At 46.1% G+C, this 203,565-nt stretch overlaps 16 protein-coding genes and 1 long non-coding RNA gene across 33 annotated transcripts; 8 read left to right on the forward strand and 9 right to left on the reverse strand.

Annotated features, from left to right (window-relative positions):
* Positions 1-15,006: 15,006 nt before the first annotated feature.
* On the reverse strand, positions 15,007-15,696 carry LOC120906720. The gene is made up of 2 exons (XM_040318605.1): positions 15,469-15,696; positions 15,007-15,412 (listed from the first exon to the last, which is right to left on the reverse strand). Exons 1-2 carry the CDS (start codon positions 15,529-15,531, stop codon positions 15,113-15,115), a joined length of 363 nt encoding a protein of 120 aa, XP_040174539.1. The 5' UTR covers positions 15,532-15,696; the 3' UTR covers positions 15,007-15,112.
* A 1,356-nt stretch (positions 15,697-17,052) lies between these two features.
* Positions 17,053-17,875, forward strand: LOC120906726. The gene is made up of 2 exons (XM_040318626.1): positions 17,053-17,179; positions 17,263-17,875. Exons 1-2 carry the CDS (start codon positions 17,120-17,122, stop codon positions 17,644-17,646), a joined length of 444 nt encoding a protein of 147 aa, XP_040174560.1. The 5' UTR covers positions 17,053-17,119; the 3' UTR covers positions 17,647-17,875.
* A 1,410-nt stretch (positions 17,876-19,285) lies between these two features.
* LOC120906288 (phosphoinositide 3-kinase regulatory subunit 4) lies at positions 19,286-26,353 on the forward strand. Its single transcript, XM_040317840.1, has 4 exons — positions 19,286-19,740; positions 19,811-19,991; positions 21,338-25,110; positions 25,438-26,353. Exons 1-4 carry the CDS (start codon positions 19,643-19,645, stop codon positions 25,847-25,849), a joined length of 4,464 nt encoding a protein of 1,487 aa, XP_040173774.1. The 5' UTR covers positions 19,286-19,642; the 3' UTR covers positions 25,850-26,353.
* A 3,197-nt stretch (positions 26,354-29,550) lies between these two features.
* On the reverse strand, positions 29,551-30,515 carry LOC120906322. The gene is made up of 2 exons (XR_005740073.1): positions 30,276-30,515; positions 29,551-30,208 (listed from the first exon to the last, which is right to left on the reverse strand). It is a non-coding gene; the product is annotated as an uncharacterized LOC120906322 (long non-coding RNA).
* A 3,693-nt stretch (positions 30,516-34,208) lies between these two features.
* On the forward strand, positions 34,209-35,829 carry LOC120906593. Its single transcript, XM_040318379.1, has one exon. The coding sequence runs from the start codon at positions 35,121-35,123 to the stop codon at positions 35,499-35,501; it is 381 nt and encodes a 126-aa protein (XP_040174313.1). The 5' UTR covers positions 34,209-35,120; the 3' UTR covers positions 35,502-35,829.
* A 1,404-nt stretch (positions 35,830-37,233) lies between these two features.
* On the reverse strand, positions 37,234-44,347 carry LOC120906069 (protein halfway). Of its 5 annotated transcripts, none has more exons than XM_040317484.1 (6): positions 44,172-44,269; positions 41,944-42,294; positions 41,599-41,827; positions 38,559-39,638; positions 38,140-38,476; positions 37,234-38,063 (listed from the first exon to the last, which is right to left on the reverse strand). In XM_040317484.1, the coding sequence occupies exons 4-6, from the start codon at positions 39,626-39,628 to the stop codon at positions 37,521-37,523; spliced, it is 1,950 nt and encodes a 649-aa protein (XP_040173418.1). In that variant the 5' UTR covers positions 39,629-39,638; positions 41,599-41,827; positions 41,944-42,294; positions 44,172-44,269; the 3' UTR covers positions 37,234-37,520. The 5 variants fall into 5 exon arrangements, with proteins under 5 accessions (XP_040173418.1, XP_040173417.1, XP_040173416.1 ...); XM_040317483.1 differs by lacking the exon at positions 44,172-44,269 and adding an exon at positions 43,655-44,035; XM_040317482.1 differs by lacking the exon at positions 44,172-44,269 and adding an exon at positions 43,083-43,863.
* A 323-nt stretch (positions 44,348-44,670) lies between these two features.
* On the forward strand, positions 44,671-49,998 carry LOC120906072 (XK-related protein 6). 4 transcript variants are annotated; one of them, XM_040317487.1, is made up of 2 exons: positions 44,671-44,782; positions 48,363-49,998. In XM_040317487.1, exon 2 carries the CDS (start codon positions 48,386-48,388, stop codon positions 49,595-49,597), a length of 1,212 nt encoding a protein of 403 aa, XP_040173421.1. In that variant the 5' UTR covers positions 44,671-44,782; positions 48,363-48,385; the 3' UTR covers positions 49,598-49,998. The 4 variants fall into 4 exon arrangements, with proteins under 4 accessions (XP_040173421.1, XP_040173423.1, XP_040173422.1 ...); XM_040317489.1 differs by having other exon boundaries at positions 48,369-49,998; XM_040317488.1 differs by lacking the exon at positions 44,671-44,782 and adding an exon at positions 48,057-48,299 and having other exon boundaries at positions 48,369-49,998.
* Positions 49,999-50,646: 648 nt separating this feature from the next.
* On the forward strand, positions 50,647-51,761 carry LOC120906553 (NFU1 iron-sulfur cluster scaffold homolog, mitochondrial-like). Its single transcript, XM_040318311.1, has 2 exons — positions 50,647-50,807; positions 50,875-51,761. Exons 1-2 carry the CDS (start codon positions 50,737-50,739, stop codon positions 51,623-51,625), a joined length of 822 nt encoding a protein of 273 aa, XP_040174245.1. The 5' UTR covers positions 50,647-50,736; the 3' UTR covers positions 51,626-51,761.
* Positions 51,762-51,929: 168 nt separating this feature from the next.
* Positions 51,930-53,306, reverse strand: LOC120906552 (protein artemis-like). Its single transcript, XM_040318310.1, has one exon. It carries the CDS (start codon positions 53,260-53,262, stop codon positions 52,030-52,032), a length of 1,233 nt encoding a protein of 410 aa, XP_040174244.1. The 5' UTR covers positions 53,263-53,306; the 3' UTR covers positions 51,930-52,029.
* A 2,066-nt stretch (positions 53,307-55,372) lies between these two features.
* On the forward strand, positions 55,373-73,084 carry LOC120906851 (lysophosphatidylcholine acyltransferase-like). Of its 2 annotated transcripts, none has more exons than XM_040318953.1 (10): positions 55,373-55,673; positions 56,636-57,098; positions 60,806-60,951; positions 66,514-66,719; positions 68,120-68,387; positions 68,475-68,738; positions 68,830-68,983; positions 69,050-69,154; positions 70,567-70,702; positions 70,788-73,084. In XM_040318953.1, the coding sequence occupies exons 2-10, from the start codon at positions 56,895-56,897 to the stop codon at positions 70,871-70,873; spliced, it is 1,569 nt and encodes a 522-aa protein (XP_040174887.1). In that variant the 5' UTR covers positions 55,373-55,673; positions 56,636-56,894; the 3' UTR covers positions 70,874-73,084. The 2 variants fall into 2 exon arrangements, with proteins under 2 accessions (XP_040174887.1, XP_040174886.1); XM_040318952.1 differs by lacking the exon at positions 66,514-66,719 and adding an exon at positions 62,857-63,074 and having other exon boundaries at positions 55,376-55,673.
* Positions 73,085-73,743: 659 nt separating this feature from the next.
* On the forward strand, positions 73,744-81,519 carry LOC120906852 (lysophosphatidylcholine acyltransferase-like). Its single transcript, XM_040318954.1, has 9 exons — positions 73,744-74,169; positions 74,253-74,398; positions 76,853-77,070; positions 77,163-77,430; positions 77,506-77,769; positions 77,880-78,033; positions 79,820-79,927; positions 80,007-80,145; positions 80,217-81,519. The coding sequence occupies exons 1-9, from the start codon at positions 74,053-74,055 to the stop codon at positions 80,327-80,329; spliced, it is 1,527 nt and encodes a 508-aa protein (XP_040174888.1). The 5' UTR covers positions 73,744-74,052; the 3' UTR covers positions 80,330-81,519.
* On the reverse strand, positions 79,974-84,184 carry LOC120905518. The gene is made up of 3 exons (XM_040316367.1): positions 84,113-84,184; positions 81,550-82,118; positions 79,974-80,879 (listed from the first exon to the last, which is right to left on the reverse strand). The coding sequence occupies exons 1-3, from the start codon at positions 84,182-84,184 to the stop codon at positions 80,471-80,473; spliced, it is 1,050 nt and encodes a 349-aa protein (XP_040172301.1). The 3' UTR covers positions 79,974-80,470.
* A 451-nt stretch (positions 84,185-84,635) lies between these two features.
* LOC120906850 (putative mediator of RNA polymerase II transcription subunit 12) lies at positions 84,636-104,680 on the reverse strand. Its single transcript, XM_040318949.1, has 2 exons — positions 103,651-104,680; positions 84,636-87,247 (listed from the first exon to the last, which is right to left on the reverse strand). Exons 1-2 carry the CDS (start codon positions 103,651-103,653, stop codon positions 85,298-85,300), a joined length of 1,953 nt encoding a protein of 650 aa, XP_040174883.1. The 5' UTR covers positions 103,654-104,680; the 3' UTR covers positions 84,636-85,297.
* A 10,559-nt stretch (positions 104,681-115,239) lies between these two features.
* On the reverse strand, positions 115,240-123,927 carry LOC120906469. Of its 6 annotated transcripts, none has more exons than XM_040318186.1 (4): positions 123,444-123,927; positions 119,585-119,701; positions 118,593-119,491; positions 115,240-117,260 (listed from the first exon to the last, which is right to left on the reverse strand). In XM_040318186.1, exons 1-4 carry the CDS (start codon positions 123,591-123,593, stop codon positions 117,038-117,040), a joined length of 1,389 nt encoding a protein of 462 aa, XP_040174120.1. In that variant the 5' UTR covers positions 123,594-123,927; the 3' UTR covers positions 115,240-117,037. The 6 variants fall into 6 exon arrangements, with proteins under 6 accessions (XP_040174120.1, XP_040174119.1, XP_040174118.1 ...); XM_040318185.1 differs by having other exon boundaries at positions 115,240-117,257; positions 119,585-119,716; XM_040318184.1 differs by having other exon boundaries at positions 119,585-119,716.
* Positions 123,928-127,065: 3,138 nt separating this feature from the next.
* LOC120905828 (all trans-polyprenyl-diphosphate synthase PDSS1-like) lies at positions 127,066-179,180 on the reverse strand. 4 transcript variants are annotated; one of them, XM_040317038.1, is made up of 9 exons: positions 179,054-179,180; positions 171,160-172,731; positions 149,693-149,845; positions 147,432-147,571; positions 145,824-145,965; positions 143,174-143,263; positions 133,206-133,337; positions 131,544-131,738; positions 127,066-131,478 (listed from the first exon to the last, which is right to left on the reverse strand). In XM_040317038.1, exons 2-9 carry the CDS (start codon positions 171,529-171,531, stop codon positions 131,257-131,259), a joined length of 1,446 nt encoding a protein of 481 aa, XP_040172972.1. In that variant the 5' UTR covers positions 171,532-172,731; positions 179,054-179,180; the 3' UTR covers positions 127,066-131,256. The 4 variants fall into 4 exon arrangements, with proteins under 4 accessions (XP_040172972.1, XP_040172971.1, XP_040172968.1 ...); XM_040317037.1 differs by lacking the exon at positions 179,054-179,180 and adding an exon at positions 178,803-179,047; XM_040317034.1 differs by lacking the exon at positions 179,054-179,180 and adding an exon at positions 178,799-179,047.
* A 1,167-nt stretch (positions 179,181-180,347) lies between these two features.
* LOC120906623 (poly(ADP-ribose) glycohydrolase) lies at positions 180,348-182,548 on the forward strand. Its single transcript, XM_040318422.1, has 3 exons — positions 180,348-180,571; positions 180,668-180,788; positions 180,874-182,548. The coding sequence occupies exons 2-3, from the start codon at positions 180,767-180,769 to the stop codon at positions 182,514-182,516; spliced, it is 1,665 nt and encodes a 554-aa protein (XP_040174356.1). The 5' UTR covers positions 180,348-180,571; positions 180,668-180,766; the 3' UTR covers positions 182,517-182,548.
* A 2,713-nt stretch (positions 182,549-185,261) lies between these two features.
* Positions 185,262-191,100, reverse strand: LOC120906556 (extensin-like). Its single transcript, XM_040318315.1, has 4 exons — positions 190,668-191,100; positions 190,422-190,589; positions 189,195-190,315; positions 185,262-187,750 (listed from the first exon to the last, which is right to left on the reverse strand). Exons 1-4 carry the CDS (start codon positions 190,723-190,725, stop codon positions 186,917-186,919), a joined length of 2,181 nt encoding a protein of 726 aa, XP_040174249.1. The 5' UTR covers positions 190,726-191,100; the 3' UTR covers positions 185,262-186,916.
* Positions 191,101-203,565: the final 12,465 nt, after the last annotated feature.

The following is a 203,565-nucleotide window of genomic DNA, read 5'->3' on the forward strand; positions in this document are numbered from 1 at the left end:
AAAAAGAAGAAGCAGGAACCACATTCCACTCAGTTGCTCATCGTCTTTGCGATGGACTGCACCTTGCAAGCACAATTTATGCGACTGTGTATCGTTGCTGTTTTGTTTTCTCTTTCTTTCTTTTTTTTTCTTTTTTCTGCTTTGCTCGGTTAGGTCACCTTCCTTTATCCCGTCAATATTGCACTCACTGGGTACACACCTCGCCCTCGCATTTTGCAAAATGCAGTAAGTGGGAAGGAAATTTAAGTGTTTCTTATACGTTTTACCTGAACCCGAGCGGCGAATTCGGGATACGAAAAGTGAAGCAGCAAAATTTCTGGGCGAAGACGCCGTGGCAGAAAGCGAGTATTTCCGGAGAGTACGGGAGCAACGACGAGGAAATTTTCGTGCAAAACCGTGTTACGTTTTAAAGCTGCGTAATGAAATCATATGTCAGCTCAAGTTTAATGCGTTTGCGCACGTGATTAGAGTGATTGATGGGGTTGCATATTGAGTTTGCCGGCTCCGGATCCATCCCGCACAATTAGGGACGCAATTCGGTTTGGGGCATGGGGCGACATGCGAGCACTCATTTATTTTGCTCACCTTGCAAAAGGGTGTGGGAGGGGGTGGGAAATAAAAACTGCAAAATTAAAGCCGCTGCAAGATGCAACGATGGCATCGATTTATGGGCTGTATTGTGTTTCCACATTAATTAAATTGACTTTCTCGGTGAACGCGCGCCAGTTTGTACGCGATACCGATGCATTATCATTCATCGGGGTGCCAATGATGTGATGATAGCGGAGGGAAAGCAAATACAATTGATTAGTATAGATTATCATCGCTGATCAATGCTTTATACATCAGCAGAGTAAAAAGATATGCAATTATTGATTTTTCAAAGTTTAAAAAATTTAAAGTCTTTGCCAAAGTTATAAGAATTTGATGTACCAATAAAGAAAATATTTGTTTATTCTCTGCGCTGCAATGGGATAGGATTCAATGGCACTTTGAGGGATAATGTAGGCACCCCATATCTACTCCTATCCGGACGTCCCTGTTCGTGCACAGTGGAAACATGTGTCATCAAATATCCAAGTTTGGGTCTCCCGGGACACCACAAGAATCTGGTCACCCTGCCAGTGATCCTGCCCCATGCATCAACAGACTACGGAAGGTATCAGGAACATTCGAAATGAGCTCTATGATATCGACCACAATGGGCTCAGGGCACCGACGTAGGCTCTACAGAGCCGGAGCCTTCAAACAATTGGATAATGCCCTTACCTCACTAAGCATGAACCTCGTAACCTTATAAGAGATACGATGACTACGAAGTGGTACGCATAATAGGCGTGGTAATCAGTAATCTTCTACATCTACGATATCCATGACCTCTACCATGAAGTCTACCTTACTAGCCGACGAACTTACGAATATTTTTAACGAGATGCTCACATTGGAACCAGCAATCAAGCATTATGTTAACAAAAATGGATTCCAATGTGTTAAGAAGTCTTTCCTGATCACACCCTAAGATAATCTGCAATGTTATACGAGAAGTTCATACCGAATAAAAGGGTTTCTAATGGTCTTTTGGTTTTCTAAAGATTTGTGGATTTGTGTAGTTTTAGAAATTTAATTCTTGTTTCAATGTTTTCCGGTTATCCAGAGTAGACTTGCTGCAACTCTTAATACGCCTGATAGATAAGATCAGTGTCTATGACTTAAAAGGGCAGCCTTAAGACGAACTTACAATTGGTTGGTTAATATCGATTAGCAAAATTTTTAGTTTTAACGAATAATGGTAAAGTCTAAAAGGCACAGGAAAGGTTTCTTGGGTCTTAGAAGTTTTTGTGACATTACCTCATTTTATAGATGAGTACTAAAATATTGTTTCAACATCCTCAAGACTTTCGCTCTGTTTGTAGTTACTCTCGCAATGTTAAACGCTGTTTTTGCTCCATAAATTCTAAACTATCGCTCATACGCATTAGGACCGGCCGATAACATTTAGGAAGGGGTATAATGTACTACACATCATCAAGTATGCATAATTGGTTAAAAGCCGGAAGGCTGGAAACTCAATCCCCAACCGGTGACTGCCACAGCCATCCGTTTCGGCGCCCACAAAAACTTGTCCAAATTCCACCATATCATCTCACATTTTGACGCACGATCGAACGATGTTCTTGATATATTATCTCCTTTTCTCATGCAAATCATCAAGTAATGTTGAGTATACAATCGCTTCCTGCCATACAACATCAGTTTTAAACGCTCCTCGAGAAGACAAACTTAGTTTCGGGAGGGCGGCTGAGAGAACGGGTAGAATTTTCCACTCCATTGAAAGCCCTCGTTCCCGTATTCGTGCGAGTTCCAAATTGCTGTTACCTTTTTCACAGTTTGTAAATGATTTAAAATGATAGTAATAAAACGTGCTGAAATGTAAGGGATCCTCATTTGAGGAAAAAGCCATATACACACACTAACTTCATCTTCCATTTCAATTGTAAGATTCAGAAAAAGATCGCAGAACAATAAGAATATTCTTAATTTAGCTCGTGAAAGCCCACACAACCTTTCAAGGTTTACCTGCAATAAGGATATGGCGTCGCGAATAGAACGATAACTCTTACTTATAATTATTCTTATTCTACTTGTTTAACTGGGTTAGCACCCCGGAACTTTGTACGGTACTAGCTGGACTTTTACATTAACCATGCATGCTTTGGTATGATAGAGGTTCATACGAACTCGAACTCGAAACACCAACATGCAAACTTTTGTCAAAAAATAGTACCACACCTGCGCTGATGGGTGGTGGAGTGAAACATGGTAGCAACCGAGAAATGGAACAAAAACAACAAGTAACGATGTTCAAGTACGATAACATTGTGTATACACGTGTGAGTTTTTTGTTTATTTGGGTGCGCATAAACTTTCTCACATTGCTTCCTTTTTACCCAGGGCTCCTGCCCTTTTACGCAAATTGTTTTAAATCTTTGCAAAACATGTTGATCGGATGGAATTAGGGTTAAACGCGCCCAATCGTCAGCTCTGGAAACGCTGGACTAGGAAACATGACAAAAGAGTGCATAAACATTAGAAAACTCTATCTTACTAATAGAAGAAGAAGTGAGTAGAGATACATGATTCTCTTGAGATTTGAATCACTCATCGTTGAAGATTCATCCCACGGGTTTGAAGGTAGTCAGAAGGCATTTAAAGCCTTAGCAGTCGCATTAGCAGGCGAAAAAAGATTTGAAACGAAAGTTTACACAACATGTTCCCCGTTGAAATATTTCAAATTTTGAAATAAACGAGAGCAGATAGCTTTGTTTATACATCGATTTTGCAGCAGTACTGATGTATCTGACAAATATAACAGCGACAATGCGTTTCTAATCAAATTAATTATTTCTTGATCGAAGTAGTATAAATAATATGTATTAAAGAACAAAATTAAAAAGATAGCTCGTTAAAAAAAAAAACATAATTTCACATCAATGAATAATGATCGTACAAATCCTGGGTATCGTACCTCACACAAATCGCTGGGAATCACTACAACAATGCAGCAAATTTCATGCAATTGAATGAAAAGTTGTCACATGAAATTTTTCATTGAAATATATCAAAGGCATTTAAATACTGCTAAATGCACTTCTAATCGTCATGAATTCGCCGGCGACAAAAAATGTGAAGAGAAGGCGTTTAACAGAAATGAACTTTCTATCCAGCGTACACACTTGCGAATAGGGATGAAATGGTGCTGCTTCGGCGTTCAGACTCGAAGCGAATCGTTTATAATCAAAAGTATAATTCTATTCGTAAACTGTCTTCTAATTTTGCGCATACGAGAAAACAAACAGCCGCTTAATATGAAACGCTAGAAAATGTTACACCAAAACGTCAAAAGGCATCCAATTCGGGGGCTCGTTTTTTTTTTCTTGCCACTGTATTACTCCTCCTATACCATAGCCCTGACAACCAAACTCAGCTGCACAAAACCCACCTACCCGGTCGGGGCTAATAAAGTGCGAGAGGAGGAAAAACGCACGCACTTTCCCGGCAAACTGTGCTCGCGATAATTTATTGGAACATCTATCTCTCGGTGCCGACCAGGGCGGCCTTCACTCGTTTGATGGGCACGGCAGTTTTGAAGCCGATTAAGACAGGCGTGGTACAGGTGTGAAAGAAGGTTGAAAGGTTCCAAATCAAAGCGAGCGAGCAGCAAAGCCGTAAGAAACTTTTGTTATACTTTGTTTTTGGTTCCCGCTTTAGAAAAAGGGGCAGGGAAATAGTGTAATAAAATAATCCGAAGCGTTTTTTTTCCTCATCCTCTCCAGCTATATGGGTTGTTTTGCTCTTTTTCTACTCTTTTATTTTCTTTAGCGCGAGCATAAAAAGCGGATTAAAATCGGAGAGGGTTCTGGGTTTGTTCTACAAGGGCACTTAGCGAGGTTCTAAAAATCCTCAGCATAATCCGAAATTTAATTACTACGTGGAATGGAAGGGAGAGTGGAGCGAAACTTACTCCCTTGCTTTTTTTCATTGTGTTTTCTTCTATTTTTCTTTCTTTTTTTGTTCCATATCTTACACTGGGTCCCCTCAACAACCTCCCCCAATTGTTGTAAGCGAAGGGCAAGTGATGGTATAAATTTACGCCACTTAACGCGTGGTGCCAAAGTTTGCTCACCACTCGGCGAAAGCACCTCAATATCAATCCCCAAACTCCACCCCCCCCCCCCGCGCTTGAGGTGAGGTGGTATTAGACCTCCGACTACACACTACCTCCTACCTCTGCCCTCCTACCGAAGATCACCGTTTCGGTCTGTACCGTCATAAAGCGAGCGAAAGTAATGGAGCTTTCCCCGGGTTTTGCTGCTTTTTTACGCTGATGGATGATGGCTCATCATTATCATTAGCAGCTATGTCGTTCCGGGGGCCGTTCGGTTGTTTGCCTGTGTGGCGCTGCATTTTTTTTTTCTTTTTTACCAGCCCTGACCCATCCCTCCTTTACCTCCATGGGCAAGAGGCGTTGTGTGTCTGTGTGTGTTTTTTTTTATTACTATCACAAACTTCACGGGGTGACGATGGCAACAATTGCAATCGGCGTACCAAGAGGCTAGGGAAAAGAACAAACAAAAGGGTACGAATGAGGCGCAAGGAAAGGAACGGAGAGCCTAAAGATCAGGGAGAGGGTAGTTAGGAATGGAAGAACCCATCATCATAATCCACGGAATTACTCATCCCGACCGGGCTCGCAGCTCTTGCGTCGAAATTCCATCGATGATTTATTTCTTCTTTCCTCACTCCCCCCCATTTCACACGCCTTTGGTCGTTCTTTTCTACTCTATTTTATTATTTTTTGTTGAGATCATTCTTTGCCTGTTTTCTTTTCCTTTGACACAAGCTAGCCAGTGCTACCAAAAGCAAACCAAAGAACACTGTACTTGGTTCATGCTTTTCTCTTTCGTGCTTTTTTTTTTAATATTATCCCTCCATCCCGGATTACACCGAACATTGGCCCAGCTTTCGTCATTTTTTTGTGATTTCTGCGTTTTTGTTGATGTTGTTGTTGCTGTCCCGACTCACCCGTCTGCGGCCCTGGCCAGCGGATTGGCATTGACAAAGTGACAGCACAGAGTGTACTTGGCAACTGCCGGAAAAGTGCAGCACCGAGTGATAAGTTAAGTTGATTTTATGTTGGTCGGATGTTTTTTTTTCTGAATTCAGCTTCTTTCCCAATCGCCGAGCTTTTTACGCGATGTTACAGGAGAGCGATTTTATATAGCACCGATATAAACATCAATACAGTTGCGGTAAATATGTGCGGTCGCTTCGACGAGCCCACAATCATTATCCGCTGCATCAATCAAATATTCGCTCAATAAAACCCTCGGACTCCAGGGCATTGAATAGACATGTTGACTAGGAAGAGGTTGACAGTTGCTTTGAAGCGTTTTATTTTTATTTATTTATTTACTTGATTATTTGGATTGCTGAATGCGCTATACAGATTGCTACACAGGAAAACCACACGCAAGTAGTTTGTAGAGAGTAGATTTGAAGTGTAAATAAGTTGCTTATTTTACAACGAATCTCTTGATCTTGTTTCAATTTTTACAAACACTGCTCTAAAACACCAGTTTTACTCGTAGTTCCCCATGTTTTTAGTAATATACTTCAGTCTAGACTCTAACTGACAGATCACATCCGATTGGTCCGTATCGTACTTACGCACACTTGCCTTAGTCCTTTGTCGTTTCTTTTTTTACCTTAACGATGTGATGCATAAACTACACGACGACTCATTTTTCTTTTATACGCAAACAATGTAAGAGACTCTTTAAAACAGTACGTAACCATGAGGATTGTGCTACGCTGCAGACTACATATTTTTGCCAATAAGATCATCAATCATTCCACCGCTGGAAACGACTGTAGGTAAACCATTACCATAATAATAATAACACTGAACCTCGGCGTTGAACTTGAACAAAACACTCCTTCTTGCATGACACATTTGCGAACATAGTGCCGTTCTCTAATAGAATTTTGTTGCGTAATGTTCCCGAATGAATAGAACCTTGCAAACAAATAAAAGTTAGAGAACGAACATTTTGAAGACGCGGTTCGTTGCTTAACCTTGATGTCCATAGCTACAATCTCTGGAACATCGCCGAAAAACTGGACAAAGTATGTTTGTAGCCAAACTGTCGAGAAATGATCTCATGAACCGCACCTGAGTTACTCACACAAATTTCTATTCACTCACCAGCAAGAAAAACTATTCAAGAACGTACAATATTCTTCTGCTTCAACTTGGCGTAACGTCCTACGTGGACAAGCCGGTCTTCTATATAGGCTTTCGAGACTCATTCAAGACCACGTATCCGAGTAGTCAAACCTTGCTGCGGGGAGACGGTCCATTCCAGGCTTGAACCCACGACGGACAAATTGTTAAAGTCGTACGAGTATACGACTGTACCGCGAGACCGTCTCCATGCATATCTGTACAACAAGTATACAAGAACGGTAGCCTCGTATAACGACCCTGTTTTGAAAATGTGTAGACAATTCAATGCTCATTTCGAAACTGTCAAAGCTAGGATACTAGAATCGCACGCACTTGGCAATTGGCCAGGTTAGTTTTAACTCATGCCATTTAGTGGCAAGGGCCGTAGTTCATATCACTAGCCTCATAAAACTTTTTAGGCGTCATCCATCCACGTTCGTAGTGCTGTTGCGCCAAATAAGAGGAAGGAGAATTTTGGTCAGAAGGTGGTCATTAACTGCATGTCAGGGACTATCTATTGAACCGGAATCCTGAATATTAGTTTGATATTATTAGATCTAAACTCGGATCAAGCAATGATGTCATTATAGCTGCAAAAAGCGGAGTACTACCAGAAAATTTGAACATACCACTTTAAAGTGAAAGGTGAATGATCCGAAGGCGAAAAATCAGGATACGCAGGCCAGCTTCTCTACCAACAGGTGGAATAGATTTAAATCCATAAGATTACTTTGAAGTAAGGACTGGCCAGCCAGTTCTGCTTCTTCCATTTGACGTAACGACCTACTCGGTCAAATCGGCCTATAGAGTCGTACGTGTTGACGACTGTACAACAGGACCGCTCCCAGTTCTTTGAAACTTATAAGAACGGAATGGAATCCTGCAGAACAAGAAAAACTACAGCTCATCTTAAAGGAGATGGAAAGGAGGTGTAGGTCCGCAGAGTATTGTCCGGAGTCGTTTGAAGCCGTCCGGAATCGCCCGGAGTCGTTAGGAGTCACCCGGAGTCGTTAGGAGTCACCCGGATTCGAAGTCGTCCGGAGCCGTCCGAAATCGCCCGGAATTGGAGTCGTTCGGAGTTGGCCGGCGTGGACTTTTGTAACAAAGGCCTGAAGACGAAGTTCACGCACAAATTGAAAGACAAAAAATCACAAGCATATTGCACCGGGTACAGGTGACTCGGACCGACTCCGATTCTAGTCGATTCCGATTGACTCTGGACTCTGGATTCCGATTGACGGTCGACTCCGGACGACTCCAGACGACTCCGACTCCGAACGTCCCCGGACGACACTGGACAACTACGATGAACCTGATGATTCCGATTCCGGATGAAACTAGTAGTTCCTATTTTTCCACATCTATTGCGTAGGTCTCTGAGCATATGTTGCACAATCCATCAACCTCCCCTTCCTCTAACAGCGTTACGTAATTGATGGATGACGCCTTATTAAATAACTAATTAAATATTTTCAGTTTTGTCGTGACCCAGACCGACAAAAAAAACATCCACAATTGTTGCTATTAATATTCACTCCTAGTCTCAAAAACACACACACGAAGCATAACAACACGTCTTGCGCTCGAATCTATGGCCACCGCATTGGCAACATGTATGTATGTGCTAATTGCAAGATCCCGCACGCCAATGCTGCCCGCTGCACTGCACGCATGGTGCCGCTTTGCTTCACATTCACTTCTCACATTCCTTCCCTTCTCACCCTGCCCCTTCCTCCTCATGTCACCCTTTCGTACATGTTTATGATTATCCGTTAACCCTTACCATCGGGCACGCCACCGACAGGGACAATTGGCGCGACTGCCCCCATTACGCTACCGTTCACCCATCAACACCCATTTCTCTCCATTCTTTATTATGTTCCTCTGCGACCCACATCGACTCAGAGCTTTCCTAGCGCTTGCCACACACTCATCGCAGCAGGCGAACAAAACAACAACATCCTGCCCGCTTGTAAGTAGCAAAGCTCCGCTTGCACAAGTATGCGTGTGTGTGGTGAAAATGGTTGCGCAAAATGGTGAAAGGCAAAAAAAAGGACAACAACCGCAAACAACAAAAAAATACATGCGAAAAGGATTCACGCAACACATGAGAGAGAGAAAAAAATACAAACGAAAACGACAAAAAAAACACGATGGGCACCAAAACCAAATGGGTACAGGACATTCCTTTTCGCCACATCCCATTACCGATTTAGCAAGGGCAGGGGCGAAAAACAGCAGAAAGCAAAACAACCAGTACAAAACAAAAATAAGAAAATAAAACAATACGTGCATGTTCACGCTCCGGTGACATACATGTATTTTTAGCTCGGCCGGTAGCATATTTGGAATTTTAAACTGTCAGGATCCATTTCCAGCTCACTGTTGCTTGCAGTGTAAGTGTGTGTTGTTTTTGTCGTGCCTTTTTTGCTTCATTCTATTTCTATTTTTCTTTCGATTTTTGCTTTCCCATTTGCTTTATTCTAAGTTTTAGCAAGACTTTTGGATTCATTTTTGTTGCATCCCACCTCAGTGTTCTTGTTTTCTTTGTGTGTGTGTGTGTGTGCGTGAATTATTTTGGCTCTTAACTATATATGGTTAATCAATTGGAGCTCTCTTTACACGTTTTGTTGCTTAGTTTTAGGTAGCGCTGGTAGTCCAAAAACCGAAGCAAAAAAAAAACGAACGAAGTGAATCCAACAGCATGCTTCACTACATTTCCATTTTCTGCCCGATCACCAAGGCTAAGGATAAGTTATGCCGACGTTTTGCGGGCTCCCAAACGCCAACCCTTCCCTCAGCCCGTGCAGCTTCGCAGTGCGGTTGTTTGGACCGGCACCCAGAATTTTTTTGTGTTTTTTTTTTTGCCATTTCAATACCGGCAGAGTGTTAATTTCGTATTTTTCTCACATATCGTTCGGGCTCGCTGGTCTCCTAGCCCGGTGGGTCCTGCCTTTGTGCGCCGGTTTCTAGCCGCAACGCACACATTCCTTCTGCAGCTCCCGAACCCGCTGGTTACGTGCGCTGGCAAAAAGGATGTCGTCTTAGGCCGTCGTCGGCACGATTGGAAACCCTCCCAATGGACTGACTGACTGAAGGGAAATGAAAAAAAAACCCGGCCCCGTGCGATTCATTTAAATGCGTACCGGTTTGCCTAGAGCATTTTGTACATATATATTTTGGGTGAGTGAGTGCGTGTTGTTTCTTTTTTTTTTTTTTGCTCTTCTTAATGGCACCGCATTAGCAATGTCGTGATGTGGGAGAGAGAGCCTTTGAAATGGAATTTTTATTATCCATATCTCTTCACGCGCCTACCTTTCCCTCACACCTCCTCCCAATTCTACCACCACCTCATCGTCTCCCCTCCTTGCACCCTTTTCTTAACCCGGTCGCGTACACATTGAACATTGTTTTAATCAGGTGCGTAGTAACAGATATTATCATATTGGTACTAAACGAACGAATACTTTACGCACCTCTAATCGATCGATTTGCATATACACACCGACCCACGCGCCGGTTGTTGTGCTGTGCAAGCCCGACTAGATCGAGTTATCCCGTAATCTCCGTTAAACACACTCGTAACCGTTTTTCCACGATACACATATAATTGAGCCAATGGAGCACAAAGTGGTATATCCGGTTTTTGCATATGAAGGATATGCAAGCAATCGAGCAGAGGGATCACACTAACAGCCAGAAGGAAACCATTAAACCACCAATCGAATCCTGATATGCATGAACATGAACAGGTAAACAACATCTGAAAGCATATTCTTCAAAGCTGAATTTTGAAACTTGTGAAATTTGGTCCTTGCACTGTTGTAAAGAGTTATATCTTTTATTGATGTAGCAATGTAGTAAATATCGTCACTTCGTAAATATGATAACTTATCTCCCGTACATAAGAAAGGTGATACATTTGAAGCCATTAACTATAGAGGTGTCACTTCGCTCCTGGCCCAAAACTGTTATTTCATGATGCTATCATAGGCCCAGTAAAAACTATATTTATGATGCTCTACATGAGTTCATGCCTCTACAAATTCGACCCCAACAAATTTAGTCGAACTGTTCTGGAGTGTCTGAGCAGCTAATAGACAAAGGGAAGCAAATGGATTCGACAGTGTATTGATGGATAGACTTGTAGCAAAACTCGATAGGCTAGACCTCCCATTGTCGCTACTGTTATGGCTCCGTTCGTATTTGATAAACCGCAACCGGGCTTTGTGAAATTCGGCGAAAAGAGTGCTCTTAAATTCCATCAGTAAGCAGGTAGTTCCATCAGGAAGCAATCTTAGTCCTTCACTATTCCTACAGTGAACGATATGTGCTACCCCCCATGATAGCATTTCAATGTACACTGATGACCTAAAGATTCTTCTCCCTGTGAGTATTGAATAGAAACTGTGATATTTTACCAGAACTTGTGGATTTCTTTGCCTATCGTTGTGCTAGTAACTTCCCAGTTATTTGTATCCAAAAATGTGCTTAACCCTCTTTAGTGTCATTTATCCGTTTGAGGAAACTGATCAAACAAATTTATACAATAAACGGGCTTCCAATACAACGCGCCAATAGGATCCGTGATCTAGGTGTACTACTAGACGGCCAATTATCAATGCGTAACCAGTGCGATGCTTTAGTAAGTGGAGCCAATATGACTTTTGGATTGATGTGTAAAGTAACATGCTTTATATATTAGAGTTCTTTTCTGTAGTGTAAAATGGTGGATAAAATAATGCTAAAATGATAAAAAATGCTGTAAGACTTCTAAGATGGCCAAGATTCTGAGATTCCCTATAGATCGTGATACTTGCTGCTAGGTTTATATAGCTTAGCCAATCTTCGGTAGAAAGCAAAGGAAGCGGTGCAATAATATTTACGCACTGAATGAACCCATGTCTGGCATGGCACGTAGTTTATGTTGCGATTTTCAACCGGTGGGGAATTCCCCCCAAGGGAGGCAAATCCTTGATGTCGGAATCGTTTGAATCTCATGGAGGTCTGAGACAAGGTGACGGACTCTCCTGTCTGCACTTCAACATTACCCTGGAAGGTGTCATTCGAAGCGCGGGGCTAGACAACGATATCCGTGGCACGGTCCTCTACCAGTCTCTCCAATTTATTGGCTTCGCGGATTACATCGCCATCATCGGCAAGACGACAGCGAAAGTGTGTGTGTGAGCGTACACCGGAGTCAAACGCGAAGCAGCAAGAATTGGAATGTGAATCAATTCGACGAATACGAAGTACCTGCTTGCCGTAGACTCAGGCCATCTGGTAGGCAGTATAGTAGTTGATGGCGACAACTTCGAGGTAGTAGAGGAGTTATGCTATCTAGGGACGGTCGTTACTTCGGACAACGGCATCAGCAGCGAAATCCGGAGACGCATTATGTGGCGAATCGTGCATACTATTGGCTTCACCGACTGCTGAGATCCAGAAGACTTCGAGCCCGCACGAAATGTGAGATATATCGCACATTGATTCGCCCAGTGGTCATCTATGGACATGCGTCCGAGCGGAGGATGCAAATGCTGTGGGCGTATTTGAGCGCAATCTCCGGACCATCTTCGGCGAACTGTACGAGCATGGAGTGTGGAGAAGAAGGATAAAGCTGAGCTGTAAGGCGAACCGAGTATCATGACGGATGCTGGGGACTTTTATGAGGATGCCGGACTCATGCCCCACCAAGAACCTCGAGTTCGGCTCGAGGCTATTGCTATTAACACCTAAGGGTAGCAAAATTCCGGGATGAGTACAGAGAGTTTATACAAAACCATTAGATGTGTTCCATTAAATTGAAAAAGAAAAACCGAAAACCTTGGATCTCTTCCTTATCAAAGCAAACCAAGGCTGAAATTCCAAGAACTGAAGAGCACATCCAGGATCCATACCGAGTAAAAAGAATCAACTCACTAGAGCAAGAGCACAAAAAAACAACACTCCCACCATCATCGAAATAGAAAATTCCCGGTTCCCATTCGTGTGCGGTGTAGCGTACACATTTTAGATAATTCGCTAACATTCCTCACAATCACATACGTGCACACCCCCGGTAGGGCCGGGGAATGGAACAGTTTTGGGTGTGATGAATAGGGCAAAAACACATTACCACAATGTACAGCATGTGGTGCTTGAAATTCTCGTGCCTGGAAAAGCCTGGAATCCCGAAAAAAAAATGGAGAAAAGTACTTTTCAAATGAAGGACCATGATTCTTCCTTCCGACCCAAAAACACACAGCAAAACCAGGGGGGCTGTTGTTTGTCCAGCGAGTACGCACGCTTTTATGACATTTTTATCCTTCAGTGGAAATTCAAACACACACACACACACAAATGGCCACAAGAAATTAAAGGCGCCCCATTGTTGTGCAAGATGCTTTGTAATGTCAAATCGTAAAACGAGCATTCTTTACACGTTGCTGCCCACAAACACACACGCGCCTTTATTTTTTCTTACTCGAGATGATCGGAAGGGCGCCTCGATGGGGGGAGCATTTTCTTCCTGCATTGTAAACGGAAGCGGACGCGTTATTAAAACTGACACTCTTTTCTTCCAACAGCTTTTTTTCCCCCTGGATAGTGGTGTTCCGCTGAAGGAAACCTCATCCCCATTGAAACGTAGCCTTTAGACGTCCAATTTGTGCGGAACAAATGGTATTCGCTTTCTTTTCGTTTTCTGGAGGCTCTCGGCCGCTCGCTCAGCGTTCAGGTGAGGCAGCGACAGGGCAATCAAACGCACCAGTGTGCTGAATGAATGGTTTGCCGAAATAGCGCACGGCCGAACAAAGCACCTTTATCCGGTGGCTCAACATTTCGCCACCCTACACACCCCGTACGCTTTGTGCAGCAGTAGCGCCTCGGGGAGGTAATTTTTATAACAAATGTCTCACTCAACGGCACACTCGCTCGCGCCCTTGCTCGACAATTGCTCGACCATGCTCCGGGCATAGCCAGCGGGGTGGGTGTCCGCATGTCCGGCCGGTCCTCGCGAAGAAGCCACTCCCGGGAGCTCCCAGGTCCCAGTCAATCATTTTCGATCGCGGCCACTAGCGAGATTGATCGTGGAAAAATTCCACCTCCAAAAGGATCGGATCTGGGACGGCACCGGGTTGGGCGGCACAGTTTATGGTTTTATTGCTCTACCTTCGCAGAGGCGAGTTTTCACATTTCGGGAATGATGAGGTATTGCCGAAAGTTCATCGGCGCAGCTGGAGCAACCCTTCGCTGCGGGATTTTTGTGTTTTGTTTTGTTTGTTTTTTATGACAGAGCGCGTGGGGTTGGGGTTTTTTCTTGCTAGGACGGGCGGCGGAAAAAAACAACAACTCATACATTGGAAGCGCATGGGCCACAGTTTGCTGCCGTGTTCCCAACAACAACAAAAACACACATCAAATCAAGCTGTTGCAAAATTGAGCGCAAGCAGAAGTGAAACATAACTGTTTCTTTTTAGAAAGTTTAAGTAAAAAAAAAAGGTTGGAGATGAGATTGTGCACCAAAACATTTTTGTACGGCTCCTAACAAAGTAACGTGCAATTAAGCTCGAGTCATATATTCCAGGTTTTGTTGTACTGTTTTGCGACCCAAAATACTCTCCTAACACACATGCACACACAAACACACACACACAATAGGCTTGGACAAAGAACAGCCATCACGGAGAAGCCTCCCGGAGTACGTACGAAGTTGGCAAGGATGGTTTGTTCTTGCAGGATGGGGAAAAAAATCAAAACAGTTCTTGGCGAGGTTGCAGCATACACACACACACACACACACGCACACACACACACCGGATGACCAACTGGAGCGAAATGATTGGTTCTTGTTCGCCAAAATGGATGCTGCTGGACGCCCCATCCCATTCTGGGAAACGGAAGGGACCAGTCATACTTTTGCTGCTTTGTGCTATAATGGGAGGAATTATTAACGCGTATGGCCGAAATATGGCACTTCAGAAACATATTTCCTGCCCGCAGAGTCCCATAAGAACCCAAGACAAGTGTGCCTACTTATTTTTTATATTATTTTGATGATCAGCAAACCAAACAGAAGAGCTTTAGGTCTGTGGACGATCTTTCTTGGACAGTCTGTTGGGCTTTGGTCAAGACTTTTGGGGAACAAAATCAATGTTTTTCGTGATTTTTTGCTATTTAGATGCTTCGTAACATCCAACGATTTCTCACCAAAAATCCTCAATACAGACACTCAGAGAGATTAATCAATATCCCCCGCCAAGCGAGAAACCTTTATTGTCTGTCCCAATCGCATAAAAAACGTCATATTGTCATCCCCAACGCCCTGCAATGTCCTACCAGAGCCTAGACGCTGGCTGATGCTCCATTAGCCGCCTGAAGCGCCGACAGCGCATTCAGCCCCTGCTGCAATACGGCCGAACCGCACACCTTGTACTGCCAAAGCTGCTGGTGCACCTTGAGACCGGCGGCACACGCGTCCAGCTGCTGGGTAGCCTCCTCCACCACGACCGCCACCGCTGGTTCACTTTCGGCGGGCAGGCTGGTTGCCCGATTCGCCAGTACCAGCAGCACCGTCGCCTTGTACTGGACGGCCTGCTCTTCCAGGGTCAATGCACCACCGCCGCTCTGTTCCGTTTCCTGTGCCTGCGGGAGGGGTGTAAACATTAGCCTTATACTAGGCGCTGCTTTACCAGACGTACCTTCCCGGTGGCCCAAATTGCCACCAAAATAACAGCGCCGGACAGGAGTGCCTTGCGAACCATGGTGCGTGCTTTGTTGCGCTGGGGTGGTGTTGTTCTTTCGTTCTTTCTTTTTCTATCTCTGTCGAGAGGGTCTTGCCCCTTCTGTATATAATTTACACAAGTTTCTTCAAACTTTCACCCACCAAACACGCTCTGATCTGCAAAAGATGGGAAGAAAATGGAGGATATCCGTTAGTTTGCCGAAACGAAAGGATATCCGTCTTTCGTTTTTCTTATCGCTTTTTTTGTAACTTACAGTTGATTTACTGACTCACTGATGACGCGACACTTCAACGCCACACGTGACTGGTGTAGACACCCCGAGTAATACTCCCGGTAGGGTTAGAATCGCGGTCCATTCCATGTGAGCCGTGTTGGTATCTTCGTCATCGCTGTGATTGTTTTTTTTTGTTTGTCCCGTTGGCAGAGGGCACCTCCATGTGGATACACGTACTTTACAACAGCGCTTTGTCGTTCTTCGGGGCGAACATAAGAAGGTGTTATCAGTATCTATTGTATTAATGGTCGTCATAATTTAAACTTCGGTCGGTTGTGAGATTTGCGGCAAATGGGAGAAAGTTTGTTGGAAAGGCGTGTACGTCCGTTGGATTTTATTACCAAGTCATTGAATGTAACTGTCGAATAGAGGCATCAGAGTTGTAATCGGACAATAATTGAAATTGGGTAATTCAAGATGTCAAAAAGTAAATCTCTTTCAAAATATACTTTTTTTTTCAAAGGTTCAAACATGTGATGCAATATATTTCTATAGATAGATACCTAATATGCTAATAATTTAAATAGTCGTAATATTATGTTAATGTATGCAACAAGTCTTATAATTAGTCTGAACAATCATCAACGTGCTTTTTAATAATATCCAGTTTTACAAACCACCTTCAGGATATCTTATTGATGTAAGGCTCTCGAAGGATGCAATAGACTTATAACGATTCAAAACATACAATCACAGTAATCACAGTGATTTAAATTCCAATTTGTATATGAAACTCAGATTTCTATTCTAATTCCAAACTGAGGATCAATTTACAAAGGATTTTCTCTCGCAAATTGAATTGTGTTCAAAAGTTCAGCTTTGAGAAGGATTTGAGGTGTTTATAAATTTCTCAGAAATGGTAATGCCTTAACTCGAATTTCTACCAATACATTCTTGGAATTGGCTAACAGACTTGAAGTTGAATGTTTGTGAACTTTGGGCCACATTTTCTTGAAAAACTAATCTATTGAATTGCTCGGAGAGTTCTGAGAAAAAATATTTTTGACGCGTTAGTTCGAAAACGGCCTAGTTTCTGTCGCGGAAGCGTTAGTGGTTTGATCACTTTAATCATCTGCAATGTCCCCCGCCGTTAGAGATATTGTTACAACAGATCAAATAATCAACACTGCGCTCCTGTTACCAACACGGCCGTGCCCAGTGCGGAACTGCACCACTAATCTATCAGCAAACATTCTAATACACCCGCACACAACCCCTGCTATCCGGGGGTCTTTCCATTGGCATCAGATAAACAACCCGGCCCGACTATATCTATTGCCGACTGGCGTACAGTTTCCGCACAGACGAGATACGACCACTCCAACAAGCATAATGAACAGCTCACTGACGATTTTTGCCGTGCTAGCGATTGGCCTAGCGGTGGCCCAACAGGTAAGCAGTAGCATTGCGGATGAACCGTAAAACATTCTTGGAAGAACTGTTCAGAACATTTTTGTGTGTTTTTTTTTCCTCAGCCCGATGAATCTAATGTGCTCGGTGCGGGCAATTTGGCAACCGTGGGCGGTGTTTCACTTGAGCAGCGCACGGTCGACCAGCAGAACCAGCGGCTAGCGTTGTCGTTTGCTCGTGCCTTCCCGGAGGAAACGCCGGCCGAATTTCAGCCGCTAGTGGTGGCCCTGTACGTGCGCTGCCAGGCGGAGCTGGACAACTGTGCCGACTTTCTGTGGGAGACGCATCTACTGCGCGAGTATCGCAACTGTGCGATGACACAGCGACGCCTCTGCACGCAGGAGGTGCAGGAATTGCAGGCCCAGCTGAGCGTGATGGCCGATGAGGCCAATGAGCAACTGGAGCTATCGCCGGCGGAGGAAGAAGTGCTGGCGCAATTAGCCGAGTAATCGATCAGAAAATCGAATGGGATTAAAATGTCACCCAAACAAACATATTGTTTGGACAAACAAAGAAGGAATCAATTCTTGTGCACCCAAACAGTCGAATCCTAATCAAATCAAAGCATATACAATTCACTTCGTATGGAATGAACAACAAAACTAGATTTATTGTGCAATAAATTTGCAATGTGATTTCATATTGTGTCGAAGTAGAATAAAAATCATTAAACTGGAACTGTGTTTTTCCCTTTTCTCTAATAAGTTCGTTTAACACGATTACAGTTTTTTTCTTATTCTGATAATCCTAAACCGGTTCCAAACTTAAAAATATGCTGGGAATTAATTCTGTAGCATGGCCTGATCTTCAAAGTAGTCTTGGACGATCTTATACATTAAATCAAAGTTGATGTAATGGCAACTACGATGTCATAATTGTTTATTAATACAGCCTAGCAGGAATACCTTAGGCTTTGAAACTGTTGTTGGAGCTAGTCATGTTCTAGTACTGAATTATCCTTTTATTAGAATTTTGGGATTTATTCCCGACCTTAGAACATGTTCCAAGCCTAATCCCGGATCTGAAACAAATTCAAAATTTCTAAATTTCGAAACATCTGCAAATAATTTTGATAGGTTCCAGGACCGGTATGGGTTCATGATATGTTCCAGAATCAGTATGGGTTCATGATAGATTCCAAGACCGATCCGGGTTCATGATAGGTTCGAGGACCGATACGGGTTCACGATCGGTTCCAGAACCGGTATGGGTTCATTATAGATTCCAGGACCGGTATTGATTCGTGATAGGTTCCAGAACCGGTTCGGATTCATGATAGGTTCCAGGACCGATATGGGTTCATGATAAATTGCAGGGCTGGTATTGCTTCGTGATAGATTCCAGGACTGATACGGGTTCATGATAGGTTCGAAGACTAATACGAGTTCACGATCGGATCTAGAACCGGTATGGGTTTAGTATAGATTCCAGCACCGGTATGGATTCATGATGGTTCCAGAACCTGTATGGATTCAAGATTGGTTCCAGGACCAGTATGGGTTCACGATAGGTTCCAGGACCGGAATGGGTTCATGATAGGTTCCAGGACCGGCGTAGGCCTATGACCAATTCCAAAACTGGTATGGGTTAAGCATCCAGGACTTTTATGAGTTCAGTATCCGTTCTAGAATCGCAAGGGGTCAGTATCTGTTTTATAATCGGTATAGGTCCGTGATCGGTTCCAAGACCGGTATGAGTTCAGTATCAGTTTAAGGACCGGTATAGGTTCAGTATTGCTTCCAAGACCAATATGAATTATATATCGGTTCCAGAACGACCGTGGGTTTTATACCGGTTTCAGGACTAGTGTGGGTTTGGCATTAGTTCCAACACCGGTAGAAGTTTTTTTTTCAGTTTTAGGCCTTTGTATGAGACCATCAGTTTTTTTATTTAAATGTAGCTGTAACCGGGTTAACCGGGTTAAAATTAACCAGTACGGAAGAAAAATACTAGAACAAAAATAAGAACCGTTACAAATTTCAAATTTCAAACTTGTTGCTCAGCTATTTCCCTAGGCACAGCACACCACTGGGCACCTGTCGGAAACGTCACACCGAACGCGTCAAAAGCAAACGTCAAAAGCGCTGCGCAAGCAAAACAACAACAAGCTGATAACAATGGACACGCACTGAATTGTGCTGGTTCGTTTGGCTCGCGAAAATAACAGTGCATCTGAATCACCTCTTTCGCGTGTTTGTGTATGTGTGTGTTTGTGAATCCTCCAAAGAATCAGAAAAAAAGGTGTTTCTCCCCAGCCGACATCAATCAAAGCAGACCGAAAGCCTGCAGCATCATCCGCGGTGACAAAAAAAACACACTACTGCACCAGCGCACAGGCGGACACACAATCAAACAGCCCCTAGCGTGCAGGGGGGGGGCGAACAACCCATCAACCGTTTTGGACGTGGGGCTGGGCGGGGCAGAGGGTGAAGCAATTCCGTCACGATGGGCAACCAGCTGGTTGCGCTGGCACCGTCACAAATCTTCCCCGTCGAGCACTACCTCACGGGGACGTTCGAGTTTGACCTACAGTTTGAGAAGAGGTAACACATCCAGCCAAAAAAAATGATTGCAAAACTAAATTGTCCGTTTTCTTGCTCCGTTCGGTTGCAGCATGGGAAGCACCCGCTTCATGAAGGTGGCCAAGGTGAAGGTCGACGAGGGACCGGCCGTCGTGAAGGTGTTTGTAAGGCACGATCCCTCCCTGCCGCTCGAACAGCACCTCGAGCGCATCGAGCACATCAAGAAGCATCTTGCGAACGCGGTCAACTGCTTACCATTCCAAAAAGTGCTGGTAATTTTGTGCGGCTTGATTGTTAATCTATTTGTTTAATTTATTTAGGGATTTAGGGGATTGTTGTGCAGGAAGACCAAGGAAAAGTAACTTCATCAAGCGTAGTATCACAATGAAACGAATGCAACGAAGGCTGCATGAGCTATTTCCATAATCCAAAGCTGTTACAGCTAGCGCGGATTTTACGGAAATGAAAAATAGCCTATAAAATCGACATTATTTTCTTTCTGTCACCCCAGAATGGACCTCTGGTTAACATTAACACGTTGAGCGAAACATAATCACTATCTGGACGATGGGTTTAATTCATCTCCAGCTTTATTATCTAATACTCAACGTGATACAATGTGGCAGTCAAAGTATTTATGAGCAAAATAAGAATACTGGTTTTGTTTGAATGCAATACGATGCAAAAAAATGATTGAGTACAGAGCATTCAAATTCTGACGAAGCTCATGGTCCTCCATCTGTATTCCGCTTTTCTTGGCACAACAACAGCTGATTTTCCTCTGGGGGGAAATGTTTGAAGGGCCTGTATCTGTTATTGCATTGAAATAAGAAGTTTCAGAAGCGAAATCAGTGCGGGAATCTACATGAGTATGGATCAAGGAAATTTTGATTCTTTGCTTCTATAAATACTTAGCATCATTGGACCCAAACGCCTATTCTTATGAAAATGCTAAAACCGACTCCGTTTCGCAGCCGATTCCGATTCCGGGGCCGATTCCAACTCCGGAGCCGATTCCGGAACTGATTCCGGAGCCGATTCCAATTCCAGATCCAATCACGGAACCGATTCCGGAACTGATTCCGGAGCCAATTCCAATTCCAGATCCGATCACGGAACCAATTCTGGAGCCGATTCCGGAACCAATTCCGAAGCCGATTCCAGAACCAATTCCGATGCCGATTTCGGACCTACTATTCGGAATCGATTCCAGAAAAATCCTCTGAGCTAGCCGGAATCGATTTCGACGAAATCTTCATTTTTCCCATCACTACCATCAATAATCAAGAAATCAATAAGTTGCTTTCATATTGGTGCGGATCTCAAACGGGTTTGATGCGAATTTCGCGGTTTTTAAATCGAGACCTCTGTAACAGCTCTGATAATGAGAACAAATGACAGATTGAACATATAGAGAACCCATGTAAAAAGGTAGAAAGGAGCCAAACGTTGCTACTGAACAGGCCTGAAGTCACAGAGACAGAGTATATAGAATTGTTTCAAAGGCCAGTCAAAATCGGCTATCTTTATCATAAAAATAAGCTTCCCATATTATTGAAACCAAAAAAAAAAAAAACAAAGAATTAACCCCTTCTCCGCATTCGCTACTCGTTCGCAGACGATGGAAAAGGCGTGCCTGATCGTGCGGCAGTACGTGAAGCACAGCCTGTACGATCGCGTCTCGACCCGCCCGTTCCTCACGGTGATCGAGAAGAAGTGGATCACATTCCAGATACTGTGCGCGCTGCACCAGTGCCACAAGCAGCGGATCTGCCACGGCGACATCAAGCTGGAGAACATCCTGATCACCTCGTGGAACTGGGTGCTGCTGTCCGACTTTGCCTCGTTCAAGCCGACCTACCTGCCGGAGGACAATCCGGCCGACTACAGCTACTTCTTCGACACGAGCCGGCGGCGCACGTGCTACATCGCGCCGGAGCGGTTCGTGCGCTCGTCGAGCGGCGAATCGATCCAGCCGAAGGACGGACCGCTGGTCGGCGACGGCCAGTACTGTGCCGGGCAGCTGCTGCCCGAGATGGACATCTTTTCGGCCGGCTGCGCGCTGCTCGAGCTGTGGACCGAGGGTACCGCGCCGTTCGAGTTTTCCCAGCTGCTCGCGTACCGGCGGGGCGAGGTCGACCTGGTCCGCAAGCACCTGGACGGGATCGAGAACGAGCGGCTGCGGCAGCTGGTCGAGTCGATGCTCAGCCCCGATCCGCGCGATCGCAAATCGGCCGAGCTGTACCTGGACCAGGAGCGGGGCAAGCTGTTCCCCGAGTACTTCTACGCCTTCCTGCAGTCCTACCTGCAGATGTTCTCGACCGTGCCGGTGGTGCCGCCGGACGAGAAGGTCACCCGGCTGCACGGCGACATCAGCCAGATCGTGCAGATACTGACTGGTGGTGGCGGCGGTGGCGGAGGCGGAGGCGGAGGCGACGACCCGCCCGAACCTTCCGACGACGACGACGACGACGGCCTGATACTGATCACGGGCGTCATCACGTCCTGCATCCGCGGGCTCAGCTTCTGCCGGTCGAAGCTGCTCGCGCTCGAAATCCTGCAGGCGCTGGCGGAAAACACCACCTCCGAAACGATACTCGACCGCATCCTGCCCTACATCCTGCATCTGGCGCAGGACGCAGCGCCCCGCGTCCGCGTCTGCTCGCTCAACACGCTCACCCGCTGCCTACGGCTGGTGCGGCAGCTGCCCCGCAGCGACGCGAACGTCTTTCCCGAGTACATCCTGCCCGCGATCGCACCGCTAGCCACCGACCACTCCACCTTCGTGCGCATGACGTATGCGCGCAACATCGCAACGCTGGCCGACACTGCGGTCAGCTTTCTGGAGCAGTCGCAGCACACCTGCACCTCGGAGAACGTGCCGCCGCCGCACTACGAAACCGAGCTGAGCGCGCTGCACGAGATGCTGCACCAGACGGTGCTGTCCCTGCTGACGGACGCGCAGTCCGCGGTGAAGCAGACGCTCATGACGTCCGGCATCACGCAGCTGTGCGTGTTCTTCGGCCGGCAGAAGGCGAACGACGTCATCCTGTCGCACATGATCACCTTCCTGAACGACAAGGAGGACCGGCATCTGCGCGGCGCCTTCTTCGACTGCATCGTGGGCGTCGCGTCGTACGTCGGGTGGCACTGTGCGCCGATGCTGCTGCCGCTGCTGCAGCAGGGCCTGACCGATCCGGAGGAGTTCGTGATCGCGAAGGCAATCCACGCGACCACGCTGCTGGTGGAGCTCGGGCTGATACAGAAGCAGGGCACGATCGAGTTTATCGGCGAGTGCGCCTGCTACCTCGCCCATCCGAACCTGTGGATCCGGCACGAGGTGGTCGAGCTGGTGGCGACGGCCGCCCGCATCCTCACCGCGATCGATGTGCAGTGCAAGGTGCGGCCCTCGATTGCGCCCCACCTGCGCCTGCCGCTGATCGAGCTGACCTGTCCGGAGCTGCTGCTCGACTGTCTGGTGCCGCCGGTGCCGCGCAACATCTACGACGCGGTGCTACGCTTCGGCCCGGACATTGCGCCGCTGATCGCGGTGCTGCGGGAGCGCAAGCAGGCCCGCGCGCGGCAGCAAGCGGTCGCGGCCGAGCGGGAGGGCGACCGGCGCCAGTCGCCGCTGCCCGACAGCGGGCAGCAGGCACCGCCGCCCGGGATACAGCAGCTGCTGCGCCGCCTCACCACCGAGGGGCTGACGGAGCAGATCGAGGAGCAGCTGCTCGCGATGAGCGTCCATCTGATGAAGCTGCACCACTACAAGCTGGCGGAGACGCGCCACACGCAGCAGCCGTCCGGCCGGATCGTGCTCGACCACTACCCGGACGTGATGGGCGAGGTGCCACTGGCCGGCGCCGACACACATCTCCCGCTGGCGAAAGGGGGCGCTCTCCCGGGGCGGCCAGCCGCGTCTGGCAGTGCTGGCGATGGAACGGCACCAACGGGGGACGGGCTGGGAAAGCAGGCGGGCGGACGTACCGCGCGCAAAAGCGAATCGGACAGTGCGCAGGACTGGCAGCACATGCTGAGCGCGATCGAATCGCACACGCCCTCACCAAGCTCACCGACCGGTGGCGGGGGCGATTTAACCGTCACAGGCACGGCTGTTCTGCCTGCACCACCGCCGGTCGCCGCCACCGGGGCCACCGTGCCGATGGCCACGATCGCGGCCGCCCTGCCGCCGACCGTGCACCACCACCATCATCATGCGACGCCGACCACCTCGAGCCTGGTGGAGTACAGCCTGCCGGAGCGCACCACCGGCCACCAGGAGCGGCTGTCCGACTGTCGGCTCGAGATGGAGGCGCTCGTCGCGAAGCTGCGCACCCGCTTCGCCACCTACCAGCGGCAGCGGGAGCTGCGCGAGTCGACCAGCGCCGGGCCAGCCCTGCCGGCCGGCTGGCGCCTCTCCGGCACACTCGTGGCCCACCTGGCCGAGCACAAGGCGGCCGTCGCCCGGATGGCGGCGCTCAAGCCGCACACCGGCTCGCTGTTCGCGAGCGCCTCCATCGACGGCACGGTGCGGCTGTGGGACTGCAACAAGCTGGACGGGCAGCAGTCGGTCAACCGGTCGCGCCAGTCGTACCACGCCAACACGCCGCTGCACGCGGTCGCCGCCTGCGACGCCGGCCAATCGCTGGCGGTGGCGGGCAAGGACGGCACGCTGCTGCTGCTCAAGATCGACACCAACTCGAGCAAGATGGCGCTGCAGCAGGCGCGCCACTTCGAGGCGGACACGCGCTACACGTCCGCCTCCAGCTCGACGGGCGAGCTCGGCCCGGACGATGGGCCGGTGGTCGAGATGCACCCGCTCGACCAGGGCGCCCAGAGCGTGATCGTGTACGCGACGCTGTACGGTGCGCTCGTCGGCTGGGACATCCGCATGCCCGACTACGCCTGGCGGCTGCAGAGCGACCTGCGCAGCGGCGTCATCACCACGTTCTGCATCGATCCGTCCAGCTCGTGGCTGACGGTGGGGACGAGCAGCGGTCGCCACGTGTGCTGGGATCTGCGCTTCCAGCTGCCGATAGCGGAGATCAAGCACCCGCACGATGCGCGCATCCGGCGCGTCTCGCACCATCCGACCGAATCGTCCTGGCTCGTGTCGGCCTCGCAGGGCAACAGCGAGGTGTACGTGTGGAACATCGAGACTGGCCACCGGCAGCAGGCGTACTGGGCTAGCGCGAGCCCACCGCTCTCCAACAGCAACGCGTCCTCGCACTCGGTCTGCGCGCTGCTGCCGGGTGTGAACGATGGCAACCCGTTCCTGTTGACTGGAGGGACCGATCAGCGCCTGCGCTACTGGGATCCGGTCAACATCGAAAACTGTGCGCTGGTTGTGCCGTCCGCCCGGGACTACGCCCCACTCAACGTCACGTACGAGTGAGTATTGCTCTCGATGGTTACGGTTACTGGCAGTGCTGCAAAATGTCACTGTCAATGTCATAAAAAAATCTGACTAAAGTGAAATCCGTGTCAGCATCACGTACTCAATTGTGATAATCATAGGTGATACTCAAAACTCGATTGGTGTGACTTCATGACATTTTTGCTTCATGACATTTTTGCGACCATCGCTTGGTCAGTTACTGCGTCATGACTTTTTTACTGTAATCATTTTTGCAAAATGTCACTGACAAAGTCAAAAAAACATTATCTTCGCATTGTGTTCTTTATTCCATTTCATTTCTTTTATTTTTTTATTTGTAGATCACGCCTAATCGACGGTACGAAAGTAATCTCCGAGATACACTGCAACAACAACAGCAATAACAACAACAACAACAATAGCAACGTCCAAATCAACAACAACAACAGCCACAACAGCAGCAATACCAACGCAAATCAGACCAGCGGAGGGCAAAGTGGCGGAATGGCCGGCAACAATGCGAACACGCCGGGTGGCGGCAGTGCAGGGGCGACTCCCGGTGGCCCAGGGTCCGGTGCCGGCGGGTCCAGTGAGCGGAGCGGCCGGCAGCCGGACGACGACCACCGGGTGGGGCCGGAAATGCCCGCCCACGGGCATAACGACGTGATCAGCGATCTGCTGATGTGCCGCTCGGCGAAGCAAACGTTCATCGCGTCCAGCAGCCGGGACGGCGTGATCAAGCTGTGGAAGTGAGCGCCGGAAGTCGTCGGAAGTCTGCGGACGGTGTACGGTAAAAAAGGGGAAGTAGTATTAAGCCTTATTAACGTTTCTTTCCCTCACAGGTGATCATCTTCATCAGCGCGTGGGTAGTGGGTTTTGTTGTGCGGACAGGGTAAATGTGCAATTATTTTTCCTTTTTTTTGTTGTTATGTTTTGTGGCTGTAAACACACGAGTTGCAGGAAACACGCGGAAGAAGAATCGCACATTTATCCAGACGCCTGCCCGCAATACCCCTCCATTTCGTTTCTAATCGTTTTTCCTATTTTTCGTTTCATTTTTTTTGCTTTATGATCTGTTATTGCATTACTCATACTCTATTGTGCTGAGATTAATCTCTTTATGTTGTGATTTCGGGAGCGAACGTTCGCTAGTGGTATTTTGCTAGAGGATACTGCATAACAGTGTGTATCTTGCATGTTAACGTTATTCAACTCAGGATGCTATTATCCTAGAAATATAATATTAAGAATTACTTACATCAATGTGCTACATACTTTTTTAACTTACAACAAACGTCCGTAGATATCACATCGACATGAAGATAATTTCGTTGAGCATTGGTAAAGATCTTCATCCAATGTACAGCGAGTATACATAATAAATAAATACTATAGCAACATTTACAAAACAAAAAAAACTGTAGTACTGCAAGTCAAACATGGAATTGGACAACATGGAATCTTGCACAAAAGGGCGTCATCTCTTTTCATGAAGTGTTATTAGTTATGTTATGTATGATGAGAGTACATCCTGTCAATATCTTCACGCCCTAGACAAAAAATCCAAAATTGCCGATGAGAGTGTAAAGAAATTTCGTTTAGAACACTTTCTTTTTTTCTGAAAACCTATCGCTGTGCTTCATCGCATGCGATTTTATCGCACGTGCTGTCAAACGCTTTTTCGTATAATATTGCGATTATTTAGATGATTTTGATAGTTCAACGATTATGACAAATTAAGTTGAGATTGTTCCTACAAAACACTAAACGTTTATCTTTACAGATAACATCGGATTCGACGTCCGACGAAATAAAAAATTTGTGATTCCGTCGTACGACTCGCACGTCCGACGTTATCTTTCAAATCCCATATAAATTTTATCCGATAAAATCGCATTCGATCAGCGTTGCTACCACACTAAGAGATCGCAGCTAGATGCTTTGTAGCGGGAGAATTCAAATTAGATCACAATTTGATATCACTGCCTGGTCATTCTTTTCCAGAATTTATAACCAGATAGCTGGTGTGCTATTCTAAAATTACTTTTTTTTATAAAAGACTCTACATAGCTCGCTTGCGCCATTCGTTTTTGATGAGTTTTTTTTGTGTAATGATTTAAGACGACTAACTTCTGTAATATTATCATGAACAAATTCAAGTAAAAAATCAACAAATTTCATGGCTTTCGCAAAGCATGAATATGGAAGCATGGACGAATGATCTTCATTACTCGAAGTCGAAATGTCCATTAAACTATCATCGGTTCCTTCACCTGAAATAGTATCCTCACTATTAAATGTATCACCTAACACCTCACAAAGTTGATGATATCATCATCGGTGTAAACCATGCTTGTAATCCATGCTGGATTGTTAATTTCATCGTAAAGATCTTCTTCTATCCATGTTCCAGTCAGTCTCTTCGCATGTACTACAGCTGTTAAATCTGCTAGATCATTAAAAAACATCATTACATTTGTTACGACTCGTACTTCTACGAATTTTGAATCGTAGATGAAGCAAGCGGCTACCAACCATTCAATGCTTTGCTGCAAAGATATTTTCTTAAAGTTGGCTTAGCAAGGATTCTCCTTTGATCGCCTGTGATTCGCTTCTCGCTGCTGACGAGATCATACATAAAGTGCTTCATTTAACAACGGAAACGTCTGCATATTCCGAGTTTTTCGATTCCATGTTCTTTAAAAGCTTTGAGTTTTGTGCAAAATTCTTTTTTTATTGCTTAAGCAAAAACAGATTTAAGATGTTCTTTATTCCAAAGATGTTTGCGAACCAAAAATGTTTATAACTCAGAAAGTAAAGAAATCTCAGTTAGCGAACACTTACTGCACCTTAAATGTTGTACCGATAATCGATAGTGCATCCTTCTGCTCATGAGCATCTTAGACTTGCGGAATATACGCTGTATGCTCGCTTGAATCTCCAGTCTTAGGTATCTTACCTTAGCTTTAACAATACACCATCACGCGACGTAGGTTTCTGTGTGTAGGTGCAATTAATAATTCAAGACGTAGCATATTTATACACGACCGGGAGGGATTATTACCCAATCCATCAGTATGCGCGGCGTACGCGTGCTTTTCGCGAGTTCCCGCGCGTGTTGCGTCACATACACACCCCCCTGTCTAACGACAGACACCTTTAGAACGAACAACAATACTCGGTTCTTTTTGTTTTTATGCATATTCCCTTCTAATGCCGCCATCCAGCTGTCATCTAGAAGACGGTGCAAACGCCACTACGCACTTGCAATTAGAATCCGATCCGGTCCGATGTCTAATGAAGTCTCTCGTTTCTGGCGTGCCAGAATTTATGGCCCAATAGGGGCGTACATCGTGAATCATAATGGTTGACACCTCTTCTAGCAGATCGGGATTTTTTTTATTAGGTTGGGTTTTTAGGCCGGGCCGCCACAGGGCACATTCCCCGGGGGATTTTATTTCCTGGCGCAGACATTCCGGGAACTACCGAATGTTTTATGTGTTACTTGCTGCTTCTTTCACGTTCCCGATTTCGCATGCCAAGCAGGGGCGACCGTTTGAGCTTGGAATGACACAGCTCGGATGCGTCGGATGGCTAGCCGATCCCGTGCCGAATTGAGGGTATCGGGGAGCCTAAGCGGTAACAGTAGTAGAGGCCTCCTATAGGTGTTGAGCGTGAGGGGGGGTGAGGGTGTTTTGGACCTCTCAAATCAAAAATTCAACCTATCGACCTCAGAGGTCTTTGATGCACATACTGTTATTATTGTTATTACTATTGTTATTAGGTCTTTAATCAATGGACTAGTGATGTGCTCTCTGGAGCGAACCCACGACTCCGATTCGACTGCGGATATTTCTAGTTCGATTCCGAGTCTGGCGAAATGGGAATTACTGATTCCGACCGGAGTCGGAGTCACCTTGAGTCGTAGTGGTCTAAGTCGCAGTCATTCGGATGACTCCAGACGACTGCGACTCCGGACGACATCAGACGACTCCGGTCGACTCTGTACGATTCCGAGCGTTTTTTTACGACTCGGGGCGACTACGGACAAATCCGGATGATTCCGAACGACTCCGGACGACTCCAGATGATATCAGACGACGATTCCAGACGACTTCGAACGACTCTGGACGATTCCGAGCGACTCTGGACAACTCGGGGCGACTAGGGACGATTCCGAATGATTCCAAACGACTCCGAACGATTCTAGATGACTTCGGATGATATCAGACGACTTCGGACAATTCCAGACAACTCCGAACGACTCTGGCCGATTCCTAGCGACTCTGGACGACTCAGTTCGACTCTGGACGACTCCGGGCGACTCCGGGCGATTCAAAACGGTTCCGGATAATGCTGGGCGGTGCTACCTTCCGGAGTCAGATCGGAGACGACACCGGAATGTTTGTCAACTTCACTGTTTCAATGTTTCAATCCATCACTACAATGGACAGTTAGACAGATAGACTTGATCAATTTTATTAGGTTTAAACTTATCTTATGTTCTACATTCCTAGCAAGGAACACACTCTACTATATCCAGGCGTGAATTCGGTCTTTGAAGGACTTTAGTGTCGCATTTAAATCGAGAAGTTCGTACACTAAACAAATGATCTCTACATTGAAATTGATAGGACCACCTGAGCCATAATTCGTTATACAGCAGAGGGCGCGGGCGTAGAGAAGTCGTCGGAGCATTGCCGTCCAGTCGTCGGAGTAGGGCTGGGCTGGGTCGATGTTCCCCGTTAGGAGATCTCCAACAAACATTTGTTGCGCTATGCGACGCCTGTCGCTTAGTTTTTTATAACCCAAGAAGCTTTATGCGTGTTTTGTAGGATGAATATAGACTGCTTGGTTGCCATGGGAGAAGACGCAATGCGTAACGGGTGAGTCTGCGCTGTATTGACTCAATACGGTCAGATATAATGGCTTCCACACAATCTGATAATACCGCAATCTGACAGACCTTTACACACATTTGGGTCTCATAAATCTCTAAAATTACTCGTTGAAACCAATCCTTGGAGACTGGAGCATGGTTTATAGTTTCCTCCGCGTTAAAGGTCAGTTTCGTGTCATGGATGATTCCAAGATCCTTAATGTGAATGACGGCTTCAATGCGAATTCCGTCTATTAGTGTTAGCTGTACTAAGTTGGGCTCGCTAACTCCACTACATACCCGACATTTGTGTGGCAGATGATAACATGCTGATATATACCGGAACCTAACATTCACGGATGCCCTCGTGGCCGCATGCTCAGTCCGCTTATCGTTAAATCCGCCAACTGAGCCAGCAGGCCCCTTGGTTTCTTCCGCACCTGGCCTGACCTTGACCGACCTTAGCGTATCGATCGTTCCAACCGATCAGCGACAGACGTCGACCATTCGGTCCAACTACCAAAACTCTAATAAACACCCTTTCACCTGTCCCTTAAGCGGCCTGCCCACTACTGCCCAATAAATAATGCGGGCTTCGCATTAATGGCTGATCGTTAGTCCTGCCCCCGAAACGCTCCGGTCGCGTTGCGAATCACGTGTTGAATTAAATGAAAAACAAGCCCTTTCGACCGCGCTCTTGCGCGTGGCAAACGAGCGTCGTACGCCGGTCGGTGGTGGTGATGGTAATAAAAAATGTGTCCCCATACAGTGTGTCGTTAACCTAACGGCCCCAAAAAGGAGATCACAGATGTAATTACCGAACGTAACGTACCTTTCCCCTTCCTCCCTAACCGCTCGCGCTCACACCGCGAGTGGATTTTAATGAAGGATTTAGTGCCTGCTGCCACCGCATGCGTAGCATGCACGGGTGCCTGTGCCGCGCGGTGCATTATGCTGCACTTCTGTTCTGGTTTTTGCGCACCGTCCGCCCAGCCGTGCGCGGCGGTACGTTTGAAAAGATAATGGCCCTGCTTGTTCTATTACCATATGCCCTGCTTCGGGGTTGCCCCAGCTGTTAGGATTTGTGTTTTCCGCGGCGCGTTCTAGCGCTGGTGTGAGCTCGCACCATTAAGCGCTACCGAGCCCTTAAAATTGTTCCCAGTTTTTTTTTTGTTTTGCGCCTTGTCGCCGTTTCGGGCAGTGTTGCTGTACCGAGAGAATGTGCGATTATGTAGCGACAGTTTTAGTTTATTTTTTTATTATTTTGCGGCCCTCCCCCCCGCTTTACAATAGCGCTTGATCTGGTCCAGATCTGGCGACCGGTAGCACCGGTATCGTTATGCTAGCCGCCGGGCATCAGACATAAACCATAAAGGCACTCGGCTTGCTCGTTAGCCGTGCCCGCAGACATGGGACGCGCGAGCATTAGCTAACGAATTGGCACGAACCGGTTTCCGTTTTGATTTTTTCTTCTTCTTCTTCTTTTCGTTTGTCGTGCACGTGCATTCACGCACACACACACACCCGATCAGCCCTTTCGCTTGGGCTTGGGGCACCTCTGGCCAGACAAGTTTTCCCCCAACCGCTCGTTAGCTATTTTTAGCTCGCCCTCCGAAAAGGGCAAAAAGAGAAGAAGCAAAAAAACGCCAACATGAATGCCCGCAAAACCCACCGTGTGTTGTGTGATGTTGATGTTGGGACGGTTTTGGAGTACCGTTTTTGGATGCGCTGGGCTGCCAATTGCAACGGCACCGTTCGTCCCTATCGCGCGGCAGGTCAGAGGGTGACGCGCGCACTGCTCCAAACTGACCGTGAAACAGTTCCCACTATCGGCCACGTTCATTCAACCTCGCCCGCGGTTCGGGCGACTATCCGTGTCGATGCGTGATGTTGACGCGCAGCATCGAATCTGTTGTCCTTCTACGCTGGTGTGTCGCTGCTGCGATTAGCTGCCGGGGGACGAGTTGCATGTCAACAAACGCGGCGAAATGAAAACAAAAATTCCCACTTCCTAGACAGCGGCACGGTAGGCACTACTTCCATACTCTACACTGCGTCCATTTCAGGCCTTTTCGTGCCTTTAGTATTAGGAGAATAATTTGGAAAAGGAATTTTAACGCATTGGAATGTCACCCAACGCCCTGCTTGTATCAAAGGAACTTGAAATTCATAGTCCGGAGGCTCTTTGGATAACCGTTTTTAGATGTATTCAAAATTTTTTAAATACAGTGGAATCTCCCTACGATGTAGTCTCTTCAAGATTAATTGTTTCTTTAAGATGAACATTTTGAAGGTCCCGTCATATTCCATACATATAATGTCTCTCTTCAAGATGTCTCAGAATACAAGATCTCTTCAGAATATCTCCCTATGCCAAATATTCTGTAAGCTGCAGATTCGATTTGGCAGTCCAAGTTCTCTAGGATGAATTTTGGATAACAGTTCACAACAATATTGGTCCAAGAAGGCCACGGGAAAGTTTCTTAGATACCTCCTAGCAACACTTTCATTAGTTTTCCCCAAGATCAAGATCTCTGTATTCTTACGCTCCCTTGACCTGATACCTGATAGAGATACCTGATATAGATAGAGACCTGATAGACCTGATAGACATATAGAGAGACCTGATAGAGATTACACTGGAATTAAATTAACCTTATTATTATGAAAGAATCGCTTCTTTTTTCGTAAACAATTATTTGATTCTTTCAATTCAATAGATCATTGCTATTAAAATCAAAATGTTTTGTTTCATTTTGTTAGTATTAGCAACTGATAGAAACTAGGCATTTCTGCAGGCAGCTCTTATAGAGAAAAAAGCAGAGGAAAAACAACGCCTTGGTCGCACTGGCTCGGGAAGTCATCACCGCAGAGAGCGGCTCCGAACAAACACTGTTTGCGTGCAGGAAAAGAGTTTCGCTCTCCCCCTCCCCTCGTTGTATCCATCTAATGTGCGTGCCATGAGCGACTTCAATTTCGGACGCCACGAAGATCCGCCAGTTCCAGCAATGAGCAACGCGGTTTGAGAGGTACACCGTCGCTGGTGTTCCGGGGTTGGGGTGCGATTTCGCGATTCATAAACCAGAACGGTGGGGTGGAAGGGGAGGGGGAGTTGCGGTGCATTTTCCCTTTCTCTACCAGCGCTCGGTAACTTCCGGAGCATCAGCACAGTGGGACTGGTTTCAAGGTCTTTCTGAAGATTCCGGGCTTATCAGGTCCGCATCATCGCAACATGGCCACCAACTGTTTACACGATTGTGGTTTTGTGTGTTTACACTTTCGGGCGGTATCTGCGCATTGGGAGATGTTTACTTGCTATTGCCGACTAACAAACTGGCGCTGGAAGTCGGTGTTCGCAAGAATGCTCGACCTCCAGCAGAAACCTGGTGCATCACGCAGCATGACTCAGCGGTCGGGCTTTCCCGCTAAGATCGGTACGCATTATTATTGGAGAGCAATTCTTGATCGATTGTATGAATCACACCCTGCTCCCCAACCGTGCTTATGAAGATTCGTGCTGCTCGTCCAATCCTCCCCTGGAGCGACGCCGCCGCAAGACATTTCTCACCGTAATGCCCTTTCCTTTCACAGCACGCGCACGAACCTGGAGAAGGGTTTGCCGCGAAACCCTATAACAAAGTTCGCATTAGCGTTGAAGCAAAAATCGTTGATCGTATAAACCTGCAAAAGTAAGCGCTAGAAAAAAAAAGAGAAGAGAAAAACAAGTGAAGGAGGGAAAAGGCCAAAAGCACCGTACCGAGAGCAACGAACGGTTCCAGCGCGAAGCGTGCACGGTGTTATGGTAAACTGCGAACGAAATGGCATTCCGCGCCGCGTACGACACGGTCGCGCCACCGGCAACCGCGAGCAACGGAAAATGCGGGGTGGTGGGTGCATTTCCTCATGCCACTGTGTGTGCGCCCTGCAGTACACGATTCCGTGATCCGTGGCTCCATTTCCTTGCCGAACCAGCTTGCCGTGGCACTGCCAGTTTCGGTTCGCAGCTAGTTTCGCACGGTAGTGCTCCGAGCGAATCGATTTTGTGCCGTGTGTGTGGGTAGGACTGGAGCGCGGATTAAGGTGTGTTAAGCTTTGTTTGGTTTTTTTTGTTTGTATGATTAAGGGCTAAAACCAAGGTCCCAGAATCCCATAAATTTACTGCCGCACAAGCTAACAAACTGGGTGGAGTGTTGGGTGGTTGTACGTACTATAAAGCAGAAGAAGTAAGAACTGATGGTTTGGATAAAGACTTTGGAACTTCCGGGATTCAGGAAGGCGACAGGTGTGGTTCGATCAGGCTGCTAAGCGTACCGTTTCCAGTGGACGTCACACGCCCCGAAACAGCTGATTATAAAAACCAAAAAAAAAGCAGAAAGCTACTCAGCAAAACCTGACCGTTAACGGGTTCCTCTTCGCATAGCAGTGCACGGTCGCTGCATATCCTCGACCTCAGAGAGGGGCGCGTGTCAGTGCACTGAGATTCGCGTGAGTCAAGGTCAGCAGCAGACGGGGAACCCGCCTCTCGCGCAGAACAGAACACAACACCGTGAGTGGGGATTCGGGCTGGATGCTGTGTGACGCTCCTACCGCGCTACCACGTTCACCAAACATTGCCAAGGATCTTGCGATCTTTCTGCAGGTTCTTGTGCGAGAGCGCCCGACGTCGCTAGAGAGCGCACCGAGAGCGATCGTCCGCTCTGCTAGGAACGCGCGCGAGAGAGAGACGCATCCACCTGATCATCACATCCCTACTATAAAAGCACGCCGCCCGTACAGTACGCTCGTGCAGAGTAGCGTCTATCCTTGGTGCGATTAGAAGACCCGAGCGAACCGCAACCGGAGAGTCTCCCGGTAAACCAAAACAAAACAAAAAAACATTCTCCCCCTCGCGTGGCCTGCAATCAAAACATATCTCGTCCGACTGTTGCTCTTCTTCTGCGTCTAAAGTCAAACAACGCTATCAAACCTGCCGCTCAAACCTGCCATCGGATCCCTGAAGTGCCGACGACTTTGGCTCGCGTACAAGGTGTGAAGTTGTGTCGCCTAAACAACAACCACAATAACAACAGAAAAGCCGTTATACAACGGACACTCAAACCGCCAAGGTGTGTTAATTGAAGGTCGAACAGGCAGCCGAACAGTGCGATGTACACCGCCGTTACCTCGTTCGGGCGGCTAGTGGCGCTGGCCCTGCTGGCTGTCCTGCTCGCTCTGCTACAGTGTTCCGCGCCCTGCCAGGCGTCCCCGGTCATGCTGGACAAGCTGTTCGGCTTTGCGGCCTACCAGCCGACCTACTCCGGCGGTGGCTACGGTGGCAACCAGTACGGCTACTATGGCGGTGGCGGCGGCAGTGCCAGCGGGACCGGGTACGGTAGCCATCATCGCCCGACGGCCAGCTCGGTCACCAGCCACAAGCGGCAGGCGAAGGGGCGCGACTACAAGGACATCTGCCGGGTGGTCAATCCGGCCCCGTACGCGCTGCCCGGGCGGGCACCCTACCCGGCCGCACCCTTCTGCCCGTATTAGGCTCCGGCGCTGTTGGAGCAGTGCGAGGAACGTGATAGTTACGATTAGGTGTTAAGGTTCGATTTGTAAGACGTAATAAAGCGGTGTGACATTGCAGCGGCTCGGGGCAGAGATAAGGGTGACCGGACACAAGTGCTGCTGGTGCTCCTTGTGCTTACTACCCCCGCGGCAAGATGTCGTTCCATAATTTAAGATGAAGAGGCAGCATTTTAACCTCCAATCTTGTGCGAATAGCATACGAAATAAGGGCTGTTGCTGCTTCTCTAGCTAGAGAGTTTTCCAACACAATAAAGTAACGAAACAAAACAACAATCATTCATCCGCTTCATCCCCCGGGTTCTAAGTAAGTTTTTCAAGCGCTGAAAGAAACATTGTTTTTGGCAAGAGGCGTGACGCATCTTCAGGTCTTGATACTGGACGACTGGAAGCTTGGAATTGGAGATGTTTTTATTGCTTCATCTTCACCCGCACGTATGAAACGTTAATTGCACTTTCAATAATAGTATCTCATGAGACTTCTTTTGTTTTGCGAGAGGGGATGTATCCTTCTATGTTGTTCAAACGTTTCTTTGAAACAACATTTTCAGAGGCATTTAATGACTGTGACTGTCTAGACTCTAAAGTACTATGTCTTTTAATTAGGATGTTTCTCATGAGTCAGCAGGCAAAAGTTGACACCCTAATCGCTCAAAATCAAAACCGTGCTGACCAAAAGAGTGTAGCAACTATGCTCAGAAGCGTACGCTATCAAAGAATGGCAGCGTCTAAAACGGACTCCATTCGCCAGTTTGTGGGAGTCGTATAAGCCTGTTCCGGCATCTACAACATTACGGCACTATTAGACAACAATGAGAGCATCGAAAGAAAGCCTAGTTCCGCATGGCCTACGATTCTGAGACCCCGACGACAAGAAACTTCAAATGATACTGAAAACGTAAACGGAGCGAAACATCGCTACATCGCTACGTTCGCTTCGCCTCGAGGTTGACATAACCGGCCAATTTGTTGAAATAATAGCTCGGAACCATGAAAAAACATATAAGGAAGAAGACATCGCGTCCACTGGTTTCGGAGCTGCAGGCTAATTTCGGCGTTATTTCGATATGACATCCTAGTCAGCGAATCGAATCAACATCTCCCAGCTGTGTCTCCCATCGAAAATTTTCTGGACCAACATGATGCAAATGCTCTACTCCAACAATTTTGTCGCAAAATCGAAGGTAGATCTTAGAAAAACACATGCCTACATGTAAAACAAACGTTGCTACGAGAGAAATATCGTCGGACGAACATTTGCAAAACTCCTCGAGATCCATAAGATTCCGAATGCTAGATTAGACTTAGATCCTGATGTTCGGAACGAGATGTACAGTGCAGTTGATCAGGTAACTCTGGTAGCAGTGTTTTCTGCTAACCTTGAGATGCATTGTTGCGATTAATTCTTACTCTACGTGGTGTTGATTCCTCGTCTTATAGCTAGCTCAGAAACGGCAGTATGTTTTCTTCTTATAATTTCCTGCGTAAGATTAGGCCATATATAGTATGATGTAGATTCTGCTCACAATGCTCCTACCGATCCTCTTCAGATAGTCCGTCTCCAGGGAACTCAGCGCTTAAATTCTGGGAGTGAATGGAGCCTTTGCAATGCTCTTCTAAGGTAAGAAGAGCAGACTCCGGTTAACGGTTAGTAAACACGCTGATCTATCTTAAGTTACGCATCAAACACAAAACGGTCACTTACAATAACTTACTTTATTTACGATAAAGACGGATACGATACATTTCCAAGCCGATCGCGATACAAACACACATTTGTAGACTGGACTGGACATTGGACAGAAGGCCTTCTTTTATGGATTATCACAGCTGACGAGAGAAACGATTAAAAGAGAGTTTTTTGTTGTTGTTGCTGCTGTTGTTGTTTGTTTAAAAAGAGTAGACAAATGGGAAACATTCATCTCAATTACGGCACACACACACTCACACACACACACATTTGTATACGAGCGATCGCGCCGCTCATTCGCACAGACAGTCGCACGGCAGCTTGGGCATTTTGTTCGCCGGCCACGGCAGATAGCCGGCCGTCTTGAACACCCAGTAGTCGTACGACACCTTGCAGACGAGCGCGACCAGCAGCAGTATCTCGGTCGCGATCAGGTAGTAGATGTAGTCGGTCCAGTCGTGCTGGGACTGGCACAGCTTGCTCTCCTGGATCGTCACCAGCTGCTGCAGGTTGGTGTTGCCCTCGCAGAAGATGTTCTCATGGTCGGGCACCTGCGCCTTCCGGCTGAGCAGCCAGTTCTTGAACCCCTTCGCCGCGTTGCAGTCGCACGTCATCGGGTTGCCCTCGAGAAAGATGTACGAGCCGAGGTCGAGCGATTTGGTGAAGATGTACGACTGGACGGTTTTCAGCTTGTTGCGCCGGATCGAGAACAGCGTGAAGCGCGAGATGAAGTCCATCCCTTCCAGGTCGCTCAGCGAGCTGATCTGGTTGTCGTCGGCATGCAGCCGCAGCAGCGACTGGTAGGGTGGTGTGTTGAGCGCCTCCAGGCTGGTGATCTGCAACGGGGAAAGCCAAACAAGGAAACGGGGGTCATATCATCGCGCCACTCACCACGCTTCGCACAAACCTTACATTATTATTGGAGATGTTCAGCGTCACCGTGCCGGCCGGCAACCGATCGGGGAACTTGGTCAGCCCGAGCCCGGTGCAGGCCACGCGCGTCGTAATCGTTTTGCGCTCCGTGTTGTTCAGGTCGAAGTTGAGCCGGTCGAGCTCGCAGGTGCAGTTCTCCGGGCACTCGTCCTGCACGCGCTGGATCGTCTCCAGCTGGTGCAGCGGCAGGCTGTCGGTCGAGTTGAACCAGTTGAAGGTGCGATTCGTCAGGCAGAACGTCGACTCGGGATCCTTAAACTTGACGCCGCTCTTGAGCGATTCGAGCAGCGATTTGCACAGCATGCCGACGTTTCCGCTGCAAAGAGTAAAACGTTGTTCGATTTTAGGAAACAAATGCGGGTGTTTTTTTTTTTTTCTTCTTGCTATCCCCTTCCTACCGTATGTCGAGCCGAAACTTCCCGTTCGTGGACGGTATGGTGGAGAGATTGTTGTACGACAGGTCGAGCATCGTGAGGTTGCGCAACTCGCGGAAGGCGCGCGGCTCGATCTCGCTGATGTTGTTGTTCGACACGTTCAGGCAGACCGGGGAGGAGAACCGGGCGAACGACGTGCTGATGCGCTGGATCGTGCCGTCGGTGATCGCGAGCGACAGCAGCGTCTTGATGTACCGGTTCGACACGTTCAGCGCCATCTCGCGCACGGTCACGTTGCGGATGTGCAGATACTTCCAGCTGGCCGTTTCGGGCGCGTTCGTCACGCACCCGATCGCCTTGTTGATGTCGGTGACGTTGCAGCAGTACAGGGCGGCCGGCACGACCGGATCGACGCTGCACTCGCAGTCACCCTTGCGCTCGGCGCACAGCTCCGGCTGGGCGTGGTAGCATTCGATCTGGGGCGGGGCCGGTACCGCCGAGCGCCCGTTGCTAGTGGCCGTGGCGGTGGCGGGTGCTGGCCCAACGTTTGGTGCACCGGCAGCGATTGTCGCCGTCGTCGTCGTTGTCGTCGTGGTCGATGCCAGCGTGCTCGAAGAGCTAGCGACCGGTGCACCGGTGGTCGTCGTTACCGCGGACGGTATCGGTGATGGTGTAGCCGTCGTTGAGAGCGGGGGTGCCTGTGTGCTCGAGCCAGCGTGACCGTTCGGTGCCGATGCTGGCGAGCTGCTCGATACCATCGGTACGGTTGCGGCAAACGATTCCGTCGATCTGCCGGCGCTACCACCATCGACACTGCCCGGTTGATGATCGCTAGCTGGATTGAAACCACCGTCTCCTCCTTCTCCTCCCACAGCATCTACCGGTAGCGGTGGCTCACCGACGGCGACCATATGCATCGGCGTAGTATGATCGAGCGCCTGCGACAGCAGTTGCGGTGCGTCGGTGAACAGAACGTTGCTGCCGGCCACCGTGTCGTCCACGATGCGAGCCATCGCCGGTAGGGGCAGCTCCGGCACGGTTACTCCCATTATAAGCAGCATTGCGATGACAGCATCCCTTCGTGCGAATCCCATCGCAACGCGGCTGCAAACGAGCGGTGATAAGATGGGGCAACAATTAGAATAAAGCAACAGAGATTTGTAACAACATTGGGGAAGCTAAAATTGGCAGTTTTTTTTTTGTGTATACGTTGAGATAAGGCACATTTCAAGGACGTTTTTTAATGTGTTAAATTTAATCAGGAAACAAGTAAACCAAGCCTCATCGCACTCAGAACTAAACTCTGGGTAAGTTAAAACCCTCTCATTTGAGGTCAATGTCACTCTTATCATTGAATGTTGGAGACATTCCTACACAACACTGTCATACAGGGTTTTCCAAGTTACTTTCGAATACTTCATTGATTTTCATCGCTCGCAAGAAGTTATTCCACATCACTCTGATATTTCATTTTTATCATCATAATGTTTAACTTCTTCAGCATGATTTTCAACACTCCAACGATCAACGGATGATGACATCCGGCTTCAAACTTCGATGAAAAAACGATTGCAAACAAACCGTTGAAGTGTTGAAAATCATGCTAAAAAAAATTAAAAATTATCCCAGGGTTTTTTCGAGTCAATTTCCAATGTCAACAACTTTTTTCATTGCTTGCGAGATGTTTTTCAACAGTTGTCAAATGTTGTATTTGGATCACAATAATGTTTCAATTCTTCCACATGATTTTCAACACGTCTCTAAAGCTGGATTGAGTTTGACAGTTCCTTGCGATGTGTTGAAAATCATGTGTAGGAACTGAAATTTTATCATGATGCAAATGCACCACTTGGCAGCGGTTGCAAACACATATTAAAGGTGGTGAATCGGCTTTCATGAATCTTTCGTTGAGGTTCAGTCATATAACAATTCAGCGATTAGTAATTCGAGTCTCGATCCAATTTCCATGGATTCAATGATCTCTAAAGATTCATGAATCTCCAAGGATTTATGAAATTCTAAAGATTCAGAACTCTTCAGATTTAGATCTTATGAATCTCCAAGGATTTATGAAATTCTTAACAATCAGAACTCTTCAGATTTAGATCTCATGAATCTCCAAGGGTTCGTGAAATTCTAAAGATTCAGAATTCATGAACCTATAGGATACATGAAATCATTAAGATTCATAAGTCTCCAAGGATTCATGAATCTTTAGAGATGTGTGGGTTGTAGCTTCGTATGGACCGTCTCTCCGTAGCAAAGTAAACTATCCGGCTGCGTGGTACTTGCCAAGAAGCCTCGAAAACCTGTACAGGTTGGGATGACCACGTAGGTCGTTACGCCAAGAAGAAGTATAATGAAATGTTCAAGCTCTATGAATTCTTGAAGATTTATGAATCCCTATAGATTCGTGAATTTTTCGAGGTACATGAATCTTTTGAGATTCATGAATCTATTGAGATCCATGAATCTTTCTAAATCTTTGATATTCTTGAATCTTTCCAATCGAGATTCAGATTTACTGAATCATTTCAAAGATTCATTCAGATGCAGATGATCAGATTCCAACCAAAGATTACTATTTTGAACCGTTTAAAATGGATTTTGAAATTCACTCATAATGGAATTTGCATTTTGCATTTGACAATTGATGTGTCAAATCAGTACAATTTTCGCAAAGAGCTGTCAATTTTAGAACATCGCGTATATCGAGTATGGCGTATATCGTACATGACCTGTACTTGGTACTTTTCATACAAACCAAATGGAAAGGAGCCTTCCGCATAACGAATTTTTCGTATACAGAGGGAGTCATTGGAACGGATCAAACTCGTGGCACAAGCCTTTGTGGGGACAAGCGGTTCTGGATAAAGGTATCGAGATTAACGGTCGGCTAAAACGGAATTTGTTGGTGATCAAGTTACCCTTGGTTTACTCGTCAATTAGCGCACGCGAGGGGCTGTGGGGGACAGATGCATTGTCGCGTGCCGCCACGCTTGCCCCGGGGAACGCTAACTGGTGCTAATTCTACCATCCCCATCGCCCCCTCAGTGTCTCTTACCGGGCAATGCTGATTCGCTGATTAAGCTTTCTTCTCTAGATATTTCGCTGCTTAATTTAGACAACAGCAAAACCAAACAGAATTTTTAAAAAAGCGTTCGTTTGCGCCGGTACGTTAGCTGGACGTTGTACGTCGCTCAGTGGTGCATCTTCATTCCCGGAAGTAACAGCAGCAACAGCAAGATGGGCAGGCGACCAACGGTGCGGTGCATTTCACAGTAATCGTGATGCTAAAAATGGAAATCATATCACAGTAAGCAGAGTAATGCATTCGCCGCGATCGGGAGAGGAGCATTCTAGAGAATTCTCTTTGTTGCCATCTCCCTGTTTGCTGCTGCCAGCTTACCTCTGCTGCGGGATGTGGTGGTTTGATCGAAGCACACTATTTGATTGCTGCCTTTGATTGTCGTACTGCACCACTGGGGCTTGCAACGTTTTTGTGGCACAAATTGGCAGCCAAAACCCAACCGATTGGGGATTTTGGGAATTAAACGACGGTGCAGTTTGTGTATTTACTTAAAGCAGCCACAAAACGACAATAACAACAACCTGCCCGATCCGATTTGACAGATCGCTCTGCGCAGCCACTTGCTTCGATCGAATCGCAGGGGTGGCAAACACCTTTTCCCGGCCTTGTCCTTCACATCCCAAGAATGCCAAGAATCGGTTTGTAGGGGAACGCGGGGCAAATGAACACCTGCATTATTGGAAAATTAACACGTTTATTATGACTTCCAATAATTGACAAACATAAAATAGAATCTTTAAAGCCCACCATGAAAGTTTCATGTCTTAAGATTTCAAAATAATTTAATAAATTAGCCAAGAAGCTGTGAAGAAAAAAATTGAGAAAAATAGATTTGTATCCAGGCACATGACATTTATCAATGAGTTACATGAAAAAAAGTAACCATACTTGGCCATAATAGACTATGTAGGTGGAATTGGAATTCTTCTGTCAAGACCGATGCCAGCGAGCGATTTGACATGAAAATTCTAATCGCTAATGTAATAACGCCCAGCGAATCTGAATATTGGGTTTTGTGGTAATTATTCTACTTCAACGATAGAAACAGTTGATAACACAATGAAAGCTTCTCTGTGCTTGTTTTGCCTTTCATCTAAACGAAAATAGGATTTTGTTTGCTTTTGATTGAGTACTCTGACAGTTAAATTCCTTTCGGCACGGAAGCAACCACGTCCATACACAATTATCCTGCCGTGGTGGAAGCTGTCAAATGTGGTTTGATGCACGATTTCCATGCCACCTAGCTTTACATTAATAAAAAACTGTGCCGTATGTATACTTTATCGACAAGAAAAATTACTGACAACACATGAGTTATTGAAATGTTTCAGCCATTTACTGAAATATTTAAAATAACACTTTAATGCCAAACATACATTTCTACCGTTACAATTCTATCTACATGCAAAAACCAAACCAAATCAAAGCCTAAAGTCCTATGTTGTGGTTCGTCTTACCCTTTTGTTATGATGTGTTTTGACATTTCATGTATGACCATTTTGCCCCAATAGCGAGACCATTTTACCCCGCACAATACATTTTCACAGCTTATAATTTTGATTTTTAAATTTCATTCTATTCATTTATATTTGTTATTAATGAGTCTACTTCTGATTGTTTTTCATTAATAAGATGCTAGAACAGCGATTACCGTCAAAATAAGTGGTTTACCTAATGAGATACAGAGCATCCCTAATAGTGCCTTTTTTGCCCCGCTTTCCTCTATGTGTCTTGTTTGTTTTTTGTTGTTTCTACTTACATGAAACCACGGATTCAAAAGGAAATTAAGGGATCGATAATTTTATCAAAATATATTTATTGTAACAATTTTTGCACAATCACGTAAATGTGTCTTTGCTAGGGGCTAAATTTTTAAAACTATTTTAATTATTTTCGCATACTAACAGATGTGATTGCTCTCAGTTTGACTAGCCTGATTAGAATACGGAATAGGAAACAAATTTGATAGGGGCCTTCGAGATGATAGCCCTTATCGCACTTGTGCACTGAATAATGGAGAGGAAATTACCTCGAAGACTGTTGACGTTGCCGAGTTAAACTAGCACAAGCTTACGATTACAACAAATAACCTTTCCAAACAGTTATAACATTCAATTTACGTTTCAATCCGATGCAAAACAGATAGAGCTCCCGGTGATGGATCACACGCGCCAAAATTTCGCACTACGAGATGTATCAATTATCTTTACAAAACTCGTTACCGACGCTGTTTCTTACGGGTTGCACGAAAGAACTGACAGGCCCGGCACTCCAGTAAAGAGTAAGGCTACCAGGGAACCGGGAATAGCCGTTTCGCGTCGGCTTATCGATCCACCAAAACAACCCAACCCACCAGATATATCCCCGTTACCGACACGGCTAGAACGGCGTTTTGTTTGCCTGTTTTTTTTTTTTAACCATTTTTGTAGCTGGTTCTGTTTGCCTCCGTCTATCCACAACGGCCACACCACACCCGGCGCAAGGCAAGCTAATTATGTGCTTCGTGTGACCGCGCGGTCTCTATATTGACATTGAATCATGTTTACCCTGCTGTCCGAGCAGCTTCGAGCGGCACAATTGCTAACGGCTGTTGTTCCTGGTATCTTAAGCGCACAAGATTTGCTGCCCTATCGCAGCAACCACCCTCGCTACCGTTATAGAATACTCCACGCTTATAGCGCCGAGGTTCAAGCATCATGACCTCCAAAGGATGCTTGCAATTTCTAAGGTACAGTGTCTCGAGCCCGCTAAGGGAGTTACGATTGCAACCACATTTCCTAATGTCAGTTTGCTGTTGCCCTTCGCGTCCCAATTTGGTGATATTTTTTTGCTAGGTAACACTCTGTTCACTATGCTCTATGCAACATATTGGAACGAGTACAGTAGATCGCACAGGAAGACGGTTATAAAGCACTGTGCATTCTGCTAGACTGGAGTTAGTTCGGAACTGTAAAATGATTTAGTTGCATCAGGCGCGTGTGCAAAGTGAAATAGTATTTGCAGTGCATTTGCAGGTCGCAAATAACTAGATAAAAGCAAGAGAAACGGAGAGCTATGTAAATGTAAGATAGTGACTTTAATAGAATCGTTCATTGTAGATGTGTGTATTTGTAAGCGTTTGAAACCCATCTTTCAACCTTCATGCGTACCTAACATGGTAAGTTTTGTGAAGGAAGTAAATTGTGTGTGCATGTTAAATTAAACTTTCATATGAAGTGTATGATTTAGAATTGGGCATGGAAAAAGATACTGACCCATCCTACCCATTTACGCCCTTATGCTGTGTTGTAAAGCTTTGTATAGCCATCTTCTATGCTCGGACGCATGGTAGCGCATGTCATAACGACGTCATTGCCGAGTCGTTCGGAATGGCTGTGAAACAATGGCTGGGAACTCCTTTTATACTCGCCGGTTTTTTTTTTTTTTGCTTGTTTACTAGCTGCGATCGCAGCAAAACCATTTGCTTATGTATATTTGTTAGAAAAATAGCGGCTCTGCGATAGTGCGTCGTTGGTATCGTGCAATGATTTCGTGCATTTGAAAACGTGAATTTCATGATAATTTCCATTGAAATTTTTCATCAAAACTGATCAGCACACGCATTTCATTGCTGCTGCAGCTGTACCTTAAATTTACTTTAATCCTAGAGGGCATTTAATTACCGGTTATTGGACATTCATTCCGTCACATATTTTTGATTTAATTTGTTTGTATGGAGACTTTGTTCATCAATGAATGAACAAATCTATGAATGAACAATCTATCAATCAACTCCAACACACGGTCCACACTAGTTTGGAGCGCTCCCACGACTCCGATCCAACACCAGCTATTGTCGGTCCGATTCCAACACCGGGAAAATCCAAACCGCTAGTTTCACTCGAAGTCGGAGTCGTCTGGAGTCGCCCGGAGTCGTTCGGAGTCGTTCGGAGTCGTCTGGATTCGCCCGGAGTCTTCGGGATTCGCTCGGAGTTGTTTGGATTCATCTGGATTCGTTCGGAATCGGAGTCGTTCAGAGTCGTCCGAATTCGTTCATAGTCGGAGTCATCCGGAATCGCCCGGAGTCGTCCGGAGTCGTCCGGAGTTGTTCGGAGTCGTTAGGAATCGGAGTCGTCCGAATTCGCGTAGAGTTGTTCGTAGTTGGAGTCATCCGGAGTCGTTCGGAGTCGTTGGGAGTTGTTTGGAGTCGTCGTAGTCGTCCGGAGTCTACCAGAATCCGAGTCGGTCGGAGTCAACAGGAGCTATCCGGTGTAATGTGATTGTGATCAGCTGTTTCATTTCGTTGTATGTTTTCTCTTTCAATTTGCGCGTGCACTTCGTATGTTGTTCGACCCTTGTATCGAAGGCAGACTCTGGATGTCTTCGACTCTAACCGATTCTGGACGACTCCGACGACTCTCAATGACTCCGGCCGAATCCGGACGACTCCAGACAAATCCGGACGACTCCAGACGACTCCGAACAACCCCGGATGACTCCGGGCGACTCCGGACTATGCCGAACGACTCCAGATAATACGGGGCGGACCTACCTTCCAGAATCGATTCCGAAATTATCGGATTATCGGATCGATGGTCGATGGTGCTAACATATTTTTGATGTCATCGCGATAGTCCTACGCCTCTTTCGCACTTTTATCATCCCTGGTGCAGATTCCGTCTACCCTTGGATCAATACTAAGACGAATTGTAGCCAATGCTTGCTGACTATATATTCTTCACTCACTACCGGTTCACCTTCAGCTAGCTCCTTTACTACGCACCAGGTCCTCTCCTTAATTAGGACCATCTTGGTGGCCAAAGATCGCATCCTGGGCCGTAATAATCCGAGTGAGCTTGTCGCATCCTGGGCCGTAAATTATGGAATGTTACGTCTGATAGGGTTAGAAGTGTAATACAGAAAAGAACATCTATTTACTCATATAGCCAAACATACTAGAATTCTATACTTACGCTTCTAACAGATGGTAATATAGCGATTGGTGTATTACCAAAGGCGAACTACAGGGAAAATGCAAATTCAGAATTCTGATTTTTAAAGGATAGAATGGGTTTGAATCTAACGCTACGCTTGCAAATTCACGACGATTAGAATTTCCAGAAAATGGCTTAAAAACACAGTCATGTTAAAGATGGTAAAGATGTGACATGTTAAAGATGTGATATTGAATGTTCTTAGCTTTTCGTTTTTGATTCGTTCCGTGAATAAAACGTTCCACAATTATTTTTTGCTTTTACAAGTTCAACATTTTATTACAATTGACTTCCAGTTTGCTCTTAATTTCTATGTTTGAACTCTTTTTAAGAGTTAAAATACTGGTTTAGAATCCAACCCCCCTCTCTCCTCTCACATTAGTCTAAAATAGGAAGAATGATGTACCTGTAGTTTCGTGTTTACATAAGAATATTGTAGAAATTGTAGCAGTAGCCGAAGGCAGTCGTCAGCATTCCACCACAAGGCACTTGTGCAACATATAGGAGCTAAACAGGGCGCATTAATTAAGTCGGCATACAAGTTGGCCAGGCCGCTGCAGATCAGCATCCCACTCTGTCGAGCCGAGTGAGCTGCGGCAATTGTGGCAGCTGCTTCATATCGCTCTACCGCTCCACCTTTTGCAGCACAAGCGTGCGCAGGGTGGACAAGCGACACTCTGCCACGTTAAAGATGCGCAAGTCCTCCAGCCGGACACACGATTTCTCGGTGGCCTGCAGTACGCTTTCTGACGCGGTATAAACTTGCAGGCGCAGTTTCTTTAGCTGGCTCAACTACCGGAAAAAACAATACCTTGTGCTGTACATCCAACGGTGTTGGAGTGAACGTTGGTATCAATACTCAACCTCCGTTTCGTGGCTTATGATCAGCTGCTGGAGCTGCTTCAACTGCCAGTACGGTTCCTCGCCGCCGTGCTGTGCGTACTGCTGCCGGACGATGGTGTCCACCTCCAGCAACGACGCCACTTTCAGCCAACGCAGCTTGGCCAAACCTACAGTAGCTCCAGCAGGCGCAGGGAGCGGTTCACCACCTTCAGCTCGACCATTTTCGATGAATTGAAATTTTCGAGCACGAAATATCAGGAATTCGAGCAAATTCCCTTAAACTGGAGCCTTAAACTGCACCAGTTTAAGGGAATTTAGAAAAAGGCCTTTAAAATCCACTGTGATGCGGCTTTTTCGTTGTTTTCTTCTAGATTCGCTCAGAAATGATGTTTCCTATCGTTATAGTTGGTCAGGTAGCCATTTTATACTTAAATAATATTGATTTTTTATAAAATAACGTCACACAAAATTAGCTTTTGTTTTTCATCAAAAATCTAAGCTATGTGTGTAAAATGAGCTCGACGGCATCGTCAATCGATAGAAGCAAGTCTAATTTACGAACTCACCAAATTTTAGCGCTTTCAACACACTTGATCATACACAAATTCACAATTTCAGGCGTATCGAGTACTAATCGAGCAGATACGGGAAAACAAATTCTAGCAAATGTCACTTGGGATGTGAGCTCGCGCGTCTGCTCGAATTTGTTTTGCGGGTCGTTGCGACCTCGACAATAACAAAACGAACTGTCATTGCGCCAGAAAGCTTTCGCTTAGTTTGTTGTCATTTGGCCCGTTTGGCTTTAGCTGTAAAGGAATTTTCGTTAATTTAGCGCCCAAATTTTTCCGCTCAAGCGTGGTAAGAGTTGCTGAACTGCCTGTTGCTATCCGCGTGTGTGGTAATGTGGCTTTTTCTTGCTAGTTGTAGGTTCCTGTGCCCCCACGATGACACCTCCGTCGGTGCAAGCGGAGGGACTGAGGGGTTCCGAAACGGATGGCGCCAAGCTAACGACGGCGGTCGGGGGGCGGCTCAGCTACCTGACCCGCACGGACGAACCGAGCGTGGATGTCAGCCGGTGGGACATACTGCTGACGGCCATCTCGATCCTGTTCCGGCTGGTCAGCATCAGTCTGACCGTGCTGCTGTCCTGCGAGTACTACCGGAACGGGCGCACGGTCTACTTCGCCCTGACGCTGGTCGGGCTGTTCGTGCCCGGCATCATCACCTCGCTGCTCAATCTGCTGATGTACCTGGACGACGCGCGCCGAAACCGGCGGGACCGGCAGCCCTGCTGCAGCACGCTGCTCTGCGTCGTGGTGGTGCCGTTCTGCTGCCGCTACTGGCACTCCCTGCGCCTCTCGTACGCGTGCTACCGTGCCAAGCACCGGCAGGACTGGGCCGCCCAGAAGCGAACGTACGAGCTGCTGGTGCAGGAGGACAGCGACGTGGCGCTGCTCCGCATCTTCGAGTGCCTGCTGGAGGTAACGCTGCAGAAGATACTGCAGCTGACGATCGTCCTGTCGACCGGTCCGGTCACCGTCCTGCAGATGCTCTCGATCGTGAGCGCCATGGGCAGCATTGCCTGGTGCATGGCGTCCCACTACCGGTGCGTCCGGTTCGCCCGGCTCGACAAGCGGCACATCCCCTGGTCGGGCACGATCGTGCACATCGCGTGGCAGTTCTCCGTGACGGTGGCGCGCGTGCTCGCGATTGCCACCGTCGCGAGCGTGTTTCCGCTCTACACCGCCGCCGCCTGTGCGGTGCACGCGCTCCTGATGGCGACGTGGGTGTTTTGCTACGAGCGGCCCCGCTTTTGCGGCGACTCCATTCCCCAGCGTGCCCTGCTGTCCTGCGCCTTCGGTGCGGTGTTCATCTTCAACTATATCCCGCTGCAGGAAGGCACTACCCGGCTGCGGTACACGTTCTTCTACGCCGTCTGCTTCGTCGAAACCGTTGCGGCCAGCGCACTGTACGGGACGTTCGTGCGCAATCCGACGATCCGCCAGTCGGTACTGTGGACCGGTCTGCTGACCTGCTTCCCGATCGCCACGTTCCTGGTGGGGATTGGCCTGATGCTGGTGTTCTATCGCTACTGCCATCCAAACATTATCTCCCGGCAGCTGCAGTCGCGCACGGCGGCAGCAGCCGCGGAATGAGCGACACTGCACTGGACACACAGAAAGCAAACCGCAAACAACCAAAGATGCCACACTGCCAGTGGATCGAATGGATTCCAACCGCGAAGACTGACATACTGAAATTGAATAGTTTTTAAAATTAGAGATGTTTGTTTTTTTTTTTGTTCTTTCCAAGGCGCAACGTTGGAAAGTGCAAAAAAGGAAACGAACAGTTCTCCTTTGTACACATATCGAGGGGAAGGACACAGAATGGGAATGAATAGTATTATATTTAGTAATCGACTGTAGAACAATACTGTTAGACCTAGAGCTATGTTTTTAGAGAATAAGTATTTTTATTAATATATTTTGTTAATATTTCGATGATGAAGAAGCGTTTCAAATAAACAAGCCGTTTACATTAAATACTTGATCGAGAACGACTCTTGCTACCTCGCATTTCTGTCCTATTTTTTTGTCTTGCTGTTGGGTGTATATTGGCACTGTATAATACAGATAAATGAATTTAAATTACGAACTATTCCTCATAATAAGGTAATTTATATAAATGATTTACTAAGGACGATGAAATGTATCTAAGAATTTTAAAAGGTAAACATTATTTCGGATCAAAACATTATTTCAGCATAAAGAGGCGAAGGAGGCCAATTGACTCAAAGTCTTTTAAAAATAGTAATAAAATAATAAAAAAATATTTCAGCCAAACCAACACCTCCTCCCCCACCCCCCTAACTACCTCCGGAGCTGATCCGGATTCGAATCCGAAAGCATCTGGATTCTGATCAATCCAAATCCGGCTGCAGGCCCATTTAGCCCATCACTAAAACCTTCAGAAGTGCCATCCCGCCTGATTTCGACTTTAGCAGAAAGGTTTATGATTCTTGATCATTGATATAACATGCTGAAAAAAGTACAATTGTGTGAACCAAGACAACAGCAGTTATATTTGCATTCGGAAATTATTTTTAAAATTAACGTAAACTCGATATCGCCGCTTTGCACCGTGTTCCCATACGCTTCGCAGCCGCCGGCCGCCAAATGCGCACACAAGTGAACCTCATCTGTTTGGCCCGTGAAACGTCAACACAACGCAAAACCACAACCAAAACAAACGTAATCACTTGCGGCGTCCGTGGTCGTGGTGCGAGTTTCCAAATATGTTGCAAAGTACGCGAAAGTTCGCCTGGCACCTGCGTGCCCTTGCAGCCGTGAGCTGCCGGCGTGCGTTGTAAGTACCAAATTCCTCCCTCCTCCCCCACACACAATCACTAACGTTTCGCTCCTTCCTGCACCAGCACCAGCAATACCTTCCGCCCAGGCACGCTGGCAAGGCACCCGAGCGGCAGCAGACAGCTGCTGGCCAGCCCGGCCACACTGGCCGCCAGCCGGCGCAGCATGTTCATCCAGACGCAGGACACCCCCAACCCGGACAGTCTGAAGTTTCTGCCCGGCGTGCCCGTGCTCGAGAAGGGCCAAACAATGGACTTCCCCTCGGTGTCGGCCGCCCAGTGCAGCCCGCTGGCCAAGCTGCTGTTTCGCGTCGAGGGCGTGCGGGCCGTGTTTTTCGGCGGCGACTTCGTCACCATCTCGAAGCAGGAGGACGCCGAATGGCGCATCATCAAGCCGGAGGTGTTTGCGGTGATAATGGACTTCTTCGCGTCCGGCTTGCCGGTGGTGACCGACGCGAAACCGAACCCGGACACGCAGTTCAACGAGGACGACGACGAGACGGTGCAGATGATCAAGGAGCTGCTCGACACGCGCATCCGGCCGACGGTGCAGGAGGACGGCGGTGACATCATCTTCATGGGCTTCGATGACGGCGTGGTGAAGCTGAAGATGCAGGGCTCCTGCTCGTCCTGTCCGAGCTCGATCGTGACGCTCAAGAACGGCGTGCAGAACATGCTGCAGTTCTACATCCCCGAGGTGGTGTCGGTCGAGCAGGTGACGGACGAGGCGGACAAGGTGGCGGAGAAGGAGTTTTCCCGGCTGGAAAAGCAGATCCGCCAGAAGGACGAGGAGCCGCCGGCGGAGAACAAAACCTAGAGCTCTGGCGGCAGTGGTCAGGGATTGTGGGGTGGATTGATATTTTCGTTATTTTGTTGTTAGCGTAGTGTTTGGTTGGAATTAAACAAATCTAACTCGGTTTTTTGGAGCCGCTCAGTAAATCACCTGGGCTGTATTAGTGTAGCGTCTAATGTACAAGATGAAAAATTTAATATCACTGTTCGCTGTAGACTGCGATCTAGATTGCTGGAGCTGTGGACACTCTTCGAGATGGCATAGACACTTGGAACAGTCGCAAACTTCATAGCAAACACACCACGATATGATTGTAAACAAGCACAAGTTGAAAGGCGGAATGGAATTGGAGTTTATTCCAATTTTATAAAACAGTGTTTAATTATATAAAACAATTATTGTATATAACCTATCTACCATCTACCATCTCAATCCGAACCCGTTCGCCGTGCCATTTTCATCGGCCGTCGGTGTAACTCATCGTCCTCCACGTGGTCGCCCTCCGGCTCACTGTCACTTTCTTTGCTTGGCTTGAGCTTGGCTTTGACTTTAAAGGCACCCAGCGGTAGGCAGTGCAGTCGCTGCGGTTCTTCCCCGGGCGGCACTAGCTCGTTGCCAGCCGGTTCCAGCAGCTCGCACAGCAACGTTTCCTTCCCGGCCCGATCCAGCTCGTCCGCCACCACGCTGAAGCGAATGTCTCGCACGTCCGGCTGCAGGCTGCGCAGGAATTCGACCAGCTCCGTGCTGCTGGCATGGGAGGAGTAGCACACGTACCATAGATTGCCACTGCCAGATTGCTGCCAGAATGGTTCCCCCGGGCGCAGGTTGCACCAGCGGCGCGCGGTCGGACGGATCGTCATCACAAAGTCGAAATGCTTCTCCTCCGGCTTCGCCGCCCGACATGCCACCCCGTGCTGTAGTGTTTTCCCCCGACAAGCGTGTATCCGCGCACCGGCCGCATCGTCCGTAAAGACGTCATCCAGCACCGCGAAATGGTTGTACGGTTCGCGCTGGGCAGCGTACACGTGTATCCGCTGGTGCAGCCGGCTCGCCAGCTGACAGAACAGCTCCTCCGAGCCGTACGATGCCGGTGGCCATAGTGCGACAACGTTGCGCCGGTCGTGCGACAGCCAGCGCGAGCACAGCTCCACTATCCGGTCCATGCTGGCCTGCCGCGGTGGGAAGTACGCGTACCGCCGGTCGAGAAAGGTGCTGTCGAGGTAAACGATGGTCGGCCGCACCCGGTACCGGGCGATCGCGGTCAGGCTGGCGGACGACAGGCGAAAGTCGCCCGTGTACAGCAGCCGGACCGTTTTCGTTTCGAAGTAGAACATCACCGAGCCGGGACAGTGCTCGGCGGGCACGGTCCGGACGCAGAGCTCGTAGGCCGGTCCGGCCGGCGGTCGTACGGTGAGGTTCAGCTGCTCCCGGACCGGCACCGGGACGAGCGTGTGCTGCGGGTGCCGGAGGCCGACAATGACGGCCGTGTGCGGACTGACGTAGAGCGGACCGGGCAGTGGCGCCGCGTCCGGCAGGCCCTGCATGTGATCGACGTGGCAATGGGACAGGAAGAAGAGTGTGGCCCGATCCCGGACCGGCTGGTCGAACCGATCGATCCCGATACCGGGCAGCTCCGGCACCGTGCCCGGGAAGGTGCTCATCTTCGGCGTCGGGGTTGCGTTGTTTACCGGTGTGCGATTAGAACGTCTTTGTTTTTGTTTTCATGTGACGTTTATGTTAGGTGAAGAGAGGGAGAGAAAAGATAGAAGAGAAGGAATTGTTGAAAGTACAGATAGTCCTCAAGATACGCGGTAGCTTTTAGACGCGTATTCGGAAATAATACGCAATTGTATCAATTTGACAGTTCTTTGAACATATTAAACTCATCGCCGATTGTACAGATTTAACTCATCAATCGGCAAGCGGAAAATAAAATCCCATTGGATCGAGTTTTACAATTCCAATTACAATCCAAGAATGTTTCAATTTGTTATTTACAGTCAGCATCATATAACCATTCAAATAGACAACGCACGACATAAAGTAGCCCAAAATTTAACTCCGCGTAGATCAAAGTAGCTCATATCTCAAGCGCCACAAATTAAGCTTAAAGCCCGTGTCTGTGCTCAATCGCAATCGATTTTATCGCAAGTGCTGTCAAACGCTTTTTCGTATAATATTGCGATTACAGTGGCGCGCCGTTGAGATTGTTCCTACAAAACACCACACGTTTAGTTCGACAGATAAAATCGGATGCGTTGTCCGACGAAATCAAAAATTTTTGATTCCGTCGTACGACGAAATCGCACGTCCAACGTTATCTGTCAAATCCCATATAAATCTCGTCCGATGAGCGTTGCCACGGGCCTTAGGCCCGTGTCTGTGCTCCATCGCATGCGATTTTATCGCACGTGCTGTCAAACGCTTTTTCGTATAATATTGCGCTTATTTAAATGATTTTAATAATATAACGATTATGAAAAATAAAGTTGAGGTTGTTCCTACAAAACACCACACATTTAGTTTGACAGATAAAATCGGATGCGGCGTCCGACGAAATCAAAATTTTTTGATTCTGTCGTACGACGAAATCGCACGTCCGACGTTATCTGTCAAATCCCATATAAAATTTTGACAGGCCTTCCGATAAAATCGCATCCGATGGAGCACAGACACGGGCCTTAGGGCGGTGGCAACGCTCATCGGATGCGATTTTATCGGACGAGATTTATATGGGATTTGACAGATGACGTCGGACGTGCGATTTCGTCGTCCGACGTTATCTGTCAAATCCCATATAAATCTCATCCGACAAAATCGCATCCGATGAGCGTTGCCACCGCCCTTAATCTCTGGAGTTTGAATCGTGCGCGACATAAAGTAGCTCAATTTTGCAAACAGAGCTACTTCTCGCGCAACATTTCTGCTTCATGCAAAAAAATCGAATTATTCAGTTAGTTTGTGAGCCAGACCAATTCAAAACTCTAAAAACATGTCTGGGTCAAGTGAGCTACTTTGAACTACGCGGAGTGAAATTCTGAGCTACTGTTTGTCGCGCGAGACGGGCATTTAAGGGCATTTAAGCCAAAATTCCAGATACGCAGTCGAGGAGAATCTCGGTCCCCATCAATAACGTACCTCGGGGACCACCTGTAGTTTCAAAATTCAAAATCCGAGATTTTGAATACGGAAATTCAATACAATCGTTATTTTTACACGCTCATACCTTTTTTAACCCTTTTGAAGCATTGTTGTTATTGTTGAGAAGCAAACCTAAACCTTCCAACTCGCCTTTGGCTGTGTTTAAGCGAACCGAGCCGAGTCCACAGAGCTTGGACTCCACAACCATATAATGCGAAAATGTTCCAACGGTCGTTGTCGTTACCAAACGCACCCATACTCACCCGTCCGGAGACGTCCAGTCCAAGCAAACAGTTGGCAGGAACATTTCCGCGGAACCAAATAGTTCCGGTGCCGGAGCGGAATGAATCGTGCTCACACTGCGTACCATCACTACGGCTTAAATTCGCCGACTTTCGCAAAACCCGTTGCTGCAGGGCTGGCTGCTTCAATTTGTTCGCAAGTGGGACCGTATTTATTGTGTGTTTCTGAAATTAATATCTTTTTATCGGTGATGTTTCTTGAACAGCAAAATAGAGTGAATTATTCGTTTATTTTTATTTGATTGTCATTGTACTCATGCACGATTCTTTACCGCAAGTAGAACCGCATTAGCAGAACCGTCTCATTTCCCCCAACAGCAGGGTGGGCTTGTTGTTCATGTATCGTGCCGGATATAAACCGGCCACCCGTCAAGCCCTGCATTCAGATATGCCAATACGCCCGTGTTGCTCCTTCCGAAAGGGAAGACCGCCCGCAAATACCGTCTGGCAGCCGAAGCAGAAGCTGTCGACCGAAATCGAGTCACACACGCGCTGAAACGTTCGCGTTCGAAGGAAATCGCATCAACCTCGCGTCGCACAGCCCATTCCCGCCCTTCCGGCGTGCTTTGCCTCTGCGCCCGTGTGCCGTGTGTGTGTGTGTGCGTTCGCGAAAGCATCACCTAGAAGAGGTACAACATCGCAGTTACAATCCGGGTGGGGGTGGTTGGTTTCGAGTTTTTGCGAGTGCCGGTTTATGGCATTTTGGAGCTTTTAGGGGGAGGGGGGGAGGTGGGAGGTTAGATAGTGACCGTGCTGTGAATTTCGTTAGCTAGGGAGAGGCGTAAGTTATGCGAGGGGGATGGTGGTGGTGGGTGAAAGGGAGTTGTCATATCATCCCGGTATGTGCCGAGGTACCGTTTTGTTCGCTCACATGCACCATCCATCCTCCTACAAGTGTTTGTGTGTGTGTGTGTGGGTGTCCCTAAGGGATGACAAAAAGGTGCAGAGGGAAGGGGGGAGGGTAACACTGGGAAGGGAGCAGTGAAAGTGCGCGTCGAACAATGACAACAACACCACAACCATTTTCTGCAATCAACAGAAGCAGAAGAAGAGAAAGAAGAAGAGAAGAAGAAGAAGACAGTTCAAGAGAAAGAAAGAAAGTGAGCGAGGGAAGAAACAATTTCGCTCGGTGAAAAATCATTCACACACACAGACACACACATGCACAATTGCACATAGGATTTTTTTGTGTTTTTGTTTTTGGCAATGAGAGGGGTTGGAAAATGCGTGGAAATTTTCCGGAACCATTGTGCTTGGTAGTGTTAGTTTTTTTTTTTTTAATTTCCTTTATCAATTATGTGTGTATTTGTGTGTTCGTGCCAAAAAAGGATTGAAAACAAAAATAAGAAACAAAGGGGGAAAAAAAGAAAAACTCTTCATACGTGTGTGTGTGTGGGTGGGGTTGGGGGGTGCGTACATGCATGCGTTGCCTTAGCGACCCACCTACGAACAGGAAGAAGACAAAAAAAAACACACTAATATTCCCTTCCGTCTGCGTGTGTGTGTATGTGTGTGTGTGCGCGGAGTTTTCCCTCCCAAGGTGAACATGTGTATGTAGGATTTTCTTGTCTTTCTTTCCCTTTTTTTCCAGCGCGTAGAGGAAGAAAACAACAACAAAACCGCGTGTTTTTTTGTGTGTCTGTGTGTGTGGGTGCGCTAATTAATCCCCCCCACCCCACCCGTTTTCCTCCCACCAACAAACACCTACATTTTCCGGTCGTGCAGTGCCGTGTCCCAACTTTCCCAACACTTTGCTTTTCCTCTCTTCCCTTCCCTTCTCGGCGCGTCCCTCTCTCTCTCGCTACCTGTTGTGACCTAGCCGGGCGTGACAATTGTGTGCGCAGGGCAGTATGGCGGCCACGGCCGAATGGGAGCCACCGGTGGCACCGGAAGCGGCCCCGGTGGCGCAACCGGAACGCAAGGGGACAGCACCGGCGCCCGGCCCACCGGCCGCAATCAACCGGAAAGCGGAAAACAATCAACCGGACGAGATACACTACGTCAACCCGTTCGTGCACAAGCTCGTCTGGGACGATCCGATCGACAAGGCCAAGGTAAGAGGGGGCCAAGGAAGGGGGATGAGATACCACCAGCGAGCTGCGGGCTGCGTTGTGTCGAATTGTGATCAAAACAGTATACTGCGTTGTTGTTAAAATTCGGTTCTGCAAGGGGGGGGGGGGGGGGAGTTTGGATAAAATCAACGGTCGCGCGGGGTAGAGGAATTGCGTAGGGCCCGGGGAGATGGGAGAAGGAAGATATCACTTCTGCGTCTTGGTTTTGGGGTTGCGTGTCCATGTGCTTGTGCTCTCTGGGCGCGCGAGCGTGTGTGTGTTTGTGCTTGTTTTTGCGTCGTTTCCAGATACACCGTTTTGTGGTGTGATGTATCGAAATTTCGCTGATGAGCTGATCTGACAGCTTGACAGTACCCGGGGAGCTGAATGGAACACAGCGATTGTGACGTATGCCGGATGCTGCTACATTTTGTTTTTTTCGATTTTCTTAATTTTTTTGCGGAAACTCTCGAAGAGATAGAAAACAAGAGCTAATGCCTTTTCACATCTTTGTATATTTTTCTCACTATTTTGAAAACCACCATTACAGGGTTCTTCGAGTCAAGTTCCAATGTCAACAACGTTTTTCAATGCTTGCAAGATGATTTTCAACAGCTGTCCAATGTTGCACTTGCATCACTAACATTATTTCAGTTCTTTCGCAAGATGTTCAACACATCACAAGCTTGAGATTGAGTTTAACAGTTCTATGTGATGTGTTGAAAATCATGTGGAAGATTTGAAATTTTATTGTGTTTGAAAAACATCTTGGGCCGGTCTGGTGGTAAAGTCGTCAACTCTTAAGACCTAACAACAATGCCCGTCATGGGTTCAAGTCCCGAATGGACCGTGCCCCCCATACATAGGACTGACTATCCTGCTATGGGGCGAAATCAATAAGGCCTTGACCGGCAACGGTTGTTGTGCCAAAGAAGAAGAAGAAGAAGAAGAATAAAAAAAACATCTTTGAGCCGATGAATAATGATGTGCACATTGGAGATTGGCTTAGAAAACCCTGTAAGTCACGTAGACTTACTTACCTCAGTAAGTCACGTAGACTTACTTGGGTTTCCCATGTCAGTTTCGAATGTGTGCACATAATTATTCGCCGCCTCCAAGATGATTTTCAACAGCTGTCAAATGGTGTATTTGCTTCAAAATGAAATTTCAGTTTCTACACATGATTTTCAGCACATCACATAAAACTGTCAAACTCAATCTCAAACTTGAGTCGTGTTGAAAATCATGTTGAAGCAATTAAAAATTAGTGTGATGGAAAAGAAGTATCACATTGATGAGGATTAACATGTCGTACTCGGTTAATAAGAATGTTTACATTTGAAAGTGAGCTGGAAAACCCTGTATCATAATTTTTAATTTATTCAACATGATTTTCAACACATCTATAGCTGGACCGTGTTTGATAGTTTTTTGTGATGTGTTGAAAATCTTTTTAAAACTGAAATTTCATTATGAAGCAAATACACCATTTGACAGTTGTTGAAAAACATCTTGAAGGCGGTGAATAATTATGTGCACATTCGAAAGTGACTTGGAAAATCCTGTAATACTCCAAAACCCTTACGGACGCCGGTCTAAAAGAACATCGATGATGAAGTGTGGGTGGTAGGAGGAAAAAAAAATATCAGATTATGGTTACATTCCTTAACAATAGGAAACATTTGGGTGCTGTAAAAACATCGTTGTTGAGGTTTTTGTGTCGATAGTTACCGTAGGCCGTGTACAATAGCGAGTCTTATAGCAAAAACTTGTTGCTCTTTGGGAAGAAGCTGCTTTTTAAGTAAACACTTATTCTTGTTTGGATTTTGGAGTTTGTGCCTATCGGACCACTCGGCTCCAATAATAAGTGGTATTAAATTTAGTAAATGTCATTGGAATCAGTGTGTCGAAGCTCGTTTGAAGATACTATGTCCCTGAAGCAACAAAAAATCAATTCGGTTTGCCTTATATAGCTTTCAGAAGGAGATTACGGAAGGAATTCAACTGTCAGAATGCTGAACGAAATTTTAACAAAAACCCCATATTGATTGAAATGAATGGTGGAACCACAACAGATATGCTTTCATCGTGTAGGGAAGCGTTTTAGTCATGCAAACAGAAAAATGAGACAAATTCCAATTCTAATGCCCTTCGCGCTGCTTATTACACTAGAGCAGGGGCCTCCAAACTTTTCAGCCCGCGGGCCACATTGCTTCAAAAATCGCTAAGTTGAGGGCCATTTAATGTTACCTATAACTGATGAGTGAACGTTTAAATCTCATTTTTATAACAAAATACTAACGATACTTGAACAGATTCGTGTTACTAAAGCTTGATTTTTGTTTAAGAAATGTAAAAAAATACAATTTCTTTTGAAAAAGTCAAAATAACCTAATATTTATTCTAAATCTGGTAAAGTCATCGGGGCCGCATTTTAAGCTCTTGAGGGCCGCATGCGGCCCGCGGGCCGTAGTTTGGAGACCCCTGCACTAGAGAGAAGCATTCCAATGTCCTATAAAGCTCGCTGGAATCGATTTTGACAGCCAAATGCCAATTCCATCTATCCAATGTAATAGCACTATAAATAGAGCAGACCACGGCGCAGTAATTGCCCCCTGGGGAAGTGATGGGAAATTTTCATTAAAAAAAATGGAACGGAACGGATAGAGTGTGGTGGGTTTGGTTGAAGTTATATATCAAAGTACATGCGACCCTTGAGCTACGACCCACTCGAGATACAAGGATTCGCAGATACGAATTTGAATTTGATACCCACTTTTATGAATATTCCCTATGAACCCAACGTTCCCTTCTAGCCTCTCTCTCCGGGGAGTTGATGGTTTTCTTTTTTTTGCATTCTCATGATGTGTCTCTGCGTCAGTTTCAAACAACTAATTTTAATCTTCGACCACCCCCAAGTGAGAAAGCTAGAGACTAACGGGTGTGTGTGTGTGCCAGCAGTAACATCCAACATTCCGGTGGCTAATGGTGGCATTGCTTTATTATGGCGTGTTTTGTGTGTGAATTCTGCATCGAAATGATTACTTCAGAGGTTTAGCGAGCTCTACTCTCCCCTCCCTAAGGTTGGGTTTTTTGAGTTAATATTAACTGTTGGGCTGTTCTCTCTTTTGTTTGGAGTTCAGAATCAGATATCTCCGATTCCGACTCCGTGTTCAGAATCAATTTGGGAGCCGATTCCGATTCTGGAGACAATTGCTTAGGTGATTCTGGAATCAATTACTTAATCGGAATCGTAATAGAACCAGATTTGGCTCCGGAATTGAATTTTCCTCCGGAATTGGATTTTGCTCCGGAATCAGAAATAGTTCTGGAATTGAAATCAAAAGATTCAGACGAGAAATCAGTCCTGGAATCTCCTTGAGAATGGACCGTTTACAAGTAAATTTGGATGCTTTGTGGCTATCAATACAATCTTAGCAGCTCAGGACCCAAACGCCCATTATGAGCAGATTATGATTTCGATTCCAGAGCCGATTTTGAATTCAGATCCGATACCGATTCTGCAGCCAATTCAGATTCCGGAGCGATTCCAGAAACTGTTTCCGGGCGCTACCATCCGGAATAGATTCCAGCAAACTTTGGAACTAGCTGGAATCGATTCCGACGAAGATTTAATATTTCCCCTCACTAGCTCTATCATCTAATTCTTTCATGTCTCTACTCTATTTCCTGTCTCTCCGCGCTTCTAGACAGCACTGCTGACGGTGATACTGCTGCCGTTTCGCGTCATCCTAATTCTCGTCTGTCTGGTGGTGGCATGGGCCCTCGCCAATATCGGCCTCTATGGACTGTCCAAGGAGGATCTGCGTACGAAGCCACTGGTCGGCTGGCGGCGGTGAGTATTCTGAGTACCAAAGCGGATGCTTAGGATCTGCAAAAAAAAGATCGTATACATATAGCAATGAATTTGCTGAAATTGTTGTGCCTTCACCCACGAAATAATAGCTCAAGTTCTCCAGCAATACAGGACTCACCAATTCTGACCAGCTTCCCAAATAGATGTTCCCAGAATTTGCGACAACAACACATTGTGCTCATTATTGGAGCCTGTAATATGTATGAAGTTACTAATACGAGCCTGTAAATATCGGTTGAACCCGCACACTAACTCCAACATCTGGAGCCGGTGCAAGGAGGGGGTACACGTTTGCAGCCGCTCCCAGGTGTTGGCGAATGCACTGGAAACACTGTCGGTTGTGTACAATGTAAAACAACCGATCGTTGCATGCTGCCGTACACAGAGGCCGGAGGTCGTCGTCGTTCAAGACCTCCGCTATGTTTAGCACCGGGCCCGGAGGGGGGGCCGCACAGAGTTCATGTACAAGGGGGGGGGGGGTTTGGGGAGGGTTTCATTAATTCCAAATAGCGCCCCATTCGCTATGGTAGAATGGCATTATCGCCGGGTGGTTGACTGCCGCCGATTGGATGCGCTTTCTTCCAATCCCTTCTCTTCACCCCGGTACAATCGTCGCTATGTCGATACGCGTTGGCCCCAAACTTCTAACTCATCGCACTAACAATCCTCGGGTGGAGATGTAACACTAGTTGCTTATTGGGAAAGAGGAGGAGAAAGAAAGAAGCAAGCAGTTTGCTCGGGTGAAATTGGCTTTTCTCTCCGGGAAAAATGGTCATATGTCCGGTTTGTTGTGGTTGTTGTTGTATCCGTGCCTTTTATCTTGTAGTCATGGGGAGGAGGGTTGGCAGTACTGTATCTTTTGCCTTTTGTGTGTGACTAACTCAATCCTGAAGAATACAGTAGAAAACTGAAATGGAATCCCACACATATATACACAACAACAATAACGACAACAACAACACAACAGCAACACACACACACACACACACACACACACACACACACACACACACACACACACACACACACACACACACACACACACACACACACACACACACACACACACACACACACACACACACACACACACACACACACACACACACACACACACACACACACACACACACACATACACACACACACCGCAGTTGGTAGAAGGCACAAAGTTCGTCGACAACTTTCCTTCCAGGGGAAAGTTGTACCTTCAAACTATTGCTTCTCCTGCCGATATTATGCCCTTTCCCATCACCCAAGGGAAAAGTTGCAGGCCAGTTCCTGAAGCCTGCAAAAATGTTAATTAGCGGAACTCCTTTCCCTTACGTTTGATTTACCGCAAGCGTGTTCTTTTGTGTATCCCAGCGTGACAATGGTCAATGGGTAGAGAGACATTAGTTCCAACGTCTGCTACATATACTTTGGGCTGATGACGATCCATTGTTGCAAGATTGTGATGCTGGGATGTATTTCTCTTCATTGGACATGATCCATTCCGATTCACATTGGATGGTAGATCCAGGCTATCGTGATTTCCAAACATCTCCAAACGATGCCTTAAGACACAACGCATTGCTGGTTCGCTAATTCTGCACTCCATTATTGTTGCTGATTAAAGGGGTTGACGTCTATAACCTATTCCACACATTTCTAAGGAAAGATCTTGAAAGTACCTCGATATCTTGTGAACTCCAAACGAGGAACGCGAACGAGGAGGTCCTCATCATTTCCCTAATAACCAACCGTGTTTCAATCAATCTTTTGTCCTCTCTCTCTCTCTCCTTCTCTATCTCTCCCTCTTCTATGCTCCCAACTTCTCTGCTCCCAACTTCTCATTGTTCCTCCCATCTCTTCCTCTTACCGGCATCGTCTTCGGTCTGACAGCCAGTTGCGCCATCTGACCGCGCTCGTGATGCGCACGCTCTTCCTGTTCGGCTCGTTCAACTACATCCGGTACAAGGGCGTCCGGGCGTCGCCGAAGGAAGCGCCGGTCATCTGTGTGGCGCCGCACACCGCATTCTACGATTCGGTGTGTGTCGTCCTGTTCGGGCCGTCGGCCGTCGTCGCCAAGTATGAGACCGCATCGCTGCCATTCTTCGGAAGTAGGTGTTTTTGCTGCCGATCGCGCCTGGTCGCGATCTATTCTGCTGTCTCTCTCTCTCTCTGTGTGTGCTTTCCATTGCTTCTCATCCCTTGTGCTACACACGTACCCAGCGCAGCATATGACACACACTGCCGCTTGTTTTGTAATTCGCAAGAGCTCAAAACAACGAACCGAACAAGGGGGCTGGAATTATCGTCATGCATGCATATAACGGTGGGGGCACTGAGGGAACACTTTGCTGGAACAATAGGGGCATTAGGGACGATTTCCGTATTAGACTATCCATTTTGAAGACAAAAAAAAGGAAAGTGGTAGTACAAACTGTACAGCAAATGTGTTTTTTGATAGGCGATTTGTGAATGTGATAGGCGTGCTTGGTTGTATGTTGGCTTTACACATATATATGAGTGCGTGTGTGCGTGTGATTGTGTGCGTGTGTTTGGGAACATAAATTTGATTAACGTATAACCATGTATGGGAATGGCTGTGATAACCCAACACGACAGCCAAAACGCAATATGAGCCGCGGTAGCTCGGCTTACCCCAGACAGCAGGTACGCGCGACGTCAAGACAGTGGACGAACAACCATCGCATCATCGTACGATCACTTCCATCGTCATCTGTCAACGAATCATCTCATCGCTCAGTGCATGTATCTTCCTGTCTTTTTTTTTTTGTTCTGTCTTTGTATCTTCTCTCACCGTCATACCTTTTTTGTATTTATTTCCCTCCTGTGTGTTCGGTAACTTAAAAAAAAGCAGATGAATCACTGCAAGCCGGAACCCTTGCTCCTTACTCATCCACCTTTGTCTGCTAAATACAGCAACATGTAGATTATATGGCGCTTACACCCGTTCTAACATCATAACTTCATGGTGCAGTTGCAAAGGGTTTTGCTTTCGGAAAGAAATGCTGTATGTGTGGGTGTGCGTGTGTGTATGTGTGGGGAGATTTGATGTACATTAAAATTAAACCCGAACCCATTAACATCATCACTAACTCCTCTACTACTGTGTTTCCATCACGAAGCGGCTTCGATTGGCTGCACCATTCTAATGCGTCACTGGTTCAGTTTTACGCGTCCCGTGTGCCGTTCACCTTACAAAGGCCGAAGAATTCGACACATTTCGTTTTGCGCACACCTTTGCTGCTTTCGGGTGTCGTGTTTGTTTTGCCTTCGCTGCGCTCTTGCCACGTTCCACGTTGGAGCAGGCCAGTTGTGCAGTTGCAGCGATTTTGGTTTCGTTCAATCGTTTGTTGCTAGCTTTGCTCGACTTATATTTCTTGCAGCGGGGCAAGGATGAATGATGCCAATGTGCCATCCATATTTCACACCCTCGCTGCTCTCTCCTTCGTTCTGTGTCGGTTGTGGTTAAACTTCCAAAATTTGCTGTCTCGTTTTGTCGCCTTTAGTCACCGGTTGCTCCATTTCTGTAAAACGATAAACACCACCCAAGGCTATGGGGAGCAATGGGTCAACATGGGCATTGTAGGGATATGTTTTCTTCCTCTGCGTATGACGTCACCGTCACAATAAACATATTCACGCAAAGTGTGTTTCATTCAAATATATAACAGTTTAACAGTTTGTTAAAGAATCAATAAATTAAGTTGTTCACTTCAAAGCAAGTGCAGTGTTTTTGACGAAAGGTGACGTCTAAACTAGTGTTGTGATTCATTAATCTTTTGTTGAGATTCCTTCATATGAATATGAATCTTCAGCGATGAGTGTTTCGAATTTCCATAAATTCATAAATGTATCTCCAAATCATCATGAATTTCTAAAGATTCATGAATTTATAAAGAATCGTATAGCTCTAAAGAATCAAATAGCTCTAAAGAATCATGAATCTCTAAAGAATCATGAATCTCTTAACAATCATGAATCTCTAAAGAAACAAGAAGCTTTAAAGAATCATGAAGCTCCAAAGAGTCATGATTCTCTAAAGAGTCACGAATCTCTAAAGAATCATGAATCTTTGGAGATGTTTGATTTTGAAGATTTATTGATTAAATTTGCGCGATCACTCTTTGAATTTGAGATTTTTGTGATATTTGCCAAGAAGTATCGAAGCCCAGTATAGACTGGCATGACCACGTAGGTCGTTATCAATAAGAAGAACAAGAAGATCAAGTACATGAAATACAAGAAGAATAAGAAGAAGCTCAAGCGCTATGAATCTTTTGAGAATTATGAATCCCTTGAGATTCATGAATCCCTAGAGAATTCTTCGAGAATTCTTTTGTGAATCTTTAGAGAATTCTTCGTGAATCCTTGAAGAATTGGAGAATTAAAATCTTTTGAGATTCATAAACCACTCTCTAATCATGAATCTGTTCAACCGAGATCCATATTAATTGTATCACTTCCAAGATTCATTTAGATTCATGTATGTGAATCAGATTCACCCAACACTTGTCTAAACCATGAGGGAAAATATTGTCGACTAAAAGGGAACCCATGTTGCCCCGTGTTCCCCACCCGGGTGTATATGTGCTTCAACAGCGTGTTCACGCGGTTTGCTCTTTTTTTGCTAACAGTTCGGGGGGTGGTAAAGCGATGAGATCAATGTTTGCTAAATAGGCTAATTCGATAGATCGCCTCTCTGATGAAAGAAACGAAACCTACCGCTCATCTTCCCATTGCCCGCTCATTCTCATGGATTTTTTTTCTTTTTTTCTTTCTCTCTCTCTTTCTCTCTCTGTCTCTCTCTCTTCTTCTCTTTTTCCTTCTCTTTTTCATCTCGCTTCTCTATCAATCGGGTGATCGAACTTTGCAAACCAACACAAAAAAACAAACCGCCTGTGGTCTATTACTTCATCCGCAACTTCGCCTCATCCGGATGTGCGCTGGCAAATGCAAATGCAAACTATTTCATATTGGCTTCATTCGCACCGATACTCTCCGTCTGTTGCTCTCTATCTCTTTTCTTATTATTCTGCTACTTGGATGTCTATCGGATTCATTTTCGGCGTAATTTGCCATGATTGCAATGCTCTCTTGATCCAAACAACGGATCGGATCTTGCTGCACATGCGCGGCATGCACGAGGCTCGCAAATACTCATACACATCCACATCGCTTTATCTCTTCCTCCACGCCTCTCTCTTTCTTTCCGTCTTTCTCTCTTCCTTTCTATCTTCTCTGTACTTATTTTATATCCGACCATAAAACCCGACTCTTCCCGGACGGACCTGGACGCGATCTGGCTGGACTGGTGATATACTTCTGGACATCTTTTGGACGCAATTACATTGTTCCCAAATCACTGCCATCTCGGACTCGCTTCATCCCATTCCATCTTCACATTGGACGTCGTACTACACTGCCCGGTGGAATACGGAATGCCACTTGACACACAAAAACAAAACTCTCTGACCGTACAAACATTAAAAAAAACGCAAACCCCTGCACTATCTGCATTAATCGGAGCAGACGCTTGAAAGGGCCGCTCGGTGAGTTCGCCACGCTCGCGTACACCTGCGCTGGGCTGGGCATTACGATACGGGGGCGGCAGGCGAGCCGTGCCGAAGCGCCGGTACTGGTAGTGTCCCCGCACAGCTCCTTCCTCGATGCGGTCATCATCTACGTGACCGGGTTGTCCAGTCCGCTGGTGCGAAACGCTGACCGCAACCTCGGGAGTAAGTGTCCACACAGAAGCTGTGATTGATTTCTTGTGTTTTATTTTTTGTTGTTATTGTTGTTATTGTTTTTTTTCCTGGGCTATCTCTATCTCTTCTCTATTTTTCGAACTCGCCTTTGTAAAAACATATGTTGTTTTTTTTTTTATAATTGCTCCCTTTAATAACCCAATGTCCCTAAGGCACCAGTTCCCAACTTTCGAACCTTCCGCTGATCCAGCTCATTCATTGGATGTGTGAATTTGAACGCTATCGAATTCCAATCCCAATGTCTGCTATACTTCCCATGTATCTTCCTGACATGTAAGCAAACATGATACATATCAGAAAGATCTATATATCCATACCATCCTTAAAAATAAATCGCAAATACAATCTCTTAAGATATACAATACTATTACAATCTTTGGAAACTTTTCAAGCGCTCCACATTATTATAAGATATATTTGCTGCAACTATTGGCAGCTGGAATTGGACGTGTTTTACGTCAAATTTCATCATCTGAAATTTCATCTCCTCTTGAATTAACTTCCTTATTTGTTCCTATTCCATAACACCAATATCAACCTTCAAAAGAATCCTACAAATCTCCAATATGTTAAACCTCTATAGCCTAACAATTCCTATGGAACCTCTGGAATCGCTCGAGATCGCTTGATGAGATAGATTCCGTTGAAGAATTATTCTCCAAAAAAACAAGAAGAGTAACAAGTCCCACTTGTTGGATATTGAAACTGATTATTTACATCCAAAAACTCACAGAATTTCCCCAGATCCTTCTACATATCCTTCAAAAGGAATCCAAGAAATCCCCAATATCACTGCAGCCTGACAATTCCAATGGAACCTCTGGAATCGCTCGAGATTGCTTGATGAGATCCTGTTGAAGAATTGTTCTTCAAAAAACAAAAAGAGTAACGAGTTCCACATGTTGGATATTGAAACTGTTACTGTACATCCAAAAACTCACAGAATTTCCCCAGTTCCTACTACATATCCATAGCTTTTCTTCGTTGGACGAGTATTTAAATCTATTGCTTTAACAGAGCTCGACTGTTTCCTATTCCCTTATCATTTGTGTGCTTGTATGTGCGTTTTATGTGTGTGCGTGTGTGCGCGTGTGTGTGTGAGTGTGTGGTTGTGATTGGCAGGGCATCAATAGTATGCACTCAGCGTGCGGGAAAGCGTTCGGAGGTAGTATTACATTGTATGTGTAGCTCGTGTTCGGTTTGTGTTTTGTCCCTTTATGGCGAATTTGTGTGTGTGTGTGTGTGCGTGACACAAGGGTGAGATTTGTCCGATGGCGCACTGGCAACACCACTTCTACTAACCGTGTTGTTGTATCTCCCCCTCCCCTTCAAATAAATCACAACTCACCACCCCCCTCCTGTGTGTTAAGAACTGATTGACTACGCCCAACCGATCTACGTGTGCCGGGAGGATCCCCATTCGCGCCAGACGACGATCCGGGAGATTATACAGCGCGCCAACTCGAAGGAGGACTGGCCCCAGATACTCATCTTCCCCGAGGGGACCTGCACGAACCGGACGTCGCTGATCAAGTTTAAGCCGGGTGCGTTCTACCCCGGCGTACCGATCCAGCCGGTGCTGATGCGCTACCCGAACAAGGTCGACACCGTCACCTGGACCTGGGAGGGGCCGAACGCGTATGTTATTGTGACATTGACCGGACATTACATTGCACTACCAGACTGTACACTGAGCGCGTGAATATTTTCGACTCCATTTTCCAGCATCCAGCTGCTGTGGCGCACCCTAACGCAGTTCCACACGTTCTGCGAGATCGAGTTCCTGCCCGTGTACTACCCGAGCGAGGCGGAAAAGGCCAACCCGAAGCTGTACGCCGACAACGTGCGCATCATGATGGCGAAGGCGCTCGACATACCGATCTCCGATTACACCTTTGACGACTGCAAGCTGATGACGTTCGTGAAGAATGTCGGCATGCCTCATCCGGCCGCGATTGCGGACATTGGAAAGCTGCGCGAAACGCTGAAGTGAGACGTTTGAAGAACTGCCTATGTGTGTGTGTGTGAAACGGTGTTGACTGAGCTGTGTTTTTTTGCTTTTGTTGTTCTCGCCTTGCAGAATTGCCGCCACCGATCGGGAAAGCAAGATCGTGGCGAGTGAGCGCCAGTTCACCGATGCGAACAGTTTGCTCACTTACCCACAGTTTGCCGAGCGGATGCAGCTGGACGTGCAGCAGGAGGCAGCACACAATCTTTTCCACAAACTGATCCGGGTATGCTTCCATGTTAGCAGAATCTCTCCTAACTACGATGGTTTTCCGTATCTTTTTTCCTTTTAGCCTGAAACGCCGGACGTGATTGATTTCAGAGAGTACCTACTACTTGCACTGTTCTTGATCACACTGTATAAGCCGAAACTAATCTTCGTTGAATCTCTTTTTCATGTAAGTGTTTGTCAAGGTTTGAAATTGTAGAGTTGCGGTAGGCGCAAATACACCATGTTAAGCTGCTTTTGAACATTGTTCAATTATAAGTTAACATTCGACTTCCAACTAACATACTGATGCCTATCTGAACTAGTGTTGGGTAAATCTGATTCAGATTCAATTTGTCTAGATCTATATTGGAAAGATCCATGAATCACAAAGATTGAAGAATCTCAAAGATTCACAAATTTCAAAGATTCAAAAAATTAGAAAGCTTCATGAATCTCGAAAGATTTATATATCTCCAAATATTTGCGAATCTCTAGATATTCATATAACTCCAAATATTTGCGGATCTCTAGAGATTCATATATCTCCAAAGATTCATAGAGCTTGAACTTCTTATTATTCTCCTTCTTGGTGTAATAACCTACGTGGTTATGCCAGCCTACACAAACCTTCGAGACTTCTTGGTACGTACAACACAGCCGGATAGTTTGTTATGCTACGGGGAGACGGTCCATGCAAGGCTTGAACCCAAGACGGGCATGTTGTTAGGTCGTGCTAGTTAGCCACTGTACCACAGTGTGGGATCTAGCAAATTAAATATATTTAAAATCATCTCTAAAAATTCATGAATCCTTGGAGATTTATGAATCTTCATGGATACATGTATTTTGGAAGATTCATAATTCTTAATTGGATCATTTCATGATTCTTGGAAGATTCATGTATCTTACGAGGTTCATGAATGTTTGGATATTCAAGAATCTTCAGAGATCTTTAGAGATTCATGAAAATATTGAAAAGCATGAATCTTTAGATACTCACGAATCTTTAGAGATTCATGATTTTTTAGAGATTCTTGAATCTTTGGAGATTCGATTCGAGATTTGAATCATTAATCCCTGAAGATTCAATCGCAACGAAAGATTCATAAAACCCAACACTAATCTAAACTTCGTTCAATCGTAACTAAGCAAGTGAAACCTCTGAGTCAATCCGATTGCTGTAGGGAGTTTAGACTTTGGTTAGTACCTTCATTTACAAAAACAGTTTGAATTTATATGCCAATAATGTATCTCGGTACCTTCAAAATGAATATTTGGCTATTACATTGGTACAAAATCAATAATAATGTAGCACATAACAACTTGATTGCAATAAAATGAACATCAAAGAAACGAATCTGGGTAATATAAACGTACGTTAATATTTTGGAAAGCAAATGTTTAGTTGCTATTGGTAAAATGTGCAGGCAGGCATCAGAATTCCAGTTGGCGGTCAAATGACAATGTTCAAAAGTTGCTTAACGATGTTTGCTTGAGCTCGAAAACGGTGTAAATGTGATTTTATATCACAAAATATAGACAGGAATAGTTCTACCAACATCCAAGGTTTACTAATCTGTGGCATCTGTTCAATTGCAGCTGTACGGTGTGAATGGACGTGTGAACCGCACGCAACTGTACCAAACCCTCCAGAATCTGGTACGAATCTCGCAGAAGGAGCTGAACAGCATCTTTCTACAGGCGGATCCGGATAATCTTGGCACGATTGACTACAGTATGGTTCAATCTGAAGGAAGACAACCGCTAAAACCGAGAACTAACGAACCTCAACCCTTTTCTGCTTTGCCTTTCTTCCGCAGGTCAATTTGTCAAGGCAATAGAGCGCAATCCACTGCTAGCCAAGCTGCAGAAGAATAACGATCCCAACAACCTAAGACTGGGCTAAAGCAACGCACAATCTGAACTGTACTCTCTCGCTCGCTGCTACTGTACGGGTTTACACCACACGCTCTTTCCTCCCCCATTGCTGGCCACCGCTGCGGACCTGCAAGCAGGTGCAAGCAACTTTGTCGCAAGCATACGCTCCTGACCGTTGAAGCAGACTGTGGAAACTTAAAAAATTATATATAAATATGTAGGCTAGACATAAGCCAGCGGGTAAAAAAACAAAACGAAAATCGGCGTTCGACGTCAAACTCCGTTCCAATCTCAATGCCGCGAGCGCACGCGCTGCATTTGAGCCGCCGCGAAGGTGTTTGCATGCGCTTCCCGATGAGTGTTGGGAGTGTTTTTGGTTGTTGTGTTGTTGTGGCGATTCTGTATGTCTTAAACATGGAAAGGTGTGCGTGTGTGTGCGCGTGTGTATGTGCGTGTGTGTATGTGTAAAGCTTTCGTCCAGCGAATTGTAATTATTCCGTGTTCATCCTTTACGTATAGGACCAAAGCCGCGGTGAGGAAGCAGCACCAATGTAGTTGTAGCGCGGCAGCAGCGCATTACGTTGTAGCGCACATATGTTTGCACAATTTGTTGTTAAATCGTTACACATTCATATGATCAATGTGTGTACGCATGTGTACGTGTGTGTATTGCCGGGTCGTCTATAAGTAATCATTATCTATATATGTATCACTGTTCCGCACTGGGCGGCGCAGGTCGCGTGCAACAAGTACTCAAGCAACTGTTAGGTTACGTTTAAGTGTTAAGAAGATGCAGGATTCTAAATGCTCATGCCAAACTGAAGGTCTGAAGTCTGTGTTCCGAGCCGGGCGAGCGTTCCGCAGGATTCGTGAAACTCGTCATGTGGTATGTGTTTGCTCTTCGTTTTATGATTATTATTGACTGGACTTGATGGAACGGTCTGGTTTGAATTTGAGTTTTGTTGCGGCAGCACTACATCTTTGGTTCGCTGTTGTGGGGTCTTTCTCAATCAAAGATTCTGCAACAAAAAAAAAAACAAATAAATAGCACAAAAACGGAGCAACACCTTCGTCGATCAGCTGAGAGCTTCAACTATTACAAAAAACACAACAAAGTAGTAGATGTATTACACACACACGAAACTCGTTCGTCGCACGAGTGAATTCTAATCAAAGAAACATACTTAAAAGGAAACAAAAAGAGGAAACTTAAAGTAAAAAAAAAAACGAAATTAAAAGCATGCTAGGTATAGATACAAAAAAAATGTATGGATGTGTGGGAATATTTATGTGTGTGCATGCGTGTAAATGTATGTTTGTGTGGGGTATGTAGCTCCCCGCTCCTGCTAAGCCGAGAGAAAGGCGGCAAAAAAGCTTCCAACAAACATAAACATGTAGGAAACGTGATAAGACGCAAAACACGCAAACGTGTTTAGACAAAAAAAAAAGGAAATCATTTCGAACCACGCGCCCAAATGGAGGAGAACCAACCGGAAGTAAGCTTTTGCGAATAAAATTTGCAAAAGCAAAAAGCCTAAGAATATATAGAGAGCAGTCAAAGATGCACGAATAGACAGGCGTTAAAGCTGGTTAAGGAGAGCGGCAGAACTAGTTTTTTTTTTGTTTTTGGAAAAAAATGCACAAGTTGCGTAGAAAAACACACACTCACACGGATGGAGATATATTTTGAGTATTTATTTATTTACTAAGTGTCTAGCCGTAGATGCGCATTTTGCTTTGGCTGTACGATTGCCACAGCTATGAGAAGGGGCGGGTGACCCTTGGGTCATCCGGCACAAAACGGAGAAAAAAGCTGTAACCGAAATGTCGTAGTGTAAACAAAATCTACATACACATATCCACATACACACACGCTCTCACACACAACTACGAAACAAAACAGAAAAAAACGGTCAGAGAAAACATGCAGAACACAACTGAACTGGCACAAAGGTATATAAGAAATAGAGATAATATAATATACATATATTGCAAAAAAAAGGTAATGATGCCCTAAGGGAAAGAGAGAACAGCGCGATGGAGCAGTAGGAGAGGAGGACGCCGTTTGGGGCTGTTTTGGTACTCCAACCTCGTACTCCGCAACGCTCCGCCGTCTTTGCCCGAGCTGTTAAAATGTTCATGTGTTATTACTCAGTGTCCTCAAAGGAAAGCGCAACGGCGCCGAAAAAAGAAAAACAAATGTAAGAAAATGTAGCAAAATACAGTGACAAAAAAAAAATACACAAAAACCAAGAAAGAATGAACGAAAGAGAAAACAACTATTTAGAAGAAATAATAAACCAAGAAAACTCTCAAGCAAACACTTTTGGATGATGATGGGTGGTGAGAGATTGATTTCGAAAAGAAAATAGCTTTGTGTGACGCAGCTGGAAGAAACGTTAGATGCACGATTGAATGATTCGCTGCTTTTGTGTGATTTGAATGTAATCTAGACTTCATTTTGCTGTGAAAAAAATTACCCAAAATTGTTTAATTGCCTCTCAAAACATCGTTACATGTGGTTTTGGTCACACGGAACCATCGGAAAGCATTGCTTCGTAAACTCTCTTTCTCTCTCTTTCTCTCTCTCTCTCTCTCTCTCTCTCACTCTCTCTCTCTCTTCGCGCAAAGAGGCTCAATGTACTCTCCTCACGGTCAAGAACACTTGAACAGTACGACACGTACACGCGAGAATGGGTTCCCCGCGTAAACCCGGCGGGTTTGGCAAAAGCGCGCGGGCCCTTCTATTAATATCGTGCAGTTGTCGGCATTGTTGGCCCATCGCTTTGCACAGACCGTGGCGAGAATTTCCCGCGGGCGAGAGCCAAACGCCGTTGCGATTCTCGCGCAGAAAAAAAGGGGGCGCACAAGATGTTGAGAGCGATGTTGAGCTCGCGCGCCCCCGTCAGCATTGCCTTTCACTGTCTCGCGGACGACGAACGTGCGTTTTTTTGACGTGACGTCGGAAAGGGTAGCTAAGCGTGGTTGACGGCTGTGACCGCGAGATACGAAGATCGGTTTGGCGGCGGCCCCCATTTCGCATCTGGGCGGCCGTTAGCGCGCTCGTGTTAAAGCAATTAGTGTGTGCTGTGTGCTGTGTGTGTGTGTGTGTGTGTGTGTGTGATTGTGTGTAGGCAGTGTGTGGGTGACGTGCTGTGTGCGGCAGAATCGTGCATTGAACTCCAATCACCAACAAACTCTTTCAAGATGAACTTTCAGCGATCAACTACGATCACGAGCACGGTCACGCGCATCCCGGAAGCGGAATACGTGAACCCGTTCGTGCTCAAGCTAGATCTGGACGATCCTTGGGAAAGGAGAAAGGTGCGTGTGATGGAGTTGGCTGGCGACAGAGCCGTACATTGATTAATTTTTTTTCTTTTCTTTTTTTGTTGCTGTTGCTGCAGACATATCTGATGACGTTGCTGGTGCTACCGATACGGGTCGTGCTGATGGGCCTGTGCCTGCTGGTGGCGTGGGCCTTCGCCTCCATCGGGCTGTACGGGCTGACCGAGAAGGAGCGCCGCTCGGTACCGATTGCTGGCTGGCGACGGTAGGTTTCCGGTGGGTCAGGCGACCACCAGAACGCCCCCAAGAACACGTGTTTGCAAGCGCACTGCGTCCAGCAGCGTGGACTCTCAAACCGGTTGAATGGATTAAGTGTGCGCGAGACCGAAAGAATTGAGAGAGAGAGAGAAAGAGAGAGAGAAAGAGAGACAGAGCGAGAGAAAGACGTAACAGCTGAGTAATCGAACGATACCGCGCCGGATCAGCCGAGCGTCGTGGAACCTTTGGACTACGCCTCACACGCACCTCGCTGGTTGGCGGCGCGCGTTATCAGCCACTTCCACGCACTGGAGAACCACCCGTTGCCGGCACCCGACGCAAAGCACACGCCTCCCCTCAGCCTCCGCGCCACCGAGTAATGGGTGCGCGCGAGAGCGGGACAAAGTTATTTTTAAAACGCAGACCGTCTCGTCACCGGCGGAAAATGTGGCGTGATCTGCTCGTGTATCGCGTGTAGGCAACAGCAACAACAATAACAACCTCGAACCGGCTTGCGCTTGCGTCTCTTTTAACCCAATCGCGCGCGCTTCCCTTGCACGCGCGGCCTTCGCGTTCACCGTTTGGCAGCGTTTGTACTCGCCCGTCCTCGCAAGTAAAAGGCAATGGCAAAGCGACAAAGATCTCGTTGTAATGCCTTTGTGTGTGTGTGTGTGCTGTTTGGTGTCTCTTTGGCACACTTGTTTGGCCTGCCCGAGCGAAGTCCCTCGTGGGGATTTCTGTATTAGAATTTGCGTCTTCCTCAACTCGCAATGTTGTCCTGGTTGGCGATTCTTCCCGCGGCGGCATCGGGCCGGTGTGTAGACGACGGTGTGTCATCTCGATTGTTTTTGTTTTTCGCTGTGGCAGTGTGAGACCGTTGACTGTCACCGGGGACCGAGCGCGCATTTGCTAGCTGCGCAAAACGGTTGCAGTCGCGGCCGGGCAACAACAATCGAATATTTTTAGTACCCCATGCACAATCACAATGCAGATGAAAAATCTGTTGTCTACTGGCCAAGAATTGTTACCCCAACTAGCTACTACGGGGGTGGGGGGGGGGGGCGGGGGGAACTACCTGAGAGAGAGAGGGAAAGAGAGCACTAGCGTTGTTTATTCAGTTGTTTTATTCGCATGTTAGCACAGCAAGATATTGGAGGAAATGCTGGCAAAAACTGAAGAATAATGGCTCTAGATACTTGTACCCATCTATTATTAACTCTGTAGCCCTTGCTTTGAACCTAAGGTGTCTGTTTTTGTAGGTATTGAAAGCATACTTTACCTGCGAATTGTAATACTTCCAATCGTATGTAAATTTGTTCTCAAGATACCGATTTTGTTGCTGTAAAATAATGTTTTGTGTTCCACAATTTTTTAGGATTAGGTTTTATCGGAATCGTAGAAATATTTAATTAAAAAATGCATCTTAAGGTTGAAATGTTCCCAGCGATACGCCATAGCCAAAACTTGAGGATATGTACACCAAAACTCATTTTGTGCCACTGTTTTGACAACTCAAAGCACGTAATAGTAAGTTGCACTTCAGGTATCTCAAGTCTCAGGTATAATCGCACAAATGATGGGGCTAATCCTTCTATAATGCTACATTCACTAGTTGACTAGGATCCTCCTTACTCTAAAATGAGGTACTTATGACGACCTCTAACATACCTAAATCCAAAACCAAACTAATACTGGTCCTAACACCAATACCTATCCGGGTTCAAGAATTGCTCATGACCTAATGCTGGTACTGGACCTGATGTTGAAACCATACCGGGCTAAGAACTGATCCCAAACTGAACTCATACCGGTTTTGGAACCGTTCATGACCTCATGTCGGTCCTGGATCTGATACTGAACCTATACCGGTCCAAGAACTGATCATGGACCCAAACCTGCCGTGGAACCTGTCATGAACCCATACTGCTCTTGGAACCGATCCTGACCTCATGTTGGTCTTGGACCTGATACTGAACCTGGAACCGAACCGAACTCATATCGAAACTCTGTAGCGTAGAATTCAACGTAGGAATTAGTGTAGGACATAGCGTATGAATTTCAGTAGAATTTGTGAAGTGATATTCTACTGATAGCACAAGTAGTGTCTGTATTTGTTCACACTTCATATCAGCTGGTATTCCTTCATGTTATCTGGAAGTTATTAGGCCTGCTTCCGGCACGAGACGCAGAGGACCCGCACAAATCAGGATGATGGTCCGTTTGAGTCTCTTGAAATGAACAATTGTAGCCATTGTCCATGTATCTTGAAGAGCGGGTTATTTGCTCTTAGTAACGATCAGGGAAGAATCAGACCACACTTGGATATAGGACCATACGTTTTTTAGAGCAAAAACATATATTGTTCCTTATAGCGTTGCAGTAGTTTTTCAGATCTTGCCTTTAGAACTAACACCGGACGGCACCTGACGACCACCTGACCACGCATTGTTTCTCTTTCCAGTGAAATGCGCGAGCTGACCGCAGTGGCCATGCGGATGGTTTACTTCTTCGGCTCGTTCCACCGGATCCGGGTAAATGGCGTGTGTGCGTCGCCTCGCGAAGCGCCAATCGTGGTCGTCGGCCCGCACTACAGTCTGTTTGACGGGATCGTGGTTGCGTACTGCGGTCCCTCGACTGTCGTCGCGAAAAGTAAAGCTGCTGATCTACCCATCATTGGCAGTAAGTCGAGCAGTAGCAGCGTGGCATCGAATTGCAAACAAACAAACTAAATCTTCTCCCTTCTGTTTCCTTCTTCTTCACACTTGCCTCAGAAATTATCGACATCACGCAGCCGATCTACGTGTGCCGGGAGGATCCGAACTCGCGCCACATCACGCGCCATCTCATCATCGAGCGGGTCATCTCGAAGGAGGACTGGCCCCAGATACTGATCTTCCCCGAGGGTACCTGCAGCAATGGGCACGCGGTGGTACAGTTTAAACCGGGTGCGTTCGGACCGGGCCTGCCGGTGCAGCCGGTGGCGATACGCTACCCCAACCGGACGAACACGGTGTCGTGGACGTGGGAGGGTCCGGGCGTGTAAGTTCTCGCTGCCGGTGCCTTCTCTCAACCTGGAGTGCTCTGCAACAGTTTTGCGTTAATCCCTTTTTGCAGACCGGTACTGCTCTGGCGTACGCTGACCGCCCTGCACACCGGGCTGGAGATTAACTTCCTGCCGGTGTACTATCCGAACGAGCAGGAGCGCAACGATGCGAAGCTGTACGCGCTGAACGTTCGGAACTACATTGCGCAGTCGCTCGGCATTCCCGGGACCGAGCACGGGTACAACGATTGCAAGCTGATGAACTACATGATCGCCATCGGGATGCCCTACTTTGCCTGGAGCCATGACATTGCGAAGATGCGCCGTTGGTTAGGGTAATGTCTAGTAGGGAATGGGGCGAATTGCGTAAAATCACACGTATTTTGTTTTGTTTTGTTGCTATAATTGCCCTTTTCTCTCTCTTTATGTGTTTTTTTTTTTGCAGACTGGCTGACGGCAAGCGGGAACAGGAGCTGGTAGAGCAGTATGCTCCATTCACGGACCGGAACGCATTCGTCACGCTGGAAGAATTTGCCGAACGCTTGAACGTCTCGGTGGATAATGATTCGACGAGGATTTTGTTCAAAATTTTCAACAAGGTAAGTTTGGAGGCTGCTAACAGGGTGGCCACTCAATGGAGAGAAACCGGCAGTCGGATGGGAATTTTAGGTATCCGGAAATAACCGGGAAAACTGGTAATTTCTCCTAAAAAACAGGGAATTTAGTATAACTCTTATACGATCGCAGTGTATTCTGAATTCCTGATTCTATCTTTAGAATGCGTGCAAAGGATATTTGAAAAGATAACGCGAATTCCAGGTGACTTTTAACTCCAAGGGATTCATTAAAAGAAAAAATGATTCAGATCCCATACCCGGGACTGATCGCGTACGCATTTCGATCCTGGAATTTAAAGAACTCATGCTGGAGCTAAAACTGATTCCAATCCCAAACCGGTGTTAGAATAAGTCATGAAGCTACACTGGCTCTGAAACTGTTCCTAATCCCCCGGTCCTTTAACAGATCCTGAAACCATTGGAATTTGGAATTGGAGTGGAATTCCTGGAACTGCATCTAGAACTTACACTGAAACCATATCGGTCCAGGAACTGATCCTGTCATCATACATATCTTGTAACATATACCTACCGGTACTGGAACTGATCTCAAGTCCGTATTGGTCCTTGAACTAAAGAAGATCCCATATCGGTCCTGTGACAGATCCGGTCCCCATTCCTAAAACCTGCACCTAAAGTAAGACATCTTCTGACTTTGAGGCTTTCTGGACAGTTCCTTGGGCTACTTATTGGAAAACTTTCCTCATGCGCCGTCAGATGACATACTTTAGCTATGCTTCTGCCAAACATTAGACCGATATACGGAACAATGCTCGAAAAACAACGCAAACGTTTTCAACTATAGAATTACTGACTGTTACTTGTATCGTTCATTAGATTTTTTCTCAAAATTCAACACTTAAAAAGTTAAAAGAAATGTCATTTGAAGGGCTCTAACCAACGCGCTAACTTACGTAAATCTTGATAAGGGCATCTGATATCATATTCAGAGTTTTCTAAGCCGTTCAGGCTGGCTTTGGGCAAACAGCAATGCTCTATATATACATATCTCTATATCCGCTCGAGTGGCATTGGAACATGTGATACTTTTTAGGTTCAATTTTTCAAAACTGGGACTCAAATGGTTTTAGACATGCAAGAATCAAAATTCCCATCTACTACACGACGGCCGCATGATCTCAACATGTTGACAAACTCGATTCAATCTGTTAATAGAGCCTTGAATGAATTTCTGTCAATGAATTATTTAAATCTCCTTATTCTCCTTCTCCTTATTCTCCTCTCGTGTCGATGTGCTTTCAGTGACTTATTTATTACCATAGCAGGCTAGTCAAGTCCTACGTATGGGGGCACGTTCCATTCGGGGCTTGAACTCATGACGGGCATGTTCTTAAGTCGTACAAGCTGACGACTGTACCACCAGACCGGAATCGTGTCACTAGCAGATAATTTTAGATTTTCTTCGTGTCTACGTAGTGTTTGGGCAATGTAGATGAGTCAAAAGCCTGATAGTGGAATACTTTTTAAGCATCCGTCAAATGACTTTTCTTCCGTTTTTATAGGGTTTCAGTCGCTATTGGTGCCATTTTAGTGCTACACTATTTTTTTTTTCCTAAAGGTGTGATTTGATGATCCCTTGTCCATGCCCTTTGAGGCCGTTATTCGCCTTTTTGTGTTAAATAAATACATAGGTAATCGAGGAAAAACCAAAAAAAAAAAAAAAATGAGGAATTTAAAATCTTCCTCCGAATGGCCACCCTGAACTGTGAGAGATAGAGCGAAAACTAATAAAATCTTATCGCAACAGGATAAGGACAGCGCAGGAGTAATTGACTTCAGGCAGTACTTGCTGCTAGCACTCTTCCTGTCCACCTTGGGCAAACCAAAGCTCGACTTGATGAAGCTTCTGTTTAAGGTAATGTAAATTTAACACAAAAAGACAAACAAAAAAGCAAACCCAATGATATATGCTACGATTGCATTCTTTATTGCAGCTGTACAGTGAGGAGCGTGATCTGATCGGAAGCGACGGTCTTTACCAGGCAGTTAAGCATCTAGCGTCTGTTACGCCGGCGGAGTGCAATCAGCTGTTTGCGGAGGCAGACACCAGCCAGCGGGGAGTCATCTCCTTCGGTAAGCGGGCACCGCAAACTGCATTCTACTGGGTCATATATTGATGTGTATTTTTCTCCTGTACTGTATAGAGCAATTTGAGCGCACCATCAACTGCCACTCAGTGCTGAACGAACTGCAGGAGCTGAACGAACCGAAACCGTACGCAGCACCGCAGCAACAGTCGGCGCCACAGACCAGCTAGAGTTAGTTAGGCGATAGGAGCGGTAGAAGCAGGAGGGGAAGGAGTAGCAAGAGTATTTTTGTTTACCAACAGCTGTACACCGCTGTACCAGCCGTGTCTTGCCACCAACAAACCAACCATCCAACCAACCGACCCGCGGTCTTAGTCGTGCCGCTGCACATCACACTCCTCGATGCGGCACACGAGCGGTACGTCGCTCGGGTGGGGCAGATGGCGCGGCGCATGATCCAGCCGGAAATCGTCCACCAGCTGGCGGCGGTACCGGTGCCACAGCAGCTCGGTGAGAAACCAGCGAAACAGCCGATCGCGGGACGGTTGCCGCTGCTCGAGAAAGCACCGAACGCGGTTCCAGATGTTGCCCCGGTTCTGCGGCTTCTCCAGCAGCCAGTAGCGCGGTATCAGCAGACACTGGACGGGGGTGCGCGCGTACACCGCCCGGTCGACCATGTGCTCGCCGATGCCGAACACGGAGCCGCGGCTGTACGTCGCAATGTCGACGAAATGGTACTCGATCCGGTCCCGGCCAGTCGGCGGTGGCGGTCTGCTCGGTCTGCGAAAGTTTAACAAGGGGAGGGAACGTAATATTATTTAGAGTTAAAGAGAGTAGGGTTAAAGTGAATACACATTACAGTTGTAATGGAATAGCCGTTTGTACAACGATTGAATTCGCTTGGGTGGGTGCGAAAGGTTTTAATCAATAGTAGTAAGCGTAGCAGAGATTGGGAGTCATATTATTTTGTTAGTAAGAAACATTTACGATACTTTACATACACAGTACTGCCATTACAGAGATGGCAATTGATGTAACTGGGTTTTTGTTGTTTTGGTAATCAGGGTCACTTCACACTTATATAATATCGACAGCCAATTATTGTGTATATTGCTTGTAACTAGCTATTCTACCAGTTACTATTTCTCTTTTGCTCTTTTGCTATTGTTTACTCATCAACAAAATTTTGAATTTCTCTTTTTACTACAATTTGCCATCTCACTGTGAGCAGTCTTTTACCGTATGTACTTATCGATAGAGGGGGTAACTGTAAAGCTTAGTTCTTACACGCGGCTCTATGTATTTATCTCAGCGTAAGGGCTACAGCGCTACAGCTCGCTTAGCTTTTAGGTCGCGTCTTGTGCGTCTTGTTGCACACTCAAACCCAACTGTAACGATTAAACTGAATAGCCGATAGTGATGAGTGTGTTTGCAATGACCTCCACCTTACCCGACCGTCGGCAAAGGCTCCACCGTGTGCAGTGCGTCCACCCGTTGCGCCCGGCGCCGATGAAAGCGGGTAATCTCGTCCTCGGTCGGCTGCGCACGTGACAGTCGGTAGCGCTCCGTCGCCGTCCGGCTGTCCCGCCACCGGTGCAGCTTCAGGCACTGCAGCAGGCCGCACTCGCCGCTCAGCATGAAGTGCGCGTAGTTGACGGGGGCCTGCCCCTCCACGAACACCGTCTGGTCCGGCTCGAACTGGCGGATCTGGGCCCGGTGGCAGCAGTCCCGCCGCTGCTCGTCCGACCACCGGTCGAAGTAGGAGAACCGGGCCAGCGCATCCAACAGGTCCGTCCGCCCGTCCGGCGTCAGCTTGCGCGGCTGTCCGTGGACAGTTTGAGAATGGCGAGAAGTCCGGAACTGCTGCCAACCCGTGTAACGCGGACCCGGTGTCCCGCAGCCGACTGCGGCGGTGTCCGCACGGTCCCGCGACGGAATAGTTGGGTGCGCGCGTGCTCGCCCCTGGTATGGGTGTGCGATATTGGAAACGTTGTCGAAGTGAAATTTATTGAAGCCATGCTGTGGGTCAGAAAGGGAGTTGGAAGAGAGAGAGAGAAAGGATGAGGGAGAGCTGCGAGGCCCACACACCAAACAGACATACGTCCTTGAGCATGCAATGGTGACCACGTGCACTCTAGCCTACATTTAGGCGCTTTGTTTCGTACCGTTTTTCTTTGCTTCCCCCGCAAGCGCGGCACCGCTGATGTACGGCAAAAGTCACGCGATTTGACGCGCTATGCTAATGTGAGTGGGTCGTAAACGTTTCGGTTGTTTTGTTGTTGTTGCTGTTGTTGTTAGGTGCAATAAAAACACGAACGAAATGGGCAATCGTTTCGTGCGCCACCGCTCCCTAGGATTGGTTTTGGTGGAAGTTAAGTAACGGGTAAGCGTTTAGCAGCCTATCCAGTGCGGACGGTGTGGAAGTAGGTGCAGTGGAAGGTAATAACAGTAAATTTTATTCAAAACAGACAAGCTTAACCTTGAAATTTTGAATTGTGTTGCACAAAACTAGGGAACCTTTTTTGTGCCTGAAGTTGAGACAGTCTTGGAGACGTCTCATATGTACTCGAACGTGCTCAAATAGAACGCTTCATATAGCTCGTGTATTAACAGTAATCTGGTTCAAATGTCATATGATCCCATGTCCTATGATCCCTATGTCATATTTAGTGATATAATTTGATTCAGGGCCTTTCTCCAAGATCTCGTGGAATTGCATGACATTCTTGGAAATCTTAGCAATAACTTCCAGACTGGTCGCCTATACCTCCAATACTTCAAGAAGGCTGAGATGGCGTTCGCGAGGATGTTATAGACCTGATCATGCGTTTGGTAGCCTTCAGAAAAACGGGAGATTCCTAACATAATTGTCTAATGTTAAAGAATATCTTGTGTTCCTAATACGCATGTTCTATTTGTCATCTAAATTGCAGGCCAGCAACCTACATATAATGACCCTTTGTTGACCCGTTTGTAGTGTTCGATGCATTGATTTTTTTATCTTATGGATTTCAATAACCCCGTATCGTACTCCTGTTGCTTTCGTATTGTTTCTATATGTGATATCTTCAACGTATTATTGTAATGGATGTACTTGTACGACTCACGCTAAAGACTAACTCATGTTCGAGAATGTTGGGTTGCATTTCTTTGCCTTCAGAAACCACAGGACGCGATATTTTCGCTTCCTGACATGTATATTGATGTTCTAATGGCTCACTTGTTTTCTGTTAGGCCTGATGCATCAACCTCCCGGTCAAGCGGACGCTTCTTGTCGCTCAGGGTATGTCGTCGGCTATTCGGAACCGGGTGTTCTTTCGATGCTCTGGTTGTTGTCTGAATAAGATATCAGAGTACAGAACAAACGCATATGAGACCTTCGAGGTACTACCTGCTTGAGATGCGAGTTGCATTCCAAGTCATCTGGAGTCGTCCGGAGTCGTCTAGGGTCGGAGTTGTCAGAGACTCGGGACGACGCACCACTCCGGAACGAGTCACTGTGACCTGGAGTCACCTGAAGTTGAAATCAGAGTCGGCTGGAGTCGACCAGAGTTGACCAGAGTCACCTGGAGTCGGAGTCACCCAATGTCGGAGTAGTACGGATTCGTCTGGAGTCGTACGGAGTCGGCTGGAGTCATCCAGAATTGGAGTCAACCGTAGTCGGAATCGTCCAGAGTTGAAGTCAACCGGAGTCCAAGCCGTCTGGTGTCGTCCGGAATCGTCCGGAGTGGGAGTAAACGGACACTCGGGACGACCCACCAATCCGGAACGAATCACTCCCACCTGAAGTTGAAATCAGACTCGGCTTGAGTCGATAAGAGTTGGCCGGAGTCACCCAGAGTTGGAGCAGTACGGAGTCGTCCGGAGTCATCCAGAGTCGTAGTCAAACGGAGTTGGAATCGTCCAGAGTAGAAGTCAACCGGTGTCCAAGTCGTCTGGAGTTGTCACTTTTGACATGGAGTCACATGGAGTCGGAATCAGAGTCATCTGGAGTTGACCAGAGTTGGAATCACCTGGAGTCGAGGTAACCCAATATCGGAGTAGTACGGATTCGTCTGGAGTCGTACGGAGTCGGCTGGAGTCATCCAGAATTGGAGTCAACCGTAGTCAGAATCGTCCAGAGTTGAAGACAACCGGAGTCCAAGTCGTCTGGAGTCGTCCGGAGTCGGAATAATCGGAGACTCGGGACGACGCACCGCTCCGGAACGAATCACTCCCACCTGAGGTTGAAATCAGAGTAGGCTGGAGTCGACCAGAGTTGTCCGGAGTACGGATTCGTCTGGAGTCGACCAGGAAACAGCCTGTGCAATGTTCTGGTGATCAGGTATTTCAGCTCCGACTCCAGCTGATAAAGGAGAAAAGGCGGCCTAGTTCGCCCACCGTAAGATCCACCACTGCATACATTACAGCGGCAACAAACCTTCAAATGCTTCGAATATATTCTTTCGTATTACTTCATACTCATTCTCTCCACGACATTAAAGTCTACCTACCATCTGCATCTGCAAAGGTAAAACACAACCACTGCCCGCCGTATTTCGCCGTCTTATTTATAGTACCATTTATTTCAGTGAATCAACCGATCGTTGCGAACCGACCGGCGAGGAAATACAATACTAAAGCGCTACTTAATAATCTCCAATCGCAAGCTGCGACTGCGTTTGCCGGCCATGCAGCCTGCAATGTCTGAAAGAAAACTTAAAACAAAAATGGGAGGGATAAGCCTCCGGACAGGGATTTAGAATATCCTACACGCTAGCGTGGCTGAATGTGGCTCACCACGGGAGTGCAAAACGCCAAGACGGCCGACGTACGTACTATTCCTTACAATACTAGCATAAAAGAGCAAGAGAGAGAGAGAGTGGAGACACAGAGGAGAAGGACCTATCTGCGGCAAAAAGGCGTGAACTTCTAACCTGATGGTAGAAGCTAGGCTCTAATGTGGCAGGAGGTAGGAAAGAGTATGACGACAGTGATAAGAATGAAGGGAAAAGGAAAACACCGTCCCACTGGTGGGCTGCGCGCCACGGGCAGGCAGTGGATTGGGGTGGTGAAGTGGTGACAAATAATAAATATGGCAGAGATGAGGTTAGCTAACCAAAACCACACTAACGAGCGGACCACACGTTAACGTTCTGATGAAGGTGGATGGTGGTGGTGGGGGGGAGGGCGATGTGAGCGAGTAAGGATGGAGATGTTCACTTCCGGAACAACAGTTGCCGCTGCTGGTCCGGGCTGAGCTTGGCGAACATGCGCTGGGAGGATGCCTGCGGGATGCCGTGGTTCAGGGCAAGCACCTTCGTGATGATGTTGAAATCCTCCGCCGAGCGGGACGTGATGCCGGACTGGAAGAGCAGATTCTGCAGATTCTGGCTGTCGGTGAGTGACTGTTGCTGCTGCTGCTGCTGCCCGTTGAATGCGAGCGGTTGGGATGGACGGAACGGTGCCTGCTGCTGCTGCTGCTGCGGTGGTGGACCTCCGTTGAGCCCGAAGTTACCGGTGAACGGCGGTTCTTGGCGGAAGACGCGATTGCGCTGCTGGAGCGGTGGCAGCTGCTGCTGATCGAAGGGGCTCGGGCCGAGCAGTAGCGGCGGCAGCACCGGGAACAGATTGAACGGCTGGAACGGTTTGAGCGGCAGGGCCTGGTCGCGGGCTAGCTGCGGCGGCTGGCTGAGCGCCTTCACCTGCTCGACGGAGGTCGTCGTCTGGACTCCCGACTGCTGCTGTTGCTGCTGCTGCTGCTGATGCTGGGGCGGCTGTTGGGGCTGGAAGTCGACAGCTTCCTTGAAGGGAAGCTGCTGCTCAACCGAGATCGGGATCGGTTTGCCGCCCGGCAGGCTGACGCTCGGTATGAACTGTACCGCGGGCCCAGGTCGTGGCAGCTCCTGCACGAAGGTAGGCTGCGGTGCTAGCGGCAGTTGCGGCTGCTGCAGTGGTAGCGGTTGCGGCTTGAACGGAGGCAGCTGTTGCTGGGAGGGTGGCTGCTGCTGGAACTGTTGCTGCTGCTGCTGGAACTGCTGCTGCTGCTGGCGGAAGAGCCGCTGCTCCTGCTCGAACCGCTGTATGCGCAGCCGCGTCTCCTCCTCGAGCCGCTGCTTCTGCTGCTGGAGCTGCTGCTGCTGCTGGTGTATGATGGCCTGCTCCTGCTGGAGCTTCGCCCGCAGCAGCTGCTCCTGGGCGCGCTGCTGGTTCTGGAGCGCTATCAGCTGCTGCTCGAGCTGGTGCGTCTTTTCCTCCAGGGCGCGCGTGCTCAGCCCGATCCCAGCGGACGGCTTGAGCGGCGCGAGCAGCGCTTGGGTGGGCGGGACTGGCTGGAGCGGCGCCAACACCGATGGGGCGGCCGGCAGTATCACCGGCGAGGGTTTAAAGTCGGCCCCGGCGGCTGGCTGCTGCTGCTGCTGCTGCTTCGGTGGCGTTTGCAGCAGTGGAATCACGTTCCGCGGCACGCCCAGCTGGTCCTGCTGGACGGTGAAGGCGGCCACGAGTGGTGCCTGGAATATCTTCACGTCCTCCGACTTGACCTGCTCGATGTTCTCGCCGTCCTCGTTGTGGGTGGGCGCGGGCGTCGTCGGCACCGGGGAGAGGGTCGTTGACACTGGTTCGGGCTGCTGGGTGGTGGTGCTGGTCGGTGCCACCGTCGTGCCGGGCTGGCTGTCCGAACCGACCACCGGCACGATCTCGTTCTCCGACTCGAGCTTCGGCAGGACGAGCGACGCCTTCGGTTTCGCGATGATGATCGTCTTGATGATCTCGTTTGCATCGGCCGACCCGATTGCTACCGCGCCCGTATCCCGCTGCTCCACCTCGCCCTCGATCGTGTCGTCCTCCCGGGCGTTCGCGACGTACGTCTGGAAGTTGGGGACGGGCGGAGCCGGCGCCCCGTCCGCCACCGTGCTCTCCTCGAGCAGCTCGTCCAGGATGGTGGTGGCGAAGTTTTCCTCCGTCGTGTTCGCATCGCCCAGCTGCTGCTGCTGCTGGTCCTGCTTTTCCTCCTCCTGGCGCTCCTTCAAGTGGCGCAGTGCCCGCAGCAGCGCCTTGCGCAGGGCCGGATCAATGTTGAGCTTCCGGTCGGCCCCACCCTCCTCCTTTGCCGCCACAGCGATGGCCGCGGCCAGCAGCACCATCGCCAGGAAAAGTCGCCGGAACAGCTGAGGTGAGCCAAAAAAAAAAAAGAAAAGAAAGAAAAAACCAAACGGTGAGAAAAACGGTGCGAGACAGAGCGCGCCGCAGAGCGGGGCTGCGATAAAAATGCGATGACGCAAACTAAGTGTGGGTGCCGAAATCGCAAATGGCACGCTGCTCTCACGCCGGCACCAATTGAATATCTCGTTTTTCGCCGCCATCAAGCATGAAATCGGCGGCGCGAAGGGAAGCGAAGCTGAATAATGCCCAGCCGCTTGCCTGCCGTAGCGCATCCGGAACCCCAGCGCTGCGCATTATTTGTGTGTGTGTGTGAGTGTGTTTACAGAAATCTTACACACCACTTTTCCAAGTCCGAGTTGCGTGTAGTTCGTGACTTTTTTATGCCTTGTTGTTGTATTTTTTTCGGCCATGTTGCTCAACGAAAACGAAATCCCCATGTTTCCCATGTGACCCAAGCGCAAGGTGCGCATCCCACCGGGAGCAGTACGGCAGCGATGGAGGAATATACGGGCCGTGAATGAATATATGGGAAAAGCGGCATGTTTTTGGAGATGCGTGGCACACGAAAGACGTTCTCATAATTAGATATTGGGTGCTGCAACGCAATCAACGTACTGTGAGGTTACATCATTGATCCAGCAAGAAGATGAAGGCATTGCCTTTTCCCCAAGAATCTGTGGATAAGAACTACTCGGAACTGTCAAGCAACTATTGATAGAACTTAATGTATTGTTTACTTTTATTAGATCTCAATCACATCGCATTAAAATTTGCATTTTCAGTTTGTGTCTTTTCTTATCAAAATGAGATTTCAACGATCACCCATGAGGTGCCAAGATCCCACGACAAAATAGGCCCTCATCACCGGTACTTGAGAAGCGATGCGACCCACAAAACTCAAAAGTATTGGAGTGAGTGACTTAACTGAGATCCTCTTGCAGCTATCGTTCCATAAACGCACCGTTTCCATTATACGCAATGTCAGCTGATTAGGTTTGACTTAATCTGACAGCTATCGCTTGATACTGGCACCCCATGCTTATCTTCTTGTTGAACGCTTTCTTCAAAGCGAGTCGAAAAAAAAGGTAATAGAATACCCACTTCACACCGAAAAGCGACGGCCAGCTTGTAAGCGAACAGCCTAGGCAGCACACTGCACATCATCTTCAGGCTCACAACACCAGCAACAACAACAAAAAAGTGTAGGAAATGTTAATCCACCCCATTAAGCCGTCAGCTAATCAAGGTTTTGGGCTCGCTGTGTAATCTGCTTGCATAAAGCGGAGCCTACCGGCCACTGCCGCTTGGGAGCGTGACGTGATACTTTTTGGTCGCCAGTCATTGTGTCCGGGGCCGGCGCTGGTCGGAACTACATACAACACTTTTTTTCTGTTGACTGTAGCATCTGTAAAAACATGACATTAATGCTGACAATCAGTAAAATAATGGAGTACTGAACCATTTCAGTAAAACTATTTCCAAAGATTCATAAATCTTCAGGGATCCATAAATCCATCTTCAGGGATCCAATCCATAAGACCTCATTGATCTCCAGAGATTCATGAATCTTTGGAGATGTATAATTTTCAAAATATTGAATTTGCGCAGTCCCATGGTATAGTGGATCACTTGTACGACTTAACAACATGCCCGCCTAGCCCTTGCATGAAACGTCTCTCCATAGGACAGACTATCCGGCTGCGTGGACTATCCAAGAAGTTTCGAATGGCTGACATGACGACGTGAAGAATAAGCATAAGAAGAAGCTCAAGCTTTTTGAATCGGTTGAGTTGTGTGAATCTCTTGAGTTTCATGAATTCCTGGAATTACGTGAATCCTTCGAGATTTAAGACTCTTTACAACTGATACTCAGATTTATTGAGTCATTTCAAAGATTCAATCCAATTCACCCAACACTCAAAAGTACGCGTGCGGACGATATAACAGATTGCTCTTTTGCGTCCGACGGTCATCCACATACTTTAGTGAATTGAGTGTGCGGCATAGGTCTCGCAGAATACAACAATTATCTGCACCCTGCAATACTCGATGTACGAGAGTTCGCAGTACGTAAATCCTCTTAATTTGACATCTCCAGGTGTGTGTTTTTTTCAATAATAGCTAAAGAGCATGCTACATTGATGTTGGTGCGCTACATACACATGTTTTACCAGTGAAAAAATGGATTTCATAATTCTGTTTGACCCCATGAACCGGTAGTATACACTATTTTGCCATAGGAATTCGCTAAAGACGCGAAAACTCGAGATTGCTATTGTGCTCGGTCCCGTACGATAGCTTGTATCAGCTAAATACTGCAATCCCATGGCTAGTTCAGGAACCTTTCAGTATCTCACTATTTTCTCAACCACTTCCGAGAATGGGCAGCAAAACAAAACCAAAATAACATCGGCCCACCAAACCGGCTCTGACGGCAGACCTTTGCAGTTTGGGTGTTGTGGCAGGCAGTGCCGCATTAAAATTAAATTATTACCGCAAGAGAGTCCAAACAGTGCGATAGGAGAGCGGGAGAGAGCGTGCGTCCACCAGCTGGGATACATTTGCAGAAAAATATAGTTACAGCGATGTCAAACTCGTTTAACACCAAGTGGGCCAAAACGTTACTTAAAATGCTGGAATAAATGTTATGTTGATATAAGTGTCATTTTGATTTTGATTATGATCACTTATCAATATTTTTGAGCTAGTATTGACTGTCAACAGCATTTGAGAATGTTAGAAAACGTGAACTTATGTTGATGCTATCCTAGGTCCATACATTATTACAGGTCAGTTTGTCCAGTATAATACTACTTCGACAAATCTTCATTGGACAGTCAGGGGGAGTACCACCTGTAGTCTAAACTAGTTTCCTTGATGCAGCCTGATGGAAAGCTTGAAATCGTTTGTAACATCCTATCAAAGCTGATTTCTAAGCATTTTGCAGAAGTGCAATGTTCTAAACTGCAATCATGCTTAAAGAGGAGTTGGGCCTGATACATTGGCTTGCGTTTCCAATTCAGATTTGTTGAGTGATTTTGTTAACTTATCGAAAGATTTTTCTAACAGAAATAGCTCCTTTGTTCACCAAGTATCTTGAATGTTTCACAGGTTTTCTGACGATGGTTTCTCTCAGAATTAGTAGCGAAATTTGCTAACTTGAACATCTCTTCCTATTTCAGGTGTCCGGAATTTTCTCTCAAGTGGTCGTAGGCCACACCAAAAGACATCGCGGGCCGCCAGTTTGACATCTCTGGTATAGACGATGAAAATAGGGGTGAGATGGCTATTTTTTGTGTGAAACAGTGTCATTGAATCCACGCGGGTGAGATGTTTTTTTCTGTGTGTAACAGTGTCGTTGATTCCGGGTTCAAGTACGGCAGGCAAGAGCTCAGTGATTGTGAATTCGTACCACGGTTGGTGACTGGAGGCTGGGTTTGTCCTCTCATCTTTCGCCTGCCAAGCCAATGCAATCCAGTGCGTAAGTATACGTTTCAATACATCAGGGGGTATTTTTTGCGGGTTTAACGAGCGCCTTCATAGTAGACGGCGTAGATTAGGGTTTTCATGTTTTTTTGAAAGCGGTGTTGGTTGATTCAAATTCGAGAAATCAAAAATCGTAACCCAATACTTTCTTGTTGCGGGTTACCCCTCTCGAAACCGAAGAAATTCCCAGCAGCACTACTTGCTCCCCGCGGCTTTGCTTTGTTTAGGCACGCCATACCGAACACAATCGTTCGGCCCCTGCGTAAGCTCTGTGCAAGCGGATGTGGTTTGGCAGTTTGCGGCGAAGAGGGCGATAAATTATCACTAGCGCCATCTGGGCATCCTCCTCATCACCATCCATAAAGTTTCACCCGCCGGGACTGCAAAAAGATGACGCGATGTGCGAAAACAGCTCCATTACCGTCGAGTACCGTCACAACAAGGCACGGTAAGAGGAGATGGTGGCCTCAGGAGGGGCCACCGATGTTCACATACCATCAATAGTGAACTTTGACCACTTGTACAAAAGAAAAGAGAGAGAGAGAGAGCGAGAAGAGAGACCGGGTAGGTTAAAGAAAGTCAAACAGTCAGTCAGTGATAAACCCAACTGCCATCGGCAATGATACACCATGCGGCGAAGGTGTACCTGAACGAGGACCTATTGATTGTATTCAAATTTATATCCCCCCCCCCTTTCTCCCGTTTCCATACGCTCTCCACCTGCTCGGCGCATAATGTTTTACGTAAGCAGAGCTCATCTTTCGACCCGGTTCGACATCAGCGAACGGAAAAATCGACATCATTCACCGTCCCGCTACGATGTACAGATTTCTTTTCTTCGCTGCTTTCTAGCTACTGCCAGAGCTGTGGGTTGCGCTGCTCTGTGGCAAAGTAAGCTTCAGCTGGCTGCTCTGGCAGTGAAGAAGCTGCATCGCCCCGGGAAGAAGGTAACGTGTTGGTAAATTTGGAACCGCAGCAGCAGCAGCAGCAGCAGCATCATCACACACGAGCTCCTGCAATATACCGCTGCTGCTGTTGTTGTTACGATCAAATTTCTGGTAGTCGATGGTTTGAAGCCCCTTTCCTCCGGCCGGTGCAGGAGATTCAGTATCAACTTTCTCCCCGAATCCCGCCCGGCGGCAAGATAGCGTCGTACGATTGATGATTACGTTTATCTTCCTGGATTAAATGGTTGGCGCAATCGATGAACGCTTCCCCGGGTTTACGGCTACTTCCGGGTCGGCGGGGACATTGCGATCCAAGGCACGACATTGCATTGGTTAACCCGCTAAGGAATATGCAATGCTCCAGGTCGGCCCGAACACCGTACACCTCCGCCATGCTTAATCCTTCCGGCCGTTTCGATGGAGCGCGGCTCTGTCAACATTGTAAACAGTACAATTGAGTAGCGGTGGATGTGAATGCTGTCATAATTACGCTATTATTTACAGTCGATCGATGCCGAGTGCCCGTCCCTCGCCTTACAAACATCGATACTTACTACCATGCAACATACAACGATGCCTGGTGCGATGATTGTTGCTTACGGAACTGGTTTTGAAACCTGTGACGTATTTTTACTGGTCTAACATAAATATACACTCGTTCAAATAGATTTTTGACACCTCTTTTAACATAGAGGCAGGTTTTCACTACACTGCGCGCAATTAAAATAGCACCACCATGTTATTTTTTTTATCAATTTTCGCGGATTTACCATGCCGATTAAGAATGCTTTACTTGAGAATGTCAAAACAATCTGTTTCAATTGGAAAAAATATCAAAATTGATATTTTTTGTATATAAAAATGGTAGAGGCATTCTCTTCTATATTACAACCATGAAGGCGCTTGAAGAATCTTTAAGGTGAGTATAATAATGAGAAATGTCAACAATTCAGCAGCCTCACAGACACAATTTCGAGCAAAAACAAGGCTTTAATGGCAGATAACAGAAGATTAAATACAAAAGTCGTGTACCCATTAAAAATACCTTATCAAAATCATGCATGATTGCCGTTTCCAATGCTCAAAATAGTGTTGTTTCTAAATTCTGCCACAAATCAAACCTACAATAGAGTAAATACCAAAGTAAACGATGATTGATGGAGTGCGAAATCGTATTAATGTTTCGGAAAGTATTTTTCTGCCAAGAAAGACTGTACAAATGTTCTTCTTGTAGTTGAAGTAAAGCTCAAAATTGGTGATTATCATGTGCGGCGATATCACAGTTGCGATAAACGGGAACAAAATTAAAAAGTTGATCCAAAACTCCTACAGTACATCCATGGCGATGCACTTATTATTTGGAAAGCTTTATCTTTTAATAAATTGCAATTGCAGATTGATCTAAATGCATAAAACGTCAGAAAAAGGAGCCAAAGAACTTGAAATTATTATTATTATTATTATTATTATTATTAGAAGCTTGCATTGGATTACTTTACAGCTAGATTGTTGACAAACATATTGCAGTGATCAAGTGCTATTCAGTTCTGACATCCAATTAAAAATCATTTGGTTACCCTTGTTTGTTGTTTAACGTTTTTTTGTATGAAAAACATACCGATCAGGCATGCTAAAATCTCGTTTTTGGTTAACATCTAGCACAGATCGAGTATCACTCGCTGTTATTTATATTTTACCAGGTAATTTGAACATTCTGAACTAAAACAACCTGAACCGGCAAGATAATTCCACAAAAATGCAACAACTACAAAAAAACACATAGTGGTGCTATTTTTTTATTTCGCGTAGTGTATGTATTCTACATTATTTGACACATTTGTGTACACATCATCACAGAAAAGGGCTGTAGAATGAAGTATGTTATTTGAAGTATGAACATTTTGAAGTGTATTTGAGAATGAACACTTCAAAATTCACCGAACATAAGTTTTTTTACATTTTCGTTCTGCTTGGATTCGACAGGGTCGCGCTTCAAGCTGTGTCAAAATCAATTTGTTGCGCGACAAAATATGCATCACACATCGCAAAATGACAGAATGAATGACCCTCGATTATTGCTACTATTAGTGCAAATACCACCATTGCCACTTCTGAAAATGATGCTCGCCTTAACACCCAAGCTGGGGTCGTGCGTTTCCGCGTGTCTGTGCCGCCGCCGAAGAAGCAGGTGAGATAACGGCAAGAGGCAGCGCCGCAATTAGTTTACTATCGGTAGATGTTACACCGTATCTCTGCGCACCCGTACGGTAATCTACTTGCACTGGGCCTGAATGTGTTTCGTTGCGCATTCGGCTTCAGATCAGGCTTGTCTGCTGCTGCTGCTGCTGCTGCTTGGGGAGATGCACGCGTGCGTCTTTTGTTTTATTTTTGCTGTCCCGCGAAGCAGCGCGAAGTGCCTCCGAAACTATGTTTTCGATCAAGCTCTCCCTCTCTTCTTTGCGTTAGATAATTCACCCATTAGGTAATAAATCACACTTCACGTCACACTTGTACGTGTCGATGGGTGTATTGATGCTTCATTACTGCCATTTATTCGTTCGCCGGTTTGCGTTTTTTCTTACCGTTCGCACGGTTCCACACGTCCAGCGCATGTTTGCGATACCACCGTGGGTGTGTGTGTCGTCCGGCCAAATTGACGAGCCGGGGGAAGCAAATTTCTCCCGCGGATCGTGTCCGGCGTCAAATGTCAAAGCAACAGCATGCACATTTTCACATGTGCCGGCCACAAGCCTGTTGGACCTGGGTGTGGTGGGCTCAACCCTTCGTGACCGTTATTATCATAATTCACAGCCCGAGAGCGCGGGGGAGCAAAGTTTGGTGGGGCAAACAGTGGCAACGTTTCTAGCGGTCCTGGGTTTTGCTGTTCCGTTGATTGATTTTGATTTATTGTGCGCACCGCGCTTACGTCACCAAAGCAAACCAGGCGCCGCACGGCACAGCCACAAGAAGGAAAACAGCGCCATCTGGTCACGTACGGACGCGAGCATCCACCGAGCGCCGTCCACCGCCACGTTACCATCACTAATTTTTAACGAGCTGTTTATGATCCACGTGCGTTCCACCGAGCGCCCCGGGGGGAAGATGCGCCGCCTCGGGCGTGCGTCCGCAGCGGGCGGTGGGCATTAATGCTGCAGCATCGGGGGGCTGGTGGGAGGGCAACACAACACTCCAAGCAGGGGGGGGGGGGGTGAGTGAGAGAATGCGATTCGCACATAAATATTTAGACGCCACGAAGCACAGCATCTTCCGCCAACGGTGGTGGCGCATCGGGACGCATCTCATTGGAAGAGAAAAATAAAAGCAGTAACATGGATCAAATAAAAAAAACCAAAAACCACACTGCCTCACACTGGGACGTTATGAAATGTTTGCATTGTGGTAAAAGTCATACACGAAGGCAATCCACGTGTAGTTACGCACCGGCACACGGTCGGACGCAACGGTTTTGTTTTTGCCATTAAATGTGGAATTCGATTTGTCTCTGCGCGATGCGCACTGGGCGCTGTTGTCGGGGCCGCAAATGGGTGAAAGTGAACGAAAGTTCTCGACCGAATGGCGAAATGGCACGAGTTTATTAACTACTCGATGAGCAGATGTGTATTGCACAGGTTTTCATTTTCATTGTGTCTCTTTTTTCACAAATACATTCAGTCACTGCCGCTAACTGTTGGCTCAGAGGCATCCATTTTTGACTGCAAGTCAGAAATTTTTGACTCATGGTGTAGGAATCATGAGAAAATGTACAAAGCATTCAAGTAGCTTTATGACATTTGTACTTTACATCACAAAAACAGTTTTATATTTCCAATCGTCTTAAATTAAATCAATTACCATTATAATTTAAAGACACGGACAGCTTCAAACTCTGGCCATGCGTCATATATATTTTTTATTTCTTCATATCCAGTCCCTGGCCATGCCGCTTTTTAATTCTGCATGATTGCCATGATGTACTATAATCAATTAAAAATGTGTCCAACCCCTGGCTAGACCCTGATATCACGATAAATTAATGTTTTCTGTCGGTCAGTCCACCACCGGAGGCATTCTTATCAGATTTGTTTGAAACCAATTACGATTCAAATCAACTCGATTCATTAAGCAGTACTTCGGTTCATTGCATCTTCGAGCACTAAAGACAGCACCCAAACCTGGTTATCAGTAACTCCGTCGAACTGGCGGTCTAAGCAGACACCGACACTCAGAATTGGATGTAAGGACCTTAAAAGACGTTACGTTATTTGTATAAATTAAAAAAGTGTTTTGTGTGTGTATATATGAATGTGGACATCATAGACGAAACTTTTGAGGCTATCTGGAATTTCAATCAAAACGTCCGTAACTTGAAATATAGGCTCAAAACTGTCCGGATTATGAATCAAAACATCTCATGCAATTTCATGAGTTTTTGCAATGTTTCGAGTAAAATTATTGCAGATCTTATTACTTTGTAAAATTTTGAAGGTTTGCTTCAGTAAAGTGAGTTGTGCAGAGGTATGATTGATTAAATTTGAATCAGTGAGAACATATTACATGTCAAATTTTTGAAAGTGTGCATAATATTGGAGCATAACGCAGTTTCAAACTTTAGGATACATTTTATAAACAAAACAATTGACTTGTAGTCGAAACTTGATGCCTTAGAGGCTTGAAATTGATGCATTAGAGACAAAAATGGATGCGCACTAGCACAAATTGGTGCCTTAGCGACAAACATATGTGAGTTCCAGGCAAAACTTAGCGACAATAACAGTGATGGTACGCAAAAGATCGCTCTGGGATAGATGTAGTTGTTGTTTTTCAAACTTCCAGTCGCGTTGGAAAGTGTTTAAGAAGAGCGGCCAAACGAAACGATTTCGGGAATTGATTGGACCTGCCTGACGAGCGGGGTTGATTAAAGTCGCTTAGGTTGTTGTTGTTTTTGACGTCATCTCCATGCACAAAGGTCGTAATTTGAAACCGATCGAATGGTACTTTAACTACCTTCCTTAATTAATCGTATGTTTGGTGACGGGGGAGGCGAACGAAACCCTTTTGGTGGGAATAAGTTAGGATGGGTTGGGAAGGACAAGTAGAAAACAAAACACGAAAAAAAGAAAACGGTTGAAACAGCTCAAACCCCATTAACCGCGTACCGCGTGCGTCGTCTTCAGGCTCGGGGGGGTGTTGCTACGGGACCTTGGGCGAGAGTTCCCGGATCGACTCGGATAGCAAAGTAAAGAGTACAGATGCGCTTTACGAGCTTCATTGTCAGCTCTGCCCACTGCCGGGAGGTCGTCCGGGTCGTCGCGGAGCCTCCCCAGTAGCTCTCTACCGGTGGGACCTGCTCGCTGTGAAATGAGGCCTGCCTTGTGCCGCACACGATATTGCTTATTTAGTCGTCGCTGATGTTTGACATTTAGCGATGGTTTGTGCGCGTGACCCGACCACGTTTGCTCTAGCACCTTCCTTCCACCACCGTCCGCCTTCACCATCGTGAAGAGGAGTACAGCACTTGAGGGCAATCGGCTGTTTAAGCTGCTAGAAAGCGTACCAAACAAAGCAGCAAACGCTTTATCGTTAGCTTTCTTTCCCTTTCTATCTCTGTTTCTCACTGTTGTCTCTCCCTTTACGCTTTGTAACGCATTTTCAACAGCTTCAACTACCGGTCAAGCGGGAATCGAATGCTGCACTGTCAAAAACTGTCAACCCGGTCCCCACGAACATCTCAAACAGCCGGATCTTTCGTAATTTCGTCGCCTACTGCTTGTCCGTGCGGCCCCACGGGCCCGCCGCCAATAACTTGGTAATCGGTGTCGTCTTCAGTCGTGGGGAAACTTTCTCCCGAAGCCATCCGGGAGACGATAAAAAGATCTTCGCCCTGTCCAGCTGTTTAGCCCTTTCCTCTGGGGAAGTCTAAAATCCTGGCACTGGCGTGTTCGAAACGAAGCGCACTTTCCCTACCGCTCCTGGGAGGTTCTCGGTCCCGGGCCGGGCCACATTTTAATGCTAATTCGGTATGTCCATACACGGATGTGCCGGGTGGGAGGAGGTGAAGTCTCCTCTTGAATGGGATGTTGTTTTTTTTTTTTACTTACGTTTACAGTTCCAAGTACCGAGGCAAATGGTACGATGGTACAGGCGCGTGAGCAACTAACAAAGCTCGACGGTGAATGGTTACGAGTTATGGAGTAACATGCGAAGACATAGGGGAAGTTTGGTACAGACGGGCACATTAAGACACAACTAACAATACAGTGGTTAGTTTACACTCATATTTTGTCTGAAATCGTGTTGAAACTTTTAGGTTTCTATCAAATTTAGCGCAGCTTCGAACACATCGAGTTGGATGCAGAATCTAAGGTATTATTGAAATATCGGACAATAACACTGGACGTTATTCCAGTTTGCAGATGTAAAGAACCTCTCTTTAGGAGCTCTCTGAAGTCCACCACCTCAGCAAGTTTGGTGGTCTTGTGAATAGGTCCTTCAGGACATTAAAAATTGATCTTTTGATCTTTGTAACCCTATGGAATCGCCCATCGACTCCTGAATGATGTCATATCATTGTGTCTTCTTTTTTAATTAAAGTAGTCCAAGTCGTGGCAAGATATTGAGTTTCTTGAAGTGCCTCATCAACGTCGGGTGAGGAATAGCATAACGCATGGCTGCTATTTTGACCAGGATCTTCGCATTATTCAATGCTTTCTCTAGTTGCTGGATGGTTTATCTCCTCCGACTACTCTTGCTTAAGATATTTGATGACATCAGTTCATGACCAATTGATATAAGAGGTAAAATAAATAAAACAAATTGGTGTCCATTTTTCACACTTTGGTGTCAGGATGGTTATACTATAAAAAAACAAGATTTTGTATTGCTTTCATTTAAACCAGTTTTTACCTTAAACACCACTGAAACTCAGTTAATAAACCTGCCGAAAATATCAATATTGCAAGTTATGGAGCATAAGGTCCGTAATAACCAAAAATATTCTGACATAAGCAGTCAAACCTTCAGTTTGAACGATGAATCTTTGAGTAACTCAATAATTAACATCAACATCATGTATTTATGACAAGACTGTCCATCTTTCCCTACCTTCCCCTACATATGTACTGACCTTGCGTGAAACGAACTTCGGACCAGAACGGCCCGCAAGATGCAACTTTGATCTTCACTGTGTTCTAAGCGGAAGGTAAGATTCTAGCAAGCAAAAAAGGCGTGGAAAGTAAAAGCTTTGATGGAAACATTGCTTGAGCTTTCTCACGGTCACAGCCTCCACCGTTTCACCCTTCATGAGCTGAGCCACTTTGCTGGACATCTCTGACCGATCGGACGCTCTTTCTTTTCTTCGGCGGCGGTCGTTGACTTTAAGCCAAACGGCTTAGGAGACACCACACAAGCTACCCCCTTTATTTTTGGACACTCCTTTTCAGGGTGAAACTCAGCACTTTCGTTTGCGTAGGGTAGAGGCAGTTGTGTGGGGTGTAGGTGCACCACTACACAGAAAACGAAAAATGCCCGCCCGGACCGGTTCAAGGTCGGTTGAAATCAAATTCGTTCCGCTTCGATTTAGTGCGGTTGCCTGCTTTGCATGTGATACGTGCAACGGGCGAAGAAAAATGGGGACGCACCCTCACCACGGTGCCACTACTCCTTCTCCAAGGGTAGCTATCTATTTCCACTTTAAGCCTCAAACTGCGACCTCAAACACACAGCGGCTCCGCTTATAATAGCCATATTTTCATCATTATCGATCAAACAAATAGTTTCGTGCAAGGCTTTCCAGTGGAAAGGTGTGGGGGGGGGGGGGGTTCGAAATGGAGGAAATTTTCCAATTTCATGCCGCTGCAGAAGCAGTTGTAAAGCTAGACGTGTTTCGGTTGTTTGTCAGTTTAAAAATATCCCTTCTTGAGTTGCGTTTGTGCTGCCTGACCTAACATTCTACCTCTCACTGCTAGACATTCTTTCCCATGGGCACTGGAGAAAAGAAGCAGCACTCACTAACACTGCCCAACGAAGACCCATTCGAAAACTACCCAAACTTTCTCCCAAATGCAATGCGCACACCAGAATAGCCGAATGAAATCGAAACACGCTTTGGTACCTACTCCCGATTTAGAACGGTTGCTTTGCCCGGTGGAAATGGATTGTCATCGTGATGTTTCGTTTTCTTGCCTTTCGATGCCTGGTTTTTATTGTTAACAACCCCAACAACATGAATTAAAAAACCATTTTCATCCCTCGGCACCACCGTGCTGGGTTGTATCGTTTGTGCTCAGCCATCCAGTGCATTCTTAAGTTCATCTGCTCGCTCTCAAGTTTTATTCAACGATTCAACGCTCGAATCGTAATTGGACGCATGCGGTGCGCACGCATTTTCACACCCCATCCAGCAAAACAGACGCATTCTCATACCGTACCGTGCTGGCAGACGTGATGCTGAGTGGTTCGTGGTGGTATTATTGCTTCTTTGCCCTAACAATAACAACCACAACAAAAATGGCACCCCTAACAATCGCGGCACGCGAACACAACAGCATCGGTGTGTGCCGCGTGCTCATACGTCACAATTGCGGCGAGTCGCAACCGAAAACAACAACAACAAAAGCCGTTGTGCGTTACGCGTTACGACATTGGGCGCACAAAGCTTCCTGACCTTTCGCTTCGCGAGTCACGCTAATTATGCTATCATTTTTTTTTGTTCGGAGAGATGCCGCTCTCTTTCTCTCATTTATATGTAAGTCAGTAAGTGAAAACAATCCGTCCGTAACCATCAATCATTTGCTGGAGCCTATGCTGGATGGATCATAACGAAAAAGAGAGTAGGGCTTAAGAGTTTGATAGAAAAGTGTTTGGTGCTTGGAACCGATGCCGGAGAATGGATGAATTATTTTAAAAATAATGCAAACTATTTATCGGGCCATTAAATCATTAGTTGTGGCAGATAACATGAAGCGAAATGAAGCGAATTTAGCTATTATTGTGATGTTTTCAACTGTTACATTTGTAGTGTCATCTCACTATATCCTGTACTTTACTGTAAAAAATAAACGTTGGCTTTAAAGTCCAACATGATCCGGCAAAAGAGTACTCTCCGAAACTTCTTTAAAATTGGTTCTTGGTCCAAAAGGTCATATTACCAAAGAAAGATCCAATGTCTCCAACAAAAATAAATACTATTTTGCTGCGAAATTTGCCGGCATATTGAAGTAATGACAAATTATTGGGAGGTGAAAGCACAAAACATGGGCTATCATAACCAATACGATAATAAACGAAAACATTCATAAAGAACAATTACTGGATGAGTAGAAATATTGCCCTATCGGAACGTCTTGTTGAAAAATAAATAAATAAATAATATGCCCTCTTAAATGAATTTCGCCTATCATCAAGGGTCACAATGGCTCAGCAAAGAACTGACCAGCTGTCGTTGTAGTCGGGAAATGTTGAAATGGTACGAAATGACATCAAAGGATAAGTCGTTGCATTTATCAGCACATCAACAATTTCATGATTATTTTTATATTTTTCATTGAAATGTCAATATAAATTCCTTTCGTTTGAAATCAAAATCTTTTTTCTATATTAGAAATTGATTGTGTTACAGCTTTCACTAAGTACTGTCACCTTGATTTGGTAATTTTTGACATATCGCAATTGACAGATAACTACTGGTCTAGAAATCGGAATTCGACATGCTCACATCCAAATTGCTCCGGAGAGGATTGTCATGTCAAAGCCTTTTTTCTTGTGTTTTTTGACCTCTCAATAATTTGCCATTACTTCAATATGCTGGCAAATTTCACAGCAAAATAGTATTTATATTTGTTGGAGACTTTGGATCTTTCGTTGGTAATATGACCTTTTGGACCAAGAACCAATTTTAAAGAAGTTTCGGAGAGTACTCTTTTGCCGGATCATGTTGGACTTTAAAGTAACTTTATAGTGAGATGACACTACAAATGTAACAGTTGCAAACATCACAATAATAGCTAAAGTCGATATGATTAAGAATTTGAACATATTGTTGATGTATGATAAAAACAATTTAAATGATAAGCGCATGCTTGTGATAAACAGATTGCTTGTGATAAAGCTCAAGAAATAAAAAAAAAATGAAGAAAAATGTGAAAACTGACAGAAAATCTCTCATGTCTTATCACACGTAAGGCAGGTTTTGTTGTACCCAAGTCTGTGTTTACTAATCGAGGATGGCAGAATTTTCCCTATAATTGAGTCTAATAAGCCTACTATTGATTTTTACAATTGGATTTTGGCATTTTTTCTTTAGTTTAGGCATTTTTTTACTATTTTGCCACTACAGGAACAAAGAACAGACATGTCTCTATAGTGTTCATACAGTCAAAACATTTAAATATATCTGTACCACTACAAATTGCACCACTGTTGGTATATGTATCACATTGATAATATGCTTTCCGTTCCTCTAATTTCTGCACCAAAAAAGATGGTCGTTATTACTGAAAGCAGTTCCTTGGTTACAGAATGCACTGCTGCATTAGTCCCAACATTTCACGCATGTTTACCCTAATCCTTTTATTTTACCATAGAAGGTGAAGAGAGCGAAGGGTATTTCATGGGCTATGTATAGTTATTTCTCTTTCTCTCTTCCTCCTTCATATTTTTCATAACACTCTTAAGCTCCGACTGTACACCGACGGCAACGGAAATGCAAAAGCAATTTAAAGCAGCGCCGAGCGGCGTGCACCTAGTGCGCTCCAAGCAGCGCGGGAAGAATGTGTAGCCTCCTGGACGGCTCAGCCCCACTCAGGCCGGTGGGAAGCAAGGTGAACTAAAAACGAAAAACGAACAGCAACACAATTCGAACCAGCGCATCCACGGCATGGGAGGAAAAGGAACCCAGGGAAAAGCAAATCGGTGGAGCGAGAAATGAAAGTGAACTGTCTTTCGGCCATTGCTTGCAGCCTTCTAAGCACCGAGACGCGTCGATTCTCGTCTAGTTCTTTGACCGACGAAAAATGCGATACAAAATGGGAAGCGATAAATTAGTGAGAAGAAACCAAAACAGAAACCAAAAACACACACACACAAACGCTTGGGTTAGTCTTTCTTCAAAGGGTTACTGTACGCTGCAGTGAAAATCCGACCGAACCGTCTGCTAGTTGCTGTCGCCCCGGACACCGACGACGATTCTAAGTGATGCAGCAAAGTCTGGACTGGTTCGAGCTGTTTTCTTTGTTTTTACTTTTTATTTTGGTTCGTCTTTTTAATCCATCCATTAAAAGGGCTTCGCTTGCCTATGGCAAGGGTTAAGCGTTTCTGTTCCCTCCATCGCTCCAGCCTGCGGTGCACGGGTACTAACGGTGTGTATCGTCTCCCACATTCCGCAACGTCACGAAAGAGTCATTTTGGTATTTTCCCTTTTTTCACATTTACAAATACACCCTGCATGCCTAGCGTTTGGGGGTTGGCGCATTGGCGATCGGTTTGCCCGTTCGCAAATGTCAACCGCAAGCAAATTGCTGCGGTTCGAGCCCGTCCCAAATAATTTCACGCAGGGTGGGGAGTAAAAGCCGATCATTTCCATCACCTGCGCTACTGCACGTACGAAACGGAAGCCAGCGGAATGAACATACTTCCCTGTGTGAGCAAACGGTGTGGTGTGGTAAGCAGAACGGGAGGAAATGGAAATGGAAAAGGTTGTTGTAATGTAGCACGAAATTGATCAACACCACAGCCGACGTGAAATCGGCTTGGCCAATGGTGTTGTGTGCGGTCACCCACGATCGTGATTACCTTTGGCACTCATTTTCTTCGTAACGGGGCGAGCGCAAGCAAGTGGAGGAGAAACGGAGGGTCACACAACGAACAATCAAAGTATGCGCCTCCGGAGAGTGTCCACACAAGTGAGTTCAGCTCAGTTTAAGTCCAGGTTCGTCACTTGCATTCAAATCTTTCGTTTTGTTTTACAATTTTGAACTTACCATTTTTGTTATTTTTTTGTTTTTTTCTCTATTTTCTTTTCGTTTTGTTGTTTCCGGTTCGCCCCTAGCAACTGCTGCTAGCGGCACGCTTGCTGCGTTCAAGGTTGAGCACGTTGATGTGCTATTTGAGCCCGTGGAAACGACCGTTGAGGATGAGGGGATGCTGCTGCGACAGAGTTTTGGTTTTTAGTTCGTGCACAGCCACAATTTTGATACTCGTAGCACACTGTTTTTTCTCTCTCTCACACACACTCACACATGCACTGTCACTGTGGATATGTTTGTTTTGTTTATTCGTTCTTATTTGTGTGTTTTCTTTTCGCTTCTCCTGTCATTAGAACGATTCCACCAGGCGTAGCCTACTACTTTACCACTCAAATTGCCCAGCACAGCACAAGATACACACTCTCAGGAAGAGGAAAAAACTCACACACACGCACGCACACACTCACAAACAGTGCACTGAGATGAAAACGCTGGCCCGAGAAGGGCCCGGAAAAACGTGTTCGCTTTTCGGCGTCGTGAATCGGTTGCGATCGCTTAAGCGCGCAGTTTCCGTTGCTTGCACGGCGAACGTCTACGTTCGACTGAAACGGTTGCTCTGGTGGGCGCGAGATTTTGTTGCGCTTGCGGGGTGCTATTCCCAGCCTCCCCGGTTGTTGCATCCGCGGCACGGTTAACGCGGCGCGCGCTGCGGGAGCAACACGGCATGCCGCGAGCACGGGCAGTCGGTGCGCTTTGGCTGTGGCGCGCCGGCCAGACAGAGAAGGCATGTTCGAAACCGTCGGCAAGCTGCCGAACCGGTCAGTATTTCGGAAGGATTTTGGGGGAGGGGGCGAGTGCAGTGGGGTTTCACGGATAGAGCAGCATCTGCTTAGGCACCCGCCCGAATGGAAGGCTCCTAATGAAGCGCGGCGGAATCACGTGTGTCGCTTTGGGTGTGGTTCAGTTGTCGGATGTGGTTGGGATTGATTCACGATCTGCCGTTTGTTTGAGTGTTTTTTTTGTTTTTTCTTTTTTTTGGTTGTTGGGTGTTGGATTTTTTCTTTTGTCTGTTTGGCTCAGCCCACGCACTACACGGACCAACGCAACGCATTCTTCCGGACGTATGTTGTTGCGATGAACCTCATTTAAAGTGAATTATAAGCCCCTATCGAGCCTGTGCTAATTGATAGAAATACAGTACTGACGAGTTGATCGACAACGGTTTGTTTGCACTAACTATGGCTTTTGATTAGTTGCTGAAGATTTTAAATAATTTTTTGTTGTTTCAAACCACTAATATAAACATTATTTAGGCAATCTTATAAACCAACCGCAGGTTCGTCGCTTGTGTGCATATTTTGTATTCTTTCGTTTTATTAGGTTAATTATGAGGGGTTTGCGATACTGGCCAGCTTTATTACATGCAGTTTGACAGTTAGCGGTGGAAACCATGTCAACACTCCATACAAAACCACACGCCTCAGATTTTGAGCCAAAATTCTGCCGAAAACAAAAGTAAACGCCAATTCAAGCTCATGAGGGATTGCATGTTGGCTTGACATATGACAAAACGGGTGAAAATTGATATGTTGTATGTATCAAACGGTTCAAAAAGCTATCTTAAATCTTCTCAATGCTTTTCATAAACATTTTCTTGCTTTATTTAGCCAACATTTTTTTCATTGTTGTAAGTAATTGTGTAACTTTTTTGATGAATGGGAAAAGCTATCGATTTACGATCATGTTCGAATGATTGCAAAACCAAGTACATTGGAGCCTGGCATAACGAGTTTAATTCATTCCAGTGGCTCATTTGTTACATGGAAAACTCGTTATGCGAGAGGCTCTTTTCCATACAATAAGTACGAAACGTGAACTAATTGGTACCAGCACCACAGATGTGCCGGGTAAAAAGATCATATATGCAATATAAAATCATGACAAATATCACCATAAAACTAATATTAATTATCAAGACATTTGTTATGCACTATTTACCATTATTATTGAAGTATTTGCTTGTAAGCTTGAAATGTTCTAGTGGTTTCTTTAATATCTAAAAAGAAAAAAGAAAACTCTATTTCAGGAACTTTTTTAGTAAAAGTTCTTTGTAAAAATCGTCAAAAATCAAGCCCCACATGGTCAGCAGCGGGTTCGTCGCCTGTACTCTCGTTCTTAAGTTTTTTTGTTTTGTTCCAATTAAGCAGCCCGGAGAGGCGAGGAACAATTACAATTTTCACTTCAACGAAACGGTTCATAATCATCCACCTTGCGTGCGTGCTGAAAAGAAAAACGAATAAAAAAAAGTATTAACCATCTATCTACCCAGTCACACACCCAACCGTTCTGACGAAAGTGCAGCCTCGCATCAAACGCAGCATAATGGTCGATTGCGTGGCCTTTGCGTTTAGTAGTGGCCGAGATCATTTCTAATTATGCGCCAAAAAAAAAACGGCCCGCGCGCGCTAGATGTTACCCACGAGTGTGCTGTGCGGTATGTCGATGTGGCGTGGAATGTGTAAATGGTTCACTTTCGTTCCCAACAATGTTGTTGCGTCCAGCAAGGTCCAGTGTGTACTGTGACGGCTTGCTATATTAATCATTTTTGTGCGTTTTTTTTTTGTGTGTTGCTCTGTTGTCGATTTTCTGTCCACTGTGCCGCTTTAAATGGCGTCGCCTTCCTCCCTGTCCCCTCTTTGACTTTTTGTTTCATGCCGAACGATTTCCAATCGCAACCCTTTGCGCCACTTGGAGCCGTTCAGTGTCGTGAAATAGTTTTTGCATGACAACAACATCATCATCATCTTCTTGACGGGTGTTGGATGACAGGAAAGCAACAGCAAGAAAAAATGAACACACAATCATTCATACACAATTTACAATGGTGTTCAAATACTCGTTAGTGTATACACACATACTTACAGCACAGCGGAGTGTGTGAGTATGCGAAGAGATCGATATGCTACACCGCAGTGTGCTGCCAAACTGCTTATGATTGTGCTCCGGCTTATGATTGATGAAGGTGTAAGGCGAGGTAGAGGGCGCACATGTGAGCCCGCAGCGCGGATGGCCGCGTGTGAAGGAATGTGAACAATTTCGATTTCGGCAGCAGGCACTTTCGGTTTCACGGGCGCACGCAGGAAGGAAGTGGATAAAGCGGGATGCGCCAGTACGATAACTTCGGCCCGTCCCGATGTCTCCGGTTCGATGCCACCCTGCCGTGCAGTTGATGCTGGGTGACATAAGAGGTAAAGGATTTCACGATTTCACGATTTCACTTTCAATCCCAGCGTTAAGCTGGAGACAGGCTTAGGTAGGTTAACGCGATGAGGTTTCATCTGTACATTCCGGCATACAGGGTGACATCTCCTACGTCGAAATGACAGGTTACCAGCTGTTGTAGCCAGCGTTACCTGCTTTAACGCTGGTAAATCGGAGCCAGAACTCTCCATTAAAAAAAACCAAAGAACGAAAGGTCATCCCAGTTCATCCCGTAGTGAAGTTGAGATTAGAAAAGATTAGGGACTGACTGTAAAGCTACCAGTCTACATCATCATCGGCATAGCCATAATCCGAAGAAAGCAGATAGCTTCACTTCATTTCAATTTCATTGCTGTGGGACGCTTCTACCTTAAGGCAGAATTGAAGTTGGATGCGTCATTCGTATCCCCTCTTTAAAGATGAGTTTCGTTGTGGCATCGTCGCTAAAGCTTCCCCCTAAGAATGGTCCGTTAGAAAGATGGAGTTCAGAGCTAAGCCTGATCGATGGGTTCCAACGCTTCCAGCATGATGCGATAGTTTATAATCATTTTAATTGATCTGAGCTTATCGAGATGCCTGGGCGTAATGCCTCTCTTTCTATTGGTTCTTGCTGAACGGGATTTTTGTTTGTTTCTAATCCGAAACTGGCTCCAATAGTAATCAAAGATGACAATTCTAGCAGGCAGAACACGCAGTCACGCAAGAGTTTATTCAAGTTGGAAAAATGTTCGCCCCGTGAGTATGAGGCGTGTACCACCACACCGTGAGCTGTATAGGTCCTACTCGTGCTCGGGCAAGCGGTGTTAAAATTGAACCATCGAGAGTATCGAATCGAATTAAAGCCTCCCCAGCGTCATCCCCCCCCCATACCCCATTGCTCCCTTTGCAGTATAGGTGCAGAAAAGGGATGGGTAGCGTTAAACTTTCACTAGGCGGCTGCACGGGCCTGCTGCTTTGTGAAAATAATATTGCTTTTCGAAGATGACCGTGCTCGTTGGTTGGTGCGGCAATGAAATGATGCTGCACACCCCGACCGATCCGAGCGATGGAATGTAAAACGGTGCCCAGGGTGCGAACGTGTGCGAACGTGTACAGGCGGTTGCGCGGCAGGAACGCACCTCCGAGCCCAATTAATGTCTGGTGGAGGCTGGGGGGTTTTTCGGGGTTCCACATACTGCGCTCCCTCACCATCGTAAGCGGATTTTTTTTTTTTTTGGGGGGACGGTTGGGTAAGATCCCTCGTGAAGCCGCCCGGAACCCTTCTTCGGATGTGTTGGGATTAACGCGGATATCTTCCCACGTCCACTGCTCACACTCTTACACCTACAAGCGGCGAATTCGCATATGAACGCTGGCCGGAGCCACTCCTGTTTTTCTTCTTCTTCTGGAGGTTAAATTACAACCCGTGACCTGGACATCTATTTCTCATCCAGATCGCGTGTCACTCGGCTCGGCCGAGCCGAGGGACGCTTCGCCAGCAGATCTCAGTCGTCATCTCCAGCTCGCTCGACAGCAATCGCGTTGACGACACTCGCGTTGCCCTGCTTTCTCTCGCTCTTCCTCGATCAACAATTTGAAATATGAGGACCTCCCGCGTGGGCTTGTTTTCGTTCGCTTTTTTTTGTAGTTATTGCTGTTGTTGTTGTTGTTTTTTTTTTTGGAAGGCTTCAGAAGAACGCTGCACATTGGGCTGCGACCCATCTGCTGCGGGATGTGCGCTTTCACGCGAGTGTTATCGTCGGCCCCACTGCCGCACTCCCCCCTCCCCCCCCCACCTCCCTTCCGTCATGTAAACATCACAAGGTAAATATGCGTGCGGCTTTCGAAAAACCCGAAATTCCATTACCCAATAAACATTTCACCGAATTGCGAATTAGGCAGGGCCCCGATGGGAAGTTTCTGGCTACTCCTACCCATACGGTACCACCGGGGCCGTGCTTCACTTCGTACTCGAGCTGCCCCGTCCCCTATGCAAATCAATGGACAAACAAACGAGGAAAAGAAATCAGCTCGAACGGCTCCGGCTGGCAAATGATCGAGCTGAACCGGCGACCCGGAACAATCGGTAAGGCATCATCGCCCGGGACGTGTTCCCGTTCTCGCTCTCGGTCCTTCTCCGATCAATTGAATCGATCATACATGGTGGGACACGGGATGTGCACCGTAGTGAAAGGTTTGAACTCCGAACGCGCAAGGATTTGGGTACGGCGGTTATCGGTTTTTTTCGTGGATGATGATGAACTTTCAGGCGATTTTGCTGTTATGCAATCCCCCTAACAGGGTCACCATTCTACGCACTCCCAAAGTTTCGTCTTCGTGTACTTTGACCTCAAACTTTTGTGCTGGGATCATCTTCGAACCTATTGCATTTGTTGGGGAAATATATTCGATTGCTTTTCCTATTGGATTCCTTTTTCTGCCACAATATTCTCTTCTTCCGAGATCTATCGATTGGAACCTGGCGTAGAGCTGTGGCTTTGTGGCAACTATGGGCGATGGATTAAACAAGCGCGCGGACTTAAACGGACCTATTCGAAACGAGTCAAGCGGAGCTTCATCAATAGGTTTGACGGTAATTTTGTTGGGAGTGTGCAGGGAGATGATTGTTGATCGGCTATGCCACTGGGCTCAGTAACGTGGGATTTTGTCGAGCTAGTGTGATCGTTACGCTTGACGTTGCGAAAAGAGTGGATGGAATAGTTTACGGTGCTTTTTGGATTGCGGTTTGCAATATGTTGGACACACTTTGAGACACATTGGATTAATTGTATCGGGAAACTGAAGACACGCCTTTGCTTTTTTTTATAATTTATGCTTGCCATAAGATGTATTATGGTTCATGCGGCGGCATTTTTTTACCGATAGATTTAAGATATAATGTGAAAGAAGTACTACACGCTCAAAGTTCTTTGGAACACGCTTGGAACACAGCTCTTAGTACACAACTTCCAGCTCCAACAGGTGCGCCTATTGTGAGAGTTGCCTCAGCGCGTGGCTCGACTCACAGGCCCTCTGACGGCAATCGTACAACAATACCAGATTCGTTCTTAACGCTCGTATCCACATCGGGATCCGCCAGACTAGTGGGTCGCCGGTTATTTCCCGCCGAGCGGTACACGCACGCACGCACGCTCCAACGGAAAGATAATGTGCTGCTAAGCCGGTCACCCCCCGTCTGTGGTGAGTGCCAATTCTCAGTCAATTAAGGTGCACCACAGCCAGCTATCATTGTGCCACCGTTTTGTTCGGGGTTGGTTTGCCGCAAGCCCAGCAAGCAAGTGTTGGCAAAGGGACTGGGAAAAAAGGGATTGCGAATCTTATCGTGACGATGGCATTGTGATATGCAATCGCAATCGCACCACCGTTTGGTAAGGGTGGAACAAAGCGCGCCGCGTTACGATTACGATCGCGATGGTGCGTTATTGAGAATGAAGTAGCATTAGCAGTGGTAGAAAGCGGAAGTTGGGGAGGAATCGATTCAATGGAATTATTTGTAACGCTTCCATTTTTGAAATCATGTACAATGAAAGAGGGAGAGTAATTGTATAATAGTTTGAATCACTTTAAACAGTTCGTACTGCAATACAGGGTTTTCCAGGAGTTCTCATAGCAGTGGGACACTTTATTGACTCTTTCTCATTGTGAAATGAACTTAATGTAATGGAAATTGGACTCTATAGCACCCTTGTTTCCTGTACAGCACAAATCCAACAGGAATTTCAAAGGAGCCTGCCCAACAAGGGTGCCATATAGTCACAATTCCAACAAATAAAGTTCGGTTCCCATAAGAAAGGGTCAGGATACCAAATAATGCTAGCATATTCAAGAATAAATCTACCAGAACACAGTAAACGTTCCTTAAAGAGCTTTGAGCTCTAAAGTTCGAGGTCAAATGTAAAATAAACCGAAGGGTTCGATTATTTGTTAGTAAAAGCTCATCTAGTTACAATTTAAAGTTTAGACGACTATCAAGTATAACACCAATATTGTAGATAGTACATAATACGAGTGAGAGAGACGAATCAGAAAGAATGTAGTTAAGAGAAAGAAGAAATACTGTGAAAAAATGTGAGAGAAGGATATAACAGAATATTTTACCAGACACATGCGAAGTAAATTGGGGGAGCATCACTCATGAGAAGCAGATAAAAAGATTTTGATATCATCCGTATAAAGAAGATGTGAAGGTGAGACATCACAAACATCATTCATAAATAAAGCAAACAGAAGAGAACTTAACATAAAACCTGACGGGACATCTGACGTACAAATAAACTGTTTAGATCCGCTTTTATCCTTACAATAACGATTAATTATATGCAATAAGTGTTTCAGGTAATGGTCCCAGCTATTTAGGAGGCATTGGAGATACTGCTATCTTGAATACCTAGTTGAGATAATTTAACCAATGATAAAGAATGAGAAGAACTAACAAACGCAGCATGAAAGTCAGCATCAAGTATATTGCATCAAGTTGGACACCGGCCTCAAAAGATATAAAAATGATATAAAATCCAAAAAAACATGAGATTAGTTGAGGTTGACAAACCAGCCATAAATCCATGCAGTTTACGGCTTATGACGTAACTACAGTTATTTAATATTGCTATGGATAGATACATAGGACATAAGCTCGGAATCATAAATGAAATAATAAATAAAATAATAAATACAGAGCGCGATGCAGGGAGACGATCAAATCCAAAAATCGAAGCTATCATAACATTTAGCATCAATTCTTTTCGTTTCGTTTTCGTTGTTTGTTTTGTACGTTTATGTGTGTGTCCTTTTTAATTTGTAAATTTTGATTTCTTCATTTTGTATTTGAGCGTTCGTGCATCGTGCGCATCGTGTGTGACTCGCGTATAACAGCTGTAATTACACGATTAGCCGCATCGTGTATTTAAATGTATCCTCTTCTAATATCGGGAGGGAGTCTCCTAACATCTGAAAATGCCCAAGGATAGGCCCATTCTTCAAGACTGACCTTCGCTAGACCTTACGGGCCACAACTGCCGTGAACCGGTCAGGACTGCGCACTCGCAAGGTTTTGACAGCTTTCAGGGGCATTATTAATCAGCATACCAGTTGTTGTTGTGGTTGATGCTAGATCGTATTTGTCCACTTGCAAGTAGATCCGATGTCTCCCATTAGCATATGATTAACATTGATTATGTTTTTTTTTACGGACCGACCAACACCTAGAGCAAGAATATCAGGTTTAAACATCCAGGAAGTCGAACAGAGCTTGTAACAGACCGTCTGCTTCGTTCACTAGCGAACGATTAGTATGGCCAAACTAGTGATGGAAGAACTCATGAGGAAGAGACCCTCAAAACACTGGACAAAGGTTTGGGCATGTTTCGCATCCTTGAGCATCCCCGAGAAGGTCCACACTAAAATCCGTGGCATTAGCTCATTCGCTTCCGCTTGGAAGAGAATAAATTTGGATGGATATTGCGACTCAGAACGCTATCCTTCCATTTTGCTAGTAGTTTTGACGACTCCTTACGATAACTTCCGGATGCGCCGATGTTCGCGCACTCCAATCGCTTGCAATGCTTTGGCATCGATCGTAACAAAACTGTTATTGTCATCAGCTAGTGAGAGCTTGGCCATTGGTCTAATATTAAAACGCTTGGAACATACACACACCCAAAGAAATGGTGGATCTTTGACTTTTGCATGTAATCTTCCCATTCCGGATTCGGTACGCCTAGAGGTCTTGACTCCCCTGAACTCACAACATGCCAGCGGTTGGCTACACGGGTAGTCGAGGTCGTGTTCGTTGGCCTTCTTCGGCGTTGGCCTCGGTCAATCGGGAAAAGGACGTCCCTTCTTGGTTGGCTGGTGCGAACAGATGATCGACCCATCATAACACCGTTCCACCCAGCAGAGAGCCCGCAAGAGAAATTGCGGAATCACCTCCGTTGGGGCCAAAATGTTGGCGCGCCGTTGCGCAATGCATCGGCCCATCGTACACCTTCGATTACTTCATCCCGGCCCAGACTGACTCCATGGTCTCTCTCTCTCTCTTTCTCTCTGTCTCTTTCTCTATCTGTCTGTCTCGGGGTTCGCTATAAAGTTTTAGGGGAAGCGGTGCGCTTAATTTCGACGATGTTTTCACCGTTTTTCCCTTTTTTGCTCCTCACCACGCGTCCACTTTGTATATGTGTGTGTGTGTGTGTGGGGAGCGTTTTAATTTGTATATTGCTTCCCATACTACCATCCCTCTCTCTTCCGCCCCTACCGTAGCGATCCCACACATTTGGTAATCATCGGTTCATTAATCGCATCCCCTCGCGCGTTGGTGGTGGCGGCCTCACTGCCGATTGCCTCATCGTGCAAAGCGGGCTGGGCCCCCGGTTGTGCGAATTCTCAAACCTTTCCTCACTGGTGAAAAACTGGAAAACATAAGAGGGGGAAAAAACCGCTCAGCAAAACAGCATGCCTTCGTTAGTGGCACTAGCTGGCCAAATTTGACTTGCACCAGCAGTACGCAAGGACACAGCAACGCAATGAAAATAGTTAATTTGAGCATCTTCGGTTGGTCGATTGATCTTCTCCCGCCATCGACCGTCATGTTGGTGGGCTGCTGCAACACGAAATGGTAAGCTTTAGCTGTAATGCAACGGAGCAAACAGACCGATTTCGACGGACGGGCTTTAACACGCCGATGCACGGTGGTTCCTTCCGGGCGCGACCGTAAATGGTGCGTACGCAGCGCGCTAAACGCAAGCTGCCAGCGGGATCAAACCATAGTTGGGAATGGATTGTTAAACGTCTTGGCCGAAAGTGTAAGCGAGGGAAGATACAATCCGCTTCGTACGCTTTAGGGCTTGTCTATACCAATTCCCGCATGCACGAAATGCATTGTGCTCATCCTTTCAAACGCGGAGTTCATCTTAAAGTTAGTGTTGTGCTTCATGAAGTTATCGTTGAGATACATTTTTAAGAATTTTCAGCAATTAGTGATTATAATATCTGATGGTTTATGAGTCGTCAAAGATTAATGAATATAAAAAAGCATTAAGTTCCAAAAACTCAAGAATCCATTCAGAGTCATAAATCTCCAAAGATTCATAAGTCCCTGATGATCTAATGCTTCATGAATCAATGGAGTTTTATGATAGTTAAGATATTGAATTATCTTTTGAAACTTAAAGGTTTTGTAACGTCCTATAGCTGTAATCTTCAATATGAAGTCTGTACAAATTATTTCATGAGGATTTTCAGAATTTTCGCAAAACTTTGGAGAACCCTTATGCATTGATGAAACTTTAAAGGTTCTTGAATCTCAAATTTTGATATTCTGATTCAATCATTCATTTGAAAGATTCATTTAGATTCATGAATCTGAATCGGAGCTACCCATCCCTACTTAAATCACTTAAAAACGCGAATCACAAGTTTGCTTTCGACACCTGTTGGCCGAAGGCCTTTTCGAGCTCACGATTCCCACAGGCTACCATAGACGATGTGCAGTACCGTTCACACACATACACACAGCGCGAGCTTTACACAAGCACTTGACATATGACTTGACTTAAGTTGCGCTCGGTTTTGTGTTGGCATCAGCGTAAGGCGATGGGAAATGCGACACAGGACAACGCGGTTGGTCGATCCAATCACGTTTCCTCCACCTTGCGTGCACACGACGCACTTCAGCACATCCACCGGCTGATACGGTGACGTCCACTGGTCCCTGTCGTTTACCGCTTTCACACGCTCCATTACTTCGGGTGTTAGGTGCTACGCACTTTGCGCAGTATGTCGAAATACCGGATGCGCGGCATACCCTCTGGGCCAAGCCGGGGCTGCGTTATCTCATCGGCGAAATTATTGATCGAGAGTGCTCATTAAAGATGCATTCCGTTTTTAGTATTTTGTTTTATTGCGAAGAGCACTGCTTAAATGTAGACGATTTCGTCAGCCCAGGTGGGCGATGGATAAATAAAGAAAGGAAGAAAGTAAAGGTATTATTAATACTGAACAAATGCTTTTGGTCCGCATCATTGTCATCGAAAGGAGTTGCAGCGTTGAATGCTTGATGTAGCGTACACAATTTTACTTTGTTCCTTTCCTTGAAATCTAGGGATATTTCAAAATTCAGGGGCATCGCGGATGACATAGACAACCCTTGTGGTGATGTGGAAGCCAGATTCATGAACCAAATTGAAACTATTGAAACCGTGCTAATAAGATGATCGTAATATAAAAGTAGCACGCTTATGTAATGTGTCTTGATGCTATAAATGTGATATTTTCTCCAAAGTAGCCTATGAAGCTACTGCAATTTACCAATGACTGCGATCCGACATCAAGAAATAACTAGGCTCTCGGTGATTTTCAAGTTTTCCGCAGCGGGTAACATTTAATATTGGATGCTTCTTTATTTAACCTAAAGTGGAAGCTTTCGTGCTGTCCGCAACACTCTGCCCCTCCGCAGCTCTAGCTAAGAATGTCTGGAAAACGTGTTACTTGCAAATAGCTTTGCATTGGTCGATATAGCATTTCTCTTGCGCTCTTGCTCCAAGCTCCGCATTCACTAGCAATCATAAAGTAGACGTAGATACATTTACAGTAATGTACGGCGAGTTTTTGCTACTTTGGTAATATGATCGGTGACAACGATAGCTGACTGTGTACATCTATGTTTATATATAAACTATTTATAACCTCAAATTTGTTAACAAATCGTGCCGGTTGAGCTTTTGAAGCATTTAATAGCATGATGACTGATGAACAATGAAACAAGAAAACGCAACGTTCAGTTTCTAATCTACTTCTGCTTGCATTCCCTCATTAAACTATCTTCCTCGAAGGAAACTACAACAATAAACAACGCTGGTAACAGTAACAGCGCGCTCTGGCAGCCATCGAACAGGGCATCAGACTCGAAAGAACGTATGGAATTAGTTCGTTTTATTTGTTCGAGATGTCTAACGGTGCACCTCCATACAGCTATAGACGTTTGCTGGAGCCATATGTCTTTTTCGGTTGCTGGCCAGAGCGCCGTGTAAACCGAATCCTCATTTCAAGTGTTCTGCCCTCTTCGAACTCTACACTCGTAATCGAACACGACACCGGTACCTTTGTACGGCTACTACACTCTAAGAGTGACGTTCTGGGCCAAGAAGCGAATCGAGCTGCATACTACTGTTATTATTACTACTATTATCATTACTATTCACTGCTGTCAGACCGATTCTCGTAGTTTCGGTTTGTCTACGTTCCCATCCGCTAGGGAGTTCCCGTCTTACTGACACTCTGATCTGTTGTACCATATATACAATTAAATGGAGGTGAGGATCGAAAAGGAATTAAAGCATTATTATGCCTTCCTCTCTGACTATCTCTCTCTATCTCTCTTTTTCTCCCTTTCTTCATTTAGTTTGTGTGTTTGCTTTGGTCTCATTTCAGGTAAAAGCGAAGCAACTTTGCACTCACTTGCGTTCGGACGGCAAGTGAAGAAAATTGTCCATCTTAGAACTCTCGTGTGCGTGTGTAGTTGACTTTCTCTCGATTTTTGTTTGCCTTAGCTAAAGCACACGGGAAACGATCTAGCATTACGCCATGCTTGTTTGCACCTTCCTGAAGCCTACGCCAAACTTTTCACAGTAGTATTTCAGCTAATCTGATACGTTTGACATACTTTCTGGACTCACTGGGGACATGCATTACCACGTGACAAGAAGTCAGCCCAGTAGTTCAGAAAGTGTGACGGACAGCATCAGAGTCCCTGAAACCCCCCTGTAAAGATAAGCATGTCGAATACCTCCTGAGATGTGTTTGTCCGTGTGTTTTTGCCTATACTGACGTCATTTGCCTGCAACGAGTTGCGGATGAGAATCAAGAGTTTTGAGAAATTGAATCTGACTGCTTGATGTTACTTTAGATAGTACACCTTCATTTTGAATCAGGCTGGACGGCTAAGAAACGATGCGTAGTTGATTTCTTAGATGTTGCCACTCCCTTAAACGCAACTCACTGCAAACAGATAACTCAGTCTAGTATCCTATTTGAAAAGAGTGTAATCTGAGTGTCCGCTGTTATTGCTGCTGCTGCGAATGTATGTGGGTGTGTGTGTGTTTAAGAGCTCCTATTGTCGTGTGATAAGTCGTGTGGTACAGGTTCTGCTTTAGCGACGAGATTTGTAAAGCAGATTGTCCAGGTTGAGCTTGTTCTTGTTCGGTAGCGGTGCACCGTGGCCCGGCCGGCCCCAGAAGCTGCTCCACGTCTCGAAGTGCTGCCGGCTCGTCTCGAACTCCATTGCCCGCACCGTCTCCACCTTGCGCTGCTTCTGGCTCATCTGATTGCACAGGTCGGTCAGGTAGCCGTCGTCCGTGCGTCGGGCCAGACTGCTGCAAGGGACGGATTGCAGTAGTGGTTGTTGTTTTGGTTTTGTGTTGTGTGTTTTGCAGAGGACGACATTGGAAAACAGAGATGGTTGGGTTTGAGGAGTGCCATCGAAGTTTGGATGAGGAGTGAACACAAAATCAAAAAAAAAAATGGTGAGGAGAGGAAGATGTACTTGAAGTTTTTCAGAACTAAAGAAACACATACACACACAACTTGCACGTGGGTTCTAGTCTAGAACGGTCCGTCCCTCCGTAGCAAGTACTGACTATCTCGCTGCATGGTACTGAATACAGGATTTCCCAGGATTACAGGAGATCATGTACTTGTTGATTCCAACAATTTTTTGGGTTCATCCCACAATTATTTTACTGCTTCCCATTTATGTTTGGATCATTCACACGATTTATTGGAATCGTCCTAGTAGACAAATGATACAAATGATCCAAACATACCGAGAGACGCCCAAAAGATCGGGGGAACGAACTAAAATATATATGGGACGCATCCAAAAACAATTCGGGAAACAACCAAAAAATCGTGGTAAACCCAGTGTGCCAAATAAGCCTGCACAGGTAGTCCCTGAGATATGCGAGATCTGATACATCAATTGTAAGATGTAAAGTAAATTTCTTTTTAGTAGAATTTGAACAATCATTTAGATAGAAATTGTAATCTTCAGCCAGAACCTTCAATGGTTGATTAATACGAGAAGACGCCTTAAGCGGTCACGCGAATGTAGGCATTTCTGAAGTGTCGGGCGAAAAACTTTGTGAGGAATTCTTAAGCAGAGATGCATTGAGAAGTCGCACTAAATATTTCGAGGCCTCATGCGGCTGCTTAGTTTGCGTAATGCTTAATCCCTGAAAATCATATCAAATAATTAGGATTTTGGGCTGAAAACCACGAGATTTAACTAATGCGTAAATTCCAGCTACGTGGTTTCTTCTCGGTCCGTATTCTTAGTGTATCTGGGGGCAAACTGTATAGAGCGGCATATCCGCGTAGGACGTTACGACAAGTGTAATGTAAATATTTAAAAAAAACACACACACATACACATAGATCACCTAATAGGAAGTGCGGAGAGATTATTTTTGGAGATCTTGAGGAGATGCATTGAGGATATTAGGGAGATATTCTGGAGACATTTTGAAGATCTTTTCGCAATTCTTTGGAGATCTTTTGGAGATATTTTGAAGCTCTTTAAAAGTCTGTGGGCTTTTTCTTCAAGGAACTCTCAATGAGATGAGGGTTCAGGAACAGTAAAACAAAAATTGGATGTGGGAGGGAAAAAGAACTAATTGGTACAGAGGACGTCTACTGCCGACTATTACCCGTTTGCGGTGTACTTATCGATCTTGGTGACGTCGGTCGTCCCGAGGCTAATGGGACGTGGTTGGGAGCGCCGTTTGGCGAGTAGGGGCACGAGCTCGACACCGCCCGTTATCATACAGTTGCGCGTCGGCGGTACCCGCCCGCCATTGCGCCGCCCACCCCCGTTCCCTGCCTGTTGCGACTGCTGCTGCTGCGTCTGTTGCTGCTGCTGCTGCTGCTGCTGACTTTGATTGCAGAGCCTCGGTACACGCCGATCCGCAGCTGGCTGCTGTGGCTGCGGGGCCGTTGCCGGCGGTGACTGGTGGTACTTGATCGCATCCCGGGCCGCCCCGGCACTGCCACCGCCGACGCCACCGGTCGGCGGGCCCTGCTCCAGCGTGTTGCTGATGCACTGGCAGACGCACCGTGAGCAGCAGTTGGAGAAGCGCTTCAGGAAGCGGTTCTCCTCCTCCAGCTGGCGCTGCATCCGGCTCACCAGCTCCAGGTCGAGATCCTGCAGCGTCTCCTTGTTCGTCCAGCCCATCGACTTCATGAAGTTGTGGCCGACGTTCTTGGGCGGACGCCACGGTTTCCCGCCCGGGCCCGGTTTCCCCCACGGGCCACCACCGTTCGAGCGGCCGCCCGCCGGCACCGGGCCCTCCTCCGCCTTGCGCGCCCGGTTCTCCTTCTCCGCCACGATCCGGTCCAGCTCCGCCCGGTACGTTTGCTTCTGCGCCGGCGACGTCTTGTACCGCAGCTCGTTGTCCACGTGGTACCGGTTCGCGTCGTTAAAGCTGATGATCGGATCGTCGGTCAGGCCGGTCACGATCTGGCCCGAGGCGCTGCGTATCGGTGCACCGCCACCGCCCGCCCCGACACCACCCCGCGAGCGTCCCATCGGTACCGGATTCCGCAGATCCTGAACCGGGGGAGGAAGAGGAAGAGAGGTGAAATGTGTCCGCCAGTTTCGGGTTGGTTTTGATGCCGCATCGCTTCGGCGACTAGTACTTACGTTCTTCGTCTCCGGGTACAGGCCCTGCAGCTGTATGTTGCGCATGCGTATCGTATCGTTCGGTGCGCCGCCGCCCTTCCGGCCCCAGGGTGAGTAACGCTCCATCACTTCCCGGTACTGGAAGAGGGGAAACTTTGTCGATGAATATTTAGTACCACCGGGCTTCCGATTCTGACCCCTCGCGCGCTCTACTAACGCTTCTACTGCGCAAAAAAGTACACGGCACGTAACTTAAAACTGTGGACGAGCCTTACGTTGCGGTTTACTGGTGGTTAATAGTGTGCGCAGCAGCTGTGGGAGTGTGTATTTGGAGAGAATGGAATGGAAGTTTTTTGTTTGACTGTTTTCAGCAAAGACTCTTAAGACGACTTCAATTAAAAGCCAGTATACAGTTCAAGGACGAGCTTTCCACGTGGGGAAGCGTTTCATGTGCCACGGAACATAAACTTTGACTGTGTCAACCTAGCTGGAAGTTTAAGCTAACAAGGGGCAGTTTTTTTTCGGGGAAAGACGTTTTCAGAAGTCCTTGAATGTTTCGATCCAGCAAGTCGGCAGTGAGAAGCGACAGGTACCAATGGAGTGGAGGTATTAATGTTTTGCCTTTTTTTGCGGAAGACTTCTGCCCTCTGCCGCAGAAACAAAAGTAAGTTGATAAGCGCCTAATGACATGCAATAAAAGTATTTATGATAGTTTAGTATAAAAATATGGTTTAGGTCAATATTATCTTGGTCAATATTATCCAAGTTGGTGCCTGCGGTGGATCTAAAGAGACATACATATACTAATATCTACGGATACTCTTCCACATACAGTGCGGAACTCGGTGGAAATGGCTTATGATTAATGTCAAAACACCGCTATCCGGGGTTGCAGCGAATACTGTTACGAAATAGCGGTAGGGCATGGCTCTTGCTGCCATAACTGCCAGCAAACAGGCAAGGGCGTCGCAGTAACCTACCCTGGCAGAAATAATAGTGCGTTTTATTATTCTTTCCTCTTTTTTGTTTGTTAGTATGTGTTGCCACGGGGAAATGACAACTGTCACGCCAGGAATGTCAGTCATCCAATATCATAATTCAAACGTTTCCGACCGCAGCCCCAGTTTTGGGGAATAATTTGTTTGTTTACTCGCTAACCTGATTCCGGCTGGTTCGGGCTGCTTGTAGCCCCCTTTTGGCCTAGCCACAAAATCAGGCCACCAGCTAGATGTTTGGCAAGGTCATTACACGGGGCTTTTATTGGTGGGAAGGGAAAAGGGACATAAATTGATTATCGAACTACGGCAAAAGTAATGTACCGATGCGCATCATCAAACATTGATACGAATCAGTACTTCTTTCGTATTCCCAATATTATGAATGAATGATGTTTACATTAAGATAAATTGCATTCGGTTTTCTGAATGATATGACATCTTTTTTTCGTCGTAGTTGAGTTCTATACACTGTGTGCAATTGAAACCTTGATAGCACATTACTTTACTGAGTTTTCCAAGTCATTTTCGAACGTTAAACATTGTTTTTCACCGCGTGCGATATGTTGTTCCACATCGATCTGTCATTTCATTTCCATCATATTAGTTTTTGATTTCTTCAGCTTGATTTTCAACATTTTAACGGGCCGGTGATATCGTTTTTTAACTGGCGTTTGAGGCCGAATCGCATCACCCGTGGACAGTTGAAGTGTTGAAAATCATGCTGAAGAAATTAAAAATTATTATAATGAAAATAAAATATCAAAGTGATGGGGAATTACTTCTTGCACGCAGCGAAAAACAATGTTCACATTCGAAAGCAGGCTTGGAAAACCCTGTGTAGTACTTTGTCATTTAAAAAAAAACTATTGAAGATTGATCTAAGTGTATAAAATGTCAGAAAATTAACAAAATGCTTGAAATTTTTTAGACGAAACAGTTTGATACATGCAAATAAGCCTGGAAAAAGTATAACATCATAGTTACAAGCAAGATGTTTTAAGGATATTTACTGGATTTTTGACAAACATATTACAATGATCAAGCGGTCAGCGTGTGGCTCAGCTCTAAAACCCCGCTCAAAAATCATTTGATTATGCCTAGTTGGTTGTTTTTCTTTATGAAAATAGATAAACTCTTACCGCGCGCGACATGTTTTCCAACAGCTGTCAAATGTTATATTTGCAACACAATAATGTTTCAGTTCTTCCACATGATTTTCAACACGCTAAAAGCTGGATTGTGTTTCACAGTTCTTTGTGATGTGTTGAAAATCAAGTTGAAGAACTGAAAAAATTATGCTTTTGAAAATTAATTGTGTGATAGCTGTTGGAAAACATTGTGGAAGCGTTGAATACTGATGTTTACATTGGAAAGTGATTCGGAAACCCCTGTATTTGTAAACATTCGGAGCAGATCGAGTATCACTTGCTGTAATTTATGTTTTTAATAAATAGTGATAAGTTAGTGATTCTTTGAACTGCTTTATATGATTGACCTGTATTTTCATTCCTAGATTGTTCATTATGTGTTTCAAATATAAGTTTGACATACTTAAAACATAAGGTTGCCCAACTGGTGCTATTTTTATTTCCCAGGAATATCGTTTTGAGAAATATTGCAAGCGTAATTGAAGAACATATGCTGAAGTAATTTGCTTCATCGATGTAAAGTAGGTTACTGTAACAATCTGAACTAAAATGGACCGCTCTCGTGGTACAGGCGTCAACTTGTACGACTTAACAACATGCCCGTCATGGGATCAAGCCATCATCATGGGCGAGTCATGGGATCAAGCCTGGACCATCATCCTCATACTGGCTATCCTGATATTGGTTAATCAATACTGGGTTTGCCAAGTCAGATTCGAATGTGCACATCATTATTCACCACCTATACGATGATTTTCAACAACTGTCATACATTGCATTTACATCACAATAAAGTTTCAGTTTTTACACCTGCTTTTCAACACATCACAAATAACTGTCCAATTCAATCCAGCTTGTGGCGTGTTGAAAATCATGTGGAAGAACTGATACATGCTTGTGTTGCAAATACAACATTTGCAAGCTGTTGAAAAACATCTCGCGAGCAATGAAAGCAATGTTTTTGACATCTTAAAAAAAAACTCGGGAAACCCTGTAAGTCATCGAAAGCCAAGCCCACACTAAGTCGGTACAGGCAGACCTTGACCGACAACGGTTGTTGTGCCAAAGAAGAAGAAGAAGAAGAACTAAAAGCAAACTTAATCGGTAAGGTAAATTCACAATGATTGCAAAAAAAAAACAAGTTGGTGCTATTGTTATTGCACGCAGTGTATGTCCTCCAAAAGGGGTTTTTCTTGGGAGATAAAGCAAAAAATTGTGTGTGTGTGTGTGTGTGTGTGTGTGTGTGTGTGTGTGTGTGTGTGTGTGTGTGTGTGTGTGTATTTGTGTGTGTGTGTGTATAGCACTAGAGTACAGCTTCTGGCGCATTGCCGCAAACGATTCAAAGAAGCAAAACTGATTAAAATTTCGATTTGATTTTTTTTAGTTTTTTGCTTTGCTGTTTTGTGGCTGTGGTTGTGGTTGAACACGTACGTCAGACCGGCGGGTTTAGGTTGCTTGCTGTCTTTGCTGCTGATTTTGATAGCGCACTGTCACACTCACGCACGAGCCGAGCGAAGCGAAGCGAACGGAACCGGGCTCAAACAATCAGCGCTCTTTAGATTCCTCCTTCAGCTTCGCTTCATTGTCCAACTGTTGTAGCCGAGAGAGGGATTGTCTCGTTTTCAGTCTTGCACTAGCAGCTCGCGCTGCGCCAAAATGTAGGCAAACTGCCAATGCTTCGCACATCAACCGCGCACTGCGTGTGTCGCCTGCACCCCCATAAGCCGTCCTTACGTGGGATTGCTCCTTCGCACGGGATCGCCGCTCGATCAGCTTCCGGTTTTTCCAGTCCCGCAGGCTCTCATCGGCGATGCGCTTCCGCTCGCGCCGCTTCAGCTCGTCGCACCAGAAGACGGGATGGTCGGTAGGGTTCCGCGAGCCCATGCAGCGGTGTCAAAGCGCTGTCGGCCCGATCTCACTGTGTGCCCTTTGGTGTGTGTTTGGGGTCGACTAGCTGACCGGCAATCCACCGCACATGGCGAGGATGGGTGTGTGTGTGTGTGGGTGGGAGTGTGTTTTTGTTCACTTTTGCGCTTAATTTTCCCGCCCCGTGCACTGTCAAGCTAGCGTCACAGGCACACTGACTCAGTTGCAGTGGGAAAACTTCAAACTGACACACACACAGACACACTGACGGTACCCACGAACTTTTGCAAGGACTATCCACAGCCGTTCGTCTATTCCCCCGGGGGACGAGCTTTGACGGTACCGATCGCACCCAGCGTCGGTGGAAAACTGGTCGCCCATCCGGTCGCACCGCGAAACGGTAGCGCCAGGCCCGCTTTCAATGTAGCTGCATTCGTATCCTAGCTGTCTATGTGTGTGTGTGTGTGTGTGTGTGTGTGTTTGTGTGCGGCACTGTAACGTAATGCGAGATTTGTGTGTCTCTTTCCGCTCCCACCCATCAGTGCGATTTGCATAATTTCAGTGCGGAAGGGGATTGGGGATAAGTTCAAAAAAAAAGTTGAAGCAAAACAAAGGAAGGCAACCGTACCATTGGAAAAACATAAAACAAACCCACGTGGTACACACTGCCACACACACACACACACATACACACACTCACAAACCCGCCCCCCCCCCCCCCGGTAGAGAGGGAGATTTTTGCAAACAAACCTCCACTCCTGCGGGCTTCCACCGTTAAGCTCCACTAAACACGCTGAAGCGCAATCTTCGATCCAACATCGGGGCGAGCTTTGCCCTGTTTGTTATAAAGCCCTAGCGCTTTTCCCTCCACCCCCCCCCCTTCTTCTTTCCCCCCTGTGAAAAGCGTCTTTGATTATAAATGTCGAGGCTGCTGCTGGCGGTTAGCTCAAAACTCTGCTCGGATTGCCGCCGTTTCGCAAATGGTTCGCTAGGAGATAACAACACGCAAAACGATGTCCTAGGACGAACGTTTAAGGGAACGTACCGTTTAAAGGGGGGGGGGGGGGGTAAAATGTTGCGCGCCACCAATGCCAATGCTCCTACCTTCCCGGGATTGAGGTGAGCGGTTAGAAGGGTTAGGGAAACTGTTTGGTTTCCGAGGTTGAAGTGTATCTTTGGGGCCGAGTAGTTTGGTTTTAAGCAGCTCGGCCCTTCCTTCGGCGCTGTTACAATATAAAACAAAACGAGGGGAAGAAAAAAACAACAACTCCTTTGTTAGTGAAAGGAGCCACCTCCTTTCGGGCAAGAATGCGAAGAAGGACTGTTTCAAGGATTTCTCGTTCCCGAGTGACATGCAACGTGACAATCCAACGCGGCAAGGGGTAGAGGGATTTGTACGCATATTTTTCTCTCTCTCTTTTGTAGTTTGTTCCACAGTCAGCAACGGCTTCGTTTTTGTCGTGTAATGTGTGCAAGGTGGTGTTTATTAAAGCGCCATTTAGCGGCTTGTTTAGTGGCTTAGTAATTAATTAGTTTGGGATAGTGATGCTTTATAATCATCGTATACACATTGAGCTAACATTCCTACACTATTTCTTAAGCAATTCATACGTTATTTTCTACGCTGCACACATACTTCCGGGTATGGTTTGGCGACCAGCAGAATCAGTTACTCGATCGGAAAAGGAGCTGTATCGGTACCAGACCCGAACCAAGTTCAAGTTTCGTTCCGCATCCGGAGCAGGTCTAGGCACAGTTCCAGGACCGGTATGGGTTCATGACCAGTTCCAGGATCGGTATGGGTTTATGATTAGTTCCAGGACCAATACAGGTTCATGATCAGTTCAAGGGCCGGTATGAGCTTGTAATCGGTACAAGTTACAGCAAAGGTTCAATATCGATTCCAGGATCGGTATAGGTTCATGACCAGTTCCAAGACCGGTATGGGTTCATGACTAGTTCCAGGATCGGTATGGTTTCATGATTAGTTCTAGGATTCATGAAAGGTTCTAGAACCGATATAGGTTCATGACCAGTTCCAAGATCGGTATGAGGTCACAACCAGTTCCAGGACCAATACAGGTTCATGATCAATTCAAGGACCAGTATGAGTTCGGAATCGGTACTAGGTCCGGCAAGGGTTCAATATCGATTCCAGGACCGATATAGGTTCAGTGTCAGATCCAGGACCAGCATAATGTCATGATCAGCACCAGGACCGGTATAGGACTATAATCGGTTCCAGGACTGGTACGGCTTCAAGATTAGTTCCAGGACCGGTATGGCTTCATGATCAGTTCCAGGGCCGAAATCGGTTCATAATAGGTTCCAGATCTGGTATAAGTTCATGACCAAGGTCCAAGAACAATATAGGTTCATGATCAGTTCTAGGACCGGTATGAGTTTGTATTCGGTTCTAGGTCCGGCAAGGGTTTAGGATCGATCCTTGGACCGGTATAGGTTGAGTATCAGGTCCAGGACCGGCATGAGATCATGATTGGTACTAAGACCAGTATAGGTTCATGATCGGTTCCAGAACCGGAATGGGATCATGTGCAGTTCCAGGAGCGATATGGGATCATTATCGATTCCTGGACCGGCATTCGTTCAGTACCGGTTCTAGGACGAATATGGGTTCATGGTCAGTTCCAGGACGACTATGAGTTCATGATTAGTTCAAGGACCGGTATGAGTTCGTAGTCGGTTCTAGGTTCGATAACGCTTCAGTATTGTTTCCTGGACCGGTATAGGTTTAGTATCAGGACCAGGACCGTAAGGAGTCATGATTTGTTCCAGGACTGGTACGGGTTCATGATCAGTTCCAGGACCGGTATGGGTTCATGGCCAGTTCCTGGGCCAATATAGGTTCATGATCAGTTCCAGGACCAATATGGGTTCAGCATCAGTTCCAGCACCAATCTGGGTTCGGATACTGATCCTAGAACTACTCATGAACCCATACCGGTCCTGGAACTGGTCATGAACCCATACCGATCCTGGAACTCGTCATGAACCCATACCGGTCCTGGAACTGATAATGAAGCTATACCGGTCCTGGAACTAATCTTGAAGCCGTACCAGTCCTGAAACCGATTATGTTCCTATACCTACTGATCTTGACATTATGCTGATCCTATATATGACACTGAACCTAAACCGATCCTGGAATCGATATTGCCCTCGCCAGACCTACAACCTGTATTGGTCCTGGCACTGGTTGTGAACCCATACCGATCTTGGAACTGGTCATGAACCGATAGTTACTGTACAAACTAGCAATTGAATCACGAAGCGTTTTTAGCGTATACTAGGATCCATCAATACTGCCAGCAACTAAGCATCAATTAATATAAAAAATAGTGAAAAAACAAACAAATCCATTTACACCATATGACTGACTTTGTGGTTTATTGACATGCGCCTGTCTCGTGCGTAGCTTCACCTTCACATTGGTTTTCTTACCCCCCTTCCTCTGACCCATACACGTGTGTCAGTGTGTAGCATATGCATGTATATTTATTGTATATATATGTATAATATGTACGGAAAATGAGCTCCACAAAAAACAGGCAATACATTTCCTGTTTTATTCCTTTTATTTTTTATCCTATACACGCACACGCAAGCTAACATTTCAATTGTAAATTTTTATCCTTCTCCCGTTTTTGCTTTTGCTGTTGCTTTGTTATTTTGTTACAATTTTTGCTTTGTTTGAGTGTGTAGTCTGACCTCTGTGCAGCACACTAGACTCGTTTCAGTGTGTGTATTTGTGTACATGTTTGCTAGCGCTGATTAAGTCTAAGTCCAACCAACAAATCATACAAGCAGATGATTAACAGTTTCTCTTTCTAACACCCTTTGCACCGTACGATTAATTATTGTTTCATATACGCAAGCGTTCCTTCTGTCAAAGTTTGTTTGTTTTTATTTATTTTTTTAATTATATGCACACAATTTCCCTATTATTCACATCATAGGAAAAACAAAGAAGGGCGCGTTTTATAGGTGTGTTTGCTAATATATGTTTTTTAATTGATAATTTTCTCTTTCCAAAAAGCTTCCTTTATTTTGTTTTCCATACACAACAACACGTGCTCAACACAGAAACATTAACTAAATTTAAAAAAAAGTTGTATATTGCTTTCCCCTTTCATCAACGTGTTGCTATCGAAAACAGAGTAAATCAAACACGCACGCACTTGCTTTTATTGACCATTTCCAGTAAACTTTGAACATTGTGTGTATGAGCGTGATCGTGATTAAATCTGTACTTCAGTTATTAATCCTTTACTATTTCGACAAGAAGGTGGAAGCAAAATGTACTAAGGGAGCTGTGACCACTTCACTAACTATCGGCCTGCCATTGCAACAAAAGGGGCCTGAAACCTGAACCGAGAATACAAAAAATAAAATATAATAATAAACCCACGAAAGGATTCGTTACAAAAGTAATGCAATGGACCCGATTGTTAGACTGTGGCATTTAAAGAAGGGGGACGTATTAAATATTAGATACTATGTACAATTGAGTTTCCCGAAATCTTGTTCGTCGGCAAATGAGTTTGGTCGCTCCCGTGCTCTCTGCCGGTGATCGTTGTGAAGGTATACTGTGGGTTTCCAGTGGTACTCATAGTAGTGGGACACTTCTTTGATTCTTTCCTATTGGAAGTGAACTACACGTATTGGAAATTGGACTCTATGGAACACCTGTTGAACAGGCTCCTTGGAATTTCCTGTTGGATTTGTCTAACAAGGGTGATAGAGAGTCCAATTCCCATTACATTAACTTCATTTCACGTAAGAAAGAGTTAATAAAGTGTCCCACAGCTATGAGAACTCTTGGAAACCGCTGTAACATATGTGTGCATTCTCTCTCTTTCTCTCTTTCTCTCAATCTCTCTCTCTCTCTTTCCCTCTCTCTATATACTCGCTTTTCACTCTCTTACATTTGTGCATCTGGGGACAAACAAACAAGGAATACACAATTACAAAAAAAAAAAACATACACACACCAAAAGCACACGAAAACTCACGGAAGCTTAATTATAAAGTAATTGAGCAGACGTTACACACCGTTAATGGGTATGCAGAATTTCACTGATGCACAGGGGGGTTCGAATCATGCAATGGAACAGTTCAATCGATTTAGGGCCAGCGATGCAAAAGCAAAAGGCTCTTTACCGTTCCTTATAGTGTTTTATAGCACTTGCACACTTTTCTTTACCTCTCGGTTAATCTATTTGGCCCGGCACGAGGAACTCTTCACACATTTTTGTGGAATTTCGCTGGGTTAGGGGAATGTGACAACCGAACGGGGGGAATTTTGCAGGTTGGCTGTGGAGCTTTGAAATTGTCCGTGATAACAATCCAAACACACATTTTAGATTTTTTTTGCTTATTTATCATTTTTGAGTGACTTCATAGCTGATAAGAACTACTTTGAAATATCCAACAGAACCGTACGCTTGCAAAATTCCCATTTTCGGGTAGCCACATTCCAGTACAATTTCTACAGCTTTCCAATAGCATTAGCTTGTGTTTCGTCTCTAGAAAGTAAACATTACATTGTTTGATGAAAATAGTTACAAGTAATAGACTATATTTATTGTTTAAACCCTTTACAAAATCAGCATTCTAGGCTCTCGAGGTCCGGGATGCGGCCCTGCTAACCGTGGAGTTTGAAGACCCCTGCCCGAACCGAATTGAACTAACTATTCCATTTGCATGATTCGAAGCCCTGTAAATCAGTTTGACGCTACAGATTTCCTACTTTCCCTCGTACCATTGCTTTATCGTACACATCTTCCCTCGCTGCTCGTCTTCCCACTCTCGCTGTTCCGTTTTTTTTTATATATGTCTCTTTTACATTTCTCATTCTCCCTCTCTCTCTCTCTCTCTCTCTCTATCTCTTTTTTTATTACGCATTACTCTAGCTGTTGTCCGAATCAGCGGTACTTATTTCGACCGTTTGCGGTTTTGTGATTTAATTACTAAGCTGCCACCATCACCCGGTCTCGGCTACCATCAAAACGGTAACTAAGCGTTCGTTTTTTTGTTTTTGTTTTTTGTTGTGTGTTCTTGTCCCGTTCCTACGATAACAGCATTCGTTTGTTTGCTTCCGTTTGCCGTCTCGATTGGGGCGTTTGGATTGGATTGTATGTTGCCGTTTCGGGAAGATTTGTGCTAACATTTGACCGCCTGTTCAATTGTTTACAAATCGTGTTGCCATTTTGTGTTTTTCCTCTCCTTCTACCTAGGTGGGCCGGCAGGGAAGTAGCCTATGTACAGGACGCATCTGGCATGAGCAAACGTGGGGGTTTGCCGGTTCCAAAGCTTGTGCTCTTTGTATGTATGTAGTGTATGTAAATTAGATGAAACGGGGACACGGTTAATGTGTGTTGTGCGCAGTTGATGGAAAATTGGGAAACGCTCTACCGCAAACTCTCTTTCGCATATACGCAGACACATTGGGGTTTGGGTGTTTGGGTAGTTGGATAAATAAATATACTGGTCGTGTCAGGGTGGTAGGCTGAAAATTATTTGGTAATGCTAAAGCAGGCTGCCAGTAGTAGAGAGATAGAGAGTCAGAGACAGGGAAAAAAGAGAGCGAGAGAGAAGTATGTTTGAACATGTTTGTGTTTTAATTTGCCCTTTCTCTTTGTCAAAACAAATAGCAAAAAAGTAGAACATTTACAGTAAATTATTTACGATCAGTTTTCTGCCCAAACAGGCGCAAATTTCTGAATAAAAACATAAATGGCTATCCTTTGCCCAAAAAACCTCCACTGACCTAAGCGTACACGCTCTCGTACTTAGGCCAAACGTGTATCACCATTCTATTGCCCTTCATTTTTAAATAAGCAGCCACACAAAACCCTACACACAAACACACGTCGGAAAACAAAACAGTGATTAGTCAGAAATGCACACAAACCCGTGTGTCCAGTAGTTTTACCCCATCACCACCATAGGAAGAGAAACGAGAAAGGAAGGAAGGGCTTCTTGTTTGATAAGAGATGGCCTTGCGATGCGTGCAGGCACTGATTCGACCCTTAACACTACGCTATGCATATGATTAGTCCATCTAAACGTCTAAACCGTGTCTGCTGCGTTAAGGCCGAGCGTTTGCTGTTGCTGTTTGAATGGAAAATTTCACCGCCCGTCCTGATGGTGGCTGGTATATTGCTGCTGCTGCTGGTGTGTTTTAGATAATTTTTTGCTATATACTTTGTTGGTGGTCTCGTTGCATTCATTGTTCTACGATTCCTGAGGCTTTTCTGCTGTGTTATGTGTGTGTGGGTGTATATATATGATATTGCTTACATTAGCATTTCCACCGTTACCCGCGTTACCGCTTGTGATGTGCGAAAACGCACTGCACTTTATCTTCTTACACTTTGCTCGCGGCACTGTCGACGGTTCAGGCGTCCCAAGATACCCGTTAGAAACCTTTTTTTTTGTTGTTGCATCTCTATATATATGTAAGCAATACGGAAGGAAGGCTCATCGGCGGTCTTGTTTCTGTTGTTGTTGAGTTGTAGTTTTTTCTTCTTTTCTTTGTCGTCGACATCGATTTGGAAATTGGTTCGAGAGGTTTCGCTCCCCCTCTCTCTCTCTCTCTCTCTCTCTCTCTCTCTCTCTCTCTCTCTCTCTGTATCTTTACGGGATCCGTGCTCGACGTTTACTTCATCCGGTTGAGCACAAAGTCGCCCACCACGATCAGCCCCTTCTGGTAGGGCGATTCGCTGATCTGGGACGCGAGCCGGAGCGCCTCGATGCAGTGCTTACGGGCGAGGAAGCGCGTCTGCTCCAGGCCTTGCGATTGGTGCACCAGCTCGTACGCCCGCTCGACATCGCCGGGTTCGCGGAAGCGGCGCAGAATCATCGGGTTCAGCTCGGGGAACTGCAATGGAAGCGGTGTTTGGTATTAAATTGGTACGCAGGTTGTGCATTGCAGTGCGCTCATACCTTCTCGCAGGCGAACAGTACCGGTGCGGTGGCCAGGCCGAGCTTCAGGTCGGCCGCCGCCGGTTTACCCATCGCTTCCGAACTCGACACGAAATCGAGCAGATCGTCCACGAACTGGAAGGCGAGCCCGAGGTTGCGCCCGTACTGGAAGCTTAGCTCGGCCATCTGCTCGTCCGCACCGGACAGCACAGCGACCTGCGAAAGGGACAGAAAAGGGGAAGAGGTGAGAAGTTGATGTGACTAGGATGTAAATGTAGCGGTGTGTGGCACGTGCCTAGATGTAGTTACACTATGCAGCTCATCTAAATAATGTTAAACACTCATGGTCTCTACAATACTTCAAGATTGAGTTTCTGCTTTGCAAAAAAAGGAGACAAATGAAATAATCCTGACAAAGAATACCTTTCGTATATTTTTCTATAGAGTTTGTTGGCAACCACTAAGCTGCCCCAACGTTACTAAGAATAGTACACAGAGCAGAGAGCAAACTCAAGTCTTCACGACGGCACTCGAAGTCCAAAACGTTAGTGACACTTGACTTGACACTTGAGACGTTCAGACATGACATGACAGACATGACATGATATGTAATAATGCGAAGCAAATTTAATTGTTCCTTCGCTGGAAGAGCACTGACATAGTGAATTCAGTGTCAGATCTCACAAATCTTCTTGGACAAAGACTTATTAATTACGAATTTTATAGTACTAACACTTTAAGGACTCCGAACATTATAAGATGTTTGCACTATTTGAAATCCTAACTCAGATTTTGGAAAGGAGTATGTTCTGAGAGTTACCCTGAGTTCTTTCATACTTGTCTAATAAAAATCTAATACTAGTCTTCTGGATCGAAAGACCGAAGAGAGAATTTGGGATCCGAAGTACAATTATAGAACATCGAATTACTCTCGGCAACCTCGGTTGAAATGAAGAACAAGGAACTATCATTGATTGCCATAAAGGATAGAGGACTTTGCTCAACTGAATAGAGTTGGGTTGGGAGTTGGGTCATGACTCTATCCTTGAGATTCATTCATATGAATCTTCTGCGATAAATGAATCGAATCTCGAATCGAATTTCCTAAGATTTATGAATCTCCAAGAATTCATAAAACTCTAAGATTCATAAGCCTCCAACGATTCATGAATCTCGAGAGATTTATGAATCCTTCAAGGTACATAAATCTTCAGGGATTCATGAATCTCTAGAGATATATGATTTTGAAAACATTGAATTTGTAAGTGAGCTCAACTCTGGACCTTCTGGAAGCATGGACCGTTTCTCCGTAGCAAAACAAACTATTCGACTACGTGGTACTTGCCAAGAAGTCTCGAAAGCTTTATAAGCTGGCATGTCAAGGTTGTAACGCCAAGAAGAAGAATAATAATAAGAAGCTCAAGCTCTTTAAATCTTTGGAGATTCCACTTCAGAGTTCAGATTCACTGAATCATTTCACTCAGATTCTCCAATCTTAATCAGATTCACCCAACACTACAACTGAGGTCTGAATATGGACCTCTGGAGCTATGGAGTGCAAACTATGGACCTAAATCTTGTTGATTACAGGCTCCTGCAGACTATGTTCTTCCACCACCTTTGAACCAAGCTAGGATAAAATCCCAACTCGGCGGCTAGCAACCATCATTCGAGTACACCTACCGCCTTTAAGCTGTTGGCTATTAACGATGCCGTCTTCCTGTACGTCTTGGTGAAGTAGTGCGCGAAACGCTCGTTTTCCGTTTCCTTTGAGCCCAGCTGCATAAACTCGCCCTGGACCAAATCTGTTAGAACCTGTTGGAGCAAAATAAAGATAATAAATGCATAAATAAATAAATAGTACGAAACTCAGGGTAGGGGAAAAGGATTTGGATCATTCATATAGAAAGTCGATGAAGATGGCGATGAGATGAGAAGATGGAGATGACAGAAGATGAGAGAGCTCTCAATAGAGCTATGAAATTGAAAATGAACTCTTCGCTTTCGGAGCGATTTATCAACTTTTCAGCAGTACACCACAAGGCAGCATTGTCGGACCTCAGGCCTCAGATATCGGAAGCAGCTATTTAGACATGACATCGTCAACTCGCTTCCAAACTGTTAAGCATTATTTGCCGAAGATATGAAGAAGGCAAATTTTTAATAATCTGTGGCTCTATTCTCGAGCATATAAAGTTACGTGCAACTAGACGAATCCTTAGGCCAAGGTCATTATTTTGTACTGAATATATAGCGACAGAGTCAGGTTCCAATAATCTACCTTCAAAAATTATTGATGCCTATTCCTATATAATCAACACTATCGATTTTGGTATTGGTGTGAATAATATCAAGTCACTCTTGCAAAACTCATATAGACAACAAAAATTGTTAGTTGTGTTGAACTTCTTTGTTCATATGAGTTTCATTTAATATAAAACATAGGAATTAGATATAAGGGTGTACAGTGGTGGTGTGTCTATTTGATAGAATAAATAAATGAATAAAAAATGATTTGATGTCCCAGATACTTCAATATCATATACAACCCCTCCTCCAGGTATTGGAACGCATCTAGCTAGCCTATAAAGCATCATACCGTTGAGTTCAGGTTTTTGGATGCCCTCGGGGCACTAATGGGTTGATGGACTGGTTCAACCCATCAAGCCGTCCACAGTATGTGCTAATTTCTGCACAAAACTGAAACGACCCTCACAATATACCCGCAAGCGTGTGCACACAGACACACACACACACTATACCATGTACGCTTCGGGCATCTAATGAATTCTAATAGAGTTCCGAAGAAGCTAGTAAAAGGAGCATCGAGTGTGGTGGTACCCATGGAGTAATAAACAACATGATAACAAAAGCAAAACGAAACAACAGAAAAAATAACTTACAAGAGATATACACAGGTTCATGATTTATATGATTCATCCCCCACCAATACAGCAATTAGAAAAAATGCCCCGACTGGACTTTTTACTTTCATTACGACAAACGACACACATCGAATGTCCACAAGAAACACCACCCAGGATGACAGATGGCCACATACTACATGTCGTCATGTGCAACGTTTCAGCCATGTTGATTTTGGCTACCTTTTCACGCTTCATTGTTTGTGGGGGAAAAAATATCGCAACAAAGTAGTGTCTTCTTCGTTTCCTACTAAATGAAACGATTTGCTTTTGCTAGAAGCCCAACCCAACAAAAGAGCGCTGGAAAGAGTAAGAGAGATAGATAGAGAGAGAAAGATAGCCGAGTGCGGCATGCACCATCTAGTCATGTTCAATTTCTGTAGTACATCCGGTTCGAAGGACGTTTTTTTGTTCCTTGAAATCTCAATGTCACAATTATTGGTTCCTCTAATGTATGTTCTCGTCTGTTGGCAACATACTGAAATCAAATTATCCTTTCAAATAGGTTCGTCGCCACAACCATCTACTCTTGACACTTACCCACCTATATTATGCTATAATTGGATAACATTTATACCACACTTTGTACACACGCCACACGCCAGTCGTACTTGAGCACCCGAATCGTCCAATAATTCGGCGCGCTAATGTGTGTCTATTGTTTATGGGTGCTGCAGCAATAAAAAAAAAGCAAAACTACCACATGACCGTGAGAACTAAACTAATCTCACCACATTTGTTTTGCATGAGTGTTTGTCTGTGTGTGAGCAATCACATCTTGAATTAACGCAAACGCCGAATGCAATACGAACTCGATGATGAGATTGTGATTTTTCCAATTGGTTTTGGCGCTGCGTGACAAGTCCGCGCTATAGGATTCGAGTGCAAACAGACATAATCAATCCGTTTCACCAACCAACGCACTTTGTGCACACTGGTATCTCGTGCCCAGAGAGTAGAGCCCCATAAAACCCAAAGTCTATCCCCCCCCCCCCCCCCCCCCCTAACAACCGTGGCAGGAAGGTCTGGGCCACGAACGAGCGCAGCAAACACTGTGTTTGCCGTACTAATTAGCAAATTGAACCGCTTCCACCGAGTAACACACAGTGCGTTTGTGGTAGAAACTACTGCGACAACAATGTAGCTGGCACGGCACGGCACCACTCGCTCGTGCCAACCGTGATCCCCGTGAGCGATATTGAGTAATCGGTCGTTCGTGTTTAAAAATCCGCGCACCAAGCGCTTGCAGCAGAGGAGAGACGACCCGAGATGCGGCCCGGTCATGATAAATCAACACGGGCATACAACGGCGACCATCATCCTTCCCTTATGCTGTCCTTCCTGTCCAAATGAAATAAAAGGCGGCTTTCCCTTTTCGGCCCCCCGGGTGAGCGTTTCGAGAAGGAAAAGACAAAAACAAAATCAAAAGCGATGCAAGCGAATTGGAAAATTGGCACAATTTACACGTCACAATCGCGCACGCACAGCCCCATGCATGCTAGCAAGCAGTGCAGCGTTTGCATTCGGATGTTGTTTTTCTTCTTCTTTTTCTCATCCAACACACACACATACATTCACACTAGCTACTAGTGGCAGCATCATCTAGCGCCAAGGTCGCCGCGCGCGATCACTTTTAACACACAGGCATAGAAAACGACCGTTATGTTACAACAGCGCGAGAGCAGTCCGGGAAGGCCGGAAGAGAAGGCTGCGAATGTGCTGCGAGTTTAGCCAAGGGCCGGATGGTACCCATATGTGGGTCAATGATTTTGTTGGTGTGTGTGTGTGTGTGTGTTTTTTTTTTCGTTTTACATCATTATCTTTTTTGCTTTTCATTCTCCGTCACTGATTTTCTGCAGCAAAACGGTGGGTGGCTTGCGGGGGTAGGGTAAAAAAATTGCAGCACCACAAGCTGCGCCTGCTATCTTTGAAACATGCTTTTGATGGTCGCCACTAATCGTGATTGTTGATGATTAGAAAATTAAATAGATCGGTGGAGCACTAGCACCGCCAGCTAACCAAGCTGCCCCACGCCGAAACCGAAAACCTATCGACCGTAACGCACCGTACGGTGCAGGAAGTGGAGAAGTTGTAGTGAAGTAGGGAAAAGGTCTAAACTACGACTATTGGCCTCTTTCATATTTTAAGCCAGAAAGCCTGAAATTTCAGCCTGTCAGTGGAACAATTTGTATCCATGTGACAGTTACGGTACGCCATATTGAATTTCAGCAATTGTTTACTAACAAAGATGCATGTTAAAATTATATAATTTTTTTTCTGTTTGAAATGAGTTTAAGTACTTTTATTTAACTTAAAAAAGTCGATCGAAACAATGTTTAACCTTTCCTGGCACAATATTTATGTTTCTGAAAAAACAATAAAATCCTTCATGAGCTAACCTGATCGTGACCGCTACGATTCGGCGTTTGTTTACATATTTTTGCAGGCTGAAATACAGGGTTGACCTGTCAAATAAACAACTTTTCACTTTTTAACTTGATACACTTGTTAATTTAATAACACAAATGTCATCTTCAATTAAACCACTGCCCGTTATGACATGGTCTGTTTTGTTAGGCAAAATGTTAAGCAAAAACAAAACGGATTCAAACATATTTCTATTATTCAAACAAGATGCAGTGCAAGCCGTACGTTCCAGGTAAAGCATAATATTATTTTTTTATTACTGCAAGAACCACAACAAACTGTGGCGACTCTGACAGTTGTGCATTCGAAGATGACAATTGTTGAATTAAATTAAACAGTGTAGCTTACACCAACTGACATGAGATCGAGTAGTATACAGTGGAGTCTATTCAAAACGACGATTGTTATAAACAAGTGGAAAGTTGTTTATTGAACTGGTAAACCCTGTAATCTTGGTCTGAAATAATGAGGTTAGTTTTGCTAGTGATTTTGTATAGAGTGTGGACATGATTTCAGCCACCCAACTGTCAAACTTCATAAAAAAGAGCAGGGTGATATCGTAAAAGCCCCCATTTGCGGAGAAACAAAGAAGCATTCTAAATTGCATTATTTTGTTTCTGTTTGAAATAGGTTTTAAAACTTTGGAGTATGGAAGCAAACAGTTTTTATCCTTTCTTGATAACATATAACTTATATATATATATATATATATATATATATATATATATATATATATATATATATATATATATATATATATATATATATATATAACTTCAGCATAAAAAATCAATCACTCATTCAGCTAATCTGATTGACCGCCTGCGACGAATCGGCGTTTGTTTACTTTTTTTTTTGGCGTGCGGTTTTGTATGGAGTGATGAGATGATGTCAGCCGCCATCTGTCAAATTCAATGTAAAAAAAAGTAGTATCGTAAAATCCCTTCATTATTGTGATTTTATTTTGGTTCCATTTTTTCGTTCGCACTTTACTCTTCGGCTTCAGTGTTTTTGTTTTCTGGTCCCATAATGCACGAGCACATAAGAAAAAAATATATACAGGGTTTCCAGCAAGTCGTTTTACGATGTGTGTTGTCCCAACATAAGGTTTAGCAAGTCATTTTCATTTGACATATCACAAAATGACTTGGCAAACCCTGTAAAATATGCAGCACACGACGCAAAAGAGAGAGAGAGCGATAAAAAAAGAATACGATCAAAAGCGGTGGTTAATAAATACCAGCAGACCAACAAAAACAAAAAAAAGCTTTTCCAATTACTACACTCCGAAGTGTTCTGCTCCATTCCTCTCGGTTTCGCAACCGTCGCACTGTGTGTGTGTGTGTGCACCTTCGCGGTCGCGCGATTCCAATTTCGTTCCCATTCACCGAGCAACGCCACCGAGAGGAGAGGAGGTGCGACTACACACTACTGTCGGCAGCCGTATAACCGGGGCTGGGATGCAGTCGGATGCAGTCGTGAAGCTGCAGCACGCATACACGCAGACACAGACGCACAACAGCGCCATCGGCTCGCGAGATGAAACCGAAAGTTCGGGAAAGATTTACAGCGAAGCTGAGCGCGCTGATGCTAACGGTGCTGCGCGGATACATCGTGACAAACGGTAAACGCGCGCAGCCGCTACCTAGCACCAGCCAAGAAAGGGGAAGCCAAACACTGGCCGCGGTGCAAGTGTGCCGTTAAGCGTTGCTTGACTCACGCTGGAGCGTAAGATGCGTTCACCGTAGAATGTAGCGAATGTTGTAGGAGTGCATTTGTTTTGGCTTTGGTTTGTTCTGTAGTGAGATTTGTGTTTTTAATTATATTTTACAACATCGCATACATATCTCTGAAGCATTATTTATGATTGGTTTCAGCTTGCAGAAACAATTTGTTGCTCGAGCTATTTTTGTTTGAAAATTTTACAAATTAAAATTAACACTAGATAAGACATACTTTTGAATGTAAATTTACTCTAAATGTATGATCGACTTTTTATTATTATTATTATTATTATTATTTTTTAACCAATACTTTTATCGGGCCATTGACGGTTTCATTGAACATCAAATTGCTTAAAGTGAATCTTAGAACTTTTTGATTTAAATTTATAGTATTATATCATAAAGGTCTATCACAACATTTAGTCGACGAAACATACTTTACAGTGCGTTACTTTGTCCGTAAACCACATAATTTATCAAAAAAAAAATTAAAATTATGGTCGTAATCAATTAGGCTCATAGAATTGCTCTTAAAGTGAAATGAAATGCAATGAAACAATATCTCAAGATAGAAGTCAAATAAAATATACATATTAGAAAACTGATAGCAAATGCGACAAAAGCTGTAATAATAGTGCACGAATAATTGGCAAGAAAACTCGTATACCAATTCAAAGCTTAAAAACATTTCTCGAAGTTTGTACGGCTGGATTAACAACATTTCAAGGGGTACACATACACATAGTTTTTCCCTAAAAAAAGTTTTTCCGTGAGTGGTGACTGTGCGCAATTAAATACAATTGCAATTCACGCTCAACACACCTGATGCATCGAATCGAATCAATCAAAGACACAACACATTAATCTCATTGGATTTCTAAAACACGATTCTGTCAATGAAGAAACCAACAGGATGAGAAAAAAAGCAAAACAAACAAAACAACATAATCGTTAAAGGTAATTCAGGCAGACGGTCAGGTTCTGCCACCAGTACTTCTTGCTACAGTAACCACTTAAAGTGTTAGACAATTTTTGTTTTTTTTTTCCACTTTTTGTTTACATTTTTTTATGACTGTTACATTCGATAGCCATGGATTCCCTCAGGGAAGTTGAATGGAAATGTAAACAAACTATGAAGCGATGGAAATTATTGCGTTGCAGTATAGTTTTTACGTTGTTTTTCGCGAAGGCTGAAATGAGCCACCATCTAGACAGCAAAGAGCCGGATGCGACTCGCGTGCCGTACACTCTGCCGATCGCTGGACTAGGGCATTCCTAATGACCGAATAGCCACTGGCGCTTTGCTCGCTCACTTAAATGATTTTTCTATTTTATTGATGTAACATTCATTTGCTCATTACTGTCAGCGCTTAATGGATGTGGTTTGGAGCAACATGTTCATCCGTCCGGATGCGAGCGCCTTGCTTTATATAAATATGTATATATTACGAAATTACGAGCGGTGCTTTATGCTTTTGCTACTGTCCGCTGGTCGTACTGTTTTTTGTTTGTTTGTTAATGGTTACATCAGCGTGCACATCAATGCCTTGGCAAACTTGTGAAAAAGGGCAGAACAGAAAAAGCGTAAGACAATTGTACCACCAGGAATCGTCACCATTACCTCGTTTTGCAATTGTTTTTTTTCTGTTTTTGCTCCCCTATTTCCCATGATCGTCTCGATTTTTCCAAGACGCGCTTTGAGTTGTGTGTGATTTTTTGTTTGTGTTGGTCCCTTTGCCATTTTTCTTTTATCATCACCGCCCGACCTTATTTGTGGCAGTCGCGGTTATGTGTGTACCCCACTAGCCCCCCCCCCCCCTCTCGATGACAAATGAGCTGGGATAGAGTACCCATTGCGATGACAAGACAAGGACAGTGGGGTGAGTGGGAAGTGAGCGGCGAAAACGCCAAAAGATGAACACGCCAACGCGAGCTCCATTTCGTCCGCTCGTGTGCCCTTTGGCACAACACCATAACCAAGCGTCGTACTAGCAAATGACACGCACGCACTGGGTAGGTTCGAGTTTCCTAAATCTTTCTTTTTCCTAGCCCCGGGGAAGTTACACACCGTCCTCCAGCCTAATTATATCACGCCATCCCGGAACATGAATGTTGAACGCAGAGAAGACAGGAGGAGGACGGGGGGTGTTATAGCTGCACCGTCGCTGTACTGTGACACAATCGAATCCATCTTGCGGTGCACTGTTTGCACCTTTTTGTTCCCACAGCGAGCATCTGCACCGGTGACAAATGAGCTTCCGGTTCCCACCAGCAACACCCCACCAGGGGGGAGCATTATTGTCGCCCTGCGGTGAAAAATTCAGTGTGTGCGAGTGGGTTTTTTCTTTTCGAAGGGTAGCGGCGAGTTCAGCCACAATCGAACCGATCCATCAAATGCCATTCATCTGATGTGTAGATAAAATCCGCTGTGCGTCATCGCACGCCCGCCACGCGGTTCGTCACTTGCTGTCACGTTGAAGTCTTTCTTACAGCAAAGCCGGCACAGCGCACTTTCTAGCCAGATGTCCATTGCCGGGTTCAGGAGCGATTATTTTCAACGGTTTTTTGAAGGCATAAGTGGCATCAACAAACAAGAGAGTGAGCGAGAGAGAGAGAGAGAGAGAGAGCGTGGGAGAGAGATGGAGATAAAGTAAGACAAAGAGATTGGGAAACTGCCATTAGTCCGTGCGGTGGGCTGAGATTCAGCAGTCCAGCCACCAGTGACGGGTGGTGATGAAATCAATTTATTTGTCTCATATATGCGGTTCGTTTTCGTCGAAATTAGCTATAATGCTTTAAACACGGTTTAAATAAAGCAGCAACACATTTATTTAAACTGGAACGATGAAATATGGGCACAATAAAAACTGCAATGCCCTTTAGAAGTGGTGAAGGGCATCCATTCAATTATCAGCTTTTATGCAGCATTAGTTAAGATCACGGGTCACGTAGTGAGCAAAAAATGGCGAACAACACCACCACTGCTATCCTAAGACAGGTGGCAAGACACGTTACTTTGTACAAGCGATCTGGCAAACCCGGCGCGGGTTCATGGATCCACCCGGACTCCGGATCTGAAATACTGAGTCGCCGACGCCGAATCAAAACCGGATTTGCCGCCGCCACTCATAACATAACATATTTACGCAGCGTGATATAACTGTATCGGTTGTAAGCCGAGCTCGCAGGATGGATGGAGGGATCGAATGAACAGCATCAACGAAAATAAAACGAAAACAGATCGTCGACCGGATCGAGCAAGTTGTGCCGAATCGAAAGTAGCAACAACAACAAAAATGCACGCACACACGGACAGACGCATGCACCGTGGCAAAGCAACTGGAAGATATGTGTTTTGCTTTATTTTCGCACTTGTTTTGTTTGGACCAAAGAGAAGTTCTCATTTCAGCATTTCAGGAACCATTGTGTATGAGTTTCTCTCTCTTTTTTATTTTTTCTTTCTTTCTTTCTCTCTAACTCTCTCTCCTACTCCCTTTCTGTCTCTCTTTTTCCTAGAACTGGTCACAGAACTGATTCTGAGGCAAAATAAACTGAAAAAGATGCAAATATCGAAAAATCATCAGCCGACTGCTTGCTTTCCACAATTTTCGCAAAGCCCAAGAATGCGTTGAATCCGACCCCGATTTGGAATACGGGGAATGGAATTTCCGTTTCCTTTTTTTGTGAAAAGAAGAGAAAGGGAAATTTCTCATGACTTGGGACAAGGGCACTCTTTTGCGCGCCTTTTGAAGTGAAAGGAGCAGCAGCGGCATTAGAGGAAGCAGCAACAGCAATAAGCCACCAAGACGATAGGGTCACTGATTGGTTCTAGTGATGGGTAAATTGCAGGAATCGAATCGGTCACGGAGGAATACAGATACAATACAGGAATACAGGACTCGTTCCGACTCATGAACTGGTTGAACTGGTTCAGACAACTGGTAAGTTGTATCGGAAGAAACGAGATCCGAACTAATGCAGACTTGTCCAAACTCGTCCAAAATTGCGTTGTGTTTTGTGTTTTGTGTTTTGTGTTTTGTGTTTTGTGTTTTGTGTTTTGTGTTTTGTGTTTTGTGTTTTGTGTTTTGTGTTTTGTGTTTTGTGTTTTGTGTTTTGTGTTTTGTGTTTTGTGTTTTGTGTTTTGTGTTTTGTGTTTTGTGTTTTGTGTTTTGTGTTTTGTGTTTTGTGTTTTGTGTTTTGTGTTTTGTGTTTTGTGTTTTGTGTTTTGTGTTTTGTGTTTTGTGTTTTGTGTTTTGTGTTTTGTGTTTTGTGTTTTGTGTTTTGTGTTTTGTGTTTTGTGTTTTGTGTTTTGTGTTTTGTGTTTTGTGTTTTGTGTTTTGTGTTTTGTGTTTTGTGTTTTGTGTTTTGTGTTTTGTGTTTTGTGTTTTGTGTTTTGTGTTTTGTGTTTTGTGTTTTGTGTTTTGTGTTTTGTGTTTTGTGTTTTGTGTTTTGTGTTTTGTCCGATAACCATAATTAATAAAAACATAATAATAACAAACCCCGACATTATTTGAAGCATTTGGATAATCGCTTATTGGACTATGCAACCATGTAATACGGCTACTCTACCACTTACCTGACTAAGAATGTGTGTTACTTCGTCGTGCTTCAGGCGGGCCAACAGCATCGAGGCAACGGCAAGGATGTAGTCACCAGCCTGCGTCACCTATGCACGGAGAGAACAAAGAGTAGAGCAAAAATCGCATGAGTAAGAGGCAGAAAAGGGAAAACTGTGACAAGCATGATGCGAAGAAGGTGAAGGAATGGGAAGCTGAAACAAAACAACGATGAGACACACAGGAGACCGCCCCAAAGTATGCGTAGCCATTTGGTGTTAAATAATCGGATCGGATGATGAAACGAAAAGCTCTAAGGCTAAGCATCGTATTTCGCGAACGAGCCGCATCTACCAAAGAGCTAAATGTCACGCGTTCGTTGGAGTAATAAGCCGTTGGAATTTGTCCATCCAGGAGCAACTAATTGGACCACAGAATTGAGTTTGCAAATCCTTAAAACCCTAGAGAACTAGCAGCAATGCATGCATAACTCCAACACAGATGGTCACGCACCTACGAAAACTGGATCACAATGCGCTAAGGTGTGAGACAGCCATCTTCGCACATTGCCACACAGTGCACAATCGAAAACACTAACAGCAACATAAGGCACGCACAATCGGACATGCCGCGACGTGGCGCTTTCTTTTCAGCAGCGGATCGGTATCGCCTCAAACAAATTGCCTCCGCTCGCCTCTCTGCTGTACCTGGTGTCCGTGGAGTGCTCGGAGTGCACAATCGCTGCAATTCAATTTTAATGGGTCGTAAATTCACTTTCCTGCCCGTACGCAGGGTTCGTGTTGGTTGGGCAAGTGCACGGACGTCGGATGCCACACGTACGGGCCATTTACTGACCCCCTTTTCACGCCGTTTTTTTTTTTTTGTTTTTACACACCTACTGCTCTCTCGTGTGCTAATGTTTCAATAGAGGGGTCCAGCGTTTTGTGGCGATTTTTCTAGCTGCCGGTAAGCTTAATTGCCTACCATAAAGAGCGTCGCAGTTTGTGGACAGACGCGGAATTCGCTCGTGTAGTGTGCATTTCGGCAGAGGATCAATGCACGTTTGAAGCAGGTGTACGGGTGAGGAAGCAAATAGTCACGCGAACGACAACTTTTGGGGCGTGTACGTTTTTATTTGAGGTTACTAATCCGAGCCGGTGCTTTTTAGAGGTGAAAAGGGAAAGAAAGACAATGGCTGGAGCGATGAAATATATATTCCAAGCATGTAGTATGGATACTTGTAAATTCGTAGAGCCTTTCTTCGGGTGTTTTATTGATATTGACGTTATCTTCTTCTCGCGGTTCCGTGGTACAGTCGTCAACTCGTACGACTCACTAGCATGCGGCCGTCATGGGTTCAAGCCTACAATGGACCGTCTCCCCGTAGTAAGGATTGATTATCCGGCTGTGTGGTAATGAATTAAGCCTCGAAAGCCTGTACAGGCCGGCATGTCCGCTTAGGACGTTACACCAAATAGAAGAAGAAGTTATCTTCTCGTACGAGAAGGATACTTAATGCGCCCAACACCATGCTCAGTATTGCTGTTGAGCTGTCACTTTCATACCATTTCAGTTGGAGCTCGTGAATCATTCTTATTTGTATGTAAACTGAATATACCAGACAATTGTTGGATGATATTACTGTTTTAACTAATTTACTAGTTATTAAGTATATTACATTAAAATGATTGCCACAGTGGTAGTTTGGCGCATTTTTTTTTTAATAAATCAAAACTAATGACAGCTCAATAGCAACAAATAAGATGTACACGCCTGTCTCCGTACAATTCAATATATCATAGAACGACTCGAACAAAACAACAACTGTGCATGTCAATACAATCATCGAAAACCCCTTTATAAGCAAGGTCAGCCCCTAGCTGGAAGGCTGTCGATGCGCAGAATACCAAACGGACGGCACTCTTAATTGCCGCTCCCAGCCGCTGCACTGAACGTGCCGCCGCCGCCGCCAGCCATTTCAAACCAAGCCAGCTTCAACCATCATCGAGTAGCGCGCACTGCTCGTTTCTTCGCCCGAAAACAACGCTCTAACATCGCGTTTCCGTTTCCGTATTGCGGTCACGATCCGGTTGTTAATCGATTGTTGGAGCGTATGTTTTCGCGCACCCCGTCGAAGCTCGCGTTGCCGTCGCGATGAGGATGCGCGCGTGTTGGCGTTATACCAACGATTCCATCACGTACCCCTCAAGGAAGTGTGCAAGTGTGCGGCGACGCGTTGTTGCTTGCAAATTGAAATTATAACGCCGCACCGCGATGCAATCCTCACCAGGCGGTATCCGGGTTGGATAATGATTGTTGTTGTAGGGAGATCCTGGTACAAGATTTGGGGAATTCCCCAACTTCGACGAATCTTCACGTGAAGATCTTCAGTTGATCAGTGGCATCGCTCTCATCGATCATTGCATGTGTCGGTGATGGTGCAACTGACGTCAAACGGCCATGCTGGAACCTGGAGTCGTTGTTAAACTTGCAACCAAAAGCTGTCACCGAGAAATTCTACGACTATCTTTAATTGACGTCATCCAAAAAAAACGCAACACAATTCTACACTCAATCACGACGAATTTGCTTTTGTTTTAGAGTAGCAGTTCGAAAATCAGGGAATGTCAGCGGGAAAGAGATTCATACTTGGTGTTAGAAGATGCTTACCTTTTTGTGGTTCCACAGGACGTTGACGCTCGGCTTACCCCGCCGGGCAAACGACTGGTCGATAACGTCATCGTGCACTAAGCTGGCAGTGTGAATCATCTCTGAAATCATTGCTATCTGTCGCTGAGCGTTCATTACGTCACTACGATGTACAGGGCGGGCAGTTGGCAGTTCGGAAAAGCGAGAAAATAGGAGAGAAGAGAGAAGAAGAAAAAAAACAGTGCATCCGTAAGTAGCGTTCGGTTCGGGGCAAGTTGCGGTTGAGTCAGACGCGAGGCCGGGCCCATGCCATACCGGACATTACACCGGTTGGGTGGGACCGACACCTGCCAGAGCTATACGCCGTCGGGTGTAAATTATTAAATGTATTATGCTAATGGTCGACTCATCGGAGACAAGCTTTGTAAAACACCCTCAAAAGCATGCTAAGAAGCAAGAATAACAAATATATTCAGAAACTAATGCTGCCAAGAAGCACAACTTCTTCCCTTTTCGCCCTATTTCCAAAGAAACGTTCTTCGCGCGACGATTTTTTTGTTTTGTTTTTTGAGACCGACCAATTTATCGTTGCGTCGGGGACATAGATGAGAGGCGCGAACCCTAAAATCTGTGTGCCATAAATATGCATGAGCCTGTGTCTTGTCTGTGTTTCTGAGATTAGGCGCGGTTTTCGCAGTGTCCGGGTTGTAAGCCGCGCACGGAGTGCTCTGTCGGTGTCGATCTCACCAATAAAACCTTTTGTCATCTTTCGCGCTGGGTTTTTGTGCTACGGACTGGACATCTAATTGGTGGTTGGTTTCCCTTGTTCCCTAGTTTTTCCTTCCCTTGCTATCACCAGCACAACAAAAAGGAACATTGAGGAGGGCGGTTGAAAAATGATCCAACCTAGCATACCAAAAACGAGTTGAGGAACGAGTTCCCTGCCGAGTTCGTTCTGCTTGGAGCCCACCCTTTGCCGACGACCGGATTTTAACGAAAAAGCTACAAAACGCCCAAAAAACAAGAAAACGAGAATATTTCTGATGACACCAACAAGGTAACTTCATCGGACAGCAAGCAACAGGATGCTTGATGTCCCTCTGCTGGATGTTCAGGAATTCTTCGGATAAAAAAAAATCAACGACCCAGAACGTCAATGACCGAGCGGATGACTGCGGAAGAATGAGCCGATACCGCAGGTGGGTCCGGTTGCTTTTGCAATAAATCGCCACACGCTATCGGCATCGGGCGACATTGCACTTTGCACTTTATCCCTGCATCGACGCGTGCATCTTCCGTACACGCGTTCCGGTTCACCTTGGAAGCATACAGTACCCCCTGCCAGTACGTATATTGCCCTCTAATTTCTGCAGAGTCGAAAAATAGCAAAACAAAAGTCAAGTCGCTCTCCCCTCAGCTCGCCGGCAGACTGTAAGGGTCACGGTCGGCAGCAGAAGAAAACCGGCGCGTTATCTGTGGGTTTTTTTTTTTTTTGCACAGAGGGAAAAAACACAATCCGCGCGCGATCGTGTGTGTTTGTGTGTGATTTTCTTGCCCTTTTTTTTTGCTGTGCTCTCTCCACCGAGCGTTTCCACCTAGTCAAGTATTAATGAGCCCGCCGCTGCCTACCTGTTTTCGTTGTGCATGTGATAGTTCAGTGCCTTCGCCATCAGTATTGCAACCATCGGGCGGAAAGCTTTACCCTGCCCGTCGAAGTAGTAGACGGCAATTTTGTTCAGCTCCTGGTGATTTGTCGCGCGGCTGATTTCCTGCAAATGGAAGGTAAAAAAAGATGGAAAAGAAATGAGCATATCAAATTCAGCAGAGGATACAAAGAAGTACAAAGAAGTACAAATCACAAGAAGTACAAAAGGTCCAAAAGGTCATCACTCGAAAGGTCTTAAACTGCATGCTCTAGCATCAGCATGGCGAAACCAGTCCTCCTGCCCTTTGCAGATTACTGCCATTTTCCCAATGCTTGGCCGATAATTGTAGCGCTGTGATTCCTACCACAAGGGGAGCAATCCCGGAAATTCCCCCGGAACGGCATGACGCTACAGCAGACAACGATCCTAGTTCAAGGCAGGACCTTCCTTCCTCGGAACCTGCTTCTCGCACGCGGGGATGTTTCACCAATCAAGGCAGGCGGAAAATCCCACCATTATGACGGCGTGACGACATCCTCCAAGCCCCCAGACGACCCTTTCAGAGCCCTCCTGCAAATGGAGTTCGTTGCCGTGACCATGAAGATGAACGTTGGCCCCAGCTTAGCAGCAGCAGGATGCACACACTCATCCGTCATCTAAACGAATGAACACGTTCGCAATGTGTTGGGGGTTGACGGTCTTCCCAAATGCGCTCGAAATGTTTGAAGTCACCCATCGAAGATAGCGGGCCTAGAGCTCATTATGCGACACTGACACGTAAAACGCCTCAGATCGATGATTTCAGTGTCGGCCGGACCTCCGGGACCTTGGCATAGGGGCACCAAATGTTTCCAAATTCCAAAATCCTGAACGCACCAAATGTTTCCAAAACGCAAACAGCCTTGAAACCGCCTAGACCACGCCCGTACCTACTGCTCCAACAACAACAAAACCGTCGTTGAATATCAAACAAACCATCTTGCCCGCCCGATTGTCCCACGCCCTATACTGTCCACTAATCACTCGCTTTAAGGCATGTTTTATTTTTGTTTTAAGGAACTCTTTTTGTTCCTTCACATTTTGGATAGTAGTCATCATGCCTCACGCTGTGCGACCATGACAATGCGATAGGACTTGGTCTTTGAGGGTATTGCTATATTATATCAGAGCAGAGCCTAAAACACCCCAACAAATTCAAACTTTCCCAACGCCAGCAACGCTTGCTCCTCTTCTCTGTGTCTTCTATTTTAGCAACCTTTTTTTTCAGGTCAACCGATCGCTGCTGCCCGATATTGAGGTTGATAATGATGAAGATGATGATGATGATGATAACTTGCCTCACGAGTAATCAGTTTGGCTCGAAACAACATTCCAAAATCGGGGCTTCGGCTATTGCACAAATACGAAACCTCCAAATTTCAAAACAGTGATAGCGTCTAGAGAGCGGTTTATTGGAGGACGAACGAGAAAAAAAAGGTCAATGGAAGGAGAGACCAAAACCAAAACGAATATACATATTCGATCAGCTCCATCGTACGATTCTGCCGTACACGCTGCTGCGTAGCTCACCGGGAGTACAAACGTTCCGTTAGACGCGCGCGCGCGCACGCTCTTCCTCGGCGCTGTAGCCTGTACGGGAAAAGGAGCCGAAAGCTAATTCCTACAGCAACCACACATAAGAGGCACACACGTACACGCCAAATTCGTCACACCGGTCAAGACGATGCGTGAAACTATGCCGCCGAATGCATGATACTGATAAAACATCGACCCCTTGCATCGTCTTGACCAACGCTAATTCCAAACCAAGCTGTCATAAATCGTGTCGTAATTAACTCTCAATAAAAACGAGCCATCACCAATTAATTGTAGAGCGCTCGATTGCGAGCGCTCGTCGCACGAGTTTAGCATTATAAATGATCACAATCTCGTCTGAATGCTGTGTGTGTGTGGGTTTTTAGAACCTAACAGACGCACTAGCCAAAATTGATTGATTTTACGTGTGTTGTCTGTCTATTTTCTTGTACTTTTTTTTTGCAATTTGCGGCAAACAACCGGTTGTTCATGGTTGATGTGCAAGTCGGGACCGACGAGTTTGAGGCCCAAAATGGATGCTACGAATTATGTAGTTGATAGTTAACTGCGGGAGACGACATAATCTCATAATCCCACGGTAAGATTTGTCCACATTTGACCGGAAATACACATTTGCTCTGTAATAGCTGACGTTGCCAAGACACTTACCTGCCTAATGTCCTCAAAGATATATTTCAGCTCGTCCTCCAGCAGTATGTATGGGTCGATGTTATACTCCCGTATCGGGCCGGCCGGTTGCTGTGTGTGGACGGAGCTGTATCCCCGCATGCAGGGATGGAGGTTCGCTGTTGCACTGCATTTCTGAAAAGCAAAGGAAACAGAAAAAAGAACGTTATGCCCGTGTCATTAGAGTGCTTGTGTCGTCAATATGCAATAGATACACATCCTCATAGCCCCAACATCATTCAAACGTCTTATCTAGTTATGAGTAATTCGGGATGGAATTCTTGGATCAGTCTACTGGATCCGAACTGAACTGAAGTGAAAGAATTTGAAATCTGATTTGAATTCGCAAATTCCGGGCAATTTCGGTCGAGTTTTAGACGTGTTCGGATTTCAATTCTTCCGAACCAACTTCCTTCCTTAATTTAATTTCATTATTTTTCAAACATTTCCCGTACGGGTTCGTTCGGACCAGTCTAAGCGAGTCCGAACGAGCCCGGATCTGTATTCCTCCGTGCCCCTTCCGCAATGCTCTGTACTTGTATCGTAGCCTTTGGTAGACACCGAGTGCACGAGAGCGCACAGGCGGAATTTCAGGTTTCTTATGCCGTGCCTGCTCGCTCTCACGGAAAACGAGCCGTCCTTAGCCGATATATGGCTGAGCCACAAGTGCGACGGGAAGATAAAATGATACTCAAAATCAAAAAAGGCAGATCAGCTTATCGCTTTTACTACTGGGCCTCTAAATTCCAAAACTCCTCCATTAAGGGTGAGGTCTTCTCTTTTATTTCGGTTTCTTATTCTGAGTTCCAAAAGCCAACACGTCCGAGCTCGCAGTGGATGAAGGTCTCGTAGCGTTCGGTCGCCCGTTAGCGTATCATAAAATCAACCAAAAACCGGACAGGGCCGAGATCGTCCTCCTAGATAGTTTGATAGTTTTATATCATTTCATTTTAGTTAATAACACTCCCCCCTCCCCTTCCCTTCTCCCTTCCACCTTCTCTCGTTTACACGACTCGGGGTCCACATTCCTGCCCAAGTTGTTCGGAGTGTTGTGTTGGAGTTGGAAGGAAGGTTCAGGTGTAGAGAATATAATTAGGTACCATCTTCTTGTGTGGCATCGTCTGGGAGGGGCCCTATTTCGTGATACATGGAAAGTTAACCTTGGGCCGGCAGAAAACCACTATTCGTCTAACGAAACTGTTGGAATAAATCTACATTAGTGTGTCTGCCTACCGCCAGCATAAGCTCTCGCGGTGCCGTTCTAGCCCGACACAGCGTTATAATTGAAAACCAAATCGCCCAAAGCCTATATCAAAGTTAATATCAGTCTGATTATCAAGCGTCCTGCGATGCCGCCATCCTCACAAAGGATCGTTTCCATCCCTCAGCACGGTTGACCGTCATTTCCATTCCAAACGACGAACGTGGGAGCCAAAATGCAAAACACGAATGCACACACCCAATCGAATGACAATGGCGTACGGCGATTGAGTAATCGACCCAGGAGGTTCGGGCTGTGCGCGTTTCAGATAGCTCACACGCAGCTGCAGGTGCGGGACAAAGCCGCGTTACGACAACTATTACCGATAAGCCGAGAGGGCAGGCAGCAGGCTGGCTGAAGTGATTGATCAATGAACACGTAGCAACTATACAACACACACACATACGATGTTGGACGGGAATTACCGAGACTGAGAGAGAGCGAGAGAGAGACGGAAAAAGGGTAAGAAAACGAGATACAAGAGAAAAAGAACATCCTCCATTTGCTACGTCAGGTTTGATTCGGAAATACGTGATAGAGGGGAGCGATTGTATTGGGGGAGGTCTGTTGGTGTATGTCAGGTCAGGTGACAGATATTGTAGGTGGTTGCCGAGTGCCCTCCGGCGCACTTTCTGTTTACGTCAATGTCTTGATACACACATACATCAACACTAAAACGAACGAGTGACAGATACATTATTAATTCCAGTCCAGATATCCCAAACTGTTCACGGATCCATCTAAGGGAGACGAAGTTCCCTCTTCCATAGTTCACACTCCAGGAGCTCAGGTTGTTTTTTTTAACCCTTAGATGCTCTTTGTTTTCGGGTCGTCGTACAGATCCGTACAAAGTTCCTATAAAAGCGACGAAAGACAAGCACAAGAGAAACATTTCCGAAACGGTACCACAGCAACGAAAACATCTTCGTGTCGCCGTCAGATGCATATCTCTACTTGTTGTTCACTGTCTGAAGTGAAGTGTTGCACACCCAACGTCTTAAACAACGCATTCTCACAGCTCCATATGGATACACCATTGATTAACCTAGAAGATATCAGTTCTGAGGACGCAGTCAATATGTCATGCAGTCTTAATACTACGAGATTCTTGCTGAGAACCTTGTCCAACTGATTCCAATAGTATGAACGCTGGCCAAACTATGTTAGCCAAACTTAAGTGCCAAACACAAAATTCCAAATGACCTCGAGCACAAAAACGGCACACGGACTTAGTCTGCGCGAACTAGTATTTCCAGTTTGTGCGCGCAATTTGCCGCGTAAAAGCTAGCGCAGGTCGAGAGATCGTTGTGCAGGTTGCAGGCGGTGGAGCGTCAGGTTTGCCGCCCTGTGGAGCAGATTCCACACATAAACACAAACACACACACTGCTCTTGTTCTCAGGGCTGCCCTGGGTCGGGTGGTCTCGTGGTCACCATCCTCCCTCCCCAGCACGATGTTGAAACAAACGGTGGCAAATGCGGCGGCGAACGCATGCCCTACTTGCCTCATTACGTGCGCAGCCACCAGTTTTCGCCTAGCCAGCACCCCACATTCCACGGTATGGAGCTTAGACAGAGAGAGAAAGATAGAAAGAGATAGAGGGAGAGATAGATAGAGAGAGTTTGGTCAGGCAGAGAGACATGCCGCCTAATGCGGCCGCGAAAAGTCCGCTGCGTACACCTGGTAGCAGCAGCGGCAGGACTTACATCCCCGCAAAAAATCGAAGGGTCTTCGGCGCTAAAGATCACATTTTTTACGAGACAACTCGTCCTCTTGGCTCGTGTGGATCGCACGCTTTCTCGCACACTATCATGCCCGAAAATCCCTATTCTGTAGGGGTTACAAACATTGATGAGCACTCTTATTTTACTTATTTATTTAACCGAGGTTGTTAAAATTCTATTGCTCGTGGCAACAGAGGTCTTAAAACTTATCAAAATGTATAAGTGACGCCCAACTACCATCAATTTGGACAACTTGTTTTCGATTCATGAAACAATCAATCCCGAAGCGAAGCGTTTGATTGCATCATCTCTGCATCTCTGGCTTCCCAGGCAAGCGAAAGGATTTAAATCCGGCTTTAGCGCAAAGGTTTGTGTCGAAAGCCCCGCTCGCAGTGCGTGCTTGTGCCTGAGTTTGCGTTTGTCCCCAAATTTAACGCTTTCACTCGACAAACAGGCACCGAGCTTAGTACGAATTGCCATTATTGCGCGCAAGCAGCATTTGCAGACGACACTGAGATAAATAAAATAGACACAATTGACGGATAGTTAGTGCACAACGTTCCCCTTTCAGAACGCAATTTCGTACGCTTATAATCTTGGGACGTTTCACTATGGTTTATCGCCAGACATCTGCAGCTCTTTTTGGGGACGGTGAGTGATTGTGTAGAGGGTCTGGAATATCATCTGATGTGCGTAACAGCTTGGTTATTCCACTGTCATTCACAGTGTAGTGATCCTATGCCAAAGTAATCGAAACCTCGGGCACGTGAAGAAAAGATCAGCTGATCAAGATTAAGCTAATAGTTCGGAGTGAGGTAACAAGCAGAGCATATCAGTTGACAGCTTCGTTTCGTAGGGCGCATATTTACCCAATCCAATGAAAGTCAAACGCCCGATGTATCGATGTTTGTGGTCGTGCGAATTCTTCGAATGATTTGTACCGTTAACACAACACGATAGGAAAGCCCAGTGCAGACCTGAGCCATGTGTCCAGTGATGTCTGTCGGACTTCCAAGATAAGAGAGCAAGAAAGCCAACGGTATTTCTGCTTCCAGTAGCGGGAAAAGGAAAGTCAATCCACCCGAAACCACCCAAACGGTATTGGCCGTTTAAAAGAGAAAGTCCACGGTCCGCCGGACGCAGAAGCGCTGCGATGAAGCAGCGCCTTCAATCGAACATACCCTCTCTCTTACACACACTCACACACAGATATATATTGATGGCGAGTGTATGCGCTAGACGTCAAACAGTGATATGATTTTTCAACAACATCGGCATCGACAGTGAAACGCATAGAAAAGGAAGTGGAAGCTACGATTGGACTGATGCGGTACTACAGTGGCACTGCCGCAACTCGCCAATGCCCATTATGTATGCGCAGCAGATGAGCGAAACCTACCACCGCCAAATTATGCCCAATCAGGAGTTGCGCCGACTGCGCCGTCCAATTATCGGTCAGAGCAGCGGAGCGATCACCTTTCGCTAGAGATTAACAGTCAAATAAATGTATCGGCTAAATGGCAACGGCCGATTTTTGTTTTCGGCGATTTTGGGGCCCCAATTTCAGAAGGTGTTCCGCAAAGGCGCTGGCGGGTCTTAAAAGAGTAAACTAGCATTGGGGGTTTTACGGCACTAGATAGCTTTTTTTATGTATGGAGTTTGACAGTTTGAAGTTATAAATCATATTAACACTCTGAAATCCACTGTTGTTCCACTGGGAAGGTTGAAATATCATATTTTTGGCTTACATCTTAAAAGAAGAGAGAGCGTTAGAGAAGAGTTAGAGCGCAATCGAGGCCTATTTCCTCACTTCATTTCAATAAGGATTCTATTGTGTAAACTAGTTCCTTGTCAGCATCTAATCGTTATTAGCATCAAGTTCCAATGCCTTGCGACTCATCAATCTCATCAATCAGCAGTTTGAGCGGCCCGTTGTGTTCGAATATTCTTCCGATCTTTACAATCAACGCCGACAATAAAAAGCATTCCACATCAGCGCTTAGGAAGAACGAGTTAAGTCAAGGTCCTTAAAATGTGGAGTGCTTTGGCATCTAATTTGATGGCTTGCTATTTTCGTATCAGTTCCAAAAACCGTGTGAAACAGTTTGATGCTCCTACCAGCTCAACAATAATAGGTTGAATATGATTCGTAATTCATAGGAACATCGGTGTAATTCCATTTCCTTGATCTTACACTTCCACCTACAATGCCTTTTGCCGACATGGCAGAGTCACATCTTATTGGATTCACGACGAGTATTCGAAACCTCTTCGATTGTTTGGCTGAAACCACCGGCGGACGGTTGCGTGTAGCGAAGAAATGTAAAAAGCGCAAACGTCCAAACACATACCTGCACATGTACAAACCATGCCCCAAGCTGGAATGCGTAACACAGACGGTTATCGGGGTCCGACGAAAAGGTTGAACACGCCGATCGATACAGCACACTTTTCTCCTTGGTTCAGTTTTGGCTCAACCTATAATGAGCTGCTCTCCCCACCCCCTGTAGCTTTCTAATGGGCGCATAATGATGGACGAATGTGTGGGCCATTTCCTCGAGTAATTAGATCAAAATTTATGTTTGCGTGCGCGGTGATGCCTGTCCGAATTGCGTAAATCCCGTATGCCGTGGTGGGCCACTGTGCGGGCGATTCACCCTGCCGAGGTGATTCAACTGGTAGCTTCTTGCCATTGCACTGAAATGGCAAAGTCTCTCGACACAACTCCACAGAATGACAGTTGATTTCACAGTGATTTCTCGCTTGCCCTTTTATGATTGAATTTCTTCACAAGAGGCCGTTTTGTGTCTAATAGTTTCATCCGTAAGTAGTGTACAGAAAGAGATGCAGAAAATCCATATTCTTCGAATATTTTATACAGTGAAATCTCTCTCTTCAAGATGAAATGATTCTAGTCTTTCTAGTCTCTTCAAGATGAAATGCTTCTTTAATGTCTCCCTAAGGCGAATATCCTTCAAGCTGTATATGCAATTTGGCAGCTGAAATTCTCTAAGATGCATTTTTGGGTGACAATTCACAAAAATATTGGTTTAAGGATGTCATGTTTTTCACATGGTTTCTTAGATACTTCACTGCAACACCTTCATTAGATTTCCTCAACATGAATATCTCTCTAAGCTGACGGTCCCTTGAAGATTCACCTTAGCGAGATTTCACTGTATTCTTGTCCTATGAGGGCCCCTTAAACGACCGACTACAACTCTTAGGACATCCCACCCGGTGTACAGTAGCCCTCACCTCTTATTACCACTTACGGCCGTGATATCCTAAACCCGACACTGCTTTCGATAGGCTGTTTGATGTGTGTTTCACCGCCATCAAACCCCTACAGCGAGTGCAGCGGACAAGGTGCATTCACTCACAACCACCGACAGCTCTTACGGCTCGTGTTTGACCGTATACTTAACATTCACGCGTCACAGATCGTGTGACCTCAAGAACTGCTTCTGAGCGTTTCGGCGTCCCGGGCAATTTTCATCTATCAGACACGACCGATGAGTACAAACAACTTAAACTGCCGTCGTCGAGATGGGGCGCGAGCTTCAAGTGCCTGGTTAAGTGATGATCAACCAGGTTATTACGCTCTCTCTCTCTTCCTCTCTCTTGCGTGCGACTTATGCAATACGGTACATTACCACCGAATTGCCGCATTAAAATCCCGGCCGAGCGAAGCGTGGCAAAGGCCACAGAATATGTCTGTGTTAGCAGGCATCAATGGGGTGCGTCTTTTGCGTTTCAAGGAAGAGTAAAAAAACACCGAGAATCGCCTTCGTTGCACTAAGCAAACATAATAGCTAGGCTCCCTCTAGTCTAGTTTGCCTTACGTTTATCAACCTGGATCATCTGCCAGTGATAGAGAAACTTAACCTTATCCATAATATTGCGAATTTTGAGTACTTCCTGCTTGCTGGGCACGGCAGTAAGGTTGCCAACGGGCGTAAAGGCGTCACACAACACTCTTATATGGCGCTCGTTTTCGCGAGAAGCTGATTACAATATACCGTTACAGTGGGAGCCCTGCTACTTCAAGATTCAAACAAGGTGTCGGATAGCGCCAGTCGCCACACTACCGCCAAGCCCTGCTATCCGCGCACACTTTGGTGGCTTCCGTACGAGTACGATACGCAACCGCCTTCGCCTTCCAGAGGCAGCAACGAAAGTGAAAACGAGTGCAACCTGTTTTATGCAAGCAGCACGTCCCTCCCAAACACCTCGCAGCTGGAGAGTGCTGCCGGAGGGTTCCGTTTAGCAACGAGCCGTTTGCTGATTCGGGCCCGTCCCACTTATTCTGGTTGTCGTCCTGGTCTGTGGTGTGGTTTCTTTGGAGCGCACCCACGACTCCGATACGACTCCGGCTATTGTAAGTCCGATTCTGACTCGCAATCCAAAGTCGAAATCCAAAGTCGGAATCCAAAGTCGGAACCACTAATTTCGCTCGGATTCGGAGTCCTCCGGAGTCGTATGCGCGAATTCTTTTTACACAGGCCTTTCTTTCTCAGAATAGCAGTTTGAGTGGAGTGGAGCCTGCAGGTGTTGGAGTCTGAGATCAAACGCCTAACCACAAAAATATTGCACTGGCTGTCTTCACCCGACTCCGACCTACTCCGGACTACAGCGGCCACTCCAGGTAGCTGACTCGAGTTGGATCCGGCGGACTCCGGACGACTCTTAATGACTCCGGACGACTCAAGCCGATTCCAAACGGTTCCAAAATGTTCCAGAGTCGGTTCTGAAACATTCCAGAGTTGGTTCCGAAATGTTCCTAGTCGGATCTCAGTCGACTCCGAATCGTGGCCATCTTTAGCCATCACTAGTTCTGATGGTCCGGATCTGGTACGACACTTGGTGCTGCATCACTGTTATCAGCTCCGCGGCATCGTTAAGGCTTTCAACCGTTGATCCAGTCCAGTAGTGGTAGCGCCGTGGTGCAAAACGCTTCTTCGCCGCCGAGACCCTGAGAGGTTAAACTCATAATGACCTCCTAGCCGGTAGAGCTCAACGAGTCAAGGTTGGCCGAGTGGAGGGGGAGGGTGCTAGAACGCTCACTCTCGGCATAAACGCATCTCATACAATCGAAATGTGAAGTGCCCCCACTAACTCCCTACCTACCTTGCTTTTTGACAAGTTCATTAATGTTGCTCTTCACTTCGCTTTCATTTATCACAGACACCCAGGAAAGATTTGAAAACAATGCATGACATGATGTGGCTACAGGGCCGGCGGTGGGGAACAACACAAAACAAAAAAAAAAGACGGAAGCTATGTAAAAAAGGCATCCAAGGTTCAAGGGGGACAGGGTACTGGGCACAACAACAGTCAGTGCGGAACATGTTTTTGACTCAAGCAATTCGAGTGTACCTGCGCGTCATATACGCTCCTTCATAATACGTGACCCTGAGTGCATCAGGAGAATGTAAGAGATGCATCGAATGGATGGCCGGTGCTCATCTCCTAAGCTCCGAATCAGCTGGGAGCAAAAATCAAACACCACCAAGTTTGCTTTGTTATATTTTTTTTTTTGTTGGAGTCACCCTGCAGACCCTGGACTTTAGCCAACAACTTCTTCAGAGACTCAATCATCAATGCGACTCACGGGTAGCGACGGCGGCGGCAAGGACAAACCGCCGGCGGTGGTCAATTGGAAGATGTGTTTGCGTCCAAATGAGGAAGTATAGGGCGGAAGTATGTACCGTGTCATAAGGACATTCAACCGTTGCGAGGGCTCTTCGGTGGGGGCTATGGTATCTTCTTGCGTAGAATGCTTATCCATCCGCAATCCATGCACCGAAATATCGCACAAATAAGCGCCCTTGGGCACTAGACATTACGGCTGTGCTTACGTTCATTTTCGTGTGGTGGAATGCAAAGAAAGAGAAAGCCGTAGCCGTCTTACCCGGAGGGAAAAGGTGCCAGAGAAGAATGCGACACACTGAAGCTATGCACATCCGCGTACATGCTATTGTATGTGAGTGGGGTGTGTATGTTTCGCTTGGCGTGTCTTGCGTACGAAATTACCCCATGCACACACACATATACACATACATCCAAACACACAAAGAGCCAACGAAATTGAGTCCCCAGGTGTAACAAAGGAAATATTCCGTAAGCGTACGACACGGGACCGCACCGAAACCGCACGGATGAAGATGGCAGGCAAGATTTCGACTTCACAGGTGTTTGGAGCATTCAGATTCATCCCCATTGGTCCACCGTTCCACACATACGCTGTGTGTATGTGTGTGGGTGAGCAAGATATATGTTTATCTAAAGGAAGAGATCACCTAGCGGCAGGTGAACTTGCCAACGGCGGTGCAAAGGTACACCATCCATCGCGACAGGCTCTAAAACTCATCAATATTAATTCGTCCACCGACGCAATCGGCTTCGGTTTCGCAAGTGTCGGAATTAGCATACAGAGAATGCGCGGCTGTTAACATCTCTGCATGTTGACACCTTTATCGTCAATGGCAACTGAAACTGGTCCTGCTGTCACAGATTGGAAACTCTCCACGAGATGCCAGAAAGAAGTAGCGTAGGAGAGAATGTCTCTTGACGAGTTTTTTCGTCAATCGATAGACATTATTCCAAAATTTAATGGACTACCAATAGGTGCTAACAGCTCACCAGCAGCTGAGCATGGTGGAATATACAACCGGAGGATGGCTCCATAAGGCTTCTCTTCGATGCAGATCTCGTACGGCAAAATAATATATGAATCACAGCATGAAGCTGGTGAAAGGCATACATAATTGACATGTATAAGAAGAATAACGCCCGATACAGACGATCGGTATGTGCTCGTACCGACACTATCCTGGCCAATCTTCAGAAAAAGTACTTGTAGAGTTGTGCGCGGAAAAAGTGCGTTTTGGCCACGTGGCTCCACCGTATGGTTACGATCATGTTACGATCCTCAACCTCATTGCGGAAAGCTTCGGTAGTAACGTCATTAGATTACAACAGTTACCTACGGTAGACCGTATATGTGGCAGTAACCAATTATTATCTACCTAACTTCAATTCAATAATTTTGGAACACAGAGTTTCAGACATTACGTTAAATTTTGTAAACATTGCGAATGACTTACTGTCAAAAATTGATGCCTTAGAGACGATAATAGATGAATTATAGTTAGCTTTTAGCGCTAAAGGACTGTAATAGTCCATTTTCCAGGAACAATAAATCGCAATTAGAAACAAAACATAACTCTGTGTACGCGAACCTTCCCAAGGGGACGGTAGCCAGTTCCGATACCTAGTTCTGGACCCGGATATAGACCATCATCGATGGTGATGGTGACTGGTTTGAATGATTCATGTAGTAAACATGTTGAAATATCATACCAATAACTGTTTTACAACTATTGTACGTAGTTGTATCCATATACATATGGCTTTCGCTGTCAGAGGTACGAGATTGCGATATATCCGTGTTCTTCATGCAATCTCGTAGTGTCGTGACACATGCGCAATGACAGGCGGCTAGCCTTGCATTCCATGGCCGCGTCAGCAGATCAGCATGATCATCATCATCCCTCCAGCGGTTTCGTGTGTTTTTGTGATCATCGATAGCAGCAGCTTTGCCGTCGAAACGCATCATCGCCCGGTTGGTCAACGGCCTTCAGATCCCCACTGTTTCCTAGTAACAACAACGCTAACTCTCACACTCGCTTTCCTGTGCAGCTAACTTTAGCTTCTGTTTCAATTTCTCCTTTGTCCACTCACGGTCAGGAAACGAACGAACGAACCCAATCTGATGGTGCATTCCAGTTCCGATGTGCAGATATGTTTCGTGTGCAGCTCACGTGTGTGTGTGGGGATGGAGAAGCCGTTAGGAGTGGCCCTTTAAATTACACACAGCACACACACACACACAGTACCCCCAAAATAGTAGCGCAACGGGGGGAGTTCGTGCCGCAGTGCTTGTAAACCACCACCACAGTACAGCCACTAACCGAGATACGTGAGCTTCTGCGTTTGACGACCTTCAGGCGCGTTCAGGTTGTTCAAAATCAGTGAAAGTTTTTCAGGCAGATGAGTTGGCGGGTTGGAGGGTGGTCGCTAGCCAGTCGGAACGGAACACCTGTTTTAGACCACCTTTTTTTTTTTTCGAGAGGGAAATGTGCATCACACTGTGAAAAGGTATTGGTGGTGGTAGCGAGAAGTCACGTGGTTGAAAAAGAAAAGAGCTGCATGCTTGAGCGAGCAGTCGAACGGTGGAACGCGGGAAAAGAAAAGGTCGTTGAAACTTTAAACAGATTCTTGTTACCCTCTCACACAACTACTATGCGCCCTAGAGGTATGTGAGTGCAAAGCAGGCATATACAGCAAGAATGTAATCATCAAAATAAAGGAATAAAATTGATCAATGAAAAGGGGAAAATCCACAGGTGTTGTTTGTGTTTGTTTTTTGCAGTTTGATGATCATTCAATCATTTGTTTTGTAAATCGCTTCTTCAATCCGCGAGTCCGTCGTGACACGAACCACGCGCGCTCATCATAAATCCGCTTACGCTTTCGCTTTCGGCCGAGCACTGCAACAAAGTGGCCACAAATGGCGGGTAGGTTCCGTACCGTTTTTTTCCCCGGAGTGTTTGTATGTCGCCCGTTTTTACGAGCCGGTTTTATTCCACCCGCTTCTGCGAGCAATAAAAACAACGACAACAACAAAACCGGCGTGCCAATTGTCACCTGTCCTGGTACCTTCTCAGCGCTGAAGCGCTTCGAGCGGGAGTTTCTCGCCAAATGTGCACACGAAAGGATAAGCTCATTAAAGCACCGCGTGAGACACGCCGTGTGCGCAAAACAAATAGTGTGCAGTCCGGCACAGCAGATGGACATTAGTAGCCGACAGAGTGACGTTTTACGATGACAGTTACGATAACCCTGCCCATCATCAGAAGACAGTGGTGGTTCAGTGTACGGGGTCAGCGGTGGACGTCGGCATCCTCCCATTGAGGCTCGTCAAGTGTTGTTTTATTGCCGTCTGTTAGATTTCATTTTGAAGTAATGGGAAATGAACATGAGTAACGCCCAACACTACTGGGGCCGGTAGTCTTGGGCCCTGCCCGGAAGGTTACTTTGTTGCAGTGACAACGTATCGAAAAAAGACCTAAAGCTCTAGTTCCTATAAGAAGCTAGCGGCGATAAGTTGCATCCTTCAGGAACGATTTAATTACCACGCGACGACAACCTATTCTGCAAATAAAATCTCAAAATTCCTCAAACCATGGTATGACTGCATGAGGTGTGCCGCGCAGGCTGGTATGAACAATAACAAAACAAAACAACGAAAAAAAGTGAAAGGGAGTGCAGGGACGACAAAAAGTAGTCACTCAGGGAGTGTTCCCTGGACATTCCGTTTGTTCGTTCCTTCCACCAAGCCGCGCGCGTAAGATAAGCGAGCGTTCCGAAAGGGCATCAAAGTTCGAATGATTTGATTACGAAATTACCTCTGTCCGGCAGGTGTGTGTGTGTGTCGTAAAACGGGTGGCACACCCCGAAACAAAAAGAATTACAAAAGGAAAGAAAAAGGCTCCCCTTCTTCCCAACCACAGCACAAGCAGCAATTGGGGAGATACAGCCCAACCCAACTAAAACGGTGGGAAATGTTCATCCAAAATTGTTGTCACTCGTACACACAAGACCACCGGGACCAACGAACGGTAATTGGGCAACCTGTTTTTTTTTTTTTTTTTTTTTTTGTTGAACACCGTTCATAGACGGCTGTCGAAAATCTCTGGAGTGGCGATGGCTGCAAATCTTGTTTTAGCTCCTGCCAGGTGCGAACGCCCGCGCGGTTGGTAGATAGCTGCTGGTGAAACACGCTAGTGGTGTGCGCCCTGGAGCACACCCACGACTCCGGTCCGACTCCGGCTATAGTTAGTCCAATTCCAACTTTGGCTAAATCAGATTTACTAGTTCGGCCCGGTGTCAGAATCGTCCAGAGTCGGAGTCATCCTGAGTCGGAGTAGTTTGGAATCGCCCGGAGTCATCTGAAGTCGTTCGGAGTCGCCTGAGGTCACCTGGAGTCATACGAAATCATCCGGAGTCGTCCGAAGTCGTCGGGAGTCCCCCGGAGTTAGTCGGAGTCGGAGACGTCCGGAGTCGTCTGGAATCGCCCGGAGTCATCTGAAGTCGTTCGGAGTCGCCTGTGGTCACCTGGAGTCATCCGAAGTCATCCGAAGTCGTCCGGAGTCGTCTGGAGTTGGCCGGAATTGGAGTCGTCCCGAGTCGCCCGTACATTGCACCTGTCGTCTTTCGTCCCGGACTCTGGACGACTCTGGATGACTCCGGACGACTCCTGACAACTCCAAATGATTCCGAATAATTCTGGATGACTGTGAACGACTCCGGCTGTTTCCAGATGACACCGAAGGACTTCGGATGACTGCAGACGACTCCAGATGACTCCAAATGACAAAGACTTCGGACGACTCCAGACAATTCCAAACCGCTCCGGAAAATTCTGGACGGTTCTACCTTCCTGAGTTAGTTCCGAAATTTTCGGAATCTGATCGGAGTCAAATCCAGATGTTTGCCAACTTGTCCCATCACTAAAGCACGCCCACCCAAGGATCGACCACTTTTTGGAACTAAATTATCACACTTCCCCGAGCACTTCTTGCACGTCTAATCTAGAACCCTTCAACGGCAACGAGCGTCTTGAGCCCGTGGCAGGGTGGCGAATCAGTGTGCTAACCAATTAGACACTCGTCGAGCGGTCTGGGCACTATCGGGTAGGTCTACACGGTGTAGCCGGGGATGTACATTCACTAGCTCCGAAAAAAAACCGGATTCTCGTACCACCTGTGTGTTGTGCCGTCCCCTTCCAAAACCGCGCAGGGGTTCGCCGTTTCCTTCCTTTATACCGCCACGCAATCGCAATCAATGAGCGATGTGACACACGGTGTGTACATTGGGTAGAAAGACTCAAAGAAATAAGAAAAAAATGATGAATGAACGATGTTGCAAACGACCCTCGTGCCATCGTGCCGAGGAATATTTTTTTCAAATATAATCTTTTTTGTAGGCATACGCCTCCTGTTTGCGGTTGGATACGGCCACACATTATGACCAATAAGGCACTGCGCGATGAGCTGACATCTTCCACCGGCCGATGGGAGCGATACACAAAGAGGAAGACACTCTTCTTCTTCACGACAAAAGCACAAGAGCGCGCGCGCGGCCGACAGACTAGCCGATCAGACCCCTATCGACGGCCTAGCCCAAAAACTTGCCATCTTGCTAAAAGCCACTTAACAGATGTACCGGACGACTATTCCAATCCCAAGGTTCGTGCCACTCGCTTTGCTCCCCTAACCTCCCACCCGGGAGTTGCCTTGGGGCCTGGACTTTTCATCAGGTTTCGTTCACATGGCATCGCCAAAATGTGAAGTTTTTTTTTTTTATTCAGATGGCGTGTTTCGCGCCCCTCCTCTACCTCGGTTTGTTAGCTTTACTGAGTAGCGTGGATTGGCTGGACCAGTACTCGGGCGAACTCTTTGGCGGGGGAGGGGAGACTAGATAGCGAGAAGCTCAATCGATACAGGTAATTGTTTCACGGGGTCCGCGCATCCATCCACCTAGCATGCGCTAAAACCAGCATGATCTCAGCGCTAGTGCAAACACACACAAAAAGACTCGGTTGGTTTGGTTTTATTGTCTACTTTGGGGTCTGGTTTCACGGTTCACGCCCGAAAATCCTCGCCACTGCCCAAAAATTTAGCCAAACTGTACACGGCAAGAATGACTTCCCAAAGCCCCAACACCCTGGAACCCATCCTCATTTCACCCGCTCCTCTGCTCCACTGTTTGCCTCTTGTGCGAGGCAAATATTGTGTCACGATCAATATTGACAATTCACATGAAATCCTCAATGAACGCCGTATCCGCAATCGTCTACGACATATATGACAAAAAAAAACCCGGCACACTATCTCTCTCCCATATTGGGGACGCCATATTGGGAGGAGTTCTTCTCGTCACATGACCCACCCAATGGTTACGAAGGTCACGCCGAAAGAACCTTCACACAGGAGAAGCAACGAAACCGCCGAGGTTCACATGAAAAAAATTGAGGAAAAAAACCGGCGGGGAAATCTGAAGACACTTTGATTTCCAGCATTGTAAAAGAAAAGCCCTGAACTCTGGTACACTCACCCGCAGGTCCACCTTTGAAACCCAACCGCCCGCCTCACCGTGAATGACCTGGCAGCTGGTGTTCTTGCCCAAGGAATCTCGGTCGCAAAAAAAAACTCAACCGGGATGGGTCGTGCAGAATTCAAGAGAAAGTAAACCCCTTTTCGAACAGTGACCACCACGCAGGGTAGATGCGTAGAGATAGCCGCCATCGCCTAACCGCCAGAGGAGCGATTTCGTCGCTGCTGGCGCGCTCGGGCTCAAGCGAAGCAGCGCTACAGACAATTGAAATTAGGCTCTCGGCTAACACGGATGCTGCCCGGGAAGGAAAAGATTGCACATCCATAAAGACGCGTGTCGTGTCGGGCACGCAAACGAACGAGCAATAACAAACAAAACGCTTGTTTGGTGGGGCGGCGAACCGCCGACCCCAATCTGGGTCGCGCCACAAGCCGTAGCACAGTTTCCGAAATTTCTCTCAGCCGAACTCGAAAAAAAAAAACTACAAAAACTTGATTGCTCCACAGCACGGCTCTCCCGCTTTCCGCGTTGGAAAGTTGGGCACGAGCGAGCGCGGACTGGCTGTGAAACCGTAAACCCCCGTACCACCGCAGCGGACTCTCACCGCACTCGGTGCGCGCGCACATACATCAATGAACGCGCGGTACACCTTCGTGCGGAAGACCTTGGTCGAGAAAGCGCGGCTAGTCTGTGCGATGAGAGCAGGTTGCATTCCAGACGAGGACGTCACCGTTTGCTGGAACCTGCACCGGGAGCAGTTCGATCAACTCGGTCGGCCGGTGCAAGATTCGTCATCTTCACGCGCAACGCGGACGATGAAGACGACGGCAAAGACGACACAACACGGGTCGTGCAGTATATATAGGTCGCGTTCCGGTTTTTGGTATTTTGCCCCTTCCCTCTCTATCTCTCTCTCTCTCTCTCTTTCTCTCTCTATCTCTCTCTCTCTCTCTCTTTCTCTCTCTCTCTCTCTCTCTGTCTCTCTCTCTCTTTTAATATAACCGGAGTAAACCATGGATCCTATATCCTCACTGATATCTCTTTCCCCTAACTTCCCAAAAACTGTAAGTCTCCTGGAAATACACCCCCAGGGCACCAGTTTGCGTCCCACTTGCGGACTTCAGAATGTTGTTGTCTATTTATTTTGCTGTTGGTTCATTTGTTTCGTTTCGGCCGACACCGGTTCACCGGGACAAGAACCCCAAAATGACTCCAACTCCGAGAGCGCAGCTTCATTCAGCAGATGAAGCCGATAGCGATTGGAAGCAGCAGCAGTGCCACTACCTCCGCACGGGCGGCACAAAATGAGGCCAAACATTGAGGCCAACTGAAAAGGTAGGAACGAATGCACGCACACACACACCAAAACCAGCAACAACAACAAAAAAAGCAAAAGGAATGGAGGAACAAAAAATTTTGGAACCTGTTTCCCCCGTGATAGCCACTGCTCCACTGCCACCGGCACCACCAACCATAGCAGTGGTTTGATACGTTTGATATAAGACGATTTCGTGTTATTACGCTGGCAGTTATCGGGTTCACAGGTATTGCTGAAGGTATTGCTATACCACGCACTAGGTCGCAAATCGCATGTAGAGTAGTACCCCGTACGCAACCAGCTACAGACGGTGGTGATGGTACACCCATGCGAGGAGGAGAAGCAGAAGGCGAGACGACTTCAGTTTTCTCTCCAAGTGATTGCCATATTTCCTTTTTTGAGGACACGAGCGCGTATAATGCGCAAACCAATAATGGGCGCTACGTATCTACGCAGCTGTCTCTAGTGGTGGTGGTAGTAGTAGTGCCGGCAAAATAGTACTAATCATATTAAAATGTTACTCGCTCGTATTGTCGGCTGTACTGGTATTGGTGTCAGCCCACGTGCCAAATGGGGACAACGTACCATCATATCACGCTTTCAAACGGGGTAACAAAAAAGCAAGACGTCAAACAGGTAGTAATAGTGCACCGTTCACTTGAATACTACAGCGGTTCTTGGAGACATTCAACGTTGGGAAGGTCCACCGCGAGCAAAACCCGTAGGGAACAGTTTCTTGAAAGGGATGGTAAAACGGACCATCGCTGCAACGTATGTATGCATGTCCTACTCGCAAGTCTCATCCATCTCCAATGCTCTCCAATGCCAATCGTGCAAGAATGCAACCGTGCCGCTTGGAATTAGTTGAAATCGATGTTTTATTGTATGCGCCCGGGGCTGCCACTTGCTTCGGGTATTGCTTTGCCTCGGATTGACCCACGTAAAGAAGAAGAAAAACACAAACCGATTAATCTAACTCCCACCCCATCGCGCAGTTTTGTGTGCTGAGGATTTGGTTCGATTTCAAATGTCGTTTTTAACTTCCTTTTCCAAGGCAATCCATATAACCTAATGTTAGTAGTTGCTGCTGCTGCAGCTGCTACTGGTCCTATGTCGACATTGATTTTCGATAATGATGGGGCGATCTAGCCCACCGCGGCGATGACTTGACCTCTGACTAACGAAAACCTGTCAAAGACGTGTGTGTGTATGTGGTACAACGAGAAAACCCGCTCTCTGGCGCAAACACACACACACACACACATGGGTATTCTTTATGATAGTGGACCATCAAAGCATTGGCGGTCGCTGAGCGCATATGCTCACCGTGCCAAACGGACTCACACCGTGGTTGATCTGTGCCTTGGTATTCCTATCTCCCACCTTTCCATTTGCATTCACTGTGCCTGCTATGTGCCAAACAGTCACACGCACACACATACACACTTTGAAACGGATATATTCGGTGGTGATGGGTAGTCCGGAGTGGAGTCGAACATCTACTCCAACTCAGACTTTGAAAAACTAAATCCGAGCTCGAATCAAAAGACTTGAAAACTTGACACCTCAATTCCGGTCCAGAGTGCGGCGTGCCCAGTGAGCGAAAAGAGAATTCGGTTATGAAATGGTCGGTGACCTCGCATCAAGACCGTTAACCAGTTTGCTAAGAGTAGGGCAATGTGCGAATGAAAAGCAACAGGGCAGCGCAGGGTAATCCGTCGACTAGATGGAATAGGTTTACTGCGGCACGTCCGGCACTGGAAGTTCCGACCAGGCTAGATGACTCTAACCACTAACTGGAGTAGAGCACACTGAGCCATTCTGATGAATCCTCGTGAGGGTACGCGGAGTTCCAATTAGCAGCAGCATGAGCTACCAATGGTTTCTTTGGGGTTTTTTTTAAACATCCACTATCGATTGCACCACACATGGTTGAATTCTTGAGAGTTGTTCAATAAGGTACAGCTGCAGTGGCACTCATCACAATCACTATCCACACTTTCGTGAGAAAACAAAAATTCCAGCGACGTTCAGGACGCTAGGTTCTCACCCTAGAACTCAATCGGAACATCTAATCTCACTTCAGGTGCTTATGTCTTGAAAATCCTCACAGTTATACACATACGGTAGTCCACATCTGGAACACATCTTCAACTTCCATCACCATTCATCACTGTGAGAGTGTGCAGAACTGACTTCCTCAAGATAATGCCTCACTGGCCACATACTCAGAACACAAGATCGTACTATCGGAGAACTTGATGCCTCACCGGCTATCACACTGCTATCACATCACGACTGCTCGAGGGACGGTCTCCTCCCATGCATTTTTTTGGTGGTTGATTGATGATTGATGAAGTTTGCATGAAGTTCAAGAGCGTCCTGGGAGTTCCGTTTACTATAAACACATCCCTCAACCCCCTTCTAAAATGATATCCTGCGAGACTGGGCTCTGTCACTAGAGAGTCGAAGCAAATCGGTAGTACAACACTGTCTAGTGGCTGTCACTGGTGAGATTGCATTTCAGCATCAGTTCCTACTTGCACATGTCGTGCCACTCCTATTTCAGGATTGTTTGATAGTAGATAGCCACAGCTGATCATGCCGCCATGTTTTGGGGTCAGGAATCACACACACACAAACGCGCGCGCGCGTAACAACACACAAACAAGGAGTTGTTTTTTGGAGGAGAAAGGTAGAAAGAAGGGCGTCCACGAAGAGTTCGTCATGATCCTTCCAATGCATTGTTGCGCGCAAAAATCCATCTTTTCGCCGCACGCTCGAGACATTTTGTTTAGCCACTCTCCCAGCAAAACATAGGGGACAACCGTGGCGCTTTTCCACAACCTGCCTCCCCTCCTTCCCCCTCCCTACCATGAATTATGGGGTATGCTACATTTTGGGTGGCCCACTGCTGGGAATCCACTCGCACACGAGAGTGGGACTGTGCGTGTGTGTGTTGTACGAATGTGGCCTCAAGATTGCTTTCTCCCAAAGAAAGGGGGGAGGGGGGGAGGGAGGGACGATTCATGTTTCTCTTTTGGGAGGCGCTCGATACTTTCCACCCCGTTTTTGCTATGCACCCCCCCCCCCCCCCCCCCCCGGTGTATCCCAATTTTTGCACTCGCTCACACTTGTTCTCTCTCTTTCTCTATCTCTCACCGGTACGGCATGTTTCCGCTTTCCATTCCGGAACCCCCCCGAACAGCCAGGACACGCTGAAAAACGGCAGGGTGGAAATGCGAGGGAGGGCTTTCGGAATTCCAAAACACCATTTCTTATCCACCGAAAACGGCCGCCACAGCGTGGTGTGTGTGTGTGTGTGTTCTTTTGATGTTTTTCTCTCTCTCTCTCTCTCTCTCTCTCTCTCTCTTCTTTTGCTCCGTATGTTTATCGTCATTTCTCTCATACTGAGCGGGCTGCTTTCCTTCCAGCGCTTCGGAGTGGTGATGTTGGTGCCTTTTCCTTTGTTGCTGTGGTTGATTTGTGCTCCGCTGTTGTTGTCCATAATCCGCCGCCGCTACTTTCTCTCTTTACGCTAGCCCCCCCCCCCCCACCATTGCCTCTCCCACTTACGCCCGCTTATCACAGCCGTTATCCAGCCGTTGTTGCGCATTCGGCGGCTCTCCGCGGGTAAATGAAAGTTGATAGAGCGGTTGAAACCACCACCTTACCTTACAAAAAAAAAAACAGCAATGTTTGGCCCGGAGCGGTCAGGTTCGGCGGCACTCGGCACACTGAAAAGCGTCGCTCGGTACGTACACACACACACACAGAGCCGCTAATGGCAATAAACATATGGTACAACGGACAGAGCTGATTTTGGTGCGGAGATGAAGGTAGGTCGCAGGCAAGCCTGACCTCGAATATGCGATGGAATACGGTGGCGAGGTGCTACGATACCCACCCACGAGCTCCTTCCCAAGCCGGCCCTACGCGTGCGATCAAGAGATGTCGGTATCAATTCATTCACAGGTGTCATTATCACCTTCGGTCTCCTAACAGGATTAAAGGGGGACATGGTAGTAAGCAGACAGAATAAAGATACATCTAAAAAGCCCGCTAGCCAACAGGATCTTTCATGTTCAATATAATTGAAGGAAGGAAAAAAGCGATCATCAAAAAAATAAAAAAAATCAAAGGGGTTCGTCGTCTGCGGCAAAGTCCTTCCCCCATCTTCAGTCGCTTCAAACCTCAGCAAACCGTTCACCGTGCAGGTGATAGATGGAAACGAAAAATTAGGCAGTTTGGGTGTTGTGCAATGGTCCTTGCGCCGATCGCCATCACCACTCCGATTATTTGCCGTAATCGGCACCGTTGCGTAACGGCCAGAAACGTGTCTCTCCCCCTCAACAACAACAACAACAACAAAACACAATAAAAAAAAACAAAAAGGACGGCCGAAAAAAGGTCCCAAACGAAGCCGCGATCTTCGTACGCTAGTAGCTTCGTCCACACGGCGCGGTTTGTTATTGCTGCTGCCACGTAGCCTGCACGTCATCAGCGCGTCTGCAGCTTCACCGCATAAACGTGCGCGCGGTGCGTCCCCCCCTCTCTCTCTCTCTCTCTCTCTCTCTCTCTCTCTCTCTTTCTTTCTCTGTCTGTGTGTGTGTGTGTCAGCGGACCACCTCAAGGATGAAAACTTTCACACTTTCGTCAGCCACACGGAGTTATCGGTAGGCCCCGACCGCCGGGTCGTGGAACCCCGCATTCCGGGGCGGGAGGCCACCAGAGAGTCCAACTTTTTCGGCCACGATTGCTACTGCTGCAATGTGGCCCCTGTTGTGGTGCGTTGATCGTTGCGAACCACACACACACACGACACACACACACACACACACACACACACGATATCCTGTTCCACATTTTTTTTTGTATTCCACTTGCTCGAATTCTGCACCAACTTGCACAAAATGTTGCCCGAACAGTTTCATTTCCCTACGAACGGAAATATTCGCACTCACCTGGTTCAGCTCGAACAGGGCGCCCGTACCGACTGGCACGCGGACACCAGCCCTGGCCGGGGCGAGTGCAGCTGCAGGTTGAATGAAGTTGCCGCGGCCAGTGTAAAAGCTGCGCTTGATCGGGCCGCTGACGCTGTGCGCGACCAGGGGCGGCCCGCCGGATCCGGCCGAGAGCAGCGCGGCCCGATGGCCGCCTCCGCCGCCTCCACCGTCGCCACCAACATTCACTACCGGACCGGACGCGGGCAGCGACAGGTCCCGCTGCTGCTGCTGCTGCTGACCGAGCGGACCCTTCGAGACCGCCAATAGCTGACACAGTTTCTCCTGCACTACGCGGACGCAGGCCCGGTTGGACGAACTTAAACACGCCATAGTCAAAACAATTGTGAGCCGTTCGATGGACCGCTCGAGCACTCGAAGCCCCCGAAATGCCGTTGCCTGTTGCCTGCTGCTGCTGTCTGCCTGCTGCTGCTGCTGCCAACTGCTGCTGATGATGCTGCCGTCGCTTCTGCTACTACTATACTATGCTCGCTCGCGGTGCGAGTGGTGTTTCGCTGCGTGTGTGTGCCCCACCAAAAACGGGTGCCGTTCCCTTTACCGCCCCACCTCCAACCCCGAAACCAAACCCGACCTAAGCGAGGGCGCGCGCGCGCGCGCACACACACCGCCGATCAGGCCCCGATCGGCGGCCCGATACCGCCCGTTCCGACTCCACCGGCGCAGCGTGACTTTTCCAGCCACGATATCACACGATCGGGGCCCGGGGATCGTGTACCGCGCTTCGGGCTTCCCGCTCTCTCTCTCTCTCTCTTGCGACTGCGACCCACTTATCCGGGGCTGCGCAATCGGGCTCCCACTCTAGGCGGAGCGCGCTCTCTCTCTTTCTCAAGCCCTCTTTCGGTGGCTGAGTGGAGGCCGCTGAGGAGCGAGATGTGGTTGGTAAAAGAGTGCGGGACGGTGTGCGCTCTGAATCGGTGGTACCGGTTTGCCGAGAGCGTAAAATGCGCCTCCGAGCTCCGAGCGCGGAGAGCAGCTACTAGGCGCGGGCCACAGCCTCTCTGCTCTTGCTGCTGCGGGGCCGTTCCCAAGACGTCTGGTAGGGGCCGTCGTCGTCGTCGTCGACTTCGGAAAGTTTTCGGCGTTCGGGATGCCCGTGGTTGCGCCTTGCTGTTTGCGAAGATTGAAATGTCGTCTTGTCTATCGCTTTCACTCCGAGGCAGCACCTGGTTCATTCGGTTCCACCACACGACGGCATTACAAAAAATTTCCCGACTTGCCTTCCTTGTCGCTCGATTTCTCTCTCTCTCTCTCTTTCTCTTTCTGTTCTTCTCTGTTTCTTTTTCTGTTTTCCTTTTTTTCCTTTCTTTCTCTCTGTCTCTCTTTCTCTGTCTATGTTCCTCTCCAAACAAGCGACCGGATATAGTGGGAGTAAGAGGAGGATTTCCACACAAACACACTGCAACAGGTGACGAAGGCACCGGTGATGGTGATAATTGATGCCGATGATGACCAGGAGATCAATAGGAGGGTAGGGGGCCGTGTGGTAGCCCAGGCGCAGCAAAAGGAAGATCACTGAAACAAAGAAAATGTGAAGGAAACGCATGAAATACACAATGACTTCGGATCGCAAAACAGAACGTGTAGCCTTAAATCACTATCACCTAATGTTTCGGTGCCGTGGTACGGTCAGCAAACGCACGACCAAACAAACAACACAGCACGCCCGTTCCAAGTTCAAATCCCGAATGGAAGAAACTATTTTAATGATGCGCTCGTCCTCCTAACCATAATTCCTCCTCTCTTGTTGTAAAACTACCCTATCCGATTGACACATTCCATTTTATCAGCGGTCCGCAAACTATTCAGTTAAATTTTATTGCAAATTTTGTACATAAATTATTGAATTATAGAAAATTTAACAACAAATCAATTGATTAACGATTTCAAGCAATTCAATTGGTGATATTGTTGGATTGCTGTCATACCTTCATTTAAGCAAGGTAAAAGATTGGTAGTTCCTATTAATAAAATTAATTGTAATAGTAGTAGGGTGGTCGTTAGATCCCGGGATCTTGCATTGATTTCTCTAGTGGTAACTTTGAACAAGCAAAACGATAGTATTAAAGGAGTATGTTTTGATATATCGGTATTAAACTGCTTCATTGTATACACGCCGTAGAACGAGATATAATTAAACATCTGAGTTAGTTTGAGAAGCGAAGATATTGACGAGAGGGCCAAATTGCCAATGTTTGGCATAATCAAAAGCCATTTGAAGCCTAAAATACAGTTTTTGCTTTCAACTGGATTCTGCTCCAGTCCATAAGGCTTCAATCATAACGACATAAAGTTAGTTAATAAAAGTTGAAAGAGTTCGACGGTATGTAGTAAATGTCATGCTACAAGGTGTTTAGAACGTACTTTTACACGAATAGTTGCCTTCCGTCTTTCAAAATCAATGTCAAATCCATTCGCGAGTCAGATTTAGTGTTGCAGCGGGCCGGACTTTGCCGAACACTGCCCTAACCGATTCAACTTTTCCAGGGGTCTCCAAACTACAACCAGCCTGTAATGCCTGTAATCAAAAGCCTGCAATGCGGCCCGCGATGACTTTGTAAAGCTTATTTTTTCACTAATTAATCAAAAATTTAATTTTTATTTTTGAACGAAAATTAAACGTTCACTAATTCTAAAGATAGCGTCAAAATGGCCCGCAACAAAAAAGTTTGAAGATCCCTGAACTATTCCATTGTATGATTCGAAATAGTTGATGGCAAAAATGAAGTTTTGTTTGGAATGAATTTCGGCTAGCTCCAAAATTTTCTGGAATCGATTCCGGATAGTAGGTCCGGAATCAGTTTCTGGAATCGTTTCAGGATTCAGCTCCGGAATCGGAATCGGCTCCGAAAATGGTTCCGGAATCAGCACCGAAACAGGAAACTTCTGATTCCATAACAGATTCTGATTCCGGAGCTAATTCCAATTCCGGAACCAATTCTGATTCTGGTCGGCAATTCTGCATTGAGATGACAAAACCGATTTCGAATCCGGAGCGAATTCCGATTCTGGTATCAGAATTGGCTCCGGAATCAACTCTAGAATCAGAATCGTTTCCGGAATTGAAATCGGCTCTGAAATCTACTCCGAAATCAGAATCGGCTACGGAATCGGAATCGGTTTTGTCATCTCCTTAGGACGTTTGGGCCCTATGCAGCTAAGATTGTATCGATAACTTCAACGTATCCAAACAATTCATCATTCTCATGAAGACTTCGGAACTGGTTCCACTTCTGGATCCTTTGTGTTATTACGGATTACTAAACTCCAACTCAACCCTGAACAAGACGTTACTGCGATTTGCGTAACCTAACGAAAGTGAAATGACGTCTGAAACATTCTGAAACCCTGAATCTTCCAAAGAACCGCAATCTAACACCGCCAAAAAAAAAGAAAAGTTTCACCCGTCGATATCATGCAAATCGTTCGATTCAATTAGAACGTTGTTAATTAGTTGTTAATCAATTCGTCTACTCTGGGATTAGTCGTATTTTTCGGCTGCTATCGCATTTTACCTTCTGCTTAGTTGCCGGATGCGCGCATTCTCCAACACACAATTTCCAACACACTTCAATCCGAAACTCCAACACCGCCTGCTGCTTGCCACATTCTGCTCGACGCGCACACGCCTTAATGCAGCATCGTTAGAACACTGACAACGGTTGCGCGAAAGCAAAAGGAAATAAGCTGAAACTCCTCGCCAGTACAGCCACTGGGCAAGAATCTCAAGCTCCAATGCACGACGATGCCAAGAAGTTCGTCCTGCCAATGACGCAAACAGGCAAAGGACAGCAACCCCAATCCGGTTTCCAAGACAAATGACGCAAATTTGCAGAAAGTCCCTTGCGCGCGCGAATAAAAAGATCCCAAAAAATGCGCAAATTTTCAAACATCGTAAAACGCTCCGATTCGCTATCATAATCCCGGCAGATCGGTGCTCGGCAGCAATTCAATACGGCATTGAATCGCGGTCGGTTTGGAACCCCTCGTGGTACAGATATTCCCACCTTCCCTGCGCAACGAATGTCTTTGGAGATCAATTAACATAAATCAGACGAACTAAAGTTCTCGTTGGCGTTGGCAAGTCTCACGCACCGGAGCTGACGTCAATTCGGATCGTTCGGTTTTCGATCGTTATTAATCTATTGCGTGTTAAGAACACTTTGGGAATTGTGGGTTAAAATTAGTTTTAAAAACACACACAAGCAAACTTGTGAATAGTACTTGGATCTCAACAGAGGTTTCGCAACCTAAACAGAGGCGCAGGAAAATCAGCCTCATTGCCAGCAATAAGACCTAAACCGGATCGCATGGCGCATAATGCTAAGGCATCTCCTAAACCCCAGAACAACGTAGAATTAATTAGTCTGCAATTAACGGCGCAAAACATTAGCAAGTGATTAAGCAGGGCATTCCCCTCAACTCTTGCTTGATAACGCTTGTTTTTTGCTACTCAAGAACTTTAAGAAGTCGTCTTAAAATTCTATCGACCTTCTCCCCTCCTTATCAGCTTACTCTCCTTGATTGCAACCGAATCGCCGTATCGTATCGATTCGCCGCACCGTGTTTTGCAACATTAAGCTAGTATCGTCTGATCTGGTGGCTCATTTACATAGCCATTAATTAGCTGGCTTACCGTGCGCCCCTAATTGCCCATTTCCCACGGATCCTGAAATTTGGAGGCAGCAAACAGAAACAAAAAGCCCATTTTACATACACTTCCTGCTTCGCAAAGCAATCACCTGGTCACTTCATTAAAATTTACACACATTACACATGGGAATTAATGTCGTACTCGGATCAACGGTACACGACGGAATTCGTAATGAGCGTACCCGTCGGAATTCTACCGCAAAACCCATCTTCGCTACAGTCGAAAAACAAAGAACGCTGGACAACACTGGTGGCGGGGTCCTTTGTCGTCGGTGTACGTGCCTTACCAGCGCCCAATGTCAATCGCGAACCGAGGTCCAGAATGCAAAACGAGTACATAGCAATTACAAGCGGCTGGGCCGACCTATCACCGCCAGCACCCACCCGAACTACCAATAGGAGCAGGATATGATGGCGGGATTCGAACACACGCCGGGTGAAGCTTGCAGTCATTTTTTGATAAATGAACGCTTCGGAAAGGGCGATTACTGAATTTTAAAAATCGCCCAGATCCTTGGAAGGTCATACCTTCGTCTTGTAGTGCAAGAGGAGAGCGAAAAAAAATAAGCGCAACAATTATTGATTACAATCACAAACAAACGCTCTCCATTTCCAACAGTTTTGATGTCACTTTCTGGCGTTACGTAACGCTACGGGTAAGTCTATGCATTTTAAACATTTACATTTTTATTGTTATTTTTGATTGTTGCGTGAACATAATGAAGATTTTATAGGTTATTTGCTCATTTCCACAAAATCCGCCATTGAAGAGTAATAACGTGCGAAATCCACGCTAGCTGTAATAGCCCTGGAACATGGGAAATGGAATATATAAATATGGAAGTAAACGCATTGATGCTGATATCATCAGATTCAATTAGCGACCAAATCGAAACGAAGCCCCCTTCATGAAGAACCTATTAGATTACAGGAATAATTCCGGAATTTATCTATCGCTGATCAAACACCGTGGGAATGTTTAGCGATTGCATAGAAACACGCCTTGCTACAGTGGTTGCTACAGACTACATCTCCAAAGTAAATATCCTTCTGCTTGGCGTAATCGTGATTGAAATATGCAATGCGTTTGCTATATTTTTAAACGGGGGGTTTCGGGCTTTTCCTGCAAATTCTAACTAGATCCCATTGATATAATCCCACTGGCAGTGAAATGTAGCCATCAATTCAACACATTAATTCCGGTTGGTGGATTGATTTTGGGACTGATTGATCCGTGGCACAAATTAACAACATAACCGTCATGGTTCAACACCCATATAAACACCAGACCTTTCAAACATAGAACTTAATAGCCTGCTTTGGGCATACCAATCAGTCATTTACATCTACGCCAAGGCAATTAGCGGCTATGACGGACTGAAATCATCAAAGCTGGTGGCGTTGTTGCTCAAAATAATAAGAAGAGGAAGAAGCAGAGTTTTGCTCGTTGAAATCCGTTAACTGAACGTCTGATAAGGAGGGAAAGACCTATCTTTTGAGCCAGATTCGTAAATCCTGGCCTGGTAACATACTGATCAAGACTTGGATCAAAAATTTCATTGTTGCACATCAGCAAGAATCGGGGTATGCCCGACTGCCGGGAATTTTGAACGACCTACTCTTAGGTATTAGGTATTAGAAAGAATGATCCTATGGCGGAAACTGGGGCTAAACTGAGGATCTTATGGCTGAAACTCAGGATTCCCATCCGGAACATCATCCAGTAGTAAGGAACGACTCTCCAGTTGTTTTATACTGATAAGTACAGACGGACTGTATAGTGAGGGCCAATAGAATAAGTAAAATAAGAAGATTCTGGACTGCAAACATGTGCGTCAACACGACCCGAAAATTATTCTCAAAGTGATGAAACAAACTGATCAAAAATCAATACGAATAATTGGGTTGGGATATAAAATGGGATATGACTATGGGGTAAACATATATAAATCCTTTAAAAAACTAGACACAATCTGACATCGCTGGGTACATCCCTGACATTGCGACAAGTTCACGAAGATCTGTGTTGCCCAATCCTGTAACCGGGCTAATACTAACTAGATTCTGATAGGAAAATCCGTGCCGCAGATGTAATTCACACGCTCGGAATAATGGAGCGGAATTTTATTGCTATTGTAATTGTTATTACTATTTTGTGTAGAAAAAAATTGTTTTGCGACAATACTCCCAGATTTAGAGTAAGTGTTTCTTACTAAACAAGAGAATGAAAACCGTTATACATACATTTTGAGAGTGGAATTCTCCTTCTAGACAGAATCAATCCATTAAAAAATATACGTATATAAGTACATTAAAATAATTTTAAAATTCCGATTTTTGGACCACTATTTGGAGCGCAGTTTTTTATACTGTGTATTCTGAAAATTACGGTCCAATACGATTCTTCAGCCAAAAGATATTATGAAATAAATGAACAAAACATAGCCGGGTAGGTGTCTATTAGAATTGAAGGTTAAGTAATCACCAGTCACAGCTATTGAACGTGCCCAAGTCCGTCCGCAATACATATTTCCAATCTCGAAATCCCACACACACACACACACACACACACACAAACGCGCGCACCTCTCTGGTACGATCAGCTGATGGAGCAGCAACATAGAACAACATAATCATCATCGTTGCCGTCGTCTTACCTTGGTACGGTCGAGCTGTTGCATTTTGGCATTGCATTGCATGCACCGCGCAATTCAGCAGTGCATGCAGTCATGTGCATCCATCTTCTTACAAACAGCTGATGTTCGGTGAGCGAGCTATGATTGGGGAGAGTCCGGCTGAAGCGGGCTCTCGACAGTGTCAACATAGATTTTTATGTTCAGTTCAATCACATACTACTTAAACACACACACACACACACACACACATACACATACTGATGCCGGTAAATAGTTTGATCGGGCACACTTACCGACCTTGCATGTCAAGCTACCACAAGCCGGATGCCTTGCTGCATCATCCTGTGAATTTAGCGGGACTCCGGGGTCCGAGCTAGACTATTGGCTGCGATTGCGAAACAAGAAAAATGGGCAACACACACACACACACACACTTTACAGGGCACCCACCACCCCCTTCATAGCACAAACACGCGTACACACTAGAACGGTAACGAGATTGGCGAGGAAAAACAAATCAAACAATTCAAACTGGCACAAACACGTACCTTTTGACCACGCTGCTGCCGGGATACCGTCTTTTGGGACCCAGAACGGGTTTCAGGGAAAATAAAGCGTGTGTGTGTGTGTTTTTGTTTTGCTCTCCCCCGAGGGTGCGCGCACGCATGTGCTGAAACAGCAACAATAACAGAAACCATATGACATTGACGTTTTGCCCAATACTTTGGGAGTCCGTCCCGGGGGAAAGGGAGTTCCTCGCTGTGGTTGCACTTGAAGGAGGAAAAAGATTGTTCATATTCTAGTGCATTTAGAAGGAAACAAAGTAGGCTATGCATTATTCAAATATTTTCATCCGTTCAGTATTGCTGCATTTCCATGTGGAGAGCAGCAGTGGTTGCAGGAGTTTGTTTTTGTGCGGTTATTTAAACACCTTCTGTCAAATTGAGTGGTGATACATGTGACAGCTGGTTCGATACAGCGCGGTTCGGTCCGCTCCCAACCATATCGGTTACAAAGAAGACAAGCAAACGTGACGAACAGACATTGCGTGGGATTAAGGGCGGTGGCAACGCTGATCGGATGCGATTTTATCGAATGAGATTTACATGGGATTTGACAGATAACGTCGGACGTGCGATTTCGTCGTCCGACGTTATCTGTCAAATCCCATATAAAAATTTGACAGACCAAATCGCAGGCGAAAAAGCGTTGCCACCGCCCTGAGCGACTTGTTACCATCAAAGAAGCGTTTTCTGTAGCGTTTGGCAACTGTCAGTTGTTATGTTGCGCTCCGTGTTATGCTGTGTGGAGTCCTGCGGTAAGGCCGAAAATACACGGACCGGAATTTCGCTGCCGCGGAATTCCACTTGCTGAAAAATGTTTGGATATGACAGTTCGGGAAAGTTGCCGTTGACACTTTTTATATGGGTTTGACAGCAGCCGGAAATCTGCGACCGTGAAATTCCGGTCCGTGCATTTTCGGCCTAAGAGCCCTTTTCGATACAAATTTTAATCGTGATAAAAATTATAAATCGGTTTGGGCAGCACAAGAAAACCGCGATTATCTCGCAAATCTGTCAGATTTTATAACAGAATTGACAGCAATTTTCGCGGTACCGCGACGATCTCGGATCATCTATTTCTAGCCTAATACTTTATCTCGTTCCTATACAGCCCTTGCCCTATACCCATTTGGCATCTATCCAAATTTTGTCGCCGAAAACCGACTTGCTGTACGGCAAAGGTGAGCCTATCGCAAACGACTGCAGCACACGTTGTCTGTTCACCTTGGGGCTGAACGGAGCCCTTGCGCACGTACACCCAGCTGTCACACTGACGTTTGACGTTTGCCGGTTTTGCGGGCGGGCACAATAACAGTGCATTGTTTACAGCACCGTTCGTGGTGGGGGAGCGATCTGCGAGCAGCAGTAGGGCCCCGAATTTATCCCGTAAATTTAACGCAGGACGGATCGTTCGCTCTCTTCCAATACGCTCCGTGGCTCTTTGCACTCTTTCGGCTCGCTCCGTACCGCTGCCGAACACACGTTGCCCGATATCCGATTCGTGTAAGTACATGAAGTGAGGCTGTGTGTGTGAGAGAGTGGTGCCGCTTTCCCTCCATTGTTGGAATGCTAATATCCCTTTGCCTTTCCCTTTTCCAGCACTCATGTGGATGTGGTAAACAAGTTGGCGGAAACGGATCAGGGTGGACGGGTGGTCACAGACAGCACAGCACTTCACCCTGCCCACCCGCCGGCACAATGGAAGCGGACACAGCCAATGGTAGGTAGCAGCCTGTAGCGAGCTGAGCCGGGCGTACACGTATTTACCTGTAACTTGCTCTTCCTATTCCTCTCCCTATCCAAAGATTGCCAGGACGGCGGTATGGATGGTGGCGGGCCGGCCGAACCGAGCGACTGTGGCTGCCCGCTGGAAGCGATCTACCACCACCGGACCGATCCGTACGAGCTGGCCCACTTCCCGCCGATCGAGCGGTCGGACCAGCACACGGTGCTGTACGAGCTGCCGTACCAGCCGGACGCGGGCAAACCGCCGGCCCCGTACGTTGGGTCCCGGCCCCCACTGCCCTGCGGCGTCACGCTGCGCCTGCCGATGATGGCCCGGTGCATGATGCGCAACGCGGACGGCTCGCACGCGGTCGAGAGCCGGTGGACGGTGGTGTGCCGCGCGCTCGCCAAACCGATCGGCAGCTCGCGCGAGCTGGCGGACGCGATCGTCCAGTACAACCCGGAGTACCGGGCGGGCGGCCAGTTCGGCGCGCTGCACCGCCTGTTCGAGGAGCAGTGCGACGAGGCGGAGCGGGCCGCCTTCTTCAGCGAGACGCTGCCGCGCATCGTCCGGCTCGCCCTGCGGCTGCAGGAGCTGTTCCGCACACCCGTGCCGCTGCTGCTGCAGTGGCACAACCATGCCGTCTCGATGACGCAGGAGCAGGCCGCCTGTCTGCTGGCGAACGCGTTCCTCTGCACCTTTCCGGCGCCCCGCTCGGGCATGGAGAAGAGCTTCCCCGGCACCAACTTTGCGCCCCTGTTCGCCGGCACCAGCCAGTCGGTGGTGGAGAAGATCAAGTGCCTGTGCCACTACTTCCGGCGCGTCTGCTGCCCCGGCGGCATGCCGACCGGCGTGCTGACGTACGAGCGGCGCTGCCTGGGCAAGCCGGCCGTGCCCGACTGGACCGCGGTCGACGCGACCTTCGCGGCCGAGCGGGCCCCGCTGCACGTGGCCGCGGACGGCACGATCGAGGACCAGGGCACCGGGCTGCTGCAGATGGTGTTCGCGAACCGGTTTCTCGGCGGTGGCGTCATCGGGCACGGCTGCGTGCAGGAGGAGATCCGGTGCGTCATCAATCCGGAGCTGCTCGTCGGCCGGCTGCTGTTCGAGTCGCTGCGCGAAACCGAGGCGTACTTCGTGCTCGGTACGGAGCAGTACTGCGCGTACGCGAACTACGCGTCCGCGTTCGCGTTCGATGCGGACCACCGGGACGGGACGCCGCGGGACGCGAGCGGCCGGCGGCGCTGCTACATCGTCGGGCTGGACGCGCTGCGCGTGCAGCCGTCGGTGAACCAGTACGAGGAGCGGGCGGTGCGCCGCGAGCTCGCCAAGGCGTACGTCGGGTTCAGCTACGTGCCGGAGGGCCAGCGGCCCCTGCCCGGCATCGCCACCGGCAACTGGGGCTGCGGGGCGTTCGGGGGGCACGCGCCGCTCAAGGCGCTGCTGCAGCTGATGGTGGCGTGCGTGGTCGGCCGCCCGCTGCTCTACTTCACCTGCAACGAGGACGGGCTGCAGGAGCGGCTGGTGCGCATGTACCGGTTTCTGACCGCGCGCAAGGTGTCCGTGCCGCGGCTGTTCCGGCTGCTGGTGCGGTACGGGGCGCGGCCGCGATCGGGACCGGCCGCTGGCGCGAACGAGCCGGACGATCTGTACGACTATCTGTACCAGCGGCTCGATCCGGCCGGCGCGGCCGACAGCGGGCCCGGTGCGCCAGCCACATAGTCCATTGTGAGAAGATGTGTTTTCGGGAGGGGGGAGGGGGACTGCGGGACTCGGGGGGGGGGGGGGATTGTTTCTTTAAACATGTAATTATTATTGTTCACTAATAAACAAACCGGAACGGAGGAGCGCTGCGGCAGTGGCGCCCAAGCCTTAGTAATGACGATGAAATGTTTATCTGGTTTAAGCTGGTTTTAACCGTCATGTGTACCACCAAAACAAAAAACCTGTTCATTATCAAAATTCATTGCAGCAGCTTCCATTGTATGTTGGTACGGGCATCCGGTGGATCACGCACCACTGCCAGACTGATATCGTTGTTGGCCGCATGGTGTACTGTTGCTATGTGGATTGCGGCAGGACGACACCAAAATATCAAGGACCCTACAGGAAGCAGTTTCATTTGAAATGCTCAACATCTACGTCAGCTATTTGCCCTTGTCTTGTCGGAGGGAATGTCCCAGAATCCTCTGTTACTGTAGGACGCAAACGTGAACCAATTTTGTGAAGACTTTTACCGGCGAGCTGTCAAGCACCCCGAAGTGCTGCGACTCATTGATCAGCAGCTGCGCGAAATGACGCCGCAGAAGACGAATTACGATGTAATTACCGCAGCAGTGGACAGATACGGTTCGACAGAACAATCCAGCCGAGAGGAGACACATGGACAGGTCTATTCCTAGAAACTATTCCTAGACATTCTGCTCGAAACGGAGGACGTGCGATACGGTCTACATTCAAGCTATCGCTATACCTGGACGCTAACAGTTCCTGTAACATCCATGTCTCGTAATCCACGGTCTGATAATGTTTCCCATCTTCATATACTTTTTGAACTAACATACCCCAGACGTTCTCGACGGTATCATTAGATCAGAAGAAACGGCTGACCAAGTCATAAAATTAATTTGCTTTCTCTCCAGGATACCCTTTGTTTTCTTGCTGACAGGTACGGAGGCATTATCTTGTTGGAATATTAACTGGTTCTTGTTGCATATATTCAAATGAGGTTTTCTAATAATTGCCTATGGTATGGATGTTCTTATCACTGTCCATTCGTGTTGGAATAATACCCGGGTAGGCGATTGTATATGTGACTTGGATATAAACTTAAATGATTAAAACAAATGTTTTACAAAATTGGATATTTTTTTTATTTTTTGTCCCCGGTTAGAGAACACCTTTTCTGAGGCATGATCGAAGTTTGAAGTCGCCACGACTTCCTTATCCAAAGTTATTTTGAAATAAATATGCAACTTCACCTCAGTTCGTACAGTGTGGCCCGAAACTGTTCTAACACCAGTTTACGCCCGCTTTATTACAATAGCAATTCAATAGCATCGATATAATTGCAAGATGTAATGACTTTTTATCAAATTTGCGCATTCACGATGTTTTATAGAAACCAATATTATACAAGCGAATTCCGATACATATTAACAGAGTCCGGTTTTAAAGTTTAGCATTATAAAATTAGTTGTGCCTGAGCTTTGCCAAATGGGGTGTTTGTGGCACGTGTAGACGAACCGCAAAAGCGCCGGTGGGAACATTGCTATCTCTCATTAGCGATCTTATACATTAACGTTGCGGAATTTACTATTCCTTTCGCAAACAAACACTCAATTTAGTTAAATTAAGAAAAAAAACTTTCAAAGTCCAGTTTAAATCGATTCATTCAGATAATTATTCTGTTCTTTTTCTCCAAACGAGACCAAAATATTGATCTTGATAGCTTTTTATTTGAATTATGCGTATAGTAACAGAAGTCTGCTTGGGAAAATCCATCGAGAAGGTCATCCGAAATCGAGACATCTCAATTCCAAGAGTAGAATAAGCCTTAATGAATCAATTAAAAGTTCAAAATGTAAAACAATGCCACCGTTCGGTTAACTCTACGCAATGTTAAATGCTATGTTTGCTATTGTTTTACAGACATTCCTTCCAAAACCCTAAACTCAATCACACATGGTGTGAAGAAACACGTGTCTGTCTGCGCCTGTGTGCTACTGCCTTCATTCGGAATTGCTCGCTATCACGCGATGTCTCAAAAACGGACATGCTCTTTGCAATGGACTTTTGTTTTGTCCTTGCGGAAGGCTTAAAATGCAAAAAAGCAACTTACAAGCAAACGTCGTAACTGTCTAAAATTATTTACCAAATTATGTGTATCATTCGTAGCTCAAGCCTTACAATGGTCTCCAACTTGTGATAAGTGGCGTAAACAGCGAAATATTTTTTTTAAATAAAAGCTTACTACACTAATTATACTGTACATTTTTTTTACACAATCATTATTAAAATGTCAACAAGCATGTCTAGAATAAGAATAGTAAGCATATTTGATCAAAAAGCTGCAGAATACAGTGGAAGCCCGCATAACGATTAATACGTTCCAGTGACTCACACCATGCTATGCGGAGACTCTGTTCCAAAATTTTTGTATGAATATACCATACTATACACTATTGGTTCTAGGTCCGAAAATGTGCTTTTTTAGTTAGTTTTTTTTTATAAAATTCATAAATGCAGATGAGAAACTGAAAAAGGTCTTCATAATGCCTGATATATGGGATGATGTTTGAAGTTCGTTATTTCTTTAACAATATTATTATTTTGCTTCAATTTTCGTAGAAACGTGGTCGGTTGTTTATGTATTTTCTTTAATATTTTCCAAAATTGCTAAATTCCCTTGATGAACGAGATTTGTAGCGCTACAGGGATAACTTCCTAAGCATGAATATTTACGAATTGGATTAAAAACGAGACATCTCGTTTGCAAGAATATTTATTTATTTATTTATTTGAATCAAAGTTATCGGGCAGTATGCCTAAATAACTTAATGCTTACAGAGTACAAGTTTTGAGCAGTGGATCATTGGCACCAAAACCAGTCGATCTAAAAGGGCTTCTTAGTAGCTCTCTACTTCTAAGACCTCTAGAGGGAGTAGAAAAGCAAATAAAATTTAAAATGTCAGGTGCATCAAAATCTCCAATTAATAATTTATGCATAAAAGTTATTTGAGCCGTAGTTCTCCTATGCTGTAAAGTATATAATATGCCTGCACGATTAACCATCTGCTATTGGTTTATGTCTAGGAAGAGTTGGTAGTAATACGAAACTCCTCCAAGTGGCAGCAGTTGGTAGTTAATGCGTTGATCAAATCTCCAAATCTGAGAGGGCCATTGTGACAGTTACTTTTTGCTGATGGGTGAACTTGATAAGAACATGCTTGATAGAAGTCAAAATATCGATTGACATAGTCAACAAACTAGACAAATCGTTTTAACCTTAGCAAAGTCATTATAGACTCCAGCGGGCTGTAGTTTGGAGAAGTGATGTGCTCTCTGGAGAGCACCTACGACTTTGATCCGACTCCGACAATTGTTAGTCAGATTCTGACTCTGGCAAAATGGGAACCACTAATTCCGTCCGGAGTCGGAGTCGTCCACAGGCGTCCGGAGTCTTCCGGAGTGATCTTGAGTCATCCGTGGTCGTCCAGAGTCGTCCGGAGTCGTCCGAAGTTGTCCGGAGTTGGAGTCATTCGGAGTGGTCCGGAGTCGGAATCGTTCGGAGTCATCTGCAGTTGCCTGGAGTCGGACTCCGGAAGATTCCGGATGACTCTGAAAGATTCCAGATGAGTCGTCCGGAGTCGTTCGGAGTCGTTCGAATTTGGAGTCGTTCGAAGTCGTCAGAATTCGGAGTCGACTCCGCAAGACTCTGGATTACTCTGGAAGATTCTGCATGACTTCGCATCCAGACGACTCCAAGCGACTCGGGATGACAGACGATATCGAACAGCTCCGGATAATGCTGAGCGAACCTACCATCCCGGAGTCGGAGCGGGGTCGACTTCGGATTTTTCCCAACTAAACTCGTAACTAGTTTGGAGACCCCTGTACTAAATGATTGTTGATTATATCGAAACTCATATGCAAGAAGGATAGTGAAAATTAAATAATTCATGAATTGCAAATAGCCCCGAGCTTGATTATGATTTCAGATCAGTTCCTAAAATACGTATCCTGTACACGAATGAAATTGCTAGTTAGGCATGATTGTACTCGTTGAGTATTTATGCGTTACGCGAAAAAACAAAATTCGTTATGAGGGGTTCCACTGTATATGGCCTCAATATATGTGGGTCGCGGAAAAAATATCAAAAAATATAGAAAAGCAAAGCTGCAGAAGTAGTCCATGATGCTGAAAAAGGTTGGAGAGCACGGAGGCTTAAGCTATGGTTCCCTCGCACTAACTTCTTCGCCCGAAGAGATGCCTGCACGAAATAGGCTACCTATATTGGAGCACACAATGAAGCTCCCTTATAAATACGACTTAAAAAATATATATATCTTTACACGTGGGAATAAGATCCCTCCCCCCCCCGCCGGTTCCCCTCCTACCACTACCTGGTGCCATTTTCGAACAGATTAATGATGGGCGCGATGGCAATCTGGAACACCCGCTGCCCGTTGTCGATCTCGATGCGCGACGCCAGCCGCTCCTCGTACTCGCTGTCCCGCTCGCGCAACGTGCCGGGCCGGCGTCTGCCCTCCCGCTGGTGGACGACCCTGATTTCCTCGCTGCCGGCCGCCAGCGTCAGCTGTGGCTCGAAGTACTGCCCTGCCTCCTCCCCGTCGGACGCTTCGCCGTCATCCCCCGGCGCGCCCACTTCGGCCCGCTCGGCGCTGGGTGCCGGGGGTGCCGTGGGTTTGCCGCCCTCGTAGTACGACACACCGGGGCCACTGTCCGGCGGTGGCGAGGGCGTGCTCGCACACCCTGGCGTGATCGGGTAGCCGGGCGTGTTGATGTCGGACGGTTTCGAGTGGCTGCCCGACTTGAGCTGGCTGACGCCGCTTATGTCGAGGGGGCCGAGCAGCGGCGTCAGCATGCAGAGCGGCTGGAGCGGCCGGGTCAGAAACCGGGGCGTCATCGGGTAGACGGCCAGCGGATCGACCGGGCAGCCGGGCGTCCCGGGCGGCAGCAGCGAGCGGGGCGGCGAGCGGGACGGTGGCCGCACACTCACTGGCACCTCCTTTGCTTTGGTGTGATGCTGGTTTGGTGGCTGACTGGTGGTGGTAGCGCGTCTCGGCGACTTTGTACTACTGGACGGCGCCGGTGCCTCTTTGGGGGGGTTCGGTGGAACCATCGCACTGCTGGTGGTTGGCTGACAGGAGGAGGTGGTTGGGGCCGGTTCCGTTGCGGCGGGCACTTTGGCCGGGGGCGTAGGTATTTTACTCTGCGGAGCAAGGCAAGAAGATGAAATTAGGCAATCGATAGCAGTGGTGCAAGTTTGGTGCATTTCGTGCAACGCTTTTTCCGTTTTCATTCATACTACTTTCACTCTGGACAACAACAACCAAAGAAGATTTAAAATCTTATCATGTTTGGAACGATGTTGGTACGATTTTTGCATTAAGTCTTCCTTTTCCAACTGAATGTATTGTATGACCTAATAAGACTATAATAAAACTCACTCAAGACTGAAAGGGCCCATCTACAGAACAAGTTAAAACCATTTCTAGACCTCTACGATGGAAGCGCAAATAAAATACCAAATTACGGTTTATTGCTATAGATATGTTTTTTGGGATATAGATAATGAAGTCATAAGAATGTTTCAGCTAAATTGCTAAAAGGTAACTGAATATTTGTCTGCTGAAATTGCTCGTCTATTAGCAGAAATCTATATCATGGAAATCTCACTGTTGAAACACTTCGTAATAATTTGAGATATATTAATGCGCCTACTATTGATGCAGCTTTTTAATTATTTTATTTAACTAGTTAGCAAAGATAAAGATTAAAGAATATTATTTTGAACATTCAGATTTGTTTCAAACGCTCAAAATTTGCAGCAACAGTTATTTCAAGGCTGTGCCATAATTATCATGGCATGAAAAGCGTTTTGGTAATTGCCATTTTTCTTCTAGCCATGTAAACTATGCACTTGTTTATCAAAACATCGAGATGACTGACACCTATTGGAAATACAAGTCAGTTAAAATTAAATACGTGTTTTTTTTATGAAATTCAGACCACAATATGATAAAACACTATTGTTTTCAAGTTGATAACCACTTCCACTATAAATTCCGATGTATTTCAAAGCAGTTGAACGCGCTAAAAAGGATTTATGGAAGAAATAATACTGATGCGGGCAAAATTGCTAAGAATGCCTATGGTGGTGAACTGACCGACAGAAAATATGTATTTACTGCGACATCAGGGCCTACTAGGGGTCAGACACAAGTTTTAATTCGTTTTAGCACATCATGGCAATTATTAAACAATAAAAAGCGGTATGACCAGTGCCTAGATATGAGGTCTACGGAGGTCCGAAAATGTATCCAAATAAATTAACTTCATAAATTTCCGGAATTAACCGGAGACATACCATAAGTACGTAAATGCTGTTCACAATCATGCGCCTTGATAGTTAAAATGACACCAATATCAACACAAAATGTACTATTCTGCCATGGATAAACCACCCTTAGTTAGTCAGTGCCAGTTATTGTCCTTATTTTTGAGTACTTTAGCAGTGGTACGATTATTTCATTAAGTCTTCCTTTACCATTTTAATGTCATTTAAAAAATTCATACATGTTGAAGTGAAAAAGTCATAGGCAAAGAAACTCCAAATCCCCCCCCCGCGCCACACACAACCAGTGATGTCTTACCGGCGGTATCGTTTCCGTCTCCGGTTTGCTCGCGACGGCCCGCTTGCTTCGTTGCCGCTGCACGATCTCTTTCTTTGGCTGCGGTTGTTCGGTTGTAGCGGACGGTGGTGGTGGTGGTGGAGGTGGTGGTGATGATGGCTGAACAGGTGGCGGCGGTGGAGGTGAAGGTGGCTGAGCTGGCGGTGGTGGGTGAGCAGGCGGCGGCGCCGGCGTCGCTTGCTCCTCCTCGGTCACCGGCAGCTTCAGCACGGGCCTGGGACGCACGGTGGGCGTAACGGCCTTTGGCGGGGGTGACAGGCGGCGGCCGGTCGAGCTGCTGTATCCGCTGGTCGACGGGCTGCCGCGCTTGTATGGCGGCGTGCCAAAGTCCAGTATGCGGATGTGCGTCCGCTTCCGGCTGGAGGTGGACCGCGAGCTGGCCGTCCCGGGCACGATCGGGTTGTCCAGCGGTGTCGCATTGGAGCGGGGTGGATCGGCCAGCGTCACACTGGCGGCGGTGGTGGTGGTGGCGGCGGGCGGCACATTTTCGTCACTCGCTCCGACCGGCGCCACCTGGGGCGGGTTGGTCGCGAGCAGTTCGGTTTCCTGCGGCGATTGCAGCGTAACCGTTACCGGCGATGGTTTGCTGTGTTGATGGGGATGTGATCGGACGGCGGGCGAGTTTGATTGCTGTGCTAGCCCGCAGGCGGGCGACGGGTGCTGCTGCTCAACCGGCACTGGTTGATCGGCGGAAACGGGCGGGCGCTTGTGGGCGCTGGTCGGCAGCGGGTCCGGTGCGACCGTCTCGATCATGCTCAGATCGACCGGCATCATGCTGATGTCCTCCTCGAGCCGGCTCTGCACCGAGATGGTGGAGACGTTGCTGTCCTGCATCGAGTCGGACGTGTTTAGCACGGTTGGCGGGCCCGCTGCTGCCGGTGGTGGCGTCGGGTGTGACGGTGGCGGTGACTGACTGTCGGCCCAGGCGGCACTGTAGGCCGGCAGGGTGGTAATGACCGCATCGAGCACCGGGCCCGTGCCGGACGACTTCAGCACATTGATCAGATGGTCCACCAGCACCATCGTGGAGTCGGTGTGCGGAAAGGCAACGACGGTGCTGCAAAGATTAACCAGCTGCAGGACTGCAAGCGACAGAGAGAGAGCGAGAGAGAGAGAGCGAGAGAGAGAGAGAGAGAGAAAGAAGAGTGAGCATTATCTTTCTGGGTCTAAACACACACACACACTTACGCTGCGATTGCATCGCGATAAATTCCTTCATCACTTGCTGCAGGGGCTTCTGCAGCACGTTCACCGGGATGCGGCCCAGCTCGAAGGAGCCCTGGTCCGCCCGCAGGTACGGACAGTCCATGCAGAACTGCTCCGCCAGCATGTACATGTCGTGGTCGTAGAGGTAGCCTGCAGCAACGCGGAAAAGCACAACGGATTGGGATCAGATCGGAGGCCGACGTGGGCGGGAAAAGAGGCAACACTCACCCAACACTGCACGGGCCGCTACCTCGTGGTACTGCTTTTCCATCGCTTGTTCATTCATTTGCTAGGGCAGGGGAGAAGTAGGGCGGGATAGCGCGTCACAGCCAGCTCGTCCGGTCCGCTTTGTTGATAAACATGTTGGTGCAGGCGCCTGCAAGCCTCACCGCAGTTGCAAATGGCAATGGTTCGATGCTTCACCACACACACGCACACGATAATAAATGTCACACACTCTGCTTACCGATACCGCACCGAATCGTCTAGCATCATCAAAAACCGCCTAGCGAATAAATACACCGCGGGTGCTGTATTCGGCAGTTTGAATTCGGTTCTTATTTTGAAACGGAGCAGCCCTCCCGTTATCTTTACCGGACGGCGTTGTTAGCGTCATTCGCCGTCGCTCCCCGCGGAGCCGCTCTGTTGCTTGGCTTTGGCCGTTGACAGCGCGGTTGCGTTTAGGCCGGTACGGGGTTGAGTACTGGACGCGTCGCGTTAACCCTGCCGATCGCAACCAGACGACCGTGACGCCCTGCACGAAATAGCCGCAAAAGCGGAATTCTGCTCGCGAGACATCTGCAAAAGTAGCTCAATGTTGCAAACAGAGTGCCGTTCATCCGGGTAGCTTTTATCTGGCTGTCCGTTTATCCGTGGCTGTTGAGAAATGACAGTTCAATACAAAAGTGACATTGCGAGCTAAGGAGGATATTTGAAAATACAGGTGTCCCCCGAGATACGACCGCACCCAAGTGCCACAAATCCACTAAACGACCACTAAACGGCTTCTAAACGACTCAAGTTCTCTACCTAAACGGAGTATAGAAATACTTCGTTTAGCAGACGGCAAACGACTCATGCATTCTAAAAATAGCAAAAAAGCTGGTGGCGCTCCCTGTTGGTGGGATATCCCAACCAGTGGAGCGTCATCACTTGGAGGAAAGCTTTCTCATTTCCTCTGTACTGTTGTATGGTTTCGCATTGAAGTTATCCATCGCTAGAACTAGAACGGCGATACGATTGTTTAAATACTAAACTCCTACGGAAACCACCAGCACTGAAGCAAGTGAGATTTGAGTAATGGTCATTGGTGTTGATACCCACGTATTTGACCACACGACCATTTATATAGATTTTTGCTCAGAAAGTTAGAAGGCTATATAGGTCATAATAAGAAGAAAATTGTCGAAACACATTGCAAGAAAAGGATAGCAATATAATGATTAGTTGTAATGCGCCATCTATTGATCAAACCAATGAAGCTGTGGAGCTTTCATTTTTTTTCTATGGATATTCAATTTTCCAGTCGTTTAAGCTTAATCTGTGGCGCTTGGGACGACTATTCTTATTAATTTTTGCTGGGAATTTTATAAGGGTATTTAGGCCTTGCTTATGTGAATGGTAGGCGAAACACATTGCAAGAAAAGGAAAACGATATATCGATAAGTTATGAGCCGCCATCCATTGAGTAAATCAGTGAAGCTATGAAGCATTCGTTCAATTTTGATAAGGATATTTGTTTTTTTTAGTCGTTCAAGCTTAATCTTTGATGCTAGGAAAAATGACCTCAGATTTTCGGATGTTGAAGCACATGACTCTACAAGTCGGTGGATATTTTTCAATAAATATAACATTTATTACAACAAGAATTAAGAAGTGTATGTGTGTGTGTTTTTTCCACATAATTTAATATACTTTTTGCTTCGCCTATTCTGCTGGACAATGTCTGTATGTGTAGGATTGTGGGTGGGTGTGTGTGTGTTAGCTTTTCTTTGTGTATATTAGGTTCTCTTCGTCATATCCGTGTGTATTACTTGGTAGAGTGAGTGTAGTGTCGTCGAGTGCCCCACCGCACAGTGCCGAACTGTTTGCTCAAGTTGGGGCGGCATTATCTCCAAACCTGCACCAAACACGGGGCACCGATGTTACCGACGTTTAACGTCAGAGGGCGTTTCGTCTTTTTTGAGAAGTGTTTCGTTCTTCTTCAGCTGGTGCATTTTCAGCCCGCATTAGCCTGGTTTCGTTTGAAGCGTCGCTATGCATTGCTGTTTTATTTTTTTCTTCTCTCAAATAGTGTCGGTGTGTATTGGTGTGCTTTTTTTTTAATGTTTTGTCAAATTTTGCCTAAACATTTTTAAATTTATTCTTTTAGTTTTAAATTTGTCTCGTACCTCCGCGGTGCGGTGCTTGCGTGGTGAAAGATATTTTCCTTTTTTTTTTTTGTTTCAATTTGCAATTTTTGATTTTGCGGCGTTTGCTCGAATAGAAGATTTGTTTTGTTTGATCTCTTTTGACTTCACATGATCGAATTATTAGATATATGTATTTTTTGCGCCTCTGTGCATGTGTGTCAATTTTTGTTCGTGATCATATTAACTTGTTCTTTAAAGATTTCATCACGCTCGTTAGCCAATTAAGTAATTTTGGACGTTCACAAATTTTGTATGTGCCTGAATTCCTCTTCCCAATTTTGCCAATCCACTTTTTTTTTTCGAAAATGACCAATAATTTAGAGAAACAAAATTGTGGAAAACTGAAACCAATTGCAGCATTTGGTTTGTTTATTCTGTGTCAATCTAGAGCCTAATCTGGGGTGTATGTGTGAATGAAGTGTAGATTCGGTTGTGTATATCAGTTCTGTTTTCGTTGGCTGGCGGTTGTATAGGTGTATGTGAGTGGGTGTGTGTATTGAACGAGTCCATTCAGTACCCACCGAAGACGTTCGCGTCATCCTCAATGCACGATTTAGTTTCATTATGTAATCTATTCTGCGTTGTATGTGTTTTACTCTCTCGCTCTCTTTTTTTCTCTGTCGCTCGTCTACAGCTTCGTAATCGCGTAAATCGGTTGTAAAATGTTTTGTATCAAAAAATATTATTGTGTTTTTCTTCTTCTTCCGTTTTGCTGGTTCCTGCTCAATATATTGTTACTTTACGTCTGCCGAGCTATGGGGTAGTTGCACGAGATTGACTGTCAATTGACAGAGGGATGCAGTAACGGTGTTATTGCTGTTAGTACTGGTAGTGGTAGTAGTTGCGTGTTGTTTTGCTCTCTGGACAAGCACCGGTAGGTGTGTTTGTGGGTGAGAATTGAGCGCTTCTGCATGGCATTTGGTGAAATGGTTTTGTTTGTTTGTTTGTTTGTTGTTGTGTGAATGTGTGCGTGTTTTGAGATCAAAACAAACGTAGTAATCGACCCGACGACGTCCGTCAAAGTTGGCCTGTGTGGAACTGTCAAATTGATAACTAACGAAAAAATAGAATACTACCAGCAAACCAAAAACTGAGGTTCTATAAAAAAAAAAACAGAAACTAAAATGTTATATTGATCTACACTAGAGCTAACAAAATTGTACATTCAGTTCGTGTTTTAATATTATCTCCATAGAACAAAAATTCTTACCGAGGGGCGTTCGAAAATATAAATTACTAGCTAATTAATCACTTCACGTTCCTCGTCTTCGGCAGCGTTGAAATCTTTTGCTCCGCTTATTCTCATAACTGCCGCACGCGTTCAGGTCTATTTCGTTCCCTTGCTTCCCTGTCTGCTTCGTCTGTCTACCATTGTTTTTCCTTCGATTATGTTTGCATGTCGTCGTGTACATGGTGTGTGTTCATTTTTTCGCTGAATAGGTCTCAATCGTTCCGCTCTTTCCCTATAATTTGGACACCGAAAGCTTCTCTTACAAGAAATAGAGTTTGTTTAGTGTGCGCGTGAATGGGTATGTGTGTGTGTTGTGTTTGATTTACTTAGTGTAGGCTCTTCATGTTTGCTTGCTCTTGTATATAAGTTTAGATGTATGTTTTTTTTAGTTTTGTTCTGAGAAAAATTGCCTAAAAAATTGTTCCTTTTCCTTCTGTTTGCCTTGTTTGTCGCACACCCACTTCCTGCACGTATAATGTTTCCACCACACCTCAGTCAAAGTGCTTATTTTCTCTTGCTTCAGTTTACTATACACGTTTAAGATACAAACACATATCGGACGTTTTTTCCATCTCTTTCCCTCTTACTTACACACGGACAGACTTCAAGTCTCTCTCTTTCTATCTCACCCCCTCGCTCTCTCTCTCTCTCTCTTTCTATCTCTCTCTCAATCTCCCTCTATCAACTTTATAAAATATTGGCGCGAAGAATGCTCATGCGGTGTGATGTAAAGAGAGGTTTAGAATAGTTAACAGAATAAGATTTCAATACCAATTGTTCGTTCCTATACGTGTTTTGTATTAATTTTTGTCCGTTTTTTTCATCCACTTCTCCGTTCTGTATTGCCTCAACACTGGCAACTTCTTACAATAAATACAGGACACCGTTGTTTGTGCAGTGTCAATTTATCGTTCACTGTTTTCTTGGATTTTTTTTGTTTGTTTTACCGTTACTTTACATTTTAGTCACAAGTTGTATGTACTCTCGTTTCAGAAAAAGAGGAAATAGATGCGAAAGATGTACAACACACATTATAATTGAACTTTTTTTTTGCGTTCATTTTGGAATACTTATGGGCGGAGAATATAAAAAACGCTGCGTTTTTTTCCATTTTGTTACGCTTTGTTCAGCTTCGATTTCTATGTTTCTTTTTTGTTGTTGTTGTTGTTGTTGCTGTTTTACTAATTTGTGCTTTTTCGGTTGCTAATCGACCTTTTCCACCTAAAACACGCACGCACGCACGTGCTACAGTACACCGTTAGCGATGTTCTGTTTTCTGTTTGCAATTTTTATGTAACACGTCCACTATTTCCTTTTTTTTTCTTCGATTTCTCTTTTATCTCATTTTCTTTTGTTTCTGCTTCCTGCCATTCTAAATTGAGTCTTAGTTTCCTTTACTTCGCTTTGACAAATAACAGTGTTGCAGTTTTGTTTTCTCTTTTGTATTGAAACCATTTCGATCAAAGTACACCTTTTATCAATCTTTTTGCTTTAAATATGCGAGTTGTGGGTGTGTATGTTGTGGTTTGCATTGCATTTTGTGTAAGTGTTTTAGTATAATTGTGTTTGTGTGTGTGTGAGTGAGTGCTCAATATGAATATTCTTTAGTGGTTGGTAATCTCACAAAGTAACAAAAAAAAAAAAAACATAAACATCGTGCACAGGCAACCAATTCTCACTACCGTCGCTGGTAGTTGTTGTTGTTACGGATGGTAGTAGTGTACGAGCTTTTGCTGCTACCTTATCTGTCCCCTACCACTACCAATGGCCAACCGGTACGCACGTGCTACACGTGTTACGCACGGTCGGATGTTATTGTGACTGCTGTGACCTGTGACCTTAATCTATTCCACTCCCTCTCTCTCTTTTTCTTGCCTCTTGCAGTGAGATTAGTTTCCTATCGGCGTATGAGGAGGGATACATTCATTTTACTTTCTTTTTAAGGTTCTTTGTTTGCTTATTTTCTATCTTATCTCTCTTCCTAGCTCCTCTACATGGCGACATTTTAACAATCTCTGTTACCTTTTTCATTTCACGCTAAGTTTATGTACGGTATCTTTTTATAATAATTTTAACGTTATCACAATCATTCTCTTCCATTATTTCCTTCATACTATCTCTCTCTCTTTTTTCTTCTTTCTATTTCTCCTGTTACCACATTTTCACATATTTTTACTAGTCTTGTAGCGTGGTCCACTAGTGGCACTAGTGTGAGCAGCAGACCCCCTATGTTTCGTCATCTGTTTGATTACCTTCTTCCCGGATATCCACCCGCGTCTGCCTTCACACTGTTCAATACCATACGCCTTCATGTACCTAGTACAATTGCTTGAATGTGAATATTATCAATTTAATTTATATGTATTGATCATTATTGCTCTCTAAAATACACTCACGTACATTCAATCACACACACACATTTATATATATATATATATAATATATGAATGGAAAAGTACATCTCAATTGGTATTTTATATGCCCGTTGTGCATGCGTTGTTTTGCTTGATTGGGTTTAGTCCTTTCAAATTTGTGTCGGTTTTTTTCCCTTTGTAAACTATTTCTATATTTATACCTACGCTCAATCACACTGCCGCCCACGGTGCCATAAAAGGTTGCCATAATGTTTTGTTAAAATTCGCCCCCCGGCAACAAACGTTGCCTGCCAGTGCCGCAGCCAGGTAACGTAGCCATGTAACGGCAGCGTCCTCGGCTTCCGTTACGCGCGCGTTACTTGCGCGTGCCTGTCTGTTGCGCTGAGCAGCGTCCGGAGGCTCTCTGGTCGCTCGTGTTAGTGTTTTGTGGGCTTTGTGTCTGCAATAATTTAGTCCCACCATTCCGCTTGCAAGCGGGTGGGGTCGCTTTCACCCTCCTAACCACGCGACGCCCGCCACACCAATATCCCAATATCACTTTGCTTGCAGTGTGGAATGTTACGAATAAGTAAGTAAGTTAGCAAGTCACAACACCGAATAGTATTTTGTTTTTGAGTTTTCGCGTTTTTTTGTTCTCTCTCTCTCTCACACACACACACAAAGTTTCCTGTCAGATGATTTAATCATTCCAATCCAATTGTGTGTAATTGAACGCATCGTATCGGTCTAGCTAGTGCCCACGGCTGAACGCACAACATTAAAGTCAATTGGTAAATATTAATCCTTCCGCCCTCACACACACCCACCCCTTCTCACACGCATTCATTATCACTTGTATGCATTGCTGCTTGCCTCACGACCGTCTCGCCTATAATATAGTCTCGATCGTATCGTACGCCTGATCAATCTAATTTCACTCAGGAAAAAAGATGCGCTTACAGATTGGGAGAAAAAGATAATTTAAAAATTGATTTAACTACCAAGTCTATTGCCCCTCCATAAAATGTACAAGATTTTGTTTTGTTTTTTTTTTTTGTTATTAAATTTAGCTCGCTTACGCGGTTTGCTTAATCTTAATTTAGTGTGCTCGCCCTCACTCGCTCACTCGCCCACATCGTGCTTCCCCCCCCATCCCGTAGGCTTCCCTTCGGGTTCAGTCCTCGGGCGAGCCAAGTAGTATCACTTAATTCCAATTCGGAAAACGGACAAGAAGGGTAACTGGGCTGGGACGGGTAACTACTACATTAAGCTACGCCCTAATCTGTACATGCGAGCGGTAAAACTACATCGTTCGCCCGCCGTCCTAGCACTGCGATATACATGCAAACTAGAGCAACGGAGCAACTGAATGCCGACTGAACACAACCGTTTCGTTTCGATGGAGGAACGCAAATGAAAAATAAAACGAGAAAACGTTACTTGGCGTTACGCGTAACGTTACCGGGTACGTAACCATCACACACTGGCGCGCTTGGGGCTACTATTCCTACACTTTAAGTGTAACGTAGAGGAGCAAAAAAAAAAAAACAACAACAAAACTAACAACATTTTTCAGATCACGCACACTCACACCAGTGGTTGAGTGTAAAGACTTCAGCACTGTGACGCTTTTGCAAGCCGCCTAAAACAATCTATCAGTAGACTTGTGCTACTGCAATATGGTAACTGTACGTGTTTCATTCTTTGGTTCGACTATTTGTTTGTTTGTTCGTTTGTTTGCTGTTGTATCTGTGCTGTTGCGTTGCGGCTTGGATTGGGTTCGGTTGCACTGTTATCACAGGTGGGCAGCGACAATGTGTCGATACTTACTGCTAGTGTAGGTTGTCCCCGTCCTCGGGGGCTTGTTACTTACTGTAGTTTATGCTGGGCGGGTGTGCTTAGTAGTTGCTTCACTGGTTCGGCAGTAGTAGTGTGGTCGTTTATGATGGCGATCGTTGTCGTTTCTTGTATATTGCGTGCTTGTATACTGTGTTTGGTATGGGTGTGTATGAGAATGTATTGCAATATGGCCACTGTTTGCAGTCGATAGTTGGTGGGTTTCGTTAACTAGACGTACCGCGCCGTGTCACGCCCTCGTAATTCGTAAGTAAATCTCTTACTCTCTCTCTCTCTCTCTCTCTCTCTCTCTCTCTCTCTCTACTTTTCTTATTCTTCCCTCCTCTATCACCCGACCGTACCGACTGAAGATGCACGGGAACTGAACACACAAAAGCAATATTAGTTGTTAGTAGTAGTAGTAGTAGTAGTGGTAATGGCAGTCTACGCAAACGTCAACAGATTAGCCCTGGTTTGACAAACCTGGCGATAAAAGAATCAACAAAGCAAAACGAATAACGAGTAAACCTTAAACACTAGCCCTCCCTTCTCCTCCTCCTCCTCCTCCTGCCCGCTGTCACCTGCTCAACACTGCTGTACACTCGTTCGTTAAAATCTGGTCAAAGTGCATGGTGTGGGTATTGTGGTTGCTTGCTCCTTAACGCTACGACTAACCGAGTATTTTCACTCGTTTTTATTACATCAAGCGCACCCCGGGTGCCAGGCCAACGACACTGTGTGCGTGTGTATTGTTTTGGGACAGTGTAAAGATTGCTTGTCCCGCAGGCACGCACGCTTGTGCCGTAAATACTTTTGAGCTCCCCTTTGCATGTTCACAAATTTGTGCTGCACAGTAATGGCGAGGGAGCTTACGCTTTGCTAGCTCTTCAGTACCGCAATATATCACTAATTCCATACATCCGTAGAGTTTGTTCAATGTGGCCGGCTTAGTAGACGTGGCTTAGTAGCACATCGTTACGCAGTCCGCTTGCGCAACATCTAAGTGCACGCACTGCAGAGACTAGCTCTCTCTTCTCTCTCTCTCTCTCTTGCGGTATAGCAAAACAAAACAAAGGTTAGTATACCGCATCGGGTATCGGTGTGGGTCACTTACTTACTAGCTTACGGCGTAATAGATCCTCGTGCACGAGCTGATTACTATTAGTCACACTTCAATATTGCTTCAGTTATTCAATTTGTCTGTTGTAGTTCAGTTGCGTTCTGTAGGTAGTACGGTGTGTGTGTGTCTTTTTCGAGTACCATGTATGTGTTTGGATGTGTTTGTTCTCTTAGTCACTCTATTCTTCTTACACAGTTCCCTTGTGGAATATGGAAGCCGGTTGAATTTGGTTTTTGAAGAGCTGTATACTAGCACGTAACGTAAAAAGCGAAACAAAATGGCGACGTGTGCTACGTCCACAATGGTTGGTTGGTATTGGAGGCTTCGCCCAATATTTACGCTGCTCTACACATCCTATGAAAAGAACGCCGGTTAACACCACATGCATGCACCCGGATGAGAGAGAAAACGGAAAAATATTTCATGTGTGGATCACCGTTTTGTTTTTTGCTTTTTAATTCTACCACCAAACATTCCTTCTCTACACCTCTGCGGTCCGGGGCGCCTACACTCGATGCTTCTTCGCCCGCCTCTGGCACTCTCTCTCTCTCTCACACTATCTCTTCCTACTTTGACTAAAAAAATTTGTACAACACGTTTCAAAAAATACACATTCAGTTCCAGTTTACTAGTTTACTCTGCTAAGGAAACCCCTCGGTTACGTTCAGATCCCTCGATGTCGTCCTCACCCTCTCCTCTATGGCAACGGCCAACGGAAAACGAAACGAAACGAAGAACAGCAGCTTCCAGTTCGACTGAAAGAAGCTTAGTAGATACGGGCGAGAACTTGCTGCTTTCTCTAATTCTCACTCACTCTCTCTCTCTTTCTCAAAATTGACATAAACGGAAAACGGAATCCCAAACAAAAAAGTAACGCATGCTGGCACACACACACATATATATATATAGAACAAAGTACCAAAAACACGTGTGCGTGGCATAATCGACCTTTGCCTCGATTGTACAAACAGTGGACACGTTTCTTCTGCTTGGGATGTGGCGGTGGTAAGGGAGCGGTGGCTTGGTGGCAAGATTGAACTCGCAGCCGTACAGCACGCCCTTTATCGTCCCGCACCTGTACCTGATTCAGTTAGTCTTGTCGGTAGGAACTTAATTGAATCTCCATCAGAGTATTTGCTATCGATACACGTAATCTTAAGTAGAATAATGCTGCTGCTCTCTCTCTCTTTCATTATCTCACTCTCTCTCTCTCTGCCTCCCATTTCCTACCCTAGCGCGTGGCTAAGAGTCTATCGACTAGTAGTGTCAGTGTGCGTGTGTAGTGTGTGTATGTTTTGCATGTCTTAAGTATAAGAGTTCACATTAGACGCACGCGACCAAGCTAACGGTGTGTGCTTGCTATTGCTATAGGTGTGTGTGTGTGTGTGTGTGTGTGTGTGTGTGTGTGTGTGTGTGTGTGTGTGTGTGTGTGTGTGTGTGTGTTTTATGACAGCTAAACCTGATAGTAGTTGCGCAGACCGTACCTACGCCGCACGACATTAACAAACACTGATTTAGTAGACGAGCTTATTTTAGCTTTCCCCCTTTCCCAGCCTTCCTCAATAGCTGATAATGTGTGATTTGGTTTCGAACTCACCTCCCTCCCCACCTCCTCCCTCTCCAGGTTCGCTTCAGCTTTTATTTACAGGGTTTAAACTTTAAACTACTCAACTATTACAGACATCGATCTAATTAGTAGTGGAGTGGCAACTTCTCCCATACTAGCAGGCTGTATTTTCCCTACTGCTCGGTTTTATCTCCTGGTTCCTTCCCTTCTTTGCAACTTGCAACGGGCATTGTTTCTCTTCTGTTTTTGGTATGGTAATGCCAGAAATAAAAGTAAACAACAACCGCGCGACACCTATATGGTAATTAATTTTGCATTGTCTTACATGTAAGTAGTATGAGTAGTAGTAATAGTAGTAGATTCTATGTTCTTTTTAGGTAGAGCGTTACTGCTCGTGAAATTAAAACGACACCAAATGTATATACTGTTCGTTACTTAGTAATATTCGACCTAGTGTGTGTGTGTGTTGAGTGTGTTTTGAATTGTTGGAAGCGTTGCCAGGGTTGTGTGTGCTTATCTGACGCCCTGCTCCCATGTGTTGACGTTCAGTGGCTGTTCAGTCACCGTACCTAGTGTACACCTAGTACCCGCCTACCACCTACCAGATGTGCGTTTGTGTGTGGGCGTGTGTCTGGGGGTTTGTTTGTGTTTTTCGTACGCTGCTTACTACAATTTGTCTGATGTTACTCTGAGGTACATTTAATTTGGCACAGTGAAATTGTATCTTTCCCCTTCTCATTCGTCCATTCGACCTTCGCGTTTGCTGGCATATGAACCGCAACGGCGTTTCCCGTTCGCTGAACTACGGCTGAGCAGCGCCGTCATCTTGTTGGCGTCGTTTGACACTAACGAGAGAGTGACGCGTTACTGCAGCGTTACTAAAAGATTGCAGGGTTTCCCATTCCTAGTAGGCCTGACATGGGCAATGAGTACAGCTTTCAGTCCTCTCTCTCTCTCTCTCTCTCTCTCTCTCTCTCTCTCTCTCTCACACGATCTTTCTCGTATCTTTTGCCACAAATAACTAGCACACTTTTGTGTGCTTGGGTGCGTGTGTGAGTGCTTGTGTGTGTGTGTGGATGAGTGTTCTTGTGCCTTGCTCGTCTTGTATGGGAATAAAAATAAAATCTCTCTGTGTTAAAAAATCTCTCTCTGTTGGGCAGCCGCTAAACTGAGCCCGAACGACCGCGGCGTTCTATTGTTTTGTTCGTTGTGCTATTCCATCTTTCCGTCCTCTACTACCTTCTCCTATATTTTCCATCTCGTCCCGTGCCACGTAATCGTGTACTTAGTACTTATGTATGAAAAAAAAACCTTGTATATGTATAGCCTTAAGAAGTATTCGTTTCAAGGGAGGGGACGCGTTTTTTTCGGTACGTAGGTTTCGGGTTGTTAGTTTGTTGGTGGGGATTGCGGAGCTAGATGTAGTAAACAATAACGCGTGGTAAACCAAATACCATTGTGCTTCGCATCGGTTGTAACACTATTGCCTATCCGGACGTCCGACGTTCCAGGCGCATCCTGTCCTACCAAAGACGTCTACTAACGGCTTACTGAGTGAGTGTGGTTGCGCACGGTGGCGCTTCCTGGCGGCTTCCTTAATAAGTTGTGTACGACTGGCTGGAAAAAATCCCCGTTTCTGTTTCTGGCTTAAGTTTACATGTAAATATAGAATGTATAAAAGTAACCCAAAACCTTAGTATTTCAACTCCATTTGTAGTTTCTGCTGCTGTGTATATCTTCTTGGTATCGGTTGTGCCTGCGCCTGCGATGAGTTGAGTGTTTCCCCTTTCTTTGGTCGTGCAACGGGATCAACTCGGCCTGCGGCTCTGCGGCCCAAACCTCCTTGCATCTCTTCTTCTTTTGGGGGGTTCGTTGCAAGCTGTCGTGACGGATTTTCTATTTCAGTTAGTTCGCAACGTTGTTACGATGTTCCTTGGAGTTGGTTTGTTTGTTGTGTTTTGTTTGTTCTTCTTAGATATCTGCGTGTAAAATCACTATTGAATCTCTTTGTTTTCGCTATGTTTTTCTCTCTCTCTCTCTCTCTCTCTATCTCTCTCGTCTCTTACGCTCCGCTTCGTTGCTGTATAAGTATAAATAGCTTAAATCTGTTGAATATATAGAAAATAATCACATTCAGTTGTTTCTGGTTTTTCGTTTTGTTGCTGGCCTGCGTCCTGTGTTGTGACTCAAGGATTTCTTTTTGTTTTTTTCTACTGGCAGACACGGACGGAAGTGCACACCGATTGTGTGGCGTAACACTTTTCTTTTGTTTTTTTTTTGTTTGTTTTGATGTGTGGTTCCGTTGCCATCCATTTATCATACTGCGACTGCCGACTGTGTTAAATATAATTGTTGTGTGTGTGTGTGTTTACTTTATTGTTTATTACGTCATTGCAAGTCTTGTCAGCTGGACACTGCCGAAGTCCATTTAGGTTCCAGGTCGATGCAAAGCTTTGTTTTTGCTCTAATACAAAGATCTTGGATTTGACAGTTGCCTCGTTCATTTTTAAACGAAAGAACACAAGCTCAATGTAAATGGTGGGTTAAATTGAGGCTAATATAATTTAATTGAGCTATGAATAAATGAAACAAGGTCTCCTAGCGGAA

Source organism: Anopheles arabiensis, chromosome X (assembly GCF_016920715.1).
Source record: "Anopheles arabiensis isolate DONGOLA chromosome X, AaraD3, whole genome shotgun sequence".
Lineage (NCBI taxonomy): Eukaryota > Metazoa > Arthropoda > Insecta > Diptera > Culicidae > Anopheles > Anopheles arabiensis.

Coding starts and splice junctions, on each gene's coding strand:
- LOC120906726 (XM_040318626.1), top strand. CDS start 17,120: ATGAACAGCTCACTGACGATTTTTGCCGTGCTAGCGATTGGCCTAGCG. Junction 17,180..17,262: donor GCCTAGCGGTGGCCCAACAG/GTAAGCAGTAGC, acceptor TTTTTTCCTCAG/CCCGATGAATCTAATGTGCT.
- LOC120906556 (XM_040318315.1), bottom strand. CDS start 190,725: ATGAATGAACAAGCGATGGAAAAGCAGTACCACGAGGTAGCGGCCCGT. Junction 190,590..190,667: donor AGCGGCCCGTGCAGTGTTGG/GTGAGTGTTGCC, acceptor GCGTTGCTGCAG/GCTACCTCTACGACCACGAC. Junction 190,316..190,421: donor TATCGCGATGCAATCGCAGC/GTAAGTGTGTGT, acceptor TGTCGCTTGCAG/TCCTGCAGCTGGTTAATCTT.
- LOC120906593 (XM_040318379.1), top strand. CDS start 35,121: ATGTACACCGCCGTTACCTCGTTCGGGCGGCTAGTGGCGCTGGCCCTG.
- LOC120906069 (XM_040317481.1), bottom strand. CDS start 44,323: ATGATGCTTGAACCTCGGCGCTATAAGCGTGGAGTATTCTATAACGGT. Junction 38,477..38,558: donor AAGTTTCGGCTCGACATACG/GTAGGAAGGGGA, acceptor TACTCTTTGCAG/CGGAAACGTCGGCATGCTGT. Junction 38,064..38,139: donor TGAACATCTCCAATAATAAT/GTAAGGTTTGTG, acceptor TCCCCGTTGCAG/ATCACCAGCCTGGAGGCGCT.
- LOC120906720 (XM_040318605.1), bottom strand. CDS start 15,531: ATGGTTCGCAAGGCACTCCTGTCCGGCGCTGTTATTTTGGTGGCAATT. Junction 15,413..15,468: donor CAATTTGGGCCACCGGGAAG/GTACGTCTGGTA, acceptor CCCCTCCCGCAG/GCACAGGAAACGGAACAGAG.
- LOC120906852 (XM_040318954.1), top strand. CDS start 74,053: ATGAACTTTCAGCGATCAACTACGATCACGAGCACGGTCACGCGCATC. Junction 79,928..80,006: donor TGATGAAGCTTCTGTTTAAG/GTAATGTAAATT, acceptor TCTTTATTGCAG/CTGTACAGTGAGGAGCGTGA. Junction 80,146..80,216: donor GCGGGGAGTCATCTCCTTCG/GTAAGCGGGCAC, acceptor TGTACTGTATAG/AGCAATTTGAGCGCACCATC.
- LOC120906288 (XM_040317840.1), top strand. CDS start 19,643: ATGGGCAACCAGCTGGTTGCGCTGGCACCGTCACAAATCTTCCCCGTC. Junction 19,741..19,810: donor GACCTACAGTTTGAGAAGAG/GTAACACATCCA, acceptor GTTCGGTTGCAG/CATGGGAAGCACCCGCTTCA. Junction 19,992..21,337: donor TACCATTCCAAAAAGTGCTG/GTAATTTTGTGC, acceptor ACTCGTTCGCAG/ACGATGGAAAAGGCGTGCCT.
- LOC120905828 (XM_040317038.1), bottom strand. CDS start 171,531: ATGGCGTGTTTAAGTTCGTCCAACCGGGCCTGCGTCCGCGTAGTGCAG. Junction 145,966..147,431: donor CACATGCACAACGAAAACAG/GTAGGCAGCGGC, acceptor TGTACATCGTAG/TGACGTAATGAACGCTCAGC. Junction 131,479..131,543: donor TACTGTTCGCCTGCGAGAAG/GTATGAGCGCAC, acceptor CTTCCATTGCAG/TTCCCCGAGCTGAACCCGAT.
- LOC120906553 (XM_040318311.1), top strand. CDS start 50,737: ATGTTGCAAAGTACGCGAAAGTTCGCCTGGCACCTGCGTGCCCTTGCA. Junction 50,808..50,874: donor GTGAGCTGCCGGCGTGCGTT/GTAAGTACCAAA, acceptor TTCCTGCACCAG/CACCAGCAATACCTTCCGCC.
- LOC120906552 (XM_040318310.1), bottom strand. CDS start 53,262: ATGAGCACCTTCCCGGGCACGGTGCCGGAGCTGCCCGGTATCGGGATC.
- LOC120906851 (XM_040318952.1), top strand. CDS start 56,895: ATGGCGGCCACGGCCGAATGGGAGCCACCGGTGGCACCGGAAGCGGCC. Junction 68,739..68,829: donor AAGCTGCGCGAAACGCTGAA/GTGAGACGTTTG, acceptor CTCGCCTTGCAG/AATTGCCGCCACCGATCGGG. Junction 70,703..70,787: donor TCTTGGCACGATTGACTACA/GTATGGTTCAAT, acceptor TTTCTTCCGCAG/GTCAATTTGTCAAGGCAATA.
- LOC120905518 (XM_040316367.1), bottom strand. CDS start 84,184: ATGACTCCAGCCGACTCCGTACGACTCCAGACGAATCCGTACTACTCC. Junction 82,119..84,112: donor TTGGGTTACCTCGACTCCAG/GTGATTCCAACT, acceptor TCTGACCCACAG/CATGGCTTCAATAAATTTCA. Junction 80,880..81,549: donor GAGCCTTTGCCGACGGTCGG/GTAAGGTGGAGG, acceptor AAACTTTCGCAG/ACCGAGCAGACCGCCACCGC.
- LOC120906623 (XM_040318422.1), top strand. CDS start 180,767: ATGGAAGCGGACACAGCCAATG. Junction 180,789..180,873: donor GGAAGCGGACACAGCCAATG/GTAGGTAGCAGC, acceptor CCCTATCCAAAG/ATTGCCAGGACGGCGGTATG.
- LOC120906469 (XM_040318184.1), bottom strand. CDS start 123,593: ATGGGCTCGCGGAACCCTACCGACCATCCCGTCTTCTGGTGCGACGAG. Junction 119,717..123,443: donor GTGCGAAGGAGCAATCCCAC/GTAAGGACGGCT, acceptor TCATCGACAAAG/TTTCCCCTCTTCCAGTACCG. Junction 117,261..118,592: donor GATAAGTACACCGCAAACGG/GTAATAGTCGGC, acceptor CGTCCCTTGCAG/CAGTCTGGCCCGACGCACGG.
- LOC120906072 (XM_040317487.1), top strand. CDS start 48,386: ATGACACCTCCGTCGGTGCAAGCGGAGGGACTGAGGGGTTCCGAAACG.